The sequence below is a fragment of the Schistocerca piceifrons genome, chromosome X (genome assembly GCF_021461385.2).
Source record: "Schistocerca piceifrons isolate TAMUIC-IGC-003096 chromosome X, iqSchPice1.1, whole genome shotgun sequence".
Lineage (NCBI taxonomy): Eukaryota > Metazoa > Arthropoda > Insecta > Orthoptera > Acrididae > Schistocerca > Schistocerca piceifrons.
Window position 1 is genome coordinate 916,658,339 of NC_060149.1, and position 233,219 is coordinate 916,891,557.

Genomic DNA, 233,219 nt, shown 5'->3' on the forward strand with positions numbered 1-233,219 from the left:
TCGTTGACTGGGCTACAGAGTAACTAATCAAATAATTATTACATTTTTTGCCTCGATTCAATCTGGTAATGACATACTTTTGATAAAATTACGCCCTCAAATTTAAGCTCCAAGACCAACAGGAATCCTTTTCCCCTTTCATTTGGAAATATTAAAATTCACTGGCACTCTCGATTTCGAAAACAATCAAGTCCAAATTAAGTAGTTGAAGCGAAAGTTTTGTCTGTATGAATAAAGTTATTCACAGAAGTGGGAGAAAAATTCATTAAGACGAAACTGAGGAAGAGAGAATAAATGTTTAACGAGGAGCTCAAATTCTCACCTCAAAATAAAATTACTAATATCCTGAAAAAAATTTGTTCGCCTATTCTGCGTAATGACTTTGAATAAGACGTTTAAATTCTGTCAGATAATATTTATTAAAGTCTGATCGGATGTGTACAATACCCCAAAAGAGGTAAGTAGTTATGAAACTGCACGATCTACCAAGTGACAGGCCAAACGAATAAAATGGTTTACCAACGGAAATTATGGTTTGTTTCTCCCTAATTTTAGCGACCGCTACGGTCTCAGGTTCGAATCCTGCCTCCAGCATGGATGTGTGTGATGTCCTTAGGTTAGTTAGGATTAAGTAGTTCTAAGTTCTAGGGGACTGATGACCTACGATGTTAAGTCCCGTAGTGCTCAGAGCCATTTCAATTTCTCCCTAGTTTTAAGAGAAAATAGAACTCGATAATTTTGGTGGTCTGTGGGTATGAGATTATATATTCTAGAATGCACTACGCTTTGCCTTACTGCAATTAGAATTAAATTTGAGAAATTGACTTTTTATGTTCTGATTTGACATTGATTTTAATACACCCAGCAGATACTAATCATTATTTAAAATGTTTTGCAATACAGAGGAGTGGTGCCTACTGAAATGAAATGTCGTGTGGCTAGGACCTCCCGTCGGGTAGACCGGTCGCCTGGTGCAAGTCTTTCGAGTTGACAACACTTCGGCGACTTGCGCGTCGATGAGGATGAGATGATAATTGATGAAGACAACACAACCCCCACTCCCTGAGCGGCGAAAATCTCCGACCCCGCCGGGAATCGAACCTTGGCCCCTTAGCACGGCATGCCGTCCTGCTGACCTCGCAGCTACCGAGGCGGACATGGTGTCTAGTCAGAGAGAGTTCGCTAGTGTGAGACAGCTAGGTTCTTACTAAAGTACGTGCTCAAGGGTGTTCGGAAGTATCAGAACTTAATTCTCACAGTGCCTGAGGTGCAGGGCAGTGACAGTAAGTCGATTATGGATATTGTCGAGAATTCTTGATTTTATAAGTGTTGACTTTCAAGTTTTTTGAGTGTATATGCTTGTAGGACTGAAATATCTGAAACTGAGTAGCTGTTGCAACAATGCCGGCCGCGGTGGTCTCGCGGTTCTAGGCGCTCAGTCCGGAACCGCGCGACTGCTACGGTCGCAGGTTCGAATCCTGCCTTGAGCATGGATGTGTGTGATGTCCTTAGGTTAGTTAGGTTTAAGTAGTTCTAAGTTCTAGGGGACTGATGACCACAGATGTTAAGTCCCATAGTGCTCAGAGCCATTTTTTTAGCCTGTTGCAACAATATTCATTTCACTGTATACCTATTCTTCACAATGTACTCTTTCATTCACTGTGATGAATTGTCCTTCAAACTGACCACCATAACTTATTCCTAATGTGTGATACCATGGGTATAAAATACTCGACTGCACTGCATGTCAGGAGATGCTATCTCATCTATAATATTATATAAAGACAAATCGTTGTTTAAGTTTGTTAGCAAAAATCTCAAAAAGTACTTGACCGACTTGCTTCACATTTTTACGTGACACTCTAACAAACATTAGGAAAGATATAAGCTATATGTTTTGACTACACATAATATAAAACACATATATGAATGGAATGTTCTTTCCAATAATTTCGAAAATTTCTCGACCAATTTACGACAGATTTCTACATGTTGATCTAATAAACATTCAGACAGATACAGGTGACATATATAAAGATATATATCTATCTATACTAATAAATGAAGACGAAATGTTGCTTAACATTGGTACCAAAAGTCTCAAAAAACTGCTCGGCCTATATACTTCAGATTTACACACAATGCTCAAATAAACATTTAGAGAGACACAGACTATATAATTTATAAGTATATATAAAACACACACACACATATTATATATATATATATATATATATATATATATATATATATAATGAGAGGGAGAGAGAGAGAGAGAGAGAGAAAGAGAGAGAGGGAGAGAGTGAGAGAAAAGGGAACACTGTTAAGAATTTTTCGAAAAATTCTTAATCAGTTTACTTCAGTTGGACAGACATAGGCTATATATAATAGCCAGGGGTTGGAATTTTTAGCCAATAAACAGATTTTAACAATACTTAGAAAGTGTATTTTTGTGCAAACAAACACCACTTTTTTAAATGGATCAGTGCCTATTGACATTAACATCATAAAAGTAGGATAAATTAGAAGGTTAGTGGTGTTTGTTGCAGGATTATAGTTGAATCGCTTACGAGATATCGTTTTTGGAAAAGTTTCCATGCCGACACTTGTTAGCGCCATTCAGCCTGTGTAGTTACTAGGTACAATGTTGTTATGTTTACTTAGAGTGTCCTTATGTGTTCCTTGAGTGCACTGTGACTGCTATCAGTGTGTAACAGACCAAGCAGTAGGCTGTGAGTGGATGGTGGTGTTTACCAACGCAGACACAGCCAATATACATATGGTGTATAGAGAGTGTAGGAAGAATGCATTTAGTTCTTGTACAGTGCATGGGGCAAGATATCCCAACAGGCGTCAACCGTCTCAGCAATTATTTATAAATCTCTTCCAGCAGTTACATGAAAGTGGTAATGTGACACCTAGACAATGTAACAGATAGAAACAAATTATGACAGAACAGAGGGAAATTAATGTTCTTATTGCTGTTGCAGCTGATCCATACATTAACTCCCATGCAACTACACGAGAAAGTGGCGGGAATCAGGCAAGTGTTCTATGCATTCCGCATCAACTTTGATTCCATCTCTATCACCTCTCTCTCCATCAAGAGCTGCATGGAAACGATTATGAGAATCGTGTTAACGTCTGTACATGGGCATTAAGACAGGATACTCCAGATGTATCACATATCTTGTTTAGTGAGGAAGTCACATTTACCAATCACGGCCAGGTAAACCGCCGAAACATGCGCTGTATTCGTTCGTTGACATACCCAGTTGGCTTCGTCAGGTGGAATGTCAGCATCCATGGAGTGTAAACGTGTGGTGTGGGATAGTGAACCATCAATTCAAAGGCCCATTTTTCATTGGTGGAACATTGAACACACACAAGTATAACAGGCTCTTAGCAGACTATCTTCCACAGTTGCAATAAGGTGTTCCTCTGTAGACTAGGAGGAACCTGTGGTACCAACATGATGGTTTCCCAGCCCATAGTGCACGAAGTGCTACAGCATGTCTTCACGAAGTGTTTCCAAATCATTGTATTGGATGCAGAGAACGTGTACCTTGGCTGGCCCCTTGCCAATATTTGAAGATTTTAGACTTTTTTCTCTGGGAGAAAGCTGAAAGACACTGTCTCCAAGGACGTACGAACACTATGATATGCAATGACACATTGCTGCAGCCTACTCAAACATCTCCACTGAAATGCTAGCACACATGCAGCAGTCATTCTATACCAGATGGAATCGTGTATTGCCGCTGCCAGTGGTCATGTGTGTACCGTTTTATTGTGAATAATTTCTGATTGTCAAGGCAGTCTGACACACTGCATTTGATGCACACATGTTTCAACTGCAGCTATCCTACTTTCACTCACATGCCTTATGCCCAACCTCACTACACTGTGGCTGATTGTATTGCTTCTTCAAATGACCCCCCCGTCGCAGTCTGTAGCATTTCACCTCAGAGAAGACGACACCACCGTCATTCTGTTTCTGAGTCACAATATCTGTTCCCTTCAACTGTATGGCAATTCTGATAGCTCAAGACAAATCACTAGGAGTTTCCATCCTCACCAATCGTGACATATCCGCGAACTGCCCCTGACGAATATGTCTTAAGGTACTGTTCTCTGCTTCTCACAAGAAGGCTCTATCTGCCTCTGCATTATGCATCGGTTCGTAAGTCAAGGAGTTTAACTTACGGATTCTGTTAGAGAATGCCTCTACTGTTTCTGTGTCAATTCCGTGAGATTTCTCCTGAAAAATCTGGCAGTATTTTGCTTTCAACAGCATTGGGTAAGCTCTTCGGCTAGGTGGTCAAATGCCTGTGTTTTACCAGAGGTTTCATGGCATGTGACATACGTTTTAGCATCACCTGTCAACCGTAATTTAGCCATAGACAGATATGTCGCAATGGACTAGTTCCCTAACTTTGCTTCTTCCCTCATATCATCCAGAATGGCTGATACATCCTTGGATGATTTCACAGAAAAAGGCATAATGAGACTAGTTGCCACAGGATCAATGTATGGGATAGATACATCTTCCACAGTCTTGGTATCCCCACCTAGTGGTTGCATCAACCCAGTCACAGCATGTGATGCTTCTAGCTCTCTCTTTATTTCTTCGCTAGCCTGCTTTCGTTGTGTTTTATTCTGGAGTAATGCAACTACCTGACGTTTCAAAACTTCAACAGTTTCATACAAAGTTGCTGAAAGCGTTTCTGGTTGTTGCGTAACGTCTATTTCGACTTATGATGCAGAACCAGTGGGAAACTAGTATACCGACCCACTATCAATAAGCGAAAACAACTATATTAATCTTTTCTACATATCATAGCGAGACTCACTGCACTATGTACTTCACGGCCAAACTTATATAAGTCTCACACATTACTGGCACTGCCTAATTCGTGCCCTGATAAATTACAATACTGGCACCTAGTTGGCTGTAAGTACCCTTCCCTGCAGTTATCCCAGAACTGTGAAAGGTGTGCATGTTCTAGTGCCTTATACACTATCACTTTCACGTTCAATCAGATCCTACTGATTCAAGATGGCCCCAAAATAAAAGCAAACAGAAAACAGGCTAACAAAAATTAGCCACTCACTGCACCACAGAATGACAGATGTCGAAGACTGCTGATGTAAAGGTGTGGCTCGTCGATGGCAGAGATAGCTGTCATCAGCATTCATGGAGGCCAGTTTGTGGGATGTCATAAATCACAGATTCTTGCCCCCAAGCCGGCTGGTGTGGCCGAGCGGTTCTAGGTGCTTCAGTCTGCAATCGCGCGACCGCTACGATCGCAGGTTCGAATCATGCCTCGGGCATGGATGTGTGTGATGTCTTTAGGTTACTTATGTTGAAGTAGTTCTAAGTTCTAGGGGACAGATGACCTTATATTTCAAGTCCCATACTGCTCAGATCCATTTGAACCATTTGAACTTGCCCCCAATTTGGTGGACTCTGTAAGAACCCACCAGATGCGGTCTCCAATGTTAATGTAGGATACACGAGCAGAAGTGAAGTGTTGGAGTCCTGTTGAGCACCGGGGCACAAATGAGACATCAGTCAATCAGTAGACATTTATTTCTAAAAGTTTTACAAAGGCATAGTGAATCATGTCATCGCCTAGTGAGGAATTTGCAGACTCTGGGGTTGTCTGAGATCAGTGCTGCAGCTCCCTCAGAGGAAGGTCTGAAGGCTGGAGCATTGCAAAGCCCAGCATGGCTGTGGACATCTGTCGGAGGCTCAGTGTTCTCATTGTGTAAAGCTGTGCTTAAGGTAAGCCGCAGAAATCTGCATGCCCCTGTTGATGGTTGTTGATGTAGCATATAGGTTGAAACCCAACAGCATCATGAAAAACAGCCCAAAAGGTGGTCCCAGTATGGTGCTGGTAAGATGGTCCTTGTGCTGCCCATGAGTGGTGGAACAGGAGCCCTGCACCCAAGTTGAGCAATTCACAGATGGGCAATCCATTCTTCATCCACAGAAGATCATCGTCAGTCGATCATCATTGTGACCGGCAGGTTTGCAGCTTGCAGAGTTGAAAATTCCCTCAACAGCCAGACAGTTGTGAACTCATAACAGTGGACTCCAAAATGGCGGTTTCTTTAGACACATTCAATACATTTTTATAACAATTTGGTCCGCTCTACACAATTGGCTTTTTGTAATGTACACTGATATATTTAATGTAATACCAAAAATCACATTGTTCATGTTTTTGATATTTCATTGGATATGATTTTTATGGATAATGTTGATAATTATCTATTTTTAAAGGTAAACTTTTGGACTCAACATAAATAATAAATAAAACTTTCATTGTATGTTGATCATTTTTAAAACTTATATAGGAATTTTTACCTGGTAATTATACTTTTACAGGCTTATCTACTGTAAAATTTCGAAAATGATGATGTAATTTTTCTTTATTGTCAACACATATCACAAATAAATTTCCTGTCTTAAGGTTTTAAGATATGAGTTCATATACGTAATTTTTAAAATATAGGACTTCAGTATGCTCATCTTGTTTACATTTAGCTGTTTTCAATTAATGTAATTTACTTTTTCGTCAAAAGAATATATATTAAGAGATACATTAACTTCAGTCTCAGATTTTGAAAAATAAAGAATTGCAACATGAAATGAGATAAAAGGTTACAAATTATGTGTTTAAAATTTAAATTCCATTGTTTTCTGAGAATCTGATTATTTCATATTATAGTCACAAAAAAGTAGAAAATTTACTTCAAACCATTATAAATTTTAAATTTTTGCCCTATTTTCATAATTTTTCGTTCTGATGCATTTGAAACAAAATGTTTACCAAGGAAGTTTAGATTATTCTCTATGTTTATAATTTGTAATCTGTTTTCAAATGCCTTATTAACCAGATATTGATTAATTGTTTATTGACTTTTTGTTTCCCGAATATATGTTACTAGAAAATGGAAATATTACTTTCAAGTGTTTAGTTTCATCAGTTTTTAAAAAAATAATAATTTTCAGTTTCAAAGTAAAGTAATTTTTTCCAAATATTTGTCTTAATACTACTGTAGTGGCGGCTTCTGCCACCGAATGTATCAGGATCATCAAATGTAGCAGCAAAAGGTAGAAGTCATCGCATTAAGACTTGTCTGAGCTTTCCAAGTGATTTATTGTTTCCAAAAACAGTGCCCCTGCGTCACAGGGCCCCACAATGCTGAGGAAGCACCCCAGCAGCCCATGCAATGCAATGCTGTGTCGACCTGGCCTTATCAGCTAGCGGAGCTGGGGCGTCGTCAGGATGCCAGCAGTTGGCTCAGTGGCCTGCGTCCCTGCCGACTCAGCGCTGTTCTTCTCGCCAGCATGGCTGACAATTGCCTGTGATGTGGCATCTGAATCTACGGTCCTCGCCTTGGAATGCCTCTGGCTTGTGTTGGAAACCAGGACGACTGCCTGCGGTTGCAATCCGTGGAGTGGCCCACCGCTGGCTGGCTGGCTACGGACCACGCGTCAGCATCAGGGGGTCGAATCAACGACCCGGCATGGACTGGAATGCTGGCGCCCCATCTGCTGCTGTGTGTAGCCGGTGGTGTGACACGCCCTTCCACCCAGGAGAGCTGATAGTGGTCGAATCTCGTTAGAAAACGGCACCTCTTTATACTCTGCTGTGCACCTCTGTTTTGCCAAGAGTGCCGCTTCGTGTCATGTACTCATAACACGCTGGGTTTGCCAGTGGTCCCCTTCTGCCTGCAACTTATGACATGCAAAACAGCTACAATACTCTTTCAGCAATTTGACGGCACTGTGGCCTCTATTCTACTTTGCAACTGTTGGTATGCATAACTCACTGCAATCCGGCCCACACCTGGCTGTAACTTGTGCTCAGAATATTGCACAAAACTAACTTTCCCTATTCTAAACGGTGGTGCCACTACATTATTCCCCTCTTCGGAAAGACTAGGTCCCTGTGTCGACCCTTAACTAGCTCTTAATTTGTTTGGGTCGGCACCTATGGCATATTTACTTCTATGAGGTCTAGTGCCTTCTTAAAACCATGACATGAAACAAAACGTAAAAATTCCTTACTGGACGATCACTGCTCGATCAACCCCTAACCTACTTTTCTCACACCCACGGTATCCTATCCACTGGGACTTGGACTACTTTTGGTTCCCTTTTAGAATTAGCTCTGTGACTGATCAGAAAGAACACAACACATAACAAAGTTAAGGCTGCAATGACACTTGGCACAGGGGTGCTCAAAATGATAGTTATTTTCCATTGCCTTTCCCTATATTGAGCAACATGTTGAACGAGTTGTTCGGCTGATATGCAGCCCCTGTTGCTCTAAAATGAACTGATTTACGGATCTCAACAGACCTGACTCCAGAGTTTGGTTTGACAAGGTCAAATTCTGCCTTGGCAAAAACTCTAAAGTTGCTTCTGGCCAGTACAGCTGTGGCTGCATAACATTGAATTGTGAGAGTCCTGAAATTGCCGCTGGCAGATGTAAGGTTGGTCCTATTATGTTACACTTAGTTCCAGTGATTAAAATTCCACTCCCCTCGAGCTCTATACGTTTCGCTTCTGCAAATGCTGCCCACTCAAAACAACTTGCTACTACTACCAAATTCTCATAGGTGGAGAAGATCCAATGCATCCTGACCTGTTGCAAGCTCAGATTTTTGCTCCACGATGTCCCTTGGACAGTCTATTCCTATTCCCCTTGCTAAAAATAGCTGCACCGTGCACGTGTCCCATATTTGAAGCTTCACAGATTTTCCTACAACATTCACTATTCTTGATCCAATCTCAACACCGATTGTGTGACTACTTTCATCCTTAAATTTACATTATATGAATTGGTGCAATAAACACGACTTTCCTGACCCAGCATTGTCGATAACTTAAAATTTAAACAGGAAATCGTACGACTCTGACATCGTTCTACACATGTTTATTACGGTTTTGCCGCAAAATTAACTCCGACACATTTATTTCTCCAGAACTGTCTTTGTTTTCTCCTCCAACAACACTCCACATACGTCAGACGCTACACTTCCCTTTTTAGTGACTTGAGAATAGGGATCACCACCACCTTTCCTCCCTCTTCAAAAGCACTGCTGCCCCTAGCAGGGGCACATACTCGAAAACACATATAAAATACCATGCCTAATTAATCTATGCAAACCCAATGAAATATAATTAGGAAAAGAACAGAAACTATAAATACTCTACTACTTTCTGGATTGCAAAGCATACGGTACTCCATGCTGTACTGTATCTTCCTGGTTTTCTCTGTTCTTAGCACCTCTCTTCACTCTCTCTTTCTTCCTCTTTCCTTCCTGTGACACGCCTGGAATCACATCCAGGCAACCCTTAAATGGCCGTAACCACCTAATGTGTTCTATCGTTTCCTAGTTGGCAGCTGAGGCTTAGCATTAATGGGGGATGTGGTTTCAACAACTTGGTATGGCCCTTGATACCTCGTGAGGAACTTCTTCGTTTTCCCTTTTTGTGTATAGGGCCTGGACTGTAAACTGCGGTAAACTTCCTTTCCGCTTTTCTGCATCTTCCTGCCTTTCCAAAGCCTTTGTGTTAACCTTTGTACCCGTGTCCAAACTCTACCGAATTGACGTACAGATTCACCAGTCCCTTTCTGTAGCTTCACTAAATCAAACGGTGAGGGCATTTTTCGCCCTTACACTACCTCATATGGAGACAAACAGATGTTTGTATGGACTTTTGCATTGTGTGCACATACAGTATGCCTCAAATACTCGTCCCACTGACGTTGATGAGAATCCACATAAAAACTCAGCATCTTCTCGATTGTTCTGTGTAACCGTTCTGTCCTTCTGTCCTCCTGTGGATGCAATGCGATCGTCCTCAACGTCTTTACATTCAACAATTTACACAGTTCCTTCATTAAATCCGACATGAAGCTGGTCCCTTGGTCAGTAATTCTTGTCTCTGGTACACCAAACTTCAAAGTCCAGATGTTTACTAACGCTTGTGCGACCATTGCTGCCTGTTGATTTGGCATAGCCACCATCTCCACATACCTTGAAAAATGGTCTATTATTGTCAGGATGAATCTGTTCCCTGATAGTGTTCGCCTGAAAGGTCCTAAGACATCGATCCCCAGCATAAAGAATGGACATATTGCTTCTGGTAATCGTTGTAGCTGTATCTGTTTCTGACTCAAATCTGCTCCCTGCGCACATGGTATACAATTCTTGACATACTGATCCACATTACTTTCCTATCTCTCCACCAATACCTCTCCTCCACCCTCCTCTTCGTCGCTCTACACCCTCCATGACCAGATAACACGTGATCATGTGCTTCCTTTAAAATCTCATCCCTCACCTTCGCTGGCACCACTACCCTTCGCCCTAACTTCATTTCCCTGCACAGAAGACCGTCGTACATATTAAATTGTGGCTGTGTCTGATACAATTTACAATCGTTGTCCGTGTCCTGTAATTCTTGCCATACTGCTAGGCCATAACCTATGACTTCTACTTTTTCCACCTTCCTACTTAGTGCATCCGCATTACCATGCTTCTTCCCAGGCTTGTGCACCACCTCGTAGTCGAATTCACTAAGCCTCACAGCCCATCTAGCGAGTCTAGTGGACGGATCCTTCAACCCCAACAACCACTTCAACGCAACATGATCTGTCACTAAATGAAATCTTCTCCCATATAAATAACATTTAAAATATGTGATTCCATAGATTATGCTAAGCATCTCCGTCTCTGTTGTTGAGTAATTCCTCTCTGCTGCATTCAACTGCCTAGGCGCATAGGCTACAGGATGTTCTTTCCCATCAATTTCCTGAGAACACACTCTAATGCTTGATTTGATGCATCGCATGCTAGTATAACTCCCTTTGAAAATCTGGAAAGACAAGAAACGGACTTGATGTTAACCCTTCTTTCAGTTTGTCAAACGCTTTCTGGCACTCTTGTGTCCACCCAAATTTCACACCCTTCCATAACAATCGCATCAACAGCTGTGCTAAATCTGCAACACCCTTCACGAACTTTCGATAGATATTGCAAATTCCGATGAATGACTCCACTTCCTTAACTGTTTTCGGTTCCCGAAAATCCCTTACAGCCTGTACCAACCTCAGATCTGTTCGCACCCCGTCCTTACTGATAATACACCCCAAATATTTTACTTCTTCTAATGCGAAATGACACTTCTCCAGGCTCAACGTCAAACGAGCTGCTCTTAACCTCATAAAGACTTCCCTTAACCGCTGTCTATGTTGCTTCATACTACTTGAAAACACTATAATGTCATCCACACTTATAACATTTTACACCCACTGTAAACACTGTTTGCCACTCGCGTACCCCTGTTGTCACGTATATTTCCTCACATCGGATTGCCAGCAGAATGTCCGAATACAAATCTTTTGGAGTCCCTTCACGCACTTTCCGTGACATATGCGCTGGTAAACCTCTTAAAAATAACATCAAGTGCCCTTTGCTCAGCCTCCTGCAACAGAACACTATTCGCTTCATTGCTCTGACCTAACTCGTAAGTATACTCGTTAATTTCCCTTATCCTCGCCGCAAATTTCTCCATCGTCTCCCCGTCTCTCTTTTTCATTGTACTTAACCTCTCTATAAAGTACCGAGCGCTATTCTGTTTCTTGTACCTTTGTAAAAGCCCCTCCTTCAACTGCCTAAACTGTCCTGACTTCCTTAAGGGCTCAGAACACCTTACAAATATCTTCGCTTCACCCGTTAATGTGATCTTGGCTACACATAACAACTGTTCATCAGACCAACCATTCATCACAGCTGAAATCCCAAGTCCTCCACAAACGAACGCACATCCTCAGATGCCTTGCCAGAAAACGGAATAATCAAACTTGCAGCTGGATCAGTCTCCTGCTGCGGCATCCTAGGGAACAACGACTGATCCGATGTGGTTTCCTGCTCACTTCTAGATGTTAATTCACTTCTCAATTGCGTGTTTTCCGCTGTCAATTGTGCATTTTTTCCATAAAAATGCGCACCGCAACTGGTTCCGACACACCTAGCGTCCCTGACTATGCGATTGTGTTGCTTTGTTCCAGTTTGTCCCAAAACAAAACATTTAAGTATAAGAATAACCCGTCTCCCTAAACCTCAGTAACATCATATACAAACCAATACAAAACTAATTAAATGCCAAGAAAAAAAATAATAAATCTTACTACCCCAAATACACCAACACTTACTCTGACAACAAAAAATACTATGCCCAAGCAAAACATCTAAAATGTAGCTTGCCAAGAGCCATACTCGAAAAAACAAAAAGAAAGGCCAGAAAACGTCCAATAACCAGAAGAAAACTGATCAAAACTCACCACATCTTGTGACCATAATGCACGCAGTGGGGTCGAACGTTGTACTGTACAAACGACGTCAACTATTCTGACGCCAAATGAAGTGGGAAGAGGTAGAAGGCACCGTATTCAGACTCGTCCGAGCTTTCTAAGTGATTTATTGTTTCCAACTACAGTGCCATGTTCCCCTCGATCTGCGTCACAGGGCCCCCACAATGCTGAGGAAGCACTCCAGGAGCCTGTGCAATGCAATACTGTGTCAAGCCAGCCTTGCAGGCCAGTGGAGGTGCAGCATCGTCAGGATGCCAGCAGTTGGCTCAGCGGTCTGCGTCCCTGCCGACTCAGCTCTGTTCGGTGTGAGCCACAGGCGGCCAGCTGCTGCTTCTTCTCGCCAGCAAGGCTGAGATCGCAGCGTTGACAAGCAGCCGTGATCCAGCTTCGGAATCTGCAGCCCTCACCTTGGGATGCCACCAGCGTGTGTTGGAAGCCAGGACGACTGCCCCCGCAGCAGCGAGCTGTGGAGTGGTTCGCCGCTGGCTGGCTGGCTGGCTACGGACCACGCGTCGGCATCAGGGGGTCGAACCAACAATCTGCTGTGGACTGGAATGCTGGCGCCCCATCTGCTGCTGTGTGCAGCCGGTGGTGTGACACGCCCTGCCATCCAGGAGAGATGCCACACTTGAATGAATCTCGTTAGAAAACGGCACCTATTTATACTCGGCTGTGCGCCTCTGTTTCGCCAAGAGCGCCGCTTCGCGTCACGTGCTCATAACCCACTGGGTTGGCCAGTGGTCCCCATCTGCCTGCAACTTATGAGATGCAAAACAGCTATGTATACTCTTTGAGCAATTTGACGGCCCTGTGACCTCTATTCTACATCGCAACTGTTGGTATGCGCAACTCACTGCAATCTGGCCCGCACCTGGCTGTAACTATTGCACAAAACTAACTTTCCCTATCCTAAATGGTGCTGCCCCTAGACTATGATGTTTAATTATATAAACAAGTACATCATATTTTCTTAAATTACTATATCCAGTAAATTTATTTCTCAGAATAGTCGAAAAGTTGAGCTACTGTGAACTGTGTCTATTTTGTAGCCATTTATAAGACAAAAAGTTTTATTACATACATAAAAATATAGTGATGATGGAAATATGGAATAAAAATGTATAAATTTGAGCAAAATTGTTAAAAATTACAAAATAAAAGAGTGAATAAATTAAAAATTAATTGGGTTCAAGATAATGGTAAATTTAATTGCATTCCAAATAAAAATAAAATTACAGTTACGATCTTTAAGATAGTTTTAATTGGGTTCAAGCTAATTTTTATTCATCCGATATCTGTATTATTTATAAGAGAAAAATTTATTAGGACAATAAAAAATTAGAATTAATCATTATTAAAAAGTAATTGAACAAGACACAAAAATAAATTTAATTGATTTCAAGTTTTGAAGTTAAGTGGATTCGAGCTGTTTCTAATCATTGGATTTCATATTTTTGATGTGTTCTAGAATACAATTTTTACGTTTACTTGAATATTTACCTTTAGATGATGGATTTCAGTGAAAACAATCAAAATTTTTATATCTTGACATGTTAAACAATTCTTTGTTAACTCTGATGAATTCGAACTTAATTCTGATAAATCTGTATATGTCCTTCTGTTTTGATACTGAATACAAGTTTTACATTTATTTGTATGTTTCTCTTTAGATGATGGGTTTGAATAAAAACAACCAAAATCTTTAATTTCTTGACAAATGAAATGAGCGTGTGGCATTGTTGGCAGGAGGCCCCATCCTGGGAAGTTCAGTATTATATAATTTTTATGATGTTCATTAAAACATTATCTATATATTGTCCAATAAGCATATTTTGCATATTTTTATAAATCAAGATTATCAATTGGTATCTCAATTTCGAACATTTTACTCTTTTTAGTTTTGACATAGTCTGAAGATTACTTTGGCAGTGGCTTAATCGTTTCCATTTACTAGAAAAAAATGTAACATCACAAAAATTATATAGAAGTTAAATGTTCAAGATTTTGTAATTTATTCCTTAAAGTAGGAATTAACTCAGGTAATTTAATACAACAAATACAAAATATAATAAGAGGTAGCTAACAATAAATTAATATGATTAAAGAAAAAATTTCTTATAAATGGAGTTATTCATGGGTAGCATCATTAATAAAAATTTGTTTATAATAATAAATAAGCTTTCATGCTAGTTAATGAAACACCAAACCTTGGTTTAGAGCTAAACATGTTGCTGGAATTTTAGAATATAAAGATAAAGAAAAAGCAGTTAGAAAAAAATGTTGATGTGGAAGGCAAGAATTAATTAGAATCCAAACCCCATCTACCAAACTGGTTTAATAGATAATGAAAGAAATATCATATTTATGAATGAACCAAGATTATATACTTTAATTTTATAATCTAAAAAAGAAGCAAAAATGTTTTGAAAATGAGTAACTAGTGATATTTTGCCATCAAATAGAAAATATGTTGAGTACAAACTATAAAAAATTACACAATAAAGAATAAAAAAATATCAAAAAGATTATAGGGCAAACGGTACATAAATTAAACAATGACATCATCAAATGAAAAGATGATTTATTGAACTTTAAGATGTATTATAGAACAATTTAATGACTTGATTAAGAAAAGAAATTGTAGGGTATTGTCTCATTTTGTACGCCCAAACAATTAATCAGAAATTAAAACCAGCTATTGTTCCCCTAAAATTAATTGATGGTGATACTGAATTCAAATATTAGATGATTAGAAAACACAGTAAAACCTTACACAAACAACTGAACTATATTAAAATAAGATATGTGTAATAAACAGAAATGTTAAGAATTAATTATTATTCTATTTCTAAAACCTAATACTTATTGTATCTTTTCAAAATTATCTAAAACTTTTGAACAGTTATACAAAAAATGATTAATTTATGATATAATAAAACTTCTTTTTGGTTTTTTTAAATTTAATAAATACCTAATTCATCACCTTATCACACAGCCTTCACCTTCATCATCAGGATACCAAACAGATATAAAAAAATATTTATAAAATAATTTTGTCTTTATTTACCCAACTGTATGTGAATTATCATATTATAACCACTTAACATAGACTTTATCACCTTTATTTCTCAAAACATTCTCTGCTCTATATATACGAAATTTTGTAGCTCTTGCTACTACAAATTTGCTTTTATATCTTTCAACTTGTATGTAACTGATCTAAAAATACAACACTTTCCAAACACATTTTCAAAAACATCACTTACAGTCAATAAATATTTATATCCTTTATTCATCTCTGGAATTCCTTTTAATCTTTCAGAATCCATCCATTTCCAGTAAATCTGCTTGTTAAAGATCATCTAAATCAAGTGAAATAATGCTCCTTATTTTTAAAAAATTTCCCATTGCCTTGAGTAATTCATTAATAATTTCTTCCCAAATGTTAATGCTACCAATATTTATAAAGTTTTTAACAAATATACTTTTTTTAGTTCTACATTTGCCTCTAATTCCTTCAATCCTTTATCACAGATTTTTAGTTATTTTCCTTTGAGGATGACGAGTTTCAGTACATTTAAATTTAGTGACAGCTAGAGCAGCGTTCAGACTTCGTCTGTAAATATTTGACAATAGTTTGAACACACATAAACACAAATGACCATGTATAACTTCACAATAATCTTCTATTCAATTAAAACTGAAATCTATGTATCCCACATTTGAAATTTTTGGTTTATTGAGTAATTTCTCAATCATAAAAACACCACAAAAGTGTTTTATTTTCATTTGTCTATCAGGTTTTTCTATATCAAAATTACTTAATGCATTAGGATATATTGTCCTGTAGAAGAAGGTGTAATTAGATGAATGACAAACACTGACTTCACTTAACAAAGGTTTATTCAGCACTTGCACATACAAGAGAGTGGAGCGAATTGCCTCTGGCCAGAGCACATATAATATATATATACAGCTACAAAACATTCCAGTACAGTGATCCGTGACATTTGTGAATACTTCTACAATGTACTCGAAACGAATATAGAAATTAAAATCGTACAAGCGAGGAAGTTTTGAACACACGACTATTCATGCAACTGTTTAATATCATACCCACTACACCACAGTGTTACTTGGCTTCTTCTGTGACAGTATATTATTCTTTTCAACATTTTTAAATTCGAATTCTTTATTCAAATACTAGATGATACCTTTTGTGTTCTGCTAAATCTTGAGCATGTTCTGTTTATCACGACCTGATTTAGGGATAGCTGGTGCTCTGCAGGTAATGAAGCAATACCTCCTAATGCTGCTAATAAAATCGGTAAAAAATCCTCCCTCATGTTTTTTTAAACCTCCTTCTTCCTCTTTTGTTAAATATTCAACAATTGTTTTCATAATAGGTGTACCTAGTGTTATGATCAAATTTCCACCAGCTTTTTCCTTCTCCCTCTTTCTTTTTTGAGAGCCTTTAAAAATTATCAATACTATGTAATTAATAATTATTGAGATTAAATTTAAATGATTTACCTTTAGTTTTGCCACTCAGCAGCAAAGAATAATCGATGCAACAATTATGCATTTATATAGACTTTATAAATACTAAAAAACTTTATAATCCCCAAACATTATCATCAATTTCCTATCCTAGCCCTATTTCCTGCCATAACTTATTCCTCTAACTATTGTTGTAGCTACTTTTTCTCCAAATGATACATCATCAGCATACATTCTTCTTTTGCAGTTTTCTGAAGTTGTTTATTTGCTTCATGCCTAGATTCTCGATCTTTGTGATTTTTTATGAAATACTCATTTATTTAAACCTTGATCTCCGCTAGCTAATCTTTCTTCTAATTTTGTTCCTGGACCATAACAATTACAGCCAGATATATGTATTTCAAATGCTAACTTGTTAATTAATGTGTTACATAAACTTCTACCATATTTTTAATTTTTCCAAAATTTATGATGTAAATAGTTTAAAAATCTAATTGAATAAGGTATACTTTTTGGATGGCTGATAATAAATTACTAGTTAACATTACTGATATATCAACTACTTCATTCTTCATTCTTCATTCTTCTGCATGAATCATCGTTAATCCATGGATTAAATCACTAACGCCATTCACCTAGACGTATTCAACTGGTTTTCCTTCATATTTTGTTATTAATCCTTGCACCTGATTTCCCTTCTTGTGGAGACTCTGCTGTTAATATAGGAAATAAACTCCAACAATTTCCTTTATTAAATTACTGTACGTAATTCCTCTACTTGATTCTATTTTCTTTCAAGTATTTCCAGGATATAATTTTCCTGAATTAAATAATATATTCAAATAATTTGATCAATCGTTAGAACCAAATTTTGAGTTTATGTCTTCTATAGTATTATGCTCTTTAGTTAAAACATACATTAAAAGAATCATATCCTTTTCCACACACAATTAATTTATCTCCATCATAGTTTACTGATAAATTACCAACAGATTTTAATCCACAAACATTATCTTCACTATTGTCAATGTATTACAACATTTATTGGTTTATAATTTATTTTTTAACGTTTTGTTATTTAGATTTTTTATTCTCTTCATATTTATTTCATGCATATTATATTTTTGATTCGTTTAATTCATAATCAATTGCTAGCATATCTTCGAAATTTTCTAAATGTTAAGGGACCAATGACCTAGCAGTTTGGTCTCTTCCCCTCTCTTTAAACCAACCAACCTTTTCTAAATGATGATGAAGATAAGCTTCCCTATGATAAGGGATCATTTCTTTCTCAACTTCTCCGTTTTCTTCAATAGCTTTTAACATATTATTCCCTATATTTTCAATTCCTTGTTTAACTTTTGGAATTGCATCAATAACAGATTCTTCTTCATATTCATTTCTTAGTTGTTTCTTCCATGATTTATTATTCTTTTAATTCTTCAAATTCTTTCTACTCAGTTTAGTTTCTTGAACAACTTCTCCATTGAGCATTGTAAATTTCATATCATAGTTTGCCAACATTTAATTAAGATACAAAACATTAATTATTTATTTCTTAACATCTGTGTTTTATGTTTAATGTTCACATTTAGGTTTATGTTATGTTTATGTTTACTGAATGAATAATTTGTAACAATATTTTTAATTATATTCATATCTTTATAAAAATTAATCATATGAAGTGTTTTACATACACATTTATCAAAAAGTAACAACCACTTTTAACTTTTTTACTCATTTTCATAAATCATTGATAATTTGCTTAATCTACACTTTTAGAATAAACATATAAATAATTGATTTCATCACAATTTAATCATCCTGGAGCCAAAATATAATTGTCAGTCATGACTGTTATTCCACATCAGCTTGCCCAATTATCATGCATCGGATTGAATTAGGGAAAAATTTTCCATGTTTATTTTTTGATTTCTTCTCTACAATACTTATTTATGAATAGCAATATGTTTTTCAGCAGCTAAATCAGTCTCAATTGTGTCTCATTTGATAAGTAATAATTAATTACTAATAAAGGGTTGATTATTTCATTTAAGTGGTAATTCATCAATTCTCAAAGAAAGATTAACTGTACTTATAACAGATAGTTATAAAAAGTTGCACTAGTTGGATTTTACACAACATTTTTAACTCTATATATCATATTACAAAATAATTAAGTATATGGTGATGAAGAAACAATAGAAATTTCTATTGTACAATATAGTTTAAAAACTGAGAAAAATTTTTTCATGTAAAGAAACCTAATATAAACACTCCAGCACTTGAAAATTTAATTATAATTGTTTTCAAAGTAATGTTGAATCATATATACACATATAAAATATACCATCAAAAGTGTGATAGGATTTAATAAGCGAACTATTGAAGCTAATGAAGAACTATTGCTAATAATATTTCAAAAATTATACCATATGAATTAGTTAATGCTGTTGGAATGTTTGTAAAAAACGATGATAATTTTCATTATGAAACTAGTAGTATTGCTTCATATAAGCCTAAAGTTGAAATTGGTGCACTGATACATTATGATCCAAATTATCGTTTATTTACTCCAATTCACGATAAAATTCAGTATTTAGCAATAAATATTATTGATGAAACTGATGATTTGATTGATATGAATGGTGCTACTGTAACAGTTATTTTAAAAATGAATTAATAATTTTTTATCCTTACTCAGTGATTAAGATGGAGAATTATCAGTTTCATTCTTTTCCTGTGAATGACAAAAGTCAAAACAATCTAAATATGGCTACTAAAGGTGCAGAAAATAATGTTCATATTGATAATGGCTGGCAACATCCAAATTACATTCAATTGGCCATAATTTTTAAAATTATTAGACTGTTGGAATAGATTATCCTACATATGATGGAAAACCTAATAATAAAATTAATTGGTAACTATGCAGCAAACCTATTTGCTTTTGTAACCATCAAAAACGGAAATAATATTTCATTTAGAGTGGAAAATCCTTTTATTTCATCATCAGTTTATTACACCTAACTTTGTCTCTACTGATTTTGAAGGACAGTTACTTAATAATGCAAAATAAAGAGCAAAATCATGAAGTACTATACCCACTTCAGATTTCGGATGGATTGTTTAAACATTACTTGTTTATAATGTGGGAAGGAGATTTAACTGTAACTTTCACTAGAGTTCAAGTTCAAATTACGTTATTCTTGGATGACCTGATTTTAATTACGCTGTAGTCGAAATAAAAGATACATTTCCAAATGAAAATAAAGTTGTAGTTGAGATTATGGAAATTTGAGTGCCAGTTGGTAAATATGAACCAAAGTATGACCTTGAACAATGAGAAATGACACTGAAATCGTAAGATACCGATTTCCATTTATGAATTACACACTAATGAGGTAGCAGGATTAACTACAACGAAAAATTTTGAAATAAACATATCACAATATTAATGTTTAATGGACTCTGGTGTTCCCTATTCCATATTTGTTGTGTTTCAAACTAACTGTAAAAACAATGAGTTGCTTGATTACCATTATAGTATTTTGTTAAATTATATACATTATATTTGAGAAATGGAAGAAATGAAATATTTCCGGAAGAAATGTAGAATTTAGAGCCACAATGTAATTTTTTGGAAATTTATGATTCCTTTTATGATTTTAAATGAGTTACACTATTAAAAGTTGGTGTTCATATAGATCCACAATTTTATTATAAATTATCCTATGACACATAGAAAAGATATTTAAATGATACAAAAAACGACAATAAAATTATGAACTACTTTTAATGCTAATATACCAGCTGATACACTTATTTAAATAATTATGTATGTGAAAAAGATTTTAAGATAACATGCTCAACATGCAATACTTCGATAAAATACTTTTACTGGTATGAAATTCAAACTTTCAAGTGAGCACTTTTAAAAATAATGTATATAACATAATATTGGAAAATATTACATTGAACTTGTTTCTCTTTTGTTTGTTATTCCTCTCAACAAAAATATATTTGTGTTAAATTTGAGTTCCAGAAGGGTCAAAGATCTAGATTTTGCAGACGACATTTGCTTAATGGCACTACGATATCGAGACATCGAAGATAAGCTGGCCATGTTACAGATAGAGGCGGAAGTTGCAGGCCTCAAGATAATGTTCACGAAATCAAAGAAAGGCGGATAAATTCGACCATCACGAATAGGCTGGCCATTAATGGAGAGGACGTATAACAGGTCCAATCTTTCCTCTATCTCTGATGTATAGTCACAAATACAAGAGGCACTGAGGAGGACGTCCGCAGTCGCTTCTGCAAAGCAAATAGTGCATTTGTACAACTGTACCCTGTCTGGAGAAATAGAACATCTCAAAGAAGACCAAACTCCAGCTTTTCAATAGGAATGTGAAGGCTGTTCTGTTGTATGGTTGCGAAACTTTGAGGGTGACTAGCCACATCAAAAACCACCTCCGTTGTCTCCATTGTATTTTAAATGTGAGATGGCCAGATATAATGACAAATGAAGATCTTTGGAGGGAGACAAATCAGCAACCAACTAATATACAAATCAAAGAAAGAAAATGGCATTGGATTGAGCACACATTGAGGTAACCAGATGGCGTTGTTGAAAGGATGGCATTGGATTGGAACCCACAAGGAGTTAGAAAACGTGATCGTCCCAAACAGACGTGGAAAAGGACGATCGAGAGAGAAGCTGCAGAGGATGGGAAAACCTGGATTGAAGTGAAGAGACTTGCTAGAAATCGTACCAGGTGGAGGAATTTCGTCACGGCCCTATGCTCCAGAGGGAACGACAGGAACTAAAAAGAAGAAGAAGAAGAAGAAATTTAAATTCATCCCATATATTAGTCACATTTGATGCCATAGAAAATTTATCAGTTTTTTATTTGTCCTAATTTAGCATAAAAATAAATAAAAAAACTAAAACAAATTCTTGCTATCTGTTTCTTACTAAATGGAGAGTTTACTTCAAACACTCAACAATACAAACAATACTAAATTGTTTAAGAAAATTAATGAGCCAGAAATATATGTTTTATTTAACATTACTGACAGATTATTTGAAAACTATATATGGATAAAATATTTGTATGGAATTTAATTATGAACTTAAAATTGTTTTGCCAAACAAATATTTGGAAATTGTATTTGAAAATAATAAGTGTGTTTGATTTTCAGTTTTGTGAAGATGGAAAAGTGAAATTAAAGTATAAAGGAAAAAAGAAGTAAGGTGATTATTGTGTAATTCATGATACAGAGTTCCTTGTATGAATTCCATGAGTATTTAGCTTTTACACTGAAGAGCCAAAGAATGACGTGGTATGGACTTGACTAATATCTGAAGTTGTGCTGGAGAGAAATGACACCATGAATCCTGCAGGGCTATCCATAAATCCGAAAAAGTATGAGGGGATGGAGCCCAGCACATTGCAAGGCATCCCAAATACGCTCAATAATGTTCATATCTGGGTAGTTTGGTGGCCACTCAGAAGAGAGTTCTTGGAGCTACTCTGTAGCAATTATAGACGTGTGAGGTGCCGCATTGTCCTGATGGAACTGTCCAAATCTGGAATGCACAATCGACTTGCAGGTGGTCATACAGAATGCTTACTTATGTGTCACGTGTCACCTGTCAGAGTCGTATCTAGACGTATCAGGAGTCTCAGATCACTCCAACTGCACATGCCCCACACCATTACAAAGCCTCCACCAGCTTGAGCAATCCCCTGGTGACATGCAGGGTCCAAGAATTAATGAGGTTGTCTCCATACCCATACACGTCCATCCACTCGATACAGTTTGAGATGAGACTCGTCCAACCAGGCAACATGTTTCCAGTCATCAACAGTCCAATGTTGGTGTTGACGGGCCCAGGCGAGGCATAAAGCTTTGTGTCATGCAGTCATCTAGGGTACACGAGTGGGCCTTCAGCTCCGAAAGCCCATATCAACGATGTTTCGTTAAATGGTTCGCACGCTGACATTTTTTGAGGGACCAGCATTGAAATCTGCAGCAATTTGCGGAAGGGTTGCAATTCTGTCGCGTTGAACGATTCTCCTCAGTCGTCGTCGGTCCTGTTCTTACAGGATCTTTTTCCAGCCGCAGCGATATCAACGATTTGTTGTTCATGTTTATCTGGATTCCTGACATTCGCGGTACACTCGAGAAATGGTCATACAGGAAAATCCCCACTTCATCACTACCTCGGAGATGCTGTGTCCCATCGCTCGTTCGCAAATTGTAACACCATTTTCAAACTCACTTATATCTTAATAACCTGCCATTGTAGCAGCAGTAATCGATCTAACAACTGCGACAGACACTCATCGTTTTATACAGGCGTTGCCGACCATAGCGCCGTATTCTGGCTGTTTACATATCTCTGTATTTGAATAAGCATGCCTATACCAGTTTTTCTGGCGCTTCAGTGTAGTTTGAAAGTTTAAATCTTTTTTTATTTTTTGCTTGGCGATATTTGGAAAATACCGGTATTTGAAAAATGAAACAAACGCTCAAAATTAATAGATAAAAATGCTTGAAAAATTGTAAAAATACTTGAAAAATTGATAAAATGATAAAATGATTGAAAAAGAAATGAAAATATTTGAAGAACTGACTGAAATGCTTAAGAACTGACGACTGGTTATCGTTCATATCGATTTGACTATTTGTTAATAATATCTGACCTTTTGGCAAGAATGTGTACTTTGTGATATTTTGCTAATTTCTTACTACTTTTTGTGAAATTCAGTGAAATTTGAAGAATTTGTTGATTTTGTGGAAATTGGGTAACCCTAATTTATATCTACTACCATCCTTAATTTCTAATGTCATGATAGGAAGCATTTTGTCAATTAGTGAAATTACAACATTATTCTGAATAACAGTAGTACTATTAATGTTTCAGGAAATGACGAAGCTCAGAGAACCTAAAGCCTTTTTGGCTGTAAGGAAAACAGTTAGATAATCAAAAGTATGTATAGCTCATTCCATAAGTATCTCAATTCTAAAAATCACTTCATTATGGCCTCATGAATATGGGAGTCAATTGGAAAGAACACCTGGAACAGATGCAGCAATAAATATTCCATTCATACTGTGCAACTTTCAACTTCTATAGCAGAAAAAGTATAAGTAACAGCTTCTGAATCACAAAACCTGATGACAAGGAAGATCCTATACTCCAGGATTTAAATGAGGCAATTGAGGGCATTGTCAGACTGCAATTCAAACTGCCAATACTATACAATTGTCTTATCACGAAGAGAGAACAAGATTCCATATTGCTTATGATTAAATAAATTTCCAGAACTAGGGAGGTTGGACAAAAATATTTAAACATCACAAGAAATGCTAGCCGAGCCTGTAGTTTGCACTGTTGTGCCATTTGTGGTCATAACGGTGTTCTGTATAATTGTGAGTGCTTTATGTCAGAGTTAAGTGACTGAAAACGTAGGCACATTCTTTGTGCTTGTAGCCAAGTTAGCTGAAGTTGTTGCTGTTTCAAGAGGCACCACATCTAGCATTTATACCACGTACAGGAAATCAGAGAAACATCATCGGTTCAGTTACAATGTGGATGAAAGTGTGTGTTGAGTGATCGTGGTAGATGGTCACTAAAGACGACTGTGACAAAAAAGAAGACAATGACAGTTGCAAAACTAACTGCAGAACTGAATCTCATACTGATGAACCCTGTCAGTACTAAACCAAAACACGAAGGGAGCTCTATAAGCTGCGAACTGCAGGTCGAGCTCTAATTCCAAAACCACAAATCAGTGATACAAAAGCCCCTAACAGGGAAATATGGCGCCAAAGCTATAAAACCTGGAATATGGAAAATAGGAAAGAGTAATTTTGTCAGATGAGTCTTGTTGTGCACTGTTTCCACCTTGTGGCAGTGTTTACATGCCAAGAGTTGGATGTGGTGGGGGGGGGGGGGGGGGGAGGTTGATTCAGTGGTTATCTGGGTAGCCATATAATGGTATTCCATGGGCCCTGTGGGTGTTCTGCACAGTCGCATTACTGCCAAGGATTATGTCGCCATTTTGGCTAATCAGGTCCATCCCACGGTACAACCACCAATAGTGAGGTGTTCAGAGACAGAGAAACTCATCAATTTCTTTTTGTGTGGGATCTAGGAGTACAGTTTTACAGTTCATGACGTAACCTTTCTAACATATAACGCACCTTCTCATTACACTGAGAAAGTCTCTTATATCATGTGGCCATACAGCAATTTATCTCTGGTTTTTGCAGACATCTAAGCAACAAAGTAAAAATCCCAATCAGTCTATGTTAACAGACTACTATACAAATATTTTTCTTGAGGCTCACAGCTTCAATACTATGGGGCAGAAAGTAAGAATGAGAGACAGCATCTGTTTTAATCTGTGTTGAAAGAAACATCAAACATAAATATCTTATGGATACAGACATATAATCTAATTAATTGGCACAGTTACTGAAACTCATTTGATAACATTCCCTCTTGGTTCGAATGCATTACTCGCAGGCCTGTTCACAGATCGTATTTTAATATCAGGATGCATCAAATAATCTACAATTTTATGTTGAACCAGCACACACAGGAACACTGACAGAACATGCTGAGCTATCGTGCTGGCTACCACTTAACTACAATACCGTCGCTTCTCTTTCTCGGTCAATGTCGTACTTGTTAAGCTTGGACTGTTCACTGTTTCTATTTTCCTTTTTTTTTCATGCTTCAGTACACCTTCCTGTTTGATCTGTGTTGGTTTTGACAGGCTGTCCACTGGGCCATCTTGGCACTAAATCTGAGGGAGATGTGACGGAGAGGTTCCCTTGTGAGTATCTGGAGCTCTCAACAGTGATTTAGCTGGCACTGCGACAACGACGCTGATGCGGGACTTAGGTTGGAGTAAGGTGAGGGGGAGGGGGAAGGGGAGGTGTGACACTGGGCCATCTCCTTGCGTGCCATTTTCACACTGTTGAGAAAAGTAGTGTTATGACCTGACAGGAAAAGCAGTGGAAGTGACGAGCATTATGTCACAATCAGAAAAACTGACTCTCCAGTCTGTGCATAGTGAGACGAAGTGAAGCAATCCTTACCCAACTCAACACAGATTTTAACTACAGTAAAAAATACATCTGATAATTGTGGCATATATCACATTTTAAATTCTTTATCCATAATAAATAGGGCATCATTCAGGTTTTTAGTAACTGGTCCTCCATTCACACAGGCACTGATAAAAGAGGTTCAAGTTCTAACGATATGTAGCATCCGATCTCATCCACGAATTAAAACAATATTTTGTGTACTACCAGTGACTCATTCCTCCATATATATACATTTTGCCGTCCGCACGTCTCGTACAAATTTATTCGGTTGGCGCCGGCAGCGCTAATTCGGATTACTTGGCTTGTTGCCGGCCACTTGTCACCTCTCCATTGATAACCTTCAAACACATTGACTTTTGCGCGCTTCAATTTTTCCGGAAATCCTCTATTTTGCGGTATCATTCAACAAACTCGAATTTTCTTTTTAAGTAACTTCTCTGCAAGTTCTACACTGTTATAATTATCCACGAAGAGGTGATGCCACTTTCCATAAGAAGGTGTCAATAATTCCATCACTGTTTTTGCTAAACGTTGTCCAGCGCCGGAATTATCTTGAATGAGGAAATGTATCAAAAATGGTTCAAAGGGATCTGAGCACTATGGGACTTAACATCTGAGGTCATCAGTCCCCCCAGAACTTAGAACTACTTAAACCTAACTAACCTAAGTACATCACACACATCCATGCCCGAGGCAGGATCCGAACCTGCGACCGTATCGGTCGCGCGGTTCCAGACTGAAGCGCCTAGAACCTCTCGGCCACAAGGGCCGGCTAGGAAATCTATCCCGTATTCGAATCACACAGCATCCGAATGAGTATGCCATATTTCATCATTTTCGACGGATTGTAAACTTTAACTTTCCACGCCACGGTATCATTCCTTCATCAATTGAGATTTTTTGACTTAGATTAAACGTTTCTTTAAACATTTTGGGAAAATAATCAATTACGAATAGCACTTTGAAAAGCTGGTCGGCATTATCCAGTTTATTGTTATTGTCGGAAAAATGTAAAAATGATATTTGTCTGAATCGGTTGAGGGACATCGTTGTGCGAAATATCGGTGTGTATCAACGGATTCGTTGACCAGTAATCATCTATCCTTGCTTTCTTTTTGTTTACAATTCCCATAGGGATAGCAAGCCCAAACCATTTTCTAAGTTCGGATCCCGTGATGACACATTTGGCATTTTATTTTTTTAAATCCAGTTTCCTTCTACTGCAATTTCGACTGTAATACTAGTTGGTTTCGTTGCCAATATATTCAAATAGATCGTTGCCATTATATAATTCTATGATATCCACGACGCTCTGTGTACCTTTGGGAAAATGTATGTGGACCCGGAGATCCTCCAAATTTATTATTCGTCCTCAGTAAATCATTGTCTTCTTCGTCTCATTCATCCGAATCAGTTGGCAACCGTTGCGAACGCCGGATTCTCCGTGGACGTATTTCACTATCTTCCGACGATTCTGCTTCACTTTCTTTTTTTTTATATCCAATGTCTTCTTCCCAATCGGCCAAGTCGTCTGGAACGTCAGACAAGACGTCCGCGCATTCATCGTAAATAATCGTATCGTCTCTTTCGTCTACCATGATGAAAGTGCACAAGTACTTATAAAAACAAAGAACTTTTCGACGCATGTAACTTATTGCTACCTAAACAAAACACAAACAGAATGAAAAAGATACTAAAGTGCTGTCACCGGCCACTGCGCGATACTATGCTCACGACACCACTGGTGTCGCCGGCCGCTGAGTGATACTATGCACACTGTGGTGTCGCCGGACGGCAAAGTGTTACATGATCAGTCACCGCAATCTCTTGTGACATTTAAAACATGCTGCCTGAGAAAAGTGTGGTGTCACCGCCAGACACCACACTTGCTAGGTGGTAGCCTTTAAATCGGCTGCGGTCCATTAGTATACGCCGGACCCGCGTGTCGCCACTGTCAGTGATGGCAGACCGAGCGCCACCACACGGCAGGTCTAGAGAGACGTACTAGCACTCGCCCCAGTTGTACAGCCGACTTTGCAAGGAAAGGTCCACTGACAAATACGCTCTCATTTGCCGAGACGAAAGTTAGCATAGCCTTCAGCTACATTTGCTACGACCTAGCAAGGCGCCGTATTCAATTGATATTGAGATTCTATTAATGTATCATCAAGAGCGATGTTCTACAAATGTGGATTAAAGTATTCCAGAAGCTACGTACTTCTCTTTATAGCATTCATTACGTATCCTGTTTCAGACCTCCCGCCAGCCTGCGTGAGTTTAAGCGCGTGCCTTTCGGCTTCCTCTCATTGTGTCTAGGCTGTCTTGTCTAGACAACAAAAAGAATGTGAAATTCCCAGAAGACGTCAACGTAGGGCCCCCTCCTCCTCCCCACACACACACACACACACACACACACACACACACACACACACACACACACACACACACAACCTCTGGCAGTGTGTAAATGATTAGCAGCAGTTCTCCGACAAGTAGAATAGCCACCAGAGTACATCTGTGTTCGTGTAGTTAAGAGGCCTGGTAGGGTATGTAAGAGGATGTGAACAGTGTCAGATGTTGAGTGATGACAGGACAATGAGCTGTAGTGTAGTCGCATGTGACAGCGTCCTCATTATGGGTCTCCATCTGCAAGAGGTAAAATCGTGGATTATTCAGATTTGTGGGGCTCTTAGATGTGCCGGTGGCCCAATGCTGGACTGCATGGGAACATGAGGACAGGCATAAGTCGTCAATGTTCCACTCCACCACGTCTGATCACATCACAACAGAGTACTGTCTTCTTATGCAACATGCACGTCTTAACCCCTTCGAATCTGCAGAGACCGTCAGAGACCAAATAACTGACTCCGCCACATTGCTTTGTCGTGCACTACCGGATGGAGGCTAGCAGCAGCCAGACTAGGGAAATAACTTCCCTGCCACAACACCAAAACGCAAACATTTGCGTCTGGAATGCGCCGTGACCGAAACCATACATGCCAACTTTCAAAAAATCAACAATAGGGAGAGTCAATATTAAAAACTGGGAGGTCGAATTACCAATAACCACGGCTCATTTTCAATACAATCTCGATACAACTTATGTCTCTTCCCTACGACGTCACAAAGTTACGCAAGAGTTAAAAATAAATTTAAAAAACTCAAAATACTATATCGTCGATTTGTAGAATAAGGCAAAGACCACCACTTACCCATAGCACACTGGTGCCAGATTCACAGAAACACGTAACAGAAAACGGTTAATTTACCATTAATTTCAATTATAACACTTCGTAAGTTTTAACATTCGTATTTTCAACTTTATCCTGTTAACTATTCTGTTCTCTTTCATAATGTTAAGAAGTGTTCCTGTGTTTATACCAGTGGAATCACTAAGTAAGGGAGAGATTAATAAGAAGCTGCTGTAAGATTTTTCTGGTCGTCTTAATACAAACGGTAACAACTCGCCTTTGTTACTGACGTCTATTGAAATCGAAAATGGCCAATCTACGATTTCATTTTCCTTCTTCGACATTTCTCCTAAGTACGGCAGTTTTTGTTCTTGTGCAGCAGTATTTTTCGCTATATTGCTATCCAGGAACGTTTGCCTGCACAGGGGACCCGTACGATCACCGCAATTGATTGGTAAATTGTGTTCTAAAATAAACGCAGTTTATAAGCATTCAGCATTTATCAACTTGTCACTTCCACTTTTAACGCCTACTTCCCATTTTTATTGTTTACACATTTTTCGGTGCTTTTTCGCTTCCACGTGTTTTAAAACTTTTTTTTCAACGATGTTACATACAAATGTCACTTCGGCAAAGACAGCAGAATGCAAACGATGCACCTTTCCTAAAGTCGAGAATGCACGAGAACTGTTTCGAATATTGCTTCCAGAAAATAGCGTTACACATTTGCCACAATGAGCAACAAAACATCGAATCAAAATATTGTGAGTATGACGAATTTCGTAAATGTGGGACAACCGCTTACACAAAAATAAAGCCTTTCGTGGATTAAGGTAACAAAATAACACTCTTAATCCACTCTAAATACGAGGGTTGGAACTTTAATAGTGGCAACTATTTATTTGCAGCTCGTACAATATAGAAACGTGTTTCGAAGTTTGACCTTCAAACTAGTCACCAGCATTGTGTGTAACTCGTTGCCAGCGAAGTGAGAGTCTTAGATTACTCTTGGCGGTGCCAGTTGTGTTGACAGTTCGAGCGGCGCGGTCTATTGTCCGACGAATTTGGAGCAGTTCTGAAGCGAATGCTGTGAAGAGTTTCTTTCAATTCAGAAACCGAGTTGAACTCACGAGGACTTAAGTCAGGGGAGTGCAGAAGGCGGTATAGCACTTAGCAGCCCCATCAGTTAAATCAGTAATCAGTAACAGCTTGCAATGTACATACTTAACACTGTCCTGCAAAATGATGGTCAGGTCCTGCAGAAAGTGTCATCACATCTGTCTCTAAGCTGGTCGTAGGTTATGTTCCAAACATGAACAGCATAGAAAAGTGATGACACTTTCTGCAGGACCTGACAATTTTGTAGGACGCATCTCCGTCCTCCCCACATGACATGAGCCATCAGGCATGACTCAAGGTCATGATCGGTAGTATGTGAGGAAACTGACAGCACAACAGTATGTCACAGAAATTCTGTATTTTCTTACTCTCACATGCAAACTGATCCATGGAGTTGTTGAAATTTAAAGATGAATTTACCCTTTAATTCTGATGAAAATTCATTGAACTCCTGCAGCATGGAAAAATATCAATGAAAGAACTGGAGAACTTGCGTTTATCATTATTGCACACCCAGTTTATGTTTTGTGGAATTGTGATTTTCTTCAGCATCCTCCTGCATAACATAGCTAGGAAAGACAACATGTCTACAATTTTTGGTAGTTGCTAGTTCTCTCTTGTTTGTATCTATAGACACAGTTTCCACAATTGTGAAAACTCACAACACACTGAGAAACACTCTCACTAGTGTGCAGAGATAGACAACACAAACAATGCCCGACACTATCAACTCAGCCGTCAATCGAAGGTTGTAACGTGTCAAAGCTGCCCACTACCACAATTTGACAAACTAGTGTAGTTTTACATATTGTTTGATCTACAGATGCCACACGAAACATTTGCCCGATGTTGAGATACTCCCGTGGCCAGAAAAAAAATGGCCAGATATATCCCCCAATAAGAACTGTGGAGCTAGCTTGGACATCACGTCCACCCCAGTGCCAGCATCCAGGATATCTAGGACCAGATGCAACAGTCATGGGCCACCTTGCCTCAGGAGAGGTAACAACAACTTTATGACACTCTTCCTAACCAAACCAGTGCATACATCCAGGCCAAAGGGTGGGACGATGTTCTTTGTATTTCTGACTATCGCATAATCGCTGAAGTAATATCACATACCCTCTCTCAGCCTATGAAATCCCCTTCCCCTTCTGCGTGCTTCCCTTTCATCAAGCACTCTACTACATCACACTGCTGGGAAATTAATAACTATCTTTTTGTGGGAAACATTCTTTTTCAATAAAGTATCTAACAGCACTTGCCTTATTTTGGTTTTACCTGCACCAATGAGTATCCTAAATTCCAAAGAGGGGGTCATGTTTGATAACATTCATATTCAGATCCTGCCATACAAATGTAACTGTACTTACGTAATTACCTTACAGTCGTTGAAAATGACTACTCAAGATAACATCACTGTACAGTATAGCATTACACCAACAAACTAAACATTTACAGAAATCACATTACCAATAATTTTACAAACCTTATTCCAAAACTGTTTCATTACTCATACCATGTGCTTGCTTATCTATCTTTTGGATTAACTTTTCGTGGTGTCAACCAAAGAACAAGGTCCAATGTCAAAATTGGTACCTCATGACAGAACCAGAATTAAGGACAGTTGCTGCCACATGCAGCAACAAATGAGATGACGTATACACAACCTTAAGATATTCCATAGGCCACCACTACTACTGGGAGAGTACTTACATCAGAGTGCAGTGACACTTAGCCAGACTGCAATTGTTTACAACAGCACCTTACTTCAGATCTAGTTGAGTCAGTTGTATTAGAAGTCAGAACTGTATCAAAGTTTAGTCAATTTATTTTGAGAGATAACCATCATTCTCTATTATATAAAGTGATAAGTCAGTGTGGTGTTTAGTAACAGTAACAAATACCTACACATTCCTGTGGACATGAATTGTTACTAAGTTAATATTTCAGATCATAAAATGATCTAATATTTCGGGTGTGTTTTACCTGCTCGTCATCCTACAGAAACAAATCTAGGCTTATAGACTCGTTAGGGCCCATTATGGTACAAACACGTGTCAAGTGTTTTTTGTCTGGCAATTCAATTTTTTTTTTAAGCTGTTACATCCAACATTTCCGTAAGTCAAAAATTAGAACACATCTTAACATTACACACAACCTGTTTCTCAAGCCATACATCAAGGTACCACCAAAATTGTCTCGAAAACAAATCTGTAACAGTACAATGCCGTTCACTAGAACACTGTTCAGATTGAATTGTTTCAGAAAATGACAAACTGCTTAAAGGCATATCTAGCAATTTACATTAATCTTTACAGCATTTGCAGTAATCTATTTTTATCCCATGAGGCATGCTAATATTTAACTGCTTTTCCACAGATTAATGCTGTAAAATAGTTTTTTGTTCAGCAGTTCTACAATGGATCTCTCATTGTGGCATTAACACACTAACTTGAGGTTGAGCTCTGCATGCATGCAGGTATGTTAAACAGATCTGCCTTCCTGTTAAGCTAGTGCAGCCAAAAGTTTTCAAATCTAAATGCATCTAAACTGTCCTCTCTAGTGCAGACATTTTTACAAAATGCAAAATTTTTTATGCGCGATGGCAGTACTATTTTCATGAATGCCTTAGCCTCACGGAAATACTAATGGTTGGCAGAAATGGGTGAGGAATCAAAAGCCACCTATGGACATAAATGCTAACCTGACAAACACACAACTGAAGACCACATTTGCTTCTACTTTTCAATAAATACCAATTTGTGCCTAATTTTTTTGTATATTAGATTTGCAATATAGGTACTTTTACCACATTTATGACCATAAACATTTCAGCACTAACACTTTATAGCACCGAAATTTAAGAACTAGATTTTATACACTATACCCCTTTCACAATTATTATGTTACACTACAGAGGAGAAAAGAGGAAAAGTTTAATTAGTCGTAAGTTCGTACAAGCACAGCCACAGGTGACACCAAGCAGGGGTGATAACATGCTGTAGCTATGCAGAAGAAATAATCAGTATGAAGTCACATACATGAGCACACACCACTAAATCAGCACCAATTGCCAGGCACAAGTTACACACTCAGAGGAACGTCCACTGAGGGGGAGAGAAAGAGATTCATTAGCACTTGTTATGTGGAGCAAGTTATACCTCTGACAATAACACGTTACAGACTTGAAAGCGCCTGTAACAGATTTTTAAGCAAACACAGTGAGAACCTCCAACCATTAGTAAAGAAGCAGGCCACAATCCGTCCCAATTAACAGAGCCTCACACCATTGTTTCCCGCCCAACAGCTTCGCCCACAGACTTCAGAAGTCAGCCAACAAGACTTCAGCCGACTGCTGGAGGAGCAGCCTTGCCTGCCAAACTGACAACACGAGTCATCAGAATTTCTTGTCAAAGGCACGAGGCGTCAGCCAAGACTGATGACAAGACACAGTTGTGAATCTGAATGAATGAATATTAACTAGCTAATAATGTTTTATTAGTGCTGAAAGACGCTACAGGTTCCACCACACCACCCTGACAATGTACAGGTGCACATGTTCAGCACTGCAATAGTTGCTTGAATTACACATGGACACTTAAAAGATAATATTCCCTATTGAATATAATACCTGCACTTTCTGTGATCATGAACTTTTCCTCTGCTTTCTTGGCAGAAAATAAGAAAGTAAATTCTTGTAGACACCCTTATGTCAAGACTGAACCAGAAGTCTTAATTTTCTCCAATACCTCTTAAGTGTACAGAAGTGTCCGCAGCTCGTGGTCTTGCGGTAGCGTTCTCGCTTCCTGCGCACGGGGTCCCGGGTTCGATTCCCGGCGGGGTCAGATTTTCTCTACCTCGTGATGACTGGGTGTTTGTTCTTCATCATCAGTTCATCATCATTGACTTGCAAGTCACTGAAGTGGCGTCAACTAAAAAGGACTTGCAATACGGCGGCCGAACTTCCCCGCAAGGGGCCTCCCGGCCAACAATGCCATACGATCATTTCATTTCATTTTTCAGTGTACAGAAGTAACGGTAATGGAAAAAACATGTTATGCATGTTACGACACTTTGAAAGTGCTTTGTGCACTTCCAACACTCCCATTGAACAGAAGTCTTTCTCATAGTAACTCCACGTACATTTGGAAAAAGTCAAGCTGCAGGAATTTATATTTTTTAATTTTGTTTTTGCAGGTGAGGGAGGGAGGAGAGTGCAATTTGGAGTGGGCAGTTGTGCATTACAGTAAATGGTGGAATGCTTGATCCACAATATGAAGGGTAGTCTACCATACTGCACTGCAATTCAACAACTGAATCATTTGTTGAAAGGCACTAAATTTTGACACGTTCATTTTAGCATGATTTTGCATTCTAATAAGAAAGATGCACGTTTTGGTGTAGAAAGGAACCACACTACAGCATCGCAAGTTCCATTAACACAGCAATCAGATTAGTCATTCTGTGTCGAAAGGAACTTAGTCCTGCAGTTAGTGAGTTTCAACAAAACATCTATCAGCACCAGAGATGCTGCTATGTTTCAGATGTCAAGATTGGCACACTGTTTTGTTTGCGTGGATATTGAGTATTATTGACATTATAGCCCATGTGGCTGTTGTGCTGTGCATATCTTCTCATGCTGTGTTCATAAACGTATTTTCATTATGGATAATGAAGTTATTTAAGAAATACATGTCAACACAAAGAGTAAAATTATGTCATGAATAAAGTAAACCAATTAAGGGTTTAGGATACTGCACATACAAGCTATGCAGGAAAGGCAGTTCCTCAGTAACGTATCAGACCTTCATGCACGTCTGTCGGAAATTATCTTATTACCAAAATATTATCTGTCCAACCATATCACTTCCATAAAAGGGGTTTGAATGGTTATTGATACTGAAGTTATGATTACTTAATTTATGTCCGAAAATGATTTTACTCAGGTAACGCGCGCGCGTTTTAGGTGCCAACGTCAATGGTTCAATAAATTGCAAGAAGATAAGCTGGAGCTATTTAATACTTTTTACGATGATGAAACCAAAGATGAACGGGATATCCACCTACAGAGACAGACTAAACGGCATCCCATTAAATGGCAAAAACCTAGGGTCGTTAATCAAAACAGGTAATATAAAGTGCTATGTGACTCTGCATATACATCTTACATAATTAGACATTATGAGCATCTGCAGGTATGTAAGAACGCAGTCATTAGCTTACACGGTATAACACAGACGTGTTTATTCAGGATTGCTAAGCTGCTAATGAATGAAAGTAGACAAGAGGGGATTTAATAAGACATGAAATCTGCACTGAAATTCGGGACCATATTTTCAAGTTTCCAATCAAAACATCTCCTTGTGGTGGAAAAGGAGTGAAATAATTAGATGGAAGGCAGAACCTTAAAAAATGCAGAAATTATTTTGTGAGGAACATCCTAATCTTAAATAAGAATATGCATTTTATGTTATTTCAACAAGAACTTTGCCTACAGATTCAGTAGACCCCACATGGGTGTGTGCAGTACCAGTGATGAACTTCATGTTGACTTGAAGTCTCCGTACTTATTGCAAAATATTAAATTAGCAACGGCAAGTGAACTAAGTATTCACATGTGCAGAAGTCACTAATTTTATTCGTGTATGAAAGCATGCTCAGAATCCTGTCAGCCCAATGATACAGTGTGTGTTGCATTTGACTTCATGCAAAATTTACCTCTGTCTCATACCTTTTCAGGAAATATTCTACCTAAGGACGCTATGACTGCATGTATTTACTATGCACCACCTCCAGGACAATAGTACCATAGTATACATGAATCATGAGGTTTAAGTCAAGAAAGGTGCCAATGAGGTGTGTACTTTCAGATTGGACTACCTAATCAATGAGATTAAATCAGGCACAAAGAAACTACACTTTTACTCTGATGCGCGTTCAGGTCAAAATAGGAATCATTCATTTATTCATGGGTTTGGTTGAAGATCGATTCGAGAAAATTATTCACCACTTCCCTATTAGAGGTCATTCCTTTCTACCTTGCGACTGGGATTTTGGTGTTTTTCAAGAAAAAAATTAAGTGGTGCAATAGAATCTACACTCCAAGAGACTATTGTACAATCATTGCTAATGCAAAAAGGGATGTTATAGTACAAATGGTGGAAGGAGCTTATCATTGATGTGGACACTGTGGCCTAAGCATTACAGGAAAACAACACTAAGTGATGATTCAACTGGGAAGAACATTCCTAGAAGCACCAAAGTGTAATTTGCTCCCTTATCTTTCTCAGAGTTCCATTACCCTGCAAATCATCCTGTCCCTTCATTGGGAGTGTTGTCCATTCCATTTGTCTCAGCATGGACCAAGAAATGCACATCTTATGAACCATTTCAGAAGGGCCTACGAAGAAGGAAGAGTTCCAATCAAATCAACAAAACAGGACAATCTCAAGATCGTTCATAAGTATGTCATGACTTCCGAGGTGAGTGAAGGATTCTTTGATGAAATACTAGAATGGCCTTGTTGGTGAAAAATTACTTACCCTAACAGTTTTGTTGTGCAGTATGTATGACTATACAGCAGCTGTTTTATCAGTCATAGGGTTTTATTCCGCCAAAGAAAATAATTCCATGAGTTGTATAAAAAAAAAATAATTATTTCATTGATGTTACCTTTTAATTTAATACTTCATATTCAGATATTCATTTGGAAATAAACAGCCTTTCAGATCTATACTCATCTGATGTGGTCAGTCACTTTACTTCTAAGAAATACTGTTATACCATAAAATTCTAATTTGTAAATCTGGAATTTTACACTTTATTACTACCACTACAAAACAATACACTGAGCGAACTTGTTATACATTGCTTTGCATATCTGCGTAACCTGAATTTTTTCCAGTAGTATCACTTTAAGGCGCACCCAAGTTAACCTCAAACAAAAAGTAGTTGTGTTTAGAAAAGGGTAATAATCCAACAAGTTGGCAATGCATGAAGTTGCTCCAAATATGTTCGGAGGAGAAGTTCAACATTATGTAAAAATCAATTTTTGATATGTACTACACCCAGTTCATATTGCCAGAAAAACACTAGTGTTTTTTTTTTTGAAAAAAGGACAAATTTATCAAATGAAGCAAATATCCATCAAGAGAAAAAGCAATTCAGATAAAGTTAATGTGTTTTCACAATGCTGAGACTTGTGAGCAAAATTTATGGACAACAAAGTGTTGTACAAAACTCTTCTATTTCACTCAAAATTCATATAACTAAAACCCATGAGAAAAGGAACAGTATTAAAAGACTGAATTTGACAGTAGCATATATGAAAAGTTCTAGATGCATTATTTTAACATTCAGCCTATATTGGTTACGAAAGATTTTTAGGATAATGAACTGGAAGCCAACACATTTTCACAAAATTTAGCTCCAACAGGTAACATCTTTATTCCATACATAGTCTAAACTGAAAATTAATAAAATGTGGTTTAATCTGAGGTGATTTGTACTGCACCTCAGCATAAGTCTATGCCTTGCTTTCCTACAACGATATGAACATCAATTGCATCAATAAACCATCTACGACTGAATTCACACACATACAAATATGATGAAAATTCAGGAAATTAAAGACTTCTTTGAACTTTAATAAAAACAAAGTTCTGGTAGATTCACACTGAAAACATATATTATATCTCTTGACATGTTTACTACAGTATACTTCAATAGTTCATTGAACAACAGCATATTTTTATCTGTATTTTGTCTAACATCTCCTACATCATTTCTGGTATGTATGTTTTGTTTGAATGTAACGAGGCGTGCAAATGGCAATGACTACTGTACAATATTAAGCTTTGACAGATAAGGAAAATATTCATTCTCAGTCTAGAAACATTACATAAAAAAACTCTTTATGGAATTATTTTAAGTAAGTTTCTACAGTCTAGACCACTGCAACACTTATACCATAATATTGTCTTGTTACAATCAACATTTAATATCTGCCTGTCATGCACATGAAGACTTACGTGCAATTATGTGCGCACACACACACACACACACACACACACACACACACACACACACACACACACACACACACACACACGATGGGTAACTAACACTGCAGGCAAATGTGCCCTGTTACAAATGAATCTTCAGAAAACTTACAGCCAGTATATACCTTAGAACACGTAAAGCATTTCTGTGACAAAATTCCACTGTTAGTGCTATGTTAACATTGGACACATTACAATGCTTCAATAAGATTGCACAGACATTCTTTTTCATACACAGAGCAATGACTTACATATACTAGAAATATGTGAATGAGTTTTCAGTGTTCCTTTCTACACAAGGAAACTGCAGTCCAGCTTATAGAGAATGTGGAACACGTGCTTGTTGTGGCCAACAAAATCATTACTAACGTACACAAATAAAAATTAAAAGTAACTGCAAAACTGGGAAACAAATTTTCTAAAACTCTTATGGATTCTAGTCTACTGGGAGGAATGATGGGTCAGAAAGAAGCACTATCGAGGTTCACCAAGGAAGACGAAGTTGAGAAACACGCATCCTCTTCTTTACTGAGTACATCTACAGGACTGAATGAAGTTTATATATAGATATACATTTATCAACATCAATCTTATTACAATACACATGTACAGTATTGGGGAACATAAATGCTGTTAAACATTTAACACACATAATATATCTTATATACAGTTTCCTTTAAGATAAATTTCGATACACTTATCTTACAGTGCTTTCTACTGGAGTACTATCTTCTATTTCATTCATTCCCATTCATAATCAACAATGAATATTTGATTCACTTTAAATCCAATAGACTCACTTTCAATTTTGTAAGTACAGGAAACAGATCTATTTAACACACACAAACCATGGTGTTAAAACATGTTTGCAAAACATTTAGTTTACTTGCACAGCTGCTGTTTAAATTTCTTCAGTTTTTACAGAAAATTAATGTACGTTCAATTAACTGTAATTATCTAAGTAAGATTAGTAATTTGAATCTATACTGTCCAAAATAAACAATGAAACTTGTTGCAATCCAGATGAAATTTTTTCCTCTTGTAATTACAATTACCAACATAATTTAAACCTGTCATGTCATGCAATGAATACAGGATGTGTCAACTACTCACTAGAAACAAATATTTACTCAAAATGAGTACACTGAAATCAATCTCCACACTTCATTACTGTCACATACTTCAGAGTAAGTTACAAGCTGTTAATTTAATACTTGCACCAGTAGCTATCTCCATTATAATTACTGTACAGTGAAGTTAATTTGATACTATACCTAGGAAGTTTACAAATAGAAAGCAAAAGTCTTATTAACACCTGTACAAGGGTTTTGCACAATCACAATGCAAACATTCAGATTATAACTTAGCCTTTGCTCCACTTATGGAATGCAAAACAGAAAAATGAGCAGGACCTCAACATTTAATATATATCAATATTAACCTAATGAGGGAACTAAGCTCTGCTCAAACTGCTCCAACAGTATACTTTCAATTACCAAATATCAAATATCAATTACTATCAGTGTCCACTCTATTGTGTTCAGTTGGAGGAGGGCAAGATGAGCAACAATTAATACAAACCTAACATACAAATTTAACTTTCCTTGTGAATACTAAACATCCAACAAATTTTGATTTTATTGGTCTGACAAACAATTCCAAATTACTTTAATACTCTTTGGTTGTAAAAAGCAGTGGAATATACCAAATTTAACAACATAACCAACAGTTTCCTTTACCTCTGTATGTGACAATTTGAGATTGTACACCTTACACTCACTGCAACCAGATCTACCCTTCACAAACAATGTTTCTTCAGAACTAAGTCATAAGCACAAGGGCCTTGTAAACAAAAATCTTAACTCATTGTACACCACAGCCTTTAATGTCATCAGTATCCATGCATACTGTGCTAGAACCATATCACTGGAAGTCACCACCGAATTATTATTCAGATCCACATGAAACTATTGGAACTTCAGCACATTAATTTGAGGGGTCTAAGTTTGTTGAGAGCTTTATTTACATCCCTGCAAAATAAAAATGGAGAACTTAGTTTCAAGATTTTTTAACACACACACACACACACACACACACACCTCAGGAATTGTGTAACAAAACTCGAATGAGTAATTTATTAATTGTACAGAACATTACTGTTAAACTGTGACAAAGCTTAAATGTGAAACAATTCAAAAACCATTCCATTTAACTTTTAAGGCTGAATATGCAGTTAAGAGCAAATAACGTGTGTAAAAAACAAATTTCAAATTTTTTACACAACATTTTTATTGTTACCTGATTGAATCCAAGATGAGATTACATTCTACTAAATGTTATTACACTCACAGGAATTAATATAAAAAAGCACGTTCTGTAGACGTTATATCACTATTCCCAGAAGTTCTGATTCTAAAATACTTTTGCAACCAGACTTTTGTGTTTAGCAATTTATTTTACCATCTGAAATTCTGTAGGTCCTGCAAACAACCAATTAGGTAATTACTGATACAGTAAACGTAAGACCTGACAAAGTTAACACCTCCACAATATTTGTACCCAAGGAAGTGAGGGACGGTACTAAAAACCTACACTAGTATCCTTAAAAGTGCTGTACTGTCACTTATTACTTGTCCATTCTATTTAGTGCACTGACATGTGAATATTAATCAGCACTTTAACAACATTCATCACACAATATGATTTTTAAAATTCCTTATTGTATATGAACCCACATTTTGCCAGAATAAACCACTGGTCACTAATTCTGATGCTTCATTTGTCATCAAAATCTTGTTTGGTAAGTCTTTCTTTGAATTATACCACCTTTGAACTGTATCACTCACTGACTACTAATTTATTCAGGTTTTGCAGTATTTGTAGTTCTCTGCATTGTTTGTACCACATAACTACTTTTGGGGAGGGGGAGGTGGGGAGTAGGGGTTAGAAACTTCAATCTCACTTCACTCTTCCCAAACTGCCATAATTTCACACTGCTTGATCAACTTTAACATTTCACTTGCACATTCAGTCACTTTTCTATTAAGACTAACTCCTTTCCACAAGGGGTGCTCAATAAGTACGCAGCACATTTTTCTGAAAGGAGGTTGGTTTTATTAAGGATTCTATTACACCATATTATTCCTTTGGACTACAAGAATCGTATTTTTCAATATAGTCTCCATGCGAAGCCTTACTCCAACTTACTGGGAGGGCCTGTATGCCCAGACAGTACCACTCCACTGGCCGAACAGAACAAATATACTGCTGCACCAATAGCCTCCCCATTATCAATATACGGTTTCCCGCATACTTCATTGGGCCAAACAGATGGAAGTCCGAAGATGTGAAATCCAGGCTGTAGTGTGGATGAGTAAGAACAGCCCAATGACGTTTTACAAGCTACTCTCTGGTGCACAGACTTGGGTGAGGTCTTGCACTGTCACAGAGACTGAGAAGTTCATTTGCATTTTAGTAATTGTGAACACGCTGAAGTAGTTTCTTCAGTTTCCCCGAGGGTAGCACGACACGCTGCAGAGTCGATCATCACATCACAAGGGAGGATATCTTCAGAATAACCCCATTCAGAGTCCCAGGAAACAGTCACCATGACTTTACGGGGCTGAGGGTCCAGCTTTGAATTTATTCTTCGGAGAAGAAGTGGTGTGGGGCCACTTCACATATTGCAGTTTTGTTTCCAGTTCGAGGTGATGAACCCGTGTGTCATTGCCTGTGAAGATGACTGACAAAAGTGTCACAATAACACTCACAATGAGCAAGAAATTCCACACAGACAGTCCTTCATAGCTCTTTACAATCTGTTATGCGGCGAGGAACCCAGCGGGCGTGCAAACACACCGAGTACCAGAACTGGTGGACAACTATCTCAGCACTATCAACACGGTCATCCAGTTGAGTTGCAGGAGTCTTTGCCGCGTGTGGCTGGCTGGGAGGTGGGAGATTGGACAGGTTTGTGGGACCCTGTTGCAAGGATGACAAACACCTCACCCAACGACTCCCTGTACTTTTGTTCACTGTCAGGTCGCTTCAGACCTTCTGCAAGCACCTACGAGTATCCGTTGCTATCATTTTGCACTAAAACAAATTCAATGACAGCTCTCTGCTTGGAATGCACCCTTGTCACCAGTGCCATTTTGAAGGCTACACACAGCACTACCACTTATTTGAACTTCACGACACTATAGTGGCTGAAGCAGATTATGTCCAACAAAAAATTCCACACTTTCCCGGTTTAAATTGGTTGAGAAAAAATGTATTGCACTGCTTAGTTAACACCTCTCTTAATTCTAACCTAAAAATTTAATGATGTTAATAGAAAACTGTCTTATCTGTGCACAGAGGCATCACTATCACTTCCCATGACCAGGTTGCATGGTACCAACATACACCACTATGAACATACCCATGGCTTACACAGCTGGACCTGCAGTTCACTTTGTCGAGTAACTGTTTCTTTTTGGTTTGTTTCCCCATTAGGCTTCACGATTTCATAATGGGATATTTTGATATATGGCCAAGGTCTTGCAGCAAAATACCCAGAATAAAAGTGGCATTACTTCATACTTTCAGATGTTACTGCGAGAAACTGCCATGCCGTGCACTTTACTTCTCTCATTTGAAACCCTTTGTGCAAAACTCAAAATCAACAAATTATTTCCCTATAACACAGTATCAGCGTTCCTTTTCTGAATTTCTCAATGTTTCCCTACCTGAACACTCAGTATTTGCTATATTTGTAACAGATGGTAACCAATGCCTGAAACCACTAACACTGTACTGTACTGGGCAAGTTCATTCTGTCACTTATTTTCAGTCATGAAATGATTAACTTTTGAATTGTTTTAGAGGAATTTTACGTCAGTCTTGCCAAACCCTGCCTGACAAGGAGTGTACATAGTTTGGTGCACCTGCATTTAAAATTGCAGCCATTTACAGGAACATTTGCTAGAGCACGCACTACATTACTTGGAAGAAAAATGTAAACCTTGGCTTTAAATATTCCCTGTAACAGAAGAAGCAGACATGTATAGTATCAGGACACTGTTGGTTGGAAGGAGGTATTCCACAACACAAGCTCCTGCTGCATATCTGCAACACCCATATTCCTCATCGACAGATATTTTGATCAATGGCATCAATACATTACGCAGTTCCAATCATTATAGGCCGAACAATAATTCCTGGTAGGTAATAGAAATTTTGAGATCACTTGTCCCAGCTTGGGCTAGACTTATTTACATATCTAGTTGTTTGAAAAATGGATGGCATTTTCTAATTATTGTTATTAGATCAATGGTTGTGACATGCCTGTGAACTGTCCAGGTATTTCTATTATTAATATTCACTTTTGTCCCACCAACACTATCTCATCCTCAAATTTGCTGTAACTGGATGTTCGACTTCTTTGATGTCTAGCCAGTCTCAAACAGGAACAGATAATTCACCAAATACTCAATGAACACTAATCAACAGCCTCCAGCAATGTGTTTTGTTTTATTTGCAGATGTTCACATTACCATATCAAGTTCATTTTTCAGTGCCACAGATAAAGGGCATTAAGCATTTCATCAAACCCACTAGTTAAGTATTCATTAGCTGAATAACAACAATGATGAAACATGCTTTAAGAAATCCCCATGATAATCAAGATCAAAAAATGTGTGTTTCATTTAGCTGTAACTAAAATATGCTATAATTGTCAGATTGTCAACAAATACTGAAAATGACATTTCCTGACAATATTGGTGGACCATTCACAAATTAACATTTTCTTATGCAACATTAAATGTTGTTGTGGGTGTAGCTTTTAATTGATAAGTTAACTGCTAGAAAGTTCACAACTCAATTTGTTTCAGTTTTAGCACAGCTTAAGCAGCAAATGTGAGCCTATCCTCTGGAAGGCAAGAAGAATGACAGCTTACCTACAAAGCTCCAAAAGGATCAAGTTGTGTCCCTTGTTGGGCTTGCTGTTGTGCTTGCTGTGCATTCAAAGTGGGTGCAGGTGTTGCAGCCATCATACCAGGTGCCGGTCCCCCAATTCGAGGGCTCCCCATCATGGTAGCACCACCTCCAATCATGCCAGGATTACCCATAATAGGGACAGCGCTTACTGGTCGTATGCCCTGCAAATTCTATGATATAAAGAAAATCCTCAGACACATACTATTAGCCAAAATGTGCACTTAGCTCACGCATTCTGCTACAATACACCGTTGGAAATAAAAATTTCAACACCAAAGAATAATTAATGTGGAGCAATGAATACTGGATTACATTTGCTTACGTAACATATTTAACTGATTCACACTGCAAGATCACAGATTAATGTATGTGCGAGATGAGCCATTGCAAATGTGAAATGCTGGTACATTAATAGCCAGTGTAACTGCCAGAGTGTTGAATGCAAGCACATTTGCATGCTTGCATCGTGTTCTACACATGCCAAATGTTAGCTTGTGGGATGGAGTTCCATGCCTGCTGCACTTGATAGGTCAGTACAGGGACCAATAATCCTTGAATTGTCCAATGATGTCCAGTATGTGCTCGATTGGAGACAGATCTAGTGATCGAGCAGGCTGAGGCAACATGTCAACACAATGTAGAGCACATTTGGTTACAACAGCAGTACGCGGGTGAGCATTATCCTGCTGGGAAATACCCCATGGAGTACTGCTCACAAAAAGGCAGCACAGCATGTCCAATCATCAGGTGAGTGTACAAATTTTCAATCAGGGTGTATTTGATAACCACAAGAGTGCTGTTCCTGTTATATGAAATTGCACCACTCCAGCTGTGGGTCCTGTGTGCCTAGCAAGCAGACAGGTTTGTTACACATCCTCAACTGGCCACCACCTAAACTCACTCACGGCTATCACTGGCACTGAGGTACAACCAGCTTTCACCAGGAAACACAACAGCCCTGCACCCTGCTCTGTTATGAGCTCTCACTTGACACCACTGAAGTCACAAATGGCAGTGGTTTGTCATCTATGGGATGCACACTACAGGGAGTCTGGCTCAGAGTTGTACTTCAAGTAACAGATTTGAACCAGTTCGTTGTGTCAATGTGGTGCCAACTGCTGCTCAAATTTCTGTTGCAGATGCAGTATGACGCACCAGAGCCATGCGCCAAACATGACGATCATCCATGTTTGTAGTGACACATGAACATCCAGAGACCAGTCTTCTTGCGACCCTACATTATCACGACCATTACTGCCAACAACCATGTACATAGGCTGCGTTACTGCCAAGTCTTTCAGGATTTTTTAAAAGTCAGTGGGGTGCTGATAATGGTATTTGTGGCTCTAAAGGCATTCTTGACTAAAAACAACACCCCACCCCTCCAAGTCCAGAGGGAGAGGTAACCAAAACATCCAGTACCGTATGTATTTAAAGCAAACCTGATTTGCATCCCCAGTGAAGCTACTAGTACCATTGTTATATGACTGGCATGAAACTAATAGAAATCTTTCATATTTAGGAACACACAGAAGCACTGTGTTTCAATTTTTTTTGCCACTACTATATTTTGTACCCTCTTATGACAAACTAAATTCCTCAGAAGTAGTTAAATTTATCTGTTGTCTGACACACACACACACACGCACACACACAGTGCGTGTTACATGATTTTTTTAAGCCACATTGAAAGTAAACAATAATTATACCAAGATGAGATACAAAATGCTGAAATGACACACCGCTGAAAAACTGCATCTCCTTTGCAAATCTGCTAATACAGTACACTGTAACACCATAAATAACACAACAAAGCATGCCCAAGCAGTTTCAGTAATGAATTAAAACACTTACCACAGGTGATAATGCTTGAAATGGCATACTGGTCATTCCGGGCCCCTGAAATATTAATCACCAGCATCATGCTCAGCCCACTGCCATATACTATAACCAAACACCACTATGAAAAGCAGAGCAAAAATTATTACAAGTTGAATTAACATAGCAATTTAAAAGCTGCAGACATGCCCAGAAGAAATGATGTCCTTCATACACATCAGCAAAGGACTTTCTGTAAATCACTGAGTAACTGTACTCAAATCCATGCCAAACATGCTAAGTAATTATGACAATATTCAGAGTAAAGGAGGGGGGGGGGGGGGAGAGGGAGAGGGGGAGAGAGAGAGAGAGAGAGAGAGAGAGAGAGAGAGAGAGAGAGAGAGAGAGAGAGAGAGAGAGAATGCCATCACTAACTTCAAGAAATATTTAAAAATATTTTACTCTATCTGAACTACAAATATTTTACTGATAATTTATGGAAGGTGCAGAACTATTCAAAAATTTCATTTTGCTTCTACAGAACTAGCTGGGTGCACAAATTGCAGTACCCAAATACTATACCATTACTCTAGCAGCATAAAGAAAAAAAAATATTTTAATGCAGCAATTACCATAGGTCGATATCCAGCACCAGTCGTTGCAGCCATCGGTTGTGGGGACCAACCAGTGGCTCCTGGTTTTGCAGCGTTTTTGGGCGAGTTCCACTGAACACCCCTGTATCAAATTATTTCAATAGTTAGGAAAGAATTAAACAAGAGATGTACATACGTATGTACGTATACACAGACACACACGCACGCACCTGTTCTGTATATAAAACTTGACAATTAGATGCGGTTTTTTACTTATCTGTAATCTGAACTGAATGCATAAAGAGAGAGATTACTACTACTAAATTTTTGTTAGAACATTACATACTGTACAGGATAATCAAAGGGGCAGCTGCTAATTATTATTTATGAACTTGAATACTGTATCCACATTTTCAGCAAGTCAATGCTAAACAAACCATTGTTTGTGTGTCTTAAAAGTAAGTTATCTCCAATGTCTTCCCCCATCCACTTCCTGATATAACAATCTGAACTGTGCACTGTACAGGTACAGTAAAGGCATAAATAGATGAGGTGCAGTGAAATTTAGTTTCTCTGGTAACCTAAGGAAATGAAGAACCTAAAATTAAGTATTGCTGTCATAGGCATTACTGCCCAACTATATTAGAAATCATCTTCAAACTGAAGACTACACAATGCACCTTAGTACGTGCTCCACAAACGGGGGAGGGAAAGGGAGGGGGAGAGGGAGGGAGGGGGAGAGAGAGAGAGAGAGAGAGAGAGAGAGAGAGAGAGAGAGAGAGAGAGAGAGAGAGAGGGGGGGGGGGGGGGGGAGGGGAGCCACTACTAATATTTTTGAAGCTGTATTTCATTTCTTAGTTGCAGAAATGGCACATTTGGTACTGATTACACCACCCCCAATTGAGAAATTTTTCTTTGAAGAACATGTTCAACAATTTGCTGTTAATCACTGCACCCCTTCTGTATACCATATCAACAATCTTCCTTTCAAATATATGATACTAATGTAATTAACAGTATTCCGGCAACTACAAAAAGCTTTCATTTTCACAGTGCTTTCCAATGGCATTCTATTACTAAAAATGGAGACCAATCTAAATTACAGTGACTTACTTCACAGTCTGAGTGCTGCCCTTGTTGATAGTTAAGTTCTGTGCCAGAGAAGCAAGGCTGCTATCCAAGTCTCCAGTGAGCACCTTACTGCTGCTGTCTGCAGGTACAGAGCTTGCAGCAGTGGCAGCTAGGCCTGGGACTGCTGAAACGGGACCAGGACCACCACTGTGTTGCTGAGATGGTAGCAACACATCGCCCAAGCCATCAAAACCTAGCGCATCAACAAGCATACGACCGCCACCATGCCAGCCAAGCAACAAAACCAAGCTAGTTCTTAAGAAACCCCAACATGCTTTCAACATAAATTTCTAGTTAAATTTATTAGCAGAGAGTAGCACAGGTGACCATGAAGCAGTGTTGGGACTTGCCAAGATGAAGTACACACACACACACACACACACACACACACACACACACACACACACACACACACACACACACACACGTCTACAAACTTAAGCATTAATGAATAGTTCTCAGAATTACAGACCATTAACAGCATTTAAGTTCCAGTGATTTATGTTACTGAGCATATGGAAATCTATGTTTAATGATGCATACATTATGACAGTGATCTGCTTTAATATCCATAACTATTAGTCTGTTAAATCTAATGAGAAAGGTTATATTTATATGTAATTAAAATCACTTACTACAGAAACCTAGTTTCTTTAATACTGTGATATTACTACAATTATCAATCCTGATGCTGCTCTAGTAGCACGTTACTAAACAAAACTTCAAATAGGAGGAAAAAGAGGCAGTAGGTTATGTTAAACCTTGGCTTAATGCTCAAGAAGAGAGGACAGCATTCTTATGTGTGATGCACACAGTACTAAACGCTATCCTCTCGAACTATCTTCTTATACTGGGAGGAAATTAAATGAAAGTAACAGAAGTGTAAATGTTAAACAATACAAACAGGAAAGGCTAACAAAAGCTTACTATGTTTGAGGTGAATCTTAACCTTTTTGGAAAATAGGTCAATTTCTTTACCTTTCAATCTCCGAAAGTTTACACTGAGGTAAATGCCCTAAGTTTTCTCCCAAGGTCCCAAATTCATGGATATACATTACTATGTATAAAAATATTGTCATTACAGTATTCCAACAAGTTGGGAGTAAATACTAGAAGAAAGGAACTATTAGCACTTAATTTTTTTGGTAACTACCATAATTTTGTAGTCTTTAGGAGTGCCAAAGACTAATGTTTGAAGGATTAGTCTCTTTTTCCTCCTCCCAAAAACACTCACTCACTCACTCGCTCTCACTCTCTACAAAGTCAGTAAGTAGCAACAAAATAAATGACCCTATCAAGAACCAGTTTAAATAGTTGAAACAATATTCATCAAATGGAAAGGTATGAAACAACGTAACAACCAAACAGGTTGAAATTTGTTTAGTGCTACTCTGGGATATGAGTCACATCTAGAAACACGAATGTAATGTTGCCACATGCCCCAAAAAAGTTCAAAGATTTGCACTCAGCAGTCCAGTTGATGCTCACTTCATTTTTGATGTCCAAGGTAAAATACTCATCAAATTCCTCAAGCACAGAAAAACCATTAACAGTGGTATGTACTATGAGAGACACTGTAGCCTACGAAGTCCAACAGCAGACACCATGGGTTCCTCAAAAGGGGGAGGGGGGGAAGGGGGGGAGGGAGGGAGGCAGGGGAAAGGTGGTGCCACTGATTTTACTCAACAGGAACTTGTGTCCACAGGCCTCCATGGTCACACGAAGTATAATGGCCAAGTTAAAGTGCGACCAACTTTAACATCAGCCCTACTGCCTGGACATGCTGCCCTGCAACTTCCATGTATGTTATTTGCTAAACAAACATCAGGAAGCACTCTGATGACTAACTGCAGGACACAGTGGCAGGAATTCTGGGAACAGGTAATCTTTCAGCTACTGATACCATGGGGTAGTTTTTCTCAGGCTTCTGGTGATTACTTTGCAATAGACTTCAATTATATGACAGTGTTGTTTCATACCTTTTCTTTTGAAGTTCCCTCATAAAAAAAATTTTTCGCTCAGTATTGACAGTAACAAGCTGTAACCCCCTCTCCAGGAGAAACTACATCACTTAGTTAAACTTTGGAAGCAATGTTGTGTACTTTAAAAATACTATGCAACAGCTTTTGCAACTGTGATACTAGTTTTATCATGCAGTGTGTGAATTTGTATCTTATTACTTTCTAGACTTCCAAAGAAATGTAATGTCAAAATTAAAATTCAACTTTTACAAGTGTGGGTATTACCAAGGTCTTATTTCTTAAAACTATTACATAGTTACAATAACTAAGGTGCTTCTTAAGCAAAACTGTTATTCAATTGACAGGATCTGCAAATTAACTAATTACTATAAGCTAAGTTTCAGCATAGTCTATGACCACATTTGCATTAAGCTGAAGTTCAGAATGGAAAACACACACGATCCTTTTGTTTACCCGCTGTTGACACTATCAAAATTTTCGACAGCAATTCATTTGGAGATTATATGCAGGGTGTTACAAAAAGGTACGGCCAAACTTTCAGGAAACATTCCTCACACACAAAGAAAGAAAATATGTTATGTGGACATGTGTCCGGAAACGCTTACTTTCCATGTTAGAGCTAATTTTATTACTTCTCTTCAAATCACATTAATCATTGAATGGAAACACACAGCAACAGAACGTACCAGCGTGACTTCAAACACTTTGTTACAGGAAATGTTCAAAATGTCCTCCATTAGCGAGGATACATGCATCCACCCTCCCGTCGCATGGAATCCCTGATGTGCTGATGCAGTCCTGGAGAATGGCGTATTTTATCACAGCCGTCCACAATACGAACACGAAGAGCCTCTATATTTGGTACCGGGGTTGCGTAGACAAGAGCTTTCAAATGCCCCCATAAATGAAAGTCAAGAGGGTTGAGGTCAGGAGAGCGTGCAGGCCATGGAATTGGTCCGCCTCTACCAATCCATCGGTCACCGAATCTGTTGTTGAGAAGTGTACGAACACTTCTACTGAAATGTGCAGGAGCTCCATCGTGCATGAACCATATGTGTCGTACTTGTAAAGGCACATGTTCTAGCAGCACAGGTAGAGTACCCCGTATGAAATCATGGTGGTGAATCGAGGAAGTACAGTACATACTGACAAAACTAAAATGAGCTCTAACACGGAAATTAAGCATTTCCGGACACATGTCCACATAACATCTTTTCTTTATTTGTGTGAGAGGAATGTTTCCTGAAAGTTTGGCCGTACCTTCTTGTAACATCAAAATTCTCTCTCGATATGAGACTGCTAGTTTCCCCACGAAAGTCTCCTCCTCCTCCTCCTCTTGCACGTATGCAGTTACTGAGATCTCCATAGCAATATCTCCATCATTACGTAACATCAGACATCTGGGGTTGGGCAATGCCACAGCCTCAGAATTATTTGTCATTACTGTATCAGTACGTCATTTCATTTTTTTACTTTGCACATAGGTGAAAATAAAGATTAGTTCTTCCTCCACAAAACTATTTATGTTAGTATAGCACAGCCACATAACAAGCACATTGGCAACATGGAGTGCAAGGAGATACTGCAACACATGCACACAATAAGCACAAATAATATTCCTCCAATACTTTAAGATCCAACACCTAACGAAGAACTTAATGCCTCGGATAACCTTCCATTATATATTCACCCATTCAATGTTACTATATTCTACATCATCTATTTAATGCAACATAGAAACTATAATATAAATAACAACATGTCACGAGGATTATGTATACATAGTCCTTCATATTAGCACTATGTAACCTTATCCTAAGATGAACTACTGTGTAACTTCAAAAATCATTGAAATGGAAAAATTGGCAATTTAAATAGTAAATTCAATTTTTATGCATTTTTAAAGACACAACTAGAAATTTAAGTAAACTGGGAACAAATTTAAATTTTAATACTGCATTTTTAAATTGTGTCTAATTTCATAAGGGTGATGACTATTTATACAAAAAATTTTCAGTTTTACTTACAAAGTATTTCTGAATTGCAAGTACTGAACATTAACTTTTGAATACCCTGAAACACTGGCTAAAGCAAAGCTGGCAACTACTAGAAAGCCATAAGCAGATGTGTAACATAGAAGCAGAAGTCAACAGCATCCAATTGAGTCACCTGTCATGCCCATTCCTCGTTTGGCTGGTGAGCCGTAGCCCATAGGAGCACCAGCAGGTGTCTGGCCAAACGCCACACCTCCACCTCCTCCTCCTCCGGCCATTATCCCCATATCGAACCCACCATACATAGGCTGCGCAGGATACGATGCAGGCACAGATGTTGTGACTGACCCCACAGAGGGTGGAGGTCGCGTAGGTGAGCCACCCAGAGCAGCGCGAATACTTTCATTGAGGTCCTCAAAAGCACTCTTTGATGGAATATTGGCAGGAGCAGGTCTGCTAGGAGAGCCTCCAGCAGGCACAGGAGAGTCCGTCCTCGGTGTTCCACTTGTAGCAGGAGGAGGAGGACGGGGAGGTGGAGGTGATGCCACTTTCGCAGCCATCTGGGCAGATCCCTCTGTAATGCTATTATCAGACACTGACTGTTCCTCTCTGATCTTTTTTTCCTCTAAACCTGATACCTCTGTGGGTTGCAAGAGTCCCTCACCCCCTGCGAATAAGCCAGTGTCTCGACTGCCTCCAAAATCGTTCCCAAAAAGATCATTCCCACTGTCCCCCCGTTTTGTTTGCTCGTCAAATATCCCCGACCCAGTGGCCATGGCTGAGGAGGTGGTTTCCTGGTGGCTTCCACGAGCCGGGCTAAAGTCGGACACGAAGGGATTCGGTGCAGCCGTCCCGGCAGTCGCAGCTTGCGGAAAGAACAACAATTTGTGAACAGAATAGCAGGACAGGGTTATACAGAAGTTGTTGCCAAATCTGAGTATCTGTCATCTACAAATTACAAAAATTTGTCAGGTAATAAAGGAGTGACTGGAATGATATATTCCTGATTAACAGCAGAATCAGATGCAGCTTGTGAGTTAACACTATCTGCTTTGTAACAGCTAAGTGAATATATAGCTTTCAATTTTGAACAAGTTAATTGGCCAGTACCACTACAGCCATTCAAATAAAAGCTGTGGCCCAATTCCTCAGTACAAAGTAACTCTCAGCAAAAAATCACCGAGTAAAGCTACATCGGGAGAGGTGAGAAAGAAGAATTGATAAAGACAAATGTTTTTGAAGAAATACATTAAAAAGTGCAATGCAAGCAGTATGTTATAATGAAAGGTATCATGCATCTGTGCTGTTATGGTCTTAGTGCAGATGAGTACATAGCATTTATATTATGTTACAAAAACTGAATTCAAATTTAATGATTCGACAACACTGTTCATGACTGGAGTTTCACACCAGAAGCCATTTTGCAAAATTATTTGAGCAACCTGCTCCATGCTACAATTATAAGATGAAGTAATTTCACATTTTCCATTTTCCTAAATGTTTTGGGATCTAAAGTTAAAGATTACTGTAAATCATTAAATGGTTTTCAAGATTCACAACACAATTAAACCTACAAAGTTATAATTTTTACTTTGTGTTTTTGTACATGCATCAACTTTATGCATACTTCCTTTAATTACATGTCCACAGATTGATGCAAGAGCTACATAGGCTGCCTTGTTTGTCACTAATCGGTGTTTATCAGATTACTGAAGCTGTGACATTCTATGAACAGGAATAGCTCCACACTGTAAGCACATCTGCAGTTCAGTGACTGCACAGTGAATGTAACTTAAGGAGACTTTTCCTACTTAATTATGTTCCTAAATATGGGCACAAGTGAACGAAGTGCTGCAACGTTAACACACAATATGGAAGATAAAGTATAAAATGTTAAATTCTCTGTTTGAAAGCAATAATACTAGTCATAAATAACCCTGCCGAGTTAACAATTGTAGAAGTTGCTGCACTTTACTACTATTTTATACTTATCCAGCCTTGTAAATTCCTTTACACACGCCAACACCTAACTTTACGTCAACACAATATTATGTTGTGACAGTTTTGTTCTTTCTTTGTATGAAAGCCGGGCACGGTATCAAATGAAGGCATGTGTCCGAGTTCGTTGTTTTAGTATTTGTTATGTAACTATTTGCGTATTTGTCTTAATAATGGTTAATGCTTTCATTCAAATTTCTATCTACTTCAGCTTAATTTTTTGTTGCAGAACAACCTGTCAGTTCTATGTACTGCACAAAGCTTCCTTCAATTACTTCCAGATTCATGGAAGCTGTGCACAAGAAAATAGGATTGATGGGCTGGTCTGCAGCTACAGCTAATCTGAAGCTACTGAAAATTTCTACAAAAATCAGTATCATTAAAACAAATGGGACGATCTGAAGCAAAAATACTAGAATTTTTTCTTTTTAAGATCAGTTTCTCACAAGACATGGTTGCTGGCCTCTGGTGACATGATCTTAACTATTTCAGCATTCTCTCAACCTTTTTCAGCTGGTAGGCTTAGGAAACTACAGTTCTGAGTGCAGTGACTTAGCATCTGTTTGGTGTGAATGTGTAAATATGGCTGGGTCATCTGAGCCATGTGCTTAGGATGACAACTTATTGTTTCATGGCTAGAAGTGTGTAGGGATGAGGAATAGATTTAATCTTCCACTGTAAGTAACAAAGCATGCATAGCAACAGCATATGTGACCGAGGACAGTGGGACTGATAAAATTTGAATAGTCTACATTGTTAGATCAGCAGGACATACTGAACAAAGTGTGTGTGTTTTGACGACATCTGCTCAGAACAAAGGACATGTTCATTTACAGTAAGTCCACAACAAAGTAGTAATAAATAATTCAGTGGATCCATTAGAACTCCCAACTTTCTGTAATCAATTAACTAGTTCATACTGCACTAAAAGTGAATTTGTATATATCACAGCAACAAAAATTTCCTCACGTGGAAAGTCATGTTTGTCAGATATACATGTATTTTTGCTTTGTTATTGCGTCTGGTATTATGTGGTTAAACTTATTTCCTGTATACAGTATCTATAACTAAATTTTGAGATTGATGTCATGAAATAGACTAATATCGCTATTCTTTTTCCCCATTTTCTGCTAACACGAATATTACTGTGAACTACACTCCTGGAAATTGAAATAAGAACACCATGAATTCATTGTCCCAGGAAGGGGAAACTTTATTGACACATTCCTGGGGTCAGATACATCACATGATCACACTGACAGAACCACAGGCACATAGACACAGGCAACAGAGCATGCACAATGTCGGCACTAGTACAGTGTATATCCACCTTTCGCAGCAATGCAGGCTGCTATTCTCCCACGGAGACGATCGTAGAGATGCTGGATGTAGTCCTGTGGAACGGCTTGCCATGCCATTTCCACCTGGCGCCTCAGTTGGACCAGCGTTCGTGCTGGACGTGCAGACCGCCTGAGACGACGCTTCATCCAGTCCCAAACATGCTCAATGGGGGACAGATCCGGAGATCTTGCTGGCCAGGGTAGTTGACTTACACCTTCTAGAGCACGTTGGGTGGCACGGGATACATGCGGACGTGCATTGCCCTGTTGGAACAGCAAGTTCCCTTGCCGGTCTAGGAATGGTAGAACGATGGGTTCGATGACGGTTTGGATGTACCGTGCACTATTCAGTGTCCCCTCGATGATCACCAGTGGTGTACGGCCAGTGTAGGAGATCGTTCCCCACACCATGATGCCGGGTGTTGGCCCTGTGTGCCTCGGTCGTATGCAGTCCTGATTGTGGCGCTCACCTGCACGGCGCCAAACACGCATACGACCATCATTGGCACCAAGGCAGAAGCGACTCATCGCTGAAGACGACACGTCTCCATTCGTCCCTCCATTCACGCCTGTCGCGACACCACTGGAGGCGGGCTGCACGATGTTGGGGCGTGAGCGGAAGACGGCCTAACGGTGTGCGGGACCGTAGCCCAGCTTCATGGAGACGGTTGCGAATGGTCCTCGCCGATACCCCAGGAGCAACAGTGTCCCTAATTTGCTGGGAAGTGGCGGTGCGGTCCCCTACGGCACTGCGTAGGATCCTACGGTCTTGGCGTGCATCCGTGCGTCGCTGCGGTCCGGTCCCAGGTCGACGGGCACATGCACCTCCCGCCGACCACTGGCGACAACATCGATGTACTGTGGAGACCTCACGCCCCACGTGTTGAGCAATTCGGCGGTACGTCCACCCGGCCTCCCGCATGCCCACTATACGCCCTCGCTCAAAGTCCGTCAACTGCACATACGGTTCACGTCCACGCTGTCGCGGCATGCTACCAGTGTTAAAGACTGCGATGGAGCTCCATATGCCACAGCAAACTGGCTGACACTGACGGCGGCGGTGCACAAATGCTGCGCAGCTAGCGCCATTCGACTGCCAACACCGCGGTTCCTGGTGTGTCCGCTGTGCCGTGCGTGTGATCATTGCTTGTACAGCCCTCTCGCAGTGTCCGGAGCAAGTATGGTGGGTCTGACACACCGGTGTCAATGTGTTCTTTTTTCCATTTCCAGGAGTGTATATTCAATGTTATAAGGTGCAATCAATTACTGCTCGTCAAGACAAGATTTTGTGATGTGCGTGCACCTGACCAGAATTCTGTTGTGAATGGGAGCCTCAGGTTCTGGAAATGGAACCTCAGTCTTCTTGAACTCATTATTGTAAAACTATCGAGACTTTGAATGATGTTATCTAATTTTTTTCCAGGTTATTTGTAGAACATGGTTGTACATTGTGGCAGGAACACACAAATATGGTCAAGTATTGGGCCACATCTTGACACTGTAAAGTGAGTGGCCTGGCCTAAAGGTGAAGTAGGAGAAACAGAAATCTTTAGTCACCTAATACACACTGAAGATGGTGGAGTACGGAATGCAGTGAGATCAGATATTTTCACACTTCACCTCCATGAAGATCATATCTAAAAAGAAAGGAAGGATAAAGGTAGTGGCCATTTCAAGAATAGTGAATGACTAAGAAATATTTACGAGTTACAGGTAAGTGGCTAGACACTGACTGTTCATCCAATGAAGAGTGAAAACCTGAAAGTGTGGTACAGAGAAACTTTCAGCTACATTAACGTGTCTCCAATGCATGTCTTTTACCAAAAATAAGTTGGAGAAAATGATTCTCTGGACTGTAGGGGGAAGTTTATTCAAGAACTGGTACACACCACTGTGCAAAATAAATCTGGAAAGTTATGCCAGAAGACAAAAGATTATTCTCTACATTTCATTGGAAGACTCATGTGCGTGTGCCAGCTACAGAGAAACAGGAGTGCATCAAAAAGTATCGGAAGTGAATCATTTTACCAACAAAGTTTATGTTTAACTGTGTGGCTCCCCATTTTGAAATCTACCAATGAATAGAAAATGTTAACTTTGTGACCAATTTTTTTTTTTTTAATTTTCGTGTTCTGAAACACTGAATAAACTGCATAATTTCATGGCTAAAATCAAATATAAATTTAGCTGCCCTACACGCATCACCTGTCTTCCATCCATGCTCTCAGAACATAACATCGTCTACTTTTACACAATTACTCCAGTTTAGAATTACTTGCTTGGCAAAGGGTTCATTGAACCACCTTCAAGCTATTTCTCTACCATTCCACTCTGTAACAGTGCACAGGAAGAACTATCACATACATACATACATAAATCCCTGTTCCATAGATCATGAATACATTTCTTAATGATGTGGAACGTGTCACTTCAAGTTAAGTTTTCTTTACACAAAACATTTTTTTTTATTTTCCAGTTATTACTTCATATCTAAGAATTCATCTATTGAGTAGAAGGATTTATCATTCAGAAATTCTTTCAATTTGCTTTTAAATGTTGGTTGACCATCTGTCTGACAATACTATTTGGCAAATGACCAAAGATTTTTGTGGCAGAATAATTCACCCCTTTATGTGCCAAAGTGAGATTTAATCCAGAATAGAGAAGATTATGATTTCTTCTAGTGTTGTAGCTATGCACTTTGCAGTCATTTTTGAACTGGAATTGGTTATTAATGGCAAATTTCATAAGTGAATCTATGTATTGCAGAGGTACTGTGAATATCCAGAGTTCCTTAAATGTCTGGGTGGGCTCCAGCTATTATTCTGGTTACACGCATTTGTGCAATGAATACTCTCTCTCAATAATGAATTGCCCTGAAATATGATGCCATATAAAAACAGTGAGTGAAAAATAAGCATAGTAGGCTAATTTACCAATATGTTTATCACCAAAATTAGCAATAACACTAATAGCTTAAGTAGCGGAACCTAACTGTTTCAGCAGATCATCAAGGTGTTTTCTTCAAATTCAATTTCTCATTTTCAGTATTCTGCCTTAGTAACTTATTTCTGTTCATAGTCTCTATCAATGTTTTATGTCATTTACTGTACAGAATTGTATAAACTGTGTTTTCTCAAAACGTAGCGAGTCTATTTGCAAAGAACCACTCTAATTTCTGAAAGACATTTGCAATTTCCTCAGCTGAATTCTGGCATGTTGGGGTGTGGTTTCTATACTTTTATCATCAGCAAGGAGAACTAGCTTTGCATCTTCATGAATACAGAGCAGCAAGTCATTAATATATATTAAGAACAATAAGGGACCCATGACAGCCCTGTGGGACACCATTCTTGATACCACCGCAGTTAAGGATTTTGCTGGTTTTTGCAGACCATCTGTACTGTCAATTTCAACCTTCTGCATTCTTCCAGTCAAATATGAATTAAACCATTTGTGCACTGTCTCACTCATACCACAATGTTTAAGCTTATCTAGAAGAATTTCATGATTCACACAATCAAAAGCCTTTGAGAGCTCAGTGTCCCAATGGGTGATGTTTGGTTATTCAATGCATTTAATATTTGATCAGTGAAAGCATATATAGCATTTTCTGTTGAAAAGCCTTTCTGAAAACCGAACTGACATTTTGTTAGTACTTCATTTTTACGAATATGCGATGCTACTCTTTAATACATTACTTTTTCAAGAATTTTGGATAAAGCTATCACAGATGAGATTGGGCAGTAGATGTTAGCATCAGCTCCATCCCCTTTTTTATGCAATGGTTTAACAACAGCGCATTTCAGTTTATCTGGAAAAAATTTTAATACTCTGTTGGATATGCCATCAATTCCATGTGAGCTTTGACTGAATTTATTATTTTCTTAATTTCAGTGGGAGAGAGGGGTTGAATTTCACTTTTATCAAATGGCACAAGTACTGCCTCTTCAATATACCATCTTGCATTTTCTAATGAACAGCTGGATCCCATTTTCTCTACAACATTTAAAAAAATGATTATTAATAATGTTTTTCTACTCTGACTTGTTAACGAACTTTTCACTGTGTCTGATAGAAACATAGTTTTCCTGTGCTCTCAGTTGCCCTTTTTCCCTTTTAAGATATTTTATCCCTTTAGTAAGCTGCAGCTTTTTACATGGTTTCTTACAATTATATTTTACTGTTTTCTTCAGGAAACAGTTTTCAAATATACTCTCAAACGTATCATGAAATAGGTTAACTTTTAACTTAGCATCATGTTTCCTGTACACCTCATCCCAGTCTAACTGTTGCAAGCTTTCCCTAAAATTTTGAATTGTTAAATCATTAATTGAACATAATATTTTGGAGGACTGTTTTGCTTTACTATATGGAGCTATATCATATACTCCAACTAGCTGTGCATCATGATTAGACAGACCATTCTTAACAGGAACGTTTTTATTTGATTAAATTTATCTTTGTCTATGAAAACATCTATCAATGTGCCACTTTCCTGTATAACCCAAGTAGGAAAATTAATAACTTATGTCAAATTGAAAGTACCAAGTAATACTTCAAGGTCAAGCTTTCTATATGACTTTCAGAAAATCTACATTGAAATCCCCGCAAACAATTTGCTTTCCTCTGACAGCACAACAAAGAATCCAAGTTTTTAAAAAGTACTTTAAAATTTCCCAATGGGGACCTATATATGGCTACAATTATGGAAGTGCCATTATTTGGATTAAGCTCACATGCACATGCTTCTATATGCTGCTCTACACAAAATTTTTTAGTTTCCAAATTTTCCACACTATGACAGATTTTAACATATATGGCAACTCCTCCTCTGTCCATAGTGTCTTTACTTACATGTGCTGAAAGCTTATATCCACCTACATCTTTCCATGTGAGCTCTGATTTCTCTGGTTATGAAGATCATTTTTCACTATATAGATGGGCACCAACAAAATACTTTTACATTCAGAGGAGAAAGTTAGGGTTAGAATTTCATACAAACCTCCTGTGGCAATGGAACACTTTTTAATGATTGCAACCCCAGTTTTCATATCATATCCATAGCACTCTATCCCTTATTTCATAACAAAAATGAACTGCCCTTTGGACTTTTCTGATGTCCTATCTGACAGATCTCTCATCATGCAGCAATACTCCTGAAGTTTTATTGGTTTGCTTCTCCCCCTGGCATATTCTTACTGCATGTGTTATGCTCTTATGGTCTTCTGACTTCTTGGAAACTTACCCTGTCAGTTAGATGACCTACAGTTGAATGGACTCTTAACATACTGCAGCTTGGCCTTTTTCACACTAGAGAATCATTGCCAGAGGTAGAAGAAGCAATAAATGACAGAAGAACCAAGGACTGCCTAGAGATTGAAAACTTAGCATTTGAATTTTTTGTCTAGCACTTACCCCACCAAATCACCATGCAACACAACATACTGACACCATACACAATGAAACTAAGAGGAATAATTACTACCACATAGCATGTAACAGCTATTGGGCTTTCAAATCTACTAAACTTTTGGAGTTTTGTCCCACCCTATACCCCTCCCCCTACTTTCCTAACATCTTTGCCCAAACTCCTCCCAAAGCACTAAATCAGAATGTATCGATGTTTTTTGCTTTTGCAACTGTTGGCAAACTTCAGTCATGAACACTTCCACAGTGGAAAGAGCATTCCAAAGTAAATCTTTTCTCAATTGAAACCATTAAGCCTTCAGAATGTCAAGTTTTTACTTAGTAACTTACCTGTTGCCTCACCACCTCCAAAAACTGATGTGAAGTTCTGGTCAGAAACAAATGCGTTTGTGCTGGACACTGGTGTAGGCTTGAAACCTAAAAAAAAGTATGAGGTGTCAGTATTCCACCAGTTTCATAATCCAATAATTTATCTACTTATCTTTGAAACAACTTTTAGTTGCCAGCCAGGACTTAACCTGCCCATTTGATTTTCACAAAAATCATGGAGTCTCAGAGAGAGAGAGAGAGAGAGAGAGAGAGAGAGAGAGAGAGAGAGAGAGAGAGAGAGAGAGAGAGAGAGAGAGAGAGAGAGAGAGAGAGAGAGGGGGGGGGGGGGGGGGGAAGAAGGATTGCAGGATATTTTGTCACTAAGTTACTGACTAGTTCCAACTTCAGTTTTATTCTCTCTGAAGGAATCGTTCTGGTTCAATTCCCTATCTTCGCCAAACTCCAAAAATCATTCTACTAGAATTTTATGAACATCTATCAAGATCAATAAACATAAGGTGCAGAAAATTCACCGATAACTGCTTAAGAGGTTTATTTGGAACCCTGCACAAGAATAGTTTTCATTCACCCAAGTACAACAATAGGTCATGTTTTGCTGCAAGTCACTATTTACATGAAAGGATGTGTGCTCTTTCAATATGATCAAATTTCAAATTCAATGTCTCTTTGCTTACCATTTGATAACCAAATGTCCGTTGAAGTCTTCCCAGCTGGAACAGACACTGGCTGTGGTGTTGCTGAGAATATGTCTGCAAATGGATTTCCACTCAACTGCAGAAGGTCATCTGATGCCTTTACGATTTGCTGAAACAATTTAACAATGTGAAATGCAAAAGAGCTGCTCTTTTCTCCACAAATACAATTTAAAGATACTATACCTTTGCTAGGAACAAATTGAGCACACAATACTGAAGTTCTCTCTCTTATACCATTTACATCCAACACAGTTGTCTGAATATTCTCTGCACTCATTTCCTTTTTAAAAATATTCATCCCAGAAAGAACAATTTGTTTCTGTTTAAATGCACGCCTTTGCTCCCGAAGTACTTTTGGTTTCTGCAAGTGGTCTAATCTATGACATGCACTTACCCTTCTACCCCTCTACAACATTCATAAGCCATAAAATGCTTACAAATCAGCACGAAATTTTTCATCAGCTTATTTCCTAAGAGAAAAAGGCACAGTTTTGCAATGCTGTGAACTTATTGGCAAGTTGTGAAGAACATTTTACTCCTAATCATAATCAGATAGCCCAAAATAAACTACTAATACCTCTTAAAAATAGGCCAACATTTCTGCATTGTTTTGGTATTCCACCAAAAGTGATGAAAGAAGTGCCACTTTATACTTTTGACAAATTTATAGTATCTAAAGAGCTAATAACAAAGGAGAAAAACTATTTAAAAAGCCACAATAATAGAGCAAACTTAAATATTTGAACATTGTAGTTTAAATACCAAACAACTGAAGTTTATACTACCTAAATCACAGCTATATTTTCACGTAAGTGAATTGTAACACTACTTTCTGAGATGTCTGCTGTAGCCTGATCCAATGAGTAGCATATATGTTATGAGAGTAATAAATCTATCCTCACCTCTTATGTTCTCCTAGCTATTTCTCTAAATTAGTCTGGTAAATGTTAGGCTCTATGATGAAACAATATCTTTTAGAGAGCTTTTATGAATGAAGCTCCAAAAAGATATTCAGAATTCTAGGAAATACGAATTTATGGTTTTGTGTCGATTTTGAGAAAATGATAAATCAATATGACACAGAAGAGAACATTATGAAGTAACCGGATCAGATCTCAGACCGACTATTTCAATTTGTATCATCCTATTTTCAAAAAACAGGTGACTATCTTAATCCATATTCCACATAACTAAGAGAATGCCCATTAATTTATTTGACTGAAGTTTAAATTTTGATTATTTTCCTTAAAATCAAAATATGGGAAATTAGTATCAACAGCTTCAGAAAATTGTGGGCTTCAATCACATCAAAACAATTTAGAAACATGACAGGATATAAAAAAAATGGGTGTAACTATTCAACTATGGAAATTTAAGTACCTTCTGTAAATCAGGAACAATCAGCCTACAAAATTGACAAGGTTGTTGGTTCTTAAGCTTCAATTTTAACACTTATATTTTGCACAGTAATGAATTTACGATACCTTCATATCATGGTATCTCCTGAACTATACGTGAAAACAATTGCACCAAGATTGGAGAAGCTATGTATAATACTATGAATATGAAATTCACTACAGAATTGCCAAGTTGACAAGTTTGTTTACACTTATGGTGTTATCACAATGCTGTCATACTCTTACGAAGGACTAATGTGAAAGATCCACTCTGTGAACTTGCAGAGCATATTTTACTTTATTCCTGTCATAGGCAAATCATATGCCATTGAAAGGAGGTCCCCTGCTTAAGCAGCTACACCATGTATCTTCCATATAAAACTACAGCACAGTCATATCAACTGTTCACTTGGATGAATGGTAACTGTCAAATACTGTGGCCAAGGACAAGGTTCACTGCCCACTGCCCGAACATGGCACAACGAACTTCGAGTTGACTCCACTTACTGTGAATTTCTGTGCTATCTGTCCTCCTGCTGCCCCCAAAACCAAATTCACCAATTTGCATAGGTGCGTAGTGCCTTTCAAGTATTCCCTCACTCCCTTTGCATTCTCCTCATCCTACCCCTCTCTCTTCTCCACTAACTACTCCAAACTACTGCACAGCTCCATGCTCACTTCTTTCCTTGCAACCCCCCCCCCCCCCACCCCCAATCTTCTCTTTACCAAATCATCCAACTCCCATACCCTTTCACTTTTCATATTTCAAGGGTTACAGATATCACTATCCCCCTCCCCTCTTGGGAATGTCCCAGCAGTGCAAGTGAACTGCATAGCATTTGAAGCACCAGCTCTCTGGAGGGATTATCTGTCACTTTGGTTCACATGCATTGAAATCATTTCATCACCACCAGATTAACAAAACAGTCCATCAAATATGGACATGTAGTAGCCCTACTAGGAAGCCTAACCACCAGTGAGGTTAGTGACACGATGATGAACCTGCCCTATTATGAAAGGTGCAAGTTACTAGAAAGTGAGCTCATTTAGCAGCTCTCCCTACAAGATGCAACATTTGGGACAATTTTACCACAGGGAAGAAACTGGCAACAGGAAGTTGTCAATTTTTGTGACACTTTCTTACCTTCACCAGACCCAATATCCTAGATCCGCTTCTGTGGTTCATATGGTGACTTGCTTGTCAGAGATGCATCAAATCATCCTCTCAGTAACACAAGAGGTGAACCTGAGCAAGCTGGCAGGTAGTGCACAGTATCAGAGGCTGCTGCCCCCCATATATTTACTACAATGCCTGCCAGAGAGGCTGGAGAACACCACATCTTGTCTCAATGGGAGGATATGGCAGGCCACAGCCCTCAGCATACACAAGCAACACACCATGTGCACCTCGCCCCTCATCAAATTTGAACTAGTGTTTTCGCCACTGCCATTTTTGCTACAGAACACACAGGTGCAGATCACCATGTTATTGGGCAGGAAACATGCATGGCAGCCTCCCACAGTAGTGAGCAAGTCTGCTAGCAGCACTGACCACAGCAGTTGTCACTAAATTCAGTTATAACAGAAAGTACTATTAAAGTGAAGTTTCTGGTGGTTATTGGGTTGCACGTGGTTTTTTTTTTAGGGCACTCAACTACTAAGGTCATTAGCGCCCATTCACAAACATTAATGCACTAATAGCATAGAAAAATGCAAGGGGGGCAACACCAGAAAGTACATGCTGAGGAAAATACCAGTTCCACCACAGCAGTTTAAATCATCATCCGCTGGTGGGCACCAATGTGTCAGCAAATCTGTTGCACATGTCTGTTGCATCAAGATGGCTGTTTGAGAACTGCAACGTGGGACAGATTGAGCACCACAATCCTGTCAATGCAGCAGAAGACTGGGCTCTTTCAGGACAAGCCAAGTTGTTTTTACACTGCTTAGTCACACTGTTACTCCGCACATTGCTGGTAGCAGTAAATCAGCACAATGAGCAAGCTTCTGAATAGTATAAATAGCTGTCAGTTCTAGCAGAGGTATCTGCTGTCTGGCAGCACCTACCTACATTGACGACTATGCCGGACACCGGGTAGATACGGGTAAGCCGTCAGTCACTAGAAATTTGGGTCTCCGACCCTCCCCCTCCCCCTCCCCCTCCCTCCCCCCCCACCCCACAGTATCATCTAGCATGTTGTCACCCACCCTCGACTTTATGCCTTCCTAGTGGTGGTCTGCCTCTAGACTTACTTCACTCTTGCCCTGATGGTACTCCTGCTTATCCTACTACCTGGGTGCACATGTCCTGGTGCCATGTGACTTTTTTTGCAAGTGTGATTTCCAATCCTGGAGGCTGCCACCCTGCGAAAACTCCAGAAGGCTTCTGTGACCAGCCACACCATACGTAATTGGTTCAGACGCTGACGAGTGGGCTTATGGGCATCAGCATTCCTGGCTTAGACATCATGGCTGTCTTTTTAGCTGACAGCTGGCCATCACAGCTCACCGAGAGTCAACCACACCGCACACTACAAGGGGGCAAGGCCACTGCATCACAAAACAGTGTGTGTATTAGCATGTTTCTCAACAGAATTTTTTAGCTTTCTAATATTTTTACCTGAGCTACCAACAGTCTGCATCCTCACAAACACTCGCCACCCCCAATCCACCCACGCATATAAACGGCTCTTCACCCCAGGCCACTTCAGGTAATAAGAAGACTTTACCTCAAAGCAGCATGCTGGCACAGTCACAGCTCAGTGTCAATGAGGTGAGTGAATTGTTTCTGCACACCGAAGTACAGAAGATGGGTGTATAGGCATAAGATTCGTGGAAATGTGATGGCACAAAGTGGAACCATTAATATCAGTTGATGTGTCACTATGCCGTGGCAATACCAGATAGTAGTATTTGCAAACAGCAAGGTGTTCCCAATGTAATTTTATATGGCACACTGCATCTTGCGCCGAGTATGTCTCGGTAGATTTTTACTGAAATGGGCATATGGCTAGGCAATGTACTAAGTTGAAATATCTCACAAGACATTTCTAACAAGGGAACCTCCCCATCGCACCCCCCTCGGATTTAGTCGTAAGTTGGCACAGTGGATAGGCCTTGAAAAACTGAACACAGATCAATCGAGGAAACAGTAAGAAGTTGTGTGGAACTATGAAAAAAATAAACAAAATATACAAACTGAGTAGTCCATGCCCAAGATAGGCAACATCATCATGGATAGCGTTAACTCAGGAGTGCCGTGGTCCCGTGGTTAGCGTGAGCAGTTCCCGAATGAGAGGTCCTTGGTTCAAGCCTTCCCTTGAGTGAAAATTTTATTTTCGCAAAGTTACGATCTGTCCATTCATTGGCGTCTCTGTTCACTGTAATAAGTTTAGTGTCGGTGTTTTGCGACCGCACCACAAAACCGTGCGATTAGTAGACGAAAGGACGTGCCTCTCCAATGGGAACCGAAAACATTTGATCGCAAGGTCATAGGTCAACCGTTTCTTCCACAGGAAAACACGTCTGATATATTCTATATGACACTGGTGACGAATATGCGTCACACGACAGGAATATGTTGTCGACCCACCTAACTTTTACACTTGGCGAATGGGTAAAAAGATTCTTCTACCTTGCCCGATTTAGGTTTTCTTGTGGATGTGATTATCATAAATAAAATAAATTTTTCATTCGATGGAAGACTTGAACCAAGGACCTGTCGTTCCGCAGCTGCTCACGCTAACCACGGGACCATGGCGCTCCTGAGCTGACTTTGTCCTTAATGTTGCTTATCTTGCGCATGGACTACTCAGTTGGTATATTTTGCTTATTTTTCATAGTTCCACACAACTTCTTCCTGTTTTCTCGATGGATCTGTGTTCAGTTTTTCAAGGCCTATCCACTGTGCCAACTTATGACTAAATCTGAGGGGGGTGCGATGGGGAGGTTCCCTTTTACGTTAATTTATTATAATTGCAAGTGCATCAGCTATTATTGATTGGTAGTGTGTTATACCTGGTTGTGTACTGGCAAAAAAACTTTCCACAATTACAGAGACTGGGACACAGGATGATTCCCTGCAACAAGCATTGCTGTTTTGACTTAACCCTTTCGCAACTACACATGTGCTCTTCTTATGTGCTGAGTCAGCTTCTGTTATGGTTATACTGCTCATCAGATGCTGATGCCTGTGCTGAGAGAGGGCACTCCAACCAATATGAAATACGTATCATACACTTTTTCGGAAACTATCAGTTGAAAAAAAATTTTTTTTTGCTCATCTTACAGACTGATATCTTTACTTGATAAAGGACAGAATTTCTTTTTGTTACATGCTATAGCCACTGCAGTGCATCAAATTAAGTAAAATGCTGCACAAAACTGAAAAGATTTTTCAGAGGTAAAAATCACATTGCATAAACTTTGTGCATGGCTGATTTTATCTCGTACATTGTAGTGACTTTATTTGAAACTGTGAGTAGAAGGGGATCTCATTTCATTCTCAAGTTACTGGATTTTATATCCAGTCATGCACGACACCTATTCACATCCTTGTGCATCACGAATTGTTGTTATCATATCTTAAATGATTGAAGATACGAAAAGTTGTTTTCTTTTTTTTTGCAAATGATTATATGCAGTGAGGCACATATGTTGTATGATGAATACTTCAAACTTTTTGTTTATCATATGGAAGTTAGTTGTCTGCAAGAGTGAGGTGTTGGTAGCTCAGGGTGCATTCAGATGTCCATAACACTGCAGGGAAACCCAAGTGGTGCGTGCAGACAACCACACCACCAGGGCAATGGCATAGCAGGATGTGTGCATATGACCATAATAGCCGAAGGATTAATGAAATACCACAGTTTACAGTGGCAAAGACTGTCTTCCACAACATGCACCTGATAGTGTAATGGGTTCAATCAATTGCTTCCAACCTACAAGGTCCAGACTTGCCACTGACAGGTGCATGTGCCCAGCGAAAGCTTAGGTTTTCTGCTTCCCACCACTGCTTACACACCTGCAGCATCAAGGTTCATTAGATGATCAATTACTGCAAGTAACAAAATTGTAGTTGGTAAGGGAGGCACCAACATTTGTCAGACATACAGAGGGGTTGAGGAACACACAGACAATTAACCAGCTGAAACAAGACCTCCTGAAATGATAAAAAAGGCACCAGGCTTTTCTGCAAACAAAGTGGTTTTACAAAGAGACATAGTGAGACAGGGAAAGTTTTGTGGACAGGATACTGAAAGTGTGCACATGTACAAACTGGGTGACAGTGATGAGTCAAATATTATTCTCCAAGAAGCTGAACATACCTTTCTGAGTGGCAAGTCACCCATCAGGTCTAGGAGGGTTTGGACAGATACCCCGAAAAAACGTGTATGCTGCTGTTAGGTTGACTAAAATCTGAAGAGATTGACGCAGCAATAGAAGCTTGCGGTAAGCGAGACATATTTTCTGCTAATTTAAAACGTTTTAGGTGTGAACAGTTGGGGCATGTCCAAAGCAATGTCAACAGCGTCAATGAGGTAAGAATGGTATGGGTGGACACAAATTTTACTCCACAACAGAAAAATAAATGCTCAGTTTGACATATGAAATTACATACTTTTGATGCTATTTGTATGGAAAGAAATTCAAGGTGGTAATCCATCATGTAGCTCTAAACTGCTTATTAGGGTTAAAGGATTCATCTAGCAGTCTCTCAATGTAGGCATAGAAACTGAGCGAGTTTGGTTATTAACTTTTTCATTGCACCAAGAAAGAAGTGTAGGCAATAAGCACAGAAACAATCACATTTTGAACAGGTAGGTAACAGCATTGCAGGCACTACATTACAGCATTGTAGAGTGGCAGACAGCACAAGCTGCTGATACCAACTACAAACCATACATGATGTGAACACAGTTCAGCCTAGTAAATCACCTACGTTGGAGCTAAATGGGATAGTATCAGCGAAGCTCAAGGAAGCAGTGCGGAAGGAAAAACATGATAATGTGTAATCTGGGCATGGAAATTTTAAAGCAATGAACTGGAAGGTAGTGGAAGGGTACTAGTGTAAGATTAGGATGGAAGATTTAGACTGTAGAGCAATACATGGAAAACAGGTTACAGTGTGCACAAATGGACACGAACCATGAGCAAGTAAGATTGGAAAGTTTACTGGGGGGAGGGGGGGGGGGGGGCAGCTAAACCTTTTGAAGTAATAGTACTGGCTACACCAGATCCATTTAATTTTACCCCAGTGGGAGACTGTTTCGATTAAACCATTAATAGCCCCAGCTATCGGCACGTGGAATGATTCCTATTCCGAACCAGCAAGCAAATACTCTGGCACAAGCCATGGTCAGCAACTGGTTGTTCAAGTTTGGTGTACCTTAAACAGTAATCACAGAGCAAGTGACAAATTTCAAGTTGGACTTCAAACAATGGTGTCATTTGCTGTGGGTTCAGAAATTAAGATTAGTCCACTACACCTGCATATTAAGGGTAGAACAAACCATATTTATTGTACTCTGTGTAGTCTGGGTAGCTACTACGTAAATTCTCACCGTAATGATTTGGATATAAACTTTTAATATGTCTTAGTGGCTTATAACTCTGATATGTTTTATTACTACCTTTACTAACCTTTCATACTGTACTACACTTTCGTACTTTTGTAAGTGGGCTACCCCCTCCTCCCAGTCTGAGTTGGTGTATGGGAGGAAGATTCCTTCACCATTTGGTATGGTCAGACCAAATAAACCTGCAGTGTGCAGGGGCAAAAACGAAGGCCCCAGAATGCCTAGAGTTAGCAGAAAAACAAACGGGGGAAATTATAGTCATATAGACTACAGCAATAAATGTTACCTACATTGTATACCCCCAGGGGCAAAACAAAGTTTATTACAAGATACCAATGACCATACCAAGCAACACAGACAAGAGCACCAGTCAATATCAAGCTCCAGTTGCCAACTATGACCATTCCAGGGCACTCAAAATTCATTGCCCAAGTATCGACATCCATTCCTTGGGAGCAGAGCAAAGGAAGTAAGAACAATTGAGCATTAGTTAAGGTGTGGAATTGTGTTATTGGAATGAAACTATTTTATATTTTTTACAACAGAAATGTCTGGTGAATAATTTTGTGTGCCACAATTTTAACAGTTTTATGCCAACAGTTTATCATCAACGTGTTTGAAAGCATTATTTCAAGTCATAGTAGACCTTGTCAAATGGAGAGCGAAAGTAATTGCAGCTCCCTGTTCCCAGGCTGCTGTGCACTATAGAGCGCTGAAGGGAATCTTAGTCATAGCAATGCTCCACCTCTTCACCTAGGGTGGAGTGGGAGCAATGCAGGATCAGTGGTTGGAAAGTAGAGTGCTTTTCACCAGGCAACATGATTTTGATGGACAGTAAGACTAACCTTTCATGTGTGGGAGATGAGGAACCAGGTGAGAAGGTTGTAGGACATGTTTTCATGGGTATGACAAGATTCTGAACCAACAGTTATGGTGGCAAATGCCCTAGGCAATGGATGTACCACATATCTTGCAACAGCTCAAGAATGATCAGTTAGAGGCTGGGGGAAGGATATTTAAAACTGTTCAGGACTGCAGACAGCATCCGTGAGTAAATGTCATTGAGAGTGTGAAGGAAATGGCAAAAGTAACAAGGTGGTTACAGAATGGTATACCATGCAGCTGTCAGGTTTGGAATAATGAGTGTTAAAAAATATGCACATATTTAGTCATAAACCTGGCATCTATAGACTAGTCAGGACAAGAGCAAGGGCCAGTAAATACAGATAAGAGTAGCATGATCCACACCCCATTGTGCAAGGATGCAAGGAGTGTTAAGCTTCTGCACGCAACTAGTCTTTAGTTGACTAATATGGGACAGCTTACAGCTTTTTATGAAGGAAGTGGCCCCAACAAACTGGACTAAGCAAAGAATTCCAAAAGCTGTGTACACAAGTAGAGGCCTGGATCAGGACACACTGCAGTACAACAGAAATGCATGTCCTGTACTTTTCCATAAGAGAATTAGAAACCAAAGGAGAGCATCCAAGTTGAGGCCTGTCTGATGGTGCCTTGGAGTTTGCTTTCAACAAAGGTTACTGAGTGGAAGCCATACTTTCTTCAACATACAGTGCAGGAGTGACCAGTGGCCCAACAGAAGCCACCAGCCCACTGATACTGATGACTGGCAACATACAGCCCTGCAGAAAGCTGTTCTCTTTTGATCCATGGTGAGCAGAATGAAGTGCTGACCAACCCAGAACAATCAGTAGGGTAAAAACTGAAAAATAATCGGTAGCAGGCCTCAAAAGCCCTAGACATAGAAGGTGAATGAAATATGATAGTGACGTGTTGTGTGACTTATGTGCATCAGAATAGTTTGCAATGATGTGTGTGGTTAGAAAAAGCCTGTTTTATTGCTGTTTCCAACCAAACCAGATGGTCAGCTGCAGATTGTTCCCTCCCAGAAACAACACTGATAGGATGACAGAAGGTATTTAGACTCTAGGACCCACCATAATCTACAGACATTTTCAAGCAACCTGCACAGCATTTTGGTGACACTAATCAGTTGGCAGCTCTAGACACACTGGGTTTTTTCACTGCAAAAGGAAGACAGCAAGCCAAACAGTGGAAGACCCTGAATAGATGTAACCTTTGTGTAACATTCAGATATTGGATCATCTGATTAGGAATCTGATCAGGGCCTGGGGCCACATCACAAGATCAGGCAAAAGCTTGAGGCAGCTCCTAGTAAGTCAAAGGTGCATTGTGAGAGTCCACTTTGTGTGTGTGTGTGTGTGTGTGTGTGTGTGTGTGGAGGGGGGGGGGGGCAGTGAAATGGGGGGGTTGACCAACTAGTCATTTCTGCAGTAGAAAGGTAGCCAGATAAGAAGAGCATGCCCATGCTGTCACAGAGGATGACTCAGTGATCAGAAACAGCCAACCCATCAGCACAAAGACCACCCTGAAGGACCAGACTAGAGTAGTTATTCATCACGGACATCCCATAAGGCTATGTACAGTACTTAGCCCACACCGGGAAGGAAGTAGCATACATACACAGGGAGGAGACATAGCACTCTTAACATTCCTTACTGCATTTAATTAGACAGCTAGCCTGAGCATGAAGTTGCTTACCAAGTGATGAGGTTGGTCTGGGAATGATTTTAATTTGAACTGCAGGGCTCTTTGCTGTTACTGAAAGCTATAATGTCCGTTCTGCCATGGCACTCGCTGATAGTGGAGCAGACCTGTAGAAAAGGGAATAGCAGTTCCAGCAGCATGGGTGATTGTAGCAGACTTTTGCATAAGCTCGATGATGCAATGTGACAGAGGGCGAAGGTAATAGCAGAAGCATACAACTGCCAGTTAGCTCTTCAAAGCTCCCATTGTGGAGGTCCATCTGTCTAGTAGTGGCAAGGAAGTGACACGATCACTGTCAAGTTTTCATTGTCACAAAGATCATGTATAGTGAAATACAGTGAAGCCTTGAGACTGGGAGAAGAGGTGTTCAGATCAACAGTTGAAAAGATACCACAGGTGGCACTGAAGTAGGTAGGAGCATTATCACTTAGATCATGGTCACTATGAAGATTGCCAATCAGAAGGCCCCTATCAGATGAAGTGGTACTCCCCACAGGGGGGCGGTGTGCATTGAAATACCTCAGTTGAGGGCAGGAAGTAGTAGGTGGGTTAAGTTGGTCAACTCATGGTAAGTCAGTTACCTGCCTCAATGTATGTAAATGTTGCAAATGGTGATTGTTGATGTGCTTTTTACTCACCACTATTGCTTCCGAAATGGTACAAAGTGGAATCAATTCACTGACCAAATCAGTGTGAACCTATGTACAGAACCTTCCACATGGCCCCTCAGGGTCAGCACAGCAACACAATGGACAATAATCACAGAGCACTGGGACCCATCTTTGCGACAATTTGGGGAGGAGGGACCTCACCTCTGGTCACCAGGGCAGCCTTATCTTTGGTGGGCAGCATTCTTTCAAGAGCCTATGTGTGGCAAGCTTGGGGACAGATGATGAGTGGGTAGCCCTGTGACCCCACAGGTCATTTCCTTTGGCCATAGGCTGGCGTCGAGTCTTCGATCTGTGGGTTCTATGAAGGAGGATCCCTGTCACAGGTAGGTGCCACAAGAAGTAGCTGCTGCTCTACCGTATTTACTCGAATCCAAGCCGCACCTTTTTTCCGGTTTTTGTAACCAAAAAAACCGCCTGCGGCTTAGAATCAAGTGCAAAGTAAGCGGAAGTTCTGAAAAATGTTGGTAGGTGCCACCACAACTAACTTCTGCCGTCGAATATATGTAGCGCTACACAAGCATGCAGATAAATACTGGCGGCAAAACCTCTGAGTCAGTAAAAAAAATTAAAAAAAAGGAAGACGAGCTTTTTTCTCCGCCCCGAGTTTCGACCACTTCATTTTCATACATTATCCAACGAAGTAAATACAAATTCTGTATTGTTCATCTTCGAATGTAGCAGCATTTTAACGTACTACGAAAATCCGACTGGCAAGACCGTTTGGGATGTTTGTTAACATGGCCAACTCTACGTTCTGAATTTTTTCCTACCTGTGAGAAGGGATGGTTGCTAATACGAACTTTTATGAATTGTGAATCACACGCAGTATTCTCTTCACCATAAGAATAATACAAATATAAACATTTTGCCATGTATTCTTTCGTGTTTGCTACTATGTCATTTAAATCCTTTCTGCCCAATAAACTACGAAACTAGAGTGCGACAACAGCAAACGCGGAAGAATATACATATGTCATGTTTATATTCGTATTATTCTTATGCCTAGTAGTGATACAGTCAGAATTGAAGCACGGGAATGGACTAGATTTTTAAATCTAAGATGACTAATTTCTGTGCAGAATATAATTACTAAACAGGCGTCTGCAAAGATTTTCAAACGGAGAAAAGTTTTCGCTAAACTCTCATTCAGAACATCTTGCATCATACGCAGCCTATTATTTGGTTCTTATTGATCATTATCAAAGAAAGCAGCAGTGTAAGTAACAACAAATAGCAGTATCTTGCCATTGTTTCGCTAATGAGACGATTCCTCTCCCTCCTTTTTTTTAAATTGTAAGCGGCGGTAGCGCGCACAAAAGCAACCCATGCCACGAGCGGCGACAGGCCGTAAACACTCATTATCAGAATGCGACGAACAATGCATGACAGTACAGTAATGCATTTTCAGCTTAGAGAGACGTAAACACCTATAACAAAGAGAACGGCACTTATCAGATGAAAGAAAAATAAGCAATCAATTCAAACCAGACGAAGCACGTGAAAAAGGAAGGGTACCCGTATAAATACGGACGGAGCGCCTGATGCATACCAATGCCTACCTGGTAAAGCTTAACTGCTAAGCTTACGACAACCAAACTACTGTATCTGTATCGTCATTTATTCGACCTAAATTGTGTCTCATATTACAATTTACCAACTTTGTTTCGAGTTGGAGGTGTGGCCTAAAACTTTTCTCTCTGCTTCGAGTCTCAAACTTCAGGTGCGGCTTAGATTCGGAAAAATTTTTTTCCTTGATTTCGAGTCATTTTTCAGGTGTGGCTTAGATTCGAGTAAATACGGTAGTCATGTGTGGGTAGTGGTTCCCAAGACTGAAGTGAGAACAGCAAGGGGAGGGCAGTGGGAGACACTTTTAAAAAAGGTGAGGCGGTGGGAGTGACAACTGCGACTTTCCCATAATTAGACGTCATATCAACAGGATGTAGCCATTCGTTTTTTTTTTTTTTTTTTTTTACATACCTCAGTATGCGACAGGCGATCAGTAAATTTATATTCCTGTATTTTGTTTCTCTAGAAGACTGGGCAAACTGGTGATGAGGAAGATTGTGTTCCGTCTAATTGTTTTTTTTTTGTGGTTTTAGGGCGCACAACTTCAACAGTCATTAGCGCCCAGCCTACGTTAGGAATGCACCGCGAGTCACAAGTTTAAAACAGCAACGAAACGGAAAACACTATAAAAGACAGACTGACAGGCATAGGATTAAAAAAAGAAAACAGCATAATCAAATGTCCTTAGAGAGGGTTGTCAAATTGATAAAGTGAAGAACTCTAGCAGCTGCTTGTGGGTCATCCGCTAAAATGGCTTCTAGAGCACATGGCAGGCCAAGATCAAGACGCAGTGTGTTAAAATCCGGACAGGACGTTAAAATGTGGCGGACCGTCAGCAGAACGGCACCGGCGCAGCCGTCAGCAGATGGCGATGGCTGAACCGGCAGTGTCCAATTCGTAACCGGGCCGAAACTACCTCCTCCCGCCGAGAGGGGCGTGAGGAGGATGTCCAAGCCGCGGGAAGAGGTTTCAAGTCCCGAAGCTTGTTGCCTGTAAGTGCAACCCAATCGGCATGCCACAGCGATAAAATGCGCCGACAAATGACCCTGCTACAATCTAATGAAGGGACAACAAGAAGCTGTCCGAGGCTGGAGGACCGCAGCCTTGGCCGCGGCATCTGCAGCTTCGTTCCCAGGGATACCGACATGGCCAGGAACCCACATAAAGCTAACCGAAGAACCGACGTCCACCAGCTGCTGAAGAGAGCGTTGGATCCGGTGCACAAAAGGGTGAACCGGGTACGGATCACTGAGGCTCTGGATAGCGCTCAGGGAATCGGAGCAGGTGACATATGCAGAATGTCGGTGGCGGCAGATGTAAAGAACAGCCTGGTAGCGGGCAAAGAGCTCAGCTGTGAAGACCGAACAATGGCCATGGAGCCGGTATTTGAAACTTTGTGCCCCGACAATAAAAGAACAACCGACCCCGTCATTGGTCTTAGAGCCATCTGTATAAATGAAGGTCATATTAATGAACTTCGAACGAAGTTCGACAAAACGGGAGTGGTAGACTGAACCGGGCGTAACCACCTTCGGGAGAGAGCAGAAGTCAAGGTGGACGCGAACCTGAGCCTGGAGCCAAGGTGGCGTGTGGCTCTCGCCCACTCGAAAGGTTGCAGGGAGTGAAAAACCAAGGTGTTGAAGGAGGCGACGAAAGCGAACTCCACGGGGAAGCAGGGCAGAGACATACAACCCGTATTGACAATCTAGAAAGTCATCAAAAAAGGAACGATAAGATGGGTGGTCGGGCATTGCCAGTAGCCGACAGGCATACCGACAAAGCAGTATATCGCACCGGTAGGTGAGTGGCAACTCACCAGCGTCAGCATGAAGTCTCTCGACGGGACTAGTATGAAACGCTCCGATCGCGAGTCGTAAACCCCGATGTTGTATGGAGTTGAGGCGGCGTAAGATGGATGGCCGTGCAGAGGAGTATACGAAGCTCCCATAATCCAGCTTGGAGCAGACGATCGACCGACCGATATAGGAGAAGTAGGACGGTTCGATCCGCTCCTCCGTCTAATTGGTGGACACGCATGCACGCAGGCAAAAAGTTGTTATTCAGAGGGCTTCTTTCATGGAGTGATCATCCACAGTTGCCACATTTTGGTCCCACTGGGCAGTGTGATGACATATGACTTAAGTGCAAGCAACCTAAGAACCTCACAGGTTGTGGGTCATACCATCTCATGCCATACCTGTAGATCATGATTAATTTTTTCTGGGTGGACATTACCTTCCAAGGTTAATATGAAGGCACCTTATCTACTCTATTATCCTTTGTACCTTTTTGAACGTGACGGGCAAAGTGTGTCTTGCCACTGAAGATTATCCCATAGCTCATAGCCTTTTTGGAATGCTAATTCTCCATCAAAGATTGACAATATTTTAAGTCTCGAGTGGTGCAACTGTATGTCAGCCAGATATTCACATGCCTGAAAACCTGTAGATTGTGCAGCTGAGGACTGACAAACAGATATACATTTTGCATTTCTCCCTATGACTAAACTGCTTGAAATTTATCTTCAATATGTTCCACAGAAAATTATTTTATTGTGATAAGAGTATCCCTATCAGCTAAAGTACATACTAAATATTTTATACTGTTTCACTCCCAGATGTCTGCATGGTCCCTCTTCCAATGGGGTAGCCAGGGTAAGGAAAGCCACAGGGTTATAATTTTCCATACGTAAGTTTCAGTTCCTGTCTTAAGACTGCTGGGACAAACTAGCTCTTTTTTTTATTTTTTTTAAGTAATTTATTGTTTTTCATGTGCAAAATCTCCACCCTAATGCCACCAACTCCGATTATGGGCTCTTCCTGTGGGTGTCATCCAGCTGCAACAAATACCATCCCTCACAATGGACATCGCCAGGAATGCTGATGCCACAGAAAAATGGGCATGTACTCCTTAGCATGCATGGGGAGGGGAGGGGGGTGGGCGGTGGACTGGCACCTCAAGCATCAGCATTGTTACCCTTGCGTTGTCAGGGGCTCAATCAAGAGGGTACGTAACTTCACCACATCCAGAATGCTAGCACCTTAGCTTTGATTTCATCAATAACAGAGTATGCACATACTTTGTGGATATTTTTTTTGTTTTGTTTTAGGGAACAAAACAACCGAGGTCGTGTGCACCCCAGTCAAAACCACAGAACTTTAAGACAGAGGAGTTAAAAACGACTATATATCAATCCTAACAGATGGTTAAACACAGGCACGTGGAAAAAGGGCTGATAAAGACACCATATAGAAATGGAGGTCCAAAACTAAAAATTAAATGGCCTTCGCCATATTGCTTTGGCGGAAAAAAAGTAAGACGCGGTCAACAGCCCATGTGTCATTTGCTAAAACAGCTGATAACTCAGACGGCAAACCCAAACAGGAACGTAAAAGGTCAAAAGTGGACATTCCATCAGGAAGTGGTGAACAGTTAAAATTTTGGCACAATGTGAACAAAGTGGTGGGGTAGTGCCACTTAGCAAATAACAATTGCTAAAAAGGCAGTGCCCAATATGCAGCCAAGTTCAAATAACTACCAACCAATGGGAGGGCCGAGAGGTCGTCCAAGCCACAGAGATGCTTAATAAGTGAGCTCATTCCCATGAAAGGACGACCATTGGCAATGCCAAAGGGACACCACCACCTGACAGACGACAACACAGATCATTGAAGGGAATATAAGTACTCATGGGCTGAAGTACTAGGACTGAAGCTTTGGCAGCAGCGTCAGCAGCCGCATTTCATGAGACTGACGACCCCCATAGTGACAAAGGAATCGTCAAAGGAGGCGGCACAGGATGGGTGGCCACACATGGCAGACAAACTGCATGCATACCTGCTGAGGAGAAAGTCATGGCAGTAGGACAGTGGTAGTTCAGCAGCTTCAGCATACAGACACTCAACCGGACTGGTGTAAGAAGTGCCTATGGCCAAACTGATGCCACGATGGTGGATAGTGTTGAGATGGTGTAAGATGCATGGGCGTGCACATGCATAAACAAAGCACCCATAGTCTAGTTTCGAACAGACAAGGGACTGGTACAAACAGAGGAGGGTGGTTCGATTGGCACCCGAGGAAGGACACGTAGGACATTGAGTAACTGTACAGCAGGCTGCCAGTTAAGAGACATGGCAGGACCAAGCGTTTCCTATCCAGCATGAGCCCCAGGAATTTCGTAGTTTCAACGAACAAGATGGCAACAGGCCCAAGATGTAAAGATGATGGGAGAAACCATTTGCATTGTCAGAAATTAATACAGACAGTTTTGTCAGTGAAAAATTGAAGTAGTCACAGGAGTACTCTTCCTGTCCTGACGCTTGTCTAGCTGTGCCCCTTGAGGCACGAGGGGCAGCTTGTTGCACAGCTGGATGGGGAGGACAGTGATGCAACCTTGACACTGGAAAATTTCACAACCTCAGTGCTGAATTTTAGGTCATGTCTGTGTGGCCATTTTCTTCTTGGAGCAAGGGGTAACAAGAACAGAACTATAGGTAGAAGACGGGAGAATGCAGGGTTTGTGACTAGCTAGTAACTTCCAAGCGACTGGGTAAGGCACCTTTTCCTTTACCTGGACCTCTTTAACAGCCTGCTCATCAAGATACATGGGACAATCCCCAGAGAAAGAGGGATGGCCACCATTGCAGTTTATACAGCATGGAGGAGGAGGTTGACAATCACCTTCTTGCATCCCTATCACAGGTGACATTTGGCTGGGTGTCAACAAGGCGTTCTAGTGTGGTTGAAGCTATGACACTGGTAGCAGCGCATCAGGTTCAGAATGTACGGCTGGACAGTGGATTTCATAGCCTGCTTTGAGCACGGACAGAAGTATCACTCTATCAAAGGAGAGAAAAAGAGTGCGGGTGGGAACTAAGGAGGAATCTACCTCTTTCATTGCACGATTGACGGCAATGACACCTCGATCATAGAGGTAAGCTCGGATTTCGGCCTCTGTTAGACTGTCGAGCAGCCTGGTGTAAATTACACCACAGGAAGAATTCAAAGTTCTATGGGCCTCAACACGAACAGGTTAACTGGAGAAGAGAGGCGACAAGCAGATTTTGTGCTTGAGCATCAGGAGTGGTCTCCAAAAGTAAAGTGCCATTCCATAAACGAGAGCAGGATTTCACAGGGCTGCAACAACAGAAGTTGCGAAGGAAAACATATACACAAAGAAGTTAACTTCAGTTGATTGATGAAATAAGTACAAAAATGTTCAGGGAAATACTGTAATACAGAAATAAAAGTAACTGAGGAATGGAACAGTTAGGAAGTGCAGGGAAGCTAAGGTTAAATTGCTGCATGAAAAATGGGAAGGAATCTAAAGAGATATGGTTGTCAGAAAGACAAACTCAGCCTATAGAAGAGTCAAAACAACCTTTCATGAAACAGAGTGCAATGGGAATTCCACTATTAACTGCAGAGGAGAGAGCTGATAGGTGGAAAGAGTACACTGAAGGCCTCTGTGAGGGGGGAGATTTGATGTGAGAGATTAGTAGAGTTATAAGAGATACAGGATTCAGTATTAGAAACTGAACTTAGAAGAGCTTTGGAAGACTTAAGATCAAATACAGCAGGAGGTATAAACAACATTTCATCAGAATTTCTAAAATTCTTGGGGAAAGCAGCAGCAAAACAACTTCACCTTGATGTGTAGATTGTAAGAGTCTGGTGAAATACCAGACGACTTTCAGAAAATCATCCACCACACAATTCCTAAGACTGGAAGAGCTGACAAGTGTGAGAATTATTGCAGTGTCAGTGTAACAGCTTATACATTGAAGCTGCTGACAAGAGTAATATACAGAAGGACGGAGAAGAAAATTGAGGATATTTTAGATAACAATCAGTTTGGCTTCGCGAAAGGTAAAGGCAACAAAGACAATTCTGACATTGCGGTCAATAACGGAAGTAAGACTACAGAAAAATCAAGACACGTTCATAGGATCTGATGGCCATTGATGTTCATCATCATATGGTGCCAGTTATTGTTTTTTTTTCCCCTCTTCTATTCTATGGAAAATAGGGGTAAACTAGAGGGGGATACTTACTGTAGAAGATGTACTTGAGTCAAGAGGGAACAATAAGTGTGGAAGACCAAGAACAAAGTGCTCAGATTAGAAAGGGTGTAAGGCAGGGATGTAGTCTTCAGCCTCTACTGTTCAACCTATTCTCCAAAGAAGCAATGATGGAAAAAAAAAGGAAGGCTCACGAGTGGACCTGAAATTCTAGATGAAAGGATATCTATACGATTCAGTCATGACATTGGTATCATCAGTGAAACTGAGGAAGAACTGCATGATCTGCTGAAGGAAATTAACAGCAATGAGCACAGAACTGTGACAGTATATGAAAGGACAATGGAAGTAATGGGAAGCAATAGAAATGAGAACAGTGAGAAACTTATCAGTATTGGTGATCACTAAGTACAGGAAGGAATGGAATTCTGGTACATAGCCAGTGAAAAACCCATGATGGACAGAGCAAGGCACAGCATTACATGGTAGTGAAACTGACAGAGAAAATCAGAACCAGTAAGAATCAAAGAATTTGCAATGTAGTGCTACAAACAAATGTTGAAAATTAGGTGGGCTGTTAAGGTATGGAATGAGGTAGTTCTGCACAGAATTGAAGAGGAAAGGAATATTTGGAAAACATTGTCAAGCAGAAGGAGCCGGATAATAGGACAGCTTTTAAGATCTCAAAGAATAACTTCCGTGGTACTATGGAGCTGTAGAGGGTAAAAACTGTAGGAAGCAGATACTGGAATACATCCAGTAAATAAATGAGTACGTTTGTTATAAGTGCTACACTGAGATGAAGAGGTTGGCATAGGTGAAGAATTTATGGTGGGTCACCTCAAACCAGTTGGAAGACTGGGTGCAACAAATGTAATTTTTTTCTAGTCAGAGTTTTACGAACTCTCCCTAGATTTTTACTCATCCTTGGGTGATAACTGGTTTATCTGAAAGTTTAGCATCATCTCATTTTCCAGAGGCACCAGACATGCCACAGCTTTTGACTAGACAATGCACCATCAAGTAAAGTAGCCTCCAGAGTGGAGCTACTTCCTGTTCTGTCACACACACATGAAGTACAGTCCATATCCATTTTGCACAGTGCTTAACTACACAATTAATGTGAAAGTATGTATGAGGGGCAGGCAAATGAAAATGTCACATATGGAGAAAGTATGTAAACTTTACCTTATTTCTAATCACCTTAACTTACTACATTTATCCACTGTGAGACAAGATATTTCATGTCATCCTGGAAAAATTTTGCAGTTCCCAGTGGAATCACAATTGTAGCCAGGCATGCATCTGTTTGTCTGAAGCACGTTGACAGTCACAAATGTCTCTTCAGTGCTTCAAACAGATTGATGGAAATCACATGGGGAAAGATTGGGACTTGAAGGTGTACAAGGGCTTCCCAGTGAAATTTTTGGAGTGTAGACTAAATAGCATGTTGCAGGATAATGCCCACTCACATGTTGCTAAGGTGCATATGAATACAGTAAGTTCCACTGGGAATCCATTACACATGCTCAATATAGGCTCTATCCCTCCCCACATGATTTCCATATTCTGAAGCCCTGAAGAAAGGTCCATGGCCATGATTTACTTTGGACAAAGAGTGCTTACCTGGGTACAATCATAATTCCGTAGGAAACCACAAACATCTTTCCATAAAGGCACTGACCACGAAGTGTGTCACTGAAAAATGTGTTAACAGTTATAGTGATAACTTCTGAAACTTTATTAACAGTTTACTCACTTTTCTCCCTCTGTCATTTTCATTTGACTGTCCCTTATACTAACCCAAACAATTTGGGACAGAACTGAGGAGAAGAGTAGAGATTTAACTGCAGACCTCAAGCACCACTGGCAGTGCAAAGCTATACTATAAAATTTTTTTTGTGGTTTTAGGGCACACAACTTCAACGGTCATTAGCACCCAGACTACATTAGGAATGCACCGCGAGGCACAAGTTTAAAACAGCAACTAAAAGGGAAAACACGATAAAAGATCGATAGGCATAGGATTAAAAAAACAGCATAATTAAATGTCCTTAGACAGGTTGGTCAATTTGATAAAATTGAGAACACGAGCAGCTGCTCCTCGGTCATCCGCTAAAATGGCATCGAGAGTACACGGCACGCCAAGATCAAGACGCAGTGGAGTAAAATCCGGACAGGACGTTAAAATGTGGCGGACCGTCAGCAAGTGCCCACATGGGCAGAACGGCGCCAGCGCAGCCGTCAGCAGATGGCAATGGCTGAACCGGCAGTGTCCAATTCGTAACCGGGCCAAAACTACCTCCTCCCGCCGAGAGGGGCGTGAGGAGGATGTCCAAGCCGCGGGAGGAGGTTTCAAGTCCCGAAGCTTGTTGCCTGTAAGTGCAGCCCAATCGGCATGCCACAGCGATAAAATGTGCCGACAGATGACCCTGCTACAATCTAATGAAGGGACAACAAGAAGCTGTCCGAGGCTGGAGGACCGCACCCTTGGCCGCGGCATCTGCAGCTTCATTCCCAGGGATACCGACATGGCCAGGTGGCAGATGTAAAGAACAGCCTGGTAGAGGGCAAAGAGCTCAGCTGTGAAGACCGAACAATGGCCATGGAGCTGCTATTTGAAACTTTGTGCCCCGACAATAAAAGAACAACCGACCCCGTCATTGGTCTTAGAGCCATCTGTATAAATGAAGGTCATATTAATGAACTTCGAACGAAGTTCGACAAAACGGGAGTGGTCTACCGAACCAGGGGTAATCTCCTTTGGGAGCGAGCTGAGGTCAAGGTGAATGCGAACCTGAGCCTGGAGCCAAGGTGGCGTGTGGCTCTCGCCAACTCTAAAGGTTGCAGGGAGTGAAAAACCAAGGTGTTGAAGGAGGCGACTAAAGCGAACTCCACAGGGAAGCAGGGCAGAGACATACAACCCGTATTGACGATCGAGGGAGTCGTCAAAACAGGAACGATAAGACGGGTGGTCGGGCATTGACAGTAGCCGACAGGCATACCGACAAAGCAGTATATCGCGCCGGTAGGGCAGTGGCAATTCACCGGCTTCAGCATGAAAACTCTCGACGGAACTAGTATAAAATGCTCCGATCGCAAGTCGTAAACCCCGATGTTGTATGGAGTTGAGGCAGCGTAAGATGGACGGCCGTGCAGAGGAGTATATGAAGCTCCCATAATCCAGCTTGGAGCGGACGATCGACCGATATAGGCGAAGTAGGACGGTTCGATCCGCTCCCCACGACATACCACTGAGAACACGAAGGACATTAAGTGAACGGGTACAACAGGCAGCCAAATATGACACATGTGGAGACCAGCTAAGTTTCCTGTCAAATGTAAGACCTAAAAATTTTGTTGTCTCCACGAATGGGAGAGCAACGGGACCGAGTCGTAAGGACGGTGGGAGGAACTCTGTAGCGCCAGAAGTTAATGCAGACCGTCTTCTCGGCAGAAAAACGGAAGCCATTGGAGACACTCCAGGAGTGAAGATGGTCAAGAGAACGCTGAAGACAGCGCTCCAGGAAACATGTACGCTGCGCGCTGCAATAGATGGTAAAATCGTCCACAAAAAGGGAGCCTGATACATCAGCTGGGAGGCAATCCATTATTGGATTGATCGCTATGGCGAAGAGAGTGACGCTCAAAACTTAGCCCTGTGGCACCCCATTCTCCTGGCGAAAGGTGTCCGACAGGACAGAACACACACGTACCCTGAACTGTCGATCCATTAAAAAGGAACGAATAAAAAGAGGGAGGCGACCGCGAAGGCCCCATGTATGTATGGTGCGGAGAATGCCCGCCCTCCAACAGGTGTCGTAAGCCTTCTCCAAATCAAAGAACACAGCCGCGGTCGGGCACTTCCACAAGAAGTTATTCATAATGAAGGTCGACAAGGTAACCAGATGGTCAACAGCAGAGCGGCGCCTACGAAATCCACATTGTACATTGGTAAGTAGGTGCCGAGATTCGAGCAGCCAAACCAAACGAGAGTGAACCATTCGCTCCATCACCTTACAGACACAGCTGGTATGCGAGATGGATCGATAACTGGAAGGCAAGTGCTTGTCCTTCCCCGGCTTAGGAATCGGTACAACAATAGACTTGCGCCAGCATGCGGGAACATGTCCCTCAATCCAGATGCGATTGTAAGTACGAAGAAGGAAACCTTTACCCACAGGAGAAAGGTTCTTCAGCATCTGAATATGAATAGAATCAGGCCCTGGAGCGGAGGACCGTGACCGGGCAAGTCCATTTTTGAGTTCCCGCATGGTGAAAGGGGCATTATAACTTTCACGATTCGAGGAGCGGAAGTTAGGTGGCCTAGCCTCCTCTGCCTGTTTTCGGGGGAGGAAGGCAGGGTGGTAATGAGCGGAGCTCGAAACCTCTGCGAAAAAGCGACCGAAGGCATTGGAGATATCCTCAGGGGCCACAAGGACATCATTCGCGACCGTCAAGCCAGAAACTGGTGAGTGGACCTTAGTGCCAGATAGACTGCGCAGGCTACCCCAGATAACAGAAGGAGTAAAACTGTTGAAGGTGCTTGTGAAAGCAGCCCAGCTGGCTTTCTTGCTTTCTTTAATAATACGACGGCACTGCGCACGTAATCGTTTATAATTGATACAATTCGCCACTGTAGGGTGGCGTTTAAATGTGCGTAAAGCACGTCGACGAGCACGTAAAGTGTCTCTACATGCTGCGGTCCACCAGGGGACCGGTACGCGACTTTGAGAAGAAGTGGTGTGAGGGATGGAATATTCAGCAGCAGTGAGAATGACTTCCGTGAGGTGTGCGACCCGACTATCGCAGCTTGTGAAGGTTTGATCCTGAAAGGTCGCCCCGGAAGAGAAGAGCCCCCAGTCGACTTTGGAGATGTTCCAACTACCCGAGCACGGAGAGGGGGTATGATGCAGGAGATGGATGACACACGGGAAGTGGTCGCTCGAATATGTATCAGAAAGGGCATACCACTCAAACCGGCGTGCAAGTTGGGTAGTACATATAGAGAGGTCTAAATGGGAATAGTTGTGAGACGTGTCTGAAAGAAAAGTAGGGGCACCAGTACTGAGGCAGACAAGATTGAGCTGGTTGAAAAGGTCTGCTACCAGGGAGCCCCTCGGGCAGGACGCTGGAGAGCCCCAAAGGGGATGGTGGGCACTGAAGTCTCCAGTTAACAAAAATGGTGCAGGTAGCTGAGCAATAAGTTGAATCACGTCTGCCCTGGTAACGGCAGACGATGATGGAGTGTAAACGGTACAAATAGGAAATGTAAAAGTGGGGAGAGTAATTCTGACGGCAACTGCCTGCAGGCCGGTGTGCAATGTGATGGGATCGTAGTGAATATCATCCCAGACCAGCAACATAACCCCTCCATGAGCCGGAATACCTACCACAGGGGGTAGGTCAAAACGCACACAGGTGTAGTGTGCCAAGGCAATGTGATTGCATGGGCGGAGCTTCGTTTCCTGGAGGGCTATGACGAGCGGACAGTGCAAGCAGAGCAGCAACTTCAAGTCCTCTCGGTTGGAGCGAATGCTGCGAATATTCCAGTGAATAAGTGCCATCGTGAGAAGAAAAGGAAGATGAAAGAAGGGGTCACCTCTAAGGCCGCTGAGTGCCTGGTTTCGAGCGAGTACTGCCGCCGTGAGTGCATTATGTCTGAGCTAAGTCAAGTCTAACATGGGCAAATTGTTGGTGCTTTTATGGTGGGCTCTTCCATAACCAACATATCTTAAGTGTTTAGTGTTTCAAGGGGGCACCGTTTCTAAGATTTACAATGCATATAGGAAAAGTATATAAACATCCTCCACTACGTCACAACATGTAGTAAAGTGTATGTTGGGCAATCTTGAGGCTGTCACTGAAGAGGATGGTGAAGAAAAATAATTGAACAATAGCAGCAAAGGTCACTGCAGAGGTTACTGCCACACTTGCAAACCCAGTCAGCACCAAAATACCAGTTAGGCAGCTACAAAAGCAGGAAATTACAGCGAGCTGGAATTCCAGAACCACATCAGTGATGCAAATGCGTGGTGCCAAAGCCATAAATCCTGGACTATGGAGTAATGCGAGAATATAACTTTTTTGGACGAGTCTTGTTTGAAACTGTTTCCAATTTCTGGCTGAATTTACATACCAGGAATTGAACCTGGAAGTTTTGTTATTTGTGCGGCCGTATCATTGTATTCCATGGCCACCATCGTTACTATGTGAGGTTGCATTACTGCTAAGGACTATATGACTATCAGCTCCATCCATGGTACAATGTGTTTGTTCCCAATGGTGACATTGTGTTCCTCGACAACAGGGTCCCTGTCTTAACAACTAGTCACACTTCGTTAACAAGGATGAATTCTCTCATCTCACCTGGCCATCCATCAGCAGATTTCAATAGTATTCAGCCTTAGTGATCTACTTTTGAGGGAAAGGTGTGCAATCGCTATCCACCTCCAATCGTTATTACTTTAACTTGCAAATATTTTGCTTCAAGAACGGTGTAATATTGCCTTGAAAACCACTGAGGACCTGTTTTTATTTATTTCGAGATCCCTAGGGTTTTTTTACTGCTACCAGCTTTCCTACACTGTATTAAGCATGGTAATGTATTGTGCTTTTTATCTTGCCATATTTTGTCCAACCTCTGTATCTACCCAGACTAAAATACCTTCTGTTTAAATTCATTGACAAACTGATTTTGTACCATGGATATTTATTGGTAGTACAGAGTCTTACATGAAAGTAAGAACTTCAGGCACCACACTACTATAGCAATACCTTTAACTATTCTACAGTTTCATCAAGCAGGAAGTATGTCCAAGACAACCACAGCACATTCTTGTACCAAGGTTAGCGAACTGTTTGTATTAATAGAAGGAAAGTGACAAACTACCAGTTATACAGAAATCCATTATTGTCTGAATTTTTGTCTTCAATACACTCAGAAAGAAATACTACTTTCCTTGAGATTTTATTTCTTTTCCCACAAGATTTTAGACCACACTATTTTTCATTTGTGCTTCGTTCTGCACTGGAGAAGGAAAGTGACAAACTACCAGTTATACAGAAATCCATTATTGTCTGAATTTTTGTCTTCAATACACTCAGAAAGAAATACTACTTTCCTTGAGATTTTATTTCTTTTCCCACAAGATTTTAGACCACACTATTTTTCATTTGTGCTTCGTTCTGCACTGGACTCCCTCTTTTCTCACACCATTCCTCTTTAATCACTATTAATGAAAACTATATCAAAATCCTTGCAGTTGTTCCCAAGTTTATCTCTTCACACGCACACAATTTAGTAATGAACTAAATCTTCCAAAGGAAAATCCAGGATGGAATAATGACAATGTTATGAAAAGGACAGATTACTACTCACCATATAGCAGAGGTACTCTGTCACAGACAAGCAAAACAGAAAGACCACTGAACACATGAGCTTTTGGCCAGAAGGCCTCCTCCTGAAATAAAACACACACACACACACACACACACACACACACACACACACACACACACACACACACACACACACGGCTCCAGAAGCCAAGGACAATGGTCATGTGCGAGAGGTGCGCACGCGCTTCAGAAGAAGGCTTTCTGGTTGGTTGGTTACTAAACAGCAAGGTCATCGATCCCATCAGATTGGTGAAAGGTGGGGAAGGAAGTACTTTCAAAGGAACCATCCTGGCATTGGCTTGAAGCGATTTAGGGAAATCATCAAAAAACCTAAATCAGTGTGGCCATATGCGGGTTTGAACTGTCATCCTCCCGAAAGTGAATCCAGTGTGCTAACCACTGTGCCACCTCACTCTATAAGGCCTTCTCACTGAGAGCTTGTGTGTTTAGTAGTCTTGTGTGTGTGCGCAACTCAGCGTCTCCACTATATAGTTAGTAGGGAATTAATTTATAATATGTAGCAATAAATGTAACATACCTGTGAAGATTCTGGACCTGATGTGGGGGAACCAAACAAATCAACAATTGGCTGTGATGTTGCAGCAGTGGTTACAGGTGTAGCTGATGTAGGAGAGCTTAAGAATGGATTGGTACTCTGACTGCCACTAGTTGGGGACGAAACTTTTGCCTGAAACAAGAAAAAATTTGTTGGTAAGCATTTTCATTATTTCAGTATCTCGGCTAAGGTTCCGTGAGTTTTGTCAGCAAAATAATATTTGGCAAAATTTCTACTGACACTATATGTATGTGAAGCACTTTGTATACTGTGTTACATACTACCTTTTTTAGGAAGCCTGAAGTGAAGTTACTTAACCAGATACAGTAAGAAATAAAATTAATAGAAGCCCGCAAGATTATTTGCTTAAGACAATAAAATACCAGACATGGTAAAATATTGTAGAAATTAAAGTATTAATACACAATATACTGAGAGAGAATGTGAGAATATGTGAAACAGGGAGCAGTTTTGGATCTTAGTTACAGGAGCAGACGAGTGAATTTTGTATTGTACATCAGATTCTTCACAAGAGCAATAACCAAGATAAAGCTTCTTTGTTTTGTTTGATTTGCAGACTAAGTGAGAATAGAAAAACTATCAGCTTCCTTTATGACACACTGCAGCAGAGGAGTATGTTCAACAGAAGTTCCTTACATACTTAAACTATATTCCTCATTGTCATTAATACTTTCACCCTTGCTGCAGAGAAGCTGGGAAATGACAGTGTGAATGATAACAACTAACAATGCCAATGCTGTATAAAATTTTATTTCATAGTGAGGGGATCTAGCATAGAAGGGCAAGCTGGAAAGTAATGCCTCCAAGTTTTCATGTAATTCCTTAAGGATTTTTAAATAAAACAATTAGGTAACATTCAACATCTTTATTCTCAATATCTTCATATCTGCAGCCCTCTGCCACTAGTCAGCTCCAATTTATAGCATGACTGTAACTTAACAATGACTGTGTGAGGAACAGAGGAATGTAAACAAATTTTGAATTTGAAGAGTTCATTCACACATGGGGCACTTCTCCCTCAGCATGACAATACCAGAACACACAAGTATGGCAACATCTGCAACAATTTGACACCTTGGGATCACTCATCTATCATCTTCCATAAAGTTCCAACTTGGCCCCATACAATTTTTGTCTTTTCCCAAAACTTAGAGAACAAAACTTCACTTTGATGGTGATGCAGCATTGTAAGTAGAGGCAGTGATTTATTTCCAACAGCCAAATATTCTACAGTAACAGTATCGACAAACTTGTCTCGGTGGGAGAAACGTGTTCATCACCAGGGTGACTTAACAAATATGTAGACATGAAGAACAAAGATGTAGAATGTTAATGTTTATTTTATTTAACAAGCTGTAAGTTTTCACAAATTCAAAGGCACAGCTTTTCAGCACACCCTCATAGTAACTTATTAAATCACAAATGGAACAAATATTTTTTCCTGGAACATAAAACACATGCAACATAATTCGTTCAACACTACAGAATCAGCGTTATGCTACATGACAGTAAGATTATGTGATTTAGGAATGTCGTGGAAATGGCTACTCAGGACCTTCGCACTAGAATTTGTAGTCTACAGCTCCCTACTGCAATAGTTTTCCATTCCCAACACAAACAAAACCCACACACAACTTCTGATCTCTTCTTTATTGACATACCTTGTACTGATTCATAGCAGCTTCTTCTTCTGCCAATACTTGCTGTTTAAGTGACTCATCAATACCATTGGTATGGGAGTCTAGCCTTGCATTGGCAGCTGCTGTCCCAAATGCTGTACTGGTTGAGGAAAGTGCAGAAACTCCTGACTTAACATTGGTGCGATTACTGTAAATTACAGAAGCAAAGATAAACTTATTTTAACTTATCATTCATCCCATTCGAACACTTAATATCCAGATACTGGGGGGAGGGTGGGGGTATGGTTGTATATTAGCACCATGAGAGGTGACCATGATGAGCATTAGCCCTACTGTTATGCATACCACACACATTCCACCACACCTTCACCCACTGGTATACGAGCTGACTCATACTAATTCAGGAACTAGTCCTGGCTACCAAACAGCATCATAACTACATCTTTAATATGTCCACCCTGCAATTGGCTCTTCACATAAGCTCCATATGAAGGTGTCATTGGGCATCACGTTTCACTATTGAAGAGGATAGGAAAAAATTAATGTAAAAGCAGTCATCTGCATCATTGGAAGCTGAGATAATGTGGCTATATTATACAGCATTTTAACTTGCATGGCATTTCTCTTCAATATCCTTATGAATTTCTCCTTGTACTAAAATACTTACAAAGAAACTCAGCCCAGTGCATACCCCGTCAAAAACTGAACACAGCTCAAGCATGAAAAGGGGAAGAATTTTCATTCATTTCATTCATTCATTCATTCATTCGTTCATTCACACAACATTAAGAATTGTCCGTCTGGTCACGGAAATGTTTGTTCTCTTTCTGTAGTCTTTGCAGTTGTCATACTATACAATGGTTAAAGAATACAAGTCATGTGTTAAGAATATGTTACTGTCCCACGTAAATGTGATGAATAGCGAGAGCAGGCAAGATGCAATATGGATGCCTCTCAGAAATGGAAACACTGAAAAGGTGTTAACTATGTTTTCATCATTTCTTTGGGAGTGCTCACATTCACAGTCCTACGAACACCTGTATCGGGCAAGGAGGCATATCACTCACCAGTCATACTAACTAGATGCATCGATAAGAGTTTCCTATCATATGAGAGATACTGTCACTAGTGCCATGAATGACACATGATACATGTTTTCTGGTGGAGATTTCAGTTGACTCGTTGCCTTATCAAAAGTTTGTGGTTCCCATTTGAAAGCCACGTCCTGTTGCTAATAGAGTAGTTGTGCAGAATCAACTTTCATTACACCTCGCTGTTGGCAATGGACATTACACCACGACAGACATAAATTTGAATAAAGCAAACAGCAGGAAAACAGAAAAAAGAAATATTGACAAATGGGAGATTTTAACACAGCTTGCCCATGTGGCAGTTCATCACTAATCACTTCACCACGACACTGTCACTTCCCGGATGCTCTGTATTTTACATTTTTGTTCTTTGATCATTCACCATTTCTATTTTGCTTTTTTCACAGTCCATTATACCTTCCTGTTTTCATACTTTATCTGTGTTCAGTTTTTGACAGGCTGCACACTGGGCCCTCGACCACTAAATCTGAGGTTAGCACAGTCATGTTTGACTGATGCTTTATCTGGGCACATCAGCCAACAAAGGAACCTAATACTTGCTTGCAGCAGATGGGAAAATGCACAACCCACATCTAAGAACAACTTGTTATATGTCGTACGGTTGGGTCACAAACCATTGCATTAAGCTTTGCAGCTAAGCTAGTCAAGATTTGTTTCTCAAGTTATCCTGCCATCAAAATTTTTTTAAGTTTCACATGCTTTAGAAGTAAGACAGCATAATTTATGAACAGAGATAAATAATAGGCTACACCAAAGACAAGTTTTAACCAATTTATGATCCAATTACTCAACAAACATACTAAATAGAATAGTGACCCTATAAAGTAGACAATTAATGCATTTATAAGAAAGAATGGCAGACACTGCTTGTTTACAAAACTGGACTGTTAGTGCAAGCACATTTGCTGAATTCAGCTATTCAACCCAAATGCAATTATTATAAAATCTCCCAACACATCGTTTATAGATCAGTAACTAGTTCACATAAAGTGTTAAGTAGTATGTTTAATGAATGTTAAGTCCTGTAAATATTCATGCAGTCTTTCAGGCTAACCAATAGCAATTCTCAAACGCAACAGAAATAATTCCAAGCACCCCATGCTGCATGCTGTCAGATACTCGCAGAATTTAGAGTTGTGACTGGTTGCCAGATTTCAAATTTAGCTCTGGTAGTGATTTTTAGTAAATCCCTACAAAAAGTTAAAGCACTAAGTGGCATACTTCCATCCAAATTTTATCACTTTAATAGTTCAAAGTCACCCTAAAACTCTTGCACAAGGTACCTCCTCTGTGGCTTGGACCACAACTACCCACAGCATGCCTAAGTCCATCCTTTTCTGTCTCCTCCTTTGAATGCCAAAATACATCAAATCAATGAATTGTACCACCACTGGCAACATATACAATCCACATATAATATTTAAAAGTTGAGAAGTGTCCCTCCCAATCCTCCTAAAACCACATGATCTTTTCTTCACAAATGACAAATAGAAATTATGTGCACACATGCTTAACATTTCTAATGAAACAGCCTGTTCACAGTAAGTGCCTTTTTGAGCTGCATTTAATGACTATTAGAACTTACAAAGGTAGCACGGCATTCAGATGACTTATGTCCATGTAAATGGCCAAATGAGTGTAATCGATCAAAACATCAATCAAACTGAAATCAGCCACCTTGGACACTTTCATCCTTTAGCACCTCTTCAACCATGTGTGTCTGACCATATCACTCTGGGAAATCCAGTGGGCAAGTACATTACTGGTTGATTGCTGGTTTGAGATCCACCCCACCTTCAGCCATGCCACTTCATGTTTACATAATACGCTCACAGCCAGTCTGGGAAATGGGTGTTGCCTCACATCCTCATATCAGAAGATCCAGGTAATATATTGTGACCATCCCTTACAGGGATAATCTGTCAACTTCACAATATGGCAATCTTTCAGAAACTACAGAACATTGTCTTTGTTTATGATATATTTGTATTTTGTTATCTGAATGCAGGTTTCCGAAGTATGCTACAACCTTTGGTTTTGGATTCCAAATACGTCCAACAATTGCTGCATCTGATTAGGCAGTCATAAATCTTCTGGATCAGGATGACTAAGTAGCTAATTTTGGCCTTCATTTGCTTTTGGCATAGTCTTTTGCTCAGGTATGAGCAAGGAGAACCTTTGTCAGGCAAAGATCTTTAACACATACAAAAGCTCTTTAAATTTTTTTCCAGTGAACCATAGTTAATGCACTACCTCAGCCTCAGTCATCCAGTAGCTGGGCCTCTACTTCCGCAGCTATGCCAGTTTTTAACATCTACACCTATACTCTGCAAAGCACTTGACAGCATGTGACAGAGGTTAACAGATGTTAAACAATTTCTTGGCCCCATCTTCCAAGCAGTATACCCACATAAGAAATGGCTATGCCTTTCAGAAACAGGAAGACAGCCACTACTTGAGATTCAGTTTTTAACAGGTTGCAGTGTACTCTTGCCACATTTTGCGATAGTATAGTACAGAAAATTTAAGCAGCAGAAATTATAGGAACAACATACCGTCTGATAGTGTCTTCTACCTATGCACCCTTATGGTAAACATCCTACACAAAGACCCACGTACTGCCTTGAGTTAAATAATTAGAAGCATTACAGAATGCTTGTGGTCATTCACTCACCAAATAAAATACGAGAGTTATCCAGAGAGTAAGGTCCAATTTCTTCTAGAACAAACCATCACAGATTTTTCCAAAAACTAATTCCTTACATGTTTATTTTTTCCACTAAGTTTCCATATTTGTTTAAATATTTGCCATAACTATGTCCACCTTTTAACAGATGGTTGCAGGACCTTGGCTGTTCAGTACAGCAGTCTAAGTTTCGAAACTGTTACTTTATTGGGCTACCAATTTTGATGACATAATATGCCATCTTCAGACCCCCTTACTGACATGCAGAAAGATTCCCACCTCTGGTCCTGTCAAAATATGGGCCAACATCAATAACTGGTATCCCTATATTTTTGAGATAACGATCACCTCAGAAAGTGATCGCTGTCTCAAAAATCTACGAATACCAGTCATTGAATGCTGGCCCCTATTTTGACTGGACTGGAGCAATCACGGGGCCTGAAGATGGTATAGTAATGACGAAACTGGCAACCTAATAAAACAACAATTTGGAAATTTAGACGGCTGAAAAGTGTGATTTGACATTCTATTCATCGTAACATTCTACAAACTTTTGTACACCCAAGTCATAGATTTCTGCCATCTGCAAAGCTAACATTCCTAAACACTTCTTTCATATCATCTGTTGGGAGCACTTTCTGCCAAGAAACTTAGGTAGCAGAACAAGTGAATTGCCAGACTTCACGAATCTGTTCGTCCATGGTTTTGACAAAATCTATTGTCACTGCTAGTCAGCCTGGTCACAGTTTTTCATGAACTTTTCTTCTCCATCCTTGAAAGCTCTCACCCACTTACACACTTTGCTGTCATTCATCACATTGTAGTCATACATTTCACTTATCTGCCAATGGATTTTCAGTGCCCCAGTGTCACTTTGTCAAAAATGGGATCACAGATGCATTTAAGTCACTGAGAATGTTCTACACATTTTGAGCTTACACTGGACACAATGGCAATAACCATGCAAATGGTATCCTCTTACGAGTAAGGCATGCCAGGAGCCTGAGTGCATGTGAATTTCATTGTTCACAGGACACTATTAATTACAGCTATTTAGACTGTGCTTTCCAAATAACCCTTTTAAAAAGGCCACTAACTGGCAACACATTAAGAAACTTCAAACATTAACCATCCACATTTTGAGAAACTATAAAGATGGATGTGATAGAAGTTTCGATCAGTTTTTGCTAAACTCTTAGGTTTTAGACAAATGGAAGCATATAACAATGGGTGTGATGTTTCATAATGACTGAAGAGGCAGAATCAGATGATCACTTACAATAAAGAGTGTGTTTCAGATAAGAAAACAAATAAATCTCCCAGGAAAGTCATCAAGGAATTTGATGTGGCTGTGTACCCATGCACAAAAATGCTTATTGCCACTGTTTCTCTTATAATATAAAATCCACTTCCTAAAATTGTGTTGCAAAGTAGTACCTAAAGCGTAAATACCATGAACTGGAGTAGTTTAATGCCTCCTGAAACTTATTAGGAAAGAACACATTTCATCCAAGACTTTTTTTTTTTTGCTGCTGAATGATCTCTTCCATCTGAATGCATTTCCTCAGTCATTATTTTGTTGTATTTGTTGAAAAATTTCAAAACAGTTTGTTGCAACAATTATAACAGGTCGTCGTCATCGTCATCGACTGATTATGCCTTTCAGCGTTCAGTCTGTAGCATAGTCCCCTATTCAGTGCTAACATTGGTGCCTCTTCTGATGGTAAGCCTATTACTTCAAAATCATTCTTAACCGAAACCAGGTACCTTCTCCTTGGTCTACCTCGAGTCGTCCTACCCTCTACTGCTGAACCCTTGAGTCTCTTGGGTAACCTTGCTTCTCCAATGCGTGTAAAATTATCCCACCATCTAAGCCTGTTCGCCCTGACTGCTACATCTATAGAGTTCATTCCCAGTTTTTCTTTGATTTCCTCATTGTGGACACCCTCCTGCCATTGTTCCCATCTACTAGTACGGCAATCATCCTAGTTACTTTCATATCCGTAACCTCAACCTTATCGATAAGTAGTAACAGTAATTTTTAAAACAATTTTCAGATTTTATGACATCTATCTTACCTTGCAGTCTGAGTAGGTGTGTTTGCTGCAGAGCCCTTCTTGCCTTCCAGTGATGCTAAATGCTGTTCCAGAGCATCCAAAAGACTACTGGGAGCCTGGAAACAGATTTTATAGTTTAATTATGTATCTTCAAGTATTATAATCCATAAATACCATACTGCAGTGTAAATTTTATGACAGCAATCTTTAATATTTACATTCATGCTCATGAAAAAATTAAAAATTGCAACAACAAGCTGTCAACCTTCCACCCACAGTAAAGAAACATTAAACTACTACTTTACCTTTGTTAAGTCTGGTATGTCTCCTTTGTCTATACCAACATTCTGAAACAAAAGTGTAAGTAAACAAATTTTGCAAATTAATTTTACATCATAATAATCATTAGTGGTAGTAGCAATAGTAGTAGTAGTAGTAGTAGTAGTAGTAGTAGTAGTAGTAGTAGTAGTAGTTACCTCTGCAACTTTAAGAAATTCTGCTACTCTGTCCATTCTAATGAGAAATTTCTTGTACAAATCCAGAGCATCTCTGCACTGCTTCTTATTCATATCAAAATATTTTTCTGGAACAAGGAAAGCACTTAAGAGTTATACATCTGTGCTTCTGTGATGCTCTTTTATTAAATTTATATTGCAAGTTACATACCTAGCAGGTTTATTATGCCATCATTGTAACAAGCAAATAACCTAATCAGATCTCTGAAGAGTAGCATAAATGCCATATTAATGACACCATTAGTTAAGTCATTTGCTGTACAATCAAATTCCAACAATGCATCAAGTTGGCTCTGTAGCACTGGCAAGGTTTTGAGTAGTTTCTCTGCACTCATTGTTCTTAATGTTCCATCATCTTTCCTGGGGTGAAAGTAAAAGAAAAAAACAATGAACACACAGAAGTCACACACAGCTAAGTAAGAAGTTATTTTAAGTTGGTGCAAATAGTTTATCAATGTACAACTATTTTTATTACTTCTGGACCATTTTATTTCATTACTTTGCATATCTCTGTTTTTCGAACGTCAGATTAGCAGATTTCATACAAAAATTACAGAATCAAGCAAATTAAATTTTGTACACAAAAATTCTGTATTACCATTTTCATTAATGCTTGGAATCTATGACAACATGAAGGAGTCTATGTATCAAGGATTCTTAGCAAATTACTAATATATTTATCTTCAGGGATTTTGATACATTTTATTTGTAATTATTTACTTTTCCAGAGTAGCTATCTTAAGAAGATAAGCTTATTGTCACTTAGCATTCTGTTAATTGACATTTACTTCATAATTCTGAATTTGCCATCAGAAGTATCACAGTAATACAAACTCATTTTTTGAAGTATTTTTCCTTCTTCACAAAAGTAATTTATTTTGTACCTATTCTTTACTTTTAAATCACAAATTCTGTCTTGTAGGCGTACTTAATATTGTAAATAATAAGTACTGAAAATATTCTGAAGCATCCTTCGCCACTTAAACCAAACACATAGAACAAGTATCAGTGATTAATAATTCACTGGTGGCACGGAAATCTTACATCCTCTGCCAAAAGACTTATGACAATCAACCTGAATCTGCTGCAAATAATTCTCCCAACTCGGTAACAGATTTTAGAGAGATATGCAGCAGTCACCAGCATCTGTGACCAGAAAGAGATGGGAATCTTTTTATAGACAGTTACAAATGTAACACTTATTTCATGAAATTATGTAGAGACTATCTATCGCATCATTATGAAAAGTCTCCCGAGTTCAAACATGGCCGCAGAAACCTTCCACATTAACCACATGTATCATGTGGAAGTAGTCTATTTCACTAAAAGTTCTGGATTAATTTTTCACTCTGTAGCAAAGTGTGCGCTATTTTCAACCATCCCATATATTCAGAGAAGAACTTTCAAAAATTAAGTTGTCAGGGTAGGACAAGTTTTATCTGGATAGCACAGGCCATAAGAGCACTGCCCCTCAAACAACATTTTAGGTTTCAGTCACTACAGAACATAGTTTTGACCCGGCAGGAAGTGTCAGCAGTCTAAGTGTGGGATAGTATTAGGATTACACATTTTGCCTGGATAACTGCACCATGAAAGTGCAGAGAACCTAAGACAAAATGGCTGCATGAAAAATGTGAAGAAATCTAAAAAGAAATAATTTTCTGAAGGATTGACTCAGCAGACAGGAAAAAACACACTTTTGGTGAAATTAAAAATCAAGTGTGATAACACTAAGGGTTCAATGGAAACTCCACTTAAATGCAGAGGAGAATCCAGATAGGTGGAAACAGTACAGTTAAGGCCTCTGCAAGGGGGAAGATTTGTCTGATATGATACAAGATGGAACAGGAGTCAATTTAGAAGACATTGGTGATCCAGTATTCGAATCAGAATTTAAGAGAGCTTTGGAGGACTTAGCATCAAATAAGGCAGGAGGGACAGAAATTCCATCAGGATTTCTAAAATCATTGGGGAAAGTGGCAACAAAATAACTATTCACATTGGTGTGTAGAATGTATGAGTCTGGCGACATACCATCGACAATTCAGGAGACTACTAGAGCTGACAAGTGTGAGAATTATCACACAATCAGGTTAACAGCTCATGCCGACAATAATAAATATGGAAGAATGGAAAAGAAAGTCCAGGATGTGTTAGTTGACTATCAGTTTGGCTTTAGGAAAAGTAAATGCACCTGAGAGGCAATTCTGACATTGCAGTTCATAATGGAAGCAAGACTAAAGAAAAATCAAGACATGTTCATAGGATTTGTCGACCTGGAAAAGCATTCGGCAATGTAAAATTGTGCAAGATTTTTGGAATTATGAAAAAGTAGGGGTAAGCTGGAGGGAGAGACTGATAATATACAATATGTACAAAGCCAAGGGGGTCAACAATAGTGGATGACCAAGAATGAAGTGCTCGAACTGAAGAGGGTGTAAGACAGGAATGTAGTCTTCCGTCCCTACCATTCCATCTGTATGTCAGAATAAGCAATGATGGAAATAAAAGAAATGTTCAGGAGTGGGATTAAAATGGAAGATGAAAAGATATAACTTACATGATTTGCTGATGAAATTGCTATGCTGAGTGGAAGTGGAGAAGAATTACAGGCTCTGCTGAATGGAATTAACAGCCTACAGAGTGCAGAATACGGAGAGAGTAAATCGAATAAAGACTGAAGTAATGAGAAGTAGCAGAAACACCAATGTGAATAGTTATTTTGTTGCCACTTCCCCAATGATTTTAGAAATCCTGATGGAATTTCTGTCCCTCCTGCCTTATTTGATGCTAAGTTCTCCAAATCTTAAATTCTGATTCGAATACTGGATCACCAATGTTTTCTAAATTGACTCCTGACACACTGAGACACTTAACATCAGAATTTATGGTCACAAAGTAGATGCAGTTAAGGCATTCTGCTGCCTAGGCAGCAAAATCACAAATGACTGACTGAGCAAGGAGGACATCAAAAGCAGAACAGCACTATCCAAAAGGGCATTCCTGGCTGAGAGAAGTCTACTAGTATCCAACATAGGCCTTAATTTGAGGAAGAAATTTCTGATAATGTACATTTGGTGCACAGCATTTATGGTAGTGAAACATGGAGTGTTGGAAAACTGGAACAGAAGAGTGTTTGAGATGTGGTGCCACAGACAAATGTTGAAAATTAGGTGGACTGATAAGGTAAGGAATGAGGCGGTTCTGTTCAGAATCTAAGAGGAAAGAAATATGTGGGAAACACTGACGAAGAGGAGGGACAGGATGATAGGAAATCTGCTAAGGCATCAGGAAATGACTTCCATGGTACTAGAGGAAGCTGTAGAGGTCAAACACTGTAGAAGAAGATACAGATTGCGATCTACATCCTCAATTATTTGCTGGATGTATTCCAAGTGCCTCTCCGAGATGAAGAGGTTGGCACAGGAGACGAATTCGTGGTGGGTCGCATCAAACTAATCAGAAGATTTTTTTTTAAAATCATTTTGCACATGGAAAGGTGCCTACCATGGCTTCAGAATTACTTAGTGGATCACAATAAAGGTGAACGAAACATACGGAATAATTTATAACTGTCAGGCATCCAAGAAACCAAGAGTATAATAACGAATCCATATCCTGAAAAGCAAGATACCACATTATAAACAATATCAAACAATACTGGGCTTTGGTGCTACATTCTAACATTTGCCACAGCTTGAAAGTTAAGTGACTATCTCTATACAAAGAGCACAGTTTAGTCACTGTCTCCAGTCTTCTTTGCCAACACCTACCACTACTACTGTCATTCCTTGCTGACTCAATGATATTACTGACATAGCTTGCCTCTTGCCTATCACATCATGGACACAATGAGTATTTCAAACAAAGTTTTTGGGATGATTGAGCTCCTTCAGTTCACACAGAAAAATAATTATATCTATGTATTCACATGGGTTGCTGTATGCATTAGATGTGTTCCAGGTAAGGGTTCTTATGTTGCTGCTTTCATGTTACCGTTCTCCATGAAAATCTTATTGTCAATGCCACTGTCATTAATGAAAAAGATTCTTTGATAACTGTGGAATAAAAATGAAAAGCAATTACAATATACACTAAACTTGTTCTTGCCTGCCGTTAACCTATTATATTATACAAAAGGTTTGTGTGCATTGTAAGTGTTGTTCAGAAGTTGTTAATTTGAAGAAGCAAATCAGAGGTAGAATACTGGTTTCAGTAACTATAGACACCCAGAATTCTTGAAACTGAAGTTTCCAGAAAACCAATTCATATTCATTAGGACAAAGCACTTCGACATGTGTGTTCACGAATAACAAAGCTCGTGCATCTTCAATACTAAGATTGCAAGTTATCCACTTTATTCCTCCAGCTTTGAGTAGCTCAGATTTTCACCCCTTTCCAAAAATCCCCCACACTTTTTAACCATTTAGTCTACTATTACTTATTTGGAACCTACGTGTGCTGCTCGAGTTGCGATAAAGCAACGAGACATTGCAGAGGGAGACTTCCCGACTTCCCATTTTCCCATTTTCCCCCCCCCCCCCCTTTCAAGTGAAGTTTAACAAATTGTTTAGCACAGTTTGTCATGTATTTGACACAAACTAAACCATCAACTACTGTGTACCCCTTTCCACTCATCACCAACTTGCATGTTTTAGGAACTACTCAATGAAATAATTTTTTATAACTTACCCACGTTTTACTTTACAAAAATCAAATGCAACAGTTCTGTATGAAAGCGCTTTTTCATTCAGGTACTTGGCGTATCTCCTAATAAATGGAGACATGTCATAACCTGAAAACAAAAAAAAGGGGGAAAATTGTCAAATACAGGAAATCAATTGACAGCAGCACACAAAATTTACAGTATTATGAATAAATTAATTTTTGCCATTTATATTTCAGCTTAGAGCCTATAGTGGAACCAGAAGTAAAGACTTTTTTGTGATCAACCCCAAAAGAAAAAAGGAAGAAAGAAGGAAAAAAGAAAAAGGGGATTGGAGCCATTTTCATGTGTCGAGATCTCATCTCATTACAACTGAACAGCAATATAGACATTAACGGAGTCAAGTTCACTTGACATCTAGGAAGAGCTCAGTTGGTTAAAGATAACTGACAGCTTGCTGCACTGTTGTCAGCTTGCAAATGTCAAGTGGTGCAAGTGGAAACAATAGTTTTCTGTAAAGTTGTGGTAACACCATGAATTGCACTAAAGATGGGTACAAAATCAAATTACGTGGCTGGATCCGTGAAGCAGTTGTGCCAGGCCCACGGCAACTATCTCTGATCTTGTTTCACCAACTACTGTCGTTTCATATGATTTAACACTTAAAGCAATCTAAGCCCTTAAGGGTATGTTTTTCAGGGGCACAAAAACTAATCTAACCCCTTAAGCTAGTTAACACTCTGCATGAGTATTTTCAAGTACATTCCTAATACTAGGATTATCTACAATTCTTTGAATTAAGTATTCCATTCAATTAATATAATTGGATTAACTGAAATCCAGTTTTGTTAATGTGAAGGGAAGACTTAACTGAATATCTTGTTCTAATAGAAATAGTTCTAATATGAGCAGTAGAAAATATGAAGCAAAAAGGACAATTTCTGAACATTATAAGGAAAAATTAGATACCTACACTGAAGTCACAAATGTTTGAATAACCTGTGTGGTAAGTGCAATTATGTTCAGACACTTGTGAAAGCACTCAATACAAAACCCAGAAACTACACTGAAGTCTTGCTATGATATGCTTTACAATGAAGTTTAGCATATACAAAATGGCACTAGCTTAGCCAGTGCCTAAGGCTGGTTGGTTGGTTGGTTTAAAAGAGGGGGGAGAAGGGACCAAACTACAAGGTCATCGGTCCCTTGTTCCTAATAAAACAATGCCACAAGTGTGAGAGTAAAACAGACAAGACATAACACAAAGGAGAAAGGAGGAAGGGGGGGGGAAGGAGAAAGGAGGAAGGGGGGGGGGGAAGGAGAAAGGAGGAAGGGGGGGGGGGGGAAGGAGAAAGGAGGAAGGGGGGGGGGGAAGGAGAAAGGAGGAAGGGGGGGGGGAAGGAGAAAGGAGGAAGGGGGGGGGAAGGAGAAAGGAGGAAGGGGGGGGGAAGGAGAAAGGAGGAAGGGGGGGGGGGGGAAAGGAGAAAGGAGGAAGGGGGGGGGGGAAGGAGAAAGGAGGAAGGGGGGGGGAAGGAGAAAGGAGGAAGGGGGGGGGAAGGAGAAAGGAGGAAGGGGGGGGAAAGGAGAAAGGAGGAAGGGGGGGAAAGGAGAAAGGAGGAAGGGGGGGGAAAGGAGAAAGGAGGAAGGGGGGGGAAAGGAGAAAGGAGGAAGGGGGGGGGAAAGGAGAAAGGAGGAAGGGGGGGGGAAAGGAGAAAGGAGGAAGGGGGGGGGAAAGGAGAAAGGAGGAAGGGGGGGGGAAAGGAGAAAGGAGGAAGGGGGGGGGAAAGGAGAAAGGAGGAAGGGGGGGGAAAGGAGAAAGGAGGAAGGGGGGGGGGAAAGGAGAAAGGAGGAAGGGGGGGGGGAAAGGAGAAAGGAGGAAGGGGGGGGGGAAAGGAGAAAGGAGGAAGGGGGGGGGGAAAGGAGAAAGGAGGAAGGGGGGGAAAGGAGAAAGGAGGAAGGGGGGGGGAAAGGAGAAAGGAGGAAGGGGGGGGAAGGAGAAAGGAGGAAGGGGGGGGAAGGAGAAAGGAGGAAGGGGGGGGGAAGGAGAAAGGAGGAAGGGGGGGGGGAAGGAGAAAGGAGGAAGGGGGGGGGGGGGGAAGGAGAAAGGAGGAAGGGGGGGGGGAAGGAGAAAGGAGGAAGGGGGGGGGGAAGGAGAAAGGAGGAAGGGGGGGGGGAAGGAGAAAGGAGGAAGGGGGGGGGAAGGAGAAAGGAGGAAGGGGGGGGGAAGGAGAAAGGAGGAAGGGGGGGGGAAGGAGAAAGGAGGAAGGGGGGGGGGGAAGGAGAAAGGAGGAAGGGGGGGGGGAAGGAGAAAGGAGGAAGGGGGGGGGAAGGAGAAAGGAGGAAGGGGGGGGGAAGGAGAAAGGAGGAAGGGGGGGGGGGAAGGAGAAAGGAGGAAGGGGGGGGGGAAGGAGAAAGGAGGAAGGGGGGGGAAGGAGAAAGGAGGAAGGGGGGGGAAGGAGAAAGGAGGAAGGGGGGGAAGGAGAAAGGAGGAAGGGGGGGGAAGGAGAAAGGAGGAAGGGGGGGGGAAGGAGAAAGGAGGAAGGGGGGGAAGGAGAAAGGAGGAAGGGGGGGGAAGGAGAAAGGAGGAAGGGGGGGAAGGAGAAAGGAGGAAGCGGGGGGGAAAGGAGAAAGGAGGAAGGGGGGGGGAAGGAGAAAGGAGGAAGGGGGGGGAAAGGAGAAAGGAGGAAGGGGGGGGAAAGGAGAAAGGAGGAAGGGGGGGAAAGGAGAAAGGAGGAAGGGGGGGAAAGGAGAAAGGAGAAAGGGGGGGAAAGGAGAAAGGAGGAAGGGGGGGGAAAGGAGAAAGGAGGAAGGGGGGGGAAAGGAGGAAGGGGGGGGGGAAAGGAGAAAGGAGGAAGGGGGGGGGAAGGAGAAAGGAGGAAGGGGGGGGAAAAGGAGAAAGGAGGAAGGGGGGGGAAAAGGAGAAAGGAGGAAGGGGGGGGAAAAGGAGAAAGGAGGAAGGGGGGGGACAAGGGGGGAAAGAATGAAGGGAAAGAAAGAAAGAAAGAAAGAAGGGAAAGAAAGAAAGAAAGAAAGAAGGGAAAGAAAGAAAGAAAGAAAGAAGGGAAAGAAAGAAAGAAAGAAGGGAAAGAAAGAAGGGAAAGAAAGAAGGGAAAGAAAGAAGGGAAAGAAAGAAGGGAAAGAAAGAAGGGAAAGAAAGAAGGGAAAGAAAGAAGGGAAAGAAAGAAGGGAAAGAAAGAAGGGAAAGAAAGAAGGGAAAGAAAGAAGGGAAAGAAAGAAGGGAAAGAAAGAAGGGAAAGAAAGAAAGAAGAACGAAAGAGGACAACACAGAGATACAAGAAACAGAGGAGTATAAAAAAGCTAGGAGATTACAGCAGCTGACTGACCACAAAAATAAAAAGGAAAAGCCAGTCACGCTGTAACATATGAAAACCTCCACCCAAAAAGCACTATAATGCAGGACACAGAGGGACGTAAGAGATGCACTAAAAGTCAGATCAAATGATAAAACCCACCCTCACAGTTCAAACTTAAAACCAAATCAGCTGATGAGGCATTGCCTGCTAAAATCAATGATAACAAGTCTGGCAACTGAAGATGAAGTCCCAGGGCAGACAAAGAAGGACAGAGCAGAAGAATATGGACCACTGTCAACTGGGCACTGCATCACCACTGAGGTGGGTCTTCACGGTGCAGGAGGTAACCATCAGTTGCTCTCAGGCATGGGCAATGCTGACCCGGCAGAGGACCACGGAGTCCCTCCAAGAGTCCCTCATCGAGGACTTCCCTTAATGGTTCACAGTTTGTTGTGTGTACTGAGATTTTGCCATTCTCTCTGCCAAAGCTGAAAAACCTTGTGTTGTAATAATGAACGCAGGTCAGTTGCATGAGATGCCTATCTCCGGGAGTGGTTTCCGTGTAGCCTGTCAGCAATTTCATTTCCTGGGATTCCAATGTGACCAGGGGTCCAGACGACCACCACAATGACTGGACGGTTCCAGGACAGAGGGACTCCTGGATGGACACTACCAAAGGATGACGAGGGTAGCACTGGTCGATCGTTTTCAGTCTGCTCAAAGAGTCAGTACATAAAAGAAAAGACTCCCAAGGGCATGAACAGAGATACTGAAGTGCAAGAGAAATGGCCACCAGCTCTGCAGTGAATACACCGCAGCCATCAGGTAAGGAATGCTGTTCAACATGGCCACCATGAACGTAGGCAAAGCAAACGCGACCATGAGCCATCGCTGTAAACCACTTCAGAGCCCCAGAACAAGTCAAGAATAATGAGGAAGTGGCAGTGGAGAGCTGCAGGGTTAATGGAGGGGGGTTGTTTGGGGAAGGAGACCAGACAGCTAGGTCATCGGTCTCATCGGATTAGGGAAGGAAGTCGGCCGTGCCCTTTCAGAGGAACCATCCCGAAATTTGCCTGGAGTGATTTAGGGAAATCACGGAAAACCTAAATCAGGATGGCTGGACGCAGGATTGAACAGTCGTCCTCCCGAATGCGAGTCCAGTGTCTAAGGGTTAATGGAGTCCATGGGGCCATGTGAAGTGTCCAGACGAAGCTGGACCAAGCGTACACCATGGAGGCATGTGTGAATGGACCGCAAGTAGAGGTGGTAAAGGAAAGGACTCCAGTCCGGAGATAAGGGACTGCACGTGAACTGCAATCTTTAGCCTCGACCTGGGCCACCGATGCAGAAGATGGACTGCCGCAGACTGGAAAATGAGAATAATTCGGATGCTCAGGAGAACTATGAATGTGTGCTGCATAACTGGCAAGCAGTTGTGCATGTCTGGCTGGTCACCAGACTGTTCCAGAAAGCTGTCACTAGTCAAACCCCACAGTGGTGCACAGGGTCTAGTAAATGCAATGCTGAGGGCACTGCCAAACAATAAACCACATTCCTATTGTCAATTCAGGATTGGACAAGGGCTCTGTAGAGTCGCAGCAGCGCACAGCAATCTGCAGCCCAATTGGTGTTGCTCAGGCAATGGAGAGCATTGAGGTGCTGCCAGCACTTCCGCTTAAGCTGACGAAGGTGAGTCAAGTAAATCGAATGTCTAAAACCAGTCCCAATAATCAATGTCTCCACAACAGTGAATGGATCATGAAGGTAAAGTTCTGGGTCCAGATGAACAGTACGAGGCCGCAGCTGTAAACTGGAAGCTGTGGGCTAGAGCCCATGATTGCACCTAGTGGATGGCTCCCCCTAGGCAATGCTCAGCAACACCAGTACTGGAGCAACAGTACGAAATGCAGAAGTCTTCTGCATACAGAGAAGATGAGACGGAAGGCAGACAGCTGCTGCTGCTAGACCATTGATGGCCACTAAAAATAGAGGAACACGTAATACAGAGCCCTGCGGGACTCCAGTCACCTGAATATGGATGAAACTATGGGATGCACCAACTTGGACACGAAGTACAAAGTGACAGGAAATTTTGGACAAAGATTGGGAGCGGGCCCTGGATACCCCACTCATACAATGTGGCAAGTATATGATGTCGCCAGGTCTTGTCTTATGCTTTATATAAGTCAAAAAAGATGGCAACCAGGTGTTGTCATCTGGAGAAGGCTGTTTGGATGGCAGACTCTAGGGACATAAGATTATCAGTGGTAGAACGACTGGCAGAAGCCGCCCTGACATGGAGCCAGTAGGCCACAGGTCTCCAGGACCCAAACCAACCACCGACATACCATACGTTCCAGCAGCTTAAAAAGAACGTTGGCGAGACTGATGGACCAATAGCTATCCACATCAAGTGGGATTTAACCGGGTTTGAGCACCGGAATGACTGTGCTCTCTCACCATTGCAATGGAAAGACGCCAGGGCACCAGATCCAGTTGAAGATGACAAGGAGATGTCGCTTGTGGTAAGATGAGAGATGTTTAATCATCTGACTGGCCCAGGAGCTGTGTCGGGGCAATGTGCAAGGGCACTGAGCAGCTCCCACTCTGTAAATGTGGCATTATAGGATTCACTGTGGCGTGTAGTGAATGAGGACATTCCCTTCCAGCTGCCATTTGAGAGTGAAAGGCTGGGGGTAATTCTCAAATGCAGGGGCTCGGCAATCACGTTTGTGTCTGTAGATAACACGTCATTTTTGGTAACACTGGGGACACCTGTTGGGGTGTGGTACCCGGAATGACGTTTCATCTTTGCCCAAACTTGGGAAGGTGGCATACGGCACCCAATCGTCTAGACTTCTCCCACCACTCCTACTTCCATCGTTTGATAAGTTGGCAAACGGGGGCATGGAGCCATTCGAAGGCTATGAGGTGCTCCAGGGAAGGGTGCCGCTTATGCCAGTGTAGAGCTCGCAGATGTTCTATAATTGCCTCCGTGACTTACAGCGACCATCAAGCAACTGTCATTCACGGGGTGCACCCTAAAGTATGAGGGATTGCGCTTTCTGCCGCAGAAACTATCGTTGCTACCTGCTCAATGACTATATCAATGTAACCATGTGGGGGAAATTCAATGGTGACAGCAGAGGTGAAAGTTTCCCATTCCACCTTATTTGAAGTCCATATGGGCAGGTGTCCATGGGCCTGATGCCAGGGCAGTGATAGGAAAATGGGGAAGTGGTCACTACCCTACAGGCCGTTATGTGCTCCCCACTGGATAGATGAGAGAAGGCAAGGACTGCAAACCGATATCAATGGCCAAACATGTGCCATACTGAAATGATGGGCAGCCGCAGTATTTAAGAGGCAGACATCTCTGCCTCTGCCAGTAAGAAATGTGCCACCCCAGTGCCAGTCGGTCCACGGTCTTTTACTCCATGATTTTCCCTTCTTTCTGGAGAATCCTGCAGTTAGGCGAGCAAGGCGAATGGTGCTTTGTGCAGTTGATACAGATGAGGTGGGGCACATTGAGTATTGGGACGTGATGAGCATCCACAATCTCTACATGTGACACTGGAAGTACAGCAGAAAGACCTATGATCGAACTTCCAACATCTGAAGCACCACATTGGGGGAGGGATATAGGGTTTCACATCACAGTGGTAGATCATTGCCTTGACCTTCTCCGGTAATTTATCACCCTCGAAGGCCAAGATGAAGGCACCTTTGGCAACCTGATTATCCCTCAGACCTCGGTGGACACGCCGGATCAAATCCACACCTCGCCACTCTAAAGTGGCACACAGCTCATCAGACTGCAGAAGTTCCCTGTGAAATATGATACCCTGGACCACATTTAAGCTCCTATGGGGGCGTGATGGTTACAGGAAAATCCCCAGCTTGTCACAAGCATGTAACGTCCATGACCAGGCAGAGGATGCCGTTTTGATGAAGACTGACCCAGATCTAATTTTGGACAATCCCTCCACCTACCCAAACGTTTCCTCTAAATGCACAACAAAATACTGAGGCTCTATCATGGAAGATTCCCCATCAGCTCTCAAATATACAAAGTACTGGGGCAAATAAGATCTGCTGCCATCCTTCGTCTGATGTTCCTCAGGGTGTGGCCAGGGAGGGGAACGATTTGGGGTTGTACTTCTGTATGTTGAATTTAGCTCATGAATGCTTGAAGACTGCTGGTGGTTCACCACCAGCAAGAAGTGATTGACTACACTTCACTTCATCACCTGTCAGCCACCCTGATGCCACCCACTCCAAACCAGGAGTCCTCCCCATGGACACCAGCCAGCTGCAGCAGCAAAGGCCACCTGGCAGGATGGCCACTGCCAGGAGTTCCGATGCCTCCTGGGGAAGGGCATCTTCCCCCTAGGCATACGTGGGGAGTTAATGGCACTGACATCAGCAGAGCGATCCCTGTGTGGTCAGGGGGCTACAACCAACAGGGTACATGGACTGGTTACTGTGCTAGGTATGAGGTGCAAAATAGTCCAGGGTCATCGTCAATGCAGATAGTGACACTGTATAGTGCACGGTGGAAAATGCACCCAGGAAGGTTTCCTTGCGCAAGAGAGACTGAAATGTGATGACGAGAAAGTGGGCTAAAGGTCTCAATGCACGATGGACATGATGCACAATGTAAGGCGGCCTTCCTGGATTTGCTCGCTCTTCAGGAAAATTTTGAAAAATGGAGGTCAAACCCTACAGGGGACCATCACAAAGGCCAAAACGTGAGGCTCCTGTTAGTCGCCTTTTACGACAGGCAGGAATACCTCGGGCCTATTCTAAACCCCGGACCCACAGGGCGGGGAGGGGGGTTGCTTAAGGGTGACTGGTGCTATCTACATAAGATTAACATTATGAAAAAACAAATCCTTAACAAGAAGAGAATCACTTTTATTGTTGTCAGAATCATTTGAAAATACTGCTGCCTTAAACTTCTCTGCAGATCTAATGACGTCTCTGTCACTAACTCCTGCTCTGTACCATAAATATATTCATTCACACTTCAGCTTCATCTTCATCCTCATAAAAAAGGGCACACTATCTCAAGATCCAGCCACAACAGATCATGTGCAAAATGTGAGTACACTTGGGAACTGTCCACAATGTTTTAAGAATGTGAATAATTTCAGAGCAAAAGATGTCTGCTATATTTGTACAGTCGGCTTTTAACTTAAACATACTCAGTTTTTAATTTACTCTTCATGATTTTTGTTGCTCTATAGTAAACAGTATTTTGCATATTAATAAGCATCAAATCAGATTTGAGTATGTCAGCTTGCTGTCACTTAAGTGTACTGGTTTTTTTTACTTACCAACCCGTGCCCCTGGTAAGCAAGAAAGAAAAACAAAACACTATCATCTGTCGCACCTCAAACCAACTAAATGAATTACACTACTATTTAACATCAAATGCACGTATCATTCAATAAAAAATATTTAATTTTTATTTTATAATACAGATCAAGCAATGGAGACATACCTTGGACCCCTGATTTATCTAAGAAATTGCTTAACTGGAAGGTACTGTTGCTTGAAGCCAAATACTGTGTGAAACGCTGAAAAGTACAGGACAGACAGTAAATGCAAATGTAATGATCTTAGTATTTAAGTTCTAATTTACAACATTTTACTGAATGCAACAGCAGCAATCTAGTTTGCAAAAACTACTTTCAACCTGCTTCCTGCCCATTTGGAGAAAAAAATCTTACTAGTTCCACTGAACACCACAAAAATTCTGTAACCTTCTGCAGGTACTTTTATACCAAAGCACTTTATAGAAATTTATACCAAAATTTCTTTCTGCACTGGAACTATGTGCTGGAATAGTGCCATTAGTACTGCTGGAATTATTTTCTATACCAGAGTAAAATGTTAGGAAGTACAGTTCTTGTCAGTTTTGCTCAGTTAAGGCCAGTTAACATTTCTTGTTAGATATCTTTCACTAGCTTAACATAACTAGGAGGATATCTTAAATTGATATTGTAATGTCCAATAGTTTCATCTCACTGAAACAGCAAAATAGCTTGGCAAAAAACTAACAATCCTGTATGTTTTACAGTCTTTTCAACAAATGCATTAATCTTCCACTGAAATAATGATGTAGCTAAGTTTTACTGCTGTATCTCATTAACAGCGCATCACATCCTTCAGACTTTTCTTCACCTATTTATTACCCTTTCATACTTTGTCCTCCATACGCTAACAAGATTAATGGAAAAATAGTGACAAATTTAGTAATGCCTTAGAAGTGATGCACAAAATTTGATTTTAAAAACAATCCCAAATTTCATATTACTGACCAATTCATTACAATTCTGTGACCAGAATATTCATACAACTCCATCTATTGGTCAGTACTCTTAATTTGTAGGCCTTAACTTATTTTCAGATCTAGGGCTATTTACTGGAGTAGTGTACACACTGAAGTTATCTTCCAATTGCCATTTCTGTCTATAATCATTTGTGAAAATTTATAATAACTAAGAAGTTAATAAGCTGCACCACTGCATTTAGGAACTTACCTCATTACCATAGCACATCATATGATGTACTGTAATCAGAGCCTTGAACACAACAACCCAATTTGTATTCTGTGATCGTTCTATCAGCAGATTAGCTAGCTGTGGTATTGAGACATTTGGTTCATTTGTACAGTGTATTAGATCTACAAAAGAAAAACAAGATTTAGAAAATGATGCAAATTATTATTAACTAATCATGTTCATGTGAAGACTGATTCTACATACAAAATCTTCAGAAATTTGAGTTAACACATACAATTTTGGAAACGATCATTTAGATAACTTAACTGAAGTCCATTTTTTAGCAGTCAGTAGCATTTGTTAAAACATTCTATTTAACATGTTAATGCTAACATTTATGTAGTAGAAAAATGAAATGAAGTCACTGTAGAAAGGGCAGTTACTGTGTGTATTGTGTATGTTTTATATTGGAAACAATTGACACAGCTGTCTGATGTGGTGTAAAATTGTTCCACTGTGAGACAAGAGCATCACAGTACCGTAGGCGAAACTAGTGAGACGTATCTGCATCTCATTTCTTAATACACCATTAATGATTACATAAAGTAGGTCCTCAAATTACAGTAAAAGTAGAGCAATGAATCACGAAAGGCAGAAATGGAGACTCTGAACATTAAGGAAACCAATTTATTTCCATTGACATTCATGAAACTCAAATGTAAAACAATATAAAGTAACCGATTTACAACAACCAAAACAACGACTGGAGCATTCTAGAGTTAACAAAATAGGTTATAGAAATTAATGTATTCATTTCTATGTTCCATAATTACTAAATAGTGACAGGGCAGAAGACTGGGAGTTTAAAAAGCAAAAGTTGACTTGGCAACAATGACGAGATTTGAAATGTCACTTTCAAAGGAATCTCATCAAAATTGGTATAATATGATATACAGAAACTACTGAAAAGTTTAGTCTTAAAGCCAGATAGGAGTCTGAAATCTCCATCTCTCCAACCCAAGGCAGTGCCACAATTTATTGAAGGAAAGACACTTATCATACCAAAGCTGCTATCAAAATTATGTTAACACCTACAGTAAATAAGTCAGGTATAGTGTCCTCCTATAAGGACAACTTCTCCATTGTGCATACAATATTGTTGCGCAGTAACATGCTGAATAATGAAGCTATGAGATGTGTCATGGCAAAAAAACAATCTACACCAATAACCTAAATACAAATAATTCACTTGGGCCCATCACTCCTGGATCTGAATATTTTACTTATTCCATGCATTTACATTTGAGTATTTACCTTTATAAAGATTCAGTATTGTTTATAACTTTAAATAAACAAAATTTCAGGTTTGTCCTCTGAACTTGTAAGTGTTCTTGACTCCACATTATATAGGCATACAAATCTAACAAATTTAAAAAGAGGAGAACTGCTACAATACAGAAGTAGGTTTTCTGAAACAAACATGTTGACCATGTGCAAAAATGCTATTAATCAGTTATAGAATTTTTAGGTGCTATAACTAAGGATTAACATAGTCAACATTAACTGGTAGTAAATGAAGATTTGAGTTTTTGACACAGTTAATTTTACTGCTTATGCTGACTAATCTCCTACTAAAATACCTCATTAAGTGTCAATTTTAAGAACAATAAGTGGACTTAGAATATGTTTATAAAGTATCTTCTACATTTTATAGACCTTATTTATTGAGAAGTTCTTTGTGTATGAACATCGTCATTGAGGACACGTTGCAAAATTGTCAGACTATACAGAACTGATATCTGAAGACAAAAATGGGAGTGTGATTGTTTAAACAATGGTTTTTTCACCATGAACATAGGGACATTAGTAAAAAATCAAAACAATTCCAAGTGATTTTGTCTGGCCCTCTTAAAAAAATTATATTTGAGTGTATATTACAACTCTACACACCTTCACATTTGTCACCAGTACTAGTGATTTCTTACAGCGACTAACGAACTGATTCCCCACTAGAACAGGAAGAAAATTGTGGTGCAACATTTCATTTTTCAACAGCTGATCGAACTCTGCTCTGATTAAAAATTGGGTAAACTAAGGTAGTCCCATAAATGATATCTACATCCTTACAGGTTGGCATCTCAGAATCTTTAACTTCTGAAAAAATAGTATAAAGAAAGATGTCTAATACTCTTCATAGTGAACTGCAATAATTTCTCATTTCCTCGAAGTGATTTATTAACTTATTTTAAATAACGGGAAATTTCCAGATAAAATGTCTCAGTTCATAACATACTAATCTCTAACCACTTTCTTTAGTCTGAACTACACGTTTTCCTGCAGGAATTGTCAGTTGACAATATCATAGTCCATGTACACACCCCTAAGATCATGTTTCTTTCACGTGTTCTTATCTCTGTTGCTTGGTGTTAAAATGTAAACAGCCTGAACTTATCAAAAAGCTGTCTGCTTCATGCAATTCCCTGAATACATCTGTTTGTAAATTATGAGCTGGTGAGTGGTGGTAGGGAAAGCCCAAAAATCATCTTGTTAATGCTATATATTTACAAAGTTTCATTTATTTCATTTCTTCATTGTATGCCTTTCAATTCTGCCTGAAACATTATGGTTATTTGATGTGTATTACATTGCACTTATTCCCAAGATTCAGATTCAAATGGCTCTGAGCACTATGGGCCTTTACACCCATGATTCACATTACTGTGTTTTACTGTAATTTATCAGCAAGAGTCACTTCCCATGCTCTCTTACATGGGCATTCTGCAGATAAGGTCGTAAGTGTATTGCCCAACTTGCATTTTCATTGACTGCTTGCTTTTATTGTATTGTAGCCAGCATTATGAGAGATACAGAAGCTGTCACAATGCAGAAATAATGTCCAGTACCAAATTCGATCAATTAAATTTACAGTGTCTGATCATATTAAAACCTTTTAAGTTACAATGTTGTGTTCACAAAACTTAACGAGACATCCTTCAGGTAGATAGTGGACATAATTTTGAACTGCAGGATAGAACATAGAATGTGACCACTCAGGGATTACATCTTAGGACTGTTCCAACTGGCCAACTGCTCCCTACAGGGCAGTGAGAGGCTGAACAATCTACAACTGTGGAGCAACTGATCAGCAGGTTGCTAATCCTCCAGTTCTTTCTGTTAGTAAATTATTCAAGCAGCTTCTCATTTGGCCTCACAAAACAAAGGATCCTGGTCCCAATTTTTCTACCTCAATAAATCTGAGGAGGTACTGGGAATTTATCCACAGCCTTCCACACTGACATTTCAGCTATGGAGGTGGTCAGGATATTCACAATGGATGGAATAGGAATCTAACTATATCTACCACTGTCTCAACCTTGCCAAAATTAATGTAATGTACTTTGATCATTTGCATTCAATAGTTCACCTACAGCAACCAACTGGCAACTTATCTTCAACAGTACAAAATACCATACTCACGAATTGTGTAAAATGATTTGAGGAATACTCAACAGACAAGAGGGCAGATCAAACGGTGTGCAAAAAGGAGTAGGTATCTTAATCTCTCTTATGTCTAATGCGTCAAACACAGACTCTGAAATAATCCATAATTACTGCCAATCACTTTAAGAGAACTGAGGTACCAAAACAAGGGCTGACTTCACACTGAAGCCCGAAACATATGCCCAAGGTACAATCACCTGCTAGGCTTTTCATGTTTAACAAATTCCTGTTAAGAAAAAGCTCCAAAGCGCATATTTATCAGCATCATCAGTGTGATTACCATTTCTAATTGTTAAAGAGGGACAGAAACATAACCATGTAACAATCTGAAGAGGTAGCAACAAATGTGTTATGGTTAGCTTCCTTCTGTAGAATGTAGTTTATGTCCCAAAGGTTGCTCTGACATTTACTGCCCACAATGCATTACAAAAACCTACCCATAAGGTGTCTCCCCAATTTAACTTTACTATAACAAATTTATGAAAAATTTTCAGTTCGTTATGTAAGAAGTTTGCTTTCAAATGCATATAGGAGATGTAAACTGTGATTTTGCTACTTAAGATATTTGAATGGATTTCACACCAACACTAAGAATGTACATGAAGCAGATTTAACCATGGAAAGGTAAATTCTTAATGTAAGATCTATTTTGCTATTATTCATTTTCTATACAATTAGACTACTGAAAGGTGACAACACGAAGCCTCAACTGAAGTTGAGGTGCACATGCAAGACTACAAAATTATTTTTGAAATTCTAATCTGTGAATATTGTGTGTTAAGATTTATAGCAAACTTTTGGACTGTTGATGCTTTTGTGTACATCCTGTACTATAGTCCCATTTCTCACTGTCAAACTAGAACCTAGTTAACCTTATCAATCCAATAATATACACTATGTTTCAATACAAAATGTTTTATGTACCAAAGAGCATAGCAACATCTATTTGTTCTGGCTGCAAGATACATGACAAAATGATGAGAACAGGATTATTATGGTCCCACCATTTTGCTGAACATGTTGAAAACATTGTAATACAACTGACTAAAATAATCCTTAATTACAATTTGAGGCATTCAACACCTGTACATGATACCTGCCCAAAATATGACTGACCCCCACCTACCTACTGAACCCATGGGGCTGCATGTCTGACATGCATTGGTACCTAGATATCACAACATACTACAATAATTTCCCTGAATCAGAAATCCTACACTCAGTCAAGATAAACCCAAACATTTTATCAAAGTTCCATTCCAGGTGTTACTTTGTCCTCATTTATGCACGAGTGTGAGACAGGGTGTGGTGGTGGGAGGAGGAAGAGGTATTACTATGGATGCCTATCACGTAATTGATTATGGACCAATGGCAGCACACTGAGTTGCTAACTCTCACAGTTGCCAGTAGTAGTAGTAGTAGTAGTAGTAGTAGTCGTCAGCTTATCACAGGTGACTACTGCAAGGCAGATATTTAATGTTTCTTATCTCCCCGTATCAGATGATTATTTGGATAGTGTCACAGTTTGGTTCAATTCTGTGGACAACCCTCCTTCCAACAAAATGTCAATGCAAGCAACACCTAAATTTGAAATAACAATGAGACAGGCTGAACTGTGGACTAATTTGCATTGTGGCACTTATACTGCAGTATTGAGAAATAGTGCAGTAAAATTTGGACTGAGTGGCAGGCTTCAGTTCACTGGCAACATGTCGAAAAATTTACCTACTTAGTAAACGTGTATGTGGAAAAAAAAAAAAAGTTTGACTGACAGTGTTTCAGATCCAACTGACTAAGATCTACATGATTACTCTGCAATTCACATTTAAGTGCTTGGCAGAGGGTTCGTCGAACCACAATCATACTGTCTCTCTACCATTCCACTCCCGAACAGCGCGCGGGAAAAAACGAACACCTAAATCTTTCTGTTCGAGCTCTGATTTCTCTTTTTTTATTTTGATGGTCATTCCTACCTATGTAGGTTGGGCTCAACAAAATATTTTCGGATTCGGAAGAGAAAGTTGGTAACCGAAATTTCGTAAATAGATCTCGCCGCGACGAAAAACTTCTTTGTTTTAATGACTTCCATTCCAACTCGCGTATCATATCTGCCACACACTTTCCCCTATTGCGTGATAATACAAAACGAGCTGCCCTTTTTTGCACCCTTTCGAGGTCCGTCAATCCCACCCGGTAAGGATCCCACACCGCGCAGCAATATTCTAACAAAAGACGAACGAGTGTAGTGTAAGCTGTCTCTTTAGTGGACTTGTTGCATCTTCTAAGTGTCCTGCCAATGAAACGCAACCTTTGGCTCGCCTTCCCACAATATTATCTATGTGGTCTTCCCAACTGAAGTTGTTCGTAATTTTAACACCCAGGTACTTAGTTGAATTGACAGCCTTGAGAATTTTACTATTCATCGAGTAATAGAATTCAAACGGATTTCTTTTGGAACTCATGTGGATCACCTCACACTTTTCGTTATTTAGCGTCAACTGCCACCTGCCACACCATACAGCAATCTTTTCTAAATCGCTTTGCAACTGATACTGGTCTTCGGATGACCTTACTAGACGGTAAATCACAGCATCATCTGCTAACAACCTAAGAACTGCTCAGATTGTCACCCTGGTCATTTATATAGATCAAGAACAGCAGAGGTCTCAGGGCGCTTACCTGGGTAACGCCTGATATCACTTCAGTTTTACTCGATGATTTGCCGTCTATTACTACGAACTGCGACCTGTGACCTTCCTGACAGGAAATCACGAATCCAGTCGCACAACTGAGACGATACCCCCAGAGGCCCGCAGCTTGATTAGAAGTCGCTTGTGAGGAACGGTGTCAAAAGCTTTCCGGAAATCCAGAAATACAGAATCAACTTGAGATCCCTGTCGATAGCGGCCATTACTTCGTGCGAATAAAGAAAGATTTTTTCTGAAGCCATGCTGATTACGTATCAATAGATCGTTCCCTTCGAGGTGATTCATAATGTTTGAATACAGTATATGCTCCAGAACCCTACTGCAAACCGACGTCAATGATATAGGTCTGTAGTTCGATGGATTACTCCTACTACCCTTCTTAAACACTGGTGCGACCTGCGCAATTTTCCAATCTGTAGGTACAGATCTATCGGTGAGCGAGCGGTTGTATATGATTGCTAAGTAGGGAGCTATTGTATCAGCGTAATCTGAAAGGAACCTAATCGGTATACAATCTGGACCTGAAGACTTGCCCGTATCAAGCGATTTGAGTTGCTTCGCAACCCCTAAGGTATCTACTTCTAAGAAACTCATGCTAGCAGCTGTTCGTGTTTCAAATTCTGGAATATTCCATTCGTCTTCCCTGATGAAGGAATTTCGGAAAACTGCGTTCAATAACTCCGCTTTAGCGGCACAGTCGTCGGTATTAGTACCATCGGCACTGCGCAGCGAAGGTATTGACTGCGTCTAGCCGCTTGTGTACTTTACATACGACCAGAATTTCTTCCGATTTTCTACCAAATTTCGAGACTGTTTCGTTGTGGAACCTATTAAAGGCATCTCGCATTGAAGTCGGTGCCAAATTTCGCGCGTCTGTAAATTTTAGCGACTCTTCGGGATTTCGCGTTCTTCTGAACTTCGCATGCTTTTTCCGTTGCCTCTGCAACAGCGTTCGGACCTGTTTTGTGTACCATGGGGGATCAGTTCCATCTCTTACCAATTTATGAGGTATGAATCTCTCAATTGCTGTTGCTACTATATCTTTGAATTTGAGCCACATCTCGTCTACATTTGCATAGTCAGTTCGGAAGGAATGGAGATTGTCTTTTAGGAGGGCTTCTAGTGACACTTTATCCGCTTTTTAAAATAAAATTATTTTGCGTTTGTTTCTGGTGGGTTTGGAAGAAACGGTATTGAGCCTAGCTACAACGACCTTGTTATCACTAATCCCTGTATCAGTCATGATGCTCTCTGTTAGCTCTGGATTGTTTGTAGCTAAGAGGTCAAGTGTGTTTTCGCAACCATTTACAATTTGTGTGGGTTCGTGGACTAACTGCTCGAAATAATTTTCGGAGAAAGCATTTAGGACAATCTCGGAAGATGTTTTCTGCCTACCACCGGTTTTGAACAAGTATTTTTGCCAACATATCGAGGTAAGGTTGAAGTCCCCACCAACTATAACCGCATGAGTGGGGTATTTATTTGTTACGAGACTCAAAGTTTCTCTGAACTGTTCAGCAACTATATCATCGGAGTCTGGGGGTCGGTACAAGGAGCCAATTATTAACTTAGTTCGGCTGTTAAGTATAATCTCCACCCATACCAATTCGCACGGAGTATCTACTTCGACTTCACTACAAGATAAATCACTACTGACAGACACAAACACTCCACCACCAATTCTGCCTAATCTATCTTTCCTGAACACCGTCTGAGACTTCGTAAAAATTTCTGCAGAACTTATTTCATGCTTTAGCCAGCTTTCTGTACCTATAACGATTTCAGCTGCTGTGCTTTTTATTAGCGCTTGAAGCTCAGGGACTTTCCCAGCACAACTACAACAATTTACAACTACAATTCAGACTGTTCCTTGACCCAAGCACGGCCTGTATTTGCCATGCACCCTTTGAGATTGCAGCCCACCCCGTACTTTCCCGAGGCCTTCTAAAAAAACAGCCCAGTCCACGCCACACAGCCTCCGCTACCCGTGTAGCCGCCAGTTGAGGGCAGTGAACACCTGATCTATACAGCGGAACCCGAAACCCCACCACCCTATGGCGCGTGTCTACTCATGAAAGTAGAACAGAAAAGTGCCACAAGGATACAGAAAGCAAATCCTGGTAAGCCCAATCGTAACCAAGATACAATGAGAGACAAAATCAAGAAGTACAACAGGAGTAACGCAGGCAGGTCACTCTGCTCAGATTGCGGTTGAAGATCCCCAGCGTATAATATGCAGGGGGAGAGACACACTGCCTCACTCTCCATTACCCCCACACAAACAAGCAGCACAGACATAAAATTTTACGAAAGACATAACATTAAAAATGGCAAATGCAAGATAATAAAAGGTGGGAAGGGTATAAGCCAGGCCTGACAGAGCAAGGGCCACTGTGGGTTCCCTGGTCCAGAGAAGGCAAGGGATGCCCTATCAACCACTCCCCAGATGGTTAGTGAGGCTGAAGTGCACCACCTCACAGAAAGTATCTTCGCAGGTGAAACTTAAGACCAGGTCAGCCACTTCATCATGTGCTAGCACCAAAGGTAGATTGTCAGAAAGATTAAGACATCACTGCAAAGTGGCCAAACTTGGGTAGTCTAATAGGATGTGGGCCACTATCAGGCAGGCACACACAGGAAGTAAAGTGAGTCCTGACATCAGATAATGTGGCCATAGGTCAGCCAAGTGTGGCCAATGCATTGCTGACAAAGGACAATGGATTCCCTGCAAGAAGCATAAAGGGAAGATTGCCACGCAGTAGTGATCTCTTATTGCCCTCAGCTAGATTAGGGAGTCCAGAGCTGACCATTCGGAGTTTTAGGCCTCCAATCATTGGTGGCATACAGTTGGGTGAAGGTCCAGTTGTGGGACTCCCATCTCTAAAACCAGCATCCTGGTAGCCAACTTTGGAAATCAGACAGCATGTTCATTCAATGAGATCCCACAAAGTCCAGGGGTCCAAACAAAGATGACTTCTTGTCCACCTTTATGGAGGTCAGAAAGAAGATCTGTCCTGACTAACGAGGGCAGCATTTGTCTATAGACAAAAGGCTACTCACGGAGTCACTGCAAATTAGAAGTGTCTTGCCAGTGAAAGGTTGAGCATGGCTACAGGCTCATTTGATGGCCATCAGTTCAGCACTGGCAGGGTGGGTAGTTTGTTGCACCTTGCATGTGTGTATGCAAAACATGTTCATCCATCAACCATTGAGCTCTGTGTACCACATACAAACCCAGAAATGTACTTACGTCAGCCAGGAACAGGCAGCGAAAAGCCATGGGGTTAAGTGAAACTTTTGGTACAAAGGATAAATCGCGACAGATCCGAGGTCAGGTTACTCACCGTGGGGGCACGTACTACTGCTTCCTGATAAGAGGCGACAGTAGGTTAAGTTGTGAGTAGAGGCACAGTTGTGAACCCAGTTCTGGGTGTGTATTGTGGGAGGAGGATCTCCTGACTAGGAAGGACATAGCAGTTCGGATGTTTAGAGGAGCTGCACATGAGTACAGCATAATTGAGTAGCTGTTGTTGGTGCCTCATCCATGTTGGAGGGAGCCAGCCTCCACGAAAAGGCTGTTCAGAAGGCTTGTTTGACACACTCCTGTGGTGAGTCAGACTCCACAGTGGAGTATCATGCCCAGTGACTGCAGTGTTAACAACTAGACCAAACAATATACCAGACGTCCATAATTAAGACTGGAAAGGATCAGGAGTTTGTAAGGAAGGTAGAGCAGTCTGCACCCCAGCTGATGTTACCAAGTCAGCGTAGTGTATTAAGGTACAGATAGTATCTTTGCTCATGCTGGCGAAGATGGGGAAGCCATATCAAATGGGCATATTAGGTGCAACAATGTAATGAGACTGTTGTGAAAAAATTTTGCTTACCGTTTTAGTCAAGTTTAGTGTTGTCTCCTTCAAAGTAGTTCCCTTCTGATTGCACACACTTTTTCCAGCACCTTTGCCATTTATGGTAACATTTCTGGAACTCATCTTCTGTTATATCCTCCAAGATTCTCATCACAGCATTTTGGACACATTGTGTTTGAAAATTGTGTCCCTTTAACGCCGTTTTGACTCTTGGAAATAGAAAAAAGTCACACGGAGCAATAGCTGGTGAATAAGGTGGCAGTGGTATTACTGAAATTTGTTTTGAGGTTAAGAATTGCTGTACTGACAGCAGTATGGGATGGCGCATTATAGTGATGCAGAATCCAATTATCAGCAGTGTTGGCATGGAAACAAAGAACTCACATGAAGTCTTTCTAAAATTTCTTTGTAATAATATTTGGTAACTGTTTTCCCGGAGGCACCCACTCTTTATAAACAATTCCCTAGGAATCAAAGAAGCACACAAGAATGCATTTCACTTTTGACTGAGCTTTTTTTGGTCTGGGTGATCCCTTTGAGTACTATTGAGAACTTTGGAGTTGTCTCTGGATCATACTGAAAAAAAAATGATAACACGGTTCAACAATTCTGGATTGATTTCCATTTGCTCTAACAGATCAGCTGTCACATTTTTCCGTGTTTCTCGCTATTGTGGTATGAGATTTTTGGAGACCATTTTTGGACAAAACTGCAATCATTTTTATGTATAATCTATCAGATCATACGAGTTCATGCACCCTGACCACGGTGATGTCCGTGAGGTTGTTGGTTGTCCACTGCGGACTTCATCTTCAACATTCATTCTGCCTTCACTAAACATTTTGTGTCAACAAAAAACTTGAGCTCTTGACATAATCGCCTCTCCAAAAGCCTTCTGAAGCTTACCGTAAGTTCTCACGTTTTCACTCAATTTAACGAAAAAAGAAATGGCATCCCATTGCGCAATAATCTGCGGTTCCATTTCCGTGACGAGACACGCAAATTACAACACAACTCATGACTGAGCAGTTGCATCGATGTGCCGCTTGGACCAGAAGCAGCTTATAGACTAAGGTCAAAGATATTGTGCCTACGCAAGCCTGCAGGGTTGCCCCATCTTGCAAAGAAAATCAGTCTCTCTACTTTGTTGCACCTCGTATAAGACCAGTCCCAAAAACTAAGACTCCACCACATTGAGTAATTGGTTGTTGAGGTGAAGGTCTGGTTGTGGATGACCAGCATAATGTCAGAAGTGCATGGCGGTAGTCTTGGCAACTGAAAACAAAGCCATGGGTGATGACCCATAACTACACCTTTCCAATTGCATCCTGCTGTCAGTATTAAGAACTGCCACACTACAGGAGCAATAGTAAAAGCAAAAATCATCAGCATACAAGGATGATGAACCTGCCACAGCTGCTGCGAGACCATTGATGGCAACTAGAAAGACACTTGATTCAGAGCCCTACAGGACCCCATTCTCTGAGGTAGTTTGGAGGTGTGGGGCTCTGTGGGAAGAACAAACTTTAACCCATAAAGTAGAGTGTGTCAAGAAGTTTTTGGACAAAAATCTGAAGCAGGCCCCCAAGACCCCACTCATGTAAGGTAGCGACGATGTTGTGTCTTCAGCCTTTTATAGGTCAAAGAAGACAGCAATAAGGTGCCGACATCTGCTTTTGAGGAGTATCCCGAGGGACCCCTTCCTGATTGGAGAAGGTGGCACTGGGTGAAGAGTCTCCACCCGGGTAATATGAATCGACATCCTCGACAAGTGTGGGAAGCAGCAGGAGGAGAGCCGCCAAGCATCATGGGTGGGGGGGGGGGGGGGGCTATCTGGCCAGCAATCAGTTGCACGGAACCCCCATGCATGCAGAGCTTATAGCTCAGTTCTGTAAGTTGAGAGATGACATTTGTTATTTGTCCAGTACAAACAGTAAATAGGTCATTTCAACAGCTGTGGTTTGTTACTGAGATGACTCGTTAAGTTGAACTGTGGGCAGGAGGGTGAAGAATCCCTAACGCAATCTCAACAGTTGGAAGTGGACAACTTGCAGTCCCAACTACAATTTTCCCAACCTTTTTCTTCCATACAGTCAAGGCACCAGGGTTTGTACTCACACACGCAGTGCTAGTCTACCACTCCGAAGTGTTATTTCTCTGACCTGCAAGATACAGAATACATATGGCAGGGCAGTAATTTTTTTCCACATCTAAAACTCTCACCTTTGTCCTTAAGTATCACTCAGACGATATTTTCTTGCAACTTATGTAATCTAATTCCTCTTAGTAGTTCAATTATCAGCAATATGGTAACTGTCTGCAGAATACTTTCCACATCATCCACAATTTTCACCAAATGTGTGATTAGTAACTGCAAGCGGCCTCACTTCTCTGATAACTTTACTAGTAAGATACTCTAAAACTAGTCTAGTGCAATTCTACAGAATGACCAATACTATCTACACAGTATTTCTAACACTTTTCACGCGAGAAAATTCTGTGTATGAGATTAACCAAAACAACAGAACAAGAAAGATAGAGACCAGACAAAAGGAATTAAAATCACACCGAGTGTGACAGTGATTGGTCGATCACAGAAACAAAAGGGAAAGCCAACCACCAAGTAACGCACTAAAAACCCTCAGTCTAAAAATAGTAGGCCAAAGGCCAGACTCAACCAAAAAACACTTCGATCAAGCAATAAAAAACCCTGCATGAACAAAACTCAAAACTAAATCTGCTATCGCAACGTCATCTGATAAAAGTGCAGGGAGTGTATCAGGCAGCGCATATGTTTGCCTGAGCAGAGTTAAAAGCTGGCAGTCCAACAAGATGTGAACCACAGTCAAAGATGACCCGCAGCGACATAAACGTGGGTACTCGTGACGCAATAAATAGCTGTAAGTTATCCAGGTGTGGCCACTGTGTAGCCAGCAGAGGACAGAGTCCTTGCGAGAAACCCGCAAGGAGGAGTGCTACGCACCGGTAGCCTCCTTGATGGCCCGAAGTTTGTTGGGTGAAGGAAGGGTGCGCTATTCTTCACCCCAGGTGCGAAGTACCTTCTGCTGAAAAACTGACCTGAGGTCAGTCTCCGAAATGCCAATTTCCAAGGCTTGTGCACCAACAGCCTGTTTGACCAGCGTGTCAACACGTTTATTTCCCAGGATGCCTACATGACCCGGGGTCCACACAAAGACCACAGAGCGACCGCAACGGGCAAGAGTATGGAGTGACTCCTGGATAGCCATCACCAGACGAGAGCAGGGGAAACACTGGTCGATAGCTCGTAAACCGCTCACGGAGTCACTACAGATAAAGGACTCACCTGAGCAGGAGCGGATATACTCTAGGGCGTGAGAGATGGCGACCAGCTTGGCAGTGAAAAGACTGCAGCCAGCCGGCAGTGTGTTGTTGATAATCCCCTAGAGTAAGAGCATAACCGATACGACCAGTAACCATCGAACCGTCAGTATAGGCAACGTCAGAGCCTTGAAACGCAGCAAGGATTTAAAGAAATCGGCGGTGGAGGGCCTCAGGAGGAACAGAGTCCTTCGGGCCCTGTGCGGAATCGAGCCGAAGGCACAGGTGGGGAACGCACCACGGGGATATAGACGGGGGGGGGGGGGGGGGGGGGGGGGGGAAGACAGAAAACTTCAAGCCCAGAGAGAAGAGATCTGACGCGAACTGCGATCGCACACCTTTACTGGGGCCACCGTTCCGGAAGATGGACGACCGACTGAGGGAACAGGAGACCATAATTGGGATGCCCGGGCAAGCTACAAACGTGTGTAGCTTAAGCAGCCAGTAATCGGTGGCGTCGGAACCGCAATGGAGGGACACCTGCCTTCACAAGTATGCTGTTGACAAGGCTTGTCCAGAAAGCTCCGGTGGCGAGTCGGATCCCACTGAAGGATGGGGTCCAGCAACCACAATGACGAAGAGGAAGCCGAACTGTAAGCTAGGCTCCCATAATCTAGAGAGGGCTGAATTAACGCCTGGTACAGCTGAAGAAGGGTAGACTGATCGGCACCTCAGCTGGTGTGACTCAAGCAACGTATAGCGTTAAGATGCCGCCAGCACATTTGTTTGAGCTACCGAATATGACGCAACCAAGTCAACTGGGTATCTAAAACCAATCCCAAAAACCGATATGTCTCCACCACAGCAAAAGGTTTGCCATCAAGATAAAGCCGTGGCTCAGGGTGAACAGTGTATCGCCTGCAGAAATGCGTAACGCAGGTCTTGGCAGCCGAAAACTGGAAGCCATGCGCTACAGCCCAATACTGCGCCATTCAGATCGCGCCCTGCAGCTGCCGTTCAGCTGCTGCAATGCCACTGGAGCTATAGTATAGGTAGAAGTCGTCAGCATACAAGGAAGCTGAGAGACGTTCCCAACATCACAGTGAGCCCATTAATTGCAATGAAAAATAGGCAGACACTTAAGACAGATCCTTGCGGTACCCCATTCTCCTGAACTCTGGAGGCCGCAACTTGCACACAGAAGGAATGAAGCGACAGAAAATTTTGGATGAAAATCTAGAGCGGACCCCAAAGACCCCAAACATGAAACGTAGAGAGGATATGATGTCGCCATGTCATATATCGTATGCCTTCCGCATGTCAAAAAAGACTGCGACCAGAGGCCTTACGGATGGCAGACTCCAGGCACACCAGATTATCGGCGGCAGAGCGGCCCTTATGGAGCCCACCCTGAGAAGAGAGAGTGCCAGAAAGCCCGAGACTCGAGTAGCCAACTCAACCTCTGGCTCGCCATGCATTCGAGCAACTTGCAAAGAACGTTGGGCCCGCCGGAGTGGCCATGCGGTTCTAGGCGCTACAGTCTGGAGCCGAGCGAACGCTGCGGTCGCAGGTTAGAATCCTGCCTCGGGCATGGGTGTGTGTGATGTCCTTAGGTTAGTTAGGTTTAATTAGTTCTAAGTTCTAGGCGACTGATGACCTCAGAAGTTAAGTCACAGTGCTCAGAGCCATTTGAAAGAACGTTGGTGAGGCTCATGGGGCGGTAGCTGTCCACCTCCAGTGGGTTCTTGCCAGGTTTCAACACGGGGATTACAATGCTTTCCCGCCATTGCGACGGGAACTCACCCTCACCCACAGGTCTAGGAGGCATTGCTGGCAGTCCACCGAGAGGTGTTTGAGCATCTGACAGTGGATGTGATCTGGCCTGGAACCGTATCAGGGCAAGTGGCTAGGGCACTTTGGAATTTCCAGTCACTGAACGGAGCATTGTACGATTCAGGGTGGCGTGTGTGAAATGAAAGGCTCCGACGTTCCAACCACTCTTTCAGGGAGCAGAAGACCAGTGGGTAATTCGCAGAAGTGGAACTCTGAGCAAAATGCTCCGCTAAGAGGTTTGCAATTATGTCTGAGTCAGTACAGACCGCTCCATTCAGTGAAAGCGCAGGTACGCTGACGGGGATCTGATAGCCATAGAGTCGCTCAAACCTGCGATGGAGAGGTACGGAGGCCAATGGTGGAGACATACCTTTCCCAGCAATCCTGATTGCATTGGCGAATGAGGTGGCGGGCTCGTGCATGGAGCCGTTTAAAGGTGATGAGGTGTTCCAACGAGGGACACTGGAGTTTTTTTTTTGGTTGGGTTTAAGGGCGCTCAACTGCTGAGGTCATTAGCGCCCAGTCACTGTTGTTACAGCACATGGATGGTTGGTTGGTTGGTTGGTTGAGATTAAAGGGACCAAACAGCAAGGTCATCAGTCCCTTGTTTCAAATAGACTCCATTCTGCTAACGGGAAATCTCAGTATAGTCAGAAAAATAAAACGGATAAAGGGGAAACGTAAAAGGGCAGTCACGTTGTCATTAGTAAAAACAAATGAGGGAAGTTGGCAAGAGAACGAACCCAACACTATGCTGAAACAGCATAGGCAAGACCACCTGTGACTTAAAAGGTACAACTGCTATAATGCAGAAAGTACGTATGGGAATAGAAAAACTAACCAAGCCTTAAAAAGAAGGGGTAAAAACAGAGTAAAAGGGAAAGAAAAGAGAATTCCGGTCAGGGAGGTGAATCGGGAATCTCTGAACACTGCCTACAGTGGGAGACACCCAAACACTCACCGCCCTGCCCCAACACCAGAGGGAGATTAAAAACTTTAAAACTGAGAATAAAAACCACTCTCCCGGAGGAAATCTAGAACCAGAGAGACCATCCGGGAATCGTCAGCCAACATCAAAGGTAAAGTATGGGGGAGTCTGTACTTAGCACGCAGAGCCAAAAGAAGGGGGCATTCAACCAAAATGTGGGCCACTGACTGGAAGGCTCCACAACCACATAGCGGGGGTGGCTCATCACGCAAAAGGAAACCATGGGTCAGCCTGGTATGGCCAATGCGGAGACGACACAGTGTGGTCGAGTCCTTGCGGGAGAGGCTAAAGGAAGAACGCCATGGGCCTGTATTCACCTTAATGGCACGAAGTTTATTAGACAGTGGAGTAGCCTCCCAAGAATTGGCCCATGACTGTGCAAAGTGGGATTTGATGTGAAGCCGTAAATCCGCTGCAGGAGGGGTTACAGAAAACGGGGGGTAAGTAACTGCTCCCCCAGCCAAACGATCAGCGAGCTCATTACCCGGGATACCCACATGGCCCGGGACCCATAGGAAGTCAATGGAACAAGCAGCACGGTGAAGATCAGCGAGATGGTCATGGATGGCAGAGACCAAGGGATGGCGCGAAAAACACCGGTCAATAGCAAGAAGGCCACTCATCGAGTCCGTACATAACAAAACGCGGTTGTGTTGGGATTGTTTAATAAAGGTAAGGGCCCGGGAAATTGCCATCAATTCCGCAGTAAACACCCCACATGAGGGTGGCAGTAGATGATTTTCCGTTCCAACAAAGGACGTGAAGGCATACCCAACATGATCAGCAGATTTAGAGCCATCAGTGTAAAAAACAACAGCATCCCGAAACTCCCATAAAATTTGGCGGAAAAAGGAACGGAACACCACCGGGGGGATGGAATCTTTCGGACCGCGGCGGAGATCCATCCGAATTCGAGGCCGAGGAACTAACCAAGGAGGGGTGGAGGGGAGGGAGCGAGGAAGACAGGACAAAGAAGGAAGCCGAAAATCACGGGTAAGAGACGCAAGGCGCAGCCCAACCGGTAAACCCGCCCGAGGGCGGGAGTCAGGCGGGCGACGTCCATGGTCTGGGAATAGGATAGAATAGGAAGGATGAGCGGGAGAAGAACGGATAGTAAGGGCATAAGACACCAGAAGCTGTGACCGCCGAACAGAAAGGGGGGGGATCCCAGCTTCAACCAGGAGACTATCAACAGGGCTAGTAGGGAAGGCACCGGTGGCCAAACGGATACCACGATGGTGGACTGGATCCAGCACGTGCAGCGTGGAAGGAGCAGCTGAACCATAAACTTGACAACCATAGTCCAAACGTGACAGAACTAGAGCACGATAAAGACGGAGGAGGAGGGAACGGTCCGCACCCCAGGAGGAGTGGGCAAGGAAGCGAAGGACATTGAGTTTACGGAAACATCCTACCTTCAGGAGTCTGATATGGGGCAGCCAAGTGAGCTTGTTGTCGAAAAGAAGACCTAGGAAACGAAACTGTGGAACCACAGGCAATCTTTGTGCAGCGAGATAGAGCTCTGGATCAGGGTGGACCGTAGTACGGCGACAGAAGTGGACCACCCGCGATTTTAAAGGAGAGAATTGAAACCCGTGGGAGAGGGTCCATGCAGAGGCACGCCGTATAGCCACCTGGAGCTGCCGTTCTGCAGATGGCATCGAGGAGGAACTAACCCAAATGCAGAAATCATCCACATACAGGGCAGGGGCGACCAAGGGACCGACAGAGGCCACAAGTCCATCGATAGCAATGAGGAAAAGAAGGACACTCAAGACAGAACCCTGTGGGATGCCCGTCTCCTGGGTCCGTGGAGAACTAAAAGCAGTACCAACTCGAACTCTGAATGACCGATGGATCAGGAACTGGCGGATAAAAATCGGGAGTGGGCCCCGAAGACCCCACTGATGAAGGGTTAGTAAGATGTGATGGCGCCAGGCCGTGTCATAGGCCTTGCGAAGGTCAAAAAACACTGCAACCAAATGGCGGCGCTGGGAAAAAGCCTGCCGAACTGCGGATTCCAAGCGAAGCAAATGATCGATTGGAGATCGTCCCTCTCGAAAGCCACACTGGTAAGGGGACAATAGATCCCGAGATTCGAGGACCCAAGTGAGCCGACGGGCTACCAGCCGTTCAAGTAACTTACAACCAACATTGGTCAAACTAATTGGCCGATAGCTATCAACAGATAGGGGGTTCTGACCAGGCTTAAGGACAGGAACCACAATGCTATCCCTCCACTGAGAAGGGAAGTCACCCTGGAGCCAGATACGGTTAAACACCCGAAGAAGATGCTGCCGTTGTGGAGCACTGAGATGTTGAAGCAGCTGGTTATGAATGGAATCTGGGCCAGGAGCCGTATCATGAGAAGCAGATAGAGCAGAAAGAAATTCCCATTCAGTGAAAGGTTCGTTGTAAGATTCTGACTCACAAGTGGTGAAACATAAGGTGACAGCTTCAGCCTGCTGTTTTTGATGAAGGAAAGCAGCTGGATAGGAGGCCGACGCTGATGCCACTGCAAAATGGGTCGCAAGATGTTCTGCGAGAACTAATGGGTCCGTACAAATGCCATCTGGGAGGTGAAGGCCTGGGAGGGTGGACTGCCGATGGCAACCTTGGAGAGAGCGAAGTGTAGCCCATACCCGTGACAGAGGGACAGTGGAAGCAAGGGAAGAAACGAATCGTTCCCAACATATCCGCTTGCTCTGTTTGATTAAATAACGGGCTTTAGCGCGAAGGCGCTTAAAGGTAGAAAGGCTGGCTACAGATGGGTGCCTCTTAAAGTGTTGCAAAGCTCGACGGCGATCACGGATGGCAATGGCAATGGCCGTACTCCACCACGGGACTTGCCGACGACGAAATTGTCCAGATGAGCGCGGGACAGCAAGGTTAGCAGCGCGAACAATCGCGTCAGACACGTCACGTAGGACGTCATCAATACAACCCGACAAAGAGGGAGAAAACTCGACCTGTGCAGTATATAGAGGCCAATCGGCGCGGTGGAAAGACCAACGAGGTAACCTCTCCATCGGGGAGCGGGAAGGGAGCGTGATAATCAACGGGACATGGTCACTATCACAAAGGTCGTCGTGTGGCGACCAGTGTAATGAAGGGAGGAGAGAGGGAGAAGAAAGAGAAAGATCAATGGCAGAAAAGGTACCATGACCAGCACTGAAATGAGTAGGGGAGCCATCATTAAGAAGGCACAGGTCGTGGTCTGCAATAAATTGGTCGATAAGAAGACCTCGTCTAGATGGAAAGGCACTGCCCCACAAAGGATGATGAGCATTAAAATCCCCAAGGAGGAGGAAGGGAGGAGGAAGTTGCTGAAGAAGGGTGGTTAAGGCAGCAGGTGTAAGAGTCCTGTCAGGAGGGAGATAAAGATTGCATACTGTGACTGCAGAGTCTAAGTGGACCCTAACAGCAACTGCTTCCAATGTAGTTTGGAGAGGAATCCACGTGCTAGCAATGTCTGTACGGACCAACGTACAAACGCCACCAGAAGCCCGCAAGGGTCCGACCCGATTTCGACAGAAAACACGGAACCCACGGAGGGTCGGTGAGTGAGCATCAGTAAAATGAGATTCCTGGAGAACCACACAAGCTGCTGAGTAGGACGAAAGAAGGGATTTCAATTCCGGAAGGTGACGATAGTAGCCATTACAATTCCATTGGAGAACCACAGAACGATGGTTTAAATGAGGGCTGAACACGCTAAATCCAGTCATACCGCCGGGTCCCCACCCGTCACCGACAAGGAGGGGGCGACATCCATAAACGACAGGTCAGAATCCGGTGGTGAAGCCGGGGAAGGGACCTCCGGTGACACCAGAGGCTCTTTGTCCCGGGACTTATGTTTCTTCTTCTTTTCAGGCTGAGATCGAGGAGGGCTGTGTGGCATAATGGAGCCAGCTGCAGCAAGATCAGGAACAGAAAGAGACCGGGCGACCTGGGGGCCGATAGACCGCGGCTCTCGCGGTCGCCGCGCTGCAGCAGACCTTTGACCTGGAAGGTGCCGGGAAGGGGCATCCCGGGAGAGGCGCCCTTGACCGGCAGACGCCGAAGGAGTGGGACACTTTTCCGGCTGGGGAGGGGGAGCGGCGCCCAGAGGAGAAGGTGTGGGAGCCGCAGGGGAGGGGGGAAGGAGAGGGGTCCGGGACGGGGGTAAGGAAGGGGGAGGAAGGGATGAAGATGTAACCAAGGCGTAACTAGATGTCATGGACACAGGGTGCAATCGTGCATATTTCTTACGGGCCTCTGTGTAGCTTAAACGATCAAGAGACTTATACTCCTGTATCTTTTTTTCTTTCTTATAGACTGGGCAATCTGCTGAACGTGGAGAATGACTACCATGACAATTTACACATACAGGAGGGGGAACACAGGGACTCCCCTCATGGAGTGGACGTCCACAGTCACCACAGAGAGGGTCCTGGGTACAGCGAGAAGACATGTGGCCAAAACGCAAGCACTTAAAACACCGCATAGGAGGTGGGATGTACGGCTTCACATCACAGCGATAGACCATAATCTTAACTTTCTCAGGAAGGGTATCCCCTTCAAAGGCCAGGATAAAGGCACCAGTATCAATACGATTATCTTTAGGACCCTTCTGAACACGCCGAACAAAGTGAACACCCCGCCGTCCGAGATTGTCCCGAAGTTCCTCATCAGTTTGAAGGATGTGGTCTCTGTGAAAAATCACACCTTGTACCATATTTAGAGACTGGTGAGGGGTAATGGACACGGGAATTGTGCCAAGATGGGTACAGGCACGAAGGGCTGCAGATTGGGCAGCCGAAGCAGTTTTTATCAGTAACGAACCCGACCGCATCTTGCTCAGGGAGTCCACTTCGCCGAACTTGTCTTCAATGTGTTCCACAAAGAATAAAGGTTTGACACTGGTGAAAGTATCTCCATCAGTCCTAGTGCAAACTAGATAACGGGGGAAAGGCTTTGCCCCTAGACGACGGGCCTGACCCTCCTCCCAGGGGGTAGCCATGGAAGGGAAGGCCGAAGGGGCAAGAGAAGCAGCACTTGAGGAATCAGTACCACGCAGAGAGACGGCCGCAGAAGAGCGGCCAGAGGTTTGGACCCTTATGCGTTTCATCTGCATAGCGTCCGCCCTGATACCACCCACTCCGATCAGGGGCTCTCCTCACGGGCGCCACCCAGCCACAACAAGGGCCGTCTGGCACGGCGGCCATTGCCGGGAGTTCCGATGCTCCAGGATGACGAGCAACCACTCCAAGGCATGCATGAGGAGGTCACAGCTCAGGTATCAGAAGTGTGATCCCTGTGTGTTCAGGGGGCTCAACCAAAAGGGTACATAGCGACCCCACCACACAGGCTGGCTACCGTGCTGGCTATGCACCCTAGCATCAGACAACGACGTAGAAGAAAAGGTGGAATACACTAGGAGGGCACACGTCGGAGACACTAGGTAAGGTGCTCTTCCCCAAATGGCTCACACTACGGAAGAGAAATTTTGGAATGGAGGTCAAACCCCAGAGGGGGACCAAGGAATGCCAAAAGGAGGAGATGATTACGCAACAAAGCCGGAGTGTAAAACCAACAGAACCAGGAGGATAGCGGGGGCCAACATAAGCAAGGACACCAATAGAGGGAGAGGAGAGGGCGAGGGGAAAGGGGTATGGAGGGGAAAGGAGGGGAAGGGAAAGGAAATGCAGCCCGGGAGAGAAAGAAGGCTGCAATGGCTCGGGGCCCCGTGCTCGCCACGCACGTATCCACAAAAGAGTTGTGGACCCCCTGGGGGGTACAGCACATGGAATCTGTTACAACTCAAGGGGATGGGGGGACACCAGAAGGACCTGACAAAGATGCAGATAAAATAAGTAAAAAGGTTAAATGTCTTTGGACAAGCCAGTTAAAGTTATAAAACGCAGAATACGAGCAGCTGCTCGAGCGTCATCAGCTAAAACATCCGGTAAAGTAGATGACAGGGACAGGACAACACGAAATTGACTAAAACGGGGACACGACAATAAAACATGGCGCACTGTTAATGCCTGACCACAAGGGCACTGCGGGGCTGGGTCACCGGAGAGCAGGTAGCGGTGGCTAAACCGGCAATGCCCAATCCGCAACCTGGTCAGAAGGACCTCCTCGCGCCGAGACGGTCGGGAGGAGGTTGTCCATACAGTTGGAAGCGGTTTTACTGCCCAGAGCTTGTTTCCTTGGAGGGATGACCAAGCATCCCACCACAACGACACAAGCCTCTTACATACATCCCCACGAACGTCAGATGACGGGACACAATGGGAGGCTGGCCGAGGCAGGAGAACTGCAGCCTTGGCTGCAGCATCCGCAGCCTCATTCCCAGGCACTCCTACATGTCCGGGAACCCACAAAAAGCTGACAGAACCACCATTATCAGCGAAAGAATGGAGGGACTGCTGTATCCGTTGAATCAAGGGATGGACCGGATAGGGAGCTCTAAGGCTCTGAAGAGCACTGAGTGAGTCAGAGCAGAGTACGTACGATGAATGGCGGTGGCGGCGGGCATACTGAACGGCTTGATGGAGAGCAAAAAGCTCGGCCGTAAAGCTGGAACATTGGTCGAGGAGCCGGTATTTAAAGGTGGCGGCCCCGACGACAAAGGCACAGCCGACACCATCGTCAGTTTTGGAGCCATCGGTGTAAATAAAGGTGTGACCGGCAAGGCGAGCACGAAGTTCGACAAACCGTGAGCAATACACTGCAGCCGGAGTACCCTCCTTCGGAAGTGAGCTGAGGTCGAGATAAATATGAACCGGAGCCTGGAGCCAAGGTGGTGTCGGGCTCTCACCCTCTCTGAAGGTGGTAGGGAGGGCAAAATCCAATTGTCGAAGCAGGCGACGGAAGCGGACTCCGGGGGGCAGCAGGGCAGAGACATGCAACCCGTACTGACGGTCGAGAGAATCGGCGAAGAAGGACTGGTAAGAGGGGTGGTCGGGCATAGACAACAGCCGGCAGGCATACCGACACAGCAGTACGTCGCGCCGGTAGGTCAATGGTAACTCTGCAGCTTCAGCATAAAGACTCTCGACAGGACTAGTGTAGAAGGCTCCGGTCGCAAGACGTATCCCCCGATGGTGGATGGAGTTGAGCCGGCGTAAGAGGGATGGCCGAGCGGACGAGTAGACGAAGCTCCCATAATCCAGCTTCGATCGGACTATGGACCGATACAAGCGAAGCAGGACAGTGCGATCCGCTCCCCAAGATGAACCGCTAAGAACTCTGAGGACATTAAGGGAACGTGTACAACGGGCCGCCAAATAAGAGACATGTGGAGACCAACACAGTTTCCTGTCCAACGTGAGCCCTAGAAATTTAGTTGTGTCCACGAATGGGAGAACAACGGGACCGAGATGTAAGGATGGCGGAAGGAACGCTTTATATCGCCAAAAGTTGATACAAACCGTCTTCTCTTCAGAGAACCGGAAGCTATTTGCCACGCTCCAAGAGTAGAGGCTGTCTAGACAACGCTGAAGGCAGCGCTCCAGGAGGCATGTACTCTGGGCACTGCAGTAGATCGCAAAGTCATCGACAAAGAGAGAGCCTGAGACATTAGGTGGAATGCAATCCATAATTGGATTGATCGCGATGGCAAAAAGGGCTACACTCAAGACGGAGCCCTGAGGCACTCCGTTCTCCTGGAGGAAGACGTCTGACAATACGGAACCCACACGTACCCTAAACTTTCGTTCCGTTAAAAAGGAATCAATAAAAAGGGGCAGGCGACCGCGTAGGCCCCACCTGTGCATAGTGCGGAGGATACATCCTCTCCAACAGGTATCATAAGCCTTCTCCAAGTCGAAGAACACGGCTACCGTTTGGCGCCTTCGCAAAAAGTTGTTCATGATGAATGTCGACAAGGTCACAAGGTGGTCAACAGCGGAGCGGCGGCGACGAAAGCCGCATTGGACATTAGTAAGTAGTCGTCGAGATTCAAGAATCCAGACTAACCGAGCATTAACCATGCGGTCCATCACCTTACAGACACAGCTGGTAAGAGAAATGGGGCGGTAACTAGAAGGAAGGTGTCTATCCGTCCCGGGTTTGGGTATAGGAACAACAACGGCGTCACGCCAACGCATGGGAACTTGACCTTCGGTCCAGACGCGATTGTAGGTACGAAGAAGGAAGCTTTTGCCCGCTGGAGAAAGGTGTGCCAGCATCTGAACGTGAATGGCATCTGGCCCCGGAGAAGAGGACCGGGACAGTGCAAGCGCACGTTCGAGTTCCCGCGTAGTAAAGGGGGCATTATAAGTTTCCAGATTCAGCGAGTGGAAGGAAGGTCGCCGAGCCTCTTCTGCCTCTTTCCTGGGAAGGAAGGCAGGATGGTAATGGGCGGAGCTTGAAACCTCCGCGAAAAAGCGGCCAAAGGCGTTGGAGACAGCCACAGGATCAACAAGGACCTCATTACCTGAGGTCAGGCCAGGTACTGAGGAGTGGGCCTTAATGCCCGACAGCCGGCGCAGGCTACCCCAAACGACGGAAGAGGGAGTAAAACTGTTAAAGGAGCTGGTGAAAGAGGCCAAACAAGCTTTTTTGCTGTGATGACTCTACGGCTTTGCACTCGGAGTCGTTTGTATTCACTACAATTCGCCAACGTAGGATGGCGGCGAAAGGTGCGTAAAGCACGTCGTCGAGCACGGATAGCGTCCCTACAAGCCTCGTTCCACCAGGGGACGGAAACGCGACGTGAAGAAGAAGTAGTACGAGGAATGGAACGTTCGGCAGCATTGATGATAACAGCCGTGAGGTATTCGACCTGACTATCAACTGGGAAAATCGTGGTCCGGAAAGGTCGCCAGGGAGGAGTAAAGTTCCCAGTCAGCTTTCAGTATGTTCCAGCTCGAAGGACGTGGGGATGGTGTGTGGTGCAGGAGACGAACGACACAGGGGAAGTGGTCGCTCGAGTAGGTGTCAGAAAGGACATACCACTCGAACCGACGGGCAAGAGTGGTAGAACAGATCTAGAGATCCAAGTGGGAGTAGGTATGAGTAGAGTCCGAGAGGAAAGTCGGGGCGCCGGTATTGAGGCAGACAAGATTGAGATGGTTGAAGATATCCGCCAAGAGTGAGCCTCTTGGACAGGATGCAGGAGAGCCCCAAAGGGGATGATGGGCATTGAAGTCGCCAAACAATAAGAATGGCGGGGGAAGCTGAACGATCAGGTGCATCATGTCAGCCCGACTAACAGCAGATGACGGTGGAGTGTAGATGGTACAAACTGAAAAAGTAAAAGCAGAAAGAGTAATGCGGACAGCTATTGCTTGGAGTGGGGTGGTCAATGGGATGGGATGGTAATAAACATCGTCCCGAACGAGCAACATGGCCCCACCATGAGCTGGGATACCGTCCACAGGGGTGAGGTCATACCGCTCCGAGGTATAGTGGGTAAAGGCAATACGGTCAGTCGGGCGCAACTTGGTTTCCTGGAGACCAAGGACGAGCGGACAGTGCAGGCGGAGGAGCAGTTTTAATTCCTCCCGATTAGATCGAAAACCTCTTATGTTCCAATGAAACAACGCCATCGCTAGTCAAAAGGTTGGGGGAACGAGACGGGGGAAGAGCTGGTCACCTCGACGGCCGCGGAGGGCCAGGTTGCGAGGGAACAACGCTACAACCGACGGGAGGCGGATCCGGTTCCATCGACTCGTCGCCAGCCGCGGCCGCTGTCCCTGGTTGTGTAGGAGGGGCCGCATCATTTGCCGACGAAAGGCCGGCGGAGCGCCTGGCAGCAGAGCGTCCCGGCGAAACTGAGGACGGCCGGGAGCAGCGACTCACGGATGGAGCGTCAGACGAAACGCGCCGGGGTGGAGAGGGGGATAGAGACTACTTCTTGGAGGCCTTCTTGGAAGGCCGAGGAGGCACAGGGATGGTGGGCTGGTCCCGAAGAAGGTCCTCACGTGCGGGGTCAGTTTTGGAACGCCGGACCTCGGAAGCTGGGGTCCGGAACATTGCCCCGATGGACGCCTGAGAAGAGGATCGCTTCTCAGGTGGCGTGGGGGGAGGAGGAGGAGGAGGAAGGGTGGCCCCTGGGGCAGAGGGGGTGGGGGCCACGGGGGAGGATGATTTGGAAGGGAGGGATTTGGGAGGCGGAGGCAGAGCCCCCTGATGGGCGGAGGAGGCGGAGGGGGTACAGGATAGGGGTGAGGATACCGCGGAAGGAGTGGACACAACTGAGGCAAACGAGGTGGTCAATGGCACGGGATGGAGGCGGTCGTACTTCTTCCGGGCCTCAGAATAAGAGAGCCGATCCAAAGTTTTGATTTCTTGTATCTTCTTCTCCTTCTGATATGCGGGGCAGTCTGAGGATCTAGCCGAGTGGACGCCAGGACAATTAACGCACCGAGGTGGTGGGGTGCATGTATGATCCTCACGAAGAGGACGTCCACAATCGCCACAAAGGGGCTCAGCCTCACACCGTGATGACATGTGCCCAAAGCGCAAACACCTAAAACAGCGCATAGGAGGCGGGACGTAGGGTCGCACGTCACACCGGTAGCACATCACCTTTACCTTCTCCGGGAGAAGGTCCCCCTCGAAGGCGAGGATAAAGGCCCCGGTGTCGATGCGACGGTCTTTGGGGCCGCGCTGGACTCGCCGGACGAAATGCACGCCTCGGTGCTCCAGGTTGGCCCTGAGCTCCTCATCAGATTGTAGCAGGAGGTCACGATGAAAAATAACCCCCTGCGTCCTATTTAGTGCCAGATGTGGGACAATGGATACTGGGATGTCCCCTAGGCGGTCGCACGCCTGGAGCGCCGCCGACTGTGTGGCGGAGGTGGTCTTGATAAGGACGGACCCTGAACGCATCTTGCTGAGAGCCTCGATTTCCCCGAAGACGTCCTCAATGTGCTGAACAAAGAACATGGGCTTGGAGGTGGCAAACGTCCCCCCATCGGTTCGGGAACAGACCAAATAGGGGGGGGAAGTACTTCGCCCCAAGCCGGCGGGCCTGTCCCTCCTCCCATGGAGTGGCCAAGGGGGAAAGGGCAGGAGAACCAGAACTAGAAACGGTACCTTTTCTTTTGAAAGACTCGGCCGCAGAGCGACCTGATACATGTTGACGTTTCATCTGCGAAACGTCCGCCCCGATACCACCCACTCCGACCAGGGGCTCTCCCCACGGGCGCCACCCAGCCGCAGCAAGCGCCACCTGGCAGGATGACCATTGCCGGGAGTCCTGATGCCCCAAGGAGACGGGCATCTACTCCTTGGCCGACGTGGGGAGGGTGCAGCTCAGGTATCGGCAGTACGATCCCTGTGTTGTCAGGGGGCTACAACCTAGAGGGTACATGACGACCCCACCACAACGGGCTGGCTACCGTGCTGGATTTCTGGTGCCATGGAAAGTCCATCATGATCGCTGGTGCAGATGGAGATGCACTATGGGCGTAACTTCGACAACCCATCAGGCGTTTAGGCCCAATTTGAGGAATAGTGGGTATGGTTACAACGCCGGTGCAATGCTGAGTGCCAAGGTCTCAGTGCACTTAGGACCAGTGGTACACCACGTAAGGTGTCGTTCCCCAAAAGGCTCGTACTTCTGTAGAATTTTGAAAAATGGAGGTCAAACCCCGAGGGGGACCATCACATGGAAGGCCGAAACGGTTGAAACTCCTTTTAGTCGCCTCGTACGACAGGCAGGAATACCTCGGGCCTATTCTTACCCCGGACCCGCAGGGGGGGACACTGGAGTGCCCGCCTGCAATCTAGAATCGTCTCCGTGATCTCTGACGACCACCAAGGCACAGTCCTCCAGAGAGGACCCAGAAGAACAGGGAATGGCAGATGCTGCAGCATTAACGACGTCGGTGGTGACAGAGTGAACCACCGCATCAATGGCGTCATTGGAAAGAGGCTCCATATTGGCAATGTAAGTCAACAATTCCCAGTTAGCCTTATTTGTAGCCCATCTGCGGGGGCACCCAGGAGAGTGATGCTGTGGAAGTGTCAAAGATCGTAAAGTGGTCACTACTGCACAAGTCGTCATGCACACTCCATTGGAAAGATGGTAATAGGCTAGGGCTGCAGATCGAAAGGTCTATGGCTGAGTGCGTGCCATGTGCCACACTGAAATGTGTGAAGGCACCATTATTTAAAAGAGGAAGGTCGAGCTGTGCCAATACTTGCTTAACAATGCTGCCTCCGCCTGTTGCCACCGATCCACCCCACAGAGGATTATGGGCGTTGAAGTCGCCCAATAACAGGAAAGGTTGCGGCAATTTGGCTATCAGTGCAGCCAGGACATGCTGCGGGACATCACCATCCGGTGGAAGATAGAGACTGCTGACAGTAACAGCCTGAGGCATCCACACTCAAACAGCGACAGCCTCTAAAGGTGTTTGTAGGACAGATTCGCTGCAAAGGGAGTGAAGGACGTAGATACAGACGCCACCAATACCCTCTCATAAGCTGCCCAGTTCCTGTAACCACCTCGATAGCCACGGAGGGCGGGGGTTCGCATCGCCAGAAACCAAGTTTCTGGAAGAGCAATGCATAGGGAAGAGTGAAGGCTGAGAAGTAGTCGGAGCTCAGCAAGACGGTGGAAAAAAAAACCGCTGCAGTTGCACTGGAGGATGACATTGTCCATGGCCGAGAAAGGCATGAAGGGACCGAGGAGGCAGATTACACTGCTTGGTCAGCTGCTGCCACTGACTATCTGTGCAAGTGACACCCATTGTATCAGAGTCCGGCGAGATCTAGGTCCTCAGCGGACGCCAGAATCTCAACCTCAGGCACAGAGCTTTTAGATTGCGGTGGGGTGGGTGCCACCACAATTTCCTTCGTCTTAGAGGTCTTCTTTGACTTTTCTCACTGCTCCTTGGTTTCACTGGCTGGGAGGGCTTCACCGATTCAGTCTCCGGGACTGAAGAGGATCGCGAAGCCCTACGACCAGCTGCTTATGGGCTCTTATGCTACTGCCGGGCGTCATCCTTCCCACTTGTGGAAACCTGATGTACCACGCTTCATTGTGGGTCATGCAGCGCGCTTCATTATAGGATCATTTAGTAATCGCGAAAGTGTTACGGAGATGATAAACTCCAGTGGAAGACTTTGCAGGAGAGACGCTCAGTAGCTCGGTACGGGCTTTTGTTGAAGTTTCGAGAACATACCTCCACCGAGGAGTCAAGCAGTATATTGCTCCCTCCTCCTTACATCTCGTGAAGAGACCATGAGGATAAAATCAGAGATTAGAGCCCACACAGAGGCATACCGACAATCTTTCTTTGTACGAACAATAAGAGACTGGAATAGAAGAGAACCGATACAGGTACTCAAAGTACCCTCCGCCACACACCGTCATGTGGCTTGCGGAGTATGGATGTAGATCCGCCGTGATGCCACTCACTTCGACCAAGGGCCCTCCCCACGAGCGCCACCCACTCTCAGCAAGGGCCACCTGGCAAGATGGCCATTGCCTGGAGTCCCGATGCCACAGGGAGATAGGCGGAGTCAACGGCGCAGGCATCAGCAGAGTGATCCCTGTGTTGTCAGGGGGCTACAACCAACAGGGCACACGGCGGCCCCACCACAACGGACTGGCTACCGTGCTGGATATTGGGTGCAATGAAGTCCACGGGCGTTTTCTCCGCAAAAAGTAACACTGCACAGTACATGGTGGAAATCGCACCCAGGAATGCATCCTCGTCCAAGAGATGGAGAACGAGCAGGACGGCAATGCGACGACGTTAAAGCTGGCTTAAGGACTCAATGCCCGATGGACACAATGCACCATGCAAGGCGCCCATCCTCAATTGGCTCGCTCTTCGGAAGAATTTGGAAATATGGAGGTCAAAGCCGAGGAGAGCATCACATATAGGCGAAAACGTTTGAGACTCCTTTTAGTAGCCTCTTACGACAGGCAGGAATACCGCGGGCCTATTCTAACCACCGAACTCGCACGGGGAGGGGGAAATTATTATTTTTATTATTATATTATTATTGGTCGTGGTAGAAATCCCAAATTCAGCCTACGAATCTTTGGGGTCTAGATTAATCTCCAATTGTTTTTTCATGTTACGAGTCTAACTGGTGTTTAAAGAATTCTGGCATACGCATGGGAGTGGCGGAGAGGTGCTTATCCATCTTATTAGGTGCAATCTCAACACCGAACAGCTAGTTTCTTGGCCGCTTTTCGCCACCTCAGACTGAGCCCACCAATGTCCGGCTAGCTCTAAGCGTGATGCCACAAAGACGACAGCAAGAGCATACAGAAGTGTGTGGAACGCCGCAGTTGCGCAGGCCGTTCTAAGTTGTCTGGCTTCTGCCCAGCAACTGGGCAACCATCGCCAGCTGCGGGCTGCGGCACAGAGGACCTGTCCGGCAGCTCTTTCACGCGACAAGGCAGGAACGGGTTTCAGGTCAGTCACACGACTGCTCACACTGCCATTCCTCTCCCCGTAAGTGCTAAACGCTAGATCACGTTGGTTTGCGCTTTTTGTGTTTTTTCACCAGCTACGTTGGCCACAACTTCTCGACAGAAACTGAGCACAATTTCTATTTTACGCCGGTCTCCAACATTTAGAAACTTAATGCAGAAAGCAAAATTTCAGTTTAATACTATTTTATGGCTATCGCCGCTTTGGCAACGACATTTTAAGGGTCAGTTATCTCACTACAAAGAAAAACTAGCGATTTACATCTGGACGGTACTGGAGCAATAAAGAAGTTTAGGGAAAACCTTACGCGGCTAACTCAAAATTAATTTTGTTATCGCATACGAACTGGAGACTTCTGCGTTGAAGCTAGCTTACTATGCCTCTACATAACGAGAAGAATGCATTTGCCTCTCGCTAAAGAAGGCATCTGTCTGTATCAGCGTCATCAGGTCGGTGGATATTCTCTCAGGCCGGTCAGGAGACCAATTTAGAGGCGTCATGAAGTATCTGTCCGTTACTAGAAGCCAAAAATTTATTTACCAATTTGGGCGATGAACTTTTCTGAAAGATGCGTGAACGGAACTATATGCAACACGACTGTCAATTATACTGCAGCTTTTTAAATGTCTGCTACCTCTACGTTTAATTAGAGACGTTGTAACTCTCCTACAGCAAATGAATAGCAATACAACATAACTTGACACTAGTACCGTAAGTAACAATCACTTTGTCTTTTAAACTATCGGTCTCGTAAACTGACATCTAGCCGGGAGAGCTGTGTGTTGACCACATACCCCTCTATCCGCATCTAGTGACTTATGGGCCGACGATGACACGGCGGCCGGTCGGTACTCTTGGGCCTTCACGGCCTGTTATCTGCACACGAAGATAAATACCGGAGTTCGTCGTATAAAACTTAGAAGTTTTCTTTTATCAATAAGTTCCCAAACTTCCCGCAAGCTGAAGTTATACTACTGATTACAGAATACATAATGTAGGCGGCTAAGGCGCTAAATAAAATTCATTTGTCAAAATTAATTTTTCTTTGGTATAAAGTTACCACGTAACTATTTCGTATGCCAACTCTTCTGTACACCATGAGAAAGGGAAAGACAATATCTAGTAAGTTTCGAAGTTGTACTTACAAGATATGGACTGAAATTTCAAAGATATCCCTCAAGAGAATTTTGTATATTTTTATGTTTATTTAAGCAACGCAAATTAGTGCAGCACTCAACTTCAGGAACCATCACGTTCCAAGATGAATACGCTAAGAAATTTCTGAACAGTTTCACAAATGCCCAGTTATAAATTACTGAAATGAGCCTATAAAATAGCTTGCCACTGTGTTATGTAAAAGGGAACTGACGGTCCTCCGTTATGGGCAGCGGCAGACTTTTCTGTATACGAAAGCCGACGCATGACAGGAAACTTAGTTATCCCAAGTGTAAACAGGGTTATCCAATTTTATGCCTAAGCTACTCTACACAGAGTCACTGCTGTGCTCACACGAAAAACCCAACATTAAAAAGCGATTTCGATGTCTAAACACCCACTCCGTATGCCAGAGTCAATTCCGAAAGGAATTCGAGCTCTGGGCAGTCTAATGCAATTTGTACGAGACAGTAATCTGAAAGCTTTGACGACAGGCCGCAGGATCGGTAGCACATCTTTAATATACTCCTAGTTTTTTTCCTTCTATTAGACTTCATGTAAATGCATCTACTGAGTATCGCCCCTTAATACAGAAAAATTGGCAGATACTTTCTCCAGGAATAAACTTCTGATAGAATAGTCTGGCGTTTCTAAAACTCTTCCAATTAGAGAAAAATTATTTACGTGCGAGTTAGTGCAGTATGCTCATACTGTCCAACAGGCGTTTCACACTTTTTCCATGCTTCACATCGTAATCTTTTAAACTATGTTAACGAGTCGCTATCGGCCTACACGAGAAGAAATTAATATTACAGGAAAGGCACTTTCGCTATCTTGCACTTGTTACCCAGGACAACAGGAAGCAGGACCTGTCTTATCGGCCGTAGAATTTCACGGTATTTCAGATTTGTAGGTATGTGCCACTACTGCCTCCCTAGAAAGGGAATAAACACCCACATCCACGATGGATAATCTGAACACGCAAAAACAGAAGGAATGGTCGAAAGCGATCCCCTGAATTTACTACCAAGCCCCCAAGTAGAGTTGAGAGCTATCCCAAGACCGAGCAAAAGGTGAAGTCCTTAGAAGGCGATACAGACAAGAAATCATCTGTTCAGTAGCGCTGTTGATAAAATATCGATATTTTTCTCAGATATCGAAATGGCAATATGGAGTGCTGATATATTTTATATTTTTCGCAACTTTCCGTAAACATTTGAAATTATTTCTTTTGAAATTTTAGTAGCACACTTTCACATAGTGCTGTGCTTACGGGCTCTTACTACTTTTAGAGCTTTCACTACGTCCAGTCTTTCTGTATGGAGCTTGTATAGGTCGCACAAATAAGTCCGACAGCACGTCGGACCGGGAGGGTGGGACGGAGGGAGAGGTTGAATGGAATAACATTTCCGATGTGAAGAAATAGAACACCAGTTGCGTTAAACAATTTTTAACGCAGCTAGTGTGCCACTACTTCACATCAGTTCCTGAAAATGATGAACAAGAATCTAAATGACAGTTGGTCCTGGTGATGGGCAGAGGCGTGAGAATGGAAATGCTGAGAGTCTGCACTCGGTGCTACCAATAGAAACTGCAACGTTGAATTTCACCCCGCAATTTTGACACTACAGTTGCTAAGTCGCTGACGTATGCGGAAATGAAGAAACAGGTAAGTCGACACGATGTGTTTCTGACACATCCGAACTACGGACCCATCGGATACCTTTTATTATGCCACTTACATGCAGTAACCATTGTCAGGAAAGTCCTTGTAGCAAAGCGTGAACGTGCATCATTTTCCTTTCAATTCTTGCTCTAAGGGGGATAAGCAGGCTGGTAGCTGGTTGATGTACAGAACATCTAATATAAATTCAATACTTCAATGTACAGCTCTAAAAACCAGCAGTATATTTACAGTGTGCAGCCGATATTTTTTATAGGTCTATATAGTGATGTATCTACCTTTTCCGATATATCTAGAGGCGATAACGATATTTTTGAAATATCGGTACATCGGATTCCCGATATTTTTAAAAAATACCAGCAGTCTTACTGTAGAGCTCGTGTTTTCTGCGAATGATTTTCGTACCCGACTACTTTGCTCCGTTGTGATATGGTTCAAACGCATGACTTAACAGTCCACTTCCACCATTTTTTATTTTGGTATTTGAGCAGGATTAATACAGCCACAGTACAGAGAAAGTTCAAAACATGGAAGGGCAACGTAAATACTAGATTGAATACATTACACATCAAGCAAAATTACAGCAGAATCTTAGTGGAAGTGGACATGCTCTTCCAACGTAAGGCATATAAAAGGCAAATTCTCAAGTCTTTATGCACAGCAATAAGGTGTTACATGTCGGCAAACAGTAACCGATGGCGGCCAGACATGGGTGGTGTTCTGTAGCGTTGAACACACTCGTGCAGCCAAAAAAGATGTTACTGACCTCTTCGTCTGGTCGCAACCCCATTATGCGACTATAAGATGTACATGCTTCCTTTAAAACCCGTGGCTTAATGTGAGGTTCCTTTTAGTGTTCGTCAGTCTTCTGAAGCATTCCTATTTCTCTTGTGAGAAGTTAGGTATCAGCAACGGGGTTTCCCTTATGCATAATCCTTGCCTTTGTATTTGGAGAACTTGCCATTTTGCGTAGCGGTTTCGAGTATTGATTTCATATCGTTTGGAAGATTTATGGTTGGTAATTCCATGTGCATCCTCACTCCGTCGCAAACGGCTATTTTGGCTACCTTGTCTACTGCTTCATTGCCCGGCATGCCGCAGTGTGCTTTTACCCAGCACATGTAACTTCCCGATTCCCATTTGTAATCTGTTACATCAGATTCATGATGCCTCACACTATTTGTTGGATCTCTGTGCAGGTGTCTTAATAGTTTCAGCGCTGATCACTCAGAAGGGATAACAAAACCCAGGTGCTTCTCAGTTTATTGAAGCGGTCGAAGAACAGCCAAAAAACCAGCTGTCAAGGTTCAGTTTCATAGGAAGCCTTAATGCCAAAGTGACAGCTGCTATCCCAGTAAGCACAACCACGCCGATCTTCATTTTTGGAAGCGCCGATGTAGATTAATCTTGTTATGTTTGGATAGGTACTCCGTCAAAATGCAATTTGAGCGACCACAACCAATGATATCATTCCAATACTCACCTCAGATTACGTGAACTGGTAGTTTTTGGGATAGTCAACTTACTTAAACAATCGGAAAGATATTTCGTACAACGGCTCATTCAGATGTGCCAAAAGAATTCAAATTTTCTCGTAAATAATGTTCACTTATTTCGTTGCAGTTAATGTCACCTCCACTTTATGCATAGCTTTCAGGTCCATTTAAAGAGACCCCGCGAGATTTTATTATGCAGATACTTACGAGTTTATGTGGCCAATTTTTTTTTGCTACCACAGCAAAATCTTCCACAAGGTACCTTAAAATAGGCGTTCGCGTGGTTTTACACGCAGAAACAGCGGTATTCAGTCCACACTGACGACGAAAATATTTTAGTACTGAATTTATATTCATCTCTACAAGAGTTTCTGCTCGCGACTTACCCATTTGATACCCGATGCAGGCTCTCAGTTTTGAACACTATTAAACGAACATCAACAACAGGACAATTCTATTAGGACAATTCAGCTCTTGGTAGCGATTGCAGCAGCCACTTTTCAAGAAGGAAGATAACGTCCCGTCGACAGAGATAATGACAGCTGTACTTCAGGCGAGAACTGAATGTGGCAAATATTCTGTAGTTCTTTAGCAGAACAATCATTGTATGAACCGTAATGAAGAAAAGCAACTGGAAACTCATCTGCACGACAGGACGTGGTTTGGAACCTCACTTGACTAATGAGAATCTAGTGCTTTAAACATTGCACAGAGAGAAAGTAGCTACTGTATTTCCATTTGGCATATAGAGCTGCAATTCTTCCTTTGTCAAATTAAATCCATCAAGTTTTGCAGATAACTTTGAAACTATTGCCGAATTTCAATTTTCCGCTTTGCGGTCTGCTGAAACTCAGCATTTCTGAATTCACTACAAGACGAGTAAGATTACCTACACTCAATTACCGTAAGTGACTACTCACCATGCATCTGTAAAGGAGAAAATATGGCAACATTTTTGCACTTTCATCCTTTCTTTATTCCACAAGCCAGAAGGAAGTGTACGGACATTGTGAATTATGAAAATATCTGATATATTAGGACTATGCCCATGGGGCTTCAATGGCCAATTCAAGTAGTTGCAGCGTTTGCTTAGTATTTAAGGGATTTTTAGATTTGGTTTAAATTTAAGGAAATGCGCTGGGTCCCATATTGGTAACGTCAAGTTCCGCTTTGTAGGCACAGGATACTTACAATATCCTTAGTTCATTCCATGGCATGTCTACATTTTCCATGCAGCCTCAATGTATTTTAAAGCTATGGCTAAATGTTTCTGCGTCCTAACGCTACTATGGAGTATACACCTGCAACTATGAATGTGACACAATGGAACTACGCAAAAATAATTACGCTGTCACCGAATTCGGAGAAACACTCCCACATCTTTTACAAGATTGAACTTTTGACAATATTGTGAAGCAGAAAGTGAAGAGAGTGCTATTAAATTTACAGGGACCGCCGAACAGAGATTCACCAAGTTAAAGTCGTCAGACTTCTCTTAACTATTGCAAATGACTTCGGTTGCAATTCAGCTACAGTTTCCAGAACGGACCATAAACTGCTACGCATTTTCATGATACCACTGATTAGCAGGATAAGCGTCGTCGCTTAGATACTGCAAACAACGTAGTCATTGTTTGTAGAGTAGTGAAAAGGTTTTACGGAATAAATGATTCACGATATATACGCAGCACTCAGATGCATAGCTAGTAAGACAGTCTACTGTGTGATTACACGAGTGCAGAACAGCAGAAGCGGTTATTTCCATTAAATATACGAGTGCGCGTACAGAGCGATTTAAAAATGGAACAACCACATAAAATTAATCGCTATGAATGATTATGCCGGACAGATTCATTCTAAGAATCTTTAAGAAATTTAGTCTCACAAAAGCAGCAGCTTACAAAACATTACGCCAGTACTTTTGTACTGCTCGTCAGATCCATACCACATATGATAGAGGAAATAGTGAAGATTCAAAGGAAAGCACCGCATTTCGCTACAGATTCATTTCGCAAGTGCGGAGATGCTCAGCCCACTCCACTAGCAGACGCTGCAAGACTGCGCTCTGCATGACGCTGTGGCTTACTGTTACAATTCCAAGCCAATATATTGCTTCCTCCGCGTTCAGCTCGCAAAATGATCGTGAAGACGAAATTATCGATTCGAGCTCTCACAGGCTTACCAGCAATCTTTCTTGCACCATTCGTATCAGGTAAAGGGTGAAATGTGAGTAGTATACCAAATACCCTCCGCCATACACCGTAGATGGTCTGCGGAGTACAGATGTAGATATGAACGACGGGCTTATGGGGACGTAGGTGCCTGGCGAAAGGTATTTACGTGACTGTGTTGGTGAAGTTTGGTAGAGATTGCATGGCTACCCGAAGTCGTATTTCATGTTGGTTCTGAACATTAGTTTAGGTCGGTGTCTAACGCAAGTGGTTTAATAAACATGTTAGACAGCGGCATGTTTTCCCAGCATAATAATTTTGAATTTGTTGGTCTCTGCAGTTTAATGTTTATGTTAGCATAGCGAAGTTTATTTCATGTTTCGAGGGAAAAAAAAAACTGGTGGTTGGTTGGTCTGGTTTGCTGAACACACACACACACACACACACACACACACACACACACACACACACACAGAAAACTGGTTCTTCCAAAGTTATGAGGCTGCGTGCCGGATCAGTTGCCTAAATTCACATGAAAATCTATTTAGCGCGCTAAACAAGTGTTATTAACAATCTACATCTTTATTCTTCATGTCTACGTATTTATTTCTCAACAGTCATCCTGGCGACGAACATTCACCCATCGGAAGACCAGTTCGTCGATACCGTCACTATAGAATGTATGTTGAGTGAGCCACCTCACCTGTGCTTACTACACTTCATCACTATGAAAGTGAAGTCCTAGAAGTTCTTTGTTTTAAAAACAGATGAAAATCTGCATGGGGCCAAGTCGGGACTGAAGGGGACAATCTATGACTGAACTCAAGAAGCCCGATTGTTGTAGATATCGCATTGCTCGTGTGTAGTCTGGCAGTGTCATGCAGAAGGAAGTATTATGCAGCCCTTTTGGTCTGCACGGAGGGGCAGTGGCTTGCTTCTACCACCTAGCATAGCAGATTATAGCTGTTTCGTGCTGACCGAACCCGCCACGAATCATGTTTCAGTCATGGCTTAGCAAGGAAACTAGTAATGATCAGTCACGCAGGGGGTCTTTTGAGCTACAACATGCATGGCACATTTCCTCGGAATTCTGCAGCTAAATATGCTGTTAGGTGCACGATTTGTTCCAACAAATTATTTTGCCCACTTTATTGCATTATGTGAGTTTGCATCTGTTTATTGTGGTTCTTGCCACCAAAAGAAGTATACAGGATGGAACTACAGTTAACGTACGGAAATTTAAAGTTAAATCTCAGTCACTCTGCTGAAGAAGTGTGTCCACACTGTACTGCTTCGTTCCTCATCTAAGTTTCAACATGGTTTAGATAACAAAAATTAGGTTCCTCTTACGAACGGAGATGTCAAAAACCCTGGTACCTATGCTACTGCTGTTAATCGTCTGGCTGAACGCCAACAAACGTTTGCAATGAATACAAGCGGATGGTAACTCATTACTGAGTCAAATGTCGCGAGAGCCCTAAAGGTGACATGTTCGTGCATAATTCACTACGGGCTTTCCGCGGAGCTGTCACGGCAAGTATCGATTTGACTAAGCGCCCCTACCCCTCCCAACCTCCTCTTCCTCCAGCAGATCGTTATTCTGGGAGAGCGCAACCATCGCGGGAAGCTCACTGTCAAAATTTTAGCTTTTGAAGAAGCTATTAGGTATAGTACCACTGCACACACAACTGAGCCAAGGACTGCGTTTCAAATGTGTGTAAGTAAAAATAAATACAATACAATAAATACAAATACAATCATGACGAATTCGGGCGATTACGGGAATAATATTGCAAAATTTTCTAATGCTTCTTACTGAGGCCGGGGAATAAACGTAGGTTGCCACGTCAAGATATTTCAGCCTTTATGACTTACGATCGTAGTGAGTGGTCTTTAGCGTTATACGGAAGTACTTTTCGAGCTAAATCACAAACGAATGTGATTTGCATTTTTAAAACCTAAGCACTAAGATCCAGATTACAACAAAACTATCCCAAAAACTGAAATTACATATGGCCTGAACAAGTTTCTGATATACCAGTCATATGTTATGAAATTAAATAACACGGCTGTTTACGGAGATTGATACACAACATTACCAATCTGGCACGCTACTCGCACTACGGGCAAAAAACACTGAAGTTGGCGCCTTCAGCCCGATTTAATGGCTAACTACTACTTGCGTCGAAAATCCGCATCTGCAGCCAGCTGACCAGAGAACGAGACTATTTTCACCCATTGAAAAGCTGTTTCAATGAATTAGCAAATGCACGATATTTTTAGCTTTGCAAGCCTGCAACCTAGGGGTAATTTAGGGCTTGCAGGAGACGCGGAAGGGCTATAGTAGTTAATGTATTTGTACTCCTGAAAGGTGGTACATAAATTTATCACAATTTTTATACCGTATCAAGGGTAATTATTTCAATTCTGTAGAAAGTTTCTACTGACAGTTTGCAATAAGTATCTGCCATTTGTCGAGCGCACAAAGGCAATCGCCGCCGTTGTTTACTACGTCTTCTCGTTGGATGAATGTTTACCAACTTTACTTAGGCACGTTGTTTGCTTAGGTGAATTCTGAGCTCTCGTTTGGTATTCATTTTACATTCTTTTTCGTACTAATTAAAAACTAAAAAAACTTGGGTGAAATCTGAATTTCAGAGAAACTGCAATAATGAGTACAAGTGTAAATAATCGCTAGTAGCTTGTAGGAACCAGTTCCGCCTTTCGCCCCGACAGCGATGGTGACGTGTGCCATCGACTACAGCAACAGAGTGAGTCATTTTGCCGCTTACAACTGACCGAGACTGGAGTTAGTTTCAAACCTGACAAGCACGACCATTCGGATGAGTCACTCCCACCCTCCTTCCCTACTCGTGCGCTGTAAGCAAAATTAACATCTGAGGACCTCTGAAGTCTTCAAAGTGTCCCCACGGCCATACTGCATCCACAGTACTACCGGCCCAGCCGGGAGATTGTGGCTGCACATTACTTTATGACCAGACGAATCTAAAGCGGCTATTTCAGACAAAATAAACTGCTTCATATTTGCCACACGGTCCCTACTGCGGTCGCCTTCAGGAGATAATGCCAGACTTACCGAATGTCACGTTTCATCCTAAGCAAAATTCTCATAGGAGGGATCCATTCTACATGTTTTTCGATGCACTCTACACTGGTATTACTAACACGTACCATGACTCCAGTCTACACAGCCCAAGTATCCAACGTCAATGTTTCTGGGATCATGGTAATGCGTTTTCACCAATACTGCCGAGGAATGGCTGCTTCTGTGCTCCACTGCGTAAAGATCACGTGTGGCTGTTCACATGTTTTTCCATCATTTAATATGTGAATGAATTGTCGCTTTCCGACCTGTACACGTGCTATTACAAGGCGAGGTAGCCTAATGCAACCCAAGTCATCCTAGGTATCCGTTCATTTAATAGCCGTCTATTCAGTGTTTCATTACCCAGTACGAAATGTCTGTCCAACTGAGCGTTAAGGTTGGCGAGACAGTCTACACTATCTAGTAATCTCACTATAGCACTAACTTGCATTCATAATATCGAGCTGAACTGGAACAGGACACGTGGAGCTCTTGTGGTGATTAAAACTGCTACCTCGAAAAGATATACGAATGAAAATACTAACAAGGGAACCTCCCCATCGCACCCCCCTCAGATTTAGTTTTAAGTTGGCACAGTGGATAGGCCTTTAAAAACTGAACACAGATCAGTCGAGAGAACAGGAAGTAGTTGTGTGGAACTATGAAAATAATAAGCAAAATATACAAACTGAGTAGTCCACGCGAAGATAAGCAACATCAAGGACAGTGCGAACTCAGGAGCGCCGTGGTCTCGTGGTTAACGTGAGCAGCTGCGGAACGTGATGTCATTAGTTCAAATCTCCCCACGAGCGAAAAAATTCTTTATTTTCGCAAAGTTATGACCTGTCCGTTCGTTCATTGACGTCTCTGTTCACTGTAATAAGTTTAGTGTGTGTTTAGCGACCGCACCGCAAAACCGTGCGATTCGTAGACGAAAGGACGTGCCTCTCCAATGGGAACAAAACATTTGATCGCAAGGTCATAGGTCAACCGATTCCTCCACAGGAAAACACGTGTGATATATTCTATACGACACTGGTGACGGCATGTGCGCACATGACAGGAATATGTTGTCGACCCACCTAACTTGTACACTTGGCGAATGGGTAAAAAGATTCTTCTACGTTGCCCGATTTAGGTTTTCTTGTGGATGTGATAATTACTCCCGAAAAAGTGATGAAAACATGAGTGTCACAAACTGCAACAAATGAATCCAAAAGTCTCACAGTCGCACACTTTTCGCTGTGCTCTGTCAAAACATAGGTTTTCACGTTTTCAAATTTTTCCGAGTGTAGATCGTCAAATCCTGCATATGTCCAAGGAAATCTGAACATGTCCTGGAATTTTGGAGAGCGAAGTTGATTATGTGTGAGAGCCTGAACTTTGATAATTGTCTGAAAATAAAAAATTAAAATTTTCGCTCGAAGGAAGACTTGAACCAAGAAACTCTCGTTCCGCAGCCGCTCACGCTAACCACGGGACCATGGCGCTCCAGGGTTCTTTGTAACCTTGATGTTGCCTATGTTGTGCATGGACTAATCAGTTTGTGTATTTTGCTTATTTTTTCATAGTTCCACACAACTTCTTCCTGTTTTCTCGATTGATCTATGTTCAGTTTTTCAAGGTCTATCCACAGTGGCAACTTATAACTAAATTATAATTATGAGTAACTGTTACGAAGTGGAGAGAGAGAGAGAGAGAGAGAGAGAGAGAGAGAGAGAGAGAGAGAGAGAGAGAGAGAGAGAGAATGAATTTAAAAAAAGGAACTGGACACGAAACGACAAATCGAGATGTGTTCGAAAGGACGATTAAAGAAATTTTATAGCTCTCATTTTGGGGACGTCCCCCCTGCCATGCACTTCATTGTGGCTTGCATAGAATAGATGAAGTACTATCATATGGCGTGTTTTGTATCTGGAACATCACTTTCGATGGATCAGATGTGGTCAGCGACTAAGACCACATATAGTGTCTTCTCACTAAGATCTATGGAACTGCTATAATTACGTCTCGCTGTAATCCAAACCATTTTTAGGAAAGGAATCCCAATACTAGATGGTAAGTGCACCACACACAGTTAGCAGGAACAAATTTACAGTCTGCCTTTCAGTGAAAGTCCGTTTCTGGCGACCAAAAATGCATGTTCCGATATTTCAGTTTTAATTTTATGCATTTTTGCAATGATTATACCATTCCTTACGCGGGACATTGAAATTTCAGCAAACCTCTTCATCTGATTAAAAATATGTTTCTTTCAGTGCAGGAACAGATGTTTCAGCAACATTTACAAACTCACGTTCCAAATCACAATTATATTCGTGGCCAAGTGCATTGTCCTGAACAAAGTTTATTTTATATGCAATTTAGGCCTCTTACGAATTTTGACATCCATCTGTTCCAGAAGATTTGCGCAGTATTCTCTATCCTTAGCATGGTCATCAATAAGAAAAATCCCTTTTCATTACAGGCTACTCTGGTCAGAACGGCAGACGAAAAAGGCAGCGACGTTTGTTGTGGAGCTACCATCTGTCACTATAATGAATTCTGCCTCGCTTCGGGCCTATTTTAACTGGTGGGCTCGCGTCTCCACGACAGCAAGTCTACATAGAAAACAGTCCTATTCTTTTAAAATTCATTTCGTTTTCTGTCAAAATGAAGACTGCTCCTGCTCCGAGTGACAGCAGAAGCTCTCACTTTCACGTCCAGCCCCCTTCCCCATTGTTACACCTTGTATTTTCCATTAGGAGCTATTTGCAGCTCACATTTTATAGCCCTAACACCTTCAAATGAACACTTATTTGAAGGCGGGATCAGATAATGATGAATTTCCTGCAAGTGCTAATGGTTGATATAAATGCAGCTATGATGGTTGCAGGTTTATGTATGTGAAAGCTTGATTTCTTAAGTGCATCTTGCGTGTAACAGGGCGTCAGCTGTCAACCCAAACTTAGGTCGGTTTCTTTGTAAAGAGCCTAGGTGTGTAAGGCTATTTTGTTCAGCCCGACAATTGACGCGCTTACAGCTGGAGAGGGATCCAACTCAGCAATACTCACGGGATCCAACTCAGCATCACACAGTCGTGAACAATTTGTTGCTGCATTGGCGACATCTCTACGGTCTGAAACGGTTCGGCATACACCATAGTTGGCGTGACAGACGCAGGATATCCGTGCACTCAATTGGGGCTAGATCACGATCGCATGTGTACACTTTCCATCGTGAAAGTACTGGACTTTTCACGTGCTACCCTGTCAATAATGTACGATGAGTACTTCTATTCTACAAAAGTCGCTGATGCCCGAGTCAACTGCCCTGACTAAGGCACTGTCAGAACTGGCCATAAATCGCTGGTAGTAATGGAAGGCAGACTGGTCACAACGCAGTAAATCTATTGCCAGTTCATCGTTGTACATCCACCTATGTGCAACCATTCCACCCGGAAGCATCCCCTCACTAGGAGGGGAAGTAGCAATTGCACCTATACATGAGCGAAGGAACAGCATTACATGTTCACAAGCTAATGATCAGTCGTTTGGTCTGGCAAGTCAAGGTAAGATTGTTTACGCAGATGGCAGAGTACAAGGACGTCAGAAACCACACTGCGATGCAACCCACTTGCCTACTGGGTTACAGTTCTACCAGGTGGTGGTGGTGGAGATAATTTTGCCTGGAGATGGAAAGCAGGGGGAGATGAGCTGCAGGGAGTGAAACGGATACCGATAGTTCTGTCATTTTACCATCAAACTGAAGAACATAATGTGAAGATGTTGAATTTTTAGTTGGCCTATAGCATCCCACACGCAACCTGAACACTCATCACCGCAATGCACCACCCCGTGGCTGCATCATTAGGTCAGGATAGCTCGAGAAATCCTCGAGGGAGTGTGAGGATGCTTGTATGACTTTCCCACGCCCATACCTCTCCTGCGACGATCTTAGAACATATGCGACACCATCTTGCGATATGTTGGAGCCCCTTGGATCCGTGTGTTGTGTGTGGGAGTTAACTGACCAGGATCGTTCCCTGATGCTTTCTGTGTGTCTTCGAGTGTTTCACAACGTGTCGACACCGAGTACAGTTGCTACACACTACTAGACATGTCGAATTCACTTGCTCATGCATGTATAAAATAACACTATCTTGCACCACCCTCTGCGATATGGTTAAGTGCACGGCAAACTATCTATTAAATCCCTTCACGTGTTGTACTGCAATAACTTTTCTTGTGATAATGCTGCTCATGGGTTTACCTGTACAAAACTTTTCGTTAACTGTGCAGCCTTCATTACCTACATACGCTAAAGAAGCGAATGGAAGAGAGGTCCGTCACATCTGCATGAAGGCATTCGAATTAACTGGTCCGAAAAAAACTAAGGAGGGTTACAAAGACGATCTCAAAACTGGAGGCTGCGAGGGAAACCTAAAGATCAGCTTTAAAATTCGTAGGCTTATCAGTGACACCTTAATCGGAGCAGAGTGGAGCTAATGGCACAAACACCAACCGGACAGAGCTTCAGGAATCCGCTAAGCGATAATACGTGTCACCGTTAGGAGAGTTAGACTAATTCTTGCGACAGTCACGTTACCACGTACGTAAGATTAACTTGGTTCCTACCTCAGAAACTATGCCTTTATCATGTGGGAAAGTGAAAGTAATAGGCTTTCCAGTCTGAAGCGAGAAATTACCTATGCTTCGAGTACGATGAGTTTTTCCTTCAGTACAGAGCGCTGTGAAAACTTTAATATCAGAATAAGCGTAAAAATTCCCGTGTACTCTTCGAAGTAATCCTTTTACACCGTGTTAAGTGGGAAGCAAAACATCTCTGCCTTTGGATACGTATTTAAGACTCAACGCTATGGAACTGGTGAGTGCAGTAATTTCGGTAGAAATTACTTCAAAGAAATTTCTACTCTTATCTACAACCTCATTCTAGAAAGAGCACTATAGATCAGCTTCTACATTTCGGGAGTGTGTGCGTGACCTGTGTTTTACTTTTGTTAAACGTTCAGTCTTTGTTGTCTAATCTAGTTTTACTAATGCCACATTCCGCCACGAATGCTTTTTCGTGTGGATTCTGCAGATTTCCGAGAATTTTTATCCCGTCACCTGCAACGATACAAACGTGCGATAATATTTCCGAAGTGCTACCATCGCTACAAGACTAACTGCTGTCTAACTTAAAACCTTCGACCGGACAGAGACTAGAACCTTGGACCCTCAGGTTAAAAGCTTACTGCTCTACCGAGTAAGCTGTGGGCTTCGCATGTCTTATTGAAAACTTTTGTAGAGTTTCCAGCACAAATTTTAACATTTCCCATAATCTGAAGATGTGAACAGAACGCCTCCGCTTTGCTCCTTTTGTTGAGTTACGAAACTTCACAATGGAAGACAATAAGTATCAAGTACCATGGCGAAACAATGTGTGGCCCAAATATTGAGAAATTTTGCTTTTCAATCTACACCTTCGGATTTTCTTCATGTACTTAAGCCACTGGCATTAGTGATTGCTCTCAAGCCATTGCGTGAAGTGTTTTCTTATCATAAGAAAGCTTATGTGCTCACGTATGCTTCGCATGCTGATAGACTCCCCAGACAGGAGGTTTACAGTTTGTTTCGCTGTTTGAGAGCTCAACAAATTGGGTAAAAATAATCTGGTCTACATGTAAGTGGAATTGTCTGATTCGCTACTCAGTTATGTTTTAGGGGGAAAAAAACGCTAGCAGATATACTCCAGCATAACAATTTGCTATTACTGTTGTGCTCCGTTCCAGCGTGGTTGGAACGACATGTTCACTTACACGGGAAAAGCAAACTGTTTGTCCTCGCTCCTGCTTTACTTTTGTTAGACGTACATCAGTGGAAAGAATCAGAACCATGTTTGCCCCTTCGTCTCTGAATGAAATTAGTACACCCACTGTCACTCGTTACAACGTAAAACAAATTTCATCTTTACTGCATAATCTATTAATGCTTAACATTTAGTTTCAAATTTCTTTTTTAAATAGTGCGGTACTCACCGCGTTCAGTCATTTCCGATATAATCACACGGTCCTCAAAACCTTCCCAATATTATACCCAACGTTTTCAATTTTTTTACTGTACTCCGATATTTTTTTCTAACTTGCTAACCAACCAAACCGACATTCATCTTCAACAATTGGCTGAAACACTAGCTGAAGGCACTGATTATGAACAGACTTACGTTTTCTTTCTGAAAAGGACCCCGATTTAATTTCATGGGACGTGGGCGAAGGAGGTGACCATCACTTCCAATACTCTCACGTGATTTAAATCTCAACAACATATTAACTGAACACTGTTACAGCCAGTTTTTAGTGCAACGATGGAACACCACCCTGCGATCGATCCTTTTACTTTTATAGGCATCTCTAAGGTTTGTTGCCTTTAAAAGTACTTTATCAGCTTAGTTCTCCACAGTTTCAGAACGCAACGCTGCACTGTTGGGTGAAACATTTTCGACATCCATCTGTTCTGTTGGAAAACTGGTGAGGCTACTATTCTTCCCTACTAAGTTGGTAAAGGAGTTTTCTTAATTGCGCGGAGTTTATTAGACGTTGGAGAGTCGCCCACGACTGAGCAAAAAGGGGGTTGGGGAGGATTAGTCCAAGTCGTCTTATTTGATGACCTGCTCTACGATTATGTGAATCACGTCACCACCGGAAAGACAAAATATGACGCTAAGCGTATGATTACGATCTTTTATCGCTTCAAAATTATCCCTTCTGCTGAACAAATGGTATTTCTCTTAGTAAGGTTCGAAATTCTCCTGTCAGGACTGCAAACAATTCCTCGTCGTTTGCAATTCGACATTTTGAAATGAAATAGACAAAGCATTTTAACGAATTTATCCATAATGGGATAAATCTCTCAGAATGTGTGTGTATGGAGGCAGGAAACTGGAAACTATATTCTCACAGAAAAATATTAGGCATTTAATCACTGGTTTCTTCTATGAGTACTACTATCATCTGACTACAGAGTCCCCTCTGCTAAGCGTGTACGTGAAAATGTCAAGTTGCACAGCATTTGTTGATTGTGAGGAAAACAGGGGGAGGGGGTGGGCACTGCCATGTGAACTTGTGTAAATCAGCCTTCGCGTTGGCTCTTCAAAGTAGGACAACATGGTGCACATAGCGCAAAAAGATAGGTGCAGCAAAGATTGTGAACACCACACAGATGAAACGACTGGCCAAGCAACAACCAATGTAATTAAAAACTGGGACGAAATGCCACAGGGCAAAAAGCGTGAGAAACAGAAATTTAGGCAGAACACAATCCATCTTTGAGGTACTGAGCACGACGCATATCAAATTACTGCAGTCTAGCAACTGAATGAAGGGTAACAAATTAAAAATGGAACGTTCTTAAAAATATTTTTGTTTTCCTGATACCTGTCCGTTTGCGGTATGGATCCTACACGCAAAATTATTTAGTATATAGTACTGATGAGATTGTATGCTTCGTTCATAGCATTCCTTTCAATATACAGTTGGATCTGATCACTAACAGGAATATTTCACTGGAGCAGGAACACTGGCCTAGTTCTTGGCGCTTAACAGCAAAGACTTCTATAATCAAGAATATTCGTATTTTAAAAACACGCTTTGAACACCCAACTGTGCACGCCTTCCACTTCGATTTTAGTGTTTTGGCAATCAGTCCTGTGTTCTGTATTATTTGTAAGGGGGGGAACTATGTCCGCGTGGCATATTCCTGATATCAAGTTAATAAGTTACTGGAGATCGTGGGTTACTTACATAACCGCCAGCATACACGAAGGTCTGCATGTTCGCCTGTAGAACATTATTCCCATGCGTATTTCAATATCACACACGCACAGAGCTGCACGCAGACGTCTTCGCGTGCGGCTTAAGTTACATATCACTTTTGTGACGGGTTTAAAACTAGTTCACTATGAACTGCTGGTTGTGAACGCGCGTGACGGTGATGAACGATCCAGGAGCTCAGACCTGCACCCAGTAATGACAGTTTAATTCATCGACCGTGCTAATTTGAGAGATTTCCCGTAACGGTTTTATCGACAGACAAAACCACCTGCAAACTCACCTCATCCGAAGACCGGGAAGGTGAAACAGCGAATTTATAGCCCTATAGCAACAGCGCCGATTTCAAGAAAAGCCAGCACTTATCTTTTAAAGCTTTCTCCGAGTGAGACAAAAAAAAACATGACTAAAATACAATTTCTCTCAGTGTTTTGGGGTGTTCTAATGATTTTAGATTATCCAGTCACAACGTGACCACCTGTCAAATGGTAATAATCACCTTTCGCAGCGCGGACGTGAGGGGGCGAGTCAATGACTCACTGGAAGTACTAACAGGTATATGGAGTCATGCCTACTCCAGTACCGTGAACAGCTACGCTAGGTTGCTCGGTTGAGGATCTAAGGAGCTACCAGCCAGATCGAGGTGGTCCCCACAAATTCTCGAATGGATTTAAATGTAATGAGTGTGGTGGCCAGGGGAGAACGGTAAACTGATCCTGGCGCTCTTCAAACCACGCACGTGCACTGCGAGCTGAGGGAGACGTTGCACTGTCCTGTCGGTACATACCATCGTGCCGATGGAGAAACTGGACTTGGTCTCCAAGGATAGGTGCACACTTGTGTTAATCCGCTGTGCTCTCCACGATGACGAGATCACCGACGGATTGACACGAAAACATTTACCACACCATATTGATCGCTCCTCCGACGTGGACTCTTCTGACTGCGGTCGCGGGGTGTTTGCTTTCAGCACAAAGCTCGATTCATCTTGTAAGGCCACCAGTCTCCACTAAATTGACATCGAGTGGCGGTACTGGCGTGAAACTTCCAGCCTTCGTCGCCGATGAACAATAGTTAGCACGGGTGCACGAACCGTGAGCCTGCTGCAGAGACCCATACGCAACAACGTTCGCTGAACGGTCGTTAAGTGGAGACCGTTCTTAGCCCCTCGGGCGGTCAGTTGCTCAACACTTTCACATCTATTCGCACTATTCATCTCTGCAGCCGTCGTATACAACTCATCTATGGCACGTGGTGCACCAGTTGCCCCGGCGCCAGTCTTTGATAGCGCCATTTTGTCATGCACGACATACTTCAATCACAGCGGCAAGCGAACAGTTAAACTTAGCCATTTCGGAAATGCTCCCACCTTTGGCCCGAAAGCCAATTATTTCCTTTTGGACATCAAATAAATCACTCCGTTTCAACATTACAACGACTGCACTGTTTCCGTGGTCCCCTGGCATTCTTCACTACTAATGCTGCTACTTGTCTGTGTGTGGTTATTGCACATTGACGTCGAACATAGGCGGTTGTCACAATGTGACTGGACAGTGTAAATTTGTCTAACGATATTTCAAGTCTTCTAATTTTGATCCAGATGAAATTAGATTATTCAACCACTTGGGCACACCAAATACTTTTGCCAATTTATTTGTCGTATTATTGGGGGCTTATTTCAGATGGCGTTTATCAGACCACCAGTAGTATCTCTTAGCATCAGGCGTGCTTTCTGATTACTAGCGCTAAGTCTCATACTAGCGCGTATAGATATACTTACAACGCAATAAGATCTTCAGTAACACGTATCTGATAACGGATAGCACTAACACTTGGAGCGAGGTCGGTAAGACTGATTCGGCTTTGACTTCTTTGCGGACATCGCCCGCAGCGAGGAGTGAGCACTAGTCCTGGACAGCGCTGGCCTCAAAAATCTTGACCCATGACCAGTACTACGCAGCGTAGCAGGAAGCCGAGTGCCGATTCGAAACTCGAGAACAAAGTGTGACTGTCTTCAGCGCAGCAAAAAAGGTTATGGGTCTGTAGCCGTCGACACGTGCAGAATTAAACTGAGCATTCCCGCAATATTACTGAAGGCACCGAGCGTTAACGATTTTAAATTCTTCAGCGAAGTATGCAGCATAGAAGTGTTCTTGGAAAAGTCTCATCCTTCAGAAAGTTGCATATCATTTCATAGCAGCTTTTAAGAGCCTTATCTCTTCTTCCATTAAAGGAGTGTAGCGAAGACCTTCAGTCACGTATGCAGCTCAGAATTAGGGATGGTGGTTATCGCTGGAACAACCAGTTTTTGTTTGTACCGGGTTTCTCATCTCTAGTTTAACCACTAAAAATATTAAAAATAACCGCTGTTTATTGCTACATTTATCAGTACAGTTAACTAGGGTGAAGCCGTCCGAATTTGGACTTTGAACGTAAATATCTCAAACCAATAATATTTATATTTACCTTTCAGAGCACAGGCATTTAGCTGTAGTACTTTTTTGGTTTGTTACTCTGTACTCCAACAGGAAATTTTTTAGAAAACTGCGTCGGTCAACATCTCACTTGATTGAAATGGACAGATTATCTGATTTATTACTTGTCCACAGACTAGAGTAATTAAAATTACTCTAGCATGAATTTTAATACTTATTCAGTGACATACAAAGAAAATTTAGGAACGAAAAGAATATGATTACGAATTTGCTTTGTGAAATTCCGAAGAAACAAAAAACGTATTTAACACCGACGTGTCAACCTCAAAAGAAAACTTCCCTTCTTCGAACTATTAGGCGTGGCAAATTTCTTATAACATTTGAAACCTCGATTGTGTCGATCAAAGGCCACACAGAATGATTATTTTCTATGAAGGAATGTAATCTAGCTGTCTCTGGCATTTCGTAAGAACATTTCCCACATAGTTTTTCCACCTTTTCTTGGAGCATTATTCAACTAGCATCCAGTCAGATCTGGATATATGAGAGATCCATTGCAAAAAGGAGAAGTCCCCAGACATCCCAGCAGTAGAGCCTCCTCTTTATCGCTAAAAACTGGCTGACCACGTGGAGTTTTAATACTACGACTATGAAACTCGTAAATCTGGGTTCTTTTCGCAATTTATACAATTGGCTCGCCTCGTTAATACTTTCTAATCTAAAATTTCTGTGAGACCGTTCTGAAACAACCAGTCTATATTTCAGTTCACTATTTGAGTTTGTAAAAAGCAGCCTTTTCAGACTGCCAACTTACGATCTCAGTTGCATGATGCAACGAAGAACTGCAGCTTACGTTTTAAATTCGTCAGTATACATACACTCGCAAAAAATGACTTCCTCATGGCAGACTGTTTTGGATAATTGTTGCTGCGTTCATTTGGTAACTTTCTTGCCGCATTACGAATGTTTTACAAAAGAACCGCTCGAGAAACGACTGCCACCTTCACCTAGGTTCCACCAAGAACCTGTGAGGTTGTGCTTACATGTGTATAAACAGTTAAGTATACTAGATTGACTTGTTTTATTGCTCTAGTTCTTGTAAAGAGTCAATGCAAAACATCCGCAAGTCTTACAGAAGACCTAGACACGACTTTTGTGTCAGGCACACGAACAAAAGTTGCAACTGATTAAAAAGGTTAAAAGACCAGTCCCGAAAACGATTAGTACTCAGGTAGAAGTTCGGAATACTATACATTTAGCCCTTGCCACAAATTATGGACTTTGTAAATTTAAAATAAAAATTTTCCGTCAGCAATGTGTAGTTATTTGACTTTAAATGTTTTGAACTTTCCTGTTACCTTCACCCTCATTTGACAGTAACAAGCATAGACATCCAAGAAAGATTCTAAATTCTAAGACGACTCCAGGATTTTGCATTGTTCATTGCAGGATGCGTAGAATCGAAATAGGTAAACCAAAGAAAACTTTGTCCACCAGCTGATGATTTTCTCGAAAAGTAATGAGTTTAATACAAAAAATTTTGTTCTGACTAGACCATTATTTGGGCATTACGAGTAGACAAGTGCTGAAACGACACAAAATTAGGATAGAGAATTATTTTCCTTATTAAGTTGTCCGTTTGCATGGGCTTTAACCTACATAGACAAAAGCAGAAGATCAGCTACTTTCTATTTTGTTTTTTAACTTCGAAATAAGTTAAATTTATTACTATTCCCAGAATTTATCTTTCTGCATAGAAATGGTACACAAGCTTCTGTATAAAATTTTTAGCGTTCGTTTCTTCAATTATTTATACTGAAACCCCAGTTTTGTAGTCTTAGTTATCGGCTATGTCTAGCCTATGTGAGGTAAGTCTTTAACAAGGTATGTACATGCGTAACATCTAATACGCCACACAGCAACAGGCACATTGTTTCGGCAATGTTGTACCAATTCTCGTGTCTTCATTGTTGCTAGTTTCTGTCAGCGTTGTTATAAAACTAGCACTAATCGCTTCCCATTTTCTATAATACCCCAATATTTCGAAGCTATGTAAATTTTATGAAAATTTCCTGTTTACAAAAACAGTCATTTAACAACCGAAAATTTTAGCACCACTGCTATGGCAAGTTGATATACCGCTTTTTAACCAATTACTAAACAAAAAACACAAAACATATCTAAAAAATTCTGAACTAAAATACCGGTAATGATTTTAACCGGTTGGTTTTTCCCATTCCTAGTAGAAGTCCCTTTTTGGTCAACACACAGCTGTTCAGAAATTTACATTAGGGCTGAGTAATATGCAACAAAGTATTTAGGTTGCAAGCCAACAACGCACAGTCACGTTAAAAACGTCGTGTAAACACAAGTTCGATCGAGGTTTGTAAAGTATTACTTAACATTGGATGTTCTAGTACAAGATGTAGATAAAACTTTTACTAGTCTTGCTGTTCGAATGTGTTTTGAACACATTTGTGCCGCTACTGCAGACGTTACTAGTCCTTAACCGTAGTTCGTAGCCTTCAGCGAACTGAAACATTGTTATTGTTAGATAACAGCTCTTATTTAAGCAGTGGTGAGGCAATGCTTATACCTTATGACTTATTAAATTTCCTGCAATCTTTACATCGAAGGAAGTAACTCCTAGCATAGCGTCATTGAGACTCACCTGTGAGCTGTTCTGAGTAAGAACCAATACGCAATGGTTCTAGAAAACACATGCAAAGTTCCTTTTTATTTAGAAGAAATAGTTCTTTTACGATCAGTACGAAGCTGCTCAACAATGTTTAGAAATTCTCAAAATAAATTACGCCACGCAAAACAGTAGTATCAAAAGCAACTGAAAAGTAATTCCAACACACACTGGAACGAAGCCAACGTCTGCCTACAAAAAATGTCTTGTGATTTCAGTGTTTTGAAACTTTATTCGTTTACTAAATCCACCCAAATTCAATTAAGTAGTTTCCTGGATTCTGAACTTTAGTAGATCAACAGTCTGAATAACATTCTTTAAAATCTTAGTATGTGCTAAAACTGGCCGAATAGGCAATTAAAAATCTTTTTCTTGGTCAGCTGACGACAAATCCAATTGGCCACCCCACCGATCATGGATCTTACCGAGGTGGGGTAGTCTCAGGACGAGAACAGAAGCTTTCGAAATGTGCTACATAAGAACGCTGAAGGTCTGGTGGGTGAGTATTTTAGTGGTGCTGGATTGAACTGAAAAAACAATTATGGTACAGCCTGAATGAAGGAAGGGATTAGTTAATAGGTCACATCTTGAAGCAGCAAGGAGTTGTCAATTTGGTAATGGAGGAAAGTAAATATTGTACATTGAGGCCAAGGCTCTAATGCAATGAACAGGTTCATATGGACGAAGGTTTAAGTCGTGCAGATATTAAGAGGCTTGCCCAGTATAGACTAGCGTGGAGAACTGCGTCTAACCAGTCTTCGGACTGAAGAAGACTATCACCACCTGGGTTGGTATGGAATAGATAGAAAGAACGTAGTTAAGGTTTATGGTTAGGGTTTTACGTTCCGTTGACGACCATGGAGCACACGTTCAGCTTAGAGAAGGGTCTCAGCAGTGCCATATTCAATGTTCCAGCCCGACATTCGCCTTAAACGATTTTGGGGAAACTACAGGAAACTAATCGGACTGGCTGGGTCATTTGAACAGACATCCTCCAGAAAACGAGTCCAGTGTTCTAAGAACTGCTTTCCAGTTCGGTCCACGCCACTTGGTAGACGTTCATTTATCAGTTACAGCATTCCTTCAATCCTACTATATTCACACGCAGCAAAGTTATCTTACTTGGTGCCTACAATAAGTGTATGACAGTGGTTCCAGCCCAATTCCAAGTATGGATTCTAGGAGAAAAAAATGCTGTTTGTACCGTTCACTATGTACCCGAAATTATCTTTTGCATCTTAGTCTCAGCCCATTAAGCGTATTTTAATTTCTTCGACTTCTGTGCAATCATGGATAAAAGCGCAATCCATTTGCTTTAAAATGACGCTCTCAGAGAGGCGCATCTGCTTAAAACCTTCAGCTGCTTATTACTTTGGACAAACTGATTCAAGGATTCTTGGAAGGTTAACATGTTGTGAATGGGCTGGGCGAGTTCCATTCGCGATCTAGGCGAATTATTTTGATATATCGAAGTCCTGCTTGTAAATATGTCAGTTTCGTTTATGTCGTCCTCGCTAGTATAGTCGCGTGGTATCTCTTTCTGATACAGTTACTCATCACTTAATATTGGTCAACTGTGAGTTGACATTGTGTCAATTGCCGGTTTCTATGTCAAGCTTTTACGTTCTCCAAGTTGTCTCGCATTTCATTTACCAATTACTGTAAAACTGGCCTGTTCACCTGGTTTCTCGTAAACAGTATCAGATTGTTGGCAGTATAATATGTCCTGATGAAACAAAAAATGTTTTAAATGCATTACTTCCTTTGCACTTGGCGTGAACAGGGAGTTGTGGTACCCTGGTGTTGACAGCTGCCAACTGAATGTTTACTGTTCTCGGCAGGGACCAGCTGAGCTCATCACAACGGACGATACGCAGCGACAGCACGAGGAGTTTAAGCTTGTATTGTAGAACAATCACAAGGGAGCTGTTACAAGGCCTGCCAGGACACTGTTCCGGTTTTACGACCCGTCGTAAGAGGCAGCGTAAATGCCACTTCCTACAACGTGCTAATTTTCCCTCAGAACGGCACATTACAATATATTGAACGGCAGCTTCACAAAGGAAATACTAAAACTATTGCTTCTTAGGCTTCAGATCAGCTTAAACTACTATGAAACCGTTTATGGATAACAAGACGGTCCCATCAAACGCGATTACATTCCTGAAAGGACAAACTGAATGAGGTTCCTTTCGCTCTTCTGGAGTCACTGATCTTTAAGTATTATGATAGCCACAATATGCTTTATATCTAACGAAAAAGTTATTTCGTAGTAAAATCTGAACTATCCTAACCGTACGCTTCCTCAACTTTTTCTACAGAACAATTAAAACAAGCTTAAGCAAGAGCTAGTGATAATGTTTCTAGTGCCGACAGAATCCTTGCTGGCTTTGATTCACTTTCAACACAACCTTTTTTACTACTTTATGCGGTAGATCGAAACCATCTCTTATAAAAATTAAGTTTGTTATTTAGACCTACCCTAACCAATCAGTTACGCAACCATTCGTAATCTCGGCACTCAATCATTTCGTCAGAGATGAAAGGTCTGGGGGACAGTTCACGCCGAATGTAGGTTACTGGGTCCTTGCGAAGTGAAGGCCAACCGTAGTCAAAATAGCGGAGATTTTCCAGCTTTTATTCCTGTAACAAAACCATCGCCTTCGTTGAATCTACAATCTCAGTAAAACATCAGCGAGGTCGATTTCTAGATGCGCAACCTGTTTATTAATTTCATCTATTTCTAACCCGCAACAGTTACGCGTGTCATTTAACGCTTTTGAGACCACAGTTTCACTGCGAAACCATATATCTGCTTCTACAGTGAATTCCACTGTTCTAGAAGTAAATACTACATTGTGTCTACCACCATGTGCTGAACAACTTGTGTTTACTACTACTAGTATTGTGCTCTTTCTGTAAGTCTCTAAGATAGTAATTACTATCAGACTACGTTTTTAATTAGTTTAATATTAAATTTATAGAAACCACAGGACCTATCAAGTTTAGATACTGCTTTACTTATTGTGAATTCTCGTAAACGCTGACACAGTTGGTTAAGCAGTAGGGGATAATTTACTGGTGTAATTACACGAAACTTTCAGAAAAATCAGACATTGATGGCAAGCCTGGGGAACTAGCACACCAAATGTAAGAGTTCTGATAATCTGGACCATGCGAAAAAATGACGAATACAGTATCACCGTGTAAATTAACCCGAACCTATACAGTCTTACCAACGCAAGTGACGTGAAAACTGTGGAAAATATACGACGTAATTTCACACGAAAGCCAGTATTTTTGTAACAGTAACAATCCTTTGAGATGAACAGTTTTATCGAAGTTTGGTTGGTTTAAAGGCGGGAGAAGGAACCAAACTACGAGGTCATCGGTCCCTTGTTCCTAATAAAACAAGGCCACAAGTATGAGAATAAAACGGACGAAACATAAAACAGAAAGAAAGGAAAAACCACAAGCACGAAGGAAAGGCAACGAACACTAAAAGGAACAAAAGAGGACAAGAAAACTAGAGCCGCCAGAAACAGAAGAGAGTACAACACGGAAGATTACAGTGGCTGGCCGCCCACGAGAATAAAAAGGAGAAAGCAAGACAGTCTGCAATATATTAAAACCTCCACCCTAAAAGCACTAGGGTGGAGGACACACAGGGACAAAGGACATGCTGGCGGAAGCCGCCCCGAGATGTAGCCCGCAAGCCACGTGACTCCAGGACCCAACCCAACCGCCGACATACCATACGTTCCAGCAGCTTACGGAGAACGTTGGTGAGGCTGATGGGCCGATAGCTACCCACATCAAGCGAGTTTTTACCGGGTTTGAGCACCGGAATGATGGTGCTCTCCCACCATTGCGATGGAAAGACGCCAACGCACCAGATCCGGTTGAAGATGAGAAGATTTCGCTTTTAGTCAGATGAGAGATGTTTTCATCATTTGGTTGTGGATGCGATCAGGTCCATGCGCTGTGTTGGGGCAATGTGCAAGGGCACTGAGGAACTCCCACTCTGTAAATGGGGCGTTGTAGGGTTCACTGGCGTGTGGTGAACGGAATCTCCCATCCGCCGTTTGAGAGTGCAAAAGGCTGGGGATAATTCTCCGACGCAGAGGCTCGAGCAAAGTGCTCGGCAATCTTATTTGCGTCGGTACATAACTCGCCATTTATTGTAACAACGGGGACAGCTGTTGGGGCCTGGTACCCGAAAAGACGTTTGATCTTTGCCCAGACTTCGTAAGGTGACGAGTGGCACCCAATGGTGGAGACGTATCTCTCCCAACACTCCTTCATTCGTTGTTTGATAAGGTAGCGAACACGGGCATGGAGCCGTTTAAAGGCCTTGAGGTGCTCCAGGGAAGGGCGCCGCTTATACCACTGTAGAGCTAGCAGACGCTCCTTAATTGCTTCAGCGACTTCCGGCGACCAACAAGGGACTGCCTTACGCCTGACACCCTAAAAGAGATGGATCGCGATTTCTGCGAATTGTGCTAGCCACCTGCTCAACCATCACATCGGTGTTACCATGAGGGGGAGGGGGGGAGGGGAAAATCAGCAGAGGTGAAAGTTCCTAGTCCGCCTTGTTCACAGCCCCTCTGGGCAGGCGACCATGTGCCTGACGCTGGGGCAGTGACAGGAAGATGGGGAAGTGAACACTACCACACAGGTCATGTGCTCTCCAGCGGATACATGGGAGAAGTCCTGGGCTGCGAATTGATAAACCAATGGCCGAGTAACTACCATGAGCCACACAAATGTGTGGCAGCCCCAGTATTTAGGAGGCAGAGGTCGAATTGCGACAGTAAAGTTTCGCCATCTGTGCCTCGGCCAGTAAGAACTGTGCCACCCCACAAGGGGGTTATAGGCGTCAATACCTCCCAAAAGTAGGAAAGGTTTAGGGAGTTGATCAATCAGTGCAGCTAATACATTCAGGGGTACTGCATCATCTGGAGGAAGATATACATTGCAGAGTTAGTTCCTATGTCGTCATTCTGACAGCCACAGTTTCAAGAGAGGTTTGACAGGGCACAGTGTCACTACAGACTGAGTTTGGGACGTAAACGCAAACTCCACCTGACACTATTATAGTCGCTACGGTTCCTGTAATGTCCTTTATAGCAACAGAGGGCAGCGGTCCGCATTGCTGGGAACCAGATTTCCTGGAGGGAAATGCAGAAAGCAGGTGTAAAGCTTTACAGTTGCCGTAGCTCAGCCGGACGGTAGAAAAAAAAAAACCGCTGCAATTCCACTCGAGGACCACATCGTGAGACTGGGAAGGCCTGGAACATTCCATGAGGCAGTTTACACCTCGGGGTCACCTGCTGCCACCAACTTTTCGCCTGAACAGTCTATATCTATTGTGTCTGAGGGTCTGGCGAGATCTAGGTCCTCAACCACAGAGCTTGTAGGTAGCAGTGGTGTGGGTGCCACCGCTATTTCCTTGGTCTTACAGGTGTCTTTGGATTTCTCTCACAGCTCCTTGGGTTTTCCTGGCTGTGAGGACTTCACTGGCTGTCTCCGGGACTGGTTCTTCAGCCACTGGCAGGTGTTGTCTTTCCCACTAGAAGAAACTTGGGAAAGGAGTGACCCAAGGGACCCCTTCCTAGAGACAGAGGCCGAAGACGACTTATGCTTCTCCGGCTTAGAAGTGGGGGGGGGGGGGGGGAGGGGTGCTGCTCCCGAAGTAGGCGGTGCAGAGCAACAGGGAGGGAAATGCCCCTCACCATCAAGGTGGCAGCTGTGTGAGGTGACCTGGGTTGGCAGAGATGATGGTGCCAGAACTGTCTCAGCGGCAGCTTAAGACTGTCATGCGTACAGGATGTAGGCATTCAAACTTTCTCAGCCTCAGTGTAGGTCAGTCTGTCCAGGGTTTTTTACTCCACTATTTTCCTTTCTGCCTGGAGAATCCTGCAGTCAGGTGGGCAAGGCGAATGGTGCTCTTCGCAGTTGACACAGATGGGAGACGGGGCACATGGAATATTGGGATGTGATGGGTGTCTGCAATCTCGGCATGTGACGCTGGAAGTACAGCAGGAAGACATATGGCCGAACTTCCAGCACTTAAGGCACTGCATTGGGGGAGGGATATAGGGCTTTACATCACACTGGTAGACCATCACCTTGACCTTCTCGGGCAATGTATCATCCTCAAAGGCCAAGATGAAGGCACCGGTGGCAACCTGATTCTCCTTCAGACCCCGGTGGACACACCGGACGAAATGTACACCTCGCCACACTAAATTGGCGCGCAGCTCTTCGTCGGAATGCAGAAGAAGGTATCTGTCAAATATGACACCCTGGACCATATTTAAGCTCTTATGAGGAGTGATGGTTACAGAAACATCGCCCAGCTTGTCACAAGCGAGTAACTCCAGTGACTGGGCAGAGGATGCTGCTTCGATCAAGACTGTCCTAGATCTCATTTTGGACAGGCCCTCCATATCCCCAAACTTGTCCTCTAAATGATCAAAAAACAGGCTTCATCGTCATGAAGGATTCCCCGCAGCTCTCTAACATACAAGGTACCAGGGTGAACAAGATACGCTGCCATCCTTAGTCTGACATTCCTCCCATGGTGTGCCCAGGGAGTGGAACGATCTGGGGTCTTACTTCTGTGCGTTGAATTGAGCTTGTGATCGCTTAGACACTGCTGGTGTTTCAGCACCAGCAAGAGATGATTGACTACGCTTCATCACCTGTCATCCGCCCTGATGCAACCCACTCCGGTCAGGGGCCCTACCCACGGGCGCCACCCAGCCTCAGCAAAGGCCACCTGGCAGGATGGCCCTGCCGTGAGTTCCGATGCCCCAGGGGGATGGGCATCTACCCCTTACCATACGTGGGGAGTTAACGGCGCAGCCATCAGCAGAGCGATCCCTGTTTGGTCAGGGGGCTACAACGAACAGTGTACATGGCAGCCCCACCACAACGGATTGGCTACCGTGCTGGGTGTCAGGCGCAAAGAAGTCCATGGTCATCGTCGACACGAAACTACACTGCATAGTGCATGGTGGAAAACGCACCCCGGAAGGTGTCTTCACCCAATAGATAGTGGGCCGGACTGCAATGCAACTATGAGAACGTGGGCTGAAGATCTCAATGCACGATGGACACAATGCACCTGGTAAGGCGCTCTTCCCCAATTGGTTCGCTCTTCAGGACAATTTTGAAGAATGGAGGTCAAACCCAGAGGGGACCATAACAAAAGCCGAGACGTCAAACTCTTTTTAGTCGCCTCATACTACAGGCAGGAGTACCTCGGGTCTCTAACCCCTGGACACACAGGGGGTTAACCGAAGTTTCTGTTTGGTAATTTAATACAGCAAGATTCAAATGGTTCAAATGTCTGAGCACTAGGAATTAACATCTGAGGTCATCAGTCCCCTAGAACTTAAAACTACTTAAAACTACTTAAACCTACCTAACCTAACATCACACACATCCATGCCCGAGGCTGGATTCGAACCTGCGACAGTAGCAGTTTTGCGGTGCCGGACTGAAGCGCCTAGAACCGCTCGGCCACCGCGGCCGGCAAAGCAAGAGTAGTCAGGTTAACCTGTATGTTTTTCGTAAGACTTCATTTTCTTTACAGCTTTTCATACAGAAGTAAATTCTTTTAGGACGAGACATGGGGGCTTACTGATCTTGTGACGCAGTACTCACCGATCCATATATCCTCTATAATGGGTTTGAAGCTATTTTGCTGGCGGCGGACAAACTTCAGAATCGGAGAAGACACGAGACTAACTATATGAAGTTCCCAGTGTTATGCTATGAGTAACTTTAAACGTAGCATATTACATCAGAACAAAGTTTTGGATGGATCCTGCGACATTCTAAGAGCGATCATTACTACCACCATTTATGAAACTTTATATGGAGGTGTTACCGGAAACCTATTTAATGAAGTAAGCACAATAAATGGTATCACGAAAAGTTTTGGCCACTTCCTGGATGTAAGGGCTACTGTAAACTATCATCGTTTCCACCGGAGTTATTTCCAATTGTTTCGGCAGTCATTGCTAATAAAGTTGGGCAATTGTCACCAGCCACTCGGGAAATGCTGCATCGCAAGCAATAGACGCTAAACCTAGGCTGCTCCAAACCCGACAACGGACAGACCGTCACAAATCCAACAGTACCTGTAATGTGGCGCACAGGGCATGTTCACACCGCAAAATACGCATCGTCAGACTTCATATTTCGAAATCCGAACTGTTGCAGAGGGTGGGGGAGGGGGCTTTCTTACGTTGACAGAGACTACAGACAGACACCGGTCATTGACAGGATACATATAAAATGTTATCCGTCTTTAAAGGAGACTGCTTACAAAACTCGTGCGATCCATTCTCGCTATTTCATGTATACAAATAAGTGTAACACGAATGGTTGAAGCTTTTTTCGCCCACGGGGAAATCAATATGCCGAAAACCTGTTTCCCGCCCAAGTTAAATAGTTTCAAGAACCGGTACTAATGAACAAACTTAGGCGAACACTACAGCGCCCTACGTGCCGGTCCTGTAGGGCCGCGAACACCCAGTTAGTCCAATTCCAGCGCGCACTGGCAAGCGAACAGACTGTTTAGGGCACGACTAGGTCTTCAAATGTAAGTAAATAGCAAAACGCGACAAAACCGTTTTCGAGGCAAGGACGAGTTTGAACGTTTTACGCGTGCATTCCATCCTTAGTAAGGTCGTTAGTAAGTACGATTCCGCTCCCAAGCGAGTAAGCGTTTAGTTTCGTAAGAGCGAGTTTCATACGGGCGAGGTCTGCGGATCGAATCTCGCTTCCGGTACTCTTATTTCATTCCCACGTAATTGTAACAACAGATATGCGTGGTACGCCGCGAAGTTGTGTGATGATCGAGCACGCTTACGAATATAACCTAAGTTTGTTTTGCAACAGATGCATTTAAAAACCATGCACATGCGAAGATTCGGCAGTGCTGTATGTCGCAATAATTGTTGTCCTGGTTTCTATGATCAATAAGAACTTTATTCGTACAGTGCCCCATAAGCTACACAGTATACCTGCCAAATATATTGTGTAACAATTTTTCCTATCTTATTACGGAAAATTTCTTTTTACGATCAAGATCTTCAACATAATAATTCAAGTATTCAGTAATGACAGTTTGCACAGTCATAATGTGATAAAAAGGTGCAGGCATTCGATCCATGCACCCCGCGCTCCTGAAACTAACCGCTTAACAAGCTCGGCTACGGACTTGAGAGTATACGTAATACATAAGTACGAGTACAATTTTGGAACTTTTCTCGAAAATTGTTGGTAGTTGCGTCTTCCTGTTTACGTATGATGAAGTCTTAGTCGTGTCCTACACATGCTATCATTATACGCAGTACAACGGGAAATATCCACTTCAGTGTTCCTGGACTATGGATATAGATTTGTATCTACGTCAGAAACATTATTTGGCTAACATTCTTTGAAAGCTGTTTACGCACCTGGGCATCTTGGCGGTTGATAGTTTCACCATAAGGATTCGTCTGTAGAAAGCCGACACCGAATGGCTCTGAGCACTATGGGACTCAACTGCTGTGGTCATCAGTCCCCTAGAACTTAGAACTACTTAAACCTAACTAACCTAAGGACATCACATACACCCATGCCCGAGGCAGGATTCGAACCTGCGACCGTAGCAACAGCGTGGCTCCGGACTGGAGCGCCTAGAACCGCACGGCCACCGCGGCCGGCCCGACACCGAAGTCCAACGCATGCAGCACTCCTTTAGGAGACCTTCAGTGAAATTCCGTCCACTATAAAAATTTAACTTCGTTTCGGCCAACGGCCGGGTGCAAGCCTTTAAATTGGACATCACTTCATGACATTTATCCCTAACCCACCCCAGCAATCCTACTGGCGAAAGGGGACTTACAGTTTAAAGTTGAATCCGACGAATCATACTTCATTACAGGGTGAAGGTTGTATTAAGACGAAGTGCAAAATTTTCGTGGTTCGACAGGAATTACTGTTGCACAAGCCGTCTGCTCTCAATTTCGAAAGGAGCTGATCTGAAGCCTTGCTCACACTTATGAGGTTAAGCCACACGCCAATACGATGGATATGACGTCTCTTGAAGTATTCAGTTAAGTATGTGATATTTTCTTTGTCAGAAATCAGCGTCTCGAGCACAGAAAGAGAAACTCTGCAGCAAGATCAATAACGATGATAAACTTACAACGCGCGCCGACATTATTCAGTACGTTTTACAGTTGCCAACAATACAGAGCAACAACTGCTTAACAACATATCCCTTCACAATCTGGAAACATCTACAAAATTCGTAGAAAGCTGTTGAGTATAGTATGGTCCCGATTATATAGGTGCGCATTCTCCGGGAATGGTTCAGGGACTTATGAAAAAAACGAAGCCTGAACTACTTTTTAATAATTAGAAGTAATATTCTAGAAAATGGATAAATAACGCTGCCTATGAATGAAATTTCAGTATAGTGGTCTGAACATGGGGAACAAAGTGTTCGTTGGAGAAAGCAAACCGTAGGAAATCTAGGTAGACCTACCATTTTACCATGCACGCTGACGCACTGAAATAGTATGAAGAAAATTCATTTCACAATGCCGATGCCATAAGTCTCCTGAGCTCTGCCGCCATGAAACAAGAACGAAAAAAAAAGAACGTTTATTTAACGAAAGTGAACTGAGAGCAAGTGATACGAAGACCTGTATTAAATTTCTAAATAAGTTGTCAGTTTCCGGCCAAAACGCGTAAATACAAAAGCCTTTCAGATGTGTAATTATGCACGTTCTATAAACACAGTTAATAGTAGTTAATAGTAGTTTTCGCTAAAAACATGTATATTTCGGTTTATCCGTATTTTTTGTTATCCGCAATGTCTCAGGTCCGCATTAACCAGTATAATCTGAAGCCCGCCGTACGTTATTTCACATGGCCAATGTAACAATGATTTACACCCAAATTGCCGGACACATTTACTGCTATTTAGATGTTTAATGAAACTTGAGCATCTCCCCTAAAGATTATGATCTGATTTCGCTTTCGTTTTGGAATAATGAAGTTAATGGAGACTAGGTTCAATGTATCCCATCGACGGTGTGGTCATCAATGACTGGCACAAATTCGACCAGGGCAAAGATAGGCAAAGGAAACGGTCTATTGACACACAATCAACACGAATTTAGAAAGCATCGTTCTTGTGGAACACAACTAGCTCTTTACTGGCACGAAGTGTTGAGTGCTACTGACAAGGGATTTCAAATTTGTTACCAGATAGAATTGATGGAGTAGATCGAAAAGTTTCAAGAAGGGCAGCACGTTTTGTATTATCGCGAAATAGGTGAGAGATTCACTGAAATTATACAGGATCTGGGATGGACATCATTAAAAAAGGCGTTTTTCCTTGCGGCGGAATCTTCTCCCGAAATATCACCAACTTTCTCCTCCGAATGCGAAAATATTTTGTTGGCGCCGACCTACATAGGGAGAAACGATCACCATGTTAAAATTAGAGCTCGTACGGAAAGGGCTAATGTAAACTATCATCGTTTCCACCGGAGCGATTTCCAATTGTTTCGGCGGCCATTGCTAATAAAGTTGGGCAATTGTCACCAGCCACTAGGGAAATGCTGCATCGCAAGCAATAGACGCTAAACCTAGGCTGCTCCGAACCTGACAACGGACAGACCGTCACAAATCCAACAGTACCTGTAATGTGGCGCACAGGGCATGTTCACACCGCAATACACGCATCGTCAGACTTCATATTTCGAAATCCGAACTGTTGCAGAGGGTGGGGGAGGGGGCTTTCTTACGTTGACAGAGACTACAGACAGACACCGGTCATTGACAGGATACATATAAAATGTTGTCCGTTTTTGTTCGTTCTTTCCGCGCGCTATACGAGATTAGAATAATAGAAAATTGGGAAGGTGGTTAGATGAACCCTCTGCCAGGCACTTAAATATGATTTGCTTGGTATCGATGTAGATGAAGGCGGGAACTGATTTCTCCAAAGAAACCATCCTATTATTTGCGATAATCTTATGTGAAGCACAGAAAACCTGCTTATAGATGGCCAGACGAGAATTTGAACCACGTGAGTTCAGTGCTTTAACCACTGAATCATCTCTCTCAGGAGGCCGTAACACGGTGTGAAAACCATAGTAATAAGCTAGAAGTTGAGGCAGAGACCACACTACTTTCCTAAGGCTCTTAAGATTATTTAATTTTAAAAATTACAAAAATTTTCAGTTGCGTTCTCTCAGCACACTTCGTTAAAGATGGAAGGTGCATTATTTGATCTAAGCTATGAATCTTATGTAATCAGTGTTTAGACAGGACCTCATATCCTGGACGAAATCTGTGACCGCCGACACTACAACATTACGCAGGATCTGTTGCCGTGCTAGAATTATAACGTAAAGCCAGCTACATTGAAGTTATCGATCTTTGTCTAGTTCCATGAGGAAAACCTCCCACGCGTCACAGGAATCGCAAACAGCTTTTTCAAAGATTCAGAGAACGTCGTGGTTGAAGTAAGTTCTTTACTCATGAAGACAAATCAACTCTCCGTTCCACGCGCTTTTCTGAAGGTAATTAAAGATGACTCAAATCTTTATAGTTTAAGGCGTCTCATAGGATGATTCGTTGACAGTTTTGTTGGTAAAGCAACAATACAGAAGAGGACCTGAGAACACAACAGCACGCTGCTGTTAACGCCGTGGCAGGTGGTGTGTGGGTCGCGCCTAATGTATGGTTTCCATGTGCGACGTACGGTGGAAGGGGGGGCGACGGGTTACCCGTTCACATTCCGTTAGAAGCTACGTTGGAGTGACGACGGAAAAACTACAACCGTATGGTCGGACCCCTATTTGAATGTGGATGCTCTTCATTCCAAGACTAACGGTCCACTGCTTCACAACACACGAACAAGCCTGAAGTGCTGTATTATAACATTAAGTTCATTCATACAAACTACTGAAGCAATTTTGAAGTTTTTCTTTCTTCCTTACACTTCCCAATTAGAGTTTTTTTCACTGTGTCTAGTGACAATTATCGACGGGACATACAACTCTGATCTTCCTTTTTGGGATAGGCGAAAAGTCTATAGTAACAGCGCTTTGTTAACCGTCCGTTTCACGTAGCCGTTCTTAAAACTTGTTGCGCAACTAGAAAAAAGTTAGGTTACAGCACTGAAATATGTATGCTGACACGACCAGTTTTAAATTAAAAATAACTATCCCTGAACAAACCTCTTACAATCTTCACACGAAACGTCGAGTGAACTATTCCATAATATTAATCATGAATAATCACATTTATGTTAAGTACTGCAGATCTATGAACTTCGTCTATAGATGCATCTCCCCTCAGCACCGCCCCAACCTTATGAGAGCATAGCACATGAGAACACAGTACTCTAGAATTTATTCCATTAAAGGAGTAAAGTAGAAGTAACATTACTCCAGTTACCTTTAGTAAGTTATTTTAAGTTGAATTTGTATCCTTCCTATTAACTTCACATACTAGAGTGGTGACACTTTTAAACAACTACAATTCCTTCTATCAGTTTGCCAGTTCATTGCTACGCTCGACCTGTATCATGAATCTTCTCGATCTCACTTCTAGCTACGCAGCACTTTCATGGCAATTTCAGTCACTATCACTCGAAGTTATGGTGGAGTATTTCTTTGAAGAGGGACGTGCAACATTATAACCTAAAACGATAGAAAAACGCTAACAACATTAAGTATTCGGACAGAAGCCCGAAAGAAACTTTCAGCTAACTCATTACGTGTAGTTACGTAATAACCTCCGGCTCTTACGCCTTCGTCGTCGAGGTTGCCACAACGAATTCAAGCCGATCCAATCTCCGACAATTCAACACAATTTGCTCATACTTATCTCTAATACGAGAACAGGTGTTACTTAACAATTCAGTTCTGAAACTTAGTAATGGTTACAAATCTACTAATAGCCAATCGCCGGAGACTTATCGACGGATGGCTGCCGTGCAATAGTCTTTCAGGATGTTTGTCGCCTAATTGTTAAATTAGGGTAAAATTTAGAATATGCACAAAATTTGCAATTATTTTGTTTTTCCGTTCTGAAGCAAAGCCTTTGACTGCATGGTTCCAGTGATCACGGCGCTCTTAAAACATGTTAATGATGGCTTACTTGATTGTTGGTAGGCGACAAACGACCTGAAAGACTATTACACGGCAGCCATCCGTCGGTAAGTCTCCGGCGATTGGCTATTCGTCGATTTCTGTCATTACTAAGTTCATAAGTCTTAAAAACAGTCAAAAGCAAAGCAATCCTGTCATTACCTAAGCATCTGCACTGAAGTGCAGAGTTTTTCTGGATACTACCTAATGTGCCATGGCTTCAGGTAAAGTACGCATGTACGGAGAATAATTTCAGAACAGCGTCACTGCCCACCAACAGCGACGCCACTGGAATGTCTACATACCTGAATCAGCACCTGATCGTCTGCCTATCAACTGAATGTAGGTATTACTTCAACGGGTGAATGAAGAATCCGCTACTGAGCCTTGCGGACAATTATATTTGTAATACATAGCTAGAGACCTGCTACGATTATATGAACTGGCGTTCGAAAATCACTCACGTAATCGCTTTGTATAATTAAGAAAGGAACGTTTTACGAACGAAATACTAAATATATAACGGGAAAGAGAGAGAAGGGGCATCCCATTACCGAGAGAGGTACGAAGGCGCTAAACTGCTGCTAATACGCTGCTCAAAGGAAACCCAGTCCGTGTTCAATGACGCACGTAACGCTTGAAACTTCTATCTGACAGCCAGAGGGAATTTTTCATAAACTGGATTGGAAAGAGCTACAGATTAGTCCCCATTCATCACTTTACGCACGCTATTAAGACTCATATTTGTTGCCTATTAGCATCTTAAGTTATTTATACTGTATTGTGAGATCCGTAACAATTCGGTTTAAGTGCAGACTTACGGTCTGAATTTGGTGCCTCACATCTTGTCTTCGGTCAGCAAAATTTAAGCGTGGCGGTTCTGACAAAGTAACTAGATAGAGATTCCTCGAAGTAAAGTTATTCAAAATTTTAGAAACATAAAATTGCAAGGCTTATGGGCAAAGTTCGTTATCACCACAGCCTGCTGAAAAAGTGTTCTTCCAGCCATAAAATCCTAGAGCCACGAAGAATGCAAGCTATTAAAATGCCTTGCGCGAATAATTAAATTCTTATTCCATCGTTTTATTCACAAGTTCATTATGCAAAGAGGGCATTATCAGAATTCATTAAGAGAGCTCCGACAATGACAAGAAACTCCCATTGTCTCATCCACTGATTCATCGAGTCTTATTACACTAATCCATCTACACCTACATGCCTATTCTGTAATTTACACTTTAGTGCCTGGTAGAGGGTTCATTAAACCCCTTTAACACTATTTCTCTACCGCCCCACACTAACGGCACGCGGAAAAAATCTTTCCGTGCAAGCTCCGATTTCTCCTACTTTAATAAGACGGTCAGTTCTCGATATGTAGGTTGGCGTGAACAAAATATTTTCGCGTTCGGAAGTTGGTGATTGCAATTACATGAAAAGATCTCGGCCCCAACGAGAAATGTCCATTTTGATTAATGCCACGTCAAATCGAGTATCATGTCCGTGGCACACTCTCGCGATCATAAAAAAATAGGTGCTCTGGTTTGAACTTTTTCGATGTCTTCTGTCAATCCTACATAGTAAGGATCCCCAACAGCACAATAATACGCTGAGGACGGGCAAGCGTGATGTATGCAGTCTCTACTAGATTTGTTGCAACGACTGGTTCGCCTACCCATAACATATCATTCAAATTTAAGTTACTCGAGAATATCATCTCTAGGTTTTAGTTTAATTGACAGCCTTTATGTTTGTGTGATATGTCATGAAACCGAAATTTAATGGATTCGTTTTAGTACTCATGTAGATGAGCTCACACTTCATTATTTAGGATCAACTGCCACTTCGCACCACACATCTCGTCTGAATCATTTTGCAGTTCGTTTTCATTATCTGTTCGCTGTACTGGACATCCGCAAACATTCCAAGAGGACTGCGCAGATTGCCTTTTACATCATTTATACAGACTGCTGACAGCAGAGAGCCTACAACGCTTCCCAATGACTTTCCGTCAACTACTACAAAGTGTCACCTTTAACGGGAAATCGTGAATCTAGTTGCACAATAGACTATACCGCACAAACACATTTTCATTAGAACCCACCTGTGAGAAACGGTATAAAAAGCCTTCTACAAATATTTATCGATCCCTATCAACAGCACTCATTTCATGAAAATAACGAGCCATTTGTTTCGCGAAAAGACAATTTTCTAAATCCGCGTTGGCTACTTGTCACGAGATAGTTTTCTTCGAAGCATTTGATAATCTTCCGAAATCTTACTTTAAATCTACGTAAGTGATATGAGTCTAATTTAGCGTACTGCTTTCCAGTCTTTAGGTACGGATCTAGGCTGAACGAGCGGTAGAATAAAATTGTTTAGTTTGAAGCTATTATATCTGCATACTCTGAAAGAAACCAAACTGATAACACAGTCTGGACAGGAAGCCTTGCATTAATGGAATTACCCCAGTTACCATTTTTCGCTTATATTTATAATTTCACTCTTGCTTACAGTTCCGAAGTCTGTATGTGTTCATTATACAGGGTGTTACAGTTTGAAATTTTTATATCTGGTTCCTTAATATGTACACTAGTCAGTGAGCTCGTTTTCTGCGTCGCATAGTCTTCTCATCCACACGTCACAAACTTTACGACCCGATTTCTGCATGATCTTAACTGCACCACTAAGCGGACTAAACGTTTTGAGTCTACGCATCCACACCTGACCTGCTGGCCAAGGGAAAATAAGCATAAATGGCTTGCTCCTGCCACACTTTGCTCCACTAAACACAGGGCTTTTAATAGTTACAATTTTTGTATGTAAATGACAAATACAGATGTAATGTACAGTACACCGTCCTCAGTCACCAATAGAAATATCTGCACTTGTACCCATTACATCTTTTACATCGATTAGGGTTTTTTCACGAAATACGGATATATACGTTCATTCTATTTCTTATTTATTTGTCCGTTACTTGTGTGCGGTGTTCGTATCACTCCATGCTATAAAATTTTTAGCAAATAGAATTTCATTTATAGCCTTTTTACTCCATGCAAAGGAAATAGAAGTTATATTATCAATATTGTCTCTCTGTATTTGCATTTTCATTGTCGAGCTAGGAAAACTATGAAAATGAATTTATAATGGTTATTTGTTATTTTGATCTACGGCATTATTAGCTTACACTTGTGTGCTAACACGGACAACAGCCAACACGAGTTTGAAAAGACTTAATATTGATAATCCAACTCTGTATACGAAGATCGTGATATTAATAGTTAAGAGTTATCACGCTTAAAACAACATTTAAGTTATTTACATACACTAGGGACAAAATTTTATCAGAAGGTGTCATCCAAGCTGAAGATCCAACTTTCAGCTATGCTAAATTCTGGAAGTGGTCTAGCATGGCGTCCTACATCTTCCGCCAGCTAAGAAGGCCAGTTCAAAATATTCGGCAAGCGCGTGGTCTAACAATGGTGGTAAGACTGCATATTTCATTACAAATAGGATTGCTGTTTTTTCCTGGAAACGTGTGTGATACATGTAAGCATACTAATGAAAAAGCCCAAGAAGGTTAAATACAGTGAACCTCACCAGAAGTACCTGAAGCTCAAACCATCAATGATTTGAAACTTATTAAACCACGAGTTTACATTTTTAATTGCTATTCTGGCCAATTTTGTGACTCCTCGATAATTTTTTATGACCTGGATAATTATATTACTCCCATGGTAAACAGAAAGTGCAAAAATCGTTGTAGCAGAAAGATTAAGCGATTTGTTTCCCTAGACTGAGAATATCTACTAAGTTCATTAAATGTACTGGCAACCATCAGCTGTAGAATGGAATGACAATTTGTGCCGGACCGGGACTAACAAGGGGACCCAGCAAGTCAGCGTAGCGCAGCGGTAAAGGTTCACAACTACAGCGCTGGAGGTACCGTGTTGAAATCCTACTCGTACTTTTTCTTCAAAATCGGCCGAATTTTTCAATTTTACTTCAAAGAATATCAACCAACAGTGTAAGGTGTGTGAAATTATAAAGATATAATCAGTTATTAATTTTTTCAAATATTCATTCAGTTTGTGGTTCGCATCATATTCTTCATATTGATCATTTTTATCTGCTTATTTAGACATTTTTACGTTTATTTTTGGTGGACTTTGATGTTAAGGTACTCAGTTTCCGTGAAACTACCTTGTCACTGATCCTTTCATCCATCACGATGCTCCTATACGCCCGGGATTATTTGTAGCTTGTAACTGAGAATACTACTTCACCGAGTTTACCGCAGTTCGACTTTCGTTACAATTCTAAACTTTTCGAAAATGATTCTCAATAACTTTGCACTTTAAGATAAAAATGAGTACTGCAAGACAGTAAGTATTTACTCTAACGACACTTAAATGCTCGAGATGACAAGCGGTAGAGGAGGAAGAACAGTATTCGACTTATCACGAAACCTGAATGCTGATTATAGTCGAAATATCTGATACTTGTAATCAGCAATGAGGCTGCTATTAAATGTAAAATATGATGCAACACTCTAAAGGAATTTTCGATATATCACGCAGTTTCTTCTGTACGGAAATGATACACGGACAGCACACAATGTTAGCAAAACCATTTTCAGTAGATAGAGGGAATAAACATGGTATACAAGTCTTACAATACCACAGCTGACCAGGATTTCAGGCCTTTCTAGACGGGGTGGAATGAAAAAACATTATGCGGAAAGTCGTTTAAAAGCTGCAAATAAATGTTTAGCAACAATGCTATTGCAGATTACAACCTACGCCTAATCTGGAAGGCATATGTAAGTACTCAGAGTAAACCCACATTCTTCTTTACTAGGTTTTGCACAATATACTTCATCAAAATAGGGTAGTTTACTCTGTTTTCCACTTACGTCTAGTACAACTAGGAACTATCAGTCCTTCACGAACACTGACTTATCTCCGCTAATGAACGTATTTCGCTATCCTTGGGTTTTGTGCACCTATTCTAAGTTTATGCATTATGAAGGGAAATACGGATTGCCACTAATACGATGGGCGGTATTCTTTGCACTAACGTGGAAATCTAACGTCAAACAGCCACGAAACAAAGACCTTTGCCACTACGTAGGTAACAATATCAAGACATCACAGGAATAAAACGAAACTTCTCCATAAAACGTTACGTTTTAAGTTGGCGAGAGATACTATCGAGCTTGGGATATTTCGGAAAAAAGAAATTCTCATTCATTTTGTTAAGGTTTGCAATATAATGATGAAAATAGTTCATATTTCTTCCGAAGAAATGTTTAACGAATTCAACCTCTGGGGCGGTTGAAAGTGAAACAGCTTTTATATATACCATCAAACGACAGTGTAGGTTATGAGAACCAGTTCTATCACCATCTGATCACTGTATTCTCTACGTTCATTAGAACGGTTGTAGGTCTCACACACATGCAACGGAAGACAAACTTTATTCAGTCATGGTTCCACACGGCAGCGTTATAAGCTCGCTTTCCGTCCCAATCAGAATAATCTCCTAAGTCTATTCACAGTATCATGCTCTCCAACAAAATATTTGTTACCCGTAACATTTGTAACATCAAAAAGAAAACCCATTTGGAAATTATGTAGTAATCTTTAGCAGGACATTAAGAATGACTCAGCCCTAGGCACAGCTTACCAGACAACGGCCAAATCAGGAAATGAACAAGTTGCTGAAGACAAAGTCCAACTTAGGGGACTTAATCACAATGCTTGGTAAGCGCAAGATCATTTTGAGTCAACTCAAACGTCAGCTACGCGAAGACAATTCAGCAATAGGCATTATTCCTGAGGGCGTTACGAAATGTTTTCGAGACCACTGTACGCACTAAGAATGTTTAATCCAGTAAGATTAGAAATAAATGGAAGATGAACATGGTAAACGTCCGTCGGCGTACATTAGAGAAAGAGCTTCGATTGCACTACGATGAAGCGGGAAATTGCCAGACTCATTACATGATTTAGGAAAACCATCGAACACCTAAAACCGGACGGACGACGAAGGAGTTTACATCTACATATATACTCATCAAGCCACCGTACGATGCATGGCGGAGGTTACCACTATTATTCATACCTCTCCTGTTCCACCCATATAGAGAGTGTGTAAAAGAGTGACTAAGCCTCCGTGCGAGCCCTTCATTCTCTGAGCTTTTATCTTCTGCAATCCATTTCGCATGCCGTTTTTTTTTACATTTCCGAAATAGAGCTTCGCGGAACGTGTCGCCTACCATCCAGAGATCACTTGAGGTCACGGAGCATTTTCGTAATACTAAGAGCAACTGAACGGAATGGACATGGTCTTGAAAGGAGCATATAAGACGAACAGCAGCAAAACGAGAATAATGGAATGTAGTCTAATTAAATCGGATGATGCTGTGGGAATTAGATTAGGAAATGAGAAAGTAAAGGAGTTTTGCTATTTGGGGAGTAAAATAACTGATGATGGTCGAAGTAGAGAGGATATAAAATGTAGACTGGCAATGGCAAGGAAAGTATTTCTGAAGAAGAGAAATTTGTTAACATCGAGTATAGATTTAAATGTCAGGAAGTCGTTTCTGAAAGTATTTGTATGGAGTGTAGCCATGTAGGGAAGTGAAACATGGACGATAAATAGTTTAGACAAGAAGAGAATTGAAGCTTTCGAAATGTGGTATTGAATAGAATTGGAGAGAAGAGAAATTTATGGCACAACTTGACTAAAAGAAGGGATCGGTTGGTAGGGCATATTCTGAGGCATCAAGGGATCACAAATTTTGTATTGGAGGGCAGCGTGGAGGGTAAAAATCGCAGAGGGAGACCAAGAGATGAATACACTAAGCAGATTCAGAAGGATGTAGGCTGCAGCAAACCAGTCTCTGGACTGAAGACGACAACAACAGCGTGCTGATCGACCCTACCAGTACCAGTAAAAAATTGTAGTAGTACGCCTCTGAATTGCTTCGATCTCTTCCTCTTATCCCTCCTACGTACCTGAGGATACCAAACACTACTAGTACTCAACAATGGGTAGCGCTAGCTTTCAACATGCCGCCTCCTTTAGACGAGCTACGCTTGCCCAAAATTCTCTTACACAAAACTAAGTCTAGCATTCGCCTTCCCGACTGTCACCCTGACGTGCTCGTTTAATTTCGTATCGTTTTGCAATGTTACAGCTACATATTTAAGCTATGTGGATGTCAAGGAGCACAATACTAATGCTGTATTCGAACGTTACAGGATTGTTTTCCGTATTGATCTGCATTAACTTACATTTTTCTAGATTTAGAACATGCTGCCATTCACCACACCAAATAAATACTCTAAGCCATCTTTTATCCCCTACAAGTTACTCAAGGACACCTTTCCGTACACCACAGCGTCAACGACTGTAAATTGCTGTTCACCAAATCATTTATGCATATAAATAAGAGCTGTCCATAATATTTCCTGTGGGGGGTAAGAACTACCAGCCAGGTGGTGGCGGCAAAAAAGTAGCCCATGACGCGAAAATACTCAGAAATTATTCATCCCGTATTTGAGAGTGAGAGCACTTTGTCACTTTCAACGAACTTACACAAAACTTCAAACTTTTACGAAACACCTCGTTGACACCAAACAAAATTATGAAAAAAGTTTCTCCAAGTTTTTGTTGTTCATGCAGTCACACAGCCGCTTCAGGTATGACTAATTTATTACTCAATTACTAGTTATTTTCGCGACATTCTGTAGACAGTATTGACATACCACTGAATCTACCTGCAAAATTCTGTAACTGTAGTACAATTCAGGTGATAAGACTCCTAATATTGAGCTACGTCAAGACAACTGCAGGGCGAAATTCGATAGGGATACGGGTGAAATGTGTAGAAATGTGTGAAAGCTATGTAACATGTACGTACACGTGTGAAGCCACCGATAAGAAGCTCGTCCTAAACCTCTGGACTGCTTTCAATCAAACTTAAGGAAAAAAATTACACTCCGAAGGAATTACCCGGATGTGACAAATCCGTGTATGTGATGTACGTATACAAACAAATGACTAAAATTTCAGAAAAATTAGATGATGTATTCACGGGAAAGAACTTCACAAAGTGAGCATGTCAACAGCACGTAGGTTCACCTATGGCCCTTATGCAAGCAGTTACCAGCTTGACACTAAAGGACTGGATGTCCTCCCGAGAGATTTGGTGTCAAATTTTGTTCAACTGGAGCGTTAGATCGCAAATATCCCGAGCTGGTTGGAGGGCCTTGCCCATAATGCTCTAAACGTTCTAAAATTGGGAGAGATTCGGCGACCTTGCAGACCAAGATAGGACTTGTCAAGCACGAATTCCTGAAATGTAAGCTCAGTATCCTACCCCCATGAACCATGGACCTTGCCGCTGGTGGGGAGGCTTGCGTGCCTCAGCGATACAGATGACCGTACCGTAGGTGCAACCACAACAGAGGGGTATCTGTTGAGAGGCCAGACAGACGTGTGGTTCCTGAACAGGGGCAGCAGCCTTTTCAGTAGTTGCAGGGGCAACAGTCTGGATGATTGACTGATCTGGCCTTGCAATACGAACCAAAACGGCCTTGCTGTTCTGGTACTGCGAACGGCTGAAAGCAAGGGGAAACTACAGCCGTAATTTTTCCCGAGGGCATGCAGCTTTACTGTATGATTACATGATGATGGCGTCCTCTTGGGTAAAATATTCCGGAGGTAAAAATAGTCCCCCAATCGGATCTCCGGGCGGGGACTACTCAAGAGGACGTCGTTATCAGGAGAAAAAAAACTGGCGTTCTACGGATCGGAGCGTGGAATGTCAGATCCCTTAATCGGGCAGGTAGGTTAGAAAATTTAAAAAGGGAAATGGATAGGTTGAAGTTAGATATAGTGGGAATTAGTGAAGTTCGGTGGCAGGAGGAACAAGACTTTTCGTCAGGTGAATACAGGGTTATAAATACAAAATCAAATAGGGGTAATGCAGGAGTAGGTTTAATAATGAATAAAAAAATAGGAGTGCGGGTAAGCTACTACCAACAGCATAGTGAACACATTGTGGCCAAGATAGACACGAAGCCCATGCCTACTACAGTAGTACAAATTTATAAGCCAACAAGCTCTGCAGATGAAGAAATTGATGGAATGTATGACGAGATGAAAGAAATTCAGATAGTGAAGAGACGAAAATTTAATAATAGTCATGGGTGACTGGAATTCAAGAGTAGGAAAAGGGAGAGAAGGAAACATAGTGGGTGAATATGGATTGGGGGACAAATGAAAGAGGAAGCCATCTGGTAGAATTTTGCACAGAGCATAACTTAATCATAGCTAACACTTGGTTCAAGAATCATAAAAGAAGGTTGTATACATGGATGAATCCTGGAGATACTAGAAGGTATCAGATAGATTATATAATGGTAAGACAGATTTAGGAACCAGGTTTTAAATTGTAAGACCTTTCCAGGGGCAGATGTGGACTCTGACCACAGTCTATTGGTTATGAACTGTAGATTAAAACCGAAGAAACTGCAAAAAGGTGGGAATTTAAGGAAATGGGACCTGGATAAACTGAAAGAACCAGAGGCTGTACAGAGTTTCAGGGAGAGCATAAGGGAACAATTGACAGGAATGGGGGAAAGAAATACAGTAGAAGAAGAATGGGTAGCTCTGAGGGATGAAGTAGTGAAGGCAGCAGAGGATCAAGTAGGTAAAAAGACAAGGGCTAGTAGAAATCCCTGGGTAACAGAAGAAATATTGAATTTAACTGATGAAAGGAGACAATATAAAAACGCAGTACATGAAGCGGGCAAAATGGAATACAAACGTCTCAAAAATGAGATCGACAGGAAGTGCAAAATGGCTAAGCAGGGATGGCTAGAGGACAAATTTAAGGATGTAGAGGCTTATCTCACTAGGGGTAAGATAGATACTGCCTACAGGAAAATTAAAGAGACCTTTGGAGAAAAGAGAACCACTTGTATGAATATCAAGAGCTCAGATGGAAACCCAGTTCTAAGCGAAGAAGGGAAAGCAGAAAGGTGGAAGGAGTATATAGAGGGTCTATACAAGGGCGATGTACTTGAGGACAATATTATGGAAATTGAAGAGCATGTAGATGCAGATGAAATGGGAGATACGATACTGCGTGAAGATTTTGACAGAACACTGAAAGACCTGAGTCGAAACAAGGCCCCGGGAGTAGACAACATTCCATTAGAACTACTGACGGCCTCGGGAGAGCCAGTCCTGACAAAACTCTACCATCTGGTGAGCAAGATGTATGAGACAGGCGAAATACCCTTCAGACTTCAAGAAGAAAATAATAATTCCAATCCCAAAGAAAGGTGTTGAGAGATGTGAAAATTACCTAACTATCAGTTTAATAAGCCACAGCTGCAAAATACTAACCCGAAATCTTTACAGACGAATGGAAAAACTAGTAGAAGCCGACCTCGGGGAAGGTAAGTTTGGATTCCGTAGAAATGTTTGAACACGTGAGGCAATACTGACTACAACTTATCTTAGAAAATAGTTTAAGGAAAGGCAAACTTACATTTCTAGCATTTGTAAACTTAGGGAGAGCTTTTGACAATGTTAACTGGAATACTCTCTTTCAAATTCCGAACGTGGCAGGGATAAAATACAGGGAGCGAAAGGCTATTTACAATTTGTACAGAAACCAGATGGCAGTCGAGGGGTATGAAAGGGAAGCAGTGGTTGGGAAGGGAGTGAGACAGGGTTGAAGCCTCTCCCCGATGTTATTCAATCTGGATATTGAGCAAGCAATAAAGGAAACAAAAGGAAAGTTCGGAGTAGGTATTAAAATCCATGGAGAAGAAATAAAAACTTTGAGGTTCGCCGATGACATTGTAATTCTGTCAGAGACAGCAAAGGACTTGGAAGAGCAGTTGAACGGAATGGACAGTGTCTTGAAAGGAGGATATAAGATGAACATCAACAAAAGCAAAACGACGATAATGGAATGTAGTCGAATTAAGTCGGGTGATGCTGAGGGAATTAGATTAGGAAAGGAGACAAAGTAGTAAAGGAGTTTTGCTATTTGGGGAGCAAAATAACTGATGATGGTCGAAGTAGAGAGGATATAAAATGTAGACTGGCAATGGCAAGGAAAGCGTTTCTGAAGAAGAGAAATTTGTTAACATCGAGTATAGATTTAAATGCCAGGAAGTCATTTCTGAAAGTATTTGTATGGAGTGTAGCCATGTATGGAAGTGAAACATGGACGATAAATAGCTTGGACAAGAAGAGAATAGAAGCTTTCGGAATGTGGTGCTACAGAAGAATGCTGAAGATTAGATGGGTAGTTCACGTAACTAATGAGGAAGTATTGAATAGGATTGGGGAGAAGAGAAGTTTGTGGCACAACGTGACCAGAAGAAGGGATCGTTTGGTAGGACATATTCTGAGGCATCAAGGGATCACAAATTTAGCATTGGAGGGCAGCGTGGAGGGTAAAAATCGTAGAGGGAGACCAAGAGGTGAATATACTAAGATTCAGAAGGATGTAGGTTGCAGTAAGTACGGGGAGATGAAGAAGCTTGCACAGGATAGAGTAATATGGAGAGCTGCATCAAACCAGTCTCAGGACTGAAGACGACAACAAAAACAACAAGCAGCTCAGTATAGGATGCTGCGGATAACCTAAGGGTTTCGTCTATGAAAAGAAATGGCACCTTAAATCATTACTCCTGGTTGTCGGCCGAAGGGCGGGCGACAGTCTAGTTGGTATCCAACTGCTGTCCAGGGCCTCGCTGGTCATCGACGCTCAGTTCGAAGCGGGACTCGTCGTTGAAAACAATTTTTTTCAGTCAGGCCGAAGACTTGTCTGGAGACGCGAAGACGCCCTTGACAGCAGTAGGATACCAACAGCACTGTTGCGAGCCTTACGGACCGACAACCAGAAGTAATTGTCTGTGGTGCCATATTCTTTTCATAGCAGGACCCCTTTAGTTATCTACAGCACCCTTACAGCACAGCTGTAAGTCTACGATACTCTACACCCGGTTTTGTTGCCCTTTATGCCAAGTTACCCTGGGCTTACATTTCAGCAAGATAACGCCCACGTGCGAAGAGCGAGTTTCTACTGCTTGTCTTCGTACTTGCCAAACCCTACTTTGGACGGTAAGGCTACAAGATCTCTCTCAAATTGAGAACGTTTGGAGCATTATGTGCACGGCACTAACCGTTCTGGGATTTAGACGATATTTACCAGTTTCACAGAATATGGCTCGGTATCTTTCAGTAGAACATCCAACAACTAAAGCAAATACCAAGACGAGTAAGTGCTTGCATAAAGGCCAGACGATGAGCAACGCGTTACTGACTTGCTGCATTTGTGTAGCTCTTTTTTCTTGAATGAATCATCCAGTTTTTCTGAAATTTTAATCATTTATTAGTCTATATATCCAATCTACCGATTCTCGTCCCATTATGACAATTCCTTCGTGGTGTATAGTTTCTTTCCCGTTTTTCTTTGTCTTACAGAATATGTTACTATCTGGAAATAAATATTATAGGGGTAAGAACCAATAATATCCTATTGGTGTGGGGATGACAGGCAGAGGAGGGTGGTGGAGAATATGTACTAACTGAACACAAATTGTTACTATACGGGTAACGCCAGATAGTCACCTAATGGCAGAATAATCGACCTTACAAGGCTGCAAAACGTACTTCAAACCACTCCTTTTAAGCGATACAGGGAATGTGGCCTCTAGCTGCGCCAGGATTCTCTCTCCATTAGCAAAAGACTATGGACCAATTTTCGAATCGGGTCTCCACGAGGGACCCACCACGGGGAGGGGGTGATAACGGAAGGATGGGTCAAATAAAAATAGCCCACACGAGCGAATACGACTGGATGTCAATATATGCATATAACCATTTACAGAGGAGGGTAAGAAATACTTCCAATAGCATGCAGCAACTGCCCATACATAAAGCCAGCCACACCTTTGAGCACATTTACTCAACCTTCACGCCTGACATTTGTTAGAGGTCTGTCTGGTCGCGATCCTAGCTGGCCACTCAGGCCACCTGATCGATCAGTGTGCGATTACTTTGTGTGAGGACCGCAACAACCCCCACAGCCTGTAAGAACTGCAGCAGAACATTTCGGGTAAGGCTGCAGCAATTCCAGCAGACTCGTTTCGATCCACCTTCAGTAATTCGCTGACCAGGACCCAAAAGTGCTAAGCGATCAATGGTGGTCACTTTCAACATCTGCTAGGGTCAGGTTATTACTGTATTTTCTTTCCTCTGCTGTTCCTTTGTACCCTGGAACTCTCGTTTCCAGGCCGCTTATTTGCTCCAACCCGTATAGTAAACTAACGAATGCGTAACAGATTACCAGTCGAAGTGTGAAGTGTGGTAGACAAGGCAGAGAATCTAGAAAGGTGAAGGCCAAAGATGGATATACGTATGGCTCAATGAAGTGGTGTGGTGAATACAGGGTGGTCCATTGATCGTGACCGGGCCAAATGTCTCACGAAATAAGCGTCAAACGAAAAAACTATAAAGAACGAAACTTGTCTAACAGGCAGGGGGAACCAGATGGCTCTATGGTTGGCCCGCTAGATAGCGCTGCCATCGATCATACGGGTATCAACCGTTTTTTTAAATAGGAACCCCCATTTTTTATTACATATTCGTGTAGTACGTAAAGAAATACGAATGTTTTAGTTGGACCACTTTTTTCGCTTTGTGATAGATGGGGCTGTAATAGTCGCAAACACATGGCTCACAATTTTAGACGAACAGCTGGTAAGAGATAGGTTTTTTAAATTAAAATACAGAACGTAGGTACGTTTAAAAATTTTATTTCGGTTGTTCCAATGTGATACATGTACCTTTGTGAACTTATTTCTGAGAACGCATGCTGTTTCCGCGTGATTACGTGTAAACATCACGTTAATGCAATAAACGCTCAAAATGATGTCCGTCAACCTCAATGCATTTGGCAATACGTGTAACGACATTCCTCTCAACAGCAAGTAGTTCGCCTTCCGTAATGTTCGCACATGCATTGACAATGCGCTGACTCATGTCAGGCGTTGTCGGTAGATCACGATGGCAAATATCCTTCAGCTTTCCCCACAAAGAAATCCGGGAACGTCAAATCCGGTGAACGTGCGGGCCATGGTATGGTGCTTAACGACCAATCCACCTGTCATGAAATATGCTATTCAATACCGCTCAACTGCACACGATCTATGTGCCAGAAATATATCATGTTTGAAGTACATCGCCATTCTGTCAAATGGTTCAAATGGCTCTGAGCACTATGGTACTGAACATCTGCGGTCATCGGTCCCCTAGAACTTAGAACTACTTAAACCTAACTAACCTAAGGACATCACACACAACCATGCCCGAATCAGGATTCGAACCTGCGACAGTAGCGGTCGCGCGGTTCCAGAATCAAGCGCCTAGAACCGCTCAGCCACTCTGGCCGGCTGCAGTGAAATATCTTAGTAATATCGGTAGAACATCGCGTAGGAAATCAGCGTACATTGCACCATTTAGATTGCCATCGATAAAATGGGGGGCAATTATCCTTCCTCCCATAATGCCGCACCATACATTAACCCGTCAAGGTCGCTGATGTTCCACTTGCGCAGCCATCGTGGGTTTGCCTTTGCCCAATAGTGCATATTATGCCGGTTTACGTTACCGCTGTTGGTGAATGACGATTCATCGCTAAATAGAGCGCGTGCAAAAAATCTGTCATCGTCCCGTAGCTTCTCTTGTGCCCAGTGGCAGAACTGTACACGACGTTCAAAGTCGTCGCCATGCAATTCCTGGTACATAGAAATGTGGTACGGGTGCAATCTATGTTTATGTAGCATTCTCAACACCGACGGTTTTGGGATTCCCGATTCTCGCGCAATTTGTCAGCTACTAATGTGCGGATTAGCCGCGACAGCAGCTATAACACCTACTTGGGCGTCATTTGTTGCAGGTCGTGGTTGACGTTTCACATGTGGCTGAACATTTCCTGTTTCCTTAACTATCCGGCGAACGGTCCGGCCACTTGGATGATGTCGTCCAGGATACCGAGCAGCATACATAACACACACCCGTGGGGCATTTTGATCACAATAGCCATACATCAACACGATATCGACCTTTTCCGCCATTGCTAATGTATCACGAAACAAATACCGTCCGCACTGGCAGAATGTTACGCGATACCACGTACTTATACGTTTGTCACTATTACAGCCCCGTCTATCACAAAGCGAAAAAGGTCCAACTAAAACATTCGTATTTCTTTACGTACTAGACGAATATGTAATAAAAATGGTTTCCTATTTTAAAAACGCAGTTGATGCCCATTTGATCTATGGCGGCGCTATCTAGCGGGCCAACCATATCGCCATCTTGTTTCCCCTTCAAGCATGACGAGTTTCGTTCTTTGTAGTTTTTTCGTTTGATGCTTATTTCGTGAGATATTTGGCCCGGTCACTCAATGGACCACCCTGTATAGGGTATACCAAAAGCACTAGAAAATAGCGTAACAAGGGTAAAAATCGCTATGAATAATGCTGGATAGTTCAGAAATAACATTGTCATCCAGAAAAACCAAACCAACGTTGAAACTAGTGTTCAGGTACACATGCCGACGTCAAATATTTTGCCGAGCTGACGCGTAGTTGTTTGGTTGGTTTAAATGCGGGGAAGGGCCCAAACGACGAGATCATCGGTCCCTTGTTCCTAATAAAACAATGCCACATGTGTCAGAATAAAACGGACGAGACATGTAACACAAAACGGAAAGAAAGGAAAAAACCACAAGAATGAAGGAAAGGCAACGAACAGTAAGAGGAACAAAAGAGGACAAAACACAGAAACGCTAGAAACAGAAGATATTTGGTTTGTGGGGCGCTCAAATGCGCGGTTATCAGCGCCCGTACAAATTCCCAACCTCTGCTCAGCCCAGTCTCGCCACTTTCATGAATGATGATGAAATGATGAGGACAGACACCCAGTCATCTCGAGGCAGCTGAAAATCCCTGACCCCGCCAGGAATCGAACCCGGAACCCCATGCTCGGGAAACAAGAACGCGACCGCTAGAAACAAGAATGAAGCAAGAAAGATTACAGTGGCTGGTCGACCACGAGAATAAAAAGGAAAAGCGAGCCACTATGCAGCACATTAAGAACACCCTAAAAGCACTAGGGTGGAGGGGACAGAGGGACAAAACTTACATAGAAGCATAACATCCACTCTCACGGATAAAACGTAAAAATAAACTTGCTGCTGAGGCATCGTAGCCCAACACCGAAGGTAGGAAGCTAGGAAAGTTAAAAGTCCACTGCAGAGCCGCTAAGAGTGGGCAGTCCAGCAAGAGGTGGACGATTGTCATTTGGGAGCCACAGCGACACAAAGGTGGTTCCCTTGACGGAAAAGGTAACCATGCGTTAGCCACGTATGGCAAATGCGGAGCCGGCAGAGGACAACTGATTCCGCGAGAGGAGCGCATGGAAGACGTCCACGCGTTCCTTAATGACACGCAGTTAGTTGTGCGTATTGTTATGCCACTCCATCTCACAAAGCCGGAAAACCCTGCGGCGTAAGACAGAACGCAGGTCAGTTTCAGAGATGCCCATCTCCAGAAGCGGTTTCCGCGTCGCCTGTTTGGCCAGCCTGTCGCAAGTTCGTTGCGTGGGATCCCAACGTGTCCTGGGGGTCCACACAACCACCACTGAACGACGGGACCGTTCCAGGGCATAGATGGGTTCCTAAATGGACGCTACAAGAGGATGGCGAGGGTAGCACTGGTCGATAGCTTGTAGGCTGCTCAATGAGTCAGTACACAGGAGAAATGACTGGCCAGGGCATGAGCGGATGTACTCAAGATCAAGAGATATGGCCGCCAGCCAACTGGCAAGGAGTGCTGCTCAATATGTCCTCCATGAACATCCGCAAAGCCTACGTGAAAATCGGCCATCGAGCAGTCTGTGTGAACTACGTCGCAGCCTCGGAACACGTCAAGAAACGAGAGGAAGTGACAGCGGAGAGCTGCAGAGTTAACAGAGTCCTTCGGGCCATGCGAAGGGTCCAGAAGAATCTGCGGCCTAGGTATACACCCTGGAGGTGTACGTGAATGGACCTCGATGAGAGGTGGTAATGGGATAGGACTAGTTCAGACAGAAGTGACCGGATGCGAACCGCAATCGTTAGCCCCGACCTGGGCCGCCGATGCGGGAGATGGACTGCCGCAGGTGGGAAAAGGAGACGTTAATTCAGATGCTCAGGAGAACTATGAGTATGCGCAGCGTAAATAGCGAGAAGTTGTGCACGTCTGATTTGCAATGGAGGGACCCCAGCCTCCGCCAGTACGCTGGTCACCGGACTCTTCCTAAAAGCTCCTGTCGCTAGTTGAACCATGCAGTCGTTCACAGGGCCAAGTGAATGCAACGCTGAGGGTGCTGCCGGAAAGCAAAACCACACTCCCATAGTCAATTCACGATCGGACAGGGTCCCTGTAGAGCTGCAGCAGCGTAGAGCTATATGCACCACAATTGGTGTTGCTCATGCAACGGAGGGCATTGAGGTGCTACCGGCACTTAAGCTGACGAAGGTGAGTACGCCAAGTCAATCGAGCGTTGAAAATCAGTCCTAAGAAATGATATGTCTCCACTACAGTGAAAGGATCGTCATGAAGGTAAAGTTCTGTGTTCGGATGAACGGCACGACGCCAACAGAAGCGCATGAAACACGACTTTGTGGCTGAAAACTGGAAGCTGTGGGCTAGAGTCCAAGACTGCACCTTGTTAATGGCTCCCTGCAGGCGCCGCTGAACAACAAGAGTACTCGTGGAGCAGTACGAAATGCAGAAATTGTCTGCATACATGGATGGTGAGACTGAAGGCCCTACAGCTGCTGCTAGACTGTTAAAGGCCACTAAAAATAGACGCTCAATACAGAGCCCTGCATGTCTCCATTCTCCTGTATATGGATGGAACTATGGGAGGCATCAACTTGGACATGGGAAGTACAAAGCGACAGGAAGTTTTGGATAAAAATCGGGAGTGGGCGCCGGAGACCACACTCCTACAATGTGCAAGGATATCTCGCCAGGCCGTGTCTTAAGTTCTACATACGTCAAAACAGACGACAACCAAGTGTTGGCATCTGGAAAAGGCTGTTCGGATGGCAGACTAGACATACCAGATTATCAGTGGTAGAGGGACCCTGGCGGAAGCTACCCTGACATGGGGCCAGGAGGCTAGTTGACTCCAGAACCCAACTCAACTGCCATACACCATACGTTCCAGCAGCTTCCGAAGAACGTTGGTGAGGCTAATGGGCCGATAGCTATCCACAGCAAGTGGGTTTTTACCGGGTCTGAGCACCGGAATGATGGTGCTCTCCCATCATTGCGATTGGAAGACGTCATCGCACCAGATCTGGTTGAAGACGAGGAGACGTCGCTTGTAGTCAGATGAGAGATGTTTAATCATCTGGCTGTGGATCTGATCTGGCCCAGGAGCTGTGTTAGGGCAATGTGCAGAAGCACTGAGAAGCTCCCACTCTGTAAATGGGGTGTTATAGGGTTCACTGTGGCGTGTAGTGAACGGAATCACTTTCCCTTCCATCCACCGTTTGAGGGTGCGAAAGGCTGGAGGGTCGCTCTCCGATGGAGAGGGGCGAACATAATGCTCCGCAACCGCGTTTGTGTCGGTGGATAACACGCCATTTATGTTAACACCAGGAACGCCTGATCGGGTCTGGTGCCCAAAAACTCGTTTGATCTTTGCCCAGACTTGGGAAGGCGACGTATGGCACACAATGGTCGACACGGAGCCATTTGAAGGATGAGGTGTTCTAGGGAAGGGTGCCGCTTATGCCGCTGTGGAGCTCAGAAGTTCTGTAATTGCCTCAGCAACTTCCGGCGACCACCAAAGGACTGCCTTTCGCCAGGGCACCCTAGAGAATGAGGGATCGCGGTTTCCGCCGCAGAAACTATCGTTGTTACTTGCTTAACGACCGCATTGATGCTACCATATGGGGGAGATTCAGCAGTGACAGCGGAAGTTAAAGTTCCTAGTCCGCCTTGTTCACAGCCCCTCTGGGCAGGCGACCATGTGCCTGACGCTGGGGCAGTGACAGGAAGATGGGGAAGTGAACACTACCACACAGGTCATGTGCTCTCCAGCGGATACATGGGAGAAGTCCTGGGCTGCGAATTGATAAACCAATGGCCGAGTAACTACCATGAGCCACACTGAAATGTGTGGCAGCCCCAGTATTTAGGAGGCAGAGGTCGAATTGCGACAGTAAAGTTTCGCCAGCTGTGCCTCGGCCAGTAAGAACTGTGCCACCCCACAAGGGGTTATAGGCCTCAATACCTCCCAAAAGTAGGAAAGGTTTAGGGAGTTGATCAATCAGTGCAGCTAATACATTCAGGGGTACTGCATCATCTGGAGGAAGATATACATTGCAGAGTTAGTTCCTATGTCGTCATTCTGACAGCCACAGTTTCAAGAGGGGTTTGACAGGGCACAGTGTCACTACAGACTGAGTTTGGGACGTAAACGCAAACTCCACCTGACACTATTATAGTCGCTACGGTTCCTGTAATGTCCTTTATAGCCACAGAGGGCAGCGGTCCGCATTGCTGGGAACCAGATTTCCTGGAGGGAAATGCAGAAAGCAGGTGTAAAGCTTTACAGTTGCCGTAGCTCAGCCGGGCGGTAGAAAAAAAAAACCGCTGCAATTCCACTCGAGGACCACATCGTGAGACTGGGAAGGCATGGAACATTCCATGAGGCAGTTTACACCTCAGGGTCACCTGCTGCCACCAACTTTTCGCCTGAGCAGTCTATATCCATTGTCTGAGTGTCTGGCGAGATCTAGGTCCTCAGCAGACGCCAGAATCTCCACCCCATCCTCATCCACAGAGCTTTTAGGTAGCAGTGGTGTGGGTGCCACAGCAATTTCCTTGGTTTTGAGGGTCTTTTGGATTTCTCTCGCAGCTCCTTGGGTTTCTCTAGCTGGGAGGACTCACTAGCTCAGTCTTCAGGACTGAGGATAGGAGTGAAGTCCTACAACCAGCTCCTTTGCTTCTCCGGCTTAGAAGTGGGGACGGACGTCCCTAATGGTTGGGTGGGTGTAGCTCCCGAAGTAGGTGGTGCAGGAGCAACAGGGAGGGAAATGCCCCTCACCATCAAGGGGGCAGGTGTAGTTTTCCGGCTCTGAGAGGTGATGGGTTGGCAGAGCTAAAGGTGCCAGAATTGTTGCAGTGTCGGCATAAGACCATGTCATGCGTACAGGATGTAAGTGTTCACATTTTCCTCTTAGCCTCAATGTAGGTCAGTCTGTCCAGGGTATATATTCCACGATTTTCCTTTCTATCTGGCGAATCCTGCAGTCAGGCGAGTAAGGCGAATAGTGCTCTCCGCAGTTGACACAGATGGGAGGCGGGGTACATGGAATATTGGGATGTGATGGGCATCCGCAACCTCTACATTTGACGCTGGAAGTACAGCGGGAAGACATATGGCCGAACTTCCAGCACTTTAAGCACCACATCCGAGGGATATAGGGCTTTACATCACAGCAGTAGACCATCACCTCGCCGTTCTCTGGCAATGTATCACCCTGGAAGGACAAGATGAAGACACCGTTGGAAACCTGATTATCCCTCAGCCCCCCGTGGACACGCCGGATGAAATTTACACCTCACCGCTGTAAATTGGCATGAAGCTCATCGTCAGCCTGCAGAAGAAGGTTTCTGTGAAAGAAGATACCCTGGACCATATTTAAGCTTTTATGTGGCGTGATGGTAACAGAAACATCCCCTACTTGTTACAAGCAAGTAATGCCCTTCACTGAACAGAGGATGCCGTTTTGATCAAGACTGACCCAGATCTCATTTTGGAGAATCCCTCCACCTCCCCAAACTTATCCTCTAAATGCTCAACAAAAAATTGAGGCTTCATCGTCATGAAAGATTCCCCATCACCTCTCAAGCATACAAGGTACAGGGGCGATGAAATTCTATGCCATCCTTCGCCTGATGTTCCTCCCAGGATATGGCCAGGGAGGGGGAATGATTTGGGATTGTACTTCTGTGCATTGAATTTAGCTCATGAACGCTTAAAAATGGTTCAAATGGCTCTGAGCACTGTAAGACTCAACATCTGAGGTCATCAGTCCCCTAGACTTACAACTACTTAAACCTTACTAACCTAAGGACATCACACACATCCATGCCCGAGGCAGGATTCGAACCTGCGACCGTAGCGGTCGCTCGGTTCTAGACTGAAGCGCCTAGAACCGCACGGCCACACTGGCCAGCCATGAACGCTTAGAGACTCTTTATGTTTCACCAGCAGCACGAGATGGACTACACTTCATCGCGTGTCATCCACCCTGATGCCACCCCATTCCGACCAGGGGCCCTCCCCACGGGCGCCACCCAGCCGCAGCAAAGGCCACCTGGCAGGATGGCCATTGCCGTGAGTCCCAATGCCCCAGGGGGATGGGCATCTATCCCTTGGCATACACGGGGAGTTAACAGCGCAGGCATCAGCAGAGCGATCCCTTTGTGGTCAGGGGGCTACAACCAACAGGGTACATGGTGGCCCCACCACAACGGACTGGCTACCATACTGAATATCAGGTACAAAGAAGTAAAGTAGTCCATGGTCATAGTCGATGTCCCCGCCCAAGAGATCGAGAATGAGCAGGACCGAAATGCGACGATGAGAAAGTGGGCTAAAGACCTCAATGCATGACTGACAGAATGTACGGTGTAAGGCGCTCTTCCCCAATTGGCTCGCTCTTTGAGAAAATTTTGATGAATGGAGGTCAAACCCTACAGGGGACCACCACGAAGGCTGGAAGGCGAGAAACTTCTTTTAGTCGCATCTTACGACAAGCTACCTCGGGCCTATTCTTACCCCCGGACCCACAGGGGGATGGGGGGTGGGGGGGAAGCTGAAGTGTACAGGGTGGTTGTAATTTAGAAGGTCCCATGAAATACGAGTGCTCTTAAGACAATGAAACTTTGCGGAAACGTTAGTGCGTACATGCGGAAGATAACTAACGAATAAACCGTTGGAAGCAACTTTCAGATGAGAAGGTAACGTTTGATAATTGAGTACCACGTGTACTTCCAGGATACCAACGTTACTCATATTGTAACTGACTGCCTGGGACCATACTAGACATACTATTTCAGTTTTACGCATTTCTCTTTGAATAGCTGACCATGGAATGTTCAACTGTTGTATAAGCTCGTGCACTGCTTTAAGATCACACATCGCGTCCAGCTTTCTCAGCCATGACAACAGCAACTTCAGTTTGTTGCTGAACTGACAGTCGCCCTCTCCTAGGAGCAGTTCCGAAACTGCCAGGTAATTCCAGCTTCCGAATAATGTTCAATCCAGGTGCCGAAGGAGGCCGTTGTCCAGACATGAATGACTCCAACTGAAATGCACACTGATGCTTCTGTTTCAACAGTGCGTCGCCACAACCATCCTGTATGTAAGGGAACTCTGCGAGTTATTCAGTATGTAAAGCGAGTCTAATATTCAGGATGGGAAATCATAACGTAATACACTGCCCACTCAATGTGACCTGTCAAAAGCCTGAATACCTTTTACATGGCGCACAGCTGGGGAAGTCCAGATGAGTGGCATGTAGGACCTGGAAGGTACCTAGAGGGATGTGGACCAATGCCGACTCCAGTGCCGTGAAGGGCTCAGCTATGTTTCTCGGTTAAGGATTCACAGCGCGAACAGCACGATCGGGGTGGTTCCACATATTCTCGATTAGATTTAAATCTGGAGAGTTTGGTGACGACGGGAGTACAGTAAACTGTTCGTGCTCTTCGAACCACGGTAGTACACCGCGAGATGTGGAACTTAGCGTTTTGTTGTTGATAGATTTCGTAGTGTCGAGTGAAAAACTGCATTGAGTGGTCGACATGGTCCCCAAAGACATACGCATACTTGTGTTGATCCATGTGCCCAACAGAAAGAAGAGATCGTCCACGGAAGTTCCATGAAAACTTTTTCCAGGCTGTAATATTCCCCCTTCCGGTCTGAAGCATTCCGAAGACTATTGCGGGGCGTTTGCTTTCTATACGATGGAGCGTAACATGCGATTCATCTGAAAAGACCACCTGTCGCTACTCTGACGTATTTGAGTGCAAATTCCAGCCTTCGTTCCCGCATCAAACTAGTCAGCAGACTGATGACTAAAGTTTAATCTCCTGTAACTATCAGGCAGCAACTATCTGGAAACCTTCACCTTGGGTTTGTCTTATTGCCTTGTTACCGATTTCAGGCCATAAATTCGGGTCACCTGAAGATAAGTCACACCGGGTCGACATTGGTTAACGAAAATTAAACTTAGTAGCTTGATTCTTACGTGGGTTGTGACCCAAAATGAAATTCTATACTTTTAAGTGCGTTTGTCTAACATTGATGATACGAGGGAGGGGGCGGGGAGGTAGAAAGAAGAAAGATATATATCTCTAAGGGGGGAAGGGGGGAACAGTGAGAGGAAAGAGAGAGAGAGAGAGAGAGAGAGAGAGAGAGAGAGAGAGAGAGGGGGGCGGGCAGGCGTGAACTAGAGGTTTCATATTTAGTTGCACTGAATGTTTATGGATCCAAATCTAATGTGGAATTCATTGTGCGTTATAGCGCTGTTTGTGCGTCATCTGACGTCAGTCACGGTAACGGAAGCCTGCACGTAGCCGCAATTATCCTGTACTCTTGGGAAAGCGGTCACAGCGTTGCAGCCAAGGCTACAATGGGATTCATGATGAAAATTTCACTTTAGCCATATTGTATGGCTGAGGTTACTGAGCTGTGAGGTCGTGATAGACACTGACATGGAAGGAAATCGGCTGTGTCCTTTATCGAAGGAACTATATCGTATTTCAAATTTTGGCGAACTACGAAAACCTAAATGCAGATGCTAGGCCTCCCAAATGCAATTCGGTCACCATCAGCAAGTTGCAATGAGGGGAGACAATTTACTGGCACAGCGACACCTGTAACTATGTTAAGTTTCGGTGGTTGGGATTAGTTACCTCACATTCATACACCGGAAAGCCGTTCGAATACTTCAGAAAAATCGGCAATGGAGCAAACTAACTAGGTCAAATGAAAATCTGCTTAAGAGAGCGAACTTAACACCCGCAACACGGAAGGGCCTTGCTGTGCGTGATTACTGTGTAGCAAGTAAACGATTTAGATAAGCAACAAAGATGCACAGTTGCGTTGCTGTGACTCATCTGAAAGCAAAAACTAACCATGGAATCATCCTAGAGACTAGAAGGTCGAGTGCATCCCAAGTTAATAGTTAGATTTACAAGTTGAACTAAATTTACCATATGACTAACAGTAATCCAATATACGGCATTACCAGAATACGAGGTACACAAAAATCCTCTTTAGGTTGTGAAGAGGAAGGTAAGTAAACAGTCGCAGAAGTGAATATTTTACGTCCAATTCGACATTGCAGGTACGACACGGAAACTACCAAATCCATAGTTTTCAGTAACAATACAAAGCAGCACACTGAGTAATTAAATACAAGAACATTTATACACCGAAATTACTGAAATGTCCGTTTGCTTCGTATAACTGAATGCTTGTGACAAGTGTCCAATCGTACAAATTCTACTTACATCTGAATTTATTTCCGCCCGAAACACTGAATTTAATACGGGAAATGTTATACGAGTGAAAGGCCGATGCACGTTTACACCAGAGCAGCATCCGTCCGAAAACTCCCCTCCCCTTGAATGCAGAGGCATACTGCTCAATCTGATTAACCAGCATCTCATCTCGGTGAGATGAAAACTTTCTACAGACGCCCCTTCACCTTTAAATGTTTGACTGGCACTGACGCAACGCGACGCTCGAAACGACGTTCAGCACTGACGTGCGTCAATTGTTTCGTTTAGCCCTACGAAGTGCACGCTGTACACAATATTTTGGCTACTGCCCAACTTAACTGCATCCTCACAATAAACAAGCCGGTTTCTCCGTAAAATTCACTGACCGCTCACGCCGCCTCCCCTGACGATCACATCGATTAAATTGCTGATCCGTCTCGGCATCGCTTGACACAAATTCGAAACGAATCTCTTTGATTTCTGAGTTGACACCACCTGCACGAGTGAAACTGGGATCTTTACATTAGTAAATGTCTTGAACCAGTGGACAGATGGCCGTTCACATCAGCAAGGTCAGTGCTGCATCACCGGGGTAAACTTCTTTGTGTCCTGTAACACCTCGAATGGCCATAATTTTGCTAAGCGTACGTAAACAATTCGAGAGGCATTGCTAAATCTTGTGTGTCATCGTGCACTAGGTGTCGCACAAGCGTTATATCGCTATAGGAAAGTGGGTAGGGGAGGGGGGCGGACGGAAGGGCTCATTCTAAATTTAAGAAATACTTCTAGTAGACAAGAAGTAGTAACTCTTAGCGCGGTACGCAGGATGCCATGTGGTTACCATACGTTTTATGGCAAATAGTCACCAATGATTTGAGTTAGTCGGTAATACACCACTAACACACTTCTAATACGGACGAACTACTTTGTCCACAGATGGTTATTTACTTGATCTGACTACAAAAGATTTGAAATAAAATGATAGCCTTACAGCAACGGTTACATGCAACAAAATCGTGATATCAAACTATTCCGGTGCTGTGGAACTACGGGTAAAGAGAACCCACAGCGTATGGGTAATTTTGCTTGTACTTCATTCTCTGCTTTGGTAGTGTCCCTTGTCTACCGGAAAGGCCAGTCCATCGTGTTTTAGGAGGGTGGAGCGGGCGAGCAAAAGCTACGCGCGAGCGGCAGCGCGTGCCCTTGCAGTCGTCTAGCATGCGCCCAAAATAAGTGCGGCCCCGTGGCGCCGTAGTCTGTCCACACCCACGCAGCTTCCCAACAGAAGACTGACCCAAACGGCTGACGTCTGAAATTTTCCAAAACAAGGCTCGCCTACCTTAAAGGGCATCGTGTTGGCTGACATTTATCCCGTCAAACATCTGGATGGGACACATGCGTTAATTCCCAAGTCATTTGCGTCAAAGTCAAAATCTACAAAACATTCCGTGAAGTAGTCTCACTGCACTCTTGCAACATGTTACCATATATTCTTAACAGACAAATTTAATAGCTACATAAGTGATTCAAAGTTGCTTTGAAATTTATTAGCCTTTGTTTCCAAGGAAATCAATCAAATTGTGACTTCCAAGTACGCTGAGCAAGTGGACCAGGGTAATTCTATAATTCCTTCTGCATTTTACGTCGAAAAATGTAACAGGATCATCAAGGCAGAATGAATTCTCGTTTGTGAAGTACTTCTGCTCCATCATGTTGCTTAAATTTTCGACCCACAGAATACAACGCTACTGTAGTTCACGTCACTGCCATCGCAGTGTTCACAGGTACGGAGTAGGCAGTCACTCCTAAACTTCTCCAAGTTTCCACCATAAACACATCCAATTTCAAAGAAGTGAGTGAGTGATCACACTGATCAAACAGCTGGTCCACGATACATAGGTCTCGTACCACTGAAACCGCGCGAGAACGCTTTGTGGTCAGATTTTTTGTGAATGACGAAATTCACATTTAGTGTTCCTTAACACTGTAGACATGCGCTGTCCAAAATGTTGGCCTTTAAGCGATTCATTGCGTTCAAGGTTTCTTGAAATCTTTATGATCGCTCTAATTTTTCACCGAGTATTGATACACGATCACACTATTACCTGACACGAGCTTAAACGGGCGCGCCAACACGCAGTCAAAAAAAGTATTCCGAAACAATGTACACTACGTAGTGTGTCCATTTTCGTAATCTAAGCTCATTTCCAACAGGGGGTATACAACGATTACTCTGAAAAACTCTTCGCCATCGTCGCATTTTTCTGGTAGTGAAACTAGATTATTTTCTCCTTTTGAGACGCAGCGCACAAAGTACACACTGAGAATGGAAGTTACCCGCTATGATCTGGAAATATTTTTCTTATTGCTTACAATTATTGACGGAACAGGGCCCCAAATACTTCAGTGCGCAACCCTGCACTAAACTACGCGAACGTCTCCCAGACGTTCTCACGTCAACAGCTGTGCTAACGACACAGCGTTTCCTTTGCATACTTTGCAGAACAGTACTCCTCTTCAAAGGAAGGAAAATTACCGTTTAGCGTCCCGTCGACGGACATTATAGACGGAGCACAGGCTGTGAGGGGGGAAGGAAATCTGACATGCCCTTTAGAAGGAATCTAAATACGCGGTAAGCTATTTGGGGAAAATGCTAAACACTTAAATGCGGATGGCCTGATACAGTTTTGGGCGGCGGTTCTTCCGAATGAGTGCAGCGTCTTACCACAGCGCAACCTCGTTCCGTATTAATATAGGTACGGGGAAGTGATTCAGAAGAAATCACAGAATGAAAGCAATATTCACTCTAGAAATTTGATTTGTGAATTTGCACTTTGTGAAATTATCTGTAGATGGCCTTCCAGGCAAAAGTACCCAGAGACAGCTAGAAACGACGGGTAAAGACCGACAGCGGTGAGAAGGAAGACGTGAAACTGACTTTTGAAGATCGGTTACGATCAAGTGAATACCTGTGAACGTCATTACGATGAATGAAGTTTTTACTAGGCAGGTTGGACGACGAATATGATCTTAAGGGTGTGTCCTATTTATTAAAGAGGATTCACACCCTTCCGTAATACAGGCCTTGCTTCTGAATAATACTCAACTAATTAACGCTTGACAGTGACCCACCTTCCAGAGGCCATCACATGAATGTGTTGTACAGAAAGTATCAGCATAACTGAGTGACGCAGTCAGAAGGAAGATGCTAACGTCTTGACAGTGCACTACATATCGCAATATATATATATATATATATATATATATATATATATATATATATATATATGCATTGTTCTTGTGAGAATTTTGAAGTGCACGTGCTCAATGTGTCAGACGTTAAGCTGAACATTTGACTCCCTACACAGCCTGGAGTGACCACTTTCACCTGGTTCCATAAGGGAAAACCTGTAGCAAGTAGGCGGGACCGTAACACGTCCAACTCATGCTCTAGTCCCTTGCATCCCGCCTTTCGCGTGTTCTTTATCTCTTAAGCCTCAGAGTACAAAATTTAAAGCCTGAAACTTATCGCAACTTAAACCTTGTATGCGAAGTACATGCTGACTACATAGATCCAGGTGCCATTTTATTGCATTATCGCTGATCCTCCAGTAGTCACAAGGAAAATGATCTCAAATTTCATAATTTAAACAGCTGGTTCTTCAAATCTGACGAATTTACAGAGTTTATGCACGATATCGCTGCACACCATATATTACACGAAAAGGAAGAAAGATTACGAATCACCGAAAAGAAAACCAGTAAGTCTTCAGAGATAATTCCTTGTTTTCAATGTTCTCTTCATGTTGCAGTGCGAGAGAAACAAAAGGCGGCACAGATGAACTCAACCTTACAGCTTCTACAACATTTTACATCTGAAAGGAAAAATCTTAATGCAAACATTTCTTGATGCTTCTACTATAAATGTGATATTTAAAGAATTGGCAAGGCCAGTGACTCCGTTCACCAGATCTCACTATTCCCTTTTATTATATTTCGAAACTGCACAGCAACAGTCAGCAGTTTAGAAAGCTACACAGCTTCATGTCGGGGCGTTGCAGACAACACCAGGAACAACCTGATAACACTGCTACGTAATTTCATTCCCGCACGCGCGGCGATAGCGTTTAATCAGCCGCGGGAGTGGCGAGCCCAAATATGTATCACAAACAAGAGAACATTTCATTTCAAAATGTCATTCGTTGCATTATAATTCATACTTAAATTTTTTTAATGTTTTAGAGATGTTTAAATCAATGAGTTTCTTGAAACTACGTACAGCCCTACCACAGGCTATACGGTTGTTTCTTTCCATCAGGAGAGGAAGAGAGAGAGAGAGAGAGAGAGAGAGAGAGAGAGAGAGAGAGAGCGCCTAATGATGACCAGAAATATTACTTAAGATATTTCTTGAATTGTAATAGTGAAGCTTTGTTTTCAGGTTTATTTTCTGGTTCGATTTCCGAATTGAGAATATCTACTTTCAATTCTGTATCATCTGTTACCCAATTCTAGTAAAGTTTTATGTATATATTGGTGAACGACATTCTCGTATGTCAAACTGGACTTTCGGCGGGTGAAAGCAATTAACAAGAGTAGAGAGGTTTGAGCAATTTACAGTCGCCGTAAAATTTACGGACAACGCAATTTCCCAGGGGCACTAAGCAGCATCCTGTTATTACCGGCCGTCTATCTGTGGTACCTCCTTTCTTCTTCCACCTATAACACATTTCTGATTATATAATTATCTAAGATAACTGATATGTTTTAAAAGAATTAGTTGATAATACAAGCTGGCTACGGTAATCGTTATAAGAAAAATAGCCCATCTGCAACAAGGCTGATCGTGTTTAGTTCCGTCATTCGATTTAATGCTTCGGGTGAATTATTCGTCAGGAGGAATAGCCAAATGTGTCAATCCAGTTCTATCACATTTGGCAGTTCAAGCAAACTATTTGCTACCTGACAAAGACATAGGAACACCCCCTCTCGTCTGTCTTCAAGAAGCCATCACCTGCTGGCTGCAAAACGTCAAATTCGAAAGATCACAGGGATGGGCGGCAGCGTTAATTTACATATTTATCCTATCAGATTTTATTTGAACCACTACAGCACCTTCAAAGTACGACAGCACTGGTAAATCACAGGACAGAACGTAATATCCAGATATCTGCCCGGAAGCCTGACAGCCCTTTCCACCGAAATAATGTGGTCCCTTTCACTTTTCTACGAGACGGCAGCAGCTGCAGCTTTGAAGTCACTCCTTGATGTATAATTAAAATCTCAACACTATTCCAGTCTGTGTTAATATTTTGGTGGATAAACAAGTTATGTTCATGGTATTAAGTATGACCACAAAAATTTCAGAATGCTGCCGAAGGCAAATAAAGACATGTCTCAAGAAGTCCATAATCCCGATAAAATTACTGTTGAGAGATATGTGCTCCGGAGAACCGACTATTACATTGCTTGCCTGTACACGAGTTCTTTTAAGCAACGTTTTATAGATTTAACGATTGAATGGCACGCCGGACGCGCTGGAAGAGAGAGACCATGGCCAACGCAAGAGCTCACCAGAAGTACAGATCTTTAAGACACCACGGTACAGCCCTCTAAAAAATGGCTCTGAGCACTATGGGACTCAACTGATGTGGTCATAAGTCACAGCCCTCTAAGTCAACTCAAATTCAACCTCTCATTTTTCGTTCACTGAGATTCTTAAATTTCCTTGCCATCTTGACATTTTTGCACCTCTATAAACATTGTGTTGTTCAAAAAACTCAGACTAATTAAGTGTCCTGTCTTCAGTTCCTAAATACCATTTAATTTGTGCATCGATGACAATTCAGTAAAGTAATAAACAGCAACCACTTTTAACACTCATTCCCATTTCCTACAGCGTTGACAGTCTAAACCAAATTAACTATCCTTTGTAACAGTTTTCGTTATAACTGCTGCAACAAAGCTTTACTAAAGCATCAGATTTACCTGCAGCTGCAGTTAATAATGTTCAGGTGTCAACACCTAAAGGAGGCTGTTACCATCTCTCTGTAACACCCACATTAGTCTATCAGTGACAATGCCAACATATGACCACTATCCTAAAACCCAAAGCTACAGTTTCTCCTTAAACACTGACACTCGTAAAATCACCTTACAATGCTTGGCAAAAAATCTTGACAGAAGCTATGTATTTAGTTGTACAAGTAATTACTAATCCTCATGCCACTCTGCTCTAACAGCAAAACAGGCCTTTTACAGTATGACATTCAAAAATTATGGAAAAATCATCACACTAAGATAATGTTATCCCTGTTGTGCACATGTCCATTCCACTGGACATGCTGTTAATGGTCACTTCTTTGCTGTTTTTCATCAATTCTGAGTCTGAAAATTCAAGCACAGCACCAGTAGGGGGTGTACAGTGGAGTAAACCACGTGCATTTACAGCATCAGGACTGACTGAAAAGACCAAAGAAGCGACATTAACAGCTGTCCACTGCATTGGACATGTGCACCACATGGTTAGCAACCACTTATTTTCTATAAAACATTGTCTGCAATACATAAACACCCATGCAAACTAACATCTTTCTGCTACAGAATTCTGCAACCGTATTGAAATATATTGTATTGACTTACTCAAATTTGACTTGCACAATGAGCAGAAAGATCTGCACTTTACACAATTTTTTTTTAAGACATGGACCTCGCAAGGTTTCCAACACTATCCCCTGCCATTGAGCCTGATCAATGATTAAATAATGCCCCCTCTAAACCTTTTGTGTCACCAAATTATGTGAGTTATGTAATTATGTTATTACTAGCTCCAGTAGCCCATTTGCTAATCCAACAGTCATCTGATATGTACAACAGTGATGATTGCATTACTTAGTTGAGCTAGCAAATAATTTGCTATTCCAAATTTTGCAATGTGCCACACGAAACAGACACAAACCTAAGTTTGACTTCTATATCTAGACTCAAACAACAATCTCCTCCAGGCAAACACGTATGTTTAAGCCCTCGTCAGTCAATTTTTAGGAAGTTTCATTATGACACTACACAGTGAAAGAGAGTCATCAGTGATCTGTTCATTAAATCCAGTCTCCGTTCAGTGAAGCAATACTTTACACTGCCGCAACATTATTTTACACACAGTAATAAAGTTATCTTTCACACCCACTTCACTGACTTGTTTAGATCCCCTACATAATCTTCACATGCTAAGAAGTACCACATGCAAGACAGATTACACTAGCAAAATTTTGTTTTAAAGGGACATACTAGAAAACAGACCTGTTAACATCAGAGGCCAGTGCAAGAATCCAACTAAACATTTTTGACAATTTAAAACTGGATGCCAGGCCAAAGCTTTGATCTTTTCGGACATCATTACAAACTACTATGGTGTGACACACTGTTTCATGGTGGTGCAAACGATTAAGGACAAAAAGATTGTCAGGAATCCATTTTTTACATTTCATACCGGGATATTTAACGCAAGCTACAAAGTTACTCACGAAAAATACTAAACTTCAGTTCAGATCCCTCTGCGTATTCTGCCCTTATCACCAATTTGAGCCAGTTCAAGTTAAACGTTGCATAACATCTGACAATGATGCTAGTTTGGATATTTGACATTTCTCACTGACAACTGCTTTACACTAACATGGCTATGTGGAGTCAACATATGTCATGGGGTGTGTCTTGCTGAAACAGCCAGACTTTCACATCTTTCTAGTGTGAAGGAAAACAGAATATTTTACAAAAACTGTTGTATGCATTCAGTCACTGAAGTGTTTGCCACTTAGATATGCAAGACTGATTTTTAATCTGTTGCACTACACGATTTTGATACTATTAGCAAAGAATAACTAGAAAATGCTGTTACCCATTTCTTCTAAACAAGCTTTCCACAAGCTCTGTAACAATCCACTGCTTTTAGAGTATGTACTGCAAACTATATCTGCCAGTATTTTAATCCCCAACCTTACTCCAAAATGCAACTTTAACCTTATATTTGTTTGGCAAAGATGCATTATTTCTAATACGAACAGGTTGTACGTATTTTCACACAGCAGCAGAACTCTTTGTTTTTAGCCCCTACATCTCATTCATCACAGGCTGTGTCACCTGTCCAGGCAAAGTTAAATGTGGTGTGCTCAGCTGAATGCCTGATATTTAATTTGACCAAAGTCTCCAATCCTCACTTTTACTTCAGTTGAGTTCACCACCAGAAATATTTTATGTGAAGAATGACATGTCACTATATTGTTATGATACAATGTTTAACACTGGACTCTACTGCTACATGGCAACCAGTCTCCACACAGCAAGGAATCAAAGGTCCATTACATTCTTATTCAGTATACAAATTACATTCCAGACAATTAAGGATTGACAGTTCTCTACAATATTAATACTCTGGCTATCTGCATGTGTGTATGTGAGTACTAGAAATTCATGGGCTCTTGACCCAATCCTGAGAATATGGTCTAGATTTGAGTAATCTAGTGATGGCTGTGAGATGGGCGAAGGAGGACAGACAAACAGCTATAATGAACGCTTACAGTGTTTACATAGTAAATACATCTGAAGTACGGTATTTTCCTACGTAATTCGGTGACTATCTACACAACACCTTAAACTTCGGAAAACGAAAAACAATCTCTTGTAATGTTATGGCATTCTCAGCTAAAAAGCGCCGAGTATCTTTAATACACTGGTGAACGATAAACGTAACAAGAAAACAGACTATCGCGATATTATTAACCGTAGTAGTTACTATATTTAATGAAAGTTAACGCGAAAGCCGGCCTAAAAGAGAACCTACGCCGAAAATGTTTATCAGCACAGAAAAATACAAATAATGGGAGTTTCTTTAAACTGGTGACATTGCAAGTAATAAGTTGTGTGCTATAAAACATTAAATGCAGGATAGAAATTTCACTGTCAATACATGAACGTCTGAAATTTGAACAGGTGGAGGTAGTAGAGAGCCTACATGAGCATTCAAGTCCGAGTAAACGCTACGAACTATTAGATTTTAAATCATGCGCAAAAACCGCAGCAAACTGTCTAGGTAAAGAAGATTTCTGTATCAGTAAAGCAAAATACGGTTCAAACAACACACACTCAATGTTTCCACAGCACAGTTTACATGTACATCACAGAATGTGGGAACACAAGGACGAGAAACAGTTTTTAGTGTTAGAAGGCGATGACAGAAATAAGTGTACACTTACAGTCCAAGTGCTTCTTTTTTGGGCCGATCATCTCCTCTGTGGTTGCCTTGCAAACAGATTTAGCCAGGCCCTGACCGGCTAAACTATGTCTTGCAGCAAGTAGCCTGTCGTTTATCGTCTGTCCTGCCATCTTCACTGTCACGATAACAGTAGATCTATATGAGCACAGCGGGGCCTACAATCCCCTGTTCTCTACTAATCACCACCAATTTCAACTGTGCAATGACAGGTCAGCTGTACCACCAACACTACTACATTCTAAGATGGCGACTTCTGTTGAATGACGTCACAGACACTCTGTCTTTCTGTATAATTTCTTTCAACGCATATATTATATTATTTAGAAGTATGTTTGCATTCCGAAAATCAAAATTTCAATTTCAAGTCTGTTAGTATGGCGTTACTATTTCCAATTCCAATTCTCATTTGACTGAAGAGTTATGTGAACTGTATTATCGATCGCATTGTCCTAGGTAATGTGCTGTCTCTGCTAAGATCAGAGATCGACTGGTAAATTAGTAAATACTAAATATCAAGACCACGGCTTCAAGATGATTGTTAAATGTGTCACATAAGTGAAAAATTAGGCCTAATCTTTTGTAAAGGCCGATTATTAAAGTTATTTCTCAAGAGAAAAACTGAGGAACGCCCCAAAATATTACCCGAAAACAACAAAACTAAAGTTTACGAAGATGTTAGTCGTCGGGACATTGCTTGGCTTGTATTTACACAAATTCTCTTTTGGATAACACAAATATGAAATAGTTAAGATTGTATCACACTGCAGCAATAGCAACACTCACATAACAGTTTTTTATGAGGAAACCATTGTTTGAGTTAACGTCGATTAACTTAACAGAATGGAACGAGAGGAAACGGGCTACCAAACTATTACACTATTCATTTCTTATGGCGGCATTCACACAGGCCGTCAACGGAATTGGCAGTCTAATAGTTTCCCCCGAAGCCAGTTTCGACGTTGACGTTGATGGGGGATGGTGGACTCGGCTGCAAACACAACGTTGCGCTAACTTGTATTATTCTAATATATTTTGTGATTTTGCTTTCTTCCTTATTCTGTATTTTGTTCTTTGCTTTGTTTTCGTGACATGCTGTAAATGTTCTATGACGACTTGGAAGCATTTTCCATGAGTGTTGCTGCACAAAACCACAAAATACGTAAAAAAATGATACTAGAATATTGATGTATACAGTCATAACTTGCTAAATGCTAGTTATTAAGCATATTATACTACATTAATTCTTGTGATAGAAATTTGACATGATCCATACAATGTATATTGTCTACAGATCCAATGAAAATAAACAAACAAACAAATGAGGTGAGATAACTGAAAGCAACTGAATTTTACAAAACATGCACAATGAGAAAACCTACATCGTACATAAATAAGAACATAAACTGACGAAACAGTTTTCATTAATAAAATAAAGAACAATCGCTTTCATTCACAATCGTGATCTTATTTCAACACATTTCGAGCCCTTGGAGCTCATTTTAGCTGCTTTGATAGTCTGTGTCCCAATTCAGGTTAATTCTGGTCTTTTCCCAGTAGTGGATGCACGGTTTTATAGTATAGTACGAGTAGACCTGTGTATGTGCATATATACATTTTCCATTCTACAGCACATTGTGCTGAATGTGTACTCATACTGAACTTCAAAACCATGTTTCCAATACTGGAAACACATCAGAATTAACTTACATTTAGAAAAAAAATTGATGTAGACTGTCTAAGCAGCTGAAGATGCATCGTGCATTGAAATAAAATCACCATTGTGACTGAAGGCTGTTGTTCTTTATTTTACGAAAGTGATACAGTCACGAAAGGAACACTGATAGCAATGAAATAATTAAATTTTCATTAAATAATCTCTCCTTTGGCTCCATTGAAAGAGCAAAATACTGTTGTTTTGGATTTTTTTTTACTTAGAATGAAAAAACCCAATGAATGGGATAAAAAGGCTCTATGAGTTCCTTTCTATATTTTTGTTGTGTTTCTAAGTTTTTATTTTTTTAGCATATAAATGTCGATGTTTTGATAACACTTTTGCATGTTCCACTTCTCAGCTGCATACTACACAAACATTATCAAGAACATACGGTATGACATTTGCTTGTAAAGTAAATAAACTTTATCATAGATACTTTCTTAGCTCTTATAGTATAATTCGACTTGTTGTATCAAGAATGATACGGTATTTCATAACCTCACTCTCATCGTTAGGTATAGGACGAACCCAAGTGACACTGTACTGACTCCGTCTAATGTGAACATGCCACCATTTGACAGTTACCAGTGCGTCTCTTTCCACAGTGCTACCATTATCGTAATGCAGTAATTGATCAATTTATCTGACGTCCAAAAGTGGATGCTCATTGGTTTTTGGGCCAAGGGTGGAAACATTTCCAAAATGGCTAAGTTTTGCAAAATGCTCCCGTACTGCCATGGTTTAACTATACCATGCTTGGCAAAATGGTGCAATTGTGGTGCTCCACGCCCATAGATGACAGGGTTGAATGATGATTGGGGAGATACGAAAGGGCGAAAAGACATGCAGCTGTTGAGCAACTGACTTCACAGATGAATCAAGGGGCTACAAATAGTGTCTCCTCACTGAGTGTTAAGCGAGTATTCCTGCATATGGACTTCTGTAGCAGGCACCTGGTTCATGCATTCGTGCTGACTGCTGGTTATCAGCAACAGAGGTTGGAATTTGCATGACATTACCGCAACTGGACGTCCATTGAGTGGCTACAGGTGGCCTTTTCAGATGAATCATGTTTTATGCTCCATCAGACACATGGCCATTGGCATGTACTCTCATCTGAAAGCAAACACCCTGCATGCATTATGGTGTGGGAAATGTTTTCATGGCATTCCCTGGGCGATCTCATCATTCTGGAAGGCATGATATATCAACACAAGTATGCATCTAACCTTGGGGACCATGTCCACCCCGACATGCAGTTTGTCTTTCCTCGACACAATGGCATCTATGAGCAGGACAGTGCAACATGTCTTATAGCTCGCAACATATGTGCGTGCTTCTAAGAGCACCCAGATGAGTTTACTGGACTCTTCTGGCCATTGACACCACGGATTTAAATCCAGTCAAGAATCTGTTGGGACCACCTCAATTAGACTGACTGAGTGAGGTAGTTCAGGGGTTGACACACTGGGCTCACATCAGGCGGACAATGGTTCAAACCTGAGTCTGGCCATCCTGATTTAGGGATTTCATAACTTCCCAAAATCACTTACGACAAATGCCAGTATGGTTCCTTCAAAAGGGCACATCTGGCTTCCTTCCCTATCCTTCCCCAGTCCGAGCTTGTGCTCCATCTGTAATGACCTCGTTGTCGACAGGACATTAAACACTAATCTTACAATCTCCTCCTCGATCGGGCTGGAATTGTTCCACGTGCCTGTTAGTGCCTTGCAGAACCTCATTGACTCTATTCCTGTATGTCTGGCAGTGGTCTGTGCTGAAAATGGCGGTTATTCAGGCCTTCAGCATGTGGTCACATTAATGTGACTGGACAGTATGTAACATTCAGTGCACAGGAAAGCTATTATCTGGTATCAAGCAGCCAAATCATTCTGCTACACATCCCCATGCTATCTCCAGTATACATACCATACTGTAGTAACATACACATTAGCCTTGCTTTCAAAAGTCATGTGGTTTTTTTTATTTTATTGAATGAGAAAAAGTAAATTTCTGAAATAATGTAGACAGTGTATAAAATATTCTTTTTCCTGCAAATAAGCAATGAGAACAAGTCCAGTTTTATATTACACATATATGGATGAAGTTACTAGCTAAACACAGACATACAAATAGCTCAACCAGTTTAAAATGTAATATGTACAATGTCATGGGTGAACTGTTGGGATATTCCTCAGCTGAGATCACCAATACTATCATTTTTTGTAACAGCAATATAATGAAGAGGATAGATTTCTACTCATAATAAAGATAACAGATTGAGCTGCAGACAGACACAATGAAAAGACTTACACATTTAGCTTTTGGCCAAAGCCTTCTTCGGAAAAGGAAACACACACACATACATTCACATGAACTAGTACATCTCTCTCTCACACACACACACATGACCACCATCTCTGGCAGCTCACAATTCCAGTCTGAGCTTCTGGAGATGGTGGTCATGTGCACATGAGGTGTGCTTGCTTTTGTGAATGAATGTGGGTGTGTGTGTCCTTTTCTGAAGAAGGAATTCTTGTCTGAGATGCTGGGGATGGTATTTCTCAGGAGCCAACCATGTTTTAATGTTCTAAAGCTCAAAGTGCCAATTTTGTACTCTTGTTTGCTGTTTTATCTGTTTGATTTATTATGAGAAACCATTATCTGACTTTAGTTGTGAACATGTTTACTGATCTCAAAACAGAGGATGAGCTCCAGATGATAATCACTTAGACCTTTCCCTTGTTTTCTGTTATTCCCCTCAAGTATCCAAAACAGAAATCATGGTAATAAAATACTATTTCTGTAGAGGGGGTGGACGGTAGATAGCTTGTAATAATCTGACCCGACTTTCTCTTGGCATGCTACTGTAGTATTAGATTGTACCAGGGTTCACCCAATATATTGCACAGACTAGATCATGTGTTCCTATGAAAAATAATAGGCTACAATCTGTAAAACCCGGAGTAAAAATTTGTATAAATGAAACTTCTCAAATAGTAGGGTCCAATAGGTGAACATTTTTAGTAACTTGGACGGGATGAACTTAAGCTACTCCTATAATGTTCATTTGTTTGAGTATCGTATGAAACAGACCAACTATTATGTTTTATAATTCCAGTTAATCTCACCTCTGTTCCTTAAAAAGAAATGTATCTATGTTTTGGATTGCTTCAATTTTTGATGCATGTAGAAAACAACTGTTTTGAAGCAATGAATATCCCAGTAATATAGTATCATCTTGGATAAATAGTAAAAAAAAACTAAACTCCATCCAAACAGGCCATGAAGACCCAACAGCACTGACCAGCCACTGTGTCTTCCTCAGTCCACAGGCATCCCTAGATGTGGATAAGGAGGGGCATGTGGTAAGCACATCACTCTCCCAGCCATATGTCAGTTTATGAGCCTGGCAACACTACTTCTCAATCACGTAGCTCCTCAGTTTGCCTCACAAGGCCTGAGTGCACCCCACTTGCCAACAACACCCGACAGACTGGATGGTCACCCAACCAAATTCTAGCCCAGCCAGACAGTACTTAACTTCAGTGATCTGACAGGAACTCGCGTTACCATTGCAGCAGGGCCATTGTCTTGGAGAAATAATATAATTATTTAATTTCCCATATTGCAGCAGCCACAGTAAGATGTTCAGTAAGAAAAACTGATAATATGGTACCTGCGTTTCTGGTATTCCAAAAGTATTTTTCATTTACTGTTTTGTACAATTGTGTGTTAGTATCTATACTAAATTACTTGTTTTCATATATTTTCAAGCTTTTGCAATGCATTCATTCTCAGTTATTTTTTCCACAATTTTAGTTGTATGCAAAGATGTTTTTTGTCATTGATACGATACAATGACAAGTTAGTTATTCGACAGAACAATTACACTTATCTCACGTACTGATCCATGTGTCGTGGGGGGACCCACCCACTTCAACTGACAGATATGACAAGAGAGGTATTGTACTTCATGGTAAGGCTTATTGTTATATTCCAGGAAAGCATATGCCAAGAAGAATTACACTGCATATTACTTCCTGTCTCCCTGTCTCATATATCTCATAAAACTGCTATGGAAATAACAGCACAGAAATTGCATGTTTCACGTGTGTGTAACATAAATAACTAAATAAATCTATGGCTTAGTAATCAATCAGGGTCCTCAACCTCCAGTCCTTCGTAGTATTGCTATTATTATGTGAGGAGAATATCTATTTCATAAAGGTTCATTTTTCAGGACTGAAATTAAGCTTTTGGATCAGACCAAGAGGCACGCTGATGGTTAGCTTAATGGTTAGGAGATGGTTCATGAAAAGCATAAAATTCAGGTTCTAGTCATGATCCTCATTCAAATTTTAAATTGTTCCTTCTCATGCATTTCAACTCAAGTTACTGCAGTAAGTTATGGTTGCCTTGTAAATCTTTGGTTTTGTGTTTCATATCTGTATTAAAAGGAAAAAGGTATTGATTCTTTGGTGACCAGTAATACTATCCAAAACCACACTAAATCAGAGATGACATTAAAGTTTCCCTTTGAAACAATCATGTAAGTCCAGCCCCAAACAGCAACCATAAGCTCATTGCCTCCGTGGAAGCTAAGTACTTCATGTATGTGCCTGCATGTTCATCTTTCTGTTGACTCCTCTGTACCATAGACTTCACCAAGAAACTTATGCAGAATTTAATTATGCTTACTGGTGTCAGTCTTTGGCTTTCTCTACATAATCTGTTCAGTACCCATTTGTCCACGAGTGTAGCCTGCCCGTGATATCAGGACTGAGACTTGTAAATGTGTTCTTGATCAGAATTACATCAAAGGTTATATATACTCATAAATGTTGGCAAACCACCTACAGAATATTGATGAGGAGGAATGACTACTACCATGGTACATATGAAAGATGTAAGAGCCCGAGTAAACTAATCTGCTTCATTATAGACCAAAAGTTCTTGGATCTGCGGCAGCAGCAGTTAATGCTACAACTACATCAACAGCACAGTGATCCACAACAACTCAAACAGCGGCAACAACTGACACAATAACAGCAATCCCAGGCAGAACATCAGCACTGAGATACTTGCAACAGCAGATGCAGTAACAGCCTCCTCCTTCCCCAGTCCCTCAGCATAGCACTTCCATAATTGCCTGCAGCATTGCAGTCATTGCCTCCAGCATTTCTGTCATTCCATACATCAAACAAATTGCTGTATATATAACGCAACCGAATCAACACTTTGAAGCATTTAAGACAACAGACCCTTTGTGTCAGTGCGTAGTTTTTCTTTGGTGGTATGATCCTGAAGTGTATCACTTTCTTAGGAATCTTGTCACATTAGTAGACCCAGTGTTGTCAACTTTTCAAGAAATCTTGGATATGTTACGCTTATATTTTCAGACTGAGATTCATATGGAAGCATCTTGGTTTAAATTTTATCCAATGCAAAATTAACTACATATTGTATAATTGGTGTGTACTTGGGATGCCACTATTTATACAGGGTGTAATATAATTAATGGCATAAATATGTACAGTAGAAAGTACACATTAGAAGCAAAAAAGTCGCAGTAAGCATGAGCTCTAAAATGTGTACCGAAAGAGCTGCAAGCACTTCTTCATCTTTGATAGGTGAAAGAACTCTCTTGTACTGCAAGCTCTTTGCTTTTCATGTTCTGGAAGGAGGTAGTATGGACCAAAATAAGAAAAAAAGTCCAGTACACATGAGTTGTAATGTGTATATCTTAAGAGCTATGAGCACTTGCTCGGTAGAAAGGACGTGTTTCACAATAGTAAAGATGAACAAGTGCCCATAGCTCTTAAGGTATGCACTTAAAGTCCATGTTTACTGAAACTTCTCTGCTTCTAGTGCCATGTATTTTCAACTGAATGCATTTATGCAATGAATTGTGATACATCCCGTATATGAGGAATGGATGCCCTCTCCCCTGGGTGTACCAATCGAGGTGGCACAGTGGTTAGCATACTGGACTTGCATTCGGGAGGACAATGGTTCGAACCTGCATCTGGCCATCCTGATTTAGGTTTTCCATGAATTTTACTAAATCGCTTCAGGCAAATGCTGGAATAGTTCCTTTGTAAGGGCATGGCCGACTTCCTTCCCCATCCTTCCCTATTCCTATGGGACCGATGACCTCGCTGTTTGATCCCTTCGCTCAAATCAACCAACCCTCCCCTAAGTGCAGATGTCAGGGTCTTTTGCAGCTAGTGTCTTAGCAATGGGGTAGTGTTGGACTGGGGCTGACACTTGCATTCAAACCTCTGCATGAACATTCTTGATCTGCCTTGTCTACCGTCCACTCCTGTGTGCACTCTCACCATACAGCAGCAACCTGATATTCCATATTCAACTGAACTGATTACCTTCATCCCTACTGAAGGCATTCTCATGGGCCCTTGTTTTTATTGATTCCTTTGTTATGCTCTCCCAATAGCCTTTGGTTTGTTACATTAGCTGTTTTCAAAATCAAATGTATGGTATTCATTTAGTTTAGGCTGTGATCTGTCACTACTGATTTCCATTTGTGTCCCAAAAGTACACATGTAATTTACTCCTAATAATGCATCAAGATATAATCCTGCATTTGCTGATGGAATCGATAGAAACAAGGATCCATAATAATGATGACAACAGGGAAAGCACTATCAACTCATTAGGTTGTGAGTGCAGCCAATAGTGAACAGTGCATGAGGCGGATCAAGAGTTTGCATGCAGAAACAGGAACACAGTCTATGGCCCTAACCCAATGCCACCTCAGCTGCCAGTTGCACTAAACTCCAGCACCCACACCTAGAAGAGAAAATGGCTGCTCCTTGCATATAAATAAGGGGGCATTCATACATTCATAATACTTCTTTCCATTGGCATAAGATGACCAGGGTGTTATTCATCAAAATGTTGCAGTATTTCAAAAATGGTAACCAGCTGGAAAAGTCAAGGGTTTTTATTATGAGGCTGAGTGTTTCAAATTATATACAAAACTGCAAGAGGCATTAGACAACACCTTAGTTTCTACTGAGAAATTGTCTCCATCTGCTGATTAGAATCGAGCCCTAGTGACATTGGCAATGGACGCATTGGGGTAGCCTAACCATGCAACTGAGGAACCAGCCCTATGAGTAGTCTTTCCACAGGAACATCAACTATCCGACTATCTTTAATTAATGGGGTTTTGGTACTGTCACCAACTCAAGAACATTACTGCATGATCATTCCAAACAAACCTAACAGCATATCCTGTTGCTACTAAACAGGAGTAACAGGACATTATCTAGATAAAACAGCAGCAGGCTAGGCAGTATATCTTCTGATCTAGATATACAGGATCCATAGCAACGACTGTACACGTAAGCTCTAAATGTGTGCATTCCAGTAACCTACACTGCCAAAAAATTTGTCACCATGGTCTGCATCAAGATATCTCTGGCAGAATGTTCATCTGTATTTCTTGGAGACATCTTTAAAAACCATGTGTTTGATGGTCATAGACGCACAATGCAATTTTCTATACATTGTCAACATGCAGACTAACACAATGAGAGACCCTGACTAAGATTTTCACATATAATGGAAACAGACATGTACCACAATTTATATCAAATTGTTTCACTGAGCTTTGCATTATAAACGACACTGAACAGGTAACCTCATCAACATTCGATGCATAATTTTTTGAAGAACAAGAGAGAATGGTATGAAATATCAAATCAGCAAATCTATGCAGGAGGCACAAACAGAATCGACATATTTTAAAAACGACCATTTGGTGCCTGGCGGAGGGTACACTGTACCACTACTAGTAATTTCCTCTCCTGCTCGGAAATAGAGCGGGAGGGAGGGGGGGGGGGGAGACGACTCTCTAAAAGCCCCCATACGAGTACTAATTCCTTGTATGTTATTTCTCGAAATGTACGTTGTCAGCAGTGGAATCGTTTTGCAATCGGCTTCAAATGCTGGTTCCCTAAATTTTCGCCATAGTGGTTCAAATGGCTCTGAGCACTATGGGACTTAACTGCTGAGGTCATCAGTCCCCTACAACTTAGAACTACTTAAACCTAACTAACCTAACGACAGCATGCACATCCATGCCCGAGGCAGGATTCGAACCTGCGACCTTAGCGGTCACACAGATCCAGACTGTAGCGCCTACAAACGCTCGGCCACTTCGGCCAGCTTCGCAATAGTGTCTTGCGGAAAGAGCATCAACTTCTCCTGTAGGGATTCCTATTTGAGTTCATGAAGCATTTCTGTAATACTTGTGTGCTGATCGAACCTACTGGTAACAAATCTAGCGGCACCCCTCTGAATTTCTTCGATGTCTTCCTTTAATCCGATTTAGTGTGGACCCAAAACACTCGAACAGTACTCAAGAATGGGTCTCACTAGCATTGTATACACCGTCTCCTTTACGGATGAGCCATACTTTCACAAAACTCTCCCAATAAAACGAAGTCGAGTGTCCGCCTTCCCTGCTACCAACCTGACGTGCGCATTCCATTTCATATCGCTTTGCAATGTTACACCTAGTATTTAATCGAAGTGATTGTATCGAGCTGCACCTTACTAATGCTGTATTCAAACGTTTCAGGATTGTTTTTCCTGCTCATACGAATGGAGCAAGCACCAACTAGAAATCTTGTCAAGTTATCTTGTATATTCCTACAGTCACTCAATGACACCGTCGCGTGCACCACAGCGTCATCAGCGAACAGCCGTTAACTGCTGCTCACTCTGTCCACCAGGTCATTAACGCATATAGAGAACGAAAGCGGTCCTATCACATTTCCCTACAGCGCTCCTGACGATGCCCTTGTCTCTGATGAACACTCGCCACCAAGGACCACGTATTGTGTTCTATTATTAAAAAGTCTTCGAGCCACACACATATTTGGGGACCTAAACTGTTTACTTTGACCTTTGTCAACCATCTGCAGTGGGGCACGTGTCGAATACTTTCCGCAAATCTAGGAATATGGCATTTGCTTGTTGACCTCCATCCATGTTTTGTAGGAGATCATGTAACAAAAGGGCATGAGCGATGCTTTCTAATTCGGTGATGATCGGTGAACAGAAGCTATTCTGTCTCAAGGAAATTTATTATATTCGAGCTCAGAATGTGTTCGAGAATTCAGCAGCAAAACAGATGCTAAGAATATTGGTCTACAGTTACGTGGGTCAGATGTTTTACCCTTCTTATATACAGGAATCACATGCTCTTTTTTCCACTCACTTGTGACTTTTCGCTTGACAAGAGATTCGCGTTAAATGCGGGCTAAGTAACGGGCCAATACCACAGTAAAATCGAATTGATATTCAGTCTGGACTTTGTGACTTATTTGTTTTCAATTCTTTCAGTTGCTTCTCTACGCTTCCAGTGCCAATTCCTGTGTTCTCCATGCCTGAGTCTGTACGACAGTCAAAACGATGGTATGTCTGTACGATCCTCCTGCGTGAATGATTTCTTAAATGAGAAATTTAAAACATGTCTTCACGATCCTCCTGCGTGAATGATTTCTTAAATGTGAAATTTAGAACTTCATGTTTCATTTCGCTGTCTTCTAGACTGGTCAGTGAGCGACTGTATAGAATCCTTCGAACTGCTTAGTGGTTTTACCTGTGACCAGAACTTTCTCGGGTTCTCAGCAAGCTCTTTCACTAAAGTATGACAGTGGACGTTCTCATATGCTCTGCGCATTGCTCTTCTTATGGACGCAGGAATATATACTAACTTTTGCCTCAAACATTTGCGTGCTCTTTTCTGAACAGACATTCCAGCAATTTCTGTTTCCTCAGCATTTTCCGAATTTGGTTATTAAACCATTGAGGCTTCTTTCTCTCCTTAATCCACTTACTTGGCATATACATCTCCAGAGTATGATTTAAAACCAGTTTAAACTTTGTCCATAATCCCTCTACGTCCATCACACTAGAGCTAAATGATGTCCACTCATTGTCCTTAACACATGTTGTACAGTTTCAAAAAATGGAAAGATCTCAGCATTGATACTTCTTAGCAGGCAACCAAGTACATTACTATACCTCCTCCATTATCCCAGCCCGCTCTATTCAACATCCCAAAGACCTCACATTTCAGGTTTGTCGCAAAGTTATGTTTTGCATATCATCAGGAAGGACTCCAACCATGATGGAAGCCATTTATGGCCTGATGATGTACACTGAAGCTACCTGGAAAGGTGCCCTGCCCCACTTCCCAGCCAGCTTTGGAAATGGTAGTTTCAACAAACAACACCACTGTCACCAGACAATGGATAGTAAAAACATTAAAGAACATTTCAAGACCAACACTCGAAAGAGCCACCAGGCATCACAGACGAGATTGGTTCAACAGTTTCACTGCAAGCAGGCAGAACACGCCCTACAGATGGCACATACACCATAAATGGTCTTACACAGAGCGAAGATCTAAGACAGACCCTACAGGCTTACCTCTCTGTGGGGCCTGCCACCCAGTGATCCGACTATCCTGATAACACCTCCAAGTATACAGACAGCGAGTGTCAGAACAACATTTCGTTGTGGGACACCAATGCACCCAGCCCTCTATCAGGCTACCTTCGTCACAGCTTCCTTGAACACTCCAAGGATACATGTCTTATGTAGAAGTGAGGCATTTAGTGCCAGACAGTAATACTGACAGCTACACTGAATCAAAGATGCAGTCGGAGCTGGAAATAACTACCTCTGAGAGGGGGCCCCTGGGCTGAATAGACAGCCCCATGCTTACTAGGCCATACCTCTCACTGACACTAATGTGTAATACCAGAACTAAACAGCAACAGCAAGTTCATTGCCTCCATATAGTTGTCTTGCTGTCATCCCATGCACACCACAAGCCTGGTTTAGAATATTCTATGGGATACTATTATGCTAAATGACTTCACTCTTTGGCTTTCTTCCTTGTTTCTCTCTGATACCTAGCTGACTAGGATAATCTGCTCACAACATAAAGATTGTGACTTTAGATGTCTTCTTGCTCTCAGTGGTATCAATGTTTGTAAATTAATTCTATGTCAGGCACCACTGACAAAAACTAGTCGCTTTTATGAAGAATTTGGAAAACCTTAAACTCCATGTGATTAGGTACTACAAGCGCTACTCTCTTGCACCAACCTATCCCTCAGCATCAAAACAACATTTGTTGCCGTCAGTAAGGATGTCACACTCAGCAGTAGTTTTTCCTCATCACTGAGGAGTTCACAGCCATAGCATTAGGCTGAACAAAATTTTGTAGCTTCACTACCGTCGACCGAGGTGGCCGAGCAGTTCTAGGCGCTACAGTCTGGAACCGAGCGACCGCTACGGTCGCGGGTTCGAATCCTGCCTTGAGTATGGATGTGTGTGATGTCCTTAGGTTAGTTAGGTTTAATTAGTTCTAAGTTCTAGGCGACTGATGACCTCAGAAGCTAAGTCGCATAGTGCTCAGAGCCATTTGAACCATTTTTGAACTGCTGACCTCAGAAGTTAAGTCCCGTAGTGCTCAGAGCCATTTGAGCCAGTTTCACTGCCAGAGGACCTCTCTCATCGTAAACACCATCTCCTACATGTTTAGTAAGGAACAGAAAGAGTTATTTTCACTCTTTCTGGAGTTAAGATGCTGCAGTTCATCACACTGACTCCTGTACTATTCTATAGTGGTACACCCTTCTGTATCAGTCGATGCTCTTACAGCCATGATTCTTCCTTCCTAACCTTGTCAACAGCTACTCCAATTGTCACTTCTGTCATCTACAATGTTCCATCAATTGTTCTCGCAGTCTATAAAAAGGGTTCATCAGATCACATACCATCTCCTCATCTTCTTCTTCTGTGTAACGATTGCTGTCCACGCCCAAACATGTCATCAAAATCTTCAACTTCACCATAGCACATACCTTTTCTATCTCCCTGCAGAACATCTTTTCTTGACCTTCATTGTCTCACATGACATCTTACAAACAAAGAAGGATGAAAGGCAAGAGGGAGACTCCATATTCCTAGATTTCAGGAAAGTGTTTGACACGGCACCACACTGCAGCATACGGAATAGGTTCCCTAGTATGCATGTGGCTCGAGGAGTTCTTAAGCAATAGAGTCCAGTATGATGTTCTCGTTAACGAGTGTTCATCAGACAAGTATATCGCCTCAGGGATATGTAATACGACTTCTCTTATTCTCTATATACATAAATAATCTGATGGACAGGGGGAGCACCAATCTGCAGCTGTTTGCTAATGATTCTGATGTATGGGGAAAGTGTGATCATTGAGTAACTCTAGGAGGATACAAGGTGACTTAGAGTAAATTTCTAATGAGTAAGATGAATAGCAGCTTGCTGTAAATGTAAAAAATTGTAAGATAATGCAGGTGGCTAGGAAAAACAATCTTGTAATGTTCAATAACAGCATTAGTAAGGTGCTGCTTGACGCAGTCACATGGTTTGAATACCTAGGCATAACGCTGCAAAGTGATATGGAACGGAATTAGCATGTGAGGATTCCAGCAGGGGAGGTGAATGGTCAGCTTTGGTTTACTGGGAGAATTTTAGGGAAGTGTAGTTCATCTGTAAAGAAGACCATGCATCAAACATTTGTGTGACCCATTCTTGAGTACTGTTGCAGTGTTTGAGATTCTCCACAGATAGGATTAAAGAAGAGATCAAAGCAGTTCAGAGGCGGGATGTTAGATTTGTTATCAGTAGGTTCGATCACTATGAGAGTATTACAGAGATGTTTCATGAACTCAAATGCGCAAGCCTGGAAGGAACACAACGGTCTTTTCACAGAAAACTATTCAGAAAATTTAGAGACCTGAAGTCTGAAACTGTCTGCAGAACTGTTCTATTGCCACCAACGTACATTTTATGTAAGGATCACGAATATAAGATGAGAGAAATTAGGGCTTGTACGGAAGCATATAGATAACCGTTCTTCCTTTGCTCTATTTGTGAGTGGAACAGGAAAGGAAATGGCTAGACTGGTACATAGTACCCTCCAACAAACACCACATGGTGGCTTCTGGAATATTTATGTAGATGTAGAGCATGCACCAACACTTTCAGCTCTGCAATCTCACTTTCTCGCTTTCAACCCAATGTCGCCAACAGGATCAGTGTCACTAAGTGGTCTTAGAGCTACAGATGTATCACAGTATGGATCAGTACAACATCCATTGCTGCCAGTACGAGTAACAACACTTGCAACAACAGCAGTGTTAAGCACACAGCCAGTAGTTCCTATAGAAAGTGAAGCCAGCATTGAACCACTCACTCCCAAAACCCACATAAACCCTCATCCATAATCCTACATCAACATCCCAATCTCTGATTCCACGTAATCACAGACTAACTCCTTGAGAACTGAACCTCTGGTAATAATTTTCATAAGAATTTCTCTGGTCTCTCACATACATGGTTTTCTTCTGTTGTGCCACATCCTAAATATCTATCCCAGAATCCTTATTTCCGAAGTTGAGAAATAGTTAAGCAAACTTAACATAACTCAAACAATAACTTGTAAAGATTTGGTCATGACCCGATCCACAGTCGAGACCTTCTTGACCAATCTTTTCAAAATCTTCCACAAATCATCTTTAGCTCATATACTTTCAAAACTTCCTTAAGCACTCCCACGCCCACGCCATCTCTACAACCTCATTATCCACCAACCATTACAGTCGTTATTAGAGGAATTGAACTTTGTCTGCGCTAATGTTCTGAAAACCATGGATCTAGGCAACCACATGGATGCAGTATTTCTTGACTTTCCAAAACCATTTGACTCAGTATCACACCAACATTTCTTTACAAAAGTACAGTTACACAGTCTTATGGGGTATCGAACTCAATTTGTAACTGTATTGAGGATTGTTGGGAGGGAGGACATAGCATTTTATTTTGGTTAGAGAGTCATCAACAGATATACAAATAATTTCAAGTGTGCCTGAGGAAAGGGTGTTGAGGCTTCTATTGTTAATGTCGTATATTAATGCCCTGGCAGACATTATTAATAGTAATCACAGAATTTTGCAGATGATGCAACTGTCTCTAATGAAATACTACCTATTATAAAAGTGCACAAATACCCAGTACATTCTTGTTAAGATATCGAAGTGGTGCAAAGACTGGCAACTTGCTTTAAATGATCAGAAATGCAAAATTGTGCATATCTCAAAACGCAGAACACAACATTCTGTGAATACAATACTGCTGTGAGCTCTGGTGCATGCAGTGAATGCAGTGGTTAGCGTCTCTGGCTGCTGTGCTGTGCTGTGTTGTCAGTTCTAGCCCAGCTACCAGCGATTATCAATACTAATCAAACTGACACTCGGCACAGTGACTTATGATGGAGACTCCAGATAGGAAAAACATTTATGGTCGCTCTCATAAGCCACCACGCTGAATGTCAACTTGGTCTGTGTGGATAATATTTCATATTTATCATTTATGGAAGGTTCTTGGAATAGCTCATGTTTCTGATGTTTATATATCTGGGATAATCGTTGTTTGTATATATAACTGCACCATCTGTCCACAAGATCAGTTCTATTCCGACTGTAAGTTAGTGTCAGTAATAAATGTGCTTTCAGTTCTTAGTACGGTACTTCACTGACGACCCTGCCTTCGGATTTGGACTAGATTGCGGTTTCGACATGATATATTTGGTGGACACAGTGTGTACTTCACAACATCGAAATAGATAGTTGATAATTCATACTGACTCCCTCATCCACGATACTGTTACTGAAACTGTGCAACTGCCAAAGCACTGGATATTGCAGCGTTCCTTGTAGAAGACATCATTTTGAAGTATGGAGCACCCTGTGTGATGATCTCTGAACACAGAAAAATTTTCAAAATCCAAGATAATTTTATGTTGTGGCATTATTCACAGGATAACAACTGCCTACCGTCCACAGACGAATGGCCTCACCCAACACTTCAATAAGACATTGGCAGATATGCTCTGGATGAATGGTGACGTTGAACAGAGACTGGGATACGATGCTACCCATCATAAGAAATGCATACAACTCAGAGAACCAAGATACTACAGACTTCACACCATTCTTTCAGTTCCATTGTCATGAGACTGAAACAACTATGGGTACACTGTGCTCACTTTAAGTGGATGATACTCAGGATGACTATGTGAAACATTTCATAACTAGGACCAAAGAAACGAGACAGCTGGCTCACATACAGATCATGGACACCCAGGAGGAGGGCCAAGAGTGCTACAGTGCCAAGCACTGACCAGTGTGATACAGCATAAGAGAATTAGTTTGGATTCCTACTCCTGTGCAGAAAGTAGGATTATCAGAAAAGTTACCGAAATACTACTTTAAGCCATATCATATCCTTCATCACTTCCCAGACGACACATGAAGCCAAGGATTATGAAAGATAAAAGTGCAGCGCCATCGTCCATGTCCTTTACAAGAAGCTCTACTGCAGTCCAGAGGTGCAGATCCACAACTGGAGATTCGAGGAAGCGGAAAACCCACTCGACAATCGCGAATCGTTGACAAGGTGAGCTATCTTCGATGCTCATCACAGTGAACAGTTTGTAAAACCATCACTGGAGGAAACTTTAACCTTCCGACAATAACTAGGATAGTTACAGTTTTGCTAGTGCTGGGTGCAACGAGACTTCCTGTGAAATATTACCTCTTAGGACAGATAGTTCGAAACCCCACTCATGATGGAAATATATTGAATCTAATGGCTACAAACAGACCTGACCTCTGAGGATGCCCACATCGAAACTGGTATGAGTGGCCATAAAGCAAATATAGTAGCAATGATTACCTAAGGACAAAGGGCAACTAAAACATTTAAAAAGATCTATAGATGCAGTAAACTAGACAAAGAAACAGTACTGTCTTGCCTTACTGAGGAACTTGGAACTTTTAGCTCACAGTAGGAGCCTGTAGAGGAACTATGGCATGAGTTTAAACGAGTAGTTGACCATGTGCAAAATAAATACATACCGCGTCAAACAGTTCATGATGGGAGGGACCCACCATGGTATACAGTCAATGTAAAGAAACCAGAGGCTACTGCACAATAGGTATGAAGCAAAGCATATGGCTATTGATAGCGAGATGCTTAATGAAATATTTTTGTTTGTCAAGACACCAAAACACAAAGCTTTCAATGACTTCTGCAGCAAAATATTGTAGAATAATATTTTGAAACACTCAAAGAATTCTAAATATATGTAAAGGCTATTAGTGGCATCAAAGTTAGTGTTCAGCCAGGAACTGAAATTGTTGATAGCAAAACAAAAGCAGAAGTGCTTAACTCTGTTTTCGAAACAAGGGAGTGCTGCTCCAAATTAATTCTCGTATCTCTGAAAAGATGAGTGGAATACTTATTAGTGTCAGTGGCGTTGAAAAACAGCTGAACTCATTAAAACTGAACAAAGCCCCAGGGCCTGATGGAATCCCCCTCAGATTCTATACCCAATTCGCAGCTGAGTTAGCCCCTCTGTTAACTGTAAGTTATTGTAGATCCCTCGAACAAAAATCCGTGCCCAGTAGCAAGAAGGGAGATCAAGTCACACCTGTATACAAGAAGGATAGCAGAAGCAATCCAAAGAACCACTGTCTGATATCCTTGATATCCATTTGTTGTAGACTCTTAAAACATATTCCGAACTCAGACATAATGAGGTGTCTCGAACAGAATGACGTGTTCTATGCTAACCAGCACAGGTTTCGAAACACTGATCATGCGAAACCCAACTCACACTTTTCTCACGTGACATATGGAAAGCCCTGGATAAAGGCAGTCAGTTAGATGCAGTATTTGTCGATTTCTGTAAAGCATTTGACTCAGTATCACATTTAGGCTTGTTATCAAAAGTACGATCATATGTGATATAGAGCGACATTTGTGACTGGACTGAGGATTTCTTGGTAGGGAGGACGAAGCATGTTATCTTGGATGGAGATCATCGATGGATATAGAGGTAAATTCAGGTGTACCCCAGGGAAGTGTGTTGGGCTCCTTCCTACTCATGTTACATATATTAATGACCTTGTGAGCAATGTTAGTAGTATCTCAGACTTTTTGCAGATGATGCAGTTATCTGTAATACAGTAAAATCTGAAAGAAAATGCAATAGTACTCCATCAGATATTAATAAGATTCCAATGTGGTGCGAACATTGGCAACTTACTTTAAATGTTCGGAAATGTTAAACTATGCACTTCACACAGCGAAAAAAAGTAATATCACATGACATTAATACAACTAAGCCACAATTGGAATTTGAAAACTCATACAAATACCTTGGTGTAACACTGTTTAGGGTTTCTGGAAATGACTTTGAATGATAGTTCTACGAATGTACCACAACCCATCACAAATTGCTCGCATGGAAATCGGGAGGTCAAGATCAGACTAATTAAAGAACATACAGAAGCATTTAAACGATCATTCTTCCTGTGCTCAATGCAGGAATGGAACGGGATAAAACCCTAGTAACTGGTACAGTGGGATTTACCCTCTGATAGGCAATTCACAGCGGTTTGCAGAGTATGGATGTAAATGTAGAGCTGAATGCAAGAGTCTGCCAGCGTCGCCGTACAGAGGACCATTAACAAGATCTAGATCCCTAGACCCTGGGTTGGTATTCAGCTCCGATGAGGACTTCTTGAACAGCGAGTTGCTGTTTCTACAAGAGAGAGAGCAGTGTTGTCAGATATGGTGCCTTCATTGTGGTATAGTGGTTAGTGTCACCTGCTGATGTGAAATGTTTGTGTATCTGGAATATTCTGTGTTTGTGTAAATAGCTGCACACACTGTCCAGGAGATCAGTTCGGTCCTGGCTCTATTTTGGCATCACTAATAAAGCCAATTTCAGTTCTAAGTGTTGTACTTCATGGTCGACGCTGTCCTTATATTTAAACTTGATTTTGGTTTCGCTGTGACAATATCAATGAGTCAGAATTGGTATCAGTAAACTTATAAAAATACCTGCGAGTTGCCATATGCGGTGATATGAACTGGAATGATGACATACGTTCAGTTCTAAATAGAGCAGTTGATCAACTTCGGTTCGTTGGTAGGATACTGGAAAAATGCAGCCAGTCATCATACTATGAAGAAAATAGCTCACAAAGTACTCATGCGACCCATTCTAGAATATTGCTTAACCGTGTTAGATCTGTGACAAATAAGACTGACAAGGAATACGGTACATAGACAAAGAAAGGTAGCGTGAATACTCTTTTTTTTTTTTTTTTTTTTTTTTTTTTTTTACCCCCAGGACCTGAATAGGTATGAAGCTGGACGTCATCTATCCAGTGAAAGGATAGTAACAAAGTTTTGAGAACCAGACACAAGTGATGCATCTACGAGTACACTACAGTCCCCTACATATCGCTTCATTAGGGACCATCAACACAAAAATACACTAATTACAGAGGGTGGGTGGGTGGGGTGGGGGGGGGGGGGGGGTTGCAAAGATATTTACGTAGTTTCTCTTCCGGCTATACATACGTGTATAGAGAGTGAAGAAGGCAAGAAATCGCAATAACTGGTACAATTCACATTGGTTAGCGTAGTAGATAAATAATTATAGCAAACAGTCGCTCTCATGAAAATGAAAAATAATGTAGAATAAAGAGAAAAAGTCGCTGTCATCTGCGGAAATTGGTGTGCTGCCGATGTTATATGTCACTGCGCATTTTACTGGAGGAGCTGTTTGTTGTGGTTTCATATTCGTTGTGTGATTCATACATAGGCATCTTCTGTCATACGACGAAATGCTTTGGAGCGCTGTTAACAATGCTATGTGTGTACTAGAGATGGGTAAACTGAAACACTTAACTGTTTCGAAACAAGTAAAACAATACAATGTAATGTTTCGATACACTGTTTCGAAACAGTGAAACAGTTTGTGTTTTGTAATCTAATAAACCTACACATTTTATCATCTTAAATGTCTATTGTATAAGTATGTCCATAAAAACACAAATGAGGTGCGAGAGCGCTAATTATTTCGCAGAAAGTATGAAACTATCACTTCCGCGTCTTGGCAGTTTTGTGTTTCCTGTAGTAAATGCGCTGCTTTCGTGTTATGTGACTTTCATACTTTTCAATTGGCTGAGGATAGCCATAGCTGAAGACAGAAGAACCACCACGAACGGAACTGGAGAACTGCAGAAACAACGGATATGCTACTGGGATTCCCACATTCCGTTAGTATGGGT

At 42.2% G+C, this 233,219-nt stretch overlaps 1 protein-coding gene across 10 annotated transcripts; it reads right to left on the reverse strand.

Moving 5' to 3' along the window:
* Window positions 1-37,767: 37,767 nt before the first annotated feature.
* On the reverse strand, window positions 37,768-212,506 carry LOC124721092 (phosphatidylinositol-binding clathrin assembly protein LAP). Of its 10 annotated transcripts, none has more exons than XM_047245905.1 (19): window positions 212,244-212,506; window positions 111,034-111,176; window positions 109,992-110,067; window positions 109,825-109,836; window positions 101,198-101,300; window positions 96,657-96,865; window positions 96,467-96,573; window positions 96,296-96,337; window positions 96,012-96,106; window positions 90,157-90,322; window positions 88,457-88,606; window positions 61,679-61,808; window positions 61,005-61,091; window positions 52,082-52,771; window positions 47,913-48,051; window positions 46,839-46,941; window positions 46,243-46,287; window positions 44,349-44,558; window positions 37,768-40,436 (listed from the first exon to the last, which is right to left on the reverse strand). In XM_047245905.1, the coding sequence occupies exons 1-18, from the start codon at window positions 212,371-212,373 to the stop codon at window positions 44,349-44,351; spliced, it is 2,637 nt and encodes an 878-aa protein (XP_047101861.1). In that variant the 5' UTR covers window positions 212,374-212,506; the 3' UTR covers window positions 37,768-40,436. The 10 variants fall into 10 exon arrangements, with proteins under 10 accessions (XP_047101861.1, XP_047101862.1, XP_047101860.1 ...); XM_047245906.1 differs by having other exon boundaries at window positions 44,349-44,549; window positions 47,913-48,054; XM_047245904.1 differs by having other exon boundaries at window positions 47,913-48,054.
* Between the last annotated feature and the right edge of the window lie 20,713 nt (window positions 212,507-233,219).

Excerpts from the sequence above, each read along its gene's own strand:
- LOC124721092 (XM_047245904.1), bottom strand. The coding sequence starts at position 212,373 with ATGGCAGGACAGACGATAAACGACAGGCTACTTGCTGCAAGACATAGT. Across the intron at positions 61,809-88,456 it reads CAGGTCCAGAATCTTCACAG|CAAATCGTAAAGGCATCAGA; the intron begins GTATGTTACATT and ends AAATTGTTTCAG. Across the intron at positions 44,559-46,242 it reads TTCAAGCATTATCACCTGTG|AATTTGCAGGGCATACGACC; the intron begins GTAAGTGTTTTA and ends TTTATATCATAG.